Consider the following 288,358-nt stretch of genomic DNA (forward strand, 5'->3'; position numbering starts at 1 on the left):
GGGCCTTAGGTATAGGCCTTGAGGCTTCCCATCAAAACTAACCAAGTACTCGAACATATAGTGGTTGTTTCATTGTTGCAGAAGTATTACAACTGTTATCCTTTAATCGCTCGAGCCCGAAGAGGAGAACGAACCCAGATAGGTGCCTTTGTAGGGCCTTAGGTATAGGACTTGAGGCTTCCCATCAGAGTTAATTCTATACTCAAGCGTTCTATGGCAATCATAATATAACAGAAGTAAAACTGAAAAATAGGCTTATTACTTGCACCCCAAGTAACTTCGGACTTCTTGTTATCAAGGACTGTCGTGGATGGGTTAAGTCCATATGAAGTTCTTTTTTTATGCCTTAAGACAAGACTTTTAATTGATCAATCTTGTATGCTCGAAGGGTTAGAACTTAGAAGTTTTTTAATCACAAACTTGCTAGAAATAACTTGGATACAGATGGAAGTATACATCATATTATTAGATTTATGAATAAAAAGACAAAACAAAGAGGGCCGGGCAAGGTTTTCACCTTGTCGGGCAAGGCTGATCGTCTTGCAACTTCCTCTCTTTGTGATTTACAAAGGGTTTGAATGCTAGAAGGGGAGATTGAAGGATGAGTTTACAGGAGGAAATCGATACTACATCAAGATTTAGACAGGGTAGCAGAGCTTTTACAAAGGCTTTTTGGTGAAGGTTGATCCCGAAAGGGATGAAGGCTTGGTGCTGACTACAGCTTAGTATGCAAATCTGGCTTGAGCAGAGTTTGTGTATTTGTTTATTTGATTGAGTGTCCATAATCCTAATTTCTCCTTCTCCTTTTATAGACGATTTGGCTTGGCTGTTTGCAGCATTATTCTTGCCCGAATGCAGCTGAAGGGTAGTGACTTATCAGCTTTTTACTTGTACTGCCATTATAAAGTACTTTTGGGCTGATTAGCTGGCTAGTCTACACCACTTGATCTCTACGTAGGTGATCAAGTAGCTTAAGTGAGCTGCACTTAGTCAGGAATAGGGCTTATTCCTTCTTCTAGGCTTCGGCTGGGCTTCGGCTCCCTTTATTTTGGATCTGCTTTTAGATTAACCCCCTTTTGAGCCCAAAGTTCAAGTTTTAACTCAAACAGTGCCCCTTCAATTAATATTCAGGCTGGAATTCCAGGCCCCAATATTGATTGAATAGTCGCCCTTCACACCCACATCTTTACTTGGGACTTGTACCCTTTTAAAAAACAACCGTCATTTACCTGTGATCTTTCTACTGACCCACGAATCATTAGATATCCCTAGTACGAAATCCCCATTTTTTCGATTTCCTATTTTCCCAGATATTTCACTTCTTCCAAATTTTCATACTTCCTTTTACTCTTCGCCCCATATCTTTTGCCTTCATCACCTTCTTGTCATACCTTCTTGTCACACCTCTTCCAAACTTATCAAATGGCTTCAGGATTCGGCCAAGTCTAGCTATTGTACGAATCTGGTGAAGGCATCACTACTTTACGTCGCTTACTCAACGGATTGCATCACCCTCGGGCATGTTTGTGCTTTGAACTTTTCTTTGAAGCGCACGGGGTACAATTGTTGGGTCCTGCATGGATTTCTAGTGTCCTTGCTGTGATAGAGAGTAATATGCCCAAGGGTAACTGGTTTACCCCAAATCCTTTCTTGGCTGAGTCGGGCATCTCTTCATCTAAGTGGTCATCATATCGTCGTGGTTTTCCTCTAATGAACGACCCAACTTAGACTCAGTGGATCGATGAATTAGAACCAACCTTCAAGAAGAAGTGGATGAACAATGGTATTTATGAACTAATAATGCTTTCAAAACCTACCATTATTCCCAAGCCCGAACTGCTTGCTACTTCTCTTCTTTTCTGGAACTCGGGCACAAATACTTTTGATTTTCACATGGGTCCCATGTCTCCAACTATTCTAGATATGGCCCAAGTCTTCGGGCTAAGACCGTCGGGCAAGATTGTAGATGTTACTCAATACTGGGATCCCTCTTCCTCTTCAATTGCTGAAAGTTTCGGTTCCTCTGCCTCTTTTCTCCAATTAGAATATAACTCTGCTACTTTTAAGAGTTACGGGACATCTTTCAAGGGATTCATCCCCTTTGTAAAGGAGAATTTTGGTTCAAATTCCTCTCATGCCAATAAAGATCAGGAACATATGTACTTCCTTTTATATTGGCTCAACAAGCATGTTTTCCCAAATAAATCTAAAGGGGTGAAGTTTGAATGGATCCCCTTAGTGGAAGCCCTCCACAACTTTGATGATGTAGCCACATGTCCATTTCTTCTTTCTCATCTCTATCATCTCCTCTTTGAAATGACTCAAGGTGAGCCATTTGAAACCAATCTAAATGGACCCATATGGATGATCCAAATATGGCTCTAATGGTATTTCCCAGAATTTTGGGTTGTTAACTTAGAATTCCCAAAAGGTGTTGCCCCTGCCCGAATATTAGCTGAAGCCGCTCATACAGATCACTCTATTTTCGCCTGTTTCTACTTCTTCAAAGTTTGTAGAACCTGATCATACTTGGAGTGGGGCGCTTCAGTTTTGAGGAGATATCCTTGGTTTTCGGACCAAGCCTTCCAAGACGCTCCCGGGGAGGATGCCACCTCATTTTGCAGGAAGAAATTTATCAGTTGTATTCAACCAAGAGACATAGCCTTGGGAGTTCATGGCAACCGCTATGATCGTGGGTTGGAAGTGCATGAGGCTTTAGGTAAGCCATTCCCATCCCATTCTTTGATTTTGTTCACTGTGGCACTTCTTTTCGGTCACTATCCCCTTCATAAGTGACCTTTCGAGTGGCTCGACGAAGTCTTGAAGTTATGAATCAGGCTGCTCGAAAGTTTATAGTTCTTAACTTCGAATGTACTTCACTATTCTCCACCTAGTGGGAAGCCAAATGGACTAAGAAATGTGAAGGAGATTTGCGAGATACTCACGACCATCTTTTTAGCCAACTTTCCCTTAAATCATACCCAAGTTCGGGCGAACTTGAAAACTGGAAGGAAATGATTTAGCAGAAAAACCGATTACTCTTGATAGGTATTCCTTTTTCTGACTCTATTCTACCTTCCTTCAAAGTTATTTAAGTTTCATTTTTCTTGATCCTGTAGTTTAAGTAGATGTTGAATTAGCATCAATTGAATCAGAGGATGATTCAGCTGATGCTGCAGTTCTTTATAGAGCCGCAGTAAAGGCTCAAAGATGAGAAATTGGAGAAGGTGGAGAAGTTTCAGAATCTTTTGGAGATTCAGAAGCTGAAGACACACCCAAGGCAAACATCAGAACGTCTAAGCGGAGAAAAGTAGTTGTGGTCGATACCTCAGAATCTGAACCTGCATCACTAACCAAACCTAAACGGCCAATCCCCACCAGAAAGAGTAAGAGATCAAGGACTATCCAGGCTTCCAAGTCTTCAGCCTCGTCGGTTCCAGTTTCTAAGGCAAGCATAAAGAAGCAAAAGTCTTTAAGTAAGTTTTTTGATTTCCTTTATCAGACTGTCACCTTTCTTCTTTATCTAATTGTCCCTGTTTTCTTTGAAATCAGAGCCTTAGGCCTCCAAGGAACCAACTACTACATTCAGGGAGGATCCACTAGGAGCTGAAATGCATAAAAAAGCTGAAAATCTGTAGAATGTCACCCTCAGGGAGCTTGAGGTATTTGCTTGTACTTTGACCATGATTGCTTGATTTAGGCCGTAAGGGAAGAAAAGATTCTTCTGCCCAAGGCCTTTTTATCATTTGCCCGAAAAACAAGTGTCTCTCCTCCTCGGGCTAATCCTTTATGAGTGCATTTCCTTCATTCTTGAATCTTGAATAACTTTATAGTCTCTCGAACAAATGACCGAACTTTCTCTTCCTCTATTTTATCCAGGTTGGGGTATCTGCCCCCTTGCCTAGCCAAGGTTCACCTCCAAAGACTTCTATTTCTCCTTCTGCCCTGGAGATAACTCCAGTTTCTCAATTTAATCCAGCAACATGAGTCATGTTGCATTTTATGGATGAAGACAGCAATTTGGTGAGCAGTTATCCTGACATTGAACTTCTATATACTGTGCCCATAGTAACGTTCTATTTATCTTTTCTCCAGCCATCTCCAATACATGAATCATAACGACCATCAGTGGTGACGCTTGAAGAACCCGTAGCCCCTGAGATTCCTATAACCCCAAGGGTAGTTATCTTGCAGGTGCTTCCTTGACCGATAGGTACTACCGATGAACCTCATTCTTCTTCTCATATTCAGGTATGGAGGCATCTTCTCTTTCTGTTTTCTTCTCATAACCTGTTTATTAACAATTGCTGCAATCTCTGGATGTTCTAAGAGCATTGGTGAAGGTTTGGGCATAACTTTTTCTTCCCCTGCTGGTGGTAGTGATTCTCCCCCTTCAACAGGAACTGATACTCTTCCCTTTAAAACCCCAGGACCTATTCAGGTATAGTTCTTCTTCCCAAAACTTCTACCTTAAACTGTCTTTCTTACCTTAACCTGTTATTCTTTGGTTCTTACAGCAGGCCCTAGGAGAGGCTTCGGGCAAATCTCCCCCACGTTTGGTACGTAAGACGGAATTCCCCCAGCCTCCTTCAACTTCTGGAGGTACATGGATTTCCCTCCCTGGAATTGAGAAGATCGGGACCGAAACTGGAGTTCTGGCCTCATTAGTGGTCACTACTCCATCAGAAGAAACTGGAGTACGAACCCCTCCCCCTTCTTTTCCGACAACTATCGACTTGCCCGAACTTTTTGAAGAATTCGGGCAACTTGAGACAAGGCTGAAATCTTCAAAGTGTTCTTTTGAACCTTCTGGCTTTTAAGAGCAACGCCAAGCTTTCCAAGAATGGGTGAGGAAAGACTTCTCAGCTTCGTTCAGTCTCAAGGCTCTTCATGACATAGAAAAGGTTACGATAGAACTTTTCAAAGCCGGCCAACTATCCAAAACTCAACATGATTCCTTCATCTCTTTCTTTGAGAACTTGAGGGCTGTCAGGGATCAACATCAGAAAGCTGAGCGATAAGCCAATCGTTTAAGATGCTTTAAGGAGAAAGAATCAAGTACTTCTGCTCAGGTTGAACAATTGATGGATGAGGGCTTGCTGACAAAAGAAAGGATTGGAGTGGTAACTTCTGAAATCCAAAAGCTAGAAGAACAACTCGTTGCTCTAAAAGCTGAGCAAACAACTCTTCTTGGCACCCTTAAACATCAAATTGAAGAAGCGAAGAAGTCAAACTTAGAGCTAGAGCACACTAGGTCTCAACTTGTTAATAGCAACACTGTTCTGGCCGAACCTAGTAGAATTTTTGCAATCATGCAAACTTATCATTCCCGAATAATTACTCTGAGTGAAGATGTAAATCTGTTAGACTAGGATCACTTGTAACCCTTCTTTTTATCAAAATGAACATGTGTTTTTCCTTTACTTGCCCCATTCATGGAATTGTTTGAAAAACCCCATATTTATATATTCAGGCAACTCCCTGCCCCCTATTTATTTTCTTTTCTGCTTCCCTTACCAATACCAATTTCAGGACCTGATCATGATCACTTGGTCCCTCTTCTGATGCTATTATTATTGTCGTGGGGGTGTTGAAGCAACAAATGATGATCCTCAAATCAGGTTGATCACGTTGATAGGGGCTTCTGGGAAAGGGTTTGTATCAACCATCATACTGGCTTGAGGTTTGTCATGCAACAGCTTTCCCTTCACTATAAGGTCTTGTATCCAATCTTTGAACTGGACACAATTGGCTATGGAATGGTTGAAGGTATAGTGCAACTTGCAATATTTCTTCCCCCTTAGCTCTTCTGGTTTAGGCATCTTCTTAGTATTGTTGGGCAAAATTACTCTTACCCGCACCAGCTCTTCATAGATCTCAGGTGCTTTGGCCAAATCAAATGAATAACTCTGGTACTTAAGAGGTTTCATAGGGACGAACCCTCCATCGTTCATTACGATTTTCTGGTCTTTGATGGGTTGAACCAACCCTTTCACTGTCAATGGTTTGAAAGGCGTGGTCATTTCAGAAGCACAAACATCAATTTCCTCTCTATCATGGCCATCTTTATGCTTTGGCCTTGCTTCTTCCACCTCCACACGATGAATTGCGGCTTTGTTTTTGTAAAAGGGAGGAACCTTGGATGTATGCTTCACTTGCTGTTCTTCCAACATCAACCTTTCATAGTTGGTGGCTGCAATTACCAATTCCTGTAACTCGTTGAATTGAGTATCATAGAACCTTTTCTTCAGAGGTAATCTCAAAGCCTTTTGAGCAATTGATATAAGCTGAGCTTGGTTAACAGGGAATTGTCATCTCATTCTTGTCTTTCTGAACCTCATCATGAAATCCTCTATGGACTCATGGTTGTATTGTTTGACTTCAACCAGTTCATTGATAGTCATTTCTGGCTCTATTATGTAACACTGTTCATGGAAGGCTATCTTCATCTGCCCCTAGTTGGCAATAGAGTTAGGGGGCAATAAAGAGTACCACTGAGATGTTAGCCCCGCCAATGAATTTCCAAACAACCTCAACTTGTAGTTCGGGTTGTCTTCATATGCCACACAATGATTGGAGAATTTGAAAATGTGATCTCTGGAGGATATACTGCCATCTTCTCCTGTGAATGTTGGGAATGCAGGCATTTTGAAGTTGAGAGGAAATGGGTTTTGCTCATTAATGTATTCAGGATAAGGTTTTTAATAGGTAACCCTGAATACTGGACGAGCTCGTAGTTGAGCATTATGAGCCACTGTCCTCCTTAATTCAGCCAACTCCTCTCTCAGTTGCTGAGTAACTGTATTATCATGGAAGATAAAAGCAGACTCATTCTTTGGGCTTGGTCAGTGCCCGCACCTGCTTTCTTCTTTGATTCAGGCTTTCTCCAGTTGACTCATCCTCCTCCCTTATTAGCCAACGAGGGTGGCCTATAAGGAGGAGGCTTATCTGAAGTTGCGAAGCTTTCTTTTCCACTGGATTATTCGATCATTATGGGCATCCCATACTTTGGTCTTTGTTCACTATGCTTCCTATTATTAAATGATAATAATGGGAAGCTAGGGAATTCTTTCTCTAGAACCGGTTCAATCATGGGTTGACTTCCTTTAAGAACTTCCTTTTTCTTTCCCCTATCCTTTTCTTCTTCAAATAACGAAAATAGGGGAATAGCTGGTTCACTTCCGGAGGTAGCTTGACTCATCACACCTCCTTGAGCACTTCTTGGGGTAGAGAACTCCAGATCTAATCTTCTCTGTAGATTCCCTGTTAAGGTACAAAGTCTACTTACTTCTCCTTTAGTTTCCAAAGAAATTCTTTCCATGCTCTTCAACACTTGTATCATAGTAGCCTGCAGTTCTTCATTAGTTCCTTTTCCTTCAGACCTTCCAGATGAAGTCGGGCTTTCCAGGACCACCTGTCCTGATGGAGAAGAAGGATTTCCTAGTTGATTTGTCATTTTTAGCAAAGGTTGAGATCCCACTGGGCGTGCCAAAACTATGTTCATTTAGAGGAATTTCTGGTGGGGACGTTTCCTGGCCGACGAGCACACAGCTCCCTGAGAGGTTGGCCCTGGTTGATATTGTTTGTTAGGCTTCTACTTATTGGCAGACTGTAAGAGAAGGACATAGTTAATTCTGAAAGGTGCCTTTGTGGGACCTTAGGTGTAGGCTTTGAGGCTCATAATCAAAACTAACTTTAGGTGTTCAGGCGTGCCACTGCCATCTTTAGTATAACAGATGTAAAACAAATGTTTAGTTTTAATTGTATATGCCCGAGAAACCGAGTTAGCTATGAAATGTTTCTTTGTTGGGCCTTAGGTATAGGTCTTGAGGCTTTCCATCAAAACTAACCAAGTACTCGAACATATAATGGTTGTTTCATTGTTGCAGAAGTATTACAACTACTATCCTTTAATCGCCCGAGCCCGAAGAGTAGAACGAACCCAGATAGGTGCCTTTGTAGGGTCTTAAGTATAGGTCTTGAGGCTTCCCATCAGAGTTAATTCTATACTCAAGTGTTCTATGGCAATCATAATATAACAGAAGTAAAACTGAAAAATAGGCTTATTACTTGCACCCCAAGTAACTTCGGACTTCTTGTTATCAAGGACTGTCGTGGATGGGTTAAGTCCATATGAAGTTCTTTTTTTATGCCTTAAGACAAGACTTTTAATTGATCAATCTTGTATGCTCGAAGGGTTAGAACTTAGAAGTTTTTTAATCACAAACTTGCTAGAAATAACTTGGATACAGATGGAAGTATACATCATATTACTAGATTTATGAATAAAAAGACAAAACAAAGAGGGTCAGTCAAGGTTTTCACCTTGTCGGGCAAGGCTGATCGTCTTGCAACTTCCTCTCTTTGTGATTTACAAAGGGTTTGAATGCTAGAATGGGAGATTGGAGGATGAGTTTACAGGAGGAAATCGATACTACAATAAGATTTAGACAGGGTATCAAAGCTTTTACAAAGGCTTTTTGGTGAAGGTTGATCCCGAAAGGGATGAAGGCTTGGTGCTGACTACATCTTCGTATGCAAATCTGGCTTGAGCAGAGTTTGTGTATTTGTTTGTTTGATTGAGTGTCCATAATCCTGATTTCTCCTTCTCCTTTTATAGACGATTTGGCTTGGCTGTCTGCAGCATTATTCTTGCTCGAATGCAGTTGAAGGGTAGTGACTTATTAGCTTTTTACTTGTACTGTCATTATAAAGTACTATTGGGCTGATTAGCTGGCTAGTCTACACCACTTGATCTCTAGGTAGGTGATCAAGTAGCTTAAGTGACCCGCATTTAGTCGGGAATAAGGCTTATTCCTTATTCTAGGCTTCGGTTGGGCTTTGGCTCCCTTTCTTTTGGATCTACTTTTGGATTAACCCCCTTTTGAACCCAAAGTTCAAGTTTTAACCCAAACACAATCAACCATTAATTGTATTCTACACACAAATTTCAAATGGTGAGAAATTCAACGTGAAAGATGCCTTGAGATAATTGCTCAAAGTAAAAATTTGTCTTCATTTCCTTTGAGGAAGAGTTGTGAGCAACTGGCAAACCTCTATTATTGGTTACCCTTGCTTGCACTTTGATTCTTCTGCGACTATGTTTCAATGGATGTCCATAGTTACGTGTTTTTCTTTTATCCCTCGAGGACCATGTTTCAATGTGAAATATGCTTTTAACGCTTTAAAAGCAAATCCAGCAACAACTGCAACGGTAAAGTATTTCTTTACCTTTCCCAGACGATGCTAAAACTAGCGCTGTGGTGCAAACACTGCCAGGCCTTGAAACTCCGCGACGGCAGCTACCAAGCTCAAGGCCAAAGATGTAATTTTGCCAAGGTGGACGCCACAGAGAAGAACGAGGTGTCGCAGGAGTACAACATCAAGAGCATGATAGGAGAGAAGTTAGTTTGAAGAGAAGCTTGAAAGAAATCCTAGGGGTGGAGATTAGATTCTTCATAGCATTTTTTATGCATAAATTGGCTCTCAAATCATACAAAATCCATTACTTAATGAAATCTTTGAAAATTTATAACATTTTGAATACCTACATATTTGTACATTGGATTTTAAGGGAGGTGTAGTCAAATTAGGATTTGATAGCATTTTAATGGACTTTAAAATCTGAGTGTATTCAATTAGAATTTTAAAAGTGGATTTTAAAAGATTTTGAAATCAGAGTGTAGGCAAGTTAGAATTTTAGAGGGTTTTAAAGAATATATCAAAACCCAGGAATAGTCGATTAGAATTTTAAATGAGTCTGTAGATGTCTAGGTGTAGTGAAATTACCAAGGATTTGCTAGGATTTTGATGAGTGATGGATTTTAATGGATTTGAGGGTGTGTGGTATAAATACCAAATGCTATCAAGAATCCAACCCTTACCCTTCAGATTTCTTTTTACGCTAGAGGAACAATCTTTTCCATTTGAGAAGACCTGCTGTGAACTCAACCGTCTTGGACTTCCATGGCTGATCGTGAAATCTTTGCAGGCATGAGAAGATGTCCCAGCACCACCAACATATTTTTTCTTTCTTCACCGACTGCCCAAACATTTCACATAAATTCCTTTGCTTATGCTTCCTTTCCTTTCAACTACTGCCTATCTCAGTTGTACTTTTATTTGCAAAAGACACCTTGTTCAATTCTGCCTTGGTGCCTTTGAAATGTCACCATTCATTATTAAAACCAATCAACGTCACTCTCGAAACACATATTCTTTGGCTTGGGTTGGATCAATTCCTCCAACCCGTATACATTCTAAACGTTATTAATTTGTGCTATTACTACGGTATGAAAGTATGCAATTAACTAGTCCTTGGACCGAGGACTATGATTTTAGACGGTGTAGTAGAATACACATAACAATTAGGGTTTCAATTGCAGAGGGTTGGAGAGGCTAATCTCAGCCACATGATTTCATTAAAAATGATCCCACGACTTTGCATGTGATTTCTAATTTTTTAAAATCCTAGGAAATCCAAGAAAGAATCCATACAAATTCATAAAAATCTATAATAGAAATCTACATAAATCTGTCAAAATTCATATGGAATTGTAGAGTCTGTTAAAATCCTTTAAATTCTATCACCTAAAAAAATATATATTAAAATCCTATGAAATCCAAATTGCTATCACCTAAAAAAAAAAAAATTAAAATCCTATGAAATCCAAATTGAGGGTAAATTACATGGTAACCCCTCATGTTTGAGATCTATTACAACTCTATACCACATCTTTAAAACATTTCACTTTCATACCTCACTTACTATTTTATTTCAAAATAATATCTCCGTTACATTTTCCATCCATTGATTCGTTAAGTGCTAACGTGGCTACCACATTTGTGCCATGTGGCAAAAAATAATAATTTTTTAATTTAAAAAAAAACCTGAATCTTCTCAAAAAAAAAAAAAAAAAAAAACCCAAGGGCTAGAACCCCACCCTTGAATCCTAGAATCACTCCATTGAATCCCAATTCTCGACTTGGCCTTGTTGAACGGGATAGCTTAGATTGTAAGTTTTACTAGATTGAGATCTTTCCAGCGCCTCATCCCCAATAAAGAAATCAAGATCAACCATCACGCCAACATTGTGTTGCCCTATCCAGTTGGACTTGAAGGAGGTTTTGGGCGGGTGGATCTGCAGTTGAGATCCAATAGAGGGTGCCAAATGATCATGGCTTTGAAGAGCACGGAGACGAAGTGGAAGCTGGTGGTGCTGATGATGGCTACATAGACTTGGATCGGAAGCGAAAGTGGCGGCTCAACGAACAGCTTGGTAGCTCGCAGCAATTGGTGATTGCGATTGCTGTTCCACCTATTTCAACGACGGACGCAGAAGTTGAAGATTTCAATGGCGGCAACTCTCATCGACTGCATCATCATCATTGAAGCTTCTGCAAATTCTCTCCAATTCGATGCTTTTATTGGCAATCAAACAACGGCGACCGCTGACCCGAATCCGAATCCCAAACCCTTTTCAAAGAGAAGGCAGGGCGGCTCCGATTAGCCTTCTGAAACTTTGCACTCATTCCCAATACGGCATGCTCTTCGAATCTATAAGTCTCTGGATTGCTGAACCCATTTGATTGACGTGCAGTTCGGAATCTTGAAAACCCTAAAATTTGTTTGAATTTTTGAGCTTTTTTGGGTGTTGCTCAAACCATTAATGGTGGATTGTCTTTTTTCGTGCTCTTCTGTATCTTGAAGGGTTCAAGTTGCAAAGGAGAGAAGGGTGGGTGGGGTTGCAGATGAAAGAAGGGAGAAAAGGGCTGGGGTGAAGAGGAGAAAGGGCTTGGTGAAGGTGGGGGTGGGGTGGGGGGTTGCGGGGGAGGTGGGGGTGGGGTGGGGGGTTGCGGGGGAGGTGGGGGTGGGGTGGGATGGTGGTTGGGAGGATCGGGATGGAGAAGAGGGGTTAGGTTCTAGGTTTTCAGACTTGGGGTTTTTTTTTAATTAATAAAATAAAATAAAATAAAAAAATTATTATTTTTGGCACGTGGCACAAATGTGGCAGCCGCGTCAGCGCTTAACGGATCAATGGATGGAAAATGTAACAGAGGTATTATTTTGAAATAAAATAGTACGTGAGGTATGGAAGTGAAATATTTTAAAGATGTTGTATGAGGTTGTAATAGACCTCAAACCTGATGGGCTATTATGTAATTTACCATCCCTAAATCATAATTGACTACACCTAGATTTGAATATATTCTTTTAAATCATGTTAAATCTCTTTGATACACCAAGATTTGAAAATCCTTTATAATCCTCTTTAAAATCCTAATTGACTACAAGTTGATTTTAAAGTCTTTTAAAATCCTTTCAAATCTTAATTTGACTACACCCTCCTTAGTTTCTCATAAGCATCTTTTAAATTCTAGCTATTGCAATGAATAAGTTAAATGAAGATAACAAAAAAATTTATATAAGAGTATGTGAGAGGCTAAAACGGATGTGTGTTTATCAATTTTCTTTTGCTATTGGTTATATATTAAAATTGTTGGGAGGTTTTTTCTAATGCACATCAAAAGTGCAGATTTGAGTTACACATAAGAACAAGAGTCTTTATGCACATTTATGTTACAAATGAGAATAAAAGTTGTTAGATTGTTTGTTCTAACGGATCTAATAACTCTTGTTCTCATGTGTAACTTAAACCTGCACTTCTGATGTGTATTAGAGAAAACTCATCATTTTGGGAACGAATGAGGAGAATCTTAGCTCCAAGATGAGTTCTTTTATGTCCATGAGGTGCAAGTGTGGATTATACATTAGTTTATAAACATGCCTACTGCTCACCACTTCATCAATTTATGAAGGACTAAACGGTCAAACAACACGAAAGCAAAATTGATATGATTTCATAATCTTATAGTGTAGTATGAGAAATTAAAACTCTGTGACCCATTTTGAGAAGAAAAAAGGAAATAATTTTACACATTATTTTTCTTCTTCAACATATAGCTTTATTTTTGGCCTCTAGATTGAACGAATTTAGAAAGAGTCAAAGGGACAAATAAGTAAAGATTGTGAGGAGGAAAAAGTGGTGGGCATAAATCTAACAGCTAGGTTCATTGGATGCGTATGGGAGCGCTCTTAGAGCATCATCATTAAAATGATGGAAAACTAAGATAGTCATCTCTCTCTAAAATGTGAATGTGTATTCTACTCCAATAAATGAGAGGTAAATTTAAATCTCATTCATTTTTCTCTGCATATAAGCATCTCCAATAAGAAATGCAAATTGTCTTGAACTTCAGCGGACCGAACTTTTGAGACGTAATTGATCGAACTCGCTTAAAGTTGTAAAATCAAAATCTTATATATACATTTTTTCCCATCTCCATCTGCACAAAAAACCAAACCATTTAAGAAACAATGGTGGAGTACCATGCAAACAAATAAGTACAACTACGAACTGGGTTGTCCTTTTTCTCGTTGCCTCTCGTCTTGCTGCTTGGGTTTAGGTTAGTTATTTTTTGGGTTAATTTGTGTTTACGTTTGGTATCCTTTTCTGTTTTTATGATTGTTTTCTTTAAGAAAACTAACAAAAAAGACGGTATCCTTTTCTGTTTTTATGATTGTTTTCTTTAAGAAAACTAACAAAAAAGACTTCAAAACGTTAAATCTTAATCAAAAGCATTCAAACAACTTTATTTAATGGTTAAGACAAAACTCAATATCAAACCAATCATATATATAGTTGGAGAGTAGTTTACATGGAGAAATGCATGAACTTCAAAGTAGAGTTACCAGGTTGCCCCATACAAATTCATATACTAGACTTGATAAAGCCGACATGTTTGTAAGGGTTTCTCCCGAGTTACCTAGAAAAAAAAAAATGGAGTGTGTTTATACCATACTTAGGGCCTCCGTATTTAGATCTCGTACAAATACTCGGGGACTTAAATGTAATTATGTAATAAAGGAATGGGCAAATATGTAATAAGTGAGGAGCCCTTATTCTATAAAAGGACTCCTCACCCTCACAATTAGAGGAGGCCAACTCTTAAGCCTAAAGCCCTCTTACCCTCTCACATCTCCTCTCATATTACAGAGGCTTTCTCCCTCACAATCTTCTCAGAAATACAATATCAGTGTGGATGTAGCCCAAACCTTGGGGTGAACTACGATACATCTTGTGTTATTTACTTTTTTGCAGATTCACGGTTAGATTTACGTTGTTCCAATACCTCCGGTTTTGTGCATCAACATTTGGCGCCGTTTGTGGGAATCGATACGAAAAGTTGTGTCGGTTCTCTTTCATTTTTCACCTCCACCGTGAATCTGCAAAAACCAAAAACCTAACACCTGCACAGTCACTACAAAACACATGTCTTCCGCTCCAGCTCCCCGTCACGGCAACAACTACGAACAAGCTTCACAATTCTCAGATATCTCTCGCTCTAAGGACGACATTCACATTCATTCTTTGCTTCCTTCATTTATATCACGAGATCCCTATCTCGGTTTCTCTTTCCCTTCGCTTGTCTCTCTTTACCCCTTAATGTCTTCATCAGAACCTCTTATTCTCCTTATGCTGCTTTTAGAGTTTTTTGCGTCTGTTTCTGCAAAGCTTCACTGTTCTTCTTCTTCTCATAGCAGCTTCACACCCATACATTGCTGAGGAAGACGACGATTCTGTGAAGCCCATTTCGGAGCAGCTCGGCCTCGACTCGCTCAGTGATCGATTCCGTGACTAGCTGAGTTGCAAAGCCAACAAGCCCGATTTTCAAGAACTCGATCTAGGTTCGCCCGTTTCACCTCTTCGGACTCACCAGAGTGGTGGCATCGCCATTGCTACAAGCAGTAGCTCCAGCTCCTCAGGATCGGTTTCCGGCCGAAATGGGCCCAACCAAGTTGCCAGAAGGGTCGATTCAGCCACTAACAACCACTTTTGTGAGTTATCCAGCTCTAGCGAGAGCAGTCCCACTGCCGTCGAAAGCGTTAGATCCGCCGGAAACACCCACCGTTTCAAATCGGGTAATATAAGATCCGATTCGGGTTCTACACACCCGCATATACACTCGGGTCAGAGCTCCATGAGCTCTCCGCCGCCAAGTGTTTTGCCCATTGGGAATATATACCCATCTGGGAAAATCTTCCCTTCTTTTCCAAGGCTGCAGCCAGATCCAGCTGAGTTACAGAAATTGCAGGCAGTAGAGAAGTACCTAAAAAAAATGTATAGATTCCTGTCGTGTAGGAGATTGGAGAAGTATATTGAGGGAATGTGATTCTACTATTGCTTCCGGAGCTGACTCTTCTCCTCAGACACATTTTGCCCCGCCCTCAACCTTGTCGTGGCCTCTGTTAACGGCGGTGACTGCCTCTACATAAGCCGAAGATTCACTCTAAGCAGCAACTGCAACAACCAGGGTGAGTGTCTTTTGACTGAGGTGGGTCAAAACCATAAAGAGCAACTCTACGAAAGAGACATCCAGTTCTAACATAAACTGGGCCCTGAAGTCCATCAAGAGCTCTCATATTCATATAAAAGAAAACAGTGTTGTGATTGGCATATCGGTCTTGAGGGTCGATACCCTCAAATCTCTGAGGGAACTGGACATAACAAAGGTGGTCACCACCACGATCCATCATGAAGCACATCATTCAAATACTTAGGCCATATGAGAGTGAGGCAGGGAAGATGGAGGCGTGGATGCAGGCGTAGCCCTCTTCTAGTAATGTCTTGAACCCTAGGGACTGAGATTACTTTTCTCCTGTTCACCTCAGCCTTAACGGTAGTAACCAGTCAAACCCAACTCGGATGGGGTGGGCATCATCATCATCATCATTATCAAGGTGAAAGCGGGCTAGCATTGGAGTGAGTCGTGACCCACCAAAAAATTCGTCTCGGTTCATCGTCACCAAGTTGCAGATCCAAGTGCCGAAGCTGCTCGCCGTGGAAAGCAAAAGGAAAAAAGAAAAAAGAAAAAAGAAAAAGAAAAAAGAAAAAGAAAAAAGAAAAAGAAAAAAGAGAAGTGAGAATGGATGGGCACAACCAGGCTGTCCAAGAAAAGCAAGTGGAGTTAGCCCTCCAGTTTCACCAAGAGACAGAGACAGAGATGCAGTGGAAAACAAAAGGAAAAGAGAAAAAGAGAAAGAAATGGAGTGGGAAAAGCAAAAGCAAAGTAGAAAAACAAAAACAAGGAATAAGCATCCCACCAGAATGATGTGATTTACTTTATTTATTTTTGAATGATGTAATTTATTTTTCGTATCTTCCGGAGACATCTGTATAACCCCATCAGAGGGTAATAAAAAAAAACGGCAAAGCACAAAATAAATGGGCTGGAATGTTGTGTGAAGGGCGAAGGCCCATAACCCTAAAATAGCACCAACCAGGTGATCAAAAGTACGTCCAGTACTACAAAAAATTATTCGGCACCCTGTCGCTATTATCACCAACCAGGTGACCAAAAGTACGCCCAGTACTACAAAAAATTATTCGGCACCCCACTGCTATTACCACCAATTAGGTGATCAAAAGTACGTCTAGTACTTCAAAATTATACATGAGCATTACTCATGTCAATCATACATAAACATTCATGAGCATCACTCATGTCAATCATACATAAACATTCATGACCATCATTCATGTCAACATTCATGAGCATCACTCATGTCAACATTCATGAGCATCACTTATGTCAACATTCATGAGCATCACTTATGTCAATTAGCTTCAAAAGCTTCATTTACAAAAGCTCTATCTTCGAAAGCTTCACTTACAGAGCTCTAGCTTCAAAAGCTTTATTTACAGAGCTCTAGCTTTGAAAGCTTCATTTATAGAGTTTTAGCTTCAAACGCTTCATCTACAGAGGTCTAGCTTTAAAAGCTTAATCTACAGAGCTCTAGCTTCAAAAGCTTTATTTATAGAGCTCTAGCTTCAAAAGCTTCATTTACAGAGCTTTTGTAAATGAAAAAGCTTCATTTACAAAAGCTCTAGCTTCAAAAGCTTCATTTACAAAGCTCTAGCTTCAAAAACTTCACTTGCAAAGCTTCACTTACAAAGCTTCAATGCAGGGTATACAAATACCACCTCCGAACAACCGCCACTTCGGCCCATACATGGATTCAATTTGAAGTCTCCAGCCAACAGACTTTATTGACCGAAGACTTGGGGGATTACATTATGTACCATATATTGGGCCTTAATTGGGCCTCATGAAAAATACTCGGGGGACTTAGCCCATTATTTATGTATTGAGGAGTGAGCCCTTATCCTATAAAAGGGACTCTCTCACCATCATTAGAGAGCATCAACTCTAGCCCATTATTCATGTATTGAGGAGCTAGCCCTTAGTCTATAAAAGGGACTCCCTCACCATCATTAGAGAGCATCAACTCTAGCCCATTATTTATGTATTGAGGAGCGAGCCCTTAGTCTATAAAAGGGACTCCCTCACCATCATTAGAGAGTATCAACTCTAGCCCGTTATTCATGTATTGAGGAGCGAGCCCTTATTCTATAAAAGGGACTCCCTCACCTTCAACGCTACAAGCCGAGCCAACCAAGGCAACATAAGCCACGAATTGAATAGCCTCGCAGCATGTGCTACTTCTAGTTGAGCATCATATTTAGCACCGCCTCATATCGAGCATCAGTTCAAGACAACAACTAGTTACTTCGGCCCACACATGGACTGAATTTCAAGTCTCCAGCCAAAAAACTCTCTTGATTGAAAACTTGGGGGACTACTATTTATACCATACTTAGGGCCTCCGTATTTAGATCTCGTACAAATACTCGGGGGACTTAAATATAATTATGTAATAAAGGAAGGGGCAAATATGTAATAAGTGAGGAGCCTTTATTCTATAAAAGGACTCATCACCCTCACAATTAGAGGAGGCCAACTCTTAGGCCTAAAGCCCTCTCACCCTCTCATATTACAGAGGCTTTCTCCCTCACAATCTTCTTAGAAATACAATATCAGTGTGGACGTAGCCCAAACCTTGGGGTGAACCACGATACATCTTGTGTTATTTGCTTTCTTGCAGATTCACAGTCGGATTTACGTTGTTCCAAGACCTCCGGTTTTGTGCATCAACAGAGTGATTAATGGCGGATCTGCCCACGCGTTTATATCATTGTTATTGAAGGAACCCCATGCTCATGAACTCATCATGTATATAAATATGGCCAAGTGGTGATGAGAGGTGCCCTCTCTAACTACATCGGCCCTTTAAATACAAAGAAGTGGAAAAGGAGAATAGAGAAAGAATAAGAGTGAGAGTCGACTGTGCAAGTGAAGGTTATTAGGCCTACTTGCTCGTTTGCTACTTATGATGTTCTAGAATTTCCATGGAGGTACAACTTGAGTGCAACTATCACGAGGGTAAGTTGTTTGACAAAAATTCTAAGAGAACCAAGTAATTGGTGGGTAGGGAGGGGAAAGTGGTGTGTGCTTGTGCTCAGGGGTGGATGCATTGAGGGGCAGGGGGGCTGACCCCCTGAACTTCAATGAATGTCCAGGGATAACTTGAGTGGTGACCTTTCGAACTTCGGTGAATATCTATGGATGACTTGGATGCTGCCCCTTTAAAGGTTGGAGTTGCCCTTCATATATGCCCTTCAACTGCTTGTAAAATGCATTACAGAGGTGTTGCTCCTTTACAGTCTAGTCCTCATATTATTTACCTCTAGCTTGTTTGTCGGTTGTGATTACAATTGTAGGCAGAAAAAAAGAACCAAGTAAAAAACTATCAAAAAATGCAAAGTAAATGAAATGATGATTTCAGAGAATAACGCATGCGTGATTTTTACTGATCCCCCTAATATTATTTCCTGGATCCACCACGCTGCATCTTGGACCACAACTATGTACTTTTTTTGTTCGTTAAGTTTTTGCTTTTCTGCATTTAAGTTGAAGGTTAAAATAGGATTAAAATGCAGGCGTTCTTTCATGTATTATTTAGATGTTTTGTTGTCCACCTTAGTTTTTGTTTCCTCCTAAATCGTACAGCATATTTTCTTAAGAAAATTAATGAAAATGACTTGAAAACTTTGAGTTTTAACGATAAGGACAAAATAAATGGTAAAGTGAATAGTACTATATTTGACTTTTTAGTGTAAAAATGTGGTTTTTCGTTAAAGTGAACAGTACCGTGAGCTTTTCGTTAAAACTCCCTTTCCTTTTTTCTTTATTTTTTTTTTCTGTGTGAAAGGAAGCTGAACATTTGGAACATAAATTCACTGTCTTGGGTAAAAATATTATTGGATTTTGTTGTCCAAGGAGATCTCATGCATGCGACCCAAAATGGTCCTTCACTTGCATGTCTGCCACATTAACACCCACCCGGTGGCATCAGTTGGACCACCATGTACGACCAGGGAGACCACTACTGCCTCGTTTGGGCCCTTTCCTCCCTGAAACACGTACTGTAAATCTGTAAAATTTGATTTTAATCTCATACAGAAAAAATACATATACACATATATATATATATACACCTACATATAACTAATATTGTAATTGTAAGATTAATCAACTTATAAACTAAATTTCTAATAGAAATGAATTATAATATCAGAGTTTCAAGCATAATATATATGTGCTATAATATATATGTACTAACTTAGAGAGTAGTCAAATTAAGATTTATAAGAAGAAAGAAAAAAGAAATTCAGATTCAGTAGGATTTTAAGAATTATAAGGTAGTCAATCAAGATTTTAATTTTTTTTTAAAATTAATGTAAATTTATATGTAAACTGAAATTTTAATAGATATTTAGCAGGTATACATGCAAATCTAGATATATTTCAGAAGCTTACAAATTTTATGGAATTTCGTTTGAGTTGTGAATTTTGATAGATTTAAGGATAAACAGTATACGTACCAAAGACACTAAACAATTTCACCCTTTCCCAAAGATTTTATTGGATTCCTCTGCAATGAATTCATGAACTCTGTTGTTCACACCCGTGTCCTTCATAACTTTCCTTTACGATCCAGAATCATTCGACCTACCTAATTAAAGCACCATATGTGTAAGACATGACTGCATTCTACTGTTATGGGGCTCCCTATCATTATCTGCAACCCCATTTTTTTTTATCAAACGTATTTTAATCACACTCATCAGGGACCAAATTTTCATTTGTCTGCTGTCAACAAAATAAATTGATATCCCATTTTTTTTTTTCTCATTTACGGGAGAGAAAGAGAGATGGAGAGGTGGATTCTGGGGACGTGATGGTGTGACAAGGGCATAGGAGGGAGGGGATATGGTGGTTATTGGGTAGGGAGGATGGGGAAGGGACACAGTTTTTCTTTTATGTTTTATTATTTCCAAAATCAAATTATTGAGATAAATGACTAGAAAATCTTCCAAAATCCATCAAAATTTATGAATAAAATTCTCTAAAAATTCATCAAGTTCCACAAACGAAATCCATCACAATCCTCAAAAGTGCATTTGAATTCTACAAATCCTATAAAATCTACCACTTAGAAAGTCTTTTGAAATCCTTCTAAATGCTAATTTGTTTACCTTTCATATGAACCTTGCAACATCTCTCAAGTTTTTTTATTCAGTTGTTGTTTAAATCTTGTATCATCTCTCTAGTTCTCATAGAAAATAAAGAGATCGAATAAAGATAAAATACACCAAACATGCCCAAAATTTATTAGTTTTTCGATCCACTTAAAATAGAGAAATAAATAACATCAAGAACTAAAACAAAAATGTTTTTTTATTTTTTATTTTTTATGATCATAAACACAATATACCAACATAGAATGTATGAGAAAAGAGCGCCTTCAAATCGCTTCTAAAGATGATCACGATCTCAAAGAAAATTGCCTATCAGTCCCTATATTCGCTAGCAGCCTAGCAAAGATAAAGGTTAGATAATTTTCCAGAAAATAAAAATTAATCGAAGACGAGATTTTTGCCCAAATTTTTTTTTAACACAGTAGATATACATGACGGTGCCTTTTTTTTAACACCATTTTAGTTTTTTGATCTCATGCATATATCTTTTAGAGATCTTACTTCTTGACTTCACATATAGTACATTTTCCACAATAGGTTATATAAATATTCTTTGTATCTACAAAACTCATCACGTGATAAGTGTTGTAGAAAGGTGACACCACATATTTCTCTATATAACAACAGATATATATATATATATATATATATATATATATATATATATATATATATATATATATATAACTTAATTGTTTAGAGCATCTACAGACACACATTTGAGAGTTTATTTTATTTTATTTTTTATTTTACCCAAGCATCTATAAATATAACTTAATTGTTTTAGAATGACTAAAACCCTTGTAGTGAAAGTGCTTTTGGGTTCTAAAAGCACTTGAAGTACATATTAGATGGTGCTTCTTGCATGAAGCATTTTAAGTGATTTTTCAAGATTTACTTGCATTTTTACTAAAAACTGGTAACTGTAAGTACTTTCATTAAACGCGTTAACCGTTATTTTAAAAAGACTTCCAAACACACTTCTAGTCAAGCAGAGAATAAAGCACGTATATGGGATATAGTACATGCATGATTCATAGCTGAAGTATAAATAAGAAGTATAGAGGTCAGGAGACACACTCAAAGGACAATTAGAATGATATAGAACACAATAGTAAGCTATAAGAGCATCCTCAATGGGGGCTTTATTCTCCTTGAGGCTACCACATTTGTAGCTTTAATGAAAAATTTCATCCCTAATTGGCCGGAAAATGGGGCTATATCCACCACAAAGGCTAGCAACTTCAATCATTGGGTAGTAAGAAGTTAGGCTACATCTAGCCCCATTTTTAATTCCAAAAAATGATTTTAAGGGTTTATTTTTCAACTGTTTAGGATTTTAAGAGTTTATTTTCAACTGTTTGTTGTTTAAGTAAGAAAACATATACAAACAACTATTATTTTTTGTGTTATTGATTAGAAAAAAATGTTGTGCTTCGTGTTTAATTTTCTAGAATGAAAAATCCAAAAAAAAAATTGCTGAAATTTAACATTAGTAGTTTAGAGACCTAAACCGAAAATATAAACAAATAACATGACTAAATTGTGATAAGATAATCCTTATGAAATGAAAATCTTGTTTGATTTCGGAGAATGTGTCATATCAGAGAAATAAACCAATGGTTATGAAATGAAATCTTATCTTGTTTGATCTCATAGAAACAAACCAACAGATGAGATTGAAAAAAGATAATCAAAACCAATGATTGTTATGAAACGAAATCTTATTTTGTCTTATTTCATAGAAACAAGCCAACGGATGAGATTGAGATAAGAGAACCTACAACGATGCATAACTGATGAAATCTAACTTTATCAGAATTTGAATATTTTTAGATTAAAAAGTTCATAAATTAAAATTTAAGATAACATGTCCAAAAATCAAGTTTAGAGAAGTTAAGACAATAATAAATTTACCGCATAATCAAATCACTACATAATAAAATATATAGCCCTATATAGAGCCCGAAATATATATAGCCCCTTATTGGGATAGATTCTTTTTTAGAGCCCCTAAGATTCCTCGGAGCTCTAAATTAGGCTATATCCACAACTTTTCTAGCCTCATATAGAGCCCCTCGTTGAGGATGCTCTAAAGATCCCAATATAAAGGGTAAGAAGTTTGAAATGAAATCATGACCACACAGGATAAACCATAAACTATCAACTATATATAGAAGACGATGCTAAAGTACATCAGCTCCATGCATTTTTAAAAAATAAATAAATTGTGTAATGGACAATTAAAATCACAAATAAAAGAAAGAGCAGTGACCGGAGTTGTGTCAACAATTGGAATGCGTGTAATGGACAATTAAAATCACTAATAAAAGAAAGAGCAGTGACCGGAGTTGTGTCAATAATTGGAATGCGTATGATTATTAATTAATTATGACTCATTATCTTAAGCAAAAATTAATACCAACGCCTAGATTCAAGTCTTAATTAAACATCGAAAGTAATGATAATATAGGTTCATGAGCAGAATAAGTGAATGAAGGAGGGGTTAATATATATGTAATTGTAAGAAAGAAAGTGTTGAAATCTATGTAAAGTATGCGTTTTGTACGAAATGGAAGAAAGAGAGAAAATAGTTGAAAGAAAATGCATTAAAATTCTAGACTTGCTATATATGCAAGTTCTCTAAATAAGCCAGAGTGATCAGGTGGTCATAGTTCATACTTTATTATCTAATTTAAATATATTTCCATTCCGAAATTTTACGATTTGGCATTAAGGGAAGATCAACTCCTACCTTAACAGTGAGAATTGGAAATCAGTGGTCCTAGCATTGTAGTTCACTATGTTATAACTGGAAATCTTGAGTTTGGACCTCTCTAATTTATTCAATGCATGTTTGGAGATCGATATAGATAACATGTATGCATGATTAACCAGAAAATGATGTACCTGATGACAGAGGTGGTTCATAAGGTTTTCCTCATTATCAAAACATAAAAAATATAAAATTCATAGATATAGGTACGGAAGATATTTGCATATGACTGAAGATATATCTATATCTTCATGTTACGATGGTACTTATTACGTAGCCTAATTGAGACCCAATAAGATGTGAAAGTATCATGGATAGTGATAGAGGCACACAGATCTCTATGATCTTGAAATGACTGAAGCATCGGATGTTACTATTACTGAAGAAGTGAGAAAATAGTTGGAGTACTGAATATTATGTCCTTGAGAGGAGTGATGAATGAGAGGGGGGTGAGGTTACATCTCAAGGGTCCCAAGTTGGAAGACGAGTCACTCTTTGGTTGGTCCTCAAACAATTGCATAGGCATAGACAAAAATGGCAGTGAGAATGTGTGACCATTTCCGACCAAGATTTTGCATATCGAAGTTCCCAAACCGATTCTAATTTTCAATGATCTACTGATTTCACAGCTAGAGATCGAACCTCTTGAAATATTTTTCTAAAAACAATTAATTCTTTGAATCAAATAGCGTCAACCCACCACCTAAAACAAGTGAGGAAAAAAACCATACACAGAGTCGATCTAAAACATCTTTCACACATTTCTATTTTTGAGCAATAGAAAGATAGGAAAAAACCAAGCTTGTTATTTGTTCACGATTCAAAAGTAATAAATTTTAAGATGAGGATACAATTTGAAGATTTCCATTGTATTCAGAACTTTTAAAATTTTATTTGGTAACAACTTTGAGTACTGTTTTCATGTTTGATAACAGGCATCTTTACATTGAAGAGACCTTAACTCGACTTTGAAATCTAACAATATTAATTTGCTTTTGTATTTTCAAAGGGGGAGAGATTTATATACTACTCTTTTCACATGTTGCACTCCCCTATATTTTTCTAACCACTGAATTAAATAAATCAAAGAAGAATTAAGAGACAAAATTAAGCAACAAAGTGTAAAATTAAGAAAAATCAGGATCAAAACAAAGTGTGGAAATCACTTCCCTTTCAAAATAATGAATCGCGAGTTCTAGTGATGGACTCTTTTTTTGCATTTTTAAGATTGTTGTTTTTTAGCAACCATTCTACCAAACAACAACTTTGTTATTGGAATGTATTCCCTATTTTTGGAAACCATTAGAAATCAGCTTTTGGATTCTATTCCGAACGGCCAAATATTCGGACAGTCCATGGGTGGATCTGAAAACCAACCTAACAAAATAGGAAAAATAAAAATAAATAAATGGTTTGAAAATATTTACCTTTTCAAAATGCTTTAAAGGCTTTGCAGCATCGTCAAGGCTGATCAACACTCTCCTTTCAAATCCCAGTACCATAGACAAAGTCCCATCTCTCTCTGCATAAACAGACTTGCTCAGGTAACCCTTGTACCCGAATCAAGCTTTTATCAGAAGAATAATCACAGATCTAAAAATTTAAGCAGAGCCAAGTTAATGAGGCCATAAATAAGACCTACAAATACTACTGATGATATATATAAATATGAGCACCATTAACAAAAATAAAGAAATTCCTAAAACTAGAGAAGCAAAATAAATTTTTTAGAAAACCCTTACCTGAAACAGTAGACAGAAAGCATACCAAATCATTGAAGTGAGAAAAGTGAAACTGACTGTGGAGTTCTCCTCTCTTTTGTAGTGGTTTATTGCCGATGCAGCATCATCAAGATTCTCACTTTCAAACAACTTTATCAGTTAATTGCATGTGTGAATCTTGATGATGCCACACCCGCAAACAACGACTGTCAATCTATACATTTCCTCCATGCATTTGAGTCAAATACTGTAAATTCTAACAAGAAAATGACACACAGAATATTATATTTAGAAAGAAAAAAATTGAGGACATTCAAAGAAGAAAATAGTGAAGGAATAGAACAAGTCCTCGAGCAATATGCTAACGTGGACTGCTGCAAGTGGCTAAAACGTAAAGAGGGGTACCCGAGAAGAATCTAACCCATGAACAAAACAAAACCCTATTCTTCTTTTAAGGTACTATTTAATAAAAACAAAGTGTACAGATGCAAAATTTTGTGGAGAATTCACAGGTTTTGATACATAGCTTAGGTTTTTACAAAGGATCGATCGATTCCCACAAAAACACAATTTTATTTTTTATAAAAGACAAAAAGAAAAATCCATTTCAGATGCCACAGAAATGGTTATATTCAGAAGAAAATCCCGTTGGAATCCAGTGTAAAGCAGAAAATAAGGTTGAAAAGGAGGGAAAAATTAGAACAAATTAACATTAGGATTAGAGAGAAAACGAGCAGAATACGAAATTTGTGAAAAAGCAGAGAAAAAAAAACCAGAAAAAAGAGCGTTTATATGCTTGAGATCTAACACCATAGCGAAGACCCTATGCGTTTGGCCCCTTGTGCGTGCGCGTGAGAAGTATCAGAGTTAGGAAGCTATGAACCACGGATGGTAAAGAGAAAGTAGGGTTTATATAAGGAACATTGGTGAGCCTAGACTCTATTGGTTCTCCAAGTTTTTACAATCTTTACATTTTGATTGGTAGATGCTGAGTGTACAGTACTGAACCAATGTGGCCGCAGTTACACATCGCCGTCTTCATAAAAAACCCTAACTTTGTTTTGGGTGTTGGGAGGATGAGGGTATCCTCTTCTTGTTGTTATGGACTCATGCACCCACACTCATTATAAGTCTTTAAATCATTGCCAATTTTTTTGGTTGGTTACATTGAAGGGCTTTGAAGGCAATCTATCACTTGTGTTAAATAAAATCATGTTAATTGAAGGAAGTTGAGGTTGCAACCTAAAATTGATTCTTGGCAACATCTTTCTCGGCGAAAGTTGATCTTTACCGACAAAATTTGACCTTTTCCGGTGAAAGTTTTTGCGGGCATTGTCATTGCGAAAGCCATTTTTTTAGTAGTGTTGGCAATGTACGAAGTAACTTAGGGAATGTTTACTTGCAAGGAATCAGGCATGGAATCATTTTGATTTTTGAGTTTCCTATGTTTATTAAAATATGGTTATGAGAACAATCATTTCACTCTAACTTTTCCATTTGTTTACTTACACAAATGAAGTCGAAAAAGTGTGAGCTTCCCATTGAAATCCTTAATCAGAGAAAGAGGAGGAGGAGTGCTGATCAAATTATCTTTGCTTACTTCCCATACCTCTACGTTTTTTTTCCATTTCTATTAAGTAAAAATGCCCTTAATTCCTTATAAGTTTATGAAAGGTTTCTTAATAGCATAATGTAATGTGAGACATTTTTTTACATTGTCACGCATCCTCTCATATGACATAACTTTTCGAGCCTAACTTACGTGGATAATTTGAACTTTAAGCACATGGGCCATTGAGCCTCATACATAGCGAACTCTCTATAACCAATGAAAATGAGATTTCATACAAAACTAGAAGTATGTGAAGCTTAAAGTCTCATACCATGATAAGAGTGTATACTGCTAGCTTGTATAGGGTTTAGGGTTTAGATGCCTTCCATCGCATGGCCTTTCTACTGCGTGCATTATGTGTAATGCTAGAAAGATTATTTATTCAAATCATATTTTGTAAACTATATAACGTGATTAGATTATCAGTTGATTAATGTACTTATTTTATATTGGTAATGCATCACATAATTTACAAATTTGGTCTAAAAAATTAATCTATCATTCTACCTAGCATTACTCATACATTGTATACTTTTTAGTATAATGAATGAGAGCATCTGTTTAATTTAACTAATTTGATCAGAAAAACAAAAGAAAATTGTGCAACACAACAAAACAGAAAACTGAAACACCGTTTCAAATGCCTGAAAAAGAGAAAAGGAAAACAATAAATCCCGTGTAAAGTGACAAATTTTGTCCCCCATCAGGTCTCCCCACCTGAAGGCCTCGTGGCCGTGTCCGTACATTCGGATGTGGCTGCTACAGGTTTTGCCTTTCTTGTATTCTTTTCACGTCATCAAACTAAGAATAAAAAAGCTGTTAGCAAAAAGCAGCTAATTGGTATCGCATTTAAATAGTCAATTATCCACCTTTTGAGAAAAAAACAATAACATTATGTTAGATGCCATCCATTATTTATATTGAGTAATGGTAAAGAAATTAAATTTGTAGGCTAAATTTTACAAATTAAAAGATATAAATGTTGATAATTGGTTTATTATTTAAACGTTGATAAATGTGTTTATTTCTATTAGTAACACATCCTTTAGTTTGCAAATTTAATCTCCAAATTTAGTTTCTTTGGCATTACTCATTCATTTTTTTTTAGGAAAACTAATGAAAAAGGCTTGAAAACTTTGAGTTTTAATGATAAGGACAAAATAAAGGGTAAAGTGAATGGTACCATGATTGATTTTTTAGTGTAAAAATATGATTTTTCGTTAAAGTAAACAGTACCAGAAACTTTTCGTTAAAGTTCTAATTTTTTTTTCCTTCTTCTTTTGGGCAATGACTATCCAAACTGATAACTTATAAACGGAGCTTGGGTAAAATGCTTCAAGTTCATGTTAAGAACTTACTGCTAATACGATAGCCGAAGTTCTTCCTATTTGTGCCAAAATATAGCCATCATTAATATCATTAAGATTTTCGTTAAAAATTTACGTGTTTTTGTCAAAAAGTCACATAAGAGTAATGTGACTATTATATAATGAAAGGATGTGATGTATTGGATTGTCGACACTTGTCACAATAGTAGATTAGTTATATATATATATATATATATATATATATATATATATATATATATTTTTTTTTTTTTTTAAGATTGTGTAAACACGAAAATTCCGTATCAAATGAAACAAGAACACATGTACAAAATAGATTTGTATTGATAAATTTGTAAGTTACAATCTCTGTTTACAATTTTCTTCTGATTCAGTCTTCAAATTTGATGTAGATGCGTGACTGTTGATCCAAGGGTCGCGATGACTTGATCTCGTATGAACGGTTGAACGATTGCTTCAAGTTTTGAGCTTGAAAACAACGCGTGTATGATCTTCACCTTAAGGATGCGGCAAAGGTGGTGTTTGATGCGGGATTTCGCTGCTTCAAGGGTCTTGGCGACTTGATCTTAAAATGAACATTGCTACAAGTTTATAAGCTTGCAACAAAGTCTTGAAGGAATCGGCACAAGCGCTTGTTGATTCTTCAAGGAAGTGCTTTGACTTTGGTTGAATGTTCTTCGAAGAGAGCTTTGGCAGCGTATTAGTCTTCAAAGGTTTGGCAAAGGTTCTTTTGTGTAGAGATTTTTCGACCCTTATGCCTGTGGGATGACCTTGTATTTATAGGCTTCTCAAGGCTTGCCTTTGGGTGGATTTGGCCTTGATTTGTGTCTTGATTCGTCCATGAGAGAATTTAGGCATGTTTTGTGTCATAATTTCAGCCACTTTACTCCTTTGGCCGAAATTATGAGGCCTTGTTGCCTATTTTGTGAGCAATCTTTAATTCTTGCTTGTTTTATGAAGATGCCTTAACTTTATTTCCGATTTTGAGAGCAATTTGGACCTTTTTGCCGAATTTAAAGGAGTTTTCTCCCTTTAGCCGAATTTTGGGAATATTTTATATTTCCCTTGCTTGATTTGTGCCACATGTCATTAATGACTTGTCCATTTGTGATGAGTCATATGCCATGTGGAGCTGTGCAATGCCTTTTTTGTATGCAACGGAATTTACATGTCTACAAATTCCCCACTTCAAGGCACGTTGTAGGCATGTGCTTGTCACATGTAGGAAACATGTTTTGAAGTCCTGCAATGTGAATGTTCTAACTCAAGGGTCATCGAGACTTGGTCTTGAACAAGTTTGTTTCTTCAAGGGCCATAGAGGCGTATTTCTTGAATCGAGACGATGAATTTTGTCAAGGGCCGTTAAGGCGTGTTTCTTGAACGAAACATTTCTTCAAGGGCTATTGAGGCTTGATCTTGAATTGAAATGACATTGTTCAAGGGTCGTAGAGACTTGATCTTGAATGAAGTGATGGATTTCGTCAAGGGCCGTTGAGGCTTGATCTTGAATTGAAATGAAAGTTTTCTTCAAGGGCCGTAGAGGCTTGATCTTGAATGAAGTGATGGATTTTTTCAAGGGCCGTAGAGACTTGATCTTGAACGAAACATTTCTTCAAGGGCCGTTGAGGCTTGGTCTTGACTAGAAATGAATTTTTTTTTTCTTCAAGGGCTATAGATGCTTGATCTTGAAAGAAATTTTAAAAATGGATAAATCGGCACATACTTATTGTACGTAGTTGATTTTCCATAATCTTTGACAAAATGCATTTGGTGCATTTTGAATTTTTCCTTGTGGTTGTAGGAAAAATGTTTTCCTTCCTTCAATAGGAATCCCCTTCAATTTTGGTAACGAGGGTGACTTTCTTCAAAGTGTTGGAAAGCTTTTGATGATTTCCTTTAAGGTTTTGGAAAGTTTTAACGCTTGTCCTTGAGTGAGTAGGATGTGTATTTTCCTTTCCCTTTTTCCTTCCCATGCCAAAGAAGGTATTTTTCTTTCTTCTTTTGTTTTCCACAGAAAGGAAGGAGTTTTTTTTTCTTCCTTGTTTTGATTTTCCACGGAGAGGAAGGAGTCTTTCTTCCTTATTTTGGTTTTCCCACGGCAAGGAAGGAGCCTTTCTTCCTTGCTTTGATTTTCTACAGCAAGGGGGAAGTATTTTTTTATTCCCCTTTTGATTTCCCATGGCAAGGAGGTATCCTGCTTTCCTTTTTTGTTTTTGTTTTGGGAAACATGTCGTCTGACTTGCACGCCAAGTTTGAGCATGATTTATCTTCTGGAAAATTCTGAAACAATATGGAAAATGTAGGTTTATCCCTTATCTTTCCAGGCATATATCGTATGCCACTAGGAAAAATCGGGAAAGCCTTCAACTTTGCATTTTCCTACAGCTGCGCAATCCTGACGGGAAATCAACTTCTGCGGGAATGATTTTGAAAAATGGAACGTTTGGCTTTAGGGAAAATTATGAAATTTGGACACAATGATCCTCAGCCACTTAGCTTCCTTCTCCAATTGTCCTTGCGTCCAAATTCTTCCGGAAAGTTAAATTATCATAAAAAACGTCCTACCTGCGCAGATTGGCTGTAACTTGCCATTTTTGCTTGGAATTTGCTTCCTTCTTTTGGTGGGAATGTGCTTCCTTGTTTTGATTTTCCTTTTGCTATTCGGCTATGTATTTCCCTTATAGCATTAGGAAGCAATTGACCCCTATATATAGGACAATTAGGTGTGCATTTTTTTTACACACACAATTGCTTGCCGTGGACTACCTTGAAGCTTTTGCCGTGGGTTTGCTGCTGCTACCATGCCCTTTTTGCCGTTTGGAGCTTGTTGCAATGTGTCACTTATACAGTGTGGGGCTGTGCAAAAGATTGCAGCGAGTTTATGTTGTGTAGTGCCTTTTGGTCACAGCTTGGCATTGTTGTTGGAGCAGTTATGTTTTTATTTAATATATGTGTATATATATATTTATGATTTGTTTAATTAGAAACATTAAATATATATAACTGTCATTAGGAGTAATTTTTATTCGTAAATATATTGGAGACATTGTCAATTAGGAGTAATTTCCATTCTTAATTATATAGGAGACGTGAGGAAGTTTATTACTTCAACAAGTTTGAAATGCCTTCAACTGAATAGAGAAGAAGATCACGTCCACCTCCATATATAATCTATCCGTTTTGATTTTTATGTTTTGGTTTATTCCGGATTTCTAGTCCCTAATTTATAAATCCTTCAACGTCTATTTCTTTAGTTTGTATATAAATACAAGTCCTGAGTATCGATAATATATATATATAGAAAACTATAAGCTGATACATAATTTTAAAATTAAGTTTTGAGAGCAACATATTGAAAGGGTGCAAGTTTGAAGGTTCTTCCATTGTGCAAGGAAGAACCTTATCAGAAGAAGGTTCTGATCTGTTTTATCGTGGGGACGACGTGGTGTTGGTGAACTGCTTGCACACTTTAGGCAGAGCCGCTAAATGTCTTAAAGAGAGCGACTTAGTCCGCGACTTATCCCAAGAATCATTCACCATTCAAGGCTTCTACATTTTTCGGGTAACTTCGTTCCTTTCTATTTCAGTTTACAACAATTTTAAGACGCTATTCATTCTGCCATGCATGATAAGGAAAACTCTGCTTCTCAGCTAAATCTTGTTGAAGAGCAATTGATTGCAATGATATCATAAATCAACCTAGTTGATGGATCCGAAGGGTGGTGGGTGAACACTGGCGCTTCTCGCCATGTTTGCTATGATCGTTCCCTTTTCAAGACTTATTCTGTGGCTGAGGGAAGAAAGGTATTGTTGGGTGATTCGCACTCAACTGATGTTGATGGTACTGGAGAGGTGGAGTTGAGGTTCACCTCTGGAAAAACCATGATACTGAAAGATGTGATGCACGCTCCAGCGATAAGGAAGAATTTGGTCTCGGGCTTTCTTCTCAACAAGGTTGGATTTACTCAAACCATTGGAGCAGATACGTATACTCTTACTAAAAATGGGGTTTTTGTGGGAAAAGGGATATGCTACTGATGGAATGTTTAAATTGAATGTTGATGCTAATAAAATGTCATAATTAAGTCACTTGATGCTGATTTTTATGAGAATAAATTTCCTTTAATCTTCGAAATAGTGGGGTTTCTAAGTCTTCTAAAATTTATGAATCTACTGTCAGATACCCCTTTATGGGAGAAACTGATTCCAACAGTTTTGATCCATTGTGATAGCACATCGACAATAGCTAAAGTGCAAAACCGTTATTATAACGGGAAAATGCGACAAATACATTGTAAGCAAAGCACTATAAGAGATTACCTCTCTAATGGAGCTGTAAGAGTGGATCATATAAGGTCTAAAGAAAACTTGGCTGATCCTTTGACGAAAGGATTAGCACGAAAAAAGGTTTGGAAAACCTCGAAAGGGATGAGACTAAAGCCCGTAGAAAACTGAGTCATTTGTGATAGCAACCCAACCTATAGACTGGAGATCCCAAGAAATAGGTTCAAAGGCTAATAACAAGTCACAAGTGATATGAGTGAAGTCTTGCTAATTTTAATTTGGAAAATTATTCCATGTCCATCCCTAAGAAGCATGACATCTTGAAGCGTTTTTAGGTTGAGATTTTTTTTTCTCCTAGTAAGGTCTATACTCTATGTTGAGTGGGATATCTAGCTGTAGGAATATCCTTGATAGTCTTACCTATGTGAATGTGGAAGTGAGGCCCCTTCCTATGAAATCTTGGGCAAGTTTCTAGAGCGTTCACTATACTGGGATATAAGCACATGGCCGTAATGTGATGACTTTTTAAACTTCACCTTAATAAAGTTATGTGTGTGGTGTTGTCAGAGATAGAGTTCAAAACTATAAGTTACTCTAGTATAATATGGATCACTAACACTATGTACAAGTTCAAGTTGAGAAACACCTTTACTTATGCATAGCTTTATGATATGTTGCTTGATATACAATTTTTAAACAAAAACAAGTGGGGGATTGTTGGAGCAGTTATGTTTTTATTTAATATATGTGTGTGTGTATATATATATATTTATGATTTGTTTTAGGGAGACTTTGGATGCGGTCCTTAGTTATGAATATTCTTTGATTGAAACCTTGTTGGTTTTTAATTTTTGATCGAGGTCCCTGAAATTAATGTGATAATTTATTTATATGTACGTTACTATATTTTTTAAATTAAAAATTATAAATTTTAGTTGTTTATATAAACGAGATTTTAAATAAAAAAAACTATAATTTGTGAGATTAAAAATATTAAAATATAAATATACTATTGTGTGTGTGTGTGTGTGTGTATAAACTTGGGTACATTTATCAAAATTAACCAAATTTTTTTTTGTATCATGGGTACATTCTTCAAAATCACAAATAAATAAATAAATAAATAAAATAAAGATATTAAGCTTAATAACATTAGTAAATTTCTTCAATTAAACTTGACATGGATACATTTTAAAATCAAAGAAAAAATAATGTACCCATATAAGTTTAAAATGGATTAGAAAAAAATTGAATAAATTTTATATAAAAAAGGGTACATTTTACATATAACAAATTGGTATATTTAAGAATGAGTACATTTTAAGATTAAAAAGTTTGAGTAAACTGTCGATTTGCCCCCTGAACTATCACCCAACTTTCGATTTGCCCCCTGAACTTTTTAATTGGAAAATTAAGGACTTAAACTAATTTTTTTGGCCGATTTGCCCCCTGCTGTTAATTTTTCATTCATTCCATCCAAATTTCTGTTAAATGGAAGCATATGCACAACATGTGTGGGTAGTTCGGTCACTTCATTCTTTAAAATAATTGAAAACCTTAGATTTCTAAAATATAAACCTATGCAAATATGTGTGATTGTATAGCTTTTCTGTCTGAAGGTCTAGTGAAATGACGCTTTTGTCCACAAATGAGAGTTACGTGGTTTGCACATGATAAGAGTTAACGTTAATTTGGATGAAATTTATGAAAAACTAACGGTAGGGGGGAAATCGGCCAAAAAAATTAGTTTAAGTCCTTAATTTTCCAATTAAAAAGTTCAGGGGGCAAATCGAAAGTTGGATGATAGTTCAGGGGGCAAATCGACAGTTTACTCTAAAAAGTTTTACATGAATGGGTACATATAATTAGCATGGGTACATTTAGCAAAATAAAAAGTACAAATACAAAAAAATATATGCGTACAAATACAAATAAACTTTAAAATATATGGGCACAAAAAGAAATTAATGTATGGGTACAAATTAAAATTGAAAAGAAAATTGGTACAAGTTAAAAAAGAATTACAAATTAAAAATGGGTACAAACTAAAACTAAAAATATATGATACAAAATTTAGTTATAAATATAAATATACTAATTGTAACATTTGTAACATTAAATGAATATATTTAGAAATAAAAAAAATTTCTTATTGAAATAATTAATGATATTATTAATATCCAAGGACCTTGATCAAAAATTGAAAATGAATAAGATTTTAATCAATAGAGTAGCAAAAGAAAGGATGAGAACCTAATTTCTCCTTTGTTTTATTAGAAACATTAAATATATATAACTGTCATTAGGAGTAATTTTTATTCGTAAATATATTGGAGACGTTGTCAATTAGGAGTAATTTCCATTCTTAATTATATAGGAGATGTGAGGAAGTTTATTACTTCAACAAATTTGAAATGCCGTCTCTGAATAGAGAAGAAGATCACATCCACCTCCATATATAATCTATCCGTTTTGATTTTTACGTTTTGGTTTATTCCGGATTTCTAGTCCCTAATTTATAAATCATTGAACCTCTATTTCTTTAGTTTGTATATAAATACAAGTCCTGAGTATCGATAATATATATATAAGGGTGCAAGTTTGAAGGTTCTTCCATTGTGCAAGGATGAACCTTATCAGAAGAAGGTTCTGAGCTGTTTTATCCTGGGGAAGACGTGGTGTTTGTGAACTGCTTGCACACTTTGGGCAGAGCCGCGAAACGTCTTAAAGAGAGCGACTTAGTCCGTGACTCATCCCAAGAATCATTCACCATTCAAAGCTTTTACATTTTTCAGGTAACTTCGTTCCTTTCTATTTTAGTTTACAACAGTTGTTGTGCCTCTTTCCGCTACTTCGAGCTTGTTGCAGTGTGTCACTTTTACCGTGTGGGGTTGTGCAAAAAACTGTAGCGAGTTTATGCTGTGAAGTGCCTTTTGGTCATAACTTTCCTTGATGGTGGCGTTGCCGTGCAGTGTAAGAAATTGCTTACATAATCACTGTGGGGTTGTGTAGCATTTTTGTTTTCGTTGCTACTGTAGCGTGTTTCGAAAGACCATTCTGTAGCTGCCCTCTTTGCCATGCAGTGCAAGAAACTGCTTGTATAATTGCTGCGGGGTTGCGTAGTGCGATTACATGGCGTTTTGGTTTTCTTTACTACTGTAGCATGCTTTGAAGGATCATGCTGTAGCTACCCTATTCGCTGTGCTTTTCGAGCTTTGTGGCTGACTTTCTTTTCGTCGTTGTGACTTCATCATCGTCATCCTTCAACGCTTACGAGGTTTATCTTGTATGTCTTTTGCTTTAGTGAAGTGATTTTTCTTTTTTTGCCACCCCACTTTTGTGCTTACGTTACTTTGTTTATTTTGCTGCAGCCATTGTATTTTTCAAGTGCTTTAAGAATAATACCATCACCATTCTAGCGAAGGAAAGTGATTCGCAAGAAAGGGGAACGACGTTGAAGTTTTGTGCGTCGTTGACTGGCCCTAAGGCGCTTGTTCTTCCTACAAAAGACAACTTGATGCACATCAAGTCGTGGTATTTTGAAGTGTCTTGGGAGGTGACAAATTTTTGTCGACTAACTACGTAGAAGAAGGCGTGTACATAGAGGATTCTTATTTTGAATCATTCGCACCATGCTTGTGACAATTCATCAGCTTTGTTTGAGCTTCTTGGCAATCGTATCCCTAACAGAGCTATGACTTGGAGTGGCACCTTGTCGACTACTGGAGAAGCCGTTTTTGTTTTTTGTTCATTTTGTAATAAGGCTGTGTAACCAAATTCTTCCTTTAAAGAAATAAAGTATTCACATTCTTGAATTTGCTCTTTATTCTTCAAAGTGTTTGTGTTTTTGTTGATGATGTGACTGTACTTGAAGTTTTTGAAGTTTCAAGTTGCCTACGTACCCTCGGTTGAGGAAGGATCAAGTCATGATGTAGTTCAAGGGAGTGATGGGTTTTGGCGATTTTGATGGTGAATTTTTGTTTGTTTTTGTTTTGTTTTTCCGTACACAATTTATGCTCTTGCGGGCTAGGAGCGTTGGGTGTCGCATTGTTGAGCTTCGAGCCTCATTTCGTCGAGTGTTTCTAACTCTTGAAGTCACAGCTTTGCGTTTTCCTCTTTAGTCAAGCCTTCTTGTATAACCATCCTTAAGTAAGGGGATTTGACTTTCTAGTGGCAGGACAGCTTCCACACTATATACTAGAAAATAAGGCGTAGCTTTGGTAGGAGTCCTATGTGTCGTCTTATATGCCCAAAGTGCTTCGCTTATTCTTTCGTGCCAGTCTCTCTTTGTTCGGCCGATCACCTTATTCAGGAGGTTGCATAACGTTTTGTTACATGCTTCTGCAAGACCGTTGGCCAAAGCATAATGCATAGAAGACTTGTGCTACTTGAACTTGGTATTTCTCGTAGAGCTCGTCCACGAGTTGGTTGGAGAACTGTTTTCCATTGTTAATGATGATGTAGTGAGGCACACCATATCGGTAGATGATATGCTTCTTGATGAAGCGGACGACATTTTCCTTCTTGACATTTCTTAGAGGTACGACTTCGGCCCACTTGGAGAAGTAATCTGTTGCGGCTAGGATGTAGGCCTCTCTGACAGATGATTTTGGTGTGATTGGTCCCACGACGTCCAATCCCAATGCATCAAAAGGCCATGAAGTAATCGTAGAGTGTAATGACTCAGGCGGTTGATGTATGAAGTTGGCATGGAATTAGCAAACTTGGCACCTTTTGGCATCCTCTAGGCAATCATTTACCATGCTTAGCTAGTAATAACCCATTCTTTTAAGCTGGAAGTGCAACTTTGATCCAAATTGATGCGCTTCACATACACCTGAGTATGCTTCTTTCATGGCTTGATTAACTTCTTCCTCACCTAGGCATCTTAGAAATACTCATTCAAAAGAATGTCAGTAGAGTGTTCTTTTGTAGTAGAGGAAACGAGATGCTCGTCGATGTATTTCAGAGCGGTGTTTAGGATCATCCGAAAGCTTTCCATGCTCCAAGTAGTCAATCAACGGTTGTCTGCACTCTTTAGCGTCGACTGGCAGTACTGAGATGACGTTTGTATCATCTAATAGTATTTCAGCTATGAGCGGGACCACCAATCTTTGGCAAATTGGCACGTCTGCAGCTTCGTCTTCTCCTAGCGCCATACTTAAGGCTAAGTTAGTGATAACGTCTGCTATTTGATTTTCTTTTCTTGGCACATGTTCTAGCGTCACGGCCTCGAAATTTCGTAGCAGTTGAGTTACGAGCCGGAAGTATATGACGAGATTATCTTTCCTCACTTCATATCAGTCAAAAGTTGATTGATTATGAGCTTGGAGTCGTCATACATTTATAACGTTGTGATTTCCATGTTGATCACCATTTGGAGTCTGATATTTAGTGTTTGGTACTCAACGACGTCGTTGGAGCATAACATACTTAGTCGAATGAATAAGATAGTATTTGTCTTTGTGGTGACATGAATACTACTCCTACCCCCGCTCCGTCTGTCCATACGGATCTGTCGAAGAACATCGTCCATATCGGGAAGATGTCGACGTAGAACACCTCCTCGTCAGGCAAGTCGTCTGAGATTTTCCAATCGGTTGAGATTAGATGATCGGCAAGGAAGTCTGCTAGCGCTTATCCTTTGACGACTTTAGCTGGAACGTAGATAATCTCTTATTGATTAAAAAGCAACGCTCATTTTGCTAGTCACCCTATCAAAACTGGCTTGGACATAATGTATTTAATCAGGTCAGCTTTGGCAACCAAGTGGATGGTGTAAGCATGCATAAAGTGTCTAAGCTTTTGGACGACAAAGACTAAGGTAAGGCACATCTTCTCAATTGGTGAATAGTTGAGCTCGGCACCAGTGAGGGTTCTACTTAGGTAGTAGAGTGCTATTTCCATTTGGTCTTCATTTTTTTTTGCGCTAAGAATGCTCCAATGGAACCTTCTTGTGCAGCAATGTATAGGATAAACGACTTTCTAGGAATGGGAGCTCTTAAGACATATAGGTTTGCCAGGTACCTTTTTATGCTTTCAAAGGCCTTGCGGCAGACGTCATCTCATATGAATGAAGCGTCTTTCTTCATGAGTCGATTGAAGGGTTGACAGCGTCCAGCAAGGTTGGAGATGTAGTGCCTAATGAAGGCTAGCCGTCCTTGTAGACTTTTCATGTCGTGTAGATTCCTTGGCTCAGGCATTCTTTGAATGGCCTTGATATTTGATTGGTCCACTTCAATGCCACGGTGCTTGACAATGAAGCCGAGGAACTTCCAAGAAGTGATGCCAAATGCACACTTCAATGGGTTCATTTTGAGGTTGTAGTGCCTTAATTTGTCAAACACCATTCGTAAATCCTTCAAGTGATCGGATCTCTTCATGGTCTTGACAACTACATCTTCTATGTAACATTCTATGTTTTTGTGCAACATGTCGTTAAAGATCATTTGCATTGCACGTTGATATGTAGCTCCAGTGTTGTCCAAGCCAAAGGGCATTATCTTGTAGCAGTATATACCTTTTGGAGTGCGGAAGGCTGTTAATTCCTCATTTTCGGGAGCCATGCAAATTTAATTGTACCCAAAGGAGCCGTCTATGAATGATAGCACCTCATGGCCAGTGGTTGTGTCTACCATGATTGTGATGGTTGGCAAGCATTGTTGAGGTCGCAGAAATCTACGCAAACACGTATTTGTCCAAATTTCTTAAGGATAATGATGATGTTAGTGATCCATTTAGGATATTGCACCTTTTGAATAAAGCCTGCTTCGACCAGCTTGTCAATCTTGGCCTCAATTTGTGGCATGAGCTCGGATCGATAGCGTATTTGACTTTGTTTTATTGGTCGCGTTCCAGGCTTGATTGCAAGACGATGCATGGAAATGGTAGAGTCAAGGCCAAACATTTCTTTGTAGGTCCAAGCAAAGACGTCTTTGTATTCCTAAAGTAGTTGGTAGTATTCATCATTCTCATCCGCACTTAGTGATGCACTTACGAAGATAGGCTTCGGTTCCTCTTGTGCCTATGTTGAGCTCCTTGAGATCATCAACCGTAGCTTGCCCCCCATCCTCGAGCTGTGGTGGTGTAGTAGTGATGTCCTCCTTGGGGATTTCCTCTTCTTTGTCTTCTTAGATTGTGATGTGGAAGATGTCTTGGACTTCCTCTTCAGTGCCGTCCTTTTGGGCTTGCTAGCATGAAGATTGGCCAGTGTGGATGATGGTGCGCCTCCTTACCTTCAATGGTCATTTTGTGTCCATCTCTAGGGTTGCTTGGTGTTTCATCCTTGAAGGAATCAAGCTTCGAGCATCATCTTTTTCTGCTAGATAGTCGAGCTTTTCTTTCTTCGGCATTGTCTTCCTCTTTCTAGAAGGCTTCTTGGTTTCTTCAAGTCTTTCCAAGGCTGGCCGTCATGGAGGAGAGCTAGCCGTGTTGCTTTGTTTCTTAGGTTTTAACAACCTTTCGAACACAGAGCTTTAAGGTGTTGGCGTGTTAAGCCTTTTAAAGATGGATGTTCGGTCTTAATCACTAATGCGATCAAGTGCCGAAATTCTGGGTTTGGTCTTAATCACTAATGCGATCAAGTGCCGAAATTCTGGGTTTTGAACAGTTTAGCCTATCGAAAACTGATGTTCTAAGGGCGAGTTTAGGCTTTCTTGACTTTGTTCAACGCTCACACTGATATGTTGAGCGCTAGCGTTTTTCTCTTTTCTTGAAATCTTCATGGGCGTATTTGGTGTGAAGCCATGTCCAGCTTTGTTGTTGTCAACTTCATAACCATGCTCCTTCAACTTCTTCTAAGTCTCAGTGAGGTCACGTTCTTTGTCATTGACGGTGTTTGAAACCTCTCTTCCAAGATTTAAAGGGGAGGCAAAATCATATGCAGCATTTGACATGAGTTTGTAGGCGTTTGGGTCGAAACTTTCGTTGGTCTTCTTGGTTGGAAGAATGTTCGGCCCCCTTTGGCAGGGGTTTTACGAAACCTAGTGGTTGTTTTAAAATTTTAGTGTTGCCTAGCTATGTCAGAGGTAAAACAACTTTTGTCTTTAGCAGTTTTACATCGTCCTTGTGCAGCTGTTTGTTGGCTTTGCTTGTTCCAGTTTCGAACGGGGATTGCCCATTCTTTCTTCTCGACACTGGGATGTATCGGAAGACGTTTGTGCTTGGTCCTTTTGAGGGCGTCACATTCTCTTTGATTGTTGTGAGCTTAGCAGGCTCATCGTCATCTTTGCTTGAAGATGGCACAACTTCCCCTTCTCATTTCTTGGGCATGGCTTGCCACTCTTGTTTCTTAGGTGCGGCTTTGCCTGTGGATTTAATTTCTTATGGAAGAGCTTCGAGCACCATTTCTTCATCTATGTAGAACTTGGCATCCACGAAGTGTGATTCGGTTTCAATGAACGGCTTGGTGTCGCCTTGTATCACCTTTACTCATTCTCGGTAGAACTTTAGGCATTGGTAGAGGGTGGATGACACTACCCTATTCTCGTGGATCCAAGGCCTTCCTAAGAGCAAGCTATAGAAAGTTCTCGCATCAATCACGTGGAATAACGTGCTTGATTTGAGTTCGCTAATGGTCATTTCCACGCTGACCATGCTTATCACTCTTTTTCCTCTTTGGTTAAAACCTTGGATTAGAAGGTGGCTTCGGGATAGTTCATCTACCTTGATGCCGATTGTAGTCATTGTTGAGTTGGCATGATATTTATGGTTGATCCTTCATCCACAAGCATGCGATTGATTTTGTACTCCCTTACGTACCTAGAGACGAAGAGATGACGGTTGTGAGGCTTTGATCCCAGCAACAGGTCTTCGTCAGTGAAGTTGATTGCGTCATGGGTGGCACAGTATGTGGCATATTCATGGACATCGAGACTCACCAAGATTGCTATTAGTGCTCTTCGCATCTCTTTGGGCAATTGTAGTGTTTCTTCGATGCTAAAGTATGACGCCATGCTTTCTTCAAGTGTATGAGTTTTCTCTTCCTCGACGGCGATAACTTTGCCTTTTGAGGGTTCTTTTTATCTCTACTTCAACCATATGACAGGCAGCGGTAGTGCACTGTTGGAAAAAATCATTCAGGAAGTACTCGTGCAAGGAAACGGGAATGCGCGAATCTTGCTCCATAGGTTCCCCAGCGTGCGGTGGTGTTTTCTTGCTTGTTCCACCTTTGGCTTTGTAGCTTGTGGCCTTGGCTTCTATGTCTTTTTGTAGGTCACCAGTGTCCACCTTTCTTCGTCATCCATAAGTGTACTTTGGTCATTTGCCCCCAGCGATGGTTGTGTAGAAGGTGCCATGTGGCTTGAGCATGGACGAAAATGAACATACGTTACTTGAAGAAGCATGGGATCGAACGATCCAAACACAATTGCAGTAGTGTGTGTTGCGGTTGTGCCTTCAAGGTCGAGTTCAATTTGCCCTTGTTGTGCCAGCTTTATGATGAGCTTTTTAATGACGAAGCATTTGCCAACAGGATGGCTCATAATACGTTGGTATTTGTAGTACCTAGGATCATTAACGCGATTCATCTCTTCGGGGCGCTTGCATTCAGGCAACTCGATCACTTTCTTCTCTAGCAGGTCGTCTAGCATTGCGGCCACGTCAGAGTCCGGAAAAGGGTAGGTCTTCTATTTTAGTTCCCTCAAGGTGTTGTTGTACCTATCTTGGGTGCGAGAAGGCTCACTTATTTTTATTCACTTTATTCTTAGAGGAAATCTTAACGGGTATATGGGAAGTCTTTATGGGGGTAGTGTTGCTGGAAAAAGCTTCATTGGCGGGCTTCTTCCCAGTCTTATCTACCTTTGAAACAAACACCTTGTCATTCTTGAAGTCGCTGATTGGCTCATTTTTCCCATGGTTGGCGATACTCAGCTCTATGTCATGGGAATGAGTTGTCAATTTCTCAAATGTCCTTGGCTTTAGGCTTTAGAGGATGCAGTGTAGCCCCAGTGCATGCCTTGAATGCACATCTTAATGGCGGAGGTTTCAGAAAGCCGATCCTTGCAATCCAGACTTAATGAACACCATCTGTTGATATAGTCGACCACAGATTCATCATTCCATTGCTTCGTACTCATAAGCTCCAGCATGATTACGATTTTGTAAATGCTGTAGAAGTGGTTAATGAACTTTCAAGCTTATCCCAGTTGTTGATGGATTCAAGCTTAAGGTCGGTGTACCAGTCAAATGCATTACCTTCCAACAACTGCTTGACGAGGTAGTCTCCCTCTGTCCCAGCATTGTTGCAAGTTTCGATGAAATGGGTAATATGTTGTTTCGACTTACCTTTTCCATCGAATTGCATAAACTTTGGCGGCTGATAACCCCTTGGCATCCTCAAGGCGTTAATATTCTTGGAGTAAGGCTTTGAGTACAATACGGAGTCATGCGAGCTTCCTTGGTATTGTGCCTTGATGGTGTTAGTGATCATCTTCTGCAGTTGTTGGATAGAGAGAGATCTCATGAGTGCTGTTGCTTGGTCCAGCTTCTCTTTCGCTTTCTCCACTAGAGGTTCTTCATTTTCGTCGGTTTCCTCTTTTGATGGATCAACTTTCTGGTCAGCTTTGTTGTTGTGATGCGCCTCCAGACGATTGACAAGCGTAGCAATTTGTAAGTCTTTATCTTCCACGGTTTTTGTCAACCTTGCAATTGCTTCACTCAATTGAGCCAGCTGCTCCTTGATGGAAGTCACGCTAATAGTCATGACTTGCATAGTTATGGGACACGAGCTGCTTGAGTCGGCATCAAAAGTCAAAGACTCAGAGTACTTCCTCGGGCTTTCTTCCCTTGGTGCCCTTAGTAAGGCCAGGGTGATCACAGGTTCATGCCTCAGGTGCTATTGCTCATTAGGCAAAGTTGATGGAAGGGTGGAAGGCACGGCAAAGAGAGTTCTTTCCTTGCTTTGGGTTGTGATGCCCAAAGTGCCACCACTTACGGTAAGAATGCCCTTGTTCTTCGTGTTGGTAGCGGGAACAACTTGATTCGTTCTTGATGCCATTTGTGCGGGTTTTGAAGACAAAGACGAGAGGTAGAGAGGTCCCACTAGGCGTGCCACATTTGTAAAAATGAAAATTCCGTATCGAATGAAACAAGAACATGTGTACAAAGTAGATTTGTATTGATGAATTTGTAGGTTACAATCTATGTTAACAATTTTCCTCTAATTCAGTCTTCAAATTTGTTGTAGATGCGTGATTGTTGATCCAAGGGTCGCGATGACTTGATCTTGGACGAATGGTTGAACAATTGCTTCAAGTTTTGAGCTTGAAAACAACGCGTGGATGATCTTCACCTCAAGGATGCGGCAAAGGTGGTGTTTGATGCGGGATTTCGTCACTTCAAAGGTCTTGGCAACTTGATCTTGAAATGAATGTTGCTACAAGTTTATAAGCTTGCAACAAAGTCTTGAAGGAATCGGCACGATTGCTTGTTGATTCTTCAAGGAAGTGCTTCGACTTTGGTCGAGAGAAAGCTTCGGCTTTGGTTGAATGTTCTTTGAAGAGAGCTTTGGCAGTGTATTAGTCTTCAAAGGTTTGGCAGAGGTTCTTTTGTGTAGAGATTGTTCAACCCTTATGCTTGTGGGAGGACCTTGTATTTATAAGCTTCTCAAGGTTTGCCTTTGGATGGATTTAGCCTTGATTTGTGTCTTGATTCGTGCATGAGAGAATTTAGGCATGTTTTGTGTCTTAATTTCAGCAACTTTACTCCCTTGGCCGAAATTATGAGGCCTTGTTGCCTATTTTGTGAGCAATCTTCAATTCTTGCTTGTTTTATGAAGATGCTTTAACTTTCTTTCTGATTTTGACAACAATTTGGGCCCTTTTGCCGAATTTAAAGGAGTTTTCTCCCTTTAGCCGAATTTTGGGAATATTTTATACTTCCGTTGCTTGATTTGTACCATATGTCATTGATGACTTGTCCATTTGTGATGAGTCATATGTCACGTGGAGTTTTGCAATGTATTCTTTGTATGCAACAAAATTTACATGTCTACAGATTGTTCTCTTGCTCTCTTGTTTCTCTCTCCTATCTTCTTCTTCATTCTTCTCAACCTATCTTAACAATGACCACTATTATGTTTTTTGGTCAAATAATGCCACTATTTTAAGAAAAGAGACCTACGGACATTGCTTAAATCAAGCAAGGAATATAAGAAAGTGTATACCACGGATGGTATCCAAGCAAGAGATGGTTTTCTTTGACAATACTAATGGTTCACGATTAATGGAAATCAATGGTTATGTTTGGTGCTTTTCAAAATCAAAATTTGAGATTCAACCCATCATGAGATTTTGAGTATATAGGATAAAATTTCTCCCTTTATATCATTGCTCTCACAGCCTAAAGAAAAAGTGTACACTGCAATGATAGAACCAGATATTATATTTTCTAACCCAAGGGCCACAAGATACATTTTCACTGGTTCTGATTTTTCTTATCGGGTTTAAATTTGGTACTTGGTATGCTGCTTGCCATAAACAAATGATAGACATTTAAAGGGTCTAAATTGGCCACATCTATGCTTTAGATATTGACATTCTTCTACTACGTACTGCTACTGGGTCGTGTAATCAGGTAGAGAATTCAATGGTCTATGAAATTATGTATAGAACAAATATAAGTATTTGGATCATGGAAGCCATGGAGATTATCTTTAATGCAAGTGGAATAATAATCAAGAGATTTTGGATCATACATAACTCAACAGTATGATATGTAAATATACTACGTATATCATGAGTCGTCACAAAATGACGTGTGTGTATCTTTACAAACATCTGTTTCTCTAATCTCTCATATAAAATAACGTGTACTTTTGATTACAAACATTTGCTGCTTCATCTACGTGAAATTCAGCTCTGGTTTCGATAATATCAATGGTAGAGATAGGTGAACTCCATGGATAAAACTCGAACTACAAACCAAAGTGTTGCTGTTATTAAATAGGAATGATCGGTAACGAGGCCAAGCAGGATTTGAGTTGATCGTTCTCCGACCATCTTCACTCTATGTATCAGGTAATAAACGGAACAAGCTAGATGCAGGTAGTGTCGTCATCCCCATTCGGACTCCATTAAAGATGGGGTCCCGAGGTGGCAGCTAGTTGGGAAATCCCTAATTGGTTGCAGTATCGAGTTATAGAGATAGGTGAAGAGATGTGGGGATGATCTGGCCCATGAGGGGGATGTAGAGGAAGAGTGTCACATGGGAAGCACACTGCTTGAAAGTGATGAAACACAAGGAAATTGTACGGAAGGGCCACCATTACACGGCAGTGTGCTTGTGCTGAACACAGAAGTCTTGGGTAGCTAGCAAGTGTTTGGTCCTATGAGCACTTGCGTGGCTTTTGGAATTTTAAGCTTGGGACTAAGGACATGGGACCCGACCCTCAGAAGAAAATGATTTGGTGGCGTTGTGCCTCTTAGTTTATTTAATTTGTTATATATATATATATATATTACCAGATTTATTAGGCGATGGTGTGATGCTCAAACAAATAAACTCCACAATCAACAAACATCTTACCTCCCCCACATGTATATGAATGACAATGATACTTTCTTCTAATTGATGGTTTTCTTGACTCCAGGCAATTGCTATTTTGTTGTAGGTTTGCACCTTTTGTTTTGATTGGAGGTAAACTTGTATTTTAGTCATTGTTTTAAAAATCCTCGCCTAACGCCGCCTAGGCAGCTGACTGCTGGTCACCATTCCGATTAATTTCTGGGTGTTTGAAAATTTAGAAAAGGCGCCTATACCTCCTAAGTCGTCCACTTAGCCCGCCTAGGTTGAGACTTTCACTTAGACAAAAAATCGATAACTTTCATTTTGGATTTTATTTTTGTTCAATAAATTGTACACGACTTGTTAAATATTTGGACGAACATTCGTTATATGCTTGTATCCCAATACAATTATGTATTTTTATAAGCATAAATATGCACTTATTTACACGATATCTAATACATTTACTTAATCTACCTGTTGGATATATATCAACACATGCTATACATGACTTTTTAAGAGTATTATGCCGACGCCTGATGTGTCCCGACTTTCCATTGTGTACATGACTTTTGGCCCTTGATTGCGCTGCCATACTGTCACAATGTATACATATAGCAATTACAGGCTTTGGCCACACTGGAATATCTTCCAGAAAATCTTTGAGCCACTCGGCTTCTTCTCTAGCCAAGTCTAAAGTTATAAACTCTAACTCCATGGTGGAACGAGCTATACATTTCTGTTTAGAGGATTTACAAGATATTGTTGCACCTTCCAAGGTAAAAACATATCCATTTGTCGACTTGGATTCTGTAGTGTCAGAAATCCAATTGGCATCACTGAAACCTTCTACAATAGGTGGATACTTTGTGTAGTGTAATCCGTAGTCAAGTGTATTTTTCAAATACGTTAACACTCTTACTAAAGCATCTTAATGCTCTTGTGTCGGATTACTTGTATATCTACTAAGCCTACTTACTGCATAAGCTAAGTCGGGCCTAGTTGAATTCATCAAGTACATTAGACTTCCAATTACTTGAGAATATTCAAGTTGAGATATGACATTGCCTTTATTTTTCTCCAACTTGCATCCAGCATCAAAAGGAGTTGCAACAGGTTTGCAGTCAAATTGAACAAACCTTCGTAATATTTTTTCTACATAATGGGACTGTGTAAGGACATACCCTTCACTATTTCTCTTAATTTGAATTCCTAAAATGACATCGGCTTGACCTAAGTCTTTCATGTCAAAGCTTGAATTCAACATTTTCTTTGTTTTGTTTATTACATCTTTATCGCTTCCCATTATGAGTATATCATCCACATACAAGTAGACAATAATGCAAGTTTTATCATTACTCTTAATGTAGACACATTTATCAGATTCATTTATTTTGAACCCATGTGTCAACAAAGTATGATCAAATTTCTCGTGCCATTGTTTTGGTGCTTGTTTAAGTCCATATAATGACTTAACTAATTTGCACACTTTGCTTTCTTGTGCTTTAAGCATGAACCCTTCAAGTTGTTCCATGTATATTTCTTCATCAAGTTCTCCATTTAAAAATGTTGTTTGCACATCCATTTGATGTATATCAAAGTTGTACATAGCCGCAATCGCTATTAACGTCCTAATTGACGTTATGCGAGAAACTGGAGAATAAGTGTCAAAATAATCCAATCCTTCCTTTTGGCGATAACCTTTGGCTACTAAAAGTGCCTTGAACCTGTCAATGGTTCCATTCGCCTTAAGTTTCTTCTTGAAAATCCATTTATGACCAATTGGTTTACTACCGGGAGGTAAATCAACCAATTCCCATGTGTTATTTTCCATAATGGATTCCATTTCACTTTTAATTGCTTCCTTCCGTAAAGGAGCCTCGGAAGAAGACATTGCTTTTTTAAAAGTTCTAGGTTCATTCTCGGACAAGTAAGCAATGAAATCTGGTCCAAAGTTTTTAGAAACTTTGGTTCTTTTTCCTCTTCTTGGTTCCACATCATTTTCTTGGACACCAGAAGAAGATGCTTCATCATGACTATGATCATGAATCCTCTTTGTATTAGAACTAGATTCCTTTTCTTTGTAAGGAAATATATCCTCAAAGAATTTTGCATCCGCCGATTCTAATATAGTGTTAACATGTATGTCAGAAATTGAAGATTTTACAACAACGAACCTATAAGCAGCACTATTGTTTGCATATCCAATGAATACACAATCAATAGTTTTAGGTCCTAGTTTCGTTATTTTTGGTAACGGAACTTGCACTTTCACTAAGCAACCCCACACTTTTAGGGTTTTATAAGTGGGTTTATGTCATTTCCATAGTTCATAAGGTGACTCGTCCATCTTCTTTTGAGGAACCTTATTTAATATGGCATTTGCAGTAAGTAAAGCTTCACCCCCATAAACTATGTGGAAGCCCAGAACTATTTAACATAGAATTAATCATATCCTTGAATGATCTATTTTTTCTTTCGGCAACACCATTTTGTTGTGGTGTGTATGGAGCCGTTGTTTGATGTATAATTCCATGTTGTACACAAAAATCTGAGAAGGTAGTAGACTCATACTTTCCTCCTCTATCGGATCTAAGTGCTTTGATTCTCTCAAGTTGATTTTCAACTTCAGCTTTATATGTCTTAAATATATTCAAAGCTTCCTCCTTGCTATGAATAAAATAAACATAGCAATACTTACTGCAATCATCAATAAAAGTGACATAATAATTCTTTCTTGCACGAGTTGGTGAGGATTTCAAGTCACAAAGATCACTATGAATTAATCCAAGTAATTCATTTGATCTTTCTAAAATTGACTTTCTTGTTTGCCTAGCAAATTTCGACTCAGTACATGTTTCACACTTATAATTAAAATCAATTTCGAATTTAGGTAACAATTCTCATTTAACCATTCTTTGCATGAAACGAAAATTAACATGTCCTAATATAGCATGCCAAATATTAGAAGATTTAACAAAATAAGTAGAAGCATTTATTTTATTAGCATCATCAACAACAATTACATTGAGTTTCACGAGGCCATCAGCCACATAACCCTTTCCAACAAACATCCCACCCTTGGTAATTACAAATTTGTTGGATTCAAATACAAGTTTAAAGCCCTTAGCAATCAGAATAGGTCCAGAAACCAAGTTCCTTCTTATTTCAAGAACATGCAACACATTCAGCAAGGTGAGACTCTTTCCAGATGTGAATTTGAGTACCATTTTGCCTTTGCCCTCCACCGCAAATGAGGCAGAATTGCCCATATACAGCTTTTCTCCTGGGGCAGCAGGATAGTATTTAGTGAACAGATTTCTGTCAGCGCATATGTGCTTGGTAGCACCAGTATCTATCAACCATTTACTCACATTCGAGACCATGTTGACCTCGAACACAACAGCAACCAACTCTTCATCGGTGATTGCCATGTTAGCATAGTTTTTGTTGTTTCCGTTGGCATGATTTCCATCCTTGCGATGATAACAATCTTGTGCCTTGTGACAAGATTTGTCACACACATAGCAGGCGCCCTTAATCTTCTTCAGATTCTTGCCTTTAGGAGCAAGGGCAGATTGTACAAACTGCTTGGTTTTCAGAGCCTTATTCTTCTTCAGCTTGGCCTTGGAGTTTCCACCCTCAACATAATTTGCATTGGCTTCAATAGCAGCAAACCCACCAAACCAGTCTGCCTTTCTGTGGTCTTCTTCCACTCATAGCTTTAGAATCAAATCCTCAATATTCATCTCACGACACTTGTGTTTGAGATAAATTTTGAAGTCATTCCAGGAAGTTGGCAATTTCTCTATTATCGCCCCAACTTGGAAATGTTCATTGATCTCACATCCCTCAAAGTGTAGTTCATAGATCAATTTCTAAATTCCTTCGACCTAAGAGACAACAGATTTTGAATTCACCATAGTATATTTGAGAAACTTACCGATAACAAATTTCTTTGAACCATTATCATCAATCTTATACTTTTTCTCTATGGATTCCCATAACTCCTTTGCAGTCTTGCACAGAGAATAAATGTCGTAGAGATTGTCATCCAAACTATTCAAAATATAATTCTTGCAACAAAACTCAAAGTGATTCCAAGCTTCAATTGCCATGACAATCTCTTTCTTTATTGGATTCTCATTAGACCTCGGAGCTTCTTCCTTGACAACATGAGCGAGATTCATAATTGTCAGGAAAAACAACATCTTCTGTAGCCATCTCTTGAAATCCAGCCCTTTGAACTTTTGAGGCTTTTCAGAGTATTTTGGTATAGCGCCATTCACATTCACAGATTGTTAATCCATGAATTATCTGTTTCAAGATTGTTGGATAGATATTAACAATTTGTGATAAATTTATATATGCTAATAAATGATGAATGCGAATTAAACAGAAAAAACTAAAAATCAAGGCTTGTGTACCACAATGTCCTTGAAACAGATATTTCACCTCTACTCAGTGCTTGTAGTTCTACGGACGTCTGCTTCACCAGGATTCAACGATCAAGTTAAAATTCCAGCACCAGAAAACTTAACTTCTAGCAAATTTCTTTGTGGTTCGCTCAGTAAAACTGCTTTGGATTGTAGAAGAAGAATTATGTTTTTCTGTGTTCTAAATGCCATGTAGATGAATGTATATATAATATGATTATGCTTGTTCGCAACAGATATGGAGAAGGGATGCATCTGTTGGGAGACATCTTCTCAGAGGGGTGTTTGCTTTCTGCGTTCTTTCACCACACCTTAGACTTCATCTGAAAGGATGAGTCTGTTGGTAAAAAAAAAATAATAATAATAATAATTAAATTCGAAATTAATTAAATTCGAAAATAATTAATTAAATAATTTAATTATTAGAGCCCGAGCCCAAGAGCCCCAAGGCCCATCTTTTGATAATTAATTATATATTAATTATCAATTAATTAGTACACCCCAAAGCTCAACCCTAAGGGTGAGCCTAATTTTATTCTCCATGGTCCATCACTCCAATCACTGTCTATAAGGGATAAAGCCTTATAAAGTGAGGGGACCTTTTGGTGGTGAGTAATGTAGAACAATGAAATTCTACTCAAAGTTTCCAACACTGCCTAGGTCCCGTCTAGCCGCCTAGGCGCTAGGCCTGAGTCCACCGCTCGACTAGCACTAGCGCCTTTTAAAACCATAATTTTAGTATAACATAACAAGTACGATATCAATTATTAAATAGATAATTTGGTTTGAACCCGAAATTTTGGTGTATTTTAGCAAAAACTCTATTTTCAAATTAATAAAATCAATTGACCAGATTGCTATGTGATCATTCCTCTCTTGTAGCGAGAGTTTTGAAAGCTAAGTATTACCCCACTTCTTCATTTTTGGATGCCTCCGTGAAAAGCAATGCTTCCTATTGCTGGAAAAACATTTGTGCTGCTAAAACCATCATAGAAATAGGATCCAGGTGCTAAGTGGGTAGTGGTGATTCGATCAACACCTGGACTAATAGGTGGCTGCCTTTTGCTTCCTCTTACAAGGTGTTCACACCTAAGCCGTATGTGTGTAATATCATCAATGATCGAGACCTAATCGAAGACAAGCAACAAAAATGGAATGTGTCCTAAATAAGCTCTTTGTTCTCAGATTTTGATGTTGACCCGTTCCATTCCCTTGAATGAATGTTAGGAAGCCAGATGCCAGGTTGGTGTGGCATTTTGAAAAGAAATGAGTGTTTACTGTGAAGAATGCTTATCACGTGGCTCAGGTATGGGTGTCATCCAAGAAGATTTAGAAATACATGTTTTCAATTGTTTAAAGGTCTTCATAGGTTTGCAAAAATTCAATATGAATTAGTTCTAATGGAGTTTTAGCTCCCCATGCCTTGTCATGTGGAATGAATCCTTGTGATGCTTCTCAAGTGCATACCCTTCATAGATTTCTTCACTTTCTTGGATATTAGGCAATGCATGAACCATTTCTTTTTGTTATAGCTTATACATTTTTCCTCTCAAAGTGATCCCAAACTACTGATCCTTTGTTTACTTTGTACCAAGAGATCTTATCTTCATTCACTTGCTCATTTGAGTTATTTCCTAGTCAACACTACTACGAAACCATTTATTAATGTCGCCATGATAACCGACAAGAAACGTATATTATTGTCGTATTTTAAGCAAAATTCGACAGAAAATAGATGCAATGGCGGATATAATAAGCGACATAATTGCTAGCGTTAGGAAATGAATTTTTCGACAGAAAATACTCTAAAAGCGACAGAAATTGTGTCGGATATAACCAACAGATAATATATTAATAATGAATAAATAAAAGTATTCTCTGTCGGCTAAAACCGACAGAACTTGTGTCGGATATAACCGACAAAGAATTTATTAATAATGAATAAATAAAAGCATTATTATCGGATAAAACCGATAGAAAATATATTAATAATAAAAAAAATATAAACCACTTTCTGAATCATTTCTTTTCCTTTCAAGTTGGCTTAATTAACAGGATTAAATGTCAACCTTGGATGAACACAAATTTGGGTTTTAAAAGCCATTCAGAAACGGCTTTTCCTGGTTCCCAATGGGGTTCTTTGTTCACTGCTCTCCAAGTTCCTGCCATAGATGCACTATATTATGGGGATGCAATTACACATTTTGTTGAGGAGTTGAATGCCTTGGAAGTTGTTGTTGATGATTCTGGAGCATCTAAGATGATCGTTGTCCAATTTAATTCCCTAGTGTCTTCTTCTAACCTAGCTCATTCAACAGTGATGTCATTGCTAGGTTGCATCTGGGAACTGAGTCAAACTATGTCTTTATCGTCCCCTGAACTGAAGTGGTTGACATCTGAGAAGTGGTTAAAAACACGACATGGTTACAAGACTCCTAGAAAATCAATTCTTTTTTAGCTCCAAATGGGGGTCAATCTCGTCGTTTGTTGATGACGCGTATTATGGTATCGACATATATAAGTTCAGGGATGATGTAACATCCCACATCGCCCATGGGAGTGGATCCTTTAAGCCTTATATGTATATTCTCATCTCTACCTAGCACGAGGCCTTTTGGGAGCTCACTGGCTTCGGGTTCCGTTAGAATTCCGAAGTTAAGCGAGTTCGCGCGAAAGCAATCCCATGATAGGTGACCCACTGGGAAGTTCTCGTGAGTTCCCAGAAACAAAATCGTGAGGGCATGGTCAGGAGCCCAAAACGGATAATATCGTGCTACGACGGAGTCGAGCCCGGGATGTGGTGGAGGCCCGAGCTGGGATGTGAGAATTTGGTATCAGAGCCAATCCCTAGTCAGAAGTGTGCCGACGAGGACGTTAGGCCCCTAAGGGGGTGGATTGTAACATCCCACATCACCTAGGGGAGTGGATCATGTAAGCCTTATATATATATTCTCATCTCTACCTAGCACAAAGCCTTTTGGGAGCTCACTAGCTTCGGGTTCCGTTGGAATTTCGAAGTTAAGCGAGTTTGCGCGAGAGCAGTCCCATGATGGGTGACCCACTGGGAAGTTCTCGTGTGAGTTCCCAGAAACAAAACCATGAGGGCGTGGTTAGGGGCCCAAAGCGGACAATATCGTGTTACGGCAGAGTCGAGCCCGGGATGTGGTGGGGGCCCAAGCCGGGATGTGAGGGATGAGCTGCAGATATTGGGTGTAATCATGGATTTTGAACAAGGAGCATCATTTGTTGCTAAAGGAACATCATTTCTGCATCGATTCTTCCTGAGCTACCGGAGCATTCACCAGCCTACCCAAAAGCACTACCATAGTACCCTCCCCTTCCCAGGTTCTTGTTCTTCTTGGCCATGACCAAATATCTCAAAGAATCTCCTAGCACTATTCTTTATACCATAACAGTGATTTTCCAATTAAACAAAAAAGGGTCAGCTAAGTTGCTTAGGAAGGAGCAATAAAATCAAGTTCTCCAATTTAACCGCCAAAATTATTACTTTTCGATACCAAAAAAACACATACGAGGAAGAAACTTAGTAGAGCTTAATTTTAAATTATCTTTAAAAAAAATAAAAAATGAGAATGAACAATCCGACGAAGAAGAAACATTCATTACAAAGTTTAACAATAGTAACATTAATTCTTGGGTAAGTTCCAGTGTTCAATTTTTATATAAGAAGTGAAAATTGGACAAAAATCTCAAAGAATCTCCTAGCACTATTCTTTATACCATAACAGTGATTTTCCAATTAAACAAAAAGGGGTCAGCTAAGTTGCTTAGGAAGGAGCAATAAAATCAAGTTCTCCAATTTAACTGCCAAAATTATTACTTTTCGATACCAAAAAAACACATACGAGGAAGAAACTTAGTAGAGCTTAATTTTAAATTATCTTTAAAAAAAATAAAAAATGAGAATGAACAATCCGACGAAGAAGAAACATTCATTACAAAGTTTAACAATAGTAACATTAATTCTTGGGTAAGTTTCAGTGTTCAATTTTTATATAAGAAGTGAAAATTGGACAAAATTGAATTAAAACCCTAAATCTTGCACAACAACTAATTCGACAAAATTGAATTACATAAAGCACAAAAAATCCCAAAATTGAAAGTAATCCAAAACCCAAGAAGAAAAATACTTGTAGTAATTGCTGAGCTGCCCACTTGAGTTCCAGAGCTCTCATGCAATCTAATTACACCATGTCTTATGCGATGACAAATCGAGGTCGAGAACACTTCAGAGCAATGAGACGCAGAAACTGCAAAGGGTGGAGAGTGCAGAGTGCAGGGTGGAGAGTGCAAGTGTTGAACTGGAAGTAAATGAGGAAAGAAGAAAAGGAGAAGGAAATGAGGAGAGGAGAAAAGGGGGAAGGGAGAAGGCACCGACGCAAGGAAGAGATGAAGGGGTTTTATTTTGGAAAATTTTCATTACTGTTGGTTAAAACCGACATAAATATTTTTTAAAATATAAACCGACAGAAAATTTTCATTACTATCGATTAAAACTGACATAAACATTTTTTAAAATATAAACCGACAGAAAATTTTCATTACTATCGGTTATAACCGACAGAAAATTTTCATTACTATGGATTCAAACTGACAGAAACATTTTAAAATATAAACCGACAGATACATTTTTTAAAATATAAACCGAGAGAAATTTTTCATTACTATCAGTTATAACCGATAGAAAAAAATGGCGGCAAAAATCCCCCCAAAATTTAAAATCCCCCCTCCCCCCAAAAATTTTGTTACAATTTAAAAAAATAAAATTATAATTGTTTGGTTTAATAAATAAATAAATAAATAAATAATATGTATTTAAATAGAATATGTTTTTAAAAATTAAATAAATAATTATTTGGTTTAATAGATAATAACCCATGTAAAATATGCAATAAAGAAACAAAAAGATAATTGTACAATGAAAATGTCATCACACAAACTAAATATTGTCTAATCAATACTTGAAAAACATAAATAAAAATTTAGCACAAATTACTTTTCCCACTTCAAAATTTAGGCAAATTTAACAGAAATATACATTCTACGAAACTAGTTTCAATGATCTAACCGTCAAACTTGTTTATAGATACTATAAGATCTCATATGTAAAAAATCGCAAAAAAAAAAACATTCAGAGATTAGGCGACGGAACAAAAGTTTTCGACGATTATAAATGAAAAATCACAATTTAACAGTTATTTTAGCTCCAGTTTTGATGATTCTTTTACAGCTACACTCCTCGACCCTATAAGAATGCAATGAACGAATTCGTTCTTCAATTTAAAATATTTACACTAGTGGATACCACAAAATCTTATTTTATACTTAATGGAAGTATAATATTAACTCTAAGGGTAAAGTACAAAAAACTATCTCAACTATTGGTCTCACGACACTTTCATATCTCATCTTTTTAAATGACAATGTCATATCTCATTTTACGAATTTGTGCCAATGTCATACCTCCATCAATTTTTCTGTTAAGTGCTGACGTGGCTAGATACGGTGTCACTCACTAATCCAATTGGATTAAAATATAATTAAATATATTTTTTAATAATTAAAAAATAAAAAATAAAATAATATATATGAAATCTCTCTCTCCTCTCTCTCCCCCCTCTCTCTCGCCTCTCTATCTTTTATGCATCCTAAAAACCCTTCCCACCCAACCCCCCCCCGTCCTTTTCCCACTGGTCCCCTCCAACCTTCCTCCACCACCCTCTCTCTCCCCCTCTCTCTCGCATATCCCTCTCATCTCCACCGTAGTCTCTTTCCTCCCCACTTATCTCTCTCGCCGAGCCCAGAACCCCCCAAACCCACTTGGATTTTTTCATCTGCCCTCCTTTCTCGGATCTACCTGCAAGCCCAGATCCCACCCCAAACCAGCCACTCCCATTCCCACCAGGTGCCTATCTTCTCTTCCTCCGCCGCTCTCTCTATTTCTAACCTACAAGCATGCATCACAAACAAAGCACCCACCAATCCTGAGAACACACCATTAACAAAAGTTCAAAAATCCATCTTCCAGTTTACCTCACTTTTCTAAGCAAATGGAACCTTCAGAATATCAAAAAAATTCATTTCCTTTCTCCCACATTTTCTGAGCAACCAAACAAAGCAAAACCATTCAATTTTTCCCAGAAAAAAAAAACACCCAAGTTGTATTCACAAGAGACTCGGCAGCGGTGGTGGGCACGAGATTGCTGCTGTGTTTTGTTGGGCTTGAAGATAGTGATGGGCTGCGGGAGCAGAGGGATGTGGCAGAGGCGGTTCTCAACTTCTGCAAACCCGACGACGAAGTCGATTACTTGGTAATCATGGGGCGACAAGACTGTCAAGGATTCGCAGAAGTATTCGAATCCATATGGGTAGTTTGGTAAGGAAGGGGAGAAGATCAATGGAGGGAGTAGGTACCCGGAGAGGGGTGAGGTTGGTGTGCTGGAGATCGGCGACTTCGATGTCGTCAATTAGAATGGGGAAGAAGGTGATTGTCGTTGGTGGATGGTGTCAACGATGAAGAGGAAAGAAAGAAGGGTGAGTGCGAGTTGTAGATGAGAGAAATGTGGGTGGGGTTGCAGATGAGAGAAAGGAGAAAGGGGGTGGATGAGGAATAAAGGGGGTGGATCGGATTTGGGGAAGACGAGAGGGGGAAAGGGGGTGGGTCCCCATGTAAAAAAGTATTAAATGATTTTAATTTTTTAGTTTTTAATATTTAATTTATTTATTTAAGCCACGTCACTATTTAAGCCAAGCCACGTCAGCTCTTAACAGAAAAACTGACGGAGGTATGACATTGGCACAAATTCGTAAGATGAGGTATGACATTCTCATTTTAAAAATATGAGGTATGAAAGTGTCGTGAGACCAATAGTTGAGGTAGTTTTTTGTACTTTACCCTAACTCTAAGTGTTTGTTTAATCTACAGTTTTGACATGATATGTATTTTATGAAACTTTTTTCAACGATCCAACCGTTAAACTTATTTGTACACACTCTGAGATTGCATACGTAAAAAATCGTAAAAAACAAACATTCAAAGATTATGTAACAGAACAAAAAATTTCGACGGTTATAAACAAAAAAGCACAATTTAACGATTATTTTAGCTTCGATTTTAATGATTTTTTACAACTACACTCCTCGACCTTATAAGAATGCAATGAATAAATTTGATCTTCAATTTAAAATATTTACACATGTGGATACCACAAAATCTTATTTTATACTTAATGTAAGTATAACATTAACTCTTAAGTGTTTATTTAATCTACCGTTTTGACGCGATACACATTCTACGAAACGTTTTTCAATGATCTAACCGTCAAACTTGTTTGTACACACTTCAAGATTGCATACGTAAAAAATACAAAAAACAAACATTGAGAGATTAGGTAACATAACAAAAGTTTTCGACTGTTATAAATGAAAAATCACAATTTAACGGTTATTTTAGCTTCGATTTTGATGATTTTTTACAGCTACACTCCTCGACTCTATAAGAATGCATTGAACAAATTCGATCTTCAATTTAAAATATTTACACTAGTGGATACCACAAAATCTTATTTTATACTTGATGGGGAAGTATAACATTAACTTTGTTTAATCTACCGTTTTGATGCGATATGCATTCTACGAAACGTTTTTCAACGATCCAACCATCAAACTTATTTTTACACACTCCGAGATTGCATACATAAAAAATCGCAAAAAACAAACATTCAGAGATTAGGTAACGGAACAAAAGTTTTTTATGGTTATAAACGAAAATTCACAATTTAATGGTTATTTTAGCTCTGATTTTAATGAACGTTTACAGCTACACTCCTCGACCATATAAGAATGCAATGAATGAATTCGATCTTTAATTTAAAATATTTACAATAGTGGATAAATATTATTTTATACTTAATGGAAGTATAACATTAACTCTTAAGTGTTTGTTAAATCTATCAATTTGATAGGATATGCATTATATGAAAATAGTTTCAACGATCCAGCCGTCAAATATGTTGGTATATACTCCGAGATAGCATGTGTAAAAAATCGCAAAAAAAAAAAACATTCAGAGATTAGGTAATGGAACCATGAGTGAAAAAAAAACATTCAAAGATTATTCTGGCGGCCTCCCAAAATTTTGCTTTGTTCGTGTCCATTATATCCGACAGGGCCATGAGTGAAAATAAAATAAAATTTTAAACCATGTGTTTATTTATTTATTTTTAAGCAATATAACATTTTAAAATAATAGAATAGTCAATTTATGTTGGTTATAACTGCCATAATACTAAAATAATAACCACCAGAAACTAAAATAATAAAATAGTCAAATTTTGTCTGTTATAACCGCCACCATTAACTTAAAATCCGTTGGAATATGTTAAAAATATTTATTAAAAAAATTCAAAAATACTGGCAGTTATAACCGACATGATTTCATTGTTATCCGACACTAACTGAATGATATGTCGGATATCTTTTATCCGACATAATGGCTTATTACACCGCTACCATCATCCGACACATAAAACTAATATTGTAGTAGTGCAAGTCACACCAGAGCGTTCTTCGCATCCACCAAGAGGACTAGGCACTTGTTAAGGTGCCTCCTTAGAGGAATTGAGGCATAGGTTTCGACGACATTGTCCGCCTACAAGAACAAATCAATTACATTAAACAATTTGAGTCCTAAGAAATATTTGTTACGAATTAAATTGTTTATATAGATCGCTACGTACTTGCGATGAGGTAGATGACTTTCTTCGAGTATGAGAACTAATTGATTTCATTGAGCTTGAGCTTGAGGCCTTGCTTTTAACCGAGCTTTGTCTTCAATAACTCAATTTATGGACATAAATATTCAACATTACCAGTGAATAACCATGCACCAACTTCACACTCCTAGATGCAATAACATTTGGAACAACTTTTGTGTTTCTTATGAGAAGACAAATTTGATGATTTGAGGAGGAACCCCTGTAGAGTTCTAATTCCGAATTCGAAGCTGAGAAGGCAAGCAAGATGAGGATGAAGGAATACCTTAATGATTTGAGCTTAAAAGCACAGCAGGCAAGCAGCACAAGTCAGGAGGAATACCTTAATGGGCGACCTGCATTGTCACGTTGAAGAGTGAGGACTGAGGGTAAGGAAGTGTCAAGACTGTGGATGCAAATTTCTTCCTCCTTGATCTTGGACAATTTTGCACCTACAAAACAATTAACACCTTAGGTTAAGGCCAAGAGCCTCACGCGCCCACGATGAATGGGGGGGACTTTGTCCGAAGAACCTCCGATGCCAAAATTAGAATTTAAAGAGAAATACTGTTTAGAGAATTTTGGGATTTTTGCTAAAGTGTTGGACTGAATATTTGGTGAAAATAGGAGTCTATTTATAGGGCTAGGTTGGTTCACTTTAGAGAGGAATGTGGCCGGCCACTTAGTAGGGTTTTTAGGTTTTGTTTTGGTTTAATTAGGCAATTAATTGGCTAATTAAACATAAAGGGAAATGTTTTGGTGGTTATGGAATTTATTGGCTAATAAAAAGGAAGAAATGGTGAAAAAGGTAGAAAAAAATGATGGATTAGGTTTTGAAATGGGGATAGCCGGCCCTCTAGTGACTTTTAGGTTTGAATGGGTGTTTCAATTTGATAATTAAGGGATTGATTAGGTAATTAATCCCTTAATTAGTCAATTTTTAGGAAATTTGAAAGGAATATATTATTTAGCTAATTGATTAGCTAAATAATGGAATATAAAACATATTAAACAAATTAGGTTTTGGGAATTACCTTATAGAAAGGATTTGATGAAATAGGCCTTAAATTGTTACCTATTTTGGGCACTTTTGACTTGGTTGAAAGATGATTGCCCACTGCTCACGCGTAGGAATCCTGGTATGCCTCAAGGGTATTTTTGTCCTCTTTTGTCCAAAAAACCATGTGGCGCCTAGTGAATATTTTTAGCTCCACAAATGCCCCCACACCTGTTGGGCTGCTTGCAGAAAAGGGCAGCAGGTGTAGAGATCTTCTTGCTTTAGGAAACTTAGGACTGCTTCCTATTTTTATGTAGATTCTCTCTTTAATAGGAAATTAGATCCTTCTAGGAAAGGGAAATAAATTTCTCTTAAAGCCTATTTAAGTCCACCTTAAGTGGGTTATTAAATCAACTTTGGAGAGCGATTTATTCTACCCTACAAGAGAGAGATAGCTTAGAGAATATTTGTTCCCCCTCTTCTAGCAATCTTCTACATCTTGCCCATGCAAAGAACCGTCTTTCGTTGCTTTCTTCGTCTTCTTCGTGCCATACTGAGGTAAGAAAAAATTAATTTTCTTTGTCTTCTTCTTGGATGGTGCTACCGCAGGGCAGCCGTCGGGGTGGTGCGGCACGTCGGCTGGCATAGGCCAAGAGTTGGCTCGGCATGGGCCGATGAGGTATTGTGGCAGGGACCACTGCTTTAAGATGCTCGAATTGACTAGAACCAAGGGTAGCTTGTGTGGCTGGGGTCGCGGATTGTGGCGCTAGGGCGCAATACTAGGCGAGTCACATGGCTCATGTCCTTTTAGGCTTTTGGACATGACGCAAGCTAGGCCGGTGATTGAGAGAAATGACGAGATTGCGGGCCTCATGAGCTGCTGGAATGTTGGGTTGAACTGCCCTGCTAGGTACCACGAATGGCGTTGGTTACTTTAACTCTATTCGTCAGGAGAAACGTGGGCTACTCCCAAAAGATGAGGTGAATAGGATCAAAGCAGATGCATTGGCTCGTCCAATCACTGTTGTGGGTCTTGCTACAAGTGAAGGTAGGAAAAGGGATCTTCCCTGCCTACTCAAGAGATGCCGGCTGAGAAAAAACCAAAGACTTATTTCGCTCGCGCGGGTTCGCTGATTGCCTCCAAGCTTGTGATTGACTTGACTTTTTCCAAGGGGACGAAAAATGAGGCTACTAGATCTGAGCATGTGGCGCCTGCCATGTCAAGAATGGTTAGTACGATTGTTGATAGGATTGTTCGGCATAAAGGTCATGTCATGCCCCTAGTGCCGAATTTTGTACCAAGACGTCTGTTGAGAGCTAAGTCTGGTTCACCTTTGGAGAGGCTTACTATTATGAAGAACGATAAGGTGGACTCTGCTGCTAAAGTGGCGCTAAAGCCCATTCCTTATGCTGTTGAGACTGATTCGCCTGCTGGGAATGAGAAGACTGCTCGCGTAGGCAGCTGTAAGAAATCCACTAATCCTGCTTCTGGGGAGGCTGCTGAGATCTATGTGCTTTTGAAACCAGATCTCTTGAAAACATGAACGCTTGTGCCAAGTTTGTTGATGGCATCAAAAAGGTGTTTGCTCAAGCTTGTTTGCGAAGCATACGACCCAATTATAGAATGACAGCTCTGCTTGCTATGATGCAGATATAGCAAAGCTGCTAAGGAGATGGCAAATACAATGGCAGATTTTGAGCTCGTTGCTTTGAAAGGATGAAAAGTTGATTACTACTTATAACCAAGTGATCCACTTCAAAAGAATCGTCGATAGGTTTGAACCCCAAGTGTTGGAACTTCAAGGTGTACTGAAGATCAACGAAAGTCTGAAGAAAGAAGTGGATAAGCTGCAAAGCATCCATGTTGGTCTGCTCGAGGAAGATGAGCAGCTGAAAGGTGAAAAAGCTGGGCTCGGGGTTTCGAGACCTTCTCTATTTCTCCGGAAGACTTACTTAATTTTACATTTAAGGCTTCCATTGGTGAAGTAGTTAGAGAGGTTAGTGCCCAGGCTGGGGCAGCCGAGGGTGAAGCGCCGGATAATACCGCTGTTAAGAGAGTCGCGGCTGCTGAGGTGTGGCGACCGAGTAATCGTGGGATGTCCAAACTGCTATAGTCTTCTAGGTAGCCTTTAGGATTTTATTTGTTTTTCCTTGTATCTCTTGTTTTGCTTGAACTCATTCGGCCTTTGCTAGTTATTTATAAACATGTTTTCCTTCGCTTTTCTTCATCTTCACTTCTTTTGTTCATGCCCTAACCTTTAGACTTGATAGACCAGTGGAAAGCATGCTACTTTTTATAAGCAGACAAGCCCGCGTAGCCTATGCAGCCATAGGTGTTGGTGTAGAACTTTGCAAAGTTGTTAACCATAGGGTTGGCAGCCGGATGCCTTACTTACAGAAGCAGACAAGTCCGCGTAACCACTAGGCTGTTAACCTTGGCTTTCTCCAATTCCGTAGGTTGCGTAGCAAGTATCACAACACTTTAAGACTTGGTGTAGGTTGTTCTGCGCTTGGCAGAGGTGAAGCTTATCGACTACGTAGTATGTCAGCAATGGATAAAACTTCGTATATGCACGCTAGCTTGTTTAACCTTTCACAAGAACGTGAGGTTGTATAAGTCTAGCGCGGCTTTACTGCTCAAAAGGCAAGCCATAGGCAGTCTTCCAGAATCCGTAGGCTACCTTAGTGCACTCGGTAGCAGTATTAGGGTTCCAGGGTAGTCTTCTGTAGGGCGTACTGCATAATGTGCCCCCTCCGTCTCTAGGGTCCGGTTCCCCACAGATTAGGCTAAGAGACCAAAAATCCTTCAGTTAGCTAAGCCTTGAAAAAGACCATTGTGGCTACTTCTAAGAATCCCGACGCAAGCCATCGTGCATCTAGTTATACTAGGGCAACCAGGCTCATCCACGTCTGGATATTCGGAGTGTAAAGTTTATCCTCCCGTCTTGGAGAGCTGACCCATATGGGTGTCAGGGAATTGGTTTACCCTCTTGCATTGGAGAGCAATTAGTTTACCCTCAATCATTGGAGAGCATGGTTGGTCCCTCGGGGGGCGCAATTCCTGCGATAAGTCCCTAAGTAGGGCGCAATCTTCTTTTGACGTGCATGAGTGATCAGTTGTTGTAGGCATGCAGCCGAGCCAAGTTGTGATTACTTCTGAATTCCTCATTAAAAAAATGAGTGAAACGAACGAGAACTTAGCTGTAAGGTAGGAACTGCATAACAACTGGATAGTCATCGGCTTGTAAGGTGGTGCCCGTCGAGCTTCTTGAGTCTTCGGGTTTTGCTGTAGTAGGAGGTCACACATGGTACTTCTTCAGATTGTAGGCCATCCACTGCTTTTCAATCTTTTTGCCATTTCATGGTGGCGAGGGTGTAATTACTCTTGCCTCCTACTCTGCTGATCTTGTACAGACCTTCCCATATGGGATCCATCTTTTTGAAGCCTTCTCTGTGGAGAGTGATGAAGGCTTTTCTTAGGACTAGATCTTTGGATGAGAATGCTATGACACTTAGGCTGTTGGCTTCATCTTTATGCTTGGCTTGTCAAGATATTCCACCGAAATATAACGTTTTGAGTTGGTGATCAAGTGCGGAGCCTAGGTCGGCTAGTACGTCTACATAGGTGTTGTCTGCCCGGGGAACTTGAATGAGAGTTTAAGTCTGAAATGCTTCAAGTTGCTTGCGTACTTTCTCTAGGTATTACGTCATCAATATGCAAATGCCAGAAATCTCCATTGAGGGAGCAAGTGCAGCTAAAGTGTGCTCGGCTGCTTTCGATGCGCCGTTGGGTCGCTCTGTTGCATTGTCAAGGCTAGGTGTGAAGGCATGGTAGGGAGCCGTGGGGCTGGGGCCATGTTACATGTAGCAGGAAATGCTCAATTTCTGGTATTGGGCCACTCTAGAGTTGAATAATGGAGCAAAGGTTGGCTAGGGCCGTGTGACGCGCAGCAGCAGGTAGTGCTCAACTGCCGATACATGTTGCTTTTATGTAAAATCTTATGGGGCGACGAGGACAAAACTTGCTTTTGAGTGTTCCTTCCAGTGTTCGTCTACCCTTGGCGTGTCTTTTGGGCCTAATTGTTACGTTCGTCAGGATTCGGTGGAATAGTGCATCATGATGATGACTGGTGTGCATTTGAAGGTAAAACTTGAGGTTTTAGGTAGTGCTCAACTGCCGGTACATGTTGCTTTTATGTAAAATCTTCTGGGGCAACGAGGACAAAACTTGCTTTTGAGTGTTCCTTCCAGTGTTCGTCTACCCTTGGCGTGTCTTTTGGGCCTAATTGTTACGTTCATCAGGATTCGGTGGAATAGTGCATCATGATGATGACTGGTGTGCATTTGAAGGTAAAACTTGAGCTTTTAGGTTACAACAATTATCGTTGAAGTTAGCTTTTGAATTTCTGATAACATCAATTAGAGCTTTTAAAATGTGGAATACAACTGATAGCATCGAGGAGAGCTTTTAAATTGTGGAATACAGGTAGTCTGTGGAACACAGGTAGTCGGGCCCCCAGCTCTTCTCGTATGATGGTAGAGCTTATTTCTGCTTCAGATGCGACTACTTGTCCAATCAGACTTTGAATCTCCTTCAGAGTAGTGGGGAACTTGATATTCAAGATCGCTTGGATTTACCTTAAATGGGCATCGGCGAACTTCGTCCCAAAGTGCATGCTTCTCTGCCAGAGTGAAAAAGTCTGCCAGAGTTAGATCTTCTTTCATTATCAGTTTTCCGAACAGTGAGTGGTCTGCTGGAAGTCCTTTTTGGAAGGCTGCTCTAGCTATCGAGTCGTTGCATCCGATTATTTTTACCTTCTCTACTTTGAACTTCCTCACATAGTCGCGAAGCGACTCCTTTGGGTTCTTCTTGACGTCGAACAAATGGTCAGACTTCTTTTTTATCGAGCGATAGGTTGAATATTCTTTGGTGAAAACCAAAGAAAGTTCGTAGAAATTTCGGATGGATTGTGGCGGCAGGGTGTAGAACCAATCTTGTGCCTCGCCTTGTAGAGTAGTGGTGAATATCTTGCACATGAGATCATCGTTGTTTCGATAAAGGATCATTGCGCTTCGGTAGCGTTTTAAGTCTCACTCCGAGTTTTCATCCCTTTTGAAAAATGTGAAATGTGGCATGCTGAACTTGCTTGGAGGCTCTACCTGCTCGATCTCGTCCGTGAAGGGTGACCTGCTTATGTTGGTCATGTTCCGTCATAGTGCCTCGTAAGTGACCTCATTGCGTTGGAAATCATGCAATCGCTTGGTCAAGAGTCTCTCTACTTCTTCCTGAATTTGCCTTTGTTGGGGTAGCGGAGCTCTTGGCTACCTCCAACCATGACTTGTTGGTCTAGGCTGCTATTCTATGTGTTTGGCTCGTCTATGCCACGGATGCAGTGCATGTGGTGCGTTCCTAGCAGGCGAGCGAGTTCTTCACAGGCTGCTGGTTGAACTAGAGCTGGATTGAGTGATTGCTTCTCTCCATCCATCGTGCTGACTACTCTGATGTGAGGTAGATGATGCTCCTTGCGAGCTTATCCGCGAATGAACACTTTGCCCGGAAGGTTGCTCATGTTGACTATCGGAATGTGACCCCAACCGTGAATGTATGCTCATCTGTATGCCTAGTCGAGAGTGCACGCTCCTCCGCGTGCTAAGACGGGAGTATACGCTATCTCAGGGGCCCAATCGGGAATGTACACTGCTTGAAAGTTCGACTCGTGGCTGCTTGCCGGGACGCTGCTGGAAAGGTTCGTCTGCCCTTGTCCTACTTCGGGATACCTCGTCCGAGGCACGTTGGATCCCGATGCGTTGCAAAAGTTGATACCAAGGTTGTTTGTTGTGCAAGGGCGCTCATCAACTCTATGACTTGTCGAGACAAGTGTGGATTGGAAGAGATTGGAAGGAATGCACCTCCTTGGGCAGTGGAAGAGTGGTAGACTCCGGGAGCGAGATTTGAGTTGGGAAATGTCAAATCCGCGAAAAAATATGGTGAGAATGCCCCCGGCTCGATAGTAGGTCCGGATGGTTGAGATAGTCTTGGGCCGACTTGGGCTGCTTGGAAAGCCACTGGAGTAGGCTGGGCCACGAGAGCAGGCTGAGCTGTGAGAGTGGGCTGTTCGACTGGAGCAGGCTGGGCCACAGGAGTGAGCTGCTCGTCGGGAGCAGGCTGGGTCAAGGAAGTAAGCTGCTCGGCAGGAGCAGGTTGGGCCGTGAGAGTGGGCTGCTCGACTGAAGCAGGCTGGGCCACGGGAGTGAGCTGCTCGTCGGGAGCAGGCTGCTCGGCAGGAACAGGTTGGGCCGTGAGAGTGGGTTGCTCGACGGGAGTAGGCTGGGCCACGGGAGTGGGCTGCTTAGCATGTGATGCATGCGAATGCGAGGCTTGGGCTTAGGCCCATGCAAACTTGGATGGCACGGCTTGGGCCATGTCTTTGGTGTCGTGAGCCTTGGATGGCATGGCTCGGGCCATGGTGAAGGCACCATGCTCCCGTGGTGGAAACTCGTGGTGGTGGTGCTGCTCCACTTATTGTCGCATTTAGCCTTATGGATCTCTGCAATCCCATTTCTTGAACATTAGAATTTTCACTTGTGGAATTTTCTAAATTTCTAGCCATTATATTTTGCTTATACATTTTATCAAAGAACCTTTGCAAGTAAAAAGTTCTAATAATAAGAACGTATTAAAAATATTCAAATGGACTAGAAAATAAAGAAAAAAAAACCTTTTTGTGTGAGAGTCTTCTACGAGTATGGATTTCAACTCTCAATGAAAGCACCAATTTGTGGATGCAAATTTCTTCCTCCTTGATCTTGGACAATTTTGCACCTACAAAACAATTAACACTTTAGGTTAAGGCCAAGAGCCTCACGCGCCCGCGATGAATGGGGCGGGGTTTTGGCCGAAGACCCTCTGATGCCAAAGTTAGAATTTAGAGAGAAAAAGTGTTTAGAGAGAAAAAGTATTTAGAGAATTTAGGGATTTTTGCCAAAGTGTTGGACTGAATATTTGGTGAAAATAGGAGCCTATTTATAGGGCTAGGTTGGTTCACTTTAGAGAGGAATGTGGCCGGCCACTTAGTAGGGTTTTTAGGTTTTGTTTTGGTTTAATTAGGCAATTAATTGGCTAATTAAACATAAAAGGAAATGTTTTGGTGGTTATGGAATTTATTGGCTAATAAAAAGGAAGAAATGGTGAAAAAGGTAGAAAAAAGTGATGGATTAGGTTTTGAAATGGGGATAGCCGGCCCTCTAGTGACTTTTAGGTTTGAATGGGTGTTTCAATTTGATAATTAAGGGATTGATTAGGTAATTAATCCCTTAATTAGTCAATTTTTAGAAAATTTGAAAGGAATATATTATTTAGCTAATTGATTAGCTAAATAATGGAATATAAAACATATTAAATAAATTAGGTTTTGGGAATTACCTTATAGATAGGATTTGATGAAATAGGCCTTGAATTGTTACCTATTTTGGGCACTTTTGACTTGGTTGAAAGATAATTGCCCACTGCTCGCGCGTAGGAATCCTGGTATGCCTCAAGGGTATTTTTGTCCTCTTTTGTCCAAAAAACAACGTGGCACCTAGTGAATATTTTTAGCTCCACAGAGACAGTGAGGTGTGGGTGACTGGGTGTTGTTACAATGAGAAATTGTAAGTGTGGGATAGCGGGTAGGCTTGGCAATTCCTGAAACGACCCGATAACCCGACACGACACGAAATTAACAGGTGTTCAGATCGACACGATAATGAATTGGATCGTTATCGGGTAACCCGATAAGCATCTGTTAAGATAACGAGTTGATTCGGGTATACACGTGGGTAACACGATACACGATAAGCAAAATATTAATTTTATAATTTTATAACCCTAAAAAAGTACTATAATAATTATATATATTAATTTAACAATTTTATACCCCTAAAAACTATAATAATTATATATATAATTAAATATTAAAAATTGATGACCATTGTATCGGCTTAAATATATATACCATTTAATTTCTTAAGTGTTATATGTACAAAATAAATAAATTTAAATCTACTTAATATATATATATATATGTACCATTGAACTTGATGGGATACGAATTCTACGAAACTAATTTCAACGATCCAACCATCAAACTTGTTTGTATATGCTTCGAGATCGCATCAGCAAAAAATCGCCAAAAAAAAACATTCAGAGATCAAGTAACATGACAAAACTTTTTGACGGTTATCAACGGAAAATCACGATTTAACGGTTATTTTAACTCTGATTTTGATGATTTTTTACAGCTACACTCCTTGACCTTATATGAATACAATGGATGAACTCGATCTTCAATTTAAAATATTTACACTAGTGGATATCTTATGTTATACTTAATGAAAGTATGAATAAACTCTTAAGTGTTAATGAATCTATTGTTTTGATGGTATACGCATTCTACGAAACTAGTTTCAATTATCCAACCGTCAAACATGTTTGTATATACTTCGAGATCACATACACCAAAAATTGTAAAAAACAAACATTCAGAGATCAAGTAACCGGACAAAACTTTTTGACGGTTTTCAACGAAAAATCACAATTTAACGTTATTTTAACTCCGATTTTGATGATTTTTTACAGCTACACACATTGGCCCTATATGAATACAATGAATGAATTCGATCTTCAATTTAAAATATTTACACTAGTGGATACCACAAAATCTTATGTTATACTTAATGAAAGTATAAATAAACTCTTAAGTGTTAATGAATCTATCGTTTTGATGGGATACGCATTCTACGAAACTAATTTCAATGATCTAACCGTCAAATTTGTTTGTATATGCTTCAAGATCGCATACGCCAAAAATTGCAAAAAACAAACATTCAGAGATCAAGTGACGAGACAAATGACACACCCCGACCCGGAATGTCCACTAGGACTCTGAATCAAGTTGTGCTGGCCGACACCTGGAAGGTGACAAAGCCATAAAGTGTGATGATGTGAAAAGATTATGAATAAATTTAAACCTAAGAGTGCATAAATACCAGAGTGCACTGGTGAGCGGGAATAAACCCACTGTACACGTGATGTTAGAGCATAAGTAAGAACAAAATAGTGAATTAAGAATCATACCCTCGAAATAGTCTCCGATACTAAGAATCGCCACGAGTTTTTGATGATAAGAAAACTCAGCTAATGAAACCTAGAGGGTGAAGACAAGACAAGGGTGAGTGACCCTGTAAGTAAAATACTAATAGAAAACATATAAAACATTTTAATCCCTCACTACAACACTTGAATAATTTACAGAGAATTCATAATATACCACACACAACATCTCATCAATACTGTCAAATGATCATGCGATTAATAACTCATACTAGTACGCAAATCGGAGTCACCCATGGTGCCCTACATGACTTACCCATATCTCATCACATATACTAGTTCATTATATATTTCATCATATATGCTAGCTCATCGTATTACATATCTCCTCAATCATGGTTAGCATATAAGTTGGAGTCACCTATAGTGACCTATACAACTGAAATCATAGCTCATCAATCATTGCTAGCACATAAGCCGGAGTCACCTCTAGTGACCTGTATAACTGAATCATAGCTCATCAATCATTGCTAGCACATAAGCCGATCATTGCTAGCACATAAGCCGGAGTCTCCTCTAGTGACCTGTACGACTGAAATCATAGCTCATGAATCATTGCTAGCACATAAGCCTGAGTCACCTCTAGTGACCTGTACGACTGAAATCATAGCTCATGAATCATTGCTAGCACATAAGTCGGAGTCACTACAATGACCTATACGGCACTACACTGCACATACGTCGGAACCACTAATAGGGTCTGTACGACAAGACTAGGTGTAATATAGTTATGTTCAATGCTACGCACTCAAAATAGCCATGCGATAAATCGCTAGTCACCTATGAGTCGGAACCACCTATGGTGGTCTGTACGACAAGACTGTGCACCTAAATTAGATCCAATATGAGCATATGGTATGGGAGGTGACATTATAATAACAGGCATGTGCCATATCTTTGGCAATCACCCTAGGTGCAGTTTTATGAGCTTTAAATACATCTAATATAACATGTACAACTCATAGGCAACCTGTACGACAATGTTGGAGTTGCTATAAACGTAAATGTAGTCATATCATAACCTCATCGATTCAACTAATATTGTATACTTACTTGAATTTACTTAAACTTACCTGAACTTACCTGAATGTCCTACGTTCACCTTTGCACTTCAGAGCGTTCACAGCACCACAATTATATATATATATATATATATATATATATATATATATATATATATATATATTGCAAACAATTCATCTCATCATTTAAGCATTATTTAATATGCATGACATTTTTAAAGCATAAATCATTTAATTGCATTTTTTGGGAGAACATCAAGCGTATACATATATACTTAAAACCAAGAGCCCACACACATTGCTCAATACCTTAAACAAGGCTATGGTCACAATTATTTAATCTCATTTCTTATATGGCTGCATCTAACGTCTCATTAGACTGCCTACGTACCCTAAGTAGGGATCAAGTCATTTGTAGTTCACAATAATCATTTATAGTAATACGCATATGGATAGATCACGATGAACTCTAACTCAACCATCTCATAGTATTTTATAACATATAAATATATATATATATATATATATATATATATGTCATGGCATAAGTTTCTCAGTTCTATTTAAAAGCATTTATAGAATTATCAATCATGAAACATAAGATGAGCAAGGAAAGATCCACTCACCTAGAGTCCATGCTACAACTTCCTAGCACGAACATCAAGGCGTCACAAACGATCGGGCCTGTGACCAATTATCAAACCATATCTCAGAATTCTCGTTGATGCAATACATAACTTACATCGCACATAAGTCTACGCAATTTGGTCCAGAAGATCTACAAATCAGATCTCTGATCCGTAACTTCCAAGGATCCACATTATGCTTCTAGAATAACATACTAAAGTTTCGGAACGATCCAACGATCGAATCTCCGCCGATTGCCAAAACCAAATGGCGGTTAACATTTTATTTTACGAACTTACAAATCCAATTTGAGGAGATCCGTACATCGGATTCCCAATCCGTAAGCTCCTATATTCCTCAAATATTATGAATAATAACCTATTAAAGTTTGATGACGATCCAACGGTCAGATCGTCGATTCATATAATAGCCTATTAACGTATCTTAGAGAATTTTGGTTCTAACGATCAATCTACGTCATTCAATTCTCAAAACTGAATTCAAGGCATCTTATATAGCCTAAAAATAACATTGGAGGCCCTCGGGCCACGCGCTTCGGCGCTCACCGCCGTAGGTGGAGGTTGGCCGCCCCGACTCGCCAGAAAAATCAACTATTTCTAAAAATTACCAAAATTTGCAGATTTGAAGATCTCAATGAGTAGAACAACTTTCATACCTGTGACGAAGGCCAATTTGGCCTGAAAAGGCTCCAATTTTATCAAAACCCGTCAAAACCCTAGAATTAGGTGTGCTTCAATTCGTCCTCTACTCAAGTCCACCACTCCAACCAACAATTGGGCATTGTTTCTAGGCTCAAGGGAAGTGTATGGGTAGTGGTAATTGGAATAAATCGTTTCAAAAATGGTAGATTTGGAGCAAAGATCTCACGGCACCTGTGTGGGTGTTCTTCGCGAAATCACAACAAAACTCGTTGATTTTTGGGTCGAATTGGATGCTGGGAAATCTTGAGAGTGTTTGAGGGCAATGGGAGGTTGAAGAAAACCGGAAATTTGGACGGAAAACCGTCGGGAAACCACCCTACAAAACCGGGTCTTCGCACGGGTAAAAAAACCCGACTGCTCCCCTCTTTTTCCTTATCCCTCCTTTCCCTCCTTTCCTTCTTTTGGTTGGCCATCCTCTCATTCTCTCTTCTTCTGATTTGCCCTCTCTTTCTTCTTCCAAATTGGACAGCTTTGCCCAATCCTTTTTTTTTTCTTTTCTTTTTCCTCTGTTCTTCCTCCGACTCTCTTCTTTTCTTTTTCCTATTCTATCCACACTAAAAATACTTATATATATATATATAAGTATAAATATTAACTAAAACCAAAATACTTCTCGGGTTTACAGTTCCGTAAAACTTTAACCATAACTCCAAATCCTCTTATGCTTGATCCTACGAGCCCGCGTTGTTGAATACTTCAGGGATACGCTAAAGCAAAATTTCATACGCCTCACTATACGCAGATCAACGAAAATCAAAACCCTTGCCTCTAAGGGCACATTCGTAAAATCTTGCCTTTTAAAATTCATAAATTCGTAAAATTAGGGACGGGCTGTCGCAACAAAACTTTTCGATGGTTATCAAAGAAAAATCACGATTTAACGGTTATTTTAACTCCGATTTTGATGATTTTTTTATAGCTACACTCCTTGACCCTATATGAATACAATGAATGAGTTCGATCTTCAATTTAAAATATTTACACTAGTGGATACCACAAAATCTTATGTCATGATGATCGATGAAAATTGAGGATTTTATAAAAGGAATAACATGCAAGCTTTGAGTTCCATTGGCAAGGTTTAAACTTTTGAGAAATGCTTCACAACCTTGAAAACAAAAACTCTTTCATTTTGCATATCCTTGCACATTTAATATTTTGTAATAGACTAGTAGTGTATGGATGTTTGTTTATTAGGTTCTTATTTTCGAGTGTAGATGTAGTACTTAAACGACAAATGTGTTTTAATGTTTTGAAGTAATATTTATGTGTCAAAGTGTGGTATGTGCAAATTTAAGAAAAAAAATATATTTGTATTAACGGGTTGGGTGGGTAAAGTGACCCGACCTGTTAAGGACCCGTTAAGATAACGGGTGTGACACGACATGACCCGTTAAGATAACAGGTGTTACACGAAAACAACACGAACACAACAGATACGACCCGTTTGCCAAGCCTAATAGCGGGTTAAGTGTAAAATGACGCCATTTGCACTTAATTACGATTTGATTTCTGAACCACTAAAATTCAAACCGACCAATAACTTTTGGGTCAGTTCGGTTTCTTTAGTTTTGATTTGGTTTTTTTTTTTTTATTTAAAGTTTTTCGTTTTAGCTTGGTAAACAATTTATTTCTTTTTGGTTTTTCGAACCCACTCCAACATAACTCAATTCTTTGAGTACGTTATGTTCACTCCTCTCATGTTTCGAGATGCCAATTTCGTTGCAATGCTATACTACATTATGTCATTTTCTTAATTATTCTAAAATTTGGCCAGCTCTTTAATTCAAAATGATATTTGAAATTCGCATAACTTTTAACTTTGGTTTATAAAAATAAAAATCAATAGAACTAGTACTTGAGTTTGTCCACCGTAAATCATTTTGGTCCTGTGAAAATTTGTCAACATCCTCGTTAAATTGTCATGAATAACCATGTGACCACATTTTTAAGCGTATTTTTGTTAAACCAATCCCTCCACTTAATGAGGATATTGAGAAACAAAAATGATTTATGGTAAACAAATTCAGATACCACATCAATCAATTTTCATTATCAATGACAAAGTAAAAAATTATAACAATTTCAGAGGTCATTTTGGCTGAAAAAATTATTGGGGTGAGGGCCCCTTCTTGCCCGAGAAGTTCGGTGTTGTAATTTCCCTTTTCATATTAAAAATTTGAAGGAAAAGTCACTTACTACTATGGTCTAGTGGTATTCATCTCTACTTGTAAGTGAGATATCTTACGTCTTAGATTCGATTCTCACCAAATGCGAGTTTAAACCATATTATTGCTACGTAATTGTGAGGCTAAGCCCACCCATTCCTTCTTAGTATAGATAATATAGTTTTTTTTTTTTAAAAAAATTGAAGTAAAAAAATAAAAAATAAAACCAAGAACAGCATGCGTTTTTTTTTTTTGTTTTTGAAATTTTTGTTAGGTCCTGATTTGGTGAAATTTTTGTTAGGTGTCTATGAAGAATCACAGTGTTAACACTAAACAATACCCGCTACAATCCGGTTATTGTATATCAATGAACTTTTGTCGACACAAGAAAGAACCAAGTCAAGAGGATACGGGTCAACTCCTTGCGCCAAAAATTTTGCCATTTCCGAAAAAACTAAATTTCTCATGTCCTGTAGTGTTTACTCGTTTCAGATTCCACATTGACGTATTGCCTCTCTCCCAAAAAAAGTACAAAGAAGAAATGTATTATTCAAACAAAACAAAAGATAAATGTCTACATGCTACAACATGAACATTGCATATATGCTGATAAGTGCACGCACATCGCGTACGCACAGCCCCCAAATCTATCCTAATGCAAAAAAATTGAACTGCATTTGATGAAATTCTTGAAATCAGGACCTAAGAAGTCCCATTTTTCAATCTGATGGAGGAGCGAAGTTTGTTTGCTCACTGTAACCCCCCATGTAAATAATGTTAGGTCCACCCCTAAGGACTTTGCGCCAGCACCCAGCGTATTTATCCACTCAAGTGAACAGTGGAGTGAACAGTAATAGGCTAAGGCATCCCCACCCCTAAAAAAATGCACTGGCACCCAGCGCATTTATTTGGTGTGTTTTTTTTTTAAGTTTATTTCGGATAAGATTTTTAACCAATTTCGGATAAAATTTCAAATAAACTTAAAAAAAATACACTAAAATAAAATTACATACTCATCAAATAAACTTAAAAAAAAAAACACACTAAAACAAAATTACATAAACTCATCAAATAAACTAAAAAAAAAACACACTAAAATGAAATTACATAAACTCATCAAATACACTTTATTCTTCAACCACAAACTTTATTCTTCAAATACACGATGAAGATGGATGTAGGGATTTATAGTTTATATGGACAAAAAAATTAAGGATGAGCTTTTTGGTATTTTTTTTCACACAAAAAGTATATAAAAGCTTTGGTAGAAGGTGTAGAAAATATTGAAATGTGGTGTAAGGTGGAAGATGAGGGTTAGGTATTTATAGAAAAAAAAAAACTTTTTTAAAATTTTACTGTATTTTTAAAAAAAAAATCTGTATTTTTTTATATTTTGTAATTAATTTTAATGTAGTTAATTAATCTGGACCGTTGGATTTGAAAAAATATTCAAATCCAAGAGCCCAGGATCGGCCACGTGGCCAACACCAGCAAATAGCCCAGCTTCTTGGTCAGCCTGTTTTGTGCTGGCCCAGAGACCAGCATGGGCTGGGTGCCAGGTTGTTGCACGGGCTGGAGGACTTGGACAGGGTGCTGGGCTGTTATTTGGACAGGGTGCTGGGCAAAGTCCACTCCGGTGGACTTGCTCTTAGCGCTGCGGACCAGCCTGGCGGAATCTCCTAGAAGAAAGTCCTTCGAGCTGGATTTCCTGCAGCCATTTCCTCCAACCAACATCCCCTGCCCCCCTTTCAAACTCTTTTCAGTATAAATTTTCAATCAGGTAAAGATTTTCTTGGATTCTTTCCGGTTTGCTTTTACCTTGAAATCCCACTGTAGGTCTTCTTGTATGGGACTGAATTGAACTTATTCCCAAACTGGGTTTGCTCTGCCTTAAAGTTTTTTCATCTTGTGATTTAACCATAAAATTTGCAGCCTTTAGAATATTGGGTAGTTCTGTTTTGGTAAAATATCTGATGGGTTGCCCTTGATTCTATCTGGGTTTGCTTGATTTTTTCAGATGAAGTGTTGGGTCTGCTAATTGGTTCCAGGAGTAAGGTGGCACTGACAAGCTTTTGATTGGTGATTAAAGGTTGGAGCTTTACTCCAATCAGGTAAGTCTCTTCTTTGAAATGCAATTTCCGGCATATTGATATCTGGTGAGGTTGATTAATCTTATGGATTTTCCCCGTTTAATCGTGTTAGGATATAATTCCCAGCAGGATGATTCTTCTTTCGTTTGTACAATTCATAAAAGAACAATATATGACCTAGATATTGAAATAATTAAAACAAGAGTATAAGATTGAGCTTTCAATTTATAAAAATGGATGCCGATGAGTGCTATGTATGGGCAGAACTAGAAAAGGAAATGCCATTATGCATACCCTTGAAAAAGGCAAATCAAAGTGGTTACATTCTTAGAGAATAGCACTTATTCCTGAGGATATATAGGTTAGCTTTAGTTCAAAGAATTCTATTTTCAGCGGTTGTGCGTGCATGTGTGTGTTTGTTCTGAATTCATTTGGGCTCAAAGATGACCTTCCAGTTGTAAATTGTGTTAGATGTTAGGCCTTGTGGTTGTAGGAATTTAGGAACTTTAGTATTTAGTTTGCTCCAAGAATTCTAGAGTTCATAGTCGATACCTTGTTGGTTATGAGCTTACTGTTTCCATAATTACACTAAAAGATGATTTAATAGGAGGATTTGGGTAATATTTCAGAGCAATAGCTCCATAGGTTTGGTTTTGCTTTCTTAATGTTGAGGCTTTCATTGTTGGTAATGAATATTATAATAAAATATAAAGGGGAAAATAGCAGGATATACAATGTGATGCAGTTAGCTAGAAGATTGCATATGGAAGTTTTGTGTAGATTTTCTTGTAGTGTATTACTTATTGATATTGTTTGGTTTGGTGTACTTGTGTGTTTGTTTGAGTAATGTGTGTGAGTGTATGTGCTTTTTCACGATCCCTGTATAACTCTACAAACTTACCATCATTTTTTCTGTATCCTTCATTCTTTCTATTGCGATCTGCTCCTGTTAGCTCTATGGCAACCACTGATCCAATGTCTAATCTAGTTTCTTCTATATCTATTATATAAAGAATTGCTTTACTGTATCTCAAAAAAAGAACAAAAAGTAAATACTTTATTGAACTAAAGGCACTAATTTCCCTTTCTTAACTGCACAAGAGATTTCTAATTGAACTGAAGTTTCCTCAAGGCTGTAACTAGGCCTTTTTGTACTTATTTTTTAATGAATATGTGTTGTTATTCGTTAAAGTGTACATTTGAGGCAATGCCTACTGCGCATCAAATAATTTTTGTCTAAAACATCACAGATAAATACTTTTACCTGGGCAATGTAAGAAGCTTGTGACAGATTTGCTTGACACTTTTTAGCTGAGTAAGGGAAAAACGTTTTGATCATCAGCTTTAACAATGATTTGTTTTTGAAATTTTGTATGTAACATTTATAGTTAGGGCTAGCTCATGAAGGTGGCCTCTATCCTCCTTCAGTCCTTCATTTGAGAAAGAGACATTTTATTGCAAATAAATGGAAAGGAGACCACTACAAAAACAGAAAAACCAAAATGAAGAAAACCAACTAAGAGGCTCTCCCACAACAAAACTAAAGAGATAACGGCTTGCCAGTCAAGCCAAATAACTGAAAGAGACATGCACCTTCAGTCCTGTAGACAAAAATTATGAAGTTTAACCACCTCTTAAATAGTTGGGCCACATCAGACACTTCATTGCTGGAACCTTATTCCAATTCATTCAATTTTTCTCTGTATGATTTTCTGAGTTTTCATTGACTGTACAGTTGCACGAGTTGTCTTTTCAAAATTTGCGCCTTCTGGACCTGTCCTGGTGATTTCATTTATTGAATTTTTTATGTAACGAGACTGAAGTTTTGCTCTTCCTCACTATTTCAGAAGCAGTGTCAGTGATGAGTGAAGTCCATCACTGCATCCTTGGAAGACTCTTAGAGGGTGAGAAATAGTTGGTCTATACATTAAAGTGTTGATTTGGGTTAGGTATGGTGATGAGAAACTTTACTGAAAAGGGATTGTACTGTTCTTTTCTTTCGTTTTTCACAAAGAAACTTTTAACATGCAGTTGCTTCACTTTTCTTTTTATATGGCATTTTCTTGGATGGGATCTCATAGTGATCTTGGGGTTCTTTCTTAAGTTCGAATTTGTTTTTAAATTTGTTTCTTTCATAAATTAAGATATATGGTCAAAGAAATTTTCACAAGTTTGAAATTGTATTGCTATGGCCAGCGGCCTATTTCCAAGTTTTAGAGATCAACCTAGAAATTTCCTCCAGAAGTTCCTCTGGGGGCATAATTCCCCTCTGTCCCTGGTTTCTTTAGCCAAGTAAACCATAGGTATAATCACCAAAGTTTGTTTAAAATTTTCCCTAATTCTGTTTTCATCCTCGTTTTACTATTCTGATGAGATACATTGAACCATTGGGTTTTTCCTTTAAATCATTTATCCCATTTCCTGAAACTACCCTATCCATCCATAAATCTTTCTGCAACATCATCAGTGTGGCAATCATTAATGGTGCTTACTTTGAAAAGGTCCGGCATCAATCAAACTGCCATTTCAATGTGGTTGGGGAGTGTATATATAAATCATATACATATCCATGATTCATGTTTCATGCTATTCAAATGATGCAGATATGTGACTTGTATTTGTTTACTTTAGGCATATCCACTTCTAAATGTAAGATGATGCACATATTATTGTTTATAATTGTAGTTTAGAACATATCTTAGATTTATGTAAAAAAGTTGACCGCTAAATTGTAGATAAGGTATTTGAATTATACCTGAAGTTGCATTCTTGTCCCCGAACTTGCATAAAAGTTGCTATGGTGCTCAACCTAATCCCGAGTTGCAACATTTGGTCCTTTCCGTTAGTTTTTCTGTCCTAAACCATTAGACTGCTTGACCCAAAACTAATAATCTATAATTAAATAAAACGAAAACAACGAACATGATTGAACAAGGGTGTGTAAGATGAAAAAAGGGTGTGTTTTTTATACAACGATATTCTACTCTAAGTGGGAGGGATATTATACTGTAAGGGAAGGAGGATTGGGATAGGCCACACAATGTACACCAACCACAAGTGGATTAAGATCATCTCTCTCTCTCTAAGTGGGAGGGATATTATACTGGAAGGGAAGGAGGATTGGGATAGGCCACACAATGTACACCAACCACAAGTCTCTCTCCAGCGGTTGCGGAACATGAGTCGTTCTTGACATTACAGAGGGTTATCATGTGGTTTGGCAGATTAGTAATAATAAAGATGGACCGCGCTCCCCAAAGCTCCAATTCTTCCTCCCCAATCCCCACACAATCTGCATGCAATCCTTCCCACACCTACCTGCCCCCTTTCATTTTGTTTTTAACTTTTGTTATTATTTTATGATATTCATTTTTCCTATTATTTTTATTTATTTTTATAAATTGTAAGTTGAAATTCCTAATTTACCCCAATATTTAAAAGAAATAAATGGAGTTTTTAGTAAGGACTAAAGGTGCAACTCGGGGTCCTATTCGAGGACATGAACTACTATTATTCGAGTTCAAGGGCGAAAATGCAACTCGGGTATAACTCAGGTCCATTGCTACAATTAAGACAAAAAATTTAGCATACAATTATAGAAGGTGTGGAAGTGAAAATTGATCACGTCCTAAAGTTTGTTATAATTGAGAATTAAAAAATTGCCTTTGATGTTTCAACCCTAAATCAGTGCATCAACTTAATATATTTTTGTGTATTGATTAGTTAAGTTGCAAAAATAGGAGAGGAGTATAATATTACCCTAAATTTGGTTTTCAGCTTCTTATTCTTTTGCCTTCCGATGAGTTGGAACTGGAAAAGAAGTTGTACATGACCATGGTAAATGATGCGGTTAAAATATGTTTGTTGTGTTATAATGTATAAGATATCCATAAGTTTCAGTTTGGTGTGGTTCCATTTAAAGTGAAATAATTATATAAAGCTGATAGGATTTTGACTGTGCAATTTAGGATTTCTAGTTTTCTTTGCAACTATATCAGATTAGATTTCTTTAGTATCAGAAAGTGAAAATTGAATAATATACATGGGTCCCTTAGCCATTCTGTTGTTTGTCCTGGACTTTAACATGTTGCAGTAAATGGTAGAATTTTCTGGCTTTCTTCTTGGTCTGCAATTAGACTCCTATGTTTGCATGTTCATGCCCTGCTAGCGTATCTGTGAGTCTCATGGAAGTATACCACTTTCTTTCAGGTCATTAGTTATATAATCTTCATCTGTTGATGATCTTGTGCCTGCTAGTTCCCGTTCCAACATGAACAACTCATTTGGTGATGATTATGTAAGTCTTCGGAACATTAGTGATTTTATTGTCTACACAAACAAAATAGGGCAACCTTAACACTTTGTGTGCAGGATGAAGCAACTGTTGCAGGATTTGAAGTTTTAAGATCACCCGATGCAAGTTACAACAATGTGTACCCAGGGAATGAAGACGAGGCCCAGGATCCACCTCTTGTCCCTCCACAGCTGCAACAGACGTTACTTAGTTACCCAGCAAGTGCAGACACTACGGGAACTATTCCCTTACCGCAAAACGTGACACTCAACCATCTTTACATTGAGAACCGGGAGACCCCACGATCTGTGGTCGCACTTGGGTTCACTCATCGCATTCGTTCAAAATTTGTTACAGTTGTGCTATACAAACCAGTTCAAAGAAGGGGCACTACCAGCAGTTAGGAATCGAACATTAGGAGGATAGACCTAAATTAGCGGTGAAAGATACTTATTTCCTCACAGAAACTTATGAACTTAGGTTTGATTTCTGCCGAGTTCTTTGTAGACTTGATATATTCTTCAGGGTAGACTTGGTATACTGTGGAGTTGGCTGGTTAGGTTATGATCCCATGTGAGAATTGTTTATTTGAAATGATTGGGATCATTTGATTGCATTTGTGAATATAAAATGCCTGCTTTATACAGATAAGGAAGCCTTCTCCAATGCACATCATGTGGTTGAATGATGTATGCAACTCTTGCAGAAACATGCATTCAATTATTCGTAATATATATGTATTTGACCTAAAACTAGAAGCTTATCTCCCAAGCATATAATTCATTTGTTTTATTTTGTGCTCCAATTATTTTGGTAATGTGAGTGGTCAACTCCTACTGTCACTACTTATCCTTGCCAAATGGGGGAAGTAAGAGGATTATTGTAATACATTATGGATGGGTTTTTAGATAATATTCTAAACTACTAAAAGCTACGGGATGAGATTCAAATTTGGGTGTGTGCAATTGTTTTGCACTCCGTCCTACCCTGTGTATGAGTGCTCTTATGTAGTGTATATTCTGTATTTTTATTAGATATGAATGTTTTGAGATGCATTTGGAAAACTAATGAAAAAGGCTTGAAAACTTCGAGTTTTAACGATAAGAACAAAATAAAGATAAAAGTGAATAGTATCAGGTTTGACTTTTTAGTGTTAAAATGTGGTTTTTGGTTAAAGTAAACAGTACCATGAGCTTTTCGTTAAAACTCCTCTTTTTTTTCTTCAAAACAAACAATATTATCTACATTAAAGAGGAAGAGGTAGATTTGGCCTCACAATGAGGATTAAATTTGCCGTTAGTGAGAATTAAATCTAAGATCTTTCACTTACAAGCGAAAGTAAACCATTTCTCGATTTATCGTGTCATCAGGGTTTAGAAATGCACAAACTGGTTGGTCATTCAAACTATCCAAATAAAATCAATTTATGCGGTTTGGTTGGTTTTGGTTTTGACAATAACAGTGTTATATTGGACCGAATTGAACCAAACCGCATGTACTATTAAGTTTAGGATGGTGATTTCACTCTCTGATTTCCTTCACTCTTCTCCCCATTGATTTACCTTCCAAAAAAATTAGATCCGATGGTAAACGGAATACTATTCAAGTTTGGACTGAATTGAACCAAACTGTATATACTATTTAAACTAGATAAGGATCGATAACAACGATAAGTTAGAATTGTTGATCTGAATACCAACCGGATTCGATAATTTGATTAAGGGTGGTGCTATATACACAAAATTCATGCACCAATCGACTTTGCACATTCCATACGATATAATTTTTTATACAATTATTTAACTTAAATTAAAATACAAATTTGTTTGGTGCCACATCTGTGTAGCAAAAAATAATCACAAAGCGACACGTGGATTTTTGGGTGAAGATGACAAATTTACCCTCGAGGCATACCGGGTCTCCTACACACGAGCAGTGGAGAATCATCCATCAACCAAATCGGGAGTACCCAAAATAGGTAACAAGTTCAAATTTGTCTCATCCATCCTCATTCCATAACTTCCAAAAACCTCCCAAAACATTTCTTTTATCATGATAATTAGCCAATTAATATATTTATACCTAATTAATATATTAATTGCTAATTGAATCACCAAATAACACCCCAAAACACACTTAAAGGCCGGCCACACCCCATTTCCTATATATATGACCCTATTTCTTCTAAAAAGCTACGTCTAATACTCTTGCAAAACTCCCAAAAAACTCTCCAAATACTTTTCTCTCTAAATTCTAACTTTGGCATCGGAGATTCGGAGGTTCTTCGGCCAAAGCCCCCCCCATTCATCGTGAGTGCGTGAGGCTCTTGGCCTTGACCTAAGGTGTTAATTGTTTTGTAAGTGCAATTTTGTCCAAGAAGAAGAAGGCGGAAATTTGCATCCACAACATCATTTGGTGAATAAATTTATTTAGTGTGTCTAACATTATACAAAATATAATAAAGGCTAAACCCTTATATAATTCCCTGTTACTTATATTCAAATCCTAAACTATTATCCACCACTATGAATACCACTAGAACTCGATAATTCAATTTGTCGATACACAAAAATTGGGTTGACTTTAGTACAATGCATAGTGTCATGTAGTGACCTTCGCAAAGGTGCTTTAGTCACATAGCTAGTGAAGATAATAGAGATGTAGACAAAGGGTAGTGAAGATAATATATGAAAGGCTAAACGTAGATCCGCTTTTCATGTCATATGTTTGAAGATATATAGATAGAAATGGCATTATGTGTTTCGTAGTTTTATTCAAGAAATACATATCAATTCGGATGAAGTGGAATTAACAATTGGATTTATCTAGATCGAAGACCAACCAAGGCATTCTTATCGTTCACTTGTAGGATCTGACCACTACATGCATGGAGTACTTATCATAGAGAGTTCCTTCCACAATACTAAAAGCTCTTATAATATGGCATGGCCAGCAAACACAATTGCTTTTTCGCATCTCTTAAACAAACAATAAAGGCCACAATTACAGGTCCCTCCAACGCATGGCCAACAAATTCCAATTTCAAAATACCAAGTCGTGTTGTCGAAAGCCCTCAAAAAACAATACTCAAAGAAGTCTATGAGCAATTGAAAGGTGAAGTATTGCATAATAAATCATATTCTATGTGTCTCCATCAAACAGTTCGAGCAAGCGGTCGATAAATGAGAAAATAAAAGCCTACAGAATGTGATCAGAAGAGATGAAACTTTTGACCTGTCATCTGGGAATTATAAGTAGGAGTTTCGTGGGCCAAAGTGTTCAACAATACACAATTTGATAATGGTTAAGCTTATATAACGAGTAAGGCAACTTAATAAAAGATATTACTTATGTGATGAATTGTAATGGATGTCAAAGGTCATCCATCTCGTTAGCAAGAGATTTTTCAGTGTAATCATCACACGAGGTGGTACACCACGTGTTCCTATATAAATGGTGGGTTATGTGTGTTAAAAAGTTAATAACTTAAAAGTTAAAAATTTCCACCACTTGCATAAAAACACGTGATGTACCATCCATATTCCCGTTACAACTAAAAATTTCTCCTCGTTAGCCCTTGACTGACTTGCAAATTGCAGTACATGTATGTTTTTTTTTACTTAAAAGGATCTACATTTTGGCCACCTTAAACTTGCAAGTTGCAATAAATTACTATAAATTAACATGTCATGTGTCATTTGTTATTGATGTATACACACACATGCGCTATATAAACATTTATGTTTTTACTTTGTTTAACATATTATTTTGTCAAATTATAAGGCTTGCACAAGTATTAAACTATATACAAATCAATTAGTCAGATAACTACAAAAAATAACATTGATTTCATTTACATTGGTGACACAGAATTAGGCAAGGCATTATCAGAGGCTAATAACTAGCATGCACGCGATTATATGTACGCCTTATTGGATTAACAGTTTAGCAATATATTTTAACACAATATTTGGCATGAAAATATTTTGCCCCTGTACGCAAGGGGAAATCTTGAAATGTCATATGAGTTTAAACATTTTTTTAGTTTATCGTATGAACTAAAATTTAGAGTGATTTGTCATGTCAAATTTTTGAAATCATTTTATGATCTCATCCTAACTTCATTAAATTTTCCACCAAAATAAGACCTAGTTTGGGAGTGAGGTGCTTAAAAAAAAAGCACCCATGAAAAAAAGCTGTGAGGGTTTTAGGTGTTTGGTAAACTGAAAAAAAAGGGCTTATTTTGAAAGCTGCTGTGAGAATAAGCTGAAATCAAAGGAAAAAGCTGAAGTTGTTATTTGTAGCTTTGGAAAACTGGCTTTTTTTTCAAAGCACACGGAGCTATAGTGCTTCTTTAATGAAAAGACTCACTATTAGACTGCTTTTTTTTCCAAAAGCACTTTTACAAAAAAGTTTACCAAACACTCTGCTGATTTATTTCACAGTCGCTTATTCTCACAGCACAGCTGCTTATTCTCACAGCAGCTTTTTTTCAAAGCACAGCAATACCAAACCAGCCCTAAGTCATGTGGCTTGCACATAACTTGTTTTCAAGGTTATTTTGAACATTTCAACTTTCCACTACCCTTTAAGGTTTTTTCGTGTTAAATTCACCCTTTTGAGCTTGTGCCTTTTGTTTATGTCTCATGATGGCATCGGTGCGATTTATCTTGATGTAACTGGTAGCTTTGTGCGCCAAGTACCTATTGTACCGGACAGTATTTGTTTCCTTTGCAATTTATTTGAGGAGTCGACACTACCTGTATGCAAAGAGTGTCCCCTTAACTGTTTTGTTGGCAATTTTGTGCGAAATGTCTCTTATGTGGCGGATTATGAAGTGATTGAATTTCTAGTTGTCGGGATTAAAGTTCTTTTAATTGTAAAAGATTTGCCGATATGGTGCCAATTAGATTGGCCAGACCTTAAGATTTGACTACAGTACTTACATGTATTGGTACAATCACTAATTTGATGGTCAAATCATAAGCATTGTAGCGAATCTGAGATTAGCCTACACACCTTGGGTGAGGGAAGCACTCCCTAAATAAAACGTCTAAATGATTCTTTTATTTACAGCTAATGGTGACCAGGAACCATCGATCCTTCGAGGCGTCGACTCAAGTCGGGTTGAAAACACATAATGAGTTTATCATGGATGATAATACGAATAAAACTTGTACCAATTCGTATGCCATCTTCTTTATATAGATTGACATTCACATAGAAGCAGTTCTTTCTGATTATTCGAGTTTTCCACTTGGACCAATTGGTGCATGTTGATCCTTCCCTTTGTTGGCTAAACATGGGAAGGGGAGGTGTTTGGTGAAGTTGGAGCAGAGGCAACCCGCCTACCACGCTCAGACCTACTGTTCTCTGCGAACTTTAAACTCTGTTGGTGCAACCCCTTCTGCTTCTCCGCCTCACTCCACTCAGCTGCATGGTAAAACTCTTCTGTCGATTTCTCGACATCTTTGGAAGCTGGAAGGAACATGCTTCCCCACTGTGGGAAGTGCACCAAAGTCACAGGAAGAGTGCAGCACACAATCATTACCCCCATCCAAGACAATCCTGAGGCAGTTGAGAACGCTGAGGTTGAAAAGAACACTAGTTGGGTCAACCCAGACCCGAAGTTCCCACCTGCTCCGGTGAGGCCCGAGATAATGTCGAGGGAACGTCGGGAGATGAAGGGGTTGATGCCAAAGGTAGCTCCACATGCAGCCTGGGCTCCTATAGAGAAGAGGATCATGGCAAAGACTGCAAGGGGCAGTGAATTGGCTCGGCCGAGCCATATACAGAAGACTCCTCCTAGGGTTTGGAGAATCCAGAGAGTCCACAACCTGCCTCTCATGCCAAAGTACCTGCCTGCTAGATCAGAAGCCCACCCACCAAAGGGACGCGCCGCAAAGTTGGCCATGCCGAATGATGCAGCAATGATGCCGGCTAAGTGAAGTTTTAGATCAAATCTGTTGATTCGATTAGACAAAATTAAACATAATTGGTACGGTCCAAGAAAGAAATTAATGCAACTGTATGCTAGCTGACATATATGGGTCTATCTTTATTAGAAGGATGATACAAATATGTGATAAGTGTAACATTACTCATATATACATGCATGATTAGAGAACGTTACCTAATATATACTTAATTACATTGCTCATCAAAACATATGGTAAAAATAGTTGTAATAAAAAAATAGTAATTAAATAAACAAAAAGTAACCTGTCATAGAAGTATTCAGCAATGACATTATCAATGGACAACTCAACACCCATGGAGTAGCCATAGAGAAGGACGAAAATCCACGTTCTGTAGTTTGTGATAGCATGCCACAGCACCTGAACAGTAGTAATTAAATTGATCAAGGGGTGTGCTATCCACACACCCCATTTTACTTCTCACACACCCTTTGATAATTTATATCCGTTGATCTTCTTTAATTCATCCGATCCGACGGCCGAAAATTAAAAAGGTGTGTGAGAAGTAGAATGGGGTGTGTGGATATCACACCCCTTGATCAATTAGACATCAATAAAATTAATTAGCAACTTATACAAAATTCTTAGGTCTTTGAAAGTGATTGAATTAATAAAAAAAATATTTGTTTAAAAAAAAACTGACCTTGGAGAATTGATCTTTGGCAACTTCACCCTTCTTCTGCAAGGCACCAAGATTCCCATCAGGCAAGTCTTGGCCAAGTGTTAACACCATGATTCCAGTAATGACATGAAGCCACCCAGGAATGAAGAATGCAATTCTCCAGGCAGTAAAAGGAGTCGCTCCACATCTGCCGATGATGTCGAACACCAATGGCATCAAGAGCTGGGTGGCCCCACAGCCCATATTACCCCACCCAGCGCAAGTCCCATTCACCAGCCCAATAATCTTACCATTGAACATTGTGCTCATCCAGTATTGACACGACACAAAAAACCAATCATAAACCTAACTGCTAAGTAACCCCCAGCGTCAGACACATACGACATGCAAAACACAGTGGGTGCGCTGAGCATTATGAGAAACGCACAGCCGTAGCGTGGCCCTAGCAAATCATACACCGCACCCATCACAAGCCTTGAGAATATGCTGCCGGAGACGGAGGCAACCCCCGCATTTCCGATGTCTTGCTTGGTCAGGTTGAGATTGTCTCGGATGATAGGGACGAGAGGAGCAGCTGCAAATGTTGAGATAAAGCAAGTGAAGAAGGAGATCCAAGACAAGTGGAAGGTTCTCATGTGAGGGTTGGCCAATGAGGAGAGTTTGAAAACTTTGGCCTTGTGCTCCGAATCGACTGGCAAGTCGAATTTGGCAGTCGTGTCTGTTGGGACAATTGGTGATGCTACTGAGAATGCAAAGGTTTTCTCTCTGCCGGTCACTCCATGCATGGAACTTCCGGGTTCACCTTCGGTATCTGTCATTTCGGGTTCCGGATTTTGGGGTGTGGATTTAGAGTTTTGAAACTCGGAACGGTTTTTGAAACAGCTCTCAGAGAACTGAAATGGACTCGTGGTGTTGTGTGAGGAATGTACAAAGGGAGTGTGGGATTTATATAAGGCTTGGAGTTGACATTGTGAAGGGTTGTGAAGAGTCAATGGGCAAGAGTAAGATTCTCGACATTTGTGTGATCCATTTCGCCGCATATGACGATATGAATAGTAAAAGTCTCTTCATATATCCCAAGGGACCACCGTAACCTTTCCAAATTGGTCACCAGCTGGTTAATTAACAAGTAGCTTGCATATTAGGGACAGGGCCGGTCCAGAGATTTTTGAGGCCCGGGACGACGTAAAAAAAAGTGTCATAACTTCATGTAAGAAAATTATTTATTTTCACACATAAGATTTCGAAAAAAAATTTACTTAGAAAAACACTTCAAACTCAATAATAGAAACACAGAAAGACTAATTTATTTTTTATTGAGAGAGGGAAACAAAAGAAAAAAAATTTGAGCTTACAAGTAGATAGATGATGAGTTTTGTTTTCCATCTGAACTTTGAATGTATTTTTGAATAAATCGTGCGATGTTTTTTTTCTTATTTACTAACCTTGTCAATATGGAACTAAAAAATAATGATGTTTTCGAGTCTTTAATTGATATGCATTATTAATGAATGGGCACTAAATTAAACATTTTGATGACACGTCATATAATTTGCAAATTTGGTCTACGTATTATTCTTTGTTGAAGATTAGACTTGAATTAAAACGAATATTTAAAAATAACAACACACATAGCTACTAGATAGTAACTAAAAATAAATTAACAACCAAACAAAAATTTGTAAAAATTGAAAAAAATAAACATGCACATAGCATTTCGAACTTAGAACCTCTTGTTAATTTTAAACAACAAAAATCATTGTTTCTAATTAAACTTCTTGATCCTTTAACCAAATTTATACTCTTATAAAAAGAAATTTGTAAAAAATGGAAAGTAAATAAACATACATGGTGTTTTGAACCCAGGACCTCCTCATTATTTTCAAATGACAAACCACCACTTCTAGTTAAATTTCTATGTCTTTGAACCAAATTTTATAAATTTATACTCTCATAAAAATATATATAAATATACCACCCTAATAATTTTGGTGCCCCTAATTTTTTTGGGCCCTGGACGGTCGCCCTGCTTGCACTGGGCCGGCCCTGATTAGGGACAACCAAACCAAGTATTAATTAAGTCAATGAACTCCGAATTAAGTCGGCCTGGAATTTGTACACATAAAAGGAAACTACATTTTAATATTGTTTGTTTAATTGGAGTAAGGCTTATTAGTTGAAATGCCCCCTGAAACTGCCATTGAGTTTACTCATTGAAACTGGTTTTGTCTCACTTTGCCCCCTGAAACTAACATTTTCAACTCTTTTGTCTCACTTTAACCACTTCTGTTAATGGATTGTTAAATTTAGGGTATTTTAGAGATTTCAGTTTTTACACATTTATTTACTTCTAGCCTACACACTAAACAAGTCTCAATTTTATTTTTGACAACTCTAATTCAAACGCATAAATTTTGTACATTTTTTAAAATAAATTATTCAATCAATAGAAAAATTCCGATCAACAAAATCATTGTATCAACCAAAACAAGGGTTACATTTGTTCGTAGAGTCATTTCACTTGCAAGACATCCATGTATTGACTCGAAACTTTGCAATTAAAAAATATTCATTACAAAAAAAAAATCATTATACCATTAAGCTATCCTACCAAAAATACTTCCCAAACCAAACATTTAAAGCAAATGTGCACAACAAGCTCATGCCTAGTGGAATCGGTGCTCAACAATGTGAAATTTTTTGTTTCAAATTGTTCACACCTTTAAATGATTTTTTTGGTTTGGGAAGTATTTTGGATATGATAGCTTAATGGTATAATGATTTTGTTGTAATGAATATTTTCAATTGCAAATTTTTTAGCCAATACATGGATTTCTTGCAAGTGATGCTCGATGAACAAATGTAACCCTTATTTTGGTTGATATAATGATTTTGTTGCTTGGAATTTTTCTATTGATAGAATAATTTATTTTTAAAAATGCCCAAAATTTGTGCGTTTGAATTAGGGTTGTCAAAAATAAAATTGAGACTTGTTTAGTGTGTAGGATAGAGGTAAATAAATGTGTAAAAATTGAAATGTCTAAAATACCCTTAAATTTAACAGTCCATTAAGAAAGTGGGTAAAGTGAGACAAAAGAGTTGAAAATGTCAGTTTTTGAGGGTAAAGTGAGACAAAACCAATTTTAAGGGGTAAACTGAGACTCAATGGTAGTTTCAGAGGGCATTTTGACTAATAATCCTTGGAGTAATCCTTAGCTGCATAAACCTAAATTATATATATGCAAGTAGTAAACTATAACTTCGATTGGTTAATAATGCAATCTACGAACACCCAACTTGTAATATAATATAATTTCTGCAAACACTACGAAAATTTGCATGAGTCTTGAATGTGCTCTTGTCGAAAACGCTTAAATTTCGTGAATTCTCTCTAAGCCTATTATATTAGCAAGATGGAAGGTTTATGAAAAATTCACATATTTCCTACTACATACTTAGAAGTGCTTTGAAGAATTGTCAAAAAGCACTGTAATTAAAACACATAATCTTATCAAAGCCACTTTTGATTATCCTAAAACACTTTAACCACTCCAAATGTATTGCCAAACATGCTCTAAAGTTGTGGCTATGGCCTACAATTAATTTGCTAGAACCCTTCGGACTGGTTTATTTGCACCTTGATAGGATAGAGATATTGGTGTTTAAGATGATGACACTTGTAATTAGATTAGAGAAGAAGTTAGTTAAGGAAGTTAGCTGTGTAAGTGTAAAACTATAAATACCTCAACACTGTATTACTTGAAGGTTAAGAAAACAGTTCAGAAATATTCATCTTCTCTCTAACTTCTTCTTTCTCTTTCTCTCTCTCTCTCTCTCTAAGTCTGTTACATTCTTATTCTTCCTTATTGTGTGAGAATGATCATGGTTAACATGGTATCAATCGCCATTGTTGCCTGCGCATAATCTTCGATCCTCTGCTTCCGCTCCGATTCCGATTGAAGGTGTATTCGTTCTTCTTGATTTGTGTCTGGTTGTTCTCTGCGTTTCTTCGTCTTCTTCTGATTTGGATTTCTAGGGTTTCTTGGGTGGTCGTGATTTTTCGTCGATCATCTTTTCTGCTTCCTTCCGTCTTGCATATCAACTGTTTGCTATAATTCCTCAGAGAGTTTTTCCGAAGAAATTTCCATGGTGACTGCAACTCAACTTCAAATTGTGCAATCTCCGATTACTGCTTTAATCTCCACAATTTCGACTTCGGTTAATGTCAAATTGGATGATTCCAATTATCTCAATTGGAATTTTCAGATACAACTTTTGTTGGAAAGCAATGGTATTATGGGGTTCGTTGATGGCTCGCACCCTTGTCCACTTCAGTTTGCAGTTTCTCCTCCTGAATCTGGCTCCTGTACTTCTGCTGAATCCGATGCATTTGTGGTATGGAAAATGCATGATCGTGCTATAATGCAATTGATCACAGCCACTCTGTCTCCGGTTGCATTGTCTTGTGCTATTGGCAGTAAGAGTTCTCAGGATCTTTGGATTCGTCTGAAAGAACAGTTCTCTACGGTGTCTAAGACCAGCATTTTCCAAATGAAGTCCAATCTTCAGACGGTAAAGAAAGGGTCTGATTCGGTGTCTCAGTATCTTCACATAATTAAAGAGGCTAGAGATTACTTATCTGCTGCTGGGGTTTATTTTGCGGATGAGGACATAGTTATTCTTGCTCTCAATGGGTTACCCTCTGAATATAACACTTTTCGCTGTGTTATTCGGGGTCGTGAGAATGTAATCTCTCTTAAGGAGTTTCGGTCTCAGTTGCTTGCTGAAGAGGTCATTGTTGACACTTCCCCAACTGCACCTTTTATTACTGCCATGGTTGCTAATACTGTCCCTCATTCTGGCAAGCATCACTCACCTAATCCTGCATCAGGGCAGTCTCAATTCTTTTCTGGAGGATATAAGCAGTTTAATGGGAATAAAAACAAAGGGAAAGGCAAGTTTCATCAAGGGGCTCGGTTCTATTCACCCAAACAGTATACTCAAACCCATGTGCTTCCTACACCAAGTCCGGGCATTCTTGGTCAATCACCAGTACCATATTTTGGTCATCCAAGTGCACCATTGCTGCCTACTTGTCAAACGTGTAATGTTGAAGGACACACTGCTCCATATTGTCAGTCTAAACCTTCTGATCGAGCTTCTTGTCAAATATGTGGCAAGCATAATCACAGCACATGGTACTGTTTTTTCAATGACAAGGGTCCTAATTTTGGTGGTCCTACCCGACAGTTCTATCCTTCTCAAGTGCAATCATCCCCATATGGTGCTTCACACTATCCTGCTCCATTTCAGCATTCATCAATGCAACCTCAGCCTTTTCATGCTCCTCAACAATCTCCTCAAGCACTGCATACTGTGATGCCTCAGTCACCATCATCACCATCTACTTCTTATTCTAATCCTCAAGTGTGGATTACTGACTCTGGTGCTACTAATCACATGACTGCCGATCTCAGTAACCTATCTTTGGCATCACCATATCCTACATCTGAGACCATTCAAACCGCCAATGGTGAAGGTTTGCCTGTGTCTCATATTGGTAGCACAGTTCTTAATGTTTCTAAACTGAATTCTGTGCATCCGATTAAGCTCAATTCTGTGCTTTATGTTCCGAAGTTGACTCAAAACTTGTTATCTGTGCACCGAATCTGTTTAGATAATAACTGCTGGCTAATCTTTGATGCTTTCTACTTCTGGATTCAGGACAAGGCCACAGGGAGGATCATTTACAAAGGACAATGCAGTAATGGTCTCTATCCCATCCCTTGTCTTTCTGCCACATCTCATTCTACACATTCAGCTCCATTTCAAGCTAAAGCATTCCTTGGTCAGCATGTTCATTCTACAACCTGGCATAATCGACTAGGTCACCCATCTAATAACATTGGTTCTTTGATGCTAAAGCAAGCTAATATTCCTTGTTCCAAGTCTTCCTTACCTGTAATGTGCTCTAGCTGTTTGGAGGGCAAGTTTTGTAAACTTCCCTTTTCCCTAAGTACCAATAAGTCTGTAAAACCTTTTGCTGTTATTCATAGTGATCTTTGGGGTCCCGCTCCTTCTATTTCCATTGATGGTTATCGATATTATGTGACCTTTATCGATGAATATACAAGACATTGTTGGCTGTTTCCATTGATCAACAAATCTGATGTCTTTGCTACTTTTGTTGCTTTCTATTCATTTGTTCTTACTCAGTTTGCAACTGCTATACAAACCTTACAGAGTGATGGAGGGGGTGAGTATGTCAGTAAGGTTTTTCAGTCCTTTCTTCTTGAAAAGGGCATTGCTCATCATCTTTCTTGCCCACATACACCCGAGCAAAATGGTCTAGCCGAGCGAAAGCATAGGCATATTATTGAAACCACTGTGACTCTATTACAAACAGCTAGATTACCTGCTTGTTTTTGGTCATATGCCTGTCAAACAGCTGTCTATCTTATTAATCGAATGCCTTCTTCTGTGCTAGGACTTAAATCTCCTTTTGAACTTTTGGTTGGTCATCTTCCTGTAATCTCTCATCTCCGGATATTCGGTTGTGCTTGCTATCCTTTGTTAAAGCCTTATAATGCTACTAAACTACAAGCCAAGACCACCAAGTGTATTTTTCTGGGGTATGCTACCAAATATAAAGGGTATATATGTTATGAGGTTTCCAAACAGCGAGTTTATATTTCAAGACATGTTGTGTTTGATGAGGATCAATTTCCTTACACATCTTTGTTGGTTCACTCTAAAGTCTCATATCAACCTTCTTCAGTTCCTCATTTCACACTTCCTGCACCTGTGATTTCTAATGACAATGTTGTGTTACCTATGTCTCTTCATCCTACCACTCCTGCCTCTTCCTCATCACCTGCTCCTTCTCACATATCCATCTCTCCTATCCCTTCCTCACCCCTATCTTTTCCATCCATTACTGGTTCTTCCACTACTCATTCTCCAGTCCCTGTCCCTGTGGCTCTTGTCAATGGTTCCGATACTTCTCCAGCAGCATCGTTTGGTCCTGATACTTTGCAAGTGGTGTTGGAGGTTCCACCTCTCAATTTGCATCCTATGCAAACTAGGAGCAAAAATGGTATTATCAAGACCAAAGCCTTATTAGCTACTATTCAGGAGTCTGCCTGCACTGATTTGTCTCTTATTGAACCGAATTCTTATAAAACTGCAATGAAGGATTCTACTTGGTTGCAAGCTATGCAAGAAGAGATCGATGCTTTACATAAACAAGGTACTTGGAGTTTGGTGACATTACCTTCTACAAAGAACTTGGTCGGGTGCAAATGGATATTCAAGATCAAGAAGCATTCTGATGGCACTATTGCTCGGCATAAAGCTAGGCTTGTTGCTAAAGGGTTCAGTCAAGAACCGGGTCTTGATTATGGGGAAACCTTCAGTCCTGTGGTTAAACCTACCACGGTTCGACTAGTATTGGCTTTGGCAGCTCAATTTAATTGGCCCCTTAGGCAACTCGATGTCAAGAATGCCTTTTTACATGGCATTTTGGATGAAGAGGTGTATATGACCCAACCTCCTGGTTTTGTTGATGGTGCTACTTCTCATCTTGTTTGCAAGTTGCACAAGTCCCTTTATGGACTTAAGCAAGCCCCTCGAGCTTGGAATGACAGATTTACCAAGTTTTTGCCTCTTTTGGGTTTTAAACATACTTATTCTGACTCCTCCCTGTTTGTCAAGACAGTTGAATCTGGTATTGTCATTTTGCTGCTTTATGTGGACGATATCATTATCACAGGGAATGCAGCTGCAGCTATGCAACATGTTATTAGTGCTTTAACCAAGGAATTTGATATCAAGGATCTGGGGGATCTGAATTTCTTTCTGGGCATTCAAATCTCTCGCACTGCACATGGCTTATGTTTGTCTCAATCCAAATATATTTTGGATCTTCTTACTAAAACTGAGATGCTTGAGTCCAAGTCATGTGAAACTCCTTGTTTGCCCTATAATCGGCTTCTCAAAGATGATGGTGCTCCTTATAACAATCCAACGTTGTACAGGAGTGTAGTAGGTGCACTGCAGTATCTTACATTTACAAGGCCGGATATAGCATTTTCTGTCCATCAAGTATGTCAATTCATGCAACAGCCTATGATTGCTCATTTCACTGCTGTCAAACGCATTTTGCGGTATCTCAAGGGTACCATTCATCATGGTCTCTGTTATTCCCACGGCCCACTGCAATTGAAAGCATTCAGTGATGCTGATTGGGCAGGTGACCCGAATGACAGGCGTTCTACCACTGGCATGGCTGTGTTTTTAGGCAACAATCCTATCTCTTGGTCCTCAAAGAAACAATTAACAGTTTCTCGCTCATCCACGGAGGCGGAATATCGAGCCTTGTCCTTTACTTCCGCTGAATTAGACTGGATTCAGCAACTGTTGGTCTTTCTGCAGGTTCCTCTGTCATCACCTCCGGTTTTATTTTGTGATAATTTGTCCGCCATTGCTTTGGCTTTTAATCCGGTTCAACATCAACGCACTAAGCACATTGAGGTTGATGTTCATTTTGTGCGAGAACGTGTTGCCAAGAAACAACTTTCTGTTCAGTTTGTGTCATCTAAAGAGCAGTTTGCTGATATTTTGACTAAAGGGTTGAGTTCTCCTCTGTTTCGTACTCATTGTACCAATCTCATGATTCGAGCATCGAATCATGTGTTTGCGGGGGGATGATAGGATAGAGATATTGGTGTTTAAGATGATGACACTTGTAATTAGATTAGAGAAGAAGTTAGTTAAGGAAGTTAGCTGTGTAAGTGTAAAACTATAAATACCTCAACACTGTATTACTTGAAGGTTAAGAAAACAGTTCAGAAATATTCATCTTCTCTCTAACTTCTTCTTTCTCTTTCTCTCTCTCTCTCTCTCTAAGTCTGTTACATTCTTATTCTTCCTTATTGTGTGAGAATGATCATGGTTAACATCACCATTCAAATTTTCCATCCATCACTACCCAATAATTTTAGCGGGTTTTGAAATTTTATCCTTACAAAAAATTGAAATTTAGTTAAACGCTGATATTAGATTACATATTGATTCTAGTCCTTTGGTGTATATTTTAATTCAAATTCAAATTCTGTTTTTGTTTTATTATCTATATATATTTTATTCAGATATTTAAATTTATGACTATGCATGTTCTAAATTAATTATTTTGTTTTACTTCCTCTAGTTATATACCTAAATGATAAAACATTAAAAAAGATAGTGACACATAAAAAAAATGTAAATACATAAGTGTATTGAAAATATATTAAAATGACTTCATGTAATTAAATATCAATATTGAATTATATTATAATGAATTAATGTACTTATATGTTTGTAGCGAAATGTATGTGCCAAAATATAGGTACTAAAATGTATTATATTGAATTAATATATTTAAATGTCTGTACTGAAATAGATATACCAAAATATATTAAATAATTTAATTTACCTAATAAATGAAGAATACAAAGTGTATCTGAATATATTATGTAAAAAAAAATTAGTTCACCTAAATGTCTACAACAAAATATATTATCATGAATGAAATGAAAATTAGAATCAAAAGTAATTAGTATATTAATTTTGGAATAAAAAAATAAAACATCTAAAGATGATTGATAAATGAGTTGATTAAATGTATCAACGGCTTAGATTTTAATCTTACACAAGATTTTAGTCTAAAATTTTCTCTTTCAAGAATTAGAATAAAGTTTTCTAATAAATTTAATAGTACAAAAGATTTTGGTCTAAAATTTATCTTTTTCAAGAATTAGAATAAGGTTTTCTAATAATTCCAATGGTCTAGCTTATTCTACCACACAATTACCGTTAAGAGCATCTTCAACGGAAGCACAATTGCCTTTGGACCCAAAAATGGTTCTCCAATGGTGGAAAAATTGGGATGCAGTTCGCAAAAGGCAGCAACCCTATTAGCTTACTGGGCTTGCGCCCGCGTGGAGAAGGCCACGAGATGTCTGCAACAGACAAGGAGGGGCCTACCCTACATGAAGCCACCGAGCCTAATGGCTCTAATTTCGTGCTACTACAGTCAGATTTCCAACGGTTTGTTGATTAGGACCGTTGGATTTCCATCATTTAAAAAATGAAAATTTTGCAGCTCCACCACGTGGCACTTTGTGAGCCTCTGATTTAAAAAATTGAAAAATTCGACGGCCAGGATTAATACAACTTAAAAAATATAGATAAAGAATCATAAAAAAAACCAAAAAAATTTAAAAATCCAAAAAACTTACAAAGTTCTCACTTAAAAATCTTACAGAGTTCTACACACTTGCAAATTAAATATTTAAAATTAAACAAAATTCTATAACGACAATGACATTTGAGGATAAGACAAAGAAAACTTTAAATATATATATTTGTGAATACTAATCACCCTTCCCATTTCTCTTTCCAACCGGTGGACTTGCACAAGGCAATAAAATTGTCCTTACCCTACACTAATGGACGGAGATGCTCTAAAACAAAATGAATTTAACATAAACTAATAGATTATCCCTTTCAATAGAATCAGTGGGGATGGTATAGAACAAACACATGTTGCTAGAACCCTAATCTCTTTCTCTCTCTATGTCCCTCCCATCTGCAAAACATGTACACACTCCTGCACTAGAGTATATAAGAACACAATAGAGTGTAACTTGTTCACTAAACATCAGAATAAATTATTTCCTTCATCAATATATTCAAGTGACTTTTTCTATGGTATCGATAGAAGTGACTAAAATTCGGATGTTTGTGTGATAGTACAAATATAAGGGGTAAATATATTACAAAAGAATATATACACCACCCGTTACTTGATATACAAGAAATTTCCGCAACTAAAGAAAACAAAACAAAAGAGAACACTTCAAATCTTCCAAAGTACAAGCGCCCTACAAGACTAATTTTCTTTTACATGTTCATCACTGAGTGGTCTCCTCTATTCAAATCACAAAGATGGTTAAAGCAAAGCTATCTTTCCACGGCCACTGCAGGCAAGGCATGATCGCGCAGAAGAGCATTTTGTGCAGTAGCTCCATTTCTTTGGAAGCCTGATATCATTTCAGAAGAATTTGTTGGAAAAAATGGAGTCTAATTGGTGTATAAATCACATATAAAAACTACAAATAATTTATGCAATTAAATAAACAATTTAATGCATACTCATAAGAAAACACAATGCTAATGCACATGAAATTAGATTAGAACCATCTAAAAGTCAGTCGAGGCAAATGTTAGACATTTTGTCCTTAAGACAATTTTCCACCCAACAACGGTGCTCATGGTTGATTGGCACTTGTCTTTTAGGATACAACGACCACGTCCTTGTAATAGTGGCATTCCAAATCACAAGGCTCCAGTGAACCCCCGAATGTGTTGAACTCTCTCAGACTCACTTAATCTCTAAATATGACATGACTCACACGAACATGTATAACTCAACTAAAAAAAAATTGACTAATGACTTAATTTGATAGGCCGTTATGGAAGTGACTCTTCGTAATAGTTGTGTAGCACATCTCTTCAATTAAAAGGCAAGGGTTGCACCTTTTCTCTTAATTCAACAGTCACAACCCTATTCATGAATAGTCACAACCCATCATATATAATTTCCATTCAAATAAAATAGTTTAATTAACTATGAATTAAATTTTCCAACAGAATTTAAGTGTTGATCGAATGAAAATGAGTGAGAAAGAGAATTAAAGGTCCTAGAAGGAATGTGAGAGAAACTCAAAAGAAGTGTACATACCCTGCTGTGTATCGAGTGGCCATATTCTTAGAAGCCATTCTTGCCCTCTCAGCACTTTCGTCAGAGAGTTTCTTGAGTACAAAGCCTTCGCCTTTGCATTCAGGACATATACCAGAACCACGACAGGCTTCACATATTTTCATAGGAACCTGCACTTCTGAAAAGGAGTTCATTTGGATAGATAGCTAGCTCAAGCATACGAAAAGAGATGTGACGCCGTTATCATAATCGCCTATCAGTACTTTTTCCGTTGGCATTGAATTGTTACATGCTCTATCAATTTCGATTCATTAAAGAAATGAATTTATGTCTTTGTAAATTATTACTTAGCTGGAGATAATGCTTCATTGAGTTGGTTTTTGTTGTTTTATAATTATGTACATACCTCAGCTTCTTCAGCAGCTTTGGTTCTCTTTGCAAGAACCGCAGCTGCTGTACCAACGACTGAAGCAGCAATCGCTATTGAAGCCACTGTTTCAGGTAGGGCAGAAGATACCAATGATGATTGTCTTCTTCTTTGCTCTCGTGGCTTTACATTGACTGAAGAACAAAAGTCACAGTCCAATCAATAAAGTGATCACTATCAGAAGAGAATCGTTCAACACTATAGACTATAGTCCTTATAAATTTAAGTTAACAGAGCTATGAACTAAGTAAGTAATTTAACAAAGCTCTTGCTTGCATATAGGGAATTGTCACAAAGTTGATTAGCAATTGTACTTCAATCAACACTAAGTACCAAAGTAAGTGGTATGCATTGCAGCTTGTGAATTGTACAAAGAGAGCGTTAAGGAGTTAGTTTAAGGAATAAATTAACTTATACTTCACGTGGTAGAAACTAAGGAAAGAAAGAAATTGAAACCATAACTCAAATATTTTCAGGTGTATTCCTGTTGTTTACTGGGATGAGTCAAATACATCAGCTGGTAGAAAACGCAGAGCACAATATTGGAATTTTAAGTTTAAAACAATGAAATAAAGGAGCTAGAAGCACATCAAGCTAAATGAAAATATGCATGAACCATCATATGAAATGGCCTAAACTTCCATGTCTGAGTTAACATGAATAAACTGTTGACTTCGACCCAAATAAACTTCTCAATAAGAACAAGCAACCAACCCTATGTTGAAGAAATAAAGGATTCAAGATATTAAGTTGCTATAAGCTTTACCATTATACGACAGAACTATTTATAGTCGAAGGAATACAAGAAAGAAATGCATGAATTCAATGATTTCAGCATACACAAAAGCTTTGAATGGACTACTATATTTTTGGCCAAGAGAAAAAAGGACTAGCAAGTGATCAGAAACTAGAATTTTGATCCTTAATAATATGACAAAGAACAAACAAATGGAAATGTTATCACGTTATGATTGTAGTTTTCAGTTACACTTCTTACAAAAGCTCCTACTGTGCATATTTCGTGTTAATTTATAGCTTACAAGCCTCAAATCCAGACAAAAGAAGAGGATAAATGCAGTAAAACTTTTTATATATAGGTCCGATAATTCATTGTTTAACATCCCTAACTTCAAGCAACAGATTAGATCAGTGTTCCAAATCCCAATAGAGCTTACTTAACACTGTAGAAACAAGCACACGTAAAATCAGGTAAAAAAATTGTTCAACATGGCACCTGACTAGATAACAATGTACATGATTCTACAATAGTTTCTGCATAAGATTTGACAGTGTCAGTTGGGTCGTGTGTACAGGGAAGGAACTAGCATGATTGATGACCTAACCCTTGGGGCCGTGAGCATGCTGATTATTGGATTTATTGGGTGTTGCTAAACCTCACTTAATGTCGATTAAGGTTCTTCATTTTGGACCTTTGGTGACCATATGTACCAAAAAGATCAACAGTAGACACAATCAGATCCACCCGATATTAATAAAGAGAACCTTTGTTTAACTTTGACTCAAGATCAGGACCGCCCACATGATACATGTGAGTGCTTCAGTGTCAAGAAGAAATCAACCAAACATCGAATGAAAAACCAATTACCTACACAAATGGTAGAATCTAATTATGGATTATTTTCACCTTGCTTTCCACCAGCCACATTAAAGTTCAACCTAAATCCTAATCTCACCACCTTGCCTCTCCCCAACCCCATCTTACATTTTGCACTCCTGTCTACTTAAAAACGGCATTGCTCAGTAGAATCTCTGAACCCACATCAGCACAGGAAGCAAATACCACACCCATCAAAAGCAAGTTACTGAAATAAGAAGCACTTATGCTCTCAGAGAAGAAAGCTGTATAACTTAATTTCGCATCCACCAAACCAACCAAGAAGCACCTCCCAGGAAGATCAATTAACTCACTTTCTTTAACCAACATTAATTTTTAAGTGTCCCCATTTATTGGCATCCCCTCAACAATAACTTGAATGACAAATCAGTAGAAAAAAGGATCATCTTTCATGTTAGTTTTAATGAGGAACCCATGACAAGAGCAACCAGCTTCCTCCATTAAGATTAAATTTAATGGCTGTTGGTGGAATAACCAAATCATTGGAACCCACTTTCGTAATCACTCTTAAATGCAGAATAAATTCTACAATAATGTCAATCTTTGCGGGCATTCTCCGTTCATGGATTATCTCATTTTCTTACCATCCTTTTCTTTTATAACAATCCGGTAATCTAAACTATTTTGATCTACATGAGGGCGAGCACACTGCCCTGACCAACTGATCTAACCTTACCAACCATCTGTGCCAAGATTAAAATTCTAAAATAAAATCAATGATCAACAACTTCACTTTCTATATAATGAACCACGTGCATAAAATGGGAAGATATGCAGGTGCGCAATAAATACATACATAAAGCTTAGAAATTTGAAGGTTTGATGCTTGAAATTAATCAAAGTTTGGGATATCTTACTCTTAGGAAGGGAAGAAAATGATATTTGGCGCACAGCCAACTCCATCGTTTACTGCGCTTCCGAGTGAGTATGATTGTAGTTCCGTTATCCTAACAACCTTATCTTGGCTGCTGGGTCTGGTCTTTATAACGCCCTTGGTTTTGCAGACAATTTCAGAAATGCCATTTTCTTTTTGGAGCTCAAAATGTGCATTTATTTGTGGCAGGAAATAAGGGTGGGCAGAAGTAGGGGTGGGTTTGGTACGGTTACCGTACCAAACCTCTTGTACCAATTATCATACCGAACTTTCGGTTTGGTAAAATCTATTACCATTACCGTACCAAACTTTCGGTATACCAAAGTTCGGTATTGCCAAAAGTTCGGTTGGCATGGTATGGCAATGGTAATTGCCATTTTGTTTTGGAACAAAATCAGTTTTTGTTTTTTTAACCCAATTCAAGGGCAAAACTTTTTTTTTGTACCTTTATCTCATACATTATAGATTAAATTCATCTATTATTCATCATTCACAATTCACACACATAATAATTCAAATGATGCATCAAGATTCATCATGAAAATTAAGCTTACAATCCAAATAGAAGTTACGAATCAAAACAAATAGAAGTTAACAATCCAAATATAAATTAAAGTTTCAAACCAAATGAAAATTGGAAGTAAACTTCAAAAAGGAGAATTTATTGATCAGTTATTCAAGCTTAAGATGTCAAAGCTTTTTGGGGAAGGCATTGAACTTGTAGAATATTGAGTTTGTGTCAAGTCTACATTACAAACAAAGAAAACATATTAATTAGTAGCAAGAAGAATTAAAGTTGAAAACCATTTAATAACAAATTTACTAAAAAAATTAAAGCATATCTTTCTTGTTTTCTCTTCGTCCATTTCCTTGTAAAATTGAAGCATATCTTCCTTTGGTTCCTTGTAGAAGTTTACTTCATCTACCCTAAGCCAACCACTAGTACGCACTAGTGCCTCCATTATTTTAGGAGTCAAGGATATCCTAAAGGGTCCACAACCCTCCTCCCTAGGCTAAATGCATTTTCACTAGCAAAAGTAGAAGTGGGGGTTACAAAGATATTTTGGCTATTTGTGAAAGAATTAGGAACTCTTTTGTGTTTGATTTCCACAATTTCAAGAGATCAAAGTCACCAACAACAATGCTAATATAAGTAGGGTTTTATTTTCAAATTATTGTAATATTATAAATATGTGTTATATAATTATCTATTATATAATTTCTAAATTATATATTATATTGTATTTTCGGTATGGTATGGTAATACCGTGGTAATGGTATCCATTACCAATACCATACCATGAAATTTCGGTACGGTACAATACCGTACCATTACCGATTGGTACAAAAAATTTGGCACAAAATCGGTATGGCACGATTGGCAATTCGGTTGGCACGGCAATTTGGCAAAAAAATCCACCCCTAGGCAGAAGGGTACAGGACTCCATCATCACCCTCTATCACCCCGATTAAATCTCAATCATCTATCACCCTCTCTCCCTCTCTCCCTCTTATTCTTGTCCGAGATTGCCAATTCACTCAACTCTCCCATCTCTAGATCTCTGCTCCCTCGATCTCTCCTCCTTGAATCTCCTTTCCTCTCTCACCGCCACCATCATCATCAGATTCGTCTGATTCGTTCTGTCTGATCATTTTTGTTCACCGCCTGCCGCCATTGAAATGGCAATTCCCGATCGGTTTCCAGCAGGCTTGAGGGTTCTAGTGGTCGACGACGACACCACGTGCTTAAGGATTCTTGAGCTGATGCTCCTCCGGTGTCCCTACCAAGGTATGCCGTTGATCTTCTAGCTAGGACCTCAGTGATTGGATATGCTTATGCTTTATTTGGTTCAGATTCTTGGTTTTTATGTCGAAAAATTCGATAGATGGATGCTGTTTGTTTTTGCCTATTCTCAGTTCATAAATTATATATATATATATAAATCAAATCAAATCAAATAAAAAAAGAAGAATTGGACCGTGGGACGGGTCCAGTAAATAATGGGCTGGGTGAGATCCGGTTTCAAAATTAACTGGACCGGTCCGTTCTATTACTGTTTAAAACAGGTAAGATGGGTTCCTCCAAAATTGGACCCGGCCCGACCCACCCCCAACCCTAGTAGGAAACTGGTGAAGATGGGACATTTGTGACTCAATCATACATTAAGGATTCGTATTCTAATTCTTTCAATATTGAAATTTTAATTTAAGTTTCTACATTTTAGTTTTGATTTTAACAAAAAATGGTAACTATTCAGAAATTTTATTAGGTTCTAATTATGAAAAACTGAAAACTAAAATAAATTATGAAGAGTTTAAAATTAGTTATATATATATTTTTTAAACTGAGAACTTGAAAAAAAGTTTTAATTTTCAAAATTTGATAAAGTTATAACATGCACAAATCTTTATGTTTTCCTTTAATTCTGATCCATTCGTTGGTCCAAGGCCACTTACCATGAGCAAACGTATTAATGACGTATTGACGTTCCTCATGTTTGTTGTGCTCCAAATCTAATATTTATACTTGCGCGGTTATTATGACCATGGGACATGTGTGATTGTTTTCAACCCAAAAATACAAAAAACAAAAACGAAAAGAATCTCATATAAATTTCAAAAATGTCTCTACTTCTGTAACATGGAACATTGCATGCACTCATCTGTTCTTGCCGGATCGTAAAGATTTAAATTTAGATGTTCGAGTTTACAGCTTATTTTCTACTCCGTATTTTATTGTCAAAACTCTTGTAGGCGGGGTTAAGAAAAGATGTCTATAATACTAGACGAATGGTTATTCTTGGAAACTTTTCATATAAACCCTAGCTTTATCACTGAATAAGTATACGACCTACGGTATTGGTATCATTAAGAGGATTAAATTTTATGTGAAATGTAGCTGTTGATATCTACAATTCTCGAACCAACTTTTGTGATCAACAATAGCAAAACCAAACACAACCACCCCCCCCCAAAAAAAAAACAAAAAAAATTGTTACACATGAAGCAAAAATTGTTATGATAGAGACCACAGTGAGTCCAATTAAAAGTTGTTACACGTGATGCAAAAGATTTGCGTTGATGGCAGCATGCAAATTAATCCATACTTTCATAATTTACATTAATGTCTAATTTATTACTGATATAAAATACATTAATTTCTTCCCACTTATTTCATAAATCTGATATAAATTTTTAGGCAGTAGCATTTTGTTTGTTGGGAGCACTACAAAAAATACGGGCATTGCGCATAATAAATTATTTGTGCCCCTTGAAGCCAAAGACCACCAACATATGTGCCGATAGACCAATAGCAATAATGCAGCAACTATAATATTGTTTGTGCCCTCTACAGGGCGTGCCCTTTGGTAATAGGGCACAATATTGCTTTTGTGCTCCTAAAGAAAGCACCAATAATAGCCTATTTGTGCCTTAATTCTGACAAGCATGTCAGATGACAAACAATCATGCGCACAATTTTCAAATTGTGCCCAATAGGTTCTATTTGAAAAAATAAATAAAAATTTGAAACAAAACAAAAAAATTATAAATTTTTATAAAATCAACAAATCTCACAATATACATGTATTTCAGTTATTTACAACAAATCCCACATATTTACAACCAGCCTTTCTTTAGAATCCTATCCTCCTCTACTGCAGTCGTTGGACCCAAGTTCTTCATGCAATGTAACTTTGACCACATTCCCTTCTTGCCTATAAGGAATCTTAGTAAAAAGCATAGAGTAAGAAATATTTATACGTTACAAATAACATCCATTTCATCAAGATTATCACATGCAAACCACTCTGGTCTCCCAGGGAATTAAGGACATAATGACATTAGCAATTATTGAAAAACCAACCAAAGTGCACTTGACATATATATATTTCCCTTACCGTGAGCCATTTGATCAATCTCAGCATCAACAAATAGATCCCTAACATTTTTCTCAGTTTCACCAACGAACTTGCCCAAAACTTCAAGGCCATTAACAATCTATCACAGTTCACTAAAACAAAAATCTCATCAATCACCAATGTAGATAACAACTAACTTATATAAGGATAAGTTGCATATCCAAAATCATGCAGACATGCTCAAATAGCTTTGGAACCTTAAAATAATGTACTAGCATCAAAATACAAAAGTTGAGTTTCGGATCAAATACAACAAAAATAAAATATAAAATAAAATAACATACGCACACACACAAAAGTTGTTAAAAAAAATTACACAAAAATCATAGAAAAATAACAAAGGAAAAGTTCAAATTCAAGAAGAGTTTGTGATGTTGTGGTTGTTCAGCTGATAGACGACATCCATCGACGAAGTCTGAGAGAGGCAGAGATGGGTTTGTTTGAATTTGAACCAGATCAAATCCCCTTTTGATTATAACTGTTGGGGCCCAAAAACGTCACACACCAATCCAATCAAGTCTCAAGGCTTAATTGTCATGCCAAGCCTACATTTAAACCCAAGCACATGCCAAGGCATGGGATCGACGAAGAATGTATTTATAAGCATGCCATGCCGCGATGATTAAGCCGGATGTTCATGCCATGCTCATGCGTATTCATCACGCTATGCTTCCTTAACCACAAATCATGCTAAGCCCAAGTCACATAATAGGGGCTTACCAGGTGGATTGTGGTGTGAATGGTTACGGAAGGTTATTGGACCTACGTGGAATCGGGGTCATGGAAGACTTTGGGCTGCTTGGGGGCCCAAAGATCCAAGCCCATACCCTTTGTAATCCACGCATGCATCATTGAGAGAGAACTAGCCTAGTTTATCCATTCCCCTAGGAAGCCAACCCCCTTAGTTAGGATTAAACTAGATTCTTGCATTAAATGCATGTTAAGCCTAGCAAGTTAGGCATTTAATGCTAACTTTCCATTCCCAGCTTGCACAGACAGCCAACGCATAAAAGCCGTGAGACTCGCTACCAGATTTAGCGCATGTGGAAGGCCGCCACGAGAAAGCCACGCCTTGGGAAAAAGTAATCTGCAGGTCTTAATAATGCATTTAGTTTACACCAAAAGAGGAATAATAAGATAGCTAGGGAGAAATGGAGGGATGACCAAGCCACAAAGGGATATTCCCTTGAAATCTAGAGAATAACCCTTCACCTACATAAGGAGGGAGAGAAGCCATTGGAGAGAAGATTCATAGTAACACAATGAGAGATAGAAGAAACGTAAGAAGAGAGAACCACTTAGGAAATAAGCCCAGAGAGTTCCAGTTAGCCTATAAGCATACTACAAACCCCAAGCATCATCATCCATGCAACCTTAGTAATTTTCATAGCCTTCCATCAAACATCCCAGCCATTAAAAGCCTTACCATCACCCCAAGAAAGCCCGAATCATGCAGCTAAAAATGCCACACAACCATGAAAACCCTTTCTCTCTCATGTAAACTGATAATCTTCTAGCTTCCACACCACGCTTTACTTGAGCAAGTCATTATCTTGATCATTCATGCTATCTTCGAGCCGTTGATGTTACTGGAGTATTTCCTAAGACAAGCTAACTCTTTCGAGATATCCTGAGACTTGTTATGAATTCGTACCAAGGGAGACAAGAAGACTTTCTCAAAGCCCAAGTCCACCTCGACCTAAAAGTCCCCCAACATAAATTGGCAACTTTGTTGGGGACAAGTCGTAATCTTCATTCAATGGCTCCCAGATCCAAAAGAAACACTACTAGGAGTGGCAATGCCTCAAATGTAAGCGAGGTTGCTTCCCTACTAGATGAGTCTTAACATGAAAGCTAACGCCATGAGAGCCAGAAGACAAATACAACATGCCAGACATTATTGCAGCTATTCATGCCTTGGGTGAAGCCCAAAAAGAAATTGATGCGTCCTTAAAAGAGTTGAAAAACTCAATCCCGAAGCCAAGCGAGAAAGCAAGTGACAAGGATTGCATGCTCATGGAAAAGTTTCTCAAGAGGAGTTAGTTGCTGATGTAGGCAAGGGTCCTGAGAAAGCACCATCCACTGTCACTCAGGAATATGCCATAGCCATGCTCGAAAAGAAGGTGCATAGGAGCTCAGATGATTGGAAATATGTTCCTGAGCCACCATATCCAACCAGCGTTCTCCACATGTCATATTCTAAGGGATATGAGACTCTCAACCTTGTTCTCTTTGATGGAATGAATGGTAGCCCTAAGGAACATATAAGCTGTTTCATTGACGCTTTGGGTCCTCATGCCGGCGACTGCAACCTCTGTCTCAGGGAGTTCTCGAAAAGCCTAACTAATCGTGTCTATACTTGGTACAAAAACCTCATACCAGGTTTCATCCGGACCTAGGAAGAACTGACGGGCAAGTTCTATAAAAAGTACTTCCAGTATGAGGAAATAGTCACGACAACTCAACTCAACAATACACGCCAAAAGCACAGGGAATATCTGGTGACTTTTGTTAAACATTTCTGAGACCTCGCCCTTGACTGCAATGATGAGAAGGACAAGGAAGCTTTGTGGAGATCAGCATAAGCAACATTGTAGCTGACTACATGGTCTATTTGGAGAACATCGGTATCAGCCAGTTCTCGAGGCTCCTGAAAGCAGTAAGGAATACTAGCTTTTCGGTCAAGCTTTCCACGGGGGAATCCTAGAAGACGAACAAGAATAAAGCTCATCATGCCTTAGCCGTGGATGACAGATTTGGCTACAACCCACGGAAAATTAAGGAAATTAAGAGTGATAGGGAAACCTATCCTCCATTAGCGTGCAACGACGAGGAATGTCAGGTATTATCACTACCATCAGTATGTGGGCCATCCCTCTATTGTATGCCAAACTTTACGAAAAATTTTCCATGCAAAAATTCGTGAAGGAACTTTAGAGCTGCCATGCAACACGTAAGCTATAGACATTGACCCTCTATTGAAATGCCGAGGGAATGAGATGACAGATGTCATCACATGCTCCGGAGATGACGATGATTACCATCCATTGATCCTTGATCCTAAGCCACCGGAAGCCATTTGGGAACCGGCCAGGAACATGAAGAAGGCTTATTGGTGCAAATACTCCAAACCGCAGAGCTATGATACACCATGGCCTCAAACTGAAGGATGGGGAGATAAGGATACAAATCTCATGGATTTTGCCCCAAGCCTAAATGACGAAGACTTCACCATCGACATAACAGAAGAATACAACGAGGAAGCCTTGGAATAACAAATGTTTAACCAGGAAATGATGGCAGAGACTTTGTATAACCTTCCTGACATGAAAGCTGACGTATCTGAGCGTTACCTCTCCCCAGGGCAAGGGCCCACTGTAGCATAGGTCATTTAGAAAAACTTGAAGTTCAAATCCCTCTTCGACCGGCTTCAATACGACTCGGAACCAAAGACTGCTGCTGCTGAAGCTCTCATGTATGTTTCCGATGACTATGGCTCTCAATGTTATGCTACCCAACCGCAAAAGGCTTTCCTCGAGAATAACAATGTCATCATTTTCATTAACGAAGACATGGAAGTGGCTTTCCTTGACCACCGAATGCCACTGTACCTGGAAAGATAGATCAATGACATCTTCATCAGGCAAGCTTTGGTTGACACTAGTTCCTCTGTTAACATTCTGCCCTTGGCAGTACTTACTGCAGCAGGCGCCCCAACGATAAAGATGGTAAGGTCTCAAATCTCTATCAATGGGTTTGGGAATAGCAGTGAGGAAACTATGGGATATATTGAGATCGACTTGAAGATCGGCCCTATCAGGTCATTTACTAAGTTTTATGTGATAGACATCAATATAGCTTACCACGCTCTGCTCGGAAGTCCATGGATAAACAAGCACAGACTCGTAGCCTCCACCTACCAACAGTGAGTCAAAGGAATGATTGGGCTAAAGCCTATTCGTATCCCAGGAAACCAGATGTCATTCAACTTAGACGAGGTTCACTATTCTGTTGCCGAATTCTATAATGATTTCTCAAGTGCCGGAAGTGGGATATCACAGGCCTCAGGGATACCTTTACCCATTTGGAAGAAGTTCTAGATCTCAGTGACCAAGAATCCCTAGCCATTGTGAAAAAAGGAAAATGCATACAACTAGAGCTAATGTCTTTGCCTATACTCCACTGCAATGCTCCAAGGTCGTGATGTCACACCTCGGACCCAGGGTCGGTAGAAAACCTCGTGCTAGACGCACGAGTAAAAGTAAAAATAAAAATGAAAAATGAAACTTTTCTTATACAAGTAACTCCAAAATACTTACAAGGTGTACAAGATAAATAAAAACACTTAAAATCCCTCGTCTAGCACAACCTTAGCTTATCTACCATTTGTTAATCATGTAGCAAACCTGCAACGTCTAAAATATATAGGGTAAGCGAAAACACACCTCAGTAGGGATATAAGTCTTATCAAGGATAATCGTCAAGGCTAAACCAAGTGTCATGCTCATGTGATCAATCATAACATGTTATCAAACATAAACTAGATATCATGAATGCAACTTAACTTCAATTACCCAGCCCGTTAATCTATATAATAAAACAAGCAGACCTGCATGTCCCATACCATGCATTTTACCACTGCAGCGGTGCTCCGAATGCTTTATTATATAAACCAATCCTCGTAACTCAATCATACCAAGTACCCATTTGGTTGGTCATCTTGTTCTCCTCTCGGTCACCAGAGTCTCCATTACTTTGTACCATTCCTATAATTTCACTTTTGCCACCCTTAGTCGTCCCTACGAGAGTTGAACTTAACCACACAAAAGATAGTTCTATTTCCATTCCCCAATCCCGAATATTCCAGTAAGATCCTCCCACTCCAATATGCAATGACATATGCATGTAATTAACATTTTAACGATAATTTAGAATTTGTTAGTACCATAAATTGGGCCTCGTCTTTGGGCCTCATCCTTAAGCCCATGACAAATGTAAAAGGGGATGGAGCCCTTATTCTATAAAAGGGACTCTCCCTCACCCTCATTAGGGGGACCTCACATCCACAGAGTCTCATATTCATCCCTCACATCCAAACATAGGGCAATACCCTCTCAGCCAAACAAAGAGCAAAATGGCAAGGGCTGCATCCACACAGAGCTCCCTTGCCGATCTATTGTAATACATACATTCATATAGAGAAATGGAATCAACATCAGTGTGGACGTAGCCCAAACATTGGGGTGAACCACGATACATCTTTGTGTTCTTATGCGTTTGTGTGATTCACGGACAAATTTATGTTGGTCCAAGATCCTCTGGATTTTATGCATCAACATTTGGCGCCGTTTGTGAGAATCGACACGAAAAGCTATGTCAGTTCTCTTTTTCATTTTTTCATCTCACCACTGTGAAACCTCACCACAATATCCACCGTGAATCTGCAGAAACCCAAGAACCAAACACCCGCAGAGTCACTGCAAAACCCATCTCTCAAAAATGCAGAAATGAAAACTTCTAAACTCAACCACAGTTTATTCCCCCCTTTTTCTCTATCTCTCTCTATACATACACAATTCAGCCGTTATATATATATATATATATATATATATATATATATATATATATATGCACAGACCCGAGTCATCTTCTTCTTTCCCTCTCTTTGCACAAAGACCACGACAAAAAACAGACCGAGTCTACTTGGTTTCTCTACCGTCGGGTATCCAACTGCCTGTGGATGGGCGGGTTTTCTTGCTAAAAAAACCCAACCTGGAAAATGTTTTCGTCACTGCTCGTTGGTTGGTCGCTCAGAATTCCTGGGGAATCTTGAAATTCCAGTGGTCTGCTGTGGTTGGAATTGGGATGGGGACAAGGTCCCAGCAGCAACCAGGCTGAGAGTGAGCAGGGCAGGACGACGACGACATGGCCGGGGGTCAGTCCGTCTTCATGAGCGGCAGCGTGGGCTCGCCCTCCAACCGCAGCGAGCAGACTATGGCCACACCCGTCAGCGACAACAGTTTTCTTCGACTGAACCATCCCAACATTCCAGACGATGACGCCGGCTCTAACGGTTGTTTAGAATGCAGAGCCAGCAAACCCACTGATTATTCGGCTGAGAAGAGCGACCATACTGAGGTCAAGGAGACCCTGAGGCTGTTCAATAAGCATTACCTTTATTTCGTCAAAAAGAAGAAAGAGTAGGAAGTGACAGCAATAAAGGTAGACGATGGATGAGTGGGTTATCAGAGAATATGCGTACTATAGTGCAGTGTGCAACATAAGCATGACAGCCCAGAAGATGCCTACCAACAATGAAACTTTCATCATGAAAAAACTTATCTGAAAAAGCCACGGGAATAGCAAGATAAGATTCTCCTTTATATTTTATTTTATTATTTTATTACTTTATTATTATCTATTAACATGATGGCATATTAGTTAAATAATATAATCGTTCCTTTACATGTGATATCACAATGATCATTATCATAAAACGTGGTAAAAGTCTGTACATCCACTACACCATTTACATTATGTAATGATTTTATCACATGCTCACTGTAAAAAACATTACAAAGCACATCACATAAAGTTATATATATATATAATGATGAACTAGTATGGCTTAACCCTGTGGACAATCACGAACTTTTATGGGATGATGGAATGTGTATTGATACTAGTAGAGGGGCAGTTGTTAGGTACTTGATTGGAAAAGCTTTAAAGGGACCACTTGGGCCTGCACAACAAGAAGTGCTGACATCAAGTCTTGTTGGAGCTGGCAAATGACCCAAAACTTGATACTTTACAGTGCTCGTCAATATAGACATGAGTCTGCACTAAATGGAAGTGGTGAACAGGCTTACTACAGTAGTTGAACTTCCTTCCGGGTTCATACACATGTACATAACAAATTACTGATGGGCCACATGCTTATGGTGACAAAGATTCAGTCCGAACAATGATCTCTTGTCTAACCCGATAAGCGGACCCGAGTCATGTCGAGAATCAACTCATAATGAGTGCATGTCGACATAAAGTAGATACTTGCAATGAGGAATACCACGAGCCGAGCCGCCTCGCAGCGAGCATAGCCTCTAGCCGAGCAGCCTCGCAACGAGCACCGCTTCCAACGAAGCAACCGTCTCGCCGCGAGCATAACCTCTAGCCGAGCAGCCTCGCAACAAGCATCGCCTTCAGCCGAGCAGTCTCGTAACATATGATACCTCTAGCCGAGTATTGCTTTATGTTGAGCATTGCCTTGTGTTGAGTACTGGTTCAAGACATCTAGCCATTTCGGGCCGTACATGGATTTGATTTGAAGTCTCTAGCTAAAAGACTATCTTAACTGAAGACTTGGGGGACTTCTGTTAGTATCATAAATTGGGGCTCGTCTTTGGGCCTCATCCCTAAGCCTATGACAAATGTAAAAAGGGAGGGAGCCCTTATTCTATAAAAGGGACTCTCCATCACCCTCATTAGGGGGACCTCACATCCACAGAATCTCATATTCATCCCTCACATCTAAACAGAGGGCAATACCCTCTCAACTAAACAGAGAGCAAAATGGCAAGGGCTGCATCCACACAAAGCTCCCTTGCCGATCTATTGTAATCCATACATTCATACAGAGAGATGGAATCAACATCAGTGTGGACGTAACCCAAACATTGGGGTGAACCACGATACATCTTTGTGTTCTTGTGCGTTTGTGTGATTCATGGCCGGATTTACGTTGGTCCAAGATCCTCCGGATTTTGTGCATCAACATAATTATTAACAAGCACAATAATATATCAAGTTCCAAACAAGCAATTATATAAATTATTTGCGTACCAAATAGAACACATATTTCACAAAGCTTAAATAAGACAAATACCCCAATAGTGATAAGTTCCCAAAAAACCCTACCTCAATTCCAAAGCTGAAACAAAGTTCCACGCCAGTACTGTAATAGCTAAGCTCCACGTACTTGAGCAAGCTCTTTGATCACTCATAATGCTATGTATTTCTTCCATTCTATTTTCTTTTCTAATCTCTCTCTAAACATATATAATATATATACACACACGTACATACATATATTACATATACACACCACCTCTACATAATAACACTTGCATGCATAGCATGCATTTATCAAACAATTCATGTTTGAAACCAAAGATAGGAAAGTCCTATTTATACTAGGATATGACGGTTGCAAAAATGATAGCTAGCCACATAGACATAATCCTTCTTTCCTATAGCAATTTGGATTGGTAAAAATGATAGCTAGCCACGTAGACATAAATAGGATGAATGGTAATTCACCTCAGCTAAGAGTTGGATAAGGATAAAATCACAGTAGTAATATTACCGAAAATAAACTTTAAAAATATGGGATCTCACATGTGCTTCCCCGACGGCCGCGTCGTTTACCACTTATGACAGGTTGGGGGGCCTAACCACATTGAGTGGGAAAGCCTCAAGTATGGAGACATTGCACACCAAGCAAATGAAGTTCCCAAGGAAGTTAAAGACATGCTTGCACATGTTGCCGAGGATGAATCCATGCAGAAAATCATGCCTGCACCAAAATGCATGCATGATGAATCCATTGCAATGGCAGAAAAGCTTGAGGAGGTAAACCTAAGTGATAATCCCTGATGCGAAAATTAACTTAAAACACAAATTTAACCCTCTTTTGACAATTGTAGTATAAGTACAAGTAGGGATCATTCTGGACCGGGGATTAGAAGGGCTTGCTAATAACCTCTAAACTGACTCAAAAACATAAAACTAAACTTAAAAACACTTAACAAGACTCACAAGACTCAAAGCAAACTTAAAATACTCAAAACAGCTTAAAACAACCAAATAAACTTAAACTAGACACTAGGAATGACTTTGGACGTAAATTGACTTTTACTTGAATCAAAACACTTAAAAACACAAACTAAAACAGATTTGAAACACTTTGAAACAAGGAACTAAAAGGGGGGGTTTTGATTTGGATGAAGTTGAAACAATCAAACAAGCATGAAAAACTAGACAGATTGTAAAACAAATTTGAGAAATAAGATGATGGATGAGATAGCTAGAGGCTTTTTCTCCACACATGACATGTATGCAAACAACTCGATTTCCAGTTACTACTTCATTGAATTATAAACGACAATGCCCCAAATTAACCGTGACATCACTAGTTAACCCTTAGATTTTTCTTGTATTATTGGATTGGATGACATCATTCGACAACCCAAAACATTCTTCAAAAGTTCTCTACATGACATCATAATAGAGATACAATCAAAGATCATTACGTTTAATGAAAATCATAAGCATTGACAAAGCACTTGCAACTATGACATCATGTTACTCATGCTAGAATTAAACTTAACGTGATCGTTTATAAGCGACCTCCACTACTTATGAATATAAGTTTGTAATGATTATGTGAAACTTTTTTATATTCTAGCATCGGATTTATGCATGCCAATTAAGTGTCGACCCTTAATCAACAAATACAACTAAGTTATCAATCAAATAGTTAAGCCAATTGCATTTACGATTCAAGAATTCATAACTGGAATTTATCAAATCATATTACACACATAATCATCGCTTTGAAATCATCCCTAGCCAAGAGGGGTTTAGCCACTCATATTCACAAAAAAACAAAAGAAAATGAATTTAAACATTGGAAACAAAAGAAAGAAAACACATAAACGCTCAAACGATCCAAGTTGGACAGCAAGCATGTCCAAGCACTTTCCTTCCCTTCCTTTGCTACGGCACAAGGTGTTGGTAAGTGTTTGAAGGTTTGTTTGTATGGAGGAATGGATGTGAAGATGAATGGATGTGTTTGGATGAATGTTGTATTGAATGCGGCAAAAAGTGGAGAATTGTGTAGATGATGTGTGTGTGTGTTTTGGATTGATATATGTCTCTTATGGTGAAGGGTGGATGAACGTATTTATAGGCTAGGGAGAGGATGTAGTGGGTGGTGGTAATGAGTGGATGTAGTGGTAGGTGAATGTGTTGGGTGGTGGTAATGAGTGGATGTAGTGGTAGGTGAATGTGTTGGGTGGTTATAATGTGTGGATGTGTTGGGTGAAATGAGTGGATGTAGTGGTAGGTGAATGGATGTGTTGGGTGAAATGAGTGGATGTAGTGGTAGGTGAATGTGTTGGGTGGTTGTAATGAGTGGATGTGTTGGGTGAAATGAGTGGATGTAGTGGTAGGTGAATGTGTTGGGTGACATGAGTGTGCTAAAATGGTTATTTATAGGGAGAGGATGATGCACAAACTTCAAATTTCGTCCATTCCTTTTGCTCCAAGCATATGTTATCCATTCCATGCCAAAAAATGCTCCAAAATGCACTTTTTTGCCACATTAACCCTTTGGACCTACAAACACACGAAAATAGCTTAAATACTAAAATAACTACGAACTAACAACATAAATTCCAAGAAACAAGCTAACTAAGTCGCATAAATATGCTCCTATCAATCATTCTATGCAAAAATTGATTTCTATTAGTGTTTACTTAACTGTTGAGGAAAAGAAAGAACTAGTCAGCCTGCTAAAGGAGTTCAAAGACATATTTGCCTAGATCTATGAAGAGATGCCAGGCCTTGACCCGAACTTAGTGTGTCACACGCTAAATACACAGTTTGGGATCAAGCCCATCTGGTAGCAAATGAGGAATTTCCACCCATAAATAGAAGCTAAAATCAAAGTTGAAGTAGAAAAGCTCTTTGCAACCAGATACATCAAGCCTATCAACTATCTTCTTTGGCTAGCCTACATCATCCCAATAAAGAACATCACTATTCAAATCCAGATTTGTATTGATTACCGAGATCTCAATGCAGCATGCCCAAGAGACGAGTTTCCACTGCCTAACATGGACATCATGATCGATTCAACCTCAGGGTAAGGCCTGATGTCGTTCACGGATGGCTTCAGTGGGTATAATCAAATTAAGATGTCTGCCAAAAATGTTGAGAAGACAGTTTTCCACACGCCATTTGGAAACTTTTACTACACAGTCATGCCATTTGGACTAAAAAATGCAGGTGCCACCTATCCGGGAGCAATGATGGTAGTCTTTCACGACATGATGGGGAAGGAAGTGGAAGATTGTGGATGGTCTCGTTGTGAAATCCAAAACTAGGGAAGGGCACTGGGAAGTGCTAAGGAAAGTACTAGGAAGATGTCGAGCATATGGGTTGAAGATAACCCCTAAGAAATGAGCTTTTGGTGTTTCCTCAGGCAAGTTCATGGGCTTCTTGGTGCATCAACGTGACATCGATGTAAATCCAGACAAGGTGCACACCATCTGAACGCTCATGCCCCCGACAAACGCAAAGCAGCTTAATGGGGAAGTTGTCCTACATTCGCCGCTTCATCCCAGGATTAGTAGCAGCAACATGAGCCTTTACCCCACTGCTCAAGAAAGGGAAGGAATTCGTGTGGACCAAGGAATGCATATAAGTCTATCAACGGGTCCAATAGCTAGTCACCAACCTTCCTACCATGAAGGCACCAGTCTCAAGCATTTCGCTCAAGCTCTACTTAGCCGCAACAAGCACTGCCGTAAGAGCCCTGCTTGCCCAGGACAGTCCAACCGAGGAAAAAACACCAATTTACCATGTCAGCCGACAACTAAGAGGCGCCGAAACCCGCTATAAGAAGACAGAACGCCTCTGCCTAGCTCTTGTCTACACATCACAGCAGCTACGCCACTATTTCCTAGCCCACAAGTTACACCTTATGGTAAAGTCTGACCCAGTAAGGTACTTGCTCACTAGACCTATATTGTCTGGCCGTTTAGCTTGTTTGTTGCTCCAACTTTCCAAATTTGATATTATATGTATGACACCTAAGGCTATCAAATGCTAAGTTGTGTAGACATGTTAGCATTATTCCCCAAAGAATAAGAGACTACCATTTCCAAGGAAGTCCCTAGTACGCTGCCAGATATAGATGCCGCCGCTGTAAGAGATGAGTCATGGGTCATGCATTTCGATGTTTCTTCCACAACCACGAAAAGAAGAGTTGGTATTGTACTTGCCAATCCAGATAGCCAAGCTACTGCCCTAGCCTTCAAGCTAAGCTTTTCATGTACAAACAATGTAGCTGAGTATGAGGCTTTCACTATAGGCCTTTCCACAGCCAGGGAAATGGGCACAATGAGGATACAAGTCATAGGGGATTCAAATTTGGTCCTAAGCCAGGTCCAGGGAAGCTTCACGATGAAGGAAGTAACCATGGCACCATATCGCATTATGTCCGAGAAACTCATGACAAGCTTCAAACAAATGGTGTTGGAATATATTCCCGGCACAACTAACAAGTATGTGGATGCCCTAGCCACACTTGGCTCCAAGCTTACCTTCGTCGAAGAACAACCCAACATTGTTGTAATCAGAAGAGAGGCCCCAGCCATTGACGCATCCTTCCTAGAGGAAGCTTCAGAAGGTGACGATTGGAAGGAAATTGTCAGAAGGGAACCTTCCAAGCCAAACAGAGAGCATAACATCAAATGCCTTAAGGAGTAAATCCATGTTACTAGGACACTCTACAAGTGTCTGCCCAAATGAGTGCTAACCTGATGCCTTGGACCAAAAGAAGCATAAGAACGGTTACACGAGATTCATGAGACTACATGCGGAGTCGACCAAGTTGTGAGTCTCTATCCCCGACTACAACTAAATGGGTACTACTGGCCAGAGATGAAGTAACAAGCCACATGCATCCAAGCCAATTGTCCAAAATGCAGTAGAACATTTTCTCTAGAAAATGCATTTGCTATTTCCATCACTGATGATTGAAGGTCCTCATACCTGACATTCTTTATTGATGGAACACTACCAAGCAATGTTAGGGATGCATGCAAGTTGAAAGGGACAACCAAGAGATACTTCGTGGATGGGGCAACTCTATACCGGAAGAGATTCAATGGGGAACCATTGAGATGTCTTGGGCCATTCGAGTCCTCAAAAGTCATGCAAGAAGTACATGCTGGAGAATGGGGCGAGCACCAAGGAAGAAAAAAACTACACAAACAGCTACTGAGCCTAGGATACTATTGGCCAACCATGAGGGAAAACATGCACAACATGGTCAAGCAATGCCATTCATGCCAAGTTCATGGAAACTTAATCCACAAGCCTCTAACGTTACTACAAGACATGCGTACTCCATGGCCATTCCACACTTAAGGGCTTGATTTGATAGAAACAATCAATCCAGCTTCTAAAGGCCACGTATGGATCCTAGTAGCCACTGAGTATTTCACAAAATGGGTAGAGGCCATCCCTCTCAAGAAAGCAACAGGATCAGTAGTATCCACTATCATCAGGGAATGCATCGTTTGTTGATTCAGTATACCTTACAAAATAGGAAGTGACAATGGCATGCCTTTTTTAAACAAATAAGTAAGTGCCACACTTGATGTTTACGGGATCAAGCACCACTGCTCCACGCTATATTATCTTCAGGGAAACGGTCAAGTCGAACCCATAAACAAGACATTGTTGAGAATCCTAAGCAAGATGGTACACAACTACACTAGGGTTTGGAACACACATCTTTCAGACATCCTATGGGCCTATCGCACGTCCCCGAGGAACGCTACAAGTTTCTCTCCCTACTCTTTGGTGTATGGGTTTGAAGCTATTTCCCTTGTAGAAATGATGATGCCCACGACAAGAGTTTCAACATTCAACGATGTGGAATGAGATGTTGCAGCATGTGCAAGCTGAAGGTGAAAGGATCTTGAGCTGCTCGAGGAAAAGAGGGCAGAAGCAACTAGGAAAGCAGTCATATACCACCAACAAGTTACTAAAGCCTACAACTCCACAGTCAAGCCATGCAACTTCAAGGAATGAGAGCTCGTCCTCAGGATAGCGGAGCACATAAGGAGGCAGATTTCTGGATCTTCGAAGTTCACCCAACACTGGGAAGGGCCTTTTGTGATCAAGGAAGCCTATCAAAATGGCTACTACTACTTGACTTCGGTCAAGGAAAGTACGCTAACGGAACGTGTCAATGCAAAGTGACTAAAGTCGTATTACTGTTAGAACACTCACGCTTAGAAGAACAAGCTCATTTTATGCAATGGTTAGTTTGCTTACTCTATGAGGCCTTGTAAAGCCATGCAATGATTGATGTACCCCAAATTTTAATGAAATCAAGGAGCATTTTGTCAAAATCTTTGGTACATTTGTTTATTTACATTGGCAAAGGTAACTAGAAGGATTTCTTCTAAACAAGCTATAACAGCAATCATACCAAGGCTATAATAAAAGCCCACACCAAGTCTATCAATGCCATACAACATGCCATGCAAAACCATTAAGTCAGAATACTTAAGCTTTTCCTAAAGTTATACTTATGCAACATGCCAGGCCTATCAATGTCATGCAAGCTACTCAATGGTTCAATGCTCATGCAACATGCCAAGCCGACACGCCATGCAAAACCATTGAGTCAAACAACTAAAGCTTTTCCAAACGCTATACTTATGCAACATGCCTAAGCCTATTGATGTGAAATACGCCAAACTTAACATTGAAAAACCTAATGCTAAGCAAGTCAAGATTTCTTGACTTGCTCTGCTTCCTTATGAATGCTACGACATCTTTTTCCTCTTTCCTCAGGGAAACTCACTGGCAAAGTACCAAGCGGCAGGATCAGCTATTTCCCCCAGAAAACAGGCAAAAGCTCAAGCCTATGTCTAAAAGGCTAAATAGAAGTCCATCCAACAAACTCTCATGCATGAAAAAGCCAATATCATGGCAAGAAGAGTAAAGACATTGCAAGCATTATGATACGATCAATATCAGCATCAAAACCAAAGGAAAGAGTCGAAGGAAAATAAGAAAAATACAAAGCAAAGCGACCCTATGACCATTGTTCGAAAAGCCATAAGCTAGCTGTCCAAACGAAAATTACAAATAAAAGTAAAGGTGGAGTGAGGAAATCAATCTTCTTCATAGCCTGATGCAGCAACATCTCAAGGTTCATGCTCTGCCAAGAAAAAGAAGCCAAGGGTTAGAAAAATGCAAACAGTTAGTTAAAGCGTGCAGTCATATGAAGGTGAGGAGTTAAGCTAAGAACACCACATCTCAGAAGAACTACTAGAGGTGTCAACAAGCAACTGATCTGCTGCAAGCTGAAGGCACACTGTTATTTCCTTGGAGCTTCCACAAACCAACTTCTTTAATTTGAGCTTCTCAACCTCTAGTTCCTTAAGTTGCAGTTCGAGAGCACGCATCAATTTGTTGACTTTAATGAATTGATCCAAGACACCTTTCCTTTCAAATTGAAGTCCAAACATGGTATCGCGGAACTCTTCCAGCCTCTCAATTAGAGAACCCACCGGCACGCCCAAAGCGGCTACATCGGTGATCATGTCACGCCAACATAACAGTTTGTGCTTTGTGAGTTCTATTGGGGAAGTGTGCTCCATATCGTAAAGTAGAAGCCCAAGCTCTTCAAAGATCATCCCACGCATAAAGGGAGATAAACCTATCAAGCTCACATCTGCATCATCAGCACGCTCAAAGAACTTGCTCAACGCCTCAACTAATCCAGAACGAACCTTCACTCCCCTAAAGTCAACCTGGGAAGAGAAGGCCTCGCCAGAAGGAATCAGTTCCTCAACCGAACTTAACACCCTAGCTTCATTGGCAAGACTATGCTTGAGCTTTTTGAGGGCATCATGCCACGATGCCCATTCTTCAACTGAAGCTTGCTCCTTGGGAGAAAAAACCTCTTCAGGAAAAACGGTAGGCTCGAGAAGAACGCAACTGAGGATTTGAGCTATTTGCTTCCTAACACCACCCACATCATCATAACAAACTTCATCCAACCTTTCCTCATCCTCCCTTCTCACGGGGAAACCCTCACAAAAGATCTCAGTGTCAGGGGCAACCACACAATATTCTCTTGGGTCTGTTTCAATGACCTTAAACTCTACACTTCTCATTCTTCCTCTGACAAGGAACAGATCTCCTTTCCTCACAGGGCGGTAAGCTTCCAAGAAATAAGCTGCAAACAAAACAAAGGGATATAGGAAGCCAAGTTTTAGTGTCCAAGCCTCAAGAAAAAAACTAAACAAATTTAATCCGACACAAAATGGCAGACAGCATGCTAAGGTAGTGCAAATCATCTGCATCAAACTTACATTTTTCAACGAAATGGCATGAACAGTTAAAATGGAGTAGGAAGCAATCCAAATAAATTAATGTAGATGTATCATAAACACTTAGAAAGAGGCTACATAGAGAAATAAAAACAAACGAGCAAAGCACAATAATATGTTCCTAGACCAACAATCACCACATTGACCCTGGGAAAGTAAAAATTGTAGAAGGTCTTGGATGGGGCCTAAGTAACAAGTAAACCACAGTGATAAATATTTTAGAAGTAAAACAAATGACCACCAAAGATGTCACCAACTCACGTTTCAAAAAGGCATCAAAGAGATTTTCCGTAACTCCTTGAATAGAGTCATCAATAGGCAGAATGTGAACACTCTTCCCATACTTAACATCAGGGCATTGATGTACAGACACAACATCCCCAAGTCGAACCCTTAAATTCGACCTGACAACCTTGTTCATCTTGATTCTTGTCTCTTTACAGGTGTCATCAGCAAGTGCAATGCAGATTGTGTCTTTTTGTTTCTTCCCCTGAAAACCCAATCATAGATAATTAAATAAACACGAGCCGTAAATCAAAACCTCCGCAAATTCAAAAAAAAAAAAAAAACACAATGTCATACAAATAAAGTAGGACACGAAAACACTTGGGTCTAGTTCGTTGACAAAATCCAATTAACGAATATCTATTACATCACAATGCCATGTACCTAACAGGTTCCCCTTAAGTAAAAGTGATAACTTACCTTCTTTTATTAATTCTCAAACATAAGCTTCCAAACCAATGAGTACAAAGCAACCCAATTCTGGGTTCGAACTAAATTTGCAATTCAACCTCAATTCTCAATCTAAACGATGTTGTTTCATAGAACATACAAATTATCCAACAAAAAATGTCCCTAAAACGTCATCCCAACAAAACCCTAGCGTGATATTTTAACTTTATTTGACAAGCTACCCTAAATTTTATCTTCTGATTTAAAAATAAATAAATAAATAAATAAAAATAAAAATAAAAAAACAGTACCTTGATGAGGATGGTGTCGCCACGGAAAATCTGTAGCTTTTCCATGGTTTCGGGATGCATTGCAACGATGGAGTTATCGTCGTTTACAGCCTCATCAACGACGAGACGGTTCTGCGACTTCTTCCGCCCCAGAATTGCCGTCCACAAGTCCTCCTTCTTCCTGCAAAACAATCAAATCCCCAGTCAGAATTTAAATATTTACGCAAATAAAACGGAAAGGAAACACTCCGACATATAAAAATTGTGAAAAGTAAAACAAAATTAATGGTGGCGAGTTGACTCACCAGTCGGACGATTCGGCTTGGTGAGCCATGGCGGTGGATCATTCCAGAGATCAGGAACTGTGGTAAACGAAGAACAGAAAGAGGAGAGAGAGGGAGTGTTTGGAGTGTGTTAGAGGATTATACTTCAGGTTCTGAGTTTTTATGGAGTGTGTTAAGAGGATTATACTTCACTAGTGGGTTTGTTTGTGTTGGAACCAGGCAACCAGTTTGAGAAATTTTTCAGTGTGATGTACGTGTTCTGATGAAAAATTTCTCCAACCAGTCAGCTTTCTTTCTTTGGGAATTTTAACTTAAACTCTCAATATTGTTCACTTTAATAAAAAATCATATTTTTATACTAAAAAGTCAATTCTTATACTATTTACTTTGCTTTTTATTTTGTTCTTATCGCTAAAATTGAAAAAATTTTAAGTGTTTTTCATTAGTTTCCTTTCTTTTTTTCCTTGCCTGCCACCATTTCTTTTTTCCTTGTTTTAAGGCTTTCTTTTTTCCTTGTTTTCAAGGCTCTTTCTTTTCCTTGTTTCACACCAACTTTCTCTTTTCCTTGTCGGACACCATTTCTTATTTCCTTGTTTTAAGGCTTTCTTTTTTCCTTGTTTCAAGGCTCTTTCTTTTCCTTGTTTCACACCAACTTTCTCTTTTCCTTGTCGGGCACCATTTCTTATCTTTATTCATGTAAAGATAGTTGTCTGTAATCGTTTACTTTCTTTGCCTACATATATTGTCTTGTACATTCAAAACTTTTCATGAAATAGAAATACTTTGAAACTAAAAATCTACATGGTATCAGAGCAGTGTCATCCTTGACCTGTCTCTACCTATTTTGTTTCCGTTGTCGTTCTTTTTCGAGCTTTTGTAATGGCTGAAGAAAGCTTAGTTAATCTTGAGGGAGAGAGCTCTTAGGTATCTACTTCGAGTTTTTTAGAAGCTGAGTTCAATACCAACCAACGCCTATGCTCAGTGCTGTTTAATGAACTCAATTCATCAATTATCTCATCGATGTGTATGTAGTAATTCAAGTCTGTGGGCATTCTCCATTCATGAATTATCTCATTTTTCTCATTTCTATAACGCTTGCTTACCATCCTTTTTCTTTTTTAACAATGTAGTATTCTAAACTATTTTGATCTACATAAGGGCGAGCACACTACCGTGACCAACTGATCTAACCTAGGTGTGCCGGTTCCTTACCAACCATTTATGCCAAGATTAAAATTCTAAAACAAAATCAATGATCAACAACTTCACTTTCTATATAATGAATGTGGAACAAAAAATAATCAAGAAAATTATGGAGGCGACACGTGGACTTTTGAGAAAAAATGACAAAATTACCCTCAAGGCACACCGGGATTCCCACACGCATGCAACAGACAATAACGGCTCAATCAAGGAAGAGTCAAATGTGATCAAAATGGTATTTATTCAAATCTCTCTCATCACTCCTCATCAAATCCCCACTTCAAAAGGTAACTCCCAATTATCCTATTTAAATTAGGACTGATTGCCTAGATTAATTGCAATATATTATTACATAATATCTTGCAATCAAATCCCTAATTTCACTAAAAGTGGCCGGACCCTATTCTCCAAATAGGGCCGGCCACACCCCTATAAATAGACCATTTTTCCTACTAAAATGTTAAGTTCATTCTCTCCAAAAAATTCCCAAACACATTTTCTCTTAAATTCTAACTTTGGCATCGGAGATTCTTTGGCCAAAACCCCCCATTCATCGTGGCTATGTGAGGCTTTTGGCCATAATCTTAGGTGTTATTATTTTGCAGGTGCATTTTCATCAAATGAGAAGACAGCAAAAATTTGCATCCACAAATTGGTGCTTTCATAGAGATTCTTGATTCACACGCTCGAAGAAGACTCTCGCATTCAACGTTTCTTGTTTCTTGCTCATTTTGTTGTTCGTACGTTATTGTTCCTAGAACTTTTTCATAAAAATTCTTTGAATAAACACAAAAGGAAAGTACAATGACTAGAAATTCGGAAACCACAACGAACAAAACTTCCTACGTTCAAGGATTTGGACCACGCGATTCACAAGGCTCAATGCGATGATGAGTGGAGCGACACCACCCCCACGAGGCACCACCGTGGTAGCCACCATGGTAGCAACCACAACAGCAACCCCTCGACAAACCCACTGCCCACGGTGAGCATGCCACCTTGTAACAACAGGTCCAAGTCGTGCCACAAGGTAGCTAGCCCAGATTCAATAAGGCCAAGCAGCTGCAGCAATTGAGTAGCCCAGACCTCGTGGGCCCAAGGCCAACACAAGCCCAAGGCCAGCACGAGCCCATTGCTCTCCAAGGCCAAGCCCAAGATCAACGGGCCCAAGCTGCATCATTCCAACCTACATGGGCCTAAGCCCAAGGCAAGTCGGCCCGAGCCAGGACTTGGCGCAAGCCCAGACCCAGCACCCACATACGCTCACTCGGAGCAACCCACTATCGTAGCCCTCAAAGCAGTCTAAACCTGTCCAAGACCAGTTCAACCATCTTGACTTCAGTTTTCTGGACCGACAATTAAACCAAGGATATTTTCACCCCACTTCTCCACAGATTTGACATAACCTAACTCAAATATCGTGCCCGGAGTCCACTACACTTCCAATACTTAAGGAGACGCATAACGTCCAAGCTCTTCCAACCCAATTGGAAGGCAACATTTGTCTCGACAAGTCATAGAGTTAACAAATGCCCTCACACAGCAGATAACCTTAGTGAATCAGCTCTTACAGAATACCGAGATGCAACGTGCCCTAGATGAGGTGTCCCGAAGTAGGACAAGGGCAAACGATGAACCTCTCCAACAACGTTCCGGTAAGTAGCCCATCAACCAGCCACGAACCGAGCGTTCGGGCAGTGTACACTCCCGACTAGATCTCGAGGTAGCGTATATTCTCATCTTAGCGCGCGGAGGAGCGTGCACTCTTGGCTAGGCCCACAGACGAGCATACATTCACGGTTAGGGCCACAATCCGATAATCATCATGAACAACCTTCCAGGCAAAGTGTTCATTCGCGGCTAGGCCCACATGGAACATCTTTCACTTCATAGCAGAGTAGGTAGCACGACGAACAAAGAGAAGCAGTCACTCAATCCGGCTCAAGTTCAACCGGCAGCCTGCAAAAAAATTGTTCACCTGCTAAGAACGTACCACATACACCGCAGCCGCAACCTAGACTAGCCGAGCACATGATAGAGCAGCCTAGACCAACAGGTCACGATCGGGGGCAGCCGAGAGCTCCGCTACCCCAACAAAGAAAAATTCAGGAAGAAGTAAAGAGGCTCATGACCTAGCAATTGTGCGATTTCCAACGCAACGAGGTTATTGATAAAGCGTTACGGTGAAATATGACCAACATAAACAGGTCACCCTTCACGGACAAGATCGAGCAGGCAAAGCCTCCACGTAAATTCAACATGTCACACTTCACATCCTTCAAATGAGATGGAGACTCGGAGATGCACCTTAAGCATTACCGAAGCACAATGGTCCTTTATCGGAACAACGACGCTCTTATGTTCAAGATATTCACCACTACTCTACAAGGCGAGGCACAAGATTAGTTTCATACCTTGCCGCCACAATCCATCCAGAGTTTCGATGAACTTTCTTTGGTTTTCACCAAAGAATATTCATCGTACCGCTCGATCAAGAATAAGTCCGATCATTTGTTCAACATCAAGAAAAACCCAAAGGAATCGCTCCGCGACTATGTGAAGAGGTTCAAAGCAGAGAAGGCAAAGATAATCAGATACGACGACTCGATAGCTAGTGCAGCCTTCCAAAAATGACTCCCAGCAAACCACTCACTGTTCGGTGAATTGATCATGAAAGAAGATCTAACTTTGGCAGATTATTTCGCCTTGGCAGAGAAGCATGCACTTTGAGACGGGGCTCGACGAGCAACCAAGGCACCCGAGCAACCTCGAAAAGAATCGACAGTAGCTCAAAAGAATGAGGATGATAAACAGTACAACAACAAAAGTAGGCAAGAGGCCAAGCATGTGGATTGATCCACGACTAAATAAGCATCGACACTCAAGAACTACTCTAAGTTCTTGATCTCGATCCACAAAACCCTCCAGGACATTAAGAGTGAACCTTGATTCAAACTGCCGAAACAATCAATGGGAGATACTTCCAAGTTTGACCACACCAAGTACTGCGCATTCCATTGAGGTCCTGATCACATAACCGATGACTGCTACACTTGGAAAAACTACCTAGAAAAACTCGTGAAAGAAGGCAAGGTCGACAAATACTTGGACAAGCCAGCTGCATAGCCTAGAAAGAATGCAGATGCCGATGAAAAAACAATTAACCAAGACGATTTGAACCGATGGCATTTTTGCTGAATCTGAGCACTTAGGGGCCACCAATAACTTCAAGAAGATGAAGATCCAACAATCTCTACTAGTCTCACAGGTCCAAATAGTCAACACCCAACTTAGACACATTATTAGCTTCACCGAGCAGGATTCCGAAGGCGTCGATTTCCCACATGACAACGCACTAGTGGTATCTATCCAGCTAGCCCATGCTATAGTCGATAGAATGATGGTTGACAATGGAAGTGCGGTCAACCTACTCCCAGTAATTCAGAAATGGGCCTGGAAAACACAATCATACGCTGAATAGAGGTACTCATTGGATTCAAAGGACATACCTCAACTGTCATCGGCAACGTTACACTTGACATGAGAACACCACCAGTTATCTCAAAGCAGATGTTCACGATAATAAGTGACATGTCTCCCTACAATGGGTTTCTAGGGAGACCTTGGCTGATAAAGTTGGATCAAAAAATCTGATTCCGCATCCCGAAATGAAAAGTGAGAGAAATCAAGTTTGACCAGACCACATCTCGACGATGCATTGTGCAAGTACTGAAGAAGTCAAAAAAGAAGACCTTTACCCCCGTAGAAGCTACCGAGGTCCAAAGGGACGATGAAGCTACCAAATAGCAATTACAACAGTCAGATCAAGAAGATGGTGTCCAAATCAATGCGCCAGTAGATGAGATGGGATGGAAACCCGAAGAGGATGCCGAGCACATCATTCTTGATCCCCAGCAGCTGGAGAATACTGCTAAAATCGACTCACGCCTGAGTCGGAAAGAAAAATAAGAACTCACAGTTTTCCTTAGGGAAAATCGTGATGTCTTTGCATGGTCACCTTCCGACATACCCGGCATCGACCCCAAGATAGCTTGCCATAAGTTGTATGTCGACCCTGCTGCCAAATCGGTGATCTAAAAGAGAAGAAATTTCACACCCGAACGAGTGGCAATCATCGAAGCAGAAATCGACAAGCTATTGGAGGTCAGATTTATATAAGAGGTAACACACTCAGCATAGCTTGCCAACGACGTGCTAGTAAAGAAAAAAAAAAGATCAAATGAAGGGTGTGCGTAGATTACATCGACCTCAACAAAGCATGCCCGAATGATCCTTATCAAGTTCCCCGAATTGATCTACTAATATATTCAACTTTCGAGAACCAATTGCTCAATTTCTTAGATGCATACTCTGGCTACAACCAAATAGCCATGTACGAGCACGACAAGGAGAAAACCACGTTCATGATCGAGCGAGGCACCTATTGTTATAAGGTCATGCCTTTTGGCAGCAAGAATGTGGGAGCCACTTATCAACGACTGGTAAACACGATGTTCAAAAAGTAAATTGGAGTAACCATGGAGGTCTATGTCGATGACATCATGGTGAAGGGCAAACAACAAGCAGACCACATTGGCAATTTGGCAGAAACTTTAGACATCTTTAGAAAGTACAAGATGAAGCTCAATCCCACCAAATGCACATTTGGAGTATCTTCAGGCAGATTCTTAAGGTATCTAGTAACCCAACGAGGAATCGAAGCATATCCCAAGTAGATTCAAGAAATCCTAGAGATGAAGTCTTCAACTACCTTGAATGAGATCCAAAACTTGACCGAACGAGCAACTGATGCCTCTCGCGGTCCACCAATCGATGCAAGCCTTTTTTTAAGGCAATCAAGAGGGAACAATGAGACAAATGGGATGATGAGTGCAAAAGAGCTTTCCAAGACCTGAAGAAGTATCTCACATCACCTCCTTTACTATCCAAGCCGAAAGCCGCACTAAACTTCCACAACTACATAATTTTGTGAAAGGTTAAACAAGTTAGCATGCATATACGGAGCTTTATCCACTGCCAACATGCTACGCAGTCGATAAGATTCACATTTGCTAAGTGCAGAATGATCATTTAAGATCTACACTAATTCCTAAAGTGTTGTGATACTTGCTGCGCAACCTATGGAATTGCTTACATAAAAAGCAAGGAGTTATCTCAAACCTTTGCCTGCAAAATTCCATACAACCATGTACTTTTGATACGATAGGTTAGCAAATTTCATGACCCAAAAATCTTTAGTATGTTGTGATGCAAGCCACACAGCTCAAAGGATTGAAGAAAACCCAGGTTAAATAGCCTAGTGGTCACACGGACTCGTTACTTCTATAAGTAAGGCATCCAGTTGCCGACCCTATGGTTAACAACCTTGCAAAAGTTCTACACCAACACCTATAGCTGCATAGGCTACATGGGCATGTCTGCTTATAAAAAAGTAACACGCCTGCCGCTGGCCTAAAAGTCAAAGGTTGGGTGTAAACAAAAGAAGTGAAGATAGAGAAAAACGAAGGAAGTAGGTTTATAAAATTTTCTAGCAAAATTGATAAATAAATAACAAAGGCCGAAGGAGTTCAAGCAAAACAAAAGCAACAAGGAAAACAAAGAAAATCCTAAAAGCTACCTAGAAGACTACCCTTTAGCAGCTTGAACATCCCTCGACTACTCAGTTGTGCCACACCTTCAGCAGCCACAACGCTCTCAACAGTGACATCATTCGGCGCTTCACCCCCCGCTACTCCAGCCTAAGCACCAACTTCTCCAACTACTTCACAAATAGAGGCCTCAAAAGTAAAGGCAAGCAAGTCTTTCGAAAAATAAAGAAGGTCTCGAAGTCTTTCCCAGCAAACTCAAAGTCAGACAGCCTACAAAAGAGATGATCTACATAACCCAGCTTGTAGAAATTGGCCTGACTCTGAGCAAGCGAAGCCTCGAGCCTAGCCTTATCACCTTTCAGCTGCTCATTTTCCTTTAACAGACTAACATAGGACGCGCTGCAGCTCATCCACTTCTTTCTTCAGACTCTTGTTGATCTTTAGTGCACCTTGGAGTTCTAACACTTGGGGTTTGAGCCTATCAACGATCTTCTTGAAATGGATCACTTGGTTATAAACAGTAATCAACTATTTATCATTTGCGTAAGCAGCGGAACGAAGCTCATAAACGGCATCCTTAAGATCTTGAATTTGAGGTATGTAACATCTGATCTCCTTCTCTGCACCTTCATACTTAACTTGGATCACATTAAGCCTAGTCTTCAAGACAACAATCTCTTGGTGAGTGGTACCAAGCTGCAAAGAAGTGGGGGCAGAGATATTAGACCCCTTCAACTTCTTGATCTTCTCAACAGAGGAATAAATTTCAGCTACCATAGCCTTTGCCACCTTCTTGGCAGCCTTGGTATCCTCTTGGTCAAGAAGCATAGACTCAGTTGACAGAATAGTCGTATTCTGCATCATAACAAGTAGAGCAGATTTCCTATACTCGGTCGTATGCTTCACAAATGAACTTGGGCAAACAACCCCTCTAACGCCATCAACAAGCTTGGCACACGTGTCCATATCTTCAAGCAGATCTATTTTCAAGAGCGCACCGATCTCAGCAGCCTTCCAAAAACAGGCTTAGTGGATTTCTCACAACTGCCCACGCGAGCAGTCTCCTCATTCTCAGCAGGCGGATCAATCTCAATAGCAATAGGAATGGGCCTTGACGCCACTTTAGCAGCAGAGTCCACCTTATCACTCTTCATGGTAGCGAGCATCTCCAAAGGTGAACCAGATTTAGCTCCCAACAGACGTCTTAGCACTGGTTTCGACACTAGGGGCACGATGGAACCTTTAGGCTGAGTAGCCCTATCAGCAATCGAACTAGCTATCTTTGGCATGGCAAACATCATTGGCTCAAATCTAGCAGCCTCATCTTTCTTCCCTTTGAAAAAAGTCATGTCAATCACAAGCCTAGGGGCAACAAGCGAACCTTCACGAGCAGCGGAGGAAGTCTTCAATTTGTCTCAACCGATATCTCTTGAGCAGGCGGGGAAGATCTTTTTTTCCCACCTTCATTCACAGCGGGCTCCACGACAGCGATTGAACGAGCTAATGCCTCCGCTTTAATTCGCTTTATCTTCTTTCTTGGAGGCAACCCACCTTTCTCCCGGCAAAGATGACTAAACAGCCAACGACATTCACAGTACTCAGTAGGGATACCCAAAGTGACATGCACCTTCTTCATATTTGGAGAAGTCTTAGGAGTTGAGCCGAATTCTGAATCTACATATGCAGAGAAGGACAATCAATAAATCAAATAGCAGCTCAGCAAAAGTACAAAGTAGCCTAGAGACTAAGCAGCCTACTTACCGGTGATGAAAATTGTTGGAAGATGCAGCTCAGGGGAAGAATCAAACTCCCATTCTCCACTTATCTCCAAAGTCTCATTGGCCCAGTCATGATCTCCCTTGCTCGAATGATCGAAGAGCCTATAACGGGATCGTAACTACCCAACTCCTTCAATGTGGCCTATGTCAAAGAAGTACCAAAATTCGTTGACAGTTAAATCCAAGTCGAAGAATTGGCTTAGATTGATGAACCCTACCATCACACGGACCGCATTTAGAGAACATTGAGGAAGGGCACACTTCATGGAGCAAAGCACTTCTTGGAAGAAACACAGCATGGGAAAAGTAAATCCCAACACAAAGTAGTAGAGGTGAAACTTGATGGCTCTTCGAGCCTATATGCCTCAAGAAAGTCTCTAAACGAGTCATCAAAGCTAATTTTGAAGTGAGCAGCCTTGAAGTAGCCCACATTACTCAAAGACCCGCCTCCATCATCACTCTTGCGGCTTGAAGAAGACATGCTTGTGGAAATTCAACAAATACGCAAAAAAGAATCGTTAGATGGCTACAAAAAAAATGGTGCACCAGGCCCCTCGGCCTAATGGCCTTGCGGCCCAATCCAAATAAAGGGGGGCTGGCGCCCTGATAGGATTAAAAGCACACCACAAAGTAGCACACAAATGTCCTATTGATTTTCCTTATTAACACTAAGATTTGTCAATTGTAGCATATGAAAATAAGGGTCTTTCCCGCAGAAGATTGTTTTATCTAACTACTTAAAATGTCACAAAAACTGGGATGCTATCCCTACTGACCAGCCACCGAAAAATAATTCTTAGACCAACTTACACTTATCTAAAGTCTACGAAATTTTATATGAAGACAGTAGACACACAGAGCTACACTCACACAAATTTTTGGGATTTTTTGGAGTTGATTTGATATTTAAATTAAATCGAACAAAAACAAGACAGAAACAGATTTTAAGTAGTTCACAAATTAAGAAAAACGAGTGAGGGGAAGTGCTATCCACCACCAAATAATCATACAAACATTTTATGTTTCATTCAAATTCCTTTTATTTCCGGATGAAGATGCTCAAGTTGGCTCAATGTTAGAACTCAACATATTACTCTTTCTTATGTAGTATATTAAAAGAATTGTGTTTTCAACTTAACTTAGTCCCTAGCATGCAATCTAGAATGGCGTGTTCATAGATTTAACAAGTAGAAATCATTAAGAACGAAAAGAGTTTGAGTCATCACAAGGCATCGTAAGTACTGGCGTTGTCTTACTTATCCTAAAAATTGGTTCACATGTTAATCGCAATTAACAAGTACTACTATAGAACATATGTAGGTCCTCATTCAACAAGGGCAGGCACACACATATTCATAGCATTAGAATCCTAGATATGCTTACTAAGTATGCATCCATAGAAAATAAATAAAGAATTCATCAATGAGACAAGTAGTGAACCAATTTTCATCCATTCATAAAAGTAATTCAAATGAAATGTCATAACAAATTGGCAATCATATTCGGGGCTTCAAAACATCCCCTAACTACTAAAAGTTTAGTTACACACAATCCTTAAATAAAACCAAAAGAAAGACATGAGTTTGAGAAGATAAAACCGAAAGAAATCGATTGAGGCCTCCTCCTATCTTCCTTCCTTCCCCAATGCTGCTTTTAAACCAATTCTTGCTGCTTCATTTTCTTCTCCTTAATTCACCCACTAATAGCCATTTAGTGATGACAATAAGTGAGAGGAAATGTGGTAAAATAATTGTAACACTTTAGGTAGCCTTTATGCCAATTACTCCCTCTTAATCCTTATTTTTAATTCCATTTCCTCTGATATTTGAATAGGTGTCAGCTGACTTGTTCTTGGCTGCATTAGTTTTAGCTGCTAGATTTATTGGGTTTATTGCTTTCATTGCAGTTACAAACTGCTCAGCCTCTTGGTAACCTTTTAGTGTTTCAACGGCCATAACGTCTTCTAGAAAAATGATATTAGCAATCCGCGAAATGCTCCAGAAAATAGACATCCGTAGATTTCCAAGCATATAAGGCTCATTCTCTAATTCATTCTGAGCTTTTTGCAACTTGCTTCCAAAGTCAGCTGATCTGCACAGGCAGTTTTGACGAATTTGTCACTTAAAATCCCACTTGCGCTATTTTTCTTTTCTTTGCTTGACAAATCCCACAAAACACAAAAACAAAGTAAATAACTCAAAAATATAAGGAACTAACTAAGAAAAGAGAAGTGAATTTGATGTAAAATATATATATAAATATGAGCTTATCACGCCCCCTCGCCTCCCTCTCTCTTTTCTCACACACGGGCCCAAGCACATCAAAAAAAAAAAGAAAAAGAAAATAAGGCATGCGCCTCCTCGGTCCAATCCATCAGGCCAGCACGGGCCCGAGCCTAGCCTTCCACAAGGCAGCCCAGGAAGGATGCCCGAGCCTCCCTTCCTCTCTTATACACAAGCTCAGGCACAACAGCCCAAACCCAAGTGCCCCAGCGCCCTGGTCTAAGCCGAGTCGCCGCCGCGCCATGCCACCCATGGCAACAGTGTCATGGCATGTCCAAGCCACTTTTTGACACATTCTCGACCCTCGTCCAGCCAAATTTCAAGCCCCGAGGCTCCCAAAAATTAAGAAGACAAGGAGAATTAATTTTTTTTTCTTACCTTGGTGCAGCATGAAGACGAAGAAAGCAATGAAAGACGGTGCTTTGCACAGGCAAGTGTAGAAGATTGCTAGGGGATGGGGAACAAATATCCTCTAACTTTCTCTCTCTTATAGGGTAGAATAAAATGCTTTCTAAAGTTGATGTAATCATCTACTTAAGGTAGACTTAAATAGACTTTAAAAGTAAATTATTTGCCCTTCCTTGAAAGATCTAATTTCCAATTAATGTGGGAATCTACATCAAAATAGGAAACAATTTATGTTTCCTAAAGCAAGGGAAAATCTCTACACAGCCCCTTTCCTGCTAGCAACCCAACAGGTGTGGGGCATTTGGGTTCTTATTCTTTATCAATTAGTTGCTTTGAAAGTCTTAACCTTGATTTCTTTGGGTTCTTATTGTAGAAACATCCCAATGCATCTTGCAAACCAAATAAGCCATTCCTGTTGTATCCACGGTTATGTACGGTGTTTGGGAGAGACCGAGTCACGGGTAGTATGGCTGAATCAGCAGCAGATACAATTGAAAATATGGGTTTGGAAGTGAGGATTGTGAGACTTCTGAGATGCCTCCGCATTCACCTACGCCATCTCCTTCTGTTGCTACATCTAGTGCATCTCAACCTGTTAGGAAGAGGAAGATGAGTAGGAATGATGGTGATGCAAATATTGTATCTGTTATCAATGAAGGTTGGAATAAAGCTGTTACCGAAATGAAGAAATTAGGTGAAAGTTTTACTTTCAGAGAAGCAAAAGCTAGACTACCTTCTGAGCTTCAGGCCATGGGCCTCCCATATGATCAGGTTCTAAGAATTTCAATGAAGTTAGTGAAAGATACCGATCTGATGGGTATTTGGACTACCTTGGATGACTCACAGAAGCCAAATTTCATAAAAGTGTTTATGGAGAGCCTTTGAGCATTAGGGGTTTTAGTATTTGTGGTTTTAGTATGATGAACTTTATCAACTTCTAGTGTTTTCATTATTTGCTTTAGCAAGACATTATTTGTTTTTTAAGTCGGGACAAATGTTTGATTTCGGATATTTCATGTTTAAGTTCTGCATATTTCATTTTCTTTGTTTAAGTTCTGAATGTTTAAACCCTAAAACGTTTACGATATGCATGATCATTAAACTTATATTTTTCAACATTTCTCATGTGCTCTTGTGTGGTTTGCCATGCAATGCAATGGGGAAAATTTAGAGGGGTGTCCTTTGAAACAAGGCCAATTCTAATGTTTGCAGAAACTAAACTCCCAAAACAACAACCCACAATTGAAAGGACCAAAATTAGGGACTAAAATTGATTTGGGGTGTGGGTTTTGCAATTTCCATAATAAAATTTGATGGGTTTGTGCTGAAAATTCGGATGGAGCTATAGCAAAATATCATGGACGATTCGTAACTGCCAGCAGGTTGTAAGACTGACCACCAAAGCATAACAGCAACAATAATTTACATACCAAGTAACAAAAGTTTCATTAAGCATGCCTATACAAATAGACATGCAAGAGAAAGATACCTATATTAATAAACAAACTGAGACATAAAGTATTTACAAACTGAGACATAAAACCATACATAAAATAGGAGAAGAATCTGATATGATACATAAAACGATACGCACTTTGCCTTCGTATAGTATAGAGTACAATATTTTTCTTGTTCTCGATATCGTTCCTATTGAATGTAACTCCGAATGCTGGAGAACTTTTTATTTACATTTACACAACCTACAAGAAGCTGCATCTGCACTTCTTAGGTTCATCTGAAATTGTTTCTGTAGTTGGTTCTTCGATTAAAAGTGATGGAAATCCTTTGGTCTTGGAGCATATTCAAGTTCGGGGCCAACAAACGGGTGTACCGATCAAAATACAAAAGCTGCTTCAGGAGAAGTGCAAACTCTCGTGGAAATTTCAATCCATATGATTCACTAACCCGAATCTGAAATAGGAACATGCGAGCAGTTCATGGCGTCAGAACAATTTGTCAAAAGATGGCATAAGCTACAGAAGTAGAGCTAAATCATGCAGGCGTGTAAACCTAAAGGGAGTCAACAGCGTACCACATCGAGAAAAAATGCATTCATTTGTCTCTCATCAACAACTAGATTAGCAAAGACAGCAGTTGCATTCGTAGATGGCTCCCTGGCAGTTGCTATGACTACTTCAGTATCCAAATCCTGCACATGAGGAGTTGTAAGAAGCAAATGCGATTGTTATCAATAAGCTAATTTAGCCACTTCCGTTCTATATTCTAAATTCGGCTATTGCCACTTCTGATTCAACATACCTCTTTCAGTTTGAATTCTTTTAAACAGCACAATATTTAAGGGCAAGGAAAAAGGGTATCTTTTGGCCACACCATTCTGCTAAACATGAATTTCCCTTAGCTCTGAAATAGTCTCAGAACAAGTACAAACTGAAAAATTAACCTTTTTGGAAAGTAAAACACAATTAGCAAACTCCTGAATTTAATGCTTGCCTTTATTGATGAGAACATCTTTTCCAAGTCTCTTGCAAAGGCCTTAGTATCAACATTTGTGTCTGTAGCACCCATTTCAATCAACGCAGATGCCATTGATTCATATTCTTCAGTTGCAATTGATGCCAGAAAGATTTCCATGGCACCCCATGTTTTCGGGGATATACGGCCAACGATTCCTGTAAATTTAAGTCAAACGCATGCAAAAATACTTCAATAACATTTGAAAGGTTGGACAAATACAGAGAACTTCTAAAACTTTCAAGCAAATGGTAGGTACTGCATCTTGGGACTATGCACAGTTGTTAAAGAACAAACATTAGGCAAGTCTTTTTCAGCATAGTATATATTATATAAGGTATAAACGTTTAGTCATATGTGCAGATATTGTATAAGCAACTGAAACATTAAAAAAAAAACCGACAGACAATTAGAACTATAAGTAAGCAATGAGTACAATTGGATTTCATGTTACCTTTGATACATCGGTAAGCCACTCCCCACCAACCCCAATAAACGCCTGAATACCTTGGACCATCCTAAGAGCGCCACGTGGACCTGTGCTTACTGATGTTTGGAGAATGTCCACCACCAGTTTAGGCAAGTCTTCGAACCTATCTGGTAACAACATGAAATTCCAGCTTCACTAAACCTCAAACGAACAGAGTGATCCAGAAAGAAAATAATTCAAGCTTAAAGAACACAGATGCCCATGCCCGGGTCTAAACAAAGGCGCGAATCAAAGTTTCCTTCTCATTCTGAGAGGTGATGCGATTAATTGATAACTGTCTGCCAAACAGAAGAGTTGTACTTCTGCTTCAACAGTTTTTACACCTAAGTTTCACTTCTGTATATCCATGAAAAAGGCAACAGCCAATTACTCCCAAGAAGTGAAAAAATGAACATTTTTCGAGGTACCCATTAAGCGAAACACCAAGAAGTTCACATCTTCATGATTAAAAATATCGATGTGAGCAGAACATAACCATTAGCAGAAGTATAATCTACTATTTTGTTCATATATGGGTAACAAATAAATTATTAAAAAAACCCACAAATCAAATAAAGATTTAAGCTTGAGATAAACCCAATTCAAACCCAAAATCCAAAAGCCAACGGGAGAGAGAAATTAAGCACCTTGAAGGCGGGAGGAGTAAAGATCCTAAGCTTAAGAGTATCAGGCAAAGAGAGTGAAGCCCCTTGAGTTTGAGCTGCAATTAAGCTGCTTCGATGATTTTACATAATGTGTAAAGAAGCTGATCAAGATCATGAACAGGGCTTAAATTCCAAACTCAACCATTCGATTTAAAGCTCGAATGGCATTGCGAGGCAAATTAGCTCTACTATAAACCTGAAAAATAAGCCAGAAAATTTCCGGGCCAATATCACAACACTTGGACTCTCTCACTTCTATGAGGAAATCCCACAACACAGCATATTGCTTGCTACTTCCTAAAATGTCAATCAAAATGTGATAGCTTTCAGCACTATGTCAAAAACCCAGAATTGTTTTAGCCCAAAGAATGAACCTGTGTGCAGAAAGCCCAAGATTTTTGCAGCGTTTCAGAACTTGCTCAACCAAGTATGTGGAGATTTGGGTAGACAGAGCGTTGAGGGAGAGCTCCAAGTCGTGGTGAGGGTTCCTGTGGTCGCTGTGGATGCGGGAGAACTCGCTTACCAGGTGCGGTGATGGTGGAGATGGCTGGTTGTGGTGGGTGAGAGAAGAGAAAGGGTGGCGATGAGTGTTGGGTTTGGAGGGTAAGAGAAGAGAGTGGAAGATAAAGAAGAAGAAGCAGTAGTGGCAATGTTCTGTGTTGCCGTAAGAAGGGTTTTGGGCATTTTAGTCATTTTAATCTTTTGGTTCCGTTCCATCCATGCGCTACCAAACGCAGGACGGAACAACCGTCCTGTTCTGTCCTGCGCGTACCAAACATAACACAGAACATCTGTTTTGTCCCGTTCCGTCCCGTCCCGCCCTGTCCCGTCCCGTCCCGTCTGCATACCAAACGCTACCTTGTGGAACAAAAAATAATCAAGAAAATTATGGAGGCGACACGTGAACTTTTAGGTAAAAATGACAAAATTACCATCAAGGCACACCGGGATTCCCACGCGCATGCAACGGACAATAACGGCTCAATCAAGGAAGAGTCAAAGGTGATCAAAATGGTATTTATTCAAATTTCTCTCATCACTCCTCATCAAATCCCCACCTCAAAAGGTAACTCCCAATTATCCTATTTAAATTGGGATTGATTGCCTAGATTAATTGCAAGATATTATTACATAATATCTTGCAATTAAATCCCTAATTCCACTAAAAGTGGCCACACCCCTATAGATAGACTTTTTTTCCTACTAAAATACTAAGTGTATTCTCTCCAAAAAAAATCCCAAACACATTTTCTCTCAAATTCTAACTTTGGCATCGAAGATTCTTCGGCCAAAAAGCCCCCCCTCCCATTCATCGTGGGCGCGTGAGGCTTTTGGCATTAATCTTAGGTGTTATTATTTTGCAGGTACATTTTCGTCAAAGAAGAAGATGGCGAAAATTTGCATCCACAATGAGCACATGCATAAAAACAGGAAGATATGCAGGTGCACAATAAATACATACATAAACCTTAGAAATTTGAAGGTTTGATAGTTGAAATTAATAAAGTTTGGGATATCTTACTCTTAGGAAGGGAAGAAAATGATATTTGTCGCACAGCCAATTCCATCATTTACTGCTCTTCCGAGTGAGTAAGGCAAAACACCAGGCTCCTAGGAGTATGATTGTAGTTTCATTATCCTACCTTATCTTAGCAGCTGGGTCTGGTCTTTATAACGCCCTTGGTTTTGCAGACAATTTCAGAAATGCCATTTTCTTTTTGGAGCTCAAAATGTGCATTTATTTGTGGTAGGAAACTGGTGAAGATGAGACATTTGTGACTTAATCATGCATCAAGGATTCCTATTCTAATTATTTCAATATTAAAATTTTAATTTAAGTTTCTACTTTTTAGTTTTGATTTTAACAAAAAATGGTAACTATTCAGATATGAAATTTTATTAGGGTTCCAATTATGAATTTGAGGTCAAAGTGTATGTGAATGTGATACACAGTATATATGTAGCATTGTTATGAAGGATTTGGGACCTCAAACGGGTTTGCAATCAATAAGAATGAAGCGGTTCAGTCTAATTCAGAAGATTATAAATGTCAAATTTTAGAACTAGAGTGTCATGCATGTGACCTAGAATATTGTAAGAGAAAAAACTGAAAACTAAAATTAATTATGAAGAGTTTAAAATCAGTTATATATATATATATATATATATATATATATATATATATTTAACTGAGAACTTGAATTACTCGTCGAAAAAGTTTTAATTTTCAAAATTTGATAAAGACTAAAGTTATAACATGTACAAATCTTTATATTTTCCTTTAATTCTGATCCCTTCATTGGTAGAGAAACTATCCAAGGCCACTTACCATGAGCAAAAGTATTAATGACGTATTGACGTTCCTCATGTTTGTTGTGCTCCAAATCTAATACTTGTACATGCGCAGTTATTATGCCATGGGACATGTGTGATTGTTTTCGACCCAAAAAATACAAAAATACAAAAAATCAAAAACAAAAGGAATCTCATACATTTTAAATTTAAAAAATGTCTCTACTTCTGTATCATGGAACATTCCACAGCACTATCTGCGATTGCATGCACTCATCTGCAAGCAGCATGCATGCATGCATAACCTCATCTGTTGTTTACGGATCGTAAAGGTTCAAATTTAGATGTTCAAGTTTACAACTCATTTCACACTCAGTATTTTATCGTCAAAGTTTTTGTAGGCGAGGATAAGAAAAGATGTTAAAAAATACATAAATCCTAGCTAAATTTGTCACTGAATGAGTATACGTCCTACTGTATTGGTATCATTAAGATGTTTACATTTTATGTGCATTGTAGCTGCTGATATCTACACTTATCAAACCAACTTTCGTGATCAACAATAGCGAAACCAAACCCACCCAACTTCCTCAGGGAGTGCCATGATGCTACTAAAAGTTGTTATACACATGATGCTAAAGATTTGCGATGAAGGATGATTGCAGCATGCAAATTAATTCTCTTTCATAAATTACATTAATGTCTTAATTTATTACTGATATAAAATACATTAATTTCTTCCCACTTGTTTCATAAATCTGATATAAATTTTAGGCATTAGCATTTTGTTTGTTGGGAGGCAATTTTAATATGGTGGTGGATAAAAACGTCCTAATTATCTTCACCAAAGAAGTAGTTGGGCTATTTTTCAACCCTAATTCTTGTACAATTTAATAGTTGATTGCTTATGGGTAGATGATGTTAATAAGGAAAGAATTTTCAGTGTGTCAGGAACACAACCCGATACACCAAGTATCATAATACAAGTGGTTGAAATTTCTCGTTAAAAAATTTCTCTTACTTGCATCCCATCTCATGGAGAAATATTTTTAGCATGCTGGGAACACACCTAGTACACCAAGTGTCATAATACAAGTTGTTGGATACTTGGAAAAATAAAAAATATATATATATATATATATATAAAATAAAAAAACTTCTAACCACTTGTATTATGACACTTGGTGTACTGGAGGTGTTCCTAGCACACTGAAAAAAAATTTCTCTGTTTCACGGGTGTGCCACCTTATCCACAAACTTGGAATTAACGCATTTTTACTTTCCAAATTTCATAATTGAAACTATTCAACTTCTTAATCATTAGAAGATAAACACTTTATATAATTTTTTTTTTCTTCTAAAAGGGGGACAACTGGTGGTAAGCCACGTTATCGACCCTTCCAAGGGACGAGAAGACTCACATAGGCATTTCAGCCTCCCCTTGGCCACAAGTCCAGCTTCCACACTAGCAGCGGATTTCAAATCCAAGACCCGAGACCTCCAATTTTTAGTTTTAAAGAAGCCTCGTAATCCGTTATTTACCACTGAACCACCAACTCATAGTTTTTATATAAACAATATTGAGGGATGGAAATTTGAATTCAAGACCTCAGATGAGCTGTAAGAGAAAATGCTATAATTAAATCAACTAAACTATCAGCCACTTTCAAGCTAACTCATTTTAATGTAGTTTGAATTAAGACTCAAACTTACTGGCATATGTTATACCCAAAGTACCATATGCAATGATAATTTGATTTAGTGACACACCTTATAAATTGTTAGTTAATCTCACATTCATTTCCATTCTCTTATTTTATTAAATTCATACTCATCTTTCATAATGCTCAAAATTACAAAAGAACAAAAGTTATTGAGCTTCTACGAAGTTTCCTTTTCACTAAAAAGAAGTTTCACTTAGCACCTCTCTCTCGATCAAAATTTTTCACTTTTTATTTTGTTTTTGGGTGGGAGGGCGTTAGGTTAGTTTGGAGGGAAATAATGGAAGATATTAAGGAGCCGAGTGCAAAGCGTGCAATGACAGAAAATTCACGGACATCCTCCTTCCTCCACAGTCTAAAGAAGCATGTTCCCACCACAACCCCAACACTAATATCTCAATGACAATGAGCTGTGCAACCTCCTGCATTGTTCAGCTACTCACGAGCTTATTTAAAACCCCTTTACAATTCCCCCTCCTTATATAAACCTCTCAAACCCTCCAAACTTCTATATTCTTCAAACCCTCACAAACCACAAAAACTCAAGAACATATTTCAGATATGTCTACCTCTATTCTTTGCATTGCACTTCTCTTACATTCCCTACTCCTGTTTTCTTATTTTGACATCTCTATGGCTGCGAGAAACATCCCGTCTAGCGCTCCGAGCACAATAGTGAGGCCTCTGGTCACTGAAGGAGGAGACCGCTATGTGAGTATGAAGCCTCGGGACTTGAATCCCAAGGAACAAGTTTTTCATGGGAGGGAAGTGAAGGGTTGCTTGCCAAAAGGGTTTAGGCATGCCTCGGCTCCTAGCCGGTTTGTGAACTATCACGCACTTGGCTCGGGGTGTTCTTCTGCTAAGAGTTCCAAGAAACCTTGATGGTGGAGAGTTTGGAAAGGGATTCAAGGGATGCTTTGTATATGATTTTGGCATTAATCCGTGGTGGATTGAATGGGGGACAAGTGTCATTGTATGTGCCGGTTATACACAGCATTGTCGCTCATAGTAGGGGTCTTACTATTTTATAGTGGATCTACATCGTATGTTGTGAGAATATAATCGGTGCATACAATGATTCTTGAAAAGAGATGCACTAAGAAAGTTATGAGTTTAAAATATAATTTTGTGTCATGATGACAAAATGCGAGAAGTAGGGATTTATTTATTTTTCTCAAAACTTCATTGTATGAGTTTAATTTGTGCTGTTTTCTTCACCTAAATGATGGTTGTATTTATCTTATGTATATGTTAACAACTTATGAAGTTTTTGAACCAAAGCTTCTCCAATGTGTGATTCTTTCTTTTGCTTTTGAGATACATCTCTCCTTAATCTCCTATATGACTAGTTTAATCATGGAACACCAAATGGAAATACTTGTTGGAAAACATTAGTATTTTAGATGCTTTATTATTTGAATAATTTTGATATTTTACGTATTAGGGTTTTTTAGGTTTGATCTCTATAATTATTGCTTGTATTTTAATTTGAGAAATTAATTTAACCATTACGTCGCCTTTCATTTATAGCCATCTCGGCATTCTTAGTTTCATAGTTTGTTTGTTCGTTGTTTGATACTCTGATTTTCCTCTATACTTCATATGAATTTTTAAGAAAAAGTAATTAATTATTTTAGCTATTTACCTAATTTATTTCATATGAAGAGTAAAGGAAGATAGAGGCCAATTTAAATTGGAACTTGAGGGCAGTAAGAACCTGGCCTAGCATAAAAGGTGCAGAGCAATTCACCAACCAAAATAACTACACTCCTTGCGATCGCGACGTATGAGTTTCATCAAGTTTTCATTTGTTCAAAACTCATTTATCCAATTTACAATTAATCCAGGCGTTTGGTTGGCGGAAAAGGGGTTGGGATTGGAAAAATCACTTCCATTCCGATGTTTGGGGAAATGTTTCTTGCCTTCGAAAAAATGAGAGTGAAAAACCAAACTCACCATCCAATTTGGGTGTTACTTTCTTTTCCCGTGAAAATCAAGGTAAGCATTAATTATATTTTTATGACCAATATGTCCCCACTAACAGTTAAAATGTCATGCGAAATTAAATATGGTTACTGAATTTTATTACGACATATGTAACGGTTAAATAGATGATTGTACTAAGTACATGAATGTATTGTAGTTAGATTCATCATATAAAGATGAAATAAAAAATCTAATGATCTATTCGTCAACTATTTTGTTTTTTACTTTTAATTTGTAGTTGCATTTTGTGCTAGAAATATAGGAGAAATTCACTAGAGATAAGGCAAATGGAAGCGTGAGAGGATAGTGGGGAAGATGCCAAATGTAATAAAGACAAATGAAAACAAAACCAAAAACCATTTCAAATTATCTTTACTTTCAAAATTTTGTTTTCATTCGTTACTTAATATTACGATCTAATGATATTCCTCTTTACTTGTAAGTGAGAGGCCTTAAGTTCAATTCACGCTAAAGACGAATTGGAACCATATTATTATACTTAACATTGTTTGTTAAAAAATATTTTTAAAAAAAAAAAAATTTCATTCTTACTTTATTTCTTTTTGTCCGTCTCCCCTTAAGGCATTCGTGTCTCAAAACAAAATGATTATCAAACCGGCCATACGCAAATTTGTTTATAATTCCTACACGAGACATAAAATCAAGTTTTCTAGTTACTTTCCCAACATTACCAACCATGAGAAAGAAATATTCCATTTACCATCCCCTAAGAACCGACATGGAAACCAAACACAGTAAAAGAAGTAGGGAGCACAAACAGCAACCTTAACCAGCTTTCATCCAATACAAACAACGTAAGTATTTAAAGAGAACAAATCTCTTTAACAAAGTAACTAGCCTTTTCCAATCCATCAGTTGATTGATACAAATAAGATTAACAGCATAATATACTTAAAAACATCATGTTATCCTACAAACCCCACAAACTCTTTAGTACACAAAAGACTTGACAGTCATAACCATGAAAAGGAAAGCCTTCCACAAAGTTGATAACATGAGCCTACAAAAGGCGTATCCTCGGACGGAACTGCCTCCGGAACCATGCCCATGATAATATTAACTATACAAATCGTCTTCATCGGCAGCACCAGCAGAAGTTGCAAATGCATCAGAGCCGGTCGTCCCAGTTTGTGGATTTTCAGTAAACTTAAACTCAGTTCCGAAACCCCTGGACTGCTGCAAGGTCTGAGCAAAGACCTGGTATTTGCGTATATCAGCATCGCTGACACTCCTACGAGCATATTTCATCGACTCCTCAAAATGAGCAGCTTTAATCTCCGCCACTTCATCGTCAATGTCCTCATCCATAGAATCTGGATTCTCTGCTCTCCTCCTCCCCCGCTCGATATCCTGCAAACGCACCAAACTTTAATGACATATAGAACTTGTGCAGAACTTAACTTTACGACGTCTACATGCAGTGAATACCAAACCAAGTCTACAAGGTCCACAATTTCGGGATGCAAACAACAAAGATTTGCACATTTTGGCACATGGAACCACGTTCAAGTTATTCCCTGTCTGCATAAAGAGAATATTGCCATATAAAGCTCCCTACCCTCTACAACCCGAGAGGAGCAGAACAAAATCAGACATGCACGGCTTTGAAAACCAAACCAAATTAACAGCTCTGAACAAGCAGAGGTTGCAATTTCCAGAACTGACTTGGATAAGCAGAATTTGTAATTTCCGAAACTCACACGACACTGAAGTTTGCACTAAATCTTTAAAGCCCAACCAAGACTAAACACAATCCTTTTTTTTTTCCTTCCTCTTTGGATGGTGAGATCATGCAAAATTTACGTTATCAAAATTCATTACCACTCTAAACGTGCATCAATGGGAAGCTACAGTTATTAAACCTTTGAAGAACTAAAATGACAAATGAGGACGTACCTTTTCTATATTCTCTCTTATGGCATACTTGCATGACCGCTGGCAGATCTCGGTGATATCAGCCCCACTAAAGCCCTGTGTATACCTGGCCAGTGCTCTCAAATCCACATCCTTTGAAACAGGTGATTTTCTCAAGCAAGATTTAAAGATTTGGAAACGTGATTCTTCATCTGGAAGAGGAATGTAGATCAACTGGTCAAGCCGGCCAGGGCGCAGAAGTGCCGGGTCAATAATGTCAGGTCGGTTTGTGGCCCCAATAATGAAAACAGTCTTTTTTGCTGTCATGCCATCCATTTCAGTCAGGAGTTGGTTAAGAACACGATCAGCAGCACCACCTGCATCCCCAGAACTGCCTCCCCTCTGCAACAATCAGTGAAAAGTAAAAAGAAGTAAGACTAACAACCCAAAAGGAAACTGCTGTGCAAATAAGGACATCGCGACAAGAATTAAATTAATATTAATCAGCCAATTAACTTTATCATATCAAAAACTTTCAGTGACTCAAACTAATAGACAAATAGAACCAACTTTTCAGTTCATGCTTCAGATTTCTTTAATTTATGCAAAATTATGTGGACAGAATATTAAATAATGAGGAAACAGACCTGGGTAGCAATGGAATCAAGCTCATCAAAGAAAAGGACACATGGTGCAGATGCACGAGCCTTGTCAAAGATTTCTCGCACATTGGCTTCACTCTCACCAAACCACATGGTGAGAAGTTCAGGGCCTTTAATACTGATGAAGTTAGCTTGACATTCATTTGCAATTGCCTTGGCCAAAAGAGTTTTCCCACATCCTGGGGGCCCGTAGAAAAGCACCCCTTTAGAAGGTGACATGCCAAATTTCTCAAACTTCTCCGGGTGCTCAACAGGATATTGAACAGTCTTTAAAGCAAACAAGGCAGAAGTTAGAAAGATTAGCTGTAAACACTAAGTAGCATAAGAATTTACAAGATATAAACATAATAGCAACAAATAAAAATTATTACCTCTTGTAACTCTCGCTTAACATTCTCAAGGCCTCCAATATCCTCCCAACTTACATTAGGAACTTCAACAACCTGCCCCACATCAAAGAATTGGTACATAGCTTTAAAAATAAAATTTAAAAGTGGGGAAAGGGAGAGAGAGAAAGAGAGGACTAGTATATCTCAAAAATATAAAACAACAATTATATACACTATAAGGGATCCAATTCCAAACCAAAAAAATCACTCACTGTTTCACGCAAAGCAGATGGATTGCTTGTTCCAAGAGCAGTTTGGAAGTGCTCATTTGTAACCGCCATTGAATTCAGTATCTCCGCATCAATGGATTCATCTTCCAAGTCAATCACGTCCATCTTCTCCCTAATGCATTGCAGAGCAGCTTCAGTGCAGAGAGCAGCAAGGTCAGCACCAACATACCCATGAGTATCCTTGGAAATCCTCTCTAGATCAACCTGTACAGCAGGAAACATCATTTAGAACACCCATATGGAGATAATGAAGTGGATACCAAATTGGCATTTTTAAGTGAGAAACTTTGACCAAAAAGTCATGCCAGCTCTGAGAAAATATCAGATACTTCATACTTACATAATAGACCATCAAACCTATGCTTCAGTAAGCCCAGTGTAACACTTGAAGTTTCTTTTAATAATTATAACTTAAGGTTTCTCTAGCTTGTTTAACCAGATCTAGTTTATATTTGGGGAACCAAAGCAGTCATAATGTATTCCAGATACAACAAATGTTTTACCTTAATAAAAAACTTAGTGAAGAAAGGAGAGGTTCAACTTACATCATCAGAGAGTTTCATGTTCTTTGTGTGTATGCGAAGAACTTCAAGGCGCCCAACTTCATCAGGAACACCAATGTCTATCTCCCTATCAAACCTACCAAACCTTCTCAAAGCCGCATCAATACTGTTTGGACGATTTGTAGCACCAATAACAATAACATGGGCTCGAGATTTCAGTCCATCCATCAGAGTCAAGAGCTGAGAGACAATCCGCCTTTCAACCTCACCATGTGTCTTCTCCCGCTTAGGAGCAATTGAATCAAGCTCATCAATAAAGATGATGGATGGGGCATTCTTCTCCGCTTCTTCAAATGCCTTTCTGAGATTGCTCTCACTCTCTCCAGCCAATTTTGACATAATCTCTGGCCCATTAATGCAAAAGAAAAAAGCACCAGTTTCATTGGCAACAGCTCTGGCTATTAATGTCTTTCCTGAACCCGGGGGTCCATAAAGTAGAATTCCTTTCGGAGGTTTCACACCAATTGATTTGAAAAGTTGAGGATGCCTTAGTGGCAGCTCTACTAGTTCACGGATTTGAGCCATTTGCTTCCTAACACCACCCACATCATCATAACCAACTTCATCCAACCTTTCTTCATCCTCCCTTCTCACAGGTTCCCCCTCACAAAAGATCTCAGTGTCAGGGGCAACCACACAATATTCTCCTGGGTCAGTTTCAATGACCTTAAACTCTACACTTCTCATTCCTCCTCTGACAAGGAACAAATCTCCTTTCCTCACAGGGCGGTAAGCTTCCAAGAAATAAGCTGCAAACAAAACAAAGGGATATAGTAAGCCAAGTTTTAGTGTCCAAAGTCTCAAGAAAAAACCTAAAGAAATTTAATCCGATACAAAATGGCAGACAGCATGCTGAGGTAGTGCAAATCATCTGCATCAAACTTACATTTTTCAACAAAATGGCATGAACAGTTAAAATGGACTAGGATGCAATCCAAATAAATTAATGTAGATGTATCATAAACACTTACAAAGAGGCTACATAGAGAAATAAAAAAAAAGGAGCAAAGCACAATAATATGTTCCTAGACCAACAATCATCACAGTGACCCTGGGAAAGTAAAAATTGTAGAAGGTCTTGGACGGGGCCTAAGTCGCAAGTAAACCCCAGTGATAAATATTTTAGAAGTAAAACAAATGACCACCAAAGATGTCACCAACTCACGTTTCAAAAAGGCATCAAAGAGATTTCCGGTAACTCCTTCTATAGAGTCATCAATAGGCAGAATGTGGACACGCTTCCCATACTTAACATCAGGGCATTGATGTACAGACACAACATCCCCAAGTCGAACCCTTAAATTCGACCTGACAACCTTGTTCATCCTGATTCTTGGCTCTTCACAGGTGTCATCAGCAAGTGCAATGCAGATTGTGTCTTTTCGTTTCTTCCCCTGAAAACCCAATCACAGATGATTAAATAAACACGAACCGTAAATCAAAACCTCCGGAAATAAAAACACAATGTAATGTAAATAAAGTAGGACACGAAAACACTTGGGTCTGCTTCGTTGATAAAATCCAAGTAACAAATATCTATTTCATCACTATGCCATGTACCTAACGGTTCCCCTTAAGTAAAAGTGATAACTTTCCTTCTTTTTTTTGGTAAAAATAACTTTCCTTCTTTTACTCATTCTGAAACTTAAACTTCCAAACCAATGAGTACAAAGCAACCCAATTCTGGGTTCGAACGAAAATTGCAATTTCAACCTCAATTCACAATCTAAACTAAGTTGTTTCATAGAACATACAAATTATGCAACAACAAAATTTTTTCCCTAAAACGTCATCCCAACAAAACCCTAGCGTGATATTTTAACTTTCAATTTATTTGACAAGCTACCCTAATTTTTATTTTCTGATTAGATTGAAAACAAAAACAAAAAAGTACCTTGATGAGGATGGTATCGCCACGGAAAAGCTGTAGCTTTTCCATGGTTTCGGGATGCATTGAAACGACGGAGTTATCGTCGTTTACAGCCTCATCAACGACGAGACGGTTCGGCGACTTCTTCCGCTCCAGAATTGCCGTCGAGAAGTCCTTCTTCTTCCTGCAAAACAATCAAATCCCCAGTCAGAATTTGAATATTTACGCAAATAAAACGGAAAGGAAACACTCCGACATATAAAAATCGTGGAAAGTAAAACAAAATTAAAGATGGCGAGTTGACTCACGAGTCGGACGATTCGGCTTGGTGAGCCATGGCGGTGAAGAATTTCAGAGATCAGGAACTGTGGTAGACGAAGAACGGAGAGAAAGAGGAGAGAGGGAGAGAGGGAGAGAGAGAGAGAGAGGGAGAGGGAGTGTTTGGAGTGTGTTGGAGGATTATACTTCAGTTCTGAGTTTTTATGGCTTATTTCTTGTTTGGTACGAAAATATTTGTCAGCAGTGAGCTTGTTTGGTTATGTGGACAGGCAGAACCCAAATTGGACTTGGAATTGGAATAAAAAAAATTATAAACATAATCCAATCCAACGTCGAATTGTCATTAGAGCAAGTCCACCGACTTTGCCCCAGCACCCAGCACATTTATTCACTCAAGTGAACAGTGATAGACTGGAGTGAACAGTAATAGGCCAAAGCATCTCCATCCCTAAAAAAATGCGCTGGAACCCAGCGCATTTATTTGGTGTGTTTTTTTTTTTTTTAGTTTATTTCGGATAAGATTTTTAACCAATTTCGGATAAAATTTCAAATAAACTTAAAAAAAACACACTAAAATAAAATTACATACTCATCAAATAAACTATAAAAAAAACACACTAAAATGAAATTACATAAACTCATCAAATACTCTTTATTCTTCAACCACAAGCTTTTTGGTATTTTTTTTTTACACAAAAAGTGTATGAAAGCTTTGGTAGAAAGTGTAGAAAATATTGAAATGTGGTGTAAGGTGGAAGATGAGGATTAGGTATTTATAGAAAGAAAAAAAAATTAAATTTTCTGTATTTTTTAATAATTTTTCTGTATTTTTTAATAAATTTTAATTTAGTTAATTAACGTGGACCGTTAATCTATGATCGAACGGTCCATTTTAAAAGTCAAATTTAAATTTTTTTTACCGTTGGAAATCCAACGGTCTAGAAAAACTAGCCGTTGGAAATCCAACGGCTATAAGCATGTTGCGTCACTCCGGAGCACAAGTGGGTTGACAGCCCTCTGCAAGCTTGTCAGCTACTCGCCCTGGGCGCTAGTGTAGTGCATGCGCCAGCCAAATAGGCCGGCTCTTGGGTCTGTCAAAATTGGGCTGGTATGTTGCCTGGCATGGGCTGGGTGCCAGGTAATTTTGTGGGCTAGAGCAAATTGACTGAGGGCAAGTCTGTTTTTTGTGCTGGGTCCTGGGCAAAGCAAGCCCCGGTGGACTTGCTCTTAAAGCCCAAAAACCCACACTGAACCCATCTCCAATGATTAACCCAAAAAATAAACACAGTTATTTTTAAGACTGAACGTTCAAAATTTAACCCCAACAGAATGGTCTATTACAAGCAAGATTTGGAGTTACAAACTCAACTTCGAACTCTTACGAATTCACCTTTGAGGTCATTGGTTCTTTGTGTGATATCGAGATTGCGTGAAAAGTTGTGTCATCGTTGTATGGTGGGATCTCATAATTCGAAAGAAAAAAAGATCAAAATTTTAGTTTTCTTTCATTTAAGAATCTTACAAAAGAATGATGAGTCTCAAATAGATTGTGGTAATTGTAGGGCTGGAAAAAAATCCCAAAAATCCCAAACCAAATCAAAAAAATCCTGATCCCAAACCAAAATTCCAGAAATTTTCGGGATATAATCCCAAACCAAACCGAAAGTTTCGGTATGGGATTCGGTTTTGCATTTCATTTTTTCGGTATTCCCATACCGAACCGAAAAAAAAATATATATATATATATATATATTATTTTTTAATTATAAGAAAATTATTTGAACCGTTCATTATTTTAGATTTAATCAGTGTCGTTGATTTGTTTTAGGTCAGATCCCAATTAACAGTTCCATTCCATTTCCATCCATCTAACTCCAAGCACAGCACAGTTGCACAACCCAGCCCCTGCGCGTCCCTCACCGAGCCCTCATCTCTCATCTGTCTGTGTCGAATTCCGGCCCACCACCACACCACACAGCCTTCCTTCACCACACAGCCACCGCTCTCTCTCACAATCTCTCTCTCAGGCGATTTTCTCTTGCGATCTCTCTCACCACCACACCGAGTCCGAGTCTCACTCTCACCCCAAATTAGGTAATTAATTTAGTGTTTTGAAATCTAATTTCTGTTGGTAGATTCTGCTTTGAAGTTTTCAAATGGTTTTAAGATTTAATTTTTGGTTTTGTTATTCCGTAACCTGACTATTGTTGTTTTATTGTTTGATTTTATTAGAAGGTTATCTTAATTATGGCTCTATATCTTTCGTTGGTGCTTTGATCTCTTTATTGCTCATATCTTCCTTCATGTTGCAGCTTTATTAGTTGAGCGAGCAGCATCCTTGAAGTTGACGAATATGTGAGAGTCCCATTGGGTTACTGCCAGTGACCAAATGTAGATGTTATGCAAATGGATGGGAATGGCATTTACAGTAAAACGTTTAGATCCTCGTCCTCGTTTAAACAATAAGCTTAATGATAATGATTTGTAGATTTACTTGTTTATCACATAATTTGTGAGCATAAAAATGAAAGTTCAAACTAGATAGAATTTCAGTGGGTCGTTATAAAATTTAAATGATGATATTCTGTCTGAGTTCTTGTAACTGCATAGTGAAAGAAGATGGACACTAGTTATCCTAGTACTCTTATGTAAGATTTGAGGTTTGGACGTACATTAGTTTCTAATTCCATGAGATGACTTTCGTAGTTAGGCAAAAGTTTGAATAGGCAAATGCTATTGTGCACAGATGGGCAGTGGGCAGCGGGCAGTGGGCAGATTGGTTATATACTATGAAACTATGAAACTATGTCAAATTGGGATTATTATGGCAGTGGGCAGATTGGTTATATATTAGCAGCATGCATGCATATGAAACCATTTCGGGATTCAAATGGGCATTATTGTGGCTGACTGGCAGTGGGCAAATTGTTACTTTGGTTATATATTAGCAGCATGCATGCATATGAAACTATGTCAAATTGGGTCCAAAAGCCCAAAACCATTTTGGGATTCCTGAAAATTTGGTTTGGGATCGGTATTGAAATTGGGATTCCCGAAAATTTCGGTTTGGGAATCGGGACAAGGGTTTCGGTATGAGATCTCATACCGAACCACCCCTAGGTAATTGTTACCCCATTTTCTTTCTACTTGTCTTTTCTTTTAAAAAAAGGTCGTACCCAGTGCACAAGGCTCCCGCTTTACGCAGGGTCTGGGAGAGGTGAATGTCGGCTAACCTTACCCCCATTTATGGAGAGGCTAAAATACAAATCCAGCAAAAATATTTTTAAAACAAAAACAAAAAACAAGAAAGGCTAATTAACAAATGTGAGTGTGTGACGAAGGACTGGTAAACTAGAATGTTAGTCAGAACTCGCCCGTTAAAAATGTCCTAGTTGTAACATGACTTTGCACGGTCCTTGAATTTGTCCAAAGAAACCTACAAATGAAAGACAAAGATGCGAAGAGTGTAATCTAAAGTGTTAGATTCAAACTGCATTTAGTTTCAATTCGGAAATGACAATCCTGTAACTACCATTAAATATGATTAGGGGTGGGAACAGTACAGAGTACAGAATTACTGATCTATATGTGACTAGAACTAAAACTAAGTTATCTACCGAGTTGGTACAGAACCATTTGGTAATGGTTGATCCATTTCGATCTGTAGATTGGTTTGGGCAAAAAATAACTTCAAACTGGTACCAACACAATGCTTCATTTTCATTATTTCATGCAAGTATATTTGTTGTTGGAGTTGTGCCTTGAAAGACAATTTCGTAATATTGAGTATTATGTAACAACTTCATTTTAATAAATTAAAAAATGGCAAGTTTTATTCATTCATGAGTTTTGGCTTTATATTATAGAGATTATTTACTATGAATAAGTCCATAGAATTTATGGTAGGGAAACAATGTCCTAAACGAGGTTAAGGCCAATTAGTTCTTAAACTAAGTTCCAGACTGTTTAAGAAGTCGAATGAACATTAACTATTTAAAAAATTAGTATATACCGCATTATTGTTAGTATCTCGTGTTACGCATGTTGATCACATGGTAGATATGCTTGATATCGTCGAGAGGTACCTGGAGACAATGCTTGTCTTTTCCATGGTATTTTACACGATTACCATCATGGGGAGGATGGAGAAGTGAAACCCTTGGCAAAAGATTTAGAAGACATGTGTATTTTGATTTCCTTGATGGTTAATAAGGTCATTTTCACCCAATAAAGTCTTGGAAAAAGGGCAAAACCGTTCTTATAGCATCTCCAAAAGGAAGTCAAGCACTCCCTCACCACTTTTGAAACTTATTTAAGAACTTAAAGGAATATTGCCTTCAATTGAAGCGTCCTTATAATAAAATTCCTAAATTTGAAGTTTTTATAACTTTATGTGATAATTTGATTATATGCACATTTTTTGTTTATGTAAACCTTTTTTAAGTAATTAAAAACACTAAGGGTGCGTTTGTTGCACCGGACTGTCTCGGATTGGACTAGCTTCAGGGAGTAAGCTGGACTGGCTTATACTAGACTAAGCTGGATTATCTTAGTGAAACGTTTGGTGCAGTGTCGAACTAAACTATGGACTAAATTATTTTTTGAATCCAAGTTAGTTTTTTTATCATTTTTTTAATTTACTTTTGCCTTCAAACGAAAAACAAACAAATATTATGGTTATAAAATATTATTTTGTAGCTATTTAACTTTTAGAAACCTAATTAATGTTTCATCCAAAAGCCTACGGAGGCTTTAAGAAGAGAACCGGTTATTTTGCAAATCTCTCTCTTCCTCGTCACTACAAATCTCTCTCTGCCTCTTCTATTCCTCTCACAAAATCCCTTGCAAATCTTAAAATCAAAGGTGAGAGATGGGGTTGAATCTGCTTTCAGTTTTTGAGTTTTCTGGGTTTTTGGCTTTTTGGGTTTTCTGGGTCTCTGATTTTTTGGGTTTTCTAGTTTTCTATGTTAAAATTTTGGGAGTTGGATATGGTATTGAAAAGGGAAAGGCTGTAGAAATCCACGAAATGGGTTTCTCATAGAAAGATTTTCTAACCACAGATCCATGGTGGCTTCGCTGGAAGAGGAGTCTTACGAGAGAAAAATAGCAGTCGGGAGGGGGAAAGCAGAGAACTGACGAAGAGTGAAGCGGAAAGGGGTGAAGGAGAGCTGGTCTTAGCAATCCGCCCAATTTTGGGGGGCCTTGCTAAGACCGCCTAGTGAGGTGTTTAGTCTAGGCGAGTCCCCATTAGTCTCATTAAACACTGTCCCGACTGCTAACAAACATGGGATTTCACTCACTGTTAATCCTAGCCAGTCCAGTGACACTTAGTGAGGGCAAACAAACTCCCCCTAAAGGCTTAAAATCTTCAATCAAGATTATGGGTTACGTTTTCCACGCAAAGGTGCACATTTTTTTGTTTGTGTTGACTTTTTTTTTAATTAATTAAAAACATTAAAATGAAAGGCATTAAAAGTTTCAATCAAGATTGTGGGCTCCGTTTTCCACTAAAGGTTGTCTCTATACAGTTTCTATAAGTAAGGACATATGTAACATTATGTATACGGTAAGTTCCTATACTTTAAAAACTCACTTTCCAATCCATTGGAGATTCATTTTGTCTTCATATTTATTTTATACTCATCTTATACGGTAGTTGTCCCTATTTAGGGACTTCACAAGAGATGCTCTTAAGCCTCCAAAACAAGGGCATTATCAAAATTTTTGTTAGTCTCTTATGAGTCAAAATTTTTTGGTACTAAATATAGCTAAGTAAGAGCATATGAAAGCCTTTTGGAGATGCTTTAGGTGAGTAGCATTGTATACCTACATGACTACGATTGTTTTTTTCCTTTTCATTTGTTATTAATGGTTGAGGTGATAGTCTTGACTACAAACTTATTTAAAAAAAATAGTCAAAATTATCGCCTCATCTCGAGACTATCGACCCTAAACCCTTGTAAAGCATTGTTTGATGTAGTAGGGTTTTAAGTAGGATTATGATCACTTACACATTAGTTATTACAATTAGGTCAAATTGGATAAATGATTCATGTGGTCATAAGATATTTTGAAGATAACTCATGTGCTAAAAAAGCTCGGATTTAAACCCATGTGGTGTACTCCGTTAGCAAATTTAGTCCAAAAGTGATTTTTCCGTTAACTATCTGTTAATACATGGGTAAAATTGTACTTTGATGTGTGCACCTTCTTCTTCTTGCATCTCCCTTATGCAACCCCCAAACTCACTTCGTGAAAGAGAAAAAGGAGAGACCATTTTCAGTTTTCCACAGAGCTACCACCGCAACCATGGCAGCCACCGTGTCTCCGTGGGCCAAACCCGACGATTGGGCCTTCCCCGCCAAGGAGCAGCAAGCTAAACTCGAACAGCAAGCCAAAGAGGAACAACAATGCGCACCGCCCTTCGCTGACTTTCCATCTCTCTTAGCAGTCGCCGCCACTAAGCCCAAGAAGAAGAAACAGACTATCTTCCTCGCCGAGTTCAATACCTTTGGGGTGCCTAAACCCAAGTCTGCAGAGCATTCCGTGCCCCTGACCCACGAGGACAAGATGTTTTTGCCGACCGGTCTGCGCGAGCTAACCGCCGAGAAGCTTGATCGAAATATGCTCGACGGCAAATTCAAGACTTATGGGTCGATCGGGGAAACAACAGGTATTCCAATGGTGACGAGTTGATGGATTCGAAGTGGGGTTAGAGGAAGGAAGGTGGGTTGGGGAAGGAATCAAATCGAGATGAACCTTCAAGGGCAGATGAGATTGATGATTGGGGTGCCACGAAGAAATCGATGCCAGAAATTCCTTTAAGAAGAGGGAGCGAGGAGGAAGAGGTAGTTTTTTGTGTGGGTCACAATCAAAGGCTGATGAATCCGACAACTGGTCGAATAAGAGTGCACATGTCAAAGTACAATTTTACCCATGTATTAACAGATAGTTAACGGAAAAATCACTTTTGGACTAAATTTGCTAACGGAGTACACCACAAGGGTTTATATTAGAGTTTTTTTAGCACATGGGCTATCTTCTGAATACCTTATGACCACATGGATCATTTATCCGATTTGGCCTTACAATTATTATTGCTTTCCTATTTGTTCAAAATTAGGTCCTCATAAATACACCTCTTGTGACTCTATAAGAATTAAGTCTGGGAAACTATAGTCTTTTTAAGTTACATAATTTAAAGTTTGCAACTCAAAATTTTCTTCTTTTCATGTCCTTTAATTTTTAAACAGAGTTTTCTTATCAAAAAGATACACACACCCATTAAACCCACAAATGTTCAGTCCTATTAGAATGAAAATTGTATAAATGCAACCCTAAGTTTACCCATTGGTATAATGCCTTCCCTAATACAAAAATGTTGCCACTTAGTAGTACGATCTGGTAGTATTCTTCTTCACTTGTAAGTGAAATGTCTTAGGTTCGATTCTCGTTAAAGAAGAATTTGAACAACATTATTACTAACTCATTGTGAGGCTTAGCCCACCCCCTTACCATCTTAGTGTAGATACTATTTTTTGTTCAAAAATAAAAAATGTCATTCTCAAAAGAAAATAAATAAAAATAGAAGAATGTGTAAGTAAGGAAATTTTGTCAAAAGAAAGAGTTGTGGAAGTTTTTTTTTTCAAAGGTGGGTCTAAATGAGAAAATGATGGGGATAATATAGAAAGAGTGGGACCCCAGTTGTGGAATGTAAATAAAAATGGACTAATGGAGCATTGGATGCCAAATTTACCCCTGACATTTTGGAAATTAAGAAAAATAGGAGCAAAAAACATGAAAAGCAAAAATGCAAGGACCAAAAAAGAAAAGAAAAGAAAAAAAGATAAAGTGAAGATGCAAAGCATACGTAAACCGGAATAAGCGGATTAAATAATCCGCTGATTTAATTAATTTCCTCCCTCTTTCTCACTGCTACATTCTAAGCCTTCACTCACTCTCTCTCTCTCTCTCTCTCTCCCTCTCTCCTCTGAGCTTACTCAGATCCAGGTAAGGTATGCCTCTGCTTCAATCTCTCAAGCTTTTACTACATATCTGTTTGAAGTAGTTAAGGTTTAGATACAAGCTTTTACCTTCTGTTTGGTCTCTGAGAAATGGGACAGAAAATCTAAGCAGAAAAACACTGTTTGCATTTTTCTGGGGGTTTAATGTTTTGTGTTTTAGTTCAGTCTTCTAGGACGAAATCGAAGTTTAGGATTCAAGGTTATAGTTTTCTTAGTCATTGTTCTGTTTTTAGCTACGGATATTTGCTTGCGTGTGCGTGTAAATTGATTTTCCTTCACATTCAACGTTACTGTTTCTTTAAGATTAAAGTTTTGATTGTTCTTACAACATAAAGGAAGGGTTTAATTTCTTTTCAAAAAATGAAGTTTCTTTTCTTCTGTTTATAATTTTTAATTTTGTTGTTTCTATTTTTTACGGGTTTTTTATTTGAAATGTTTGTATTTTTAAGGGTTAAGCTGCAGAAAGAGCTCCTTGTGATCTCAGTTTAGTTGGTGAGGAAACTAAAGAAAGAAGGAAACACGTTGTAGTTTTGTGTTTGATTTCGAAGTTCGAACTTTGGCGCGTGTGTTCATGTTTCCATTTCAGATTTCTCAAAGAATAAATGAATACAATCGAGAAATATTTTTTTGCCAAGATTAACATTTGATGACAAAATGCCATTTTTGAAGAACAGTAGTTGAAATGTTCTGCTAAAGTAATTACCTTGTAGTTCTTCCAATATTCTGTAAACCGGATGGCTTTTCAGTTTCTATATTCTGCATGTGGTGAGGGACGCGTGGGGTTATGGGTTACAATTAGTATAGGTCCAGGGTTCAATTCCCTCTAATGAAGCCGGAAAATAATCCTTTTCAACCTTAAATATAAACATCAACTGATTGGGGGTAGGGGTGGTTTGTCTTTCTAGTTATTACAAGGTGACTTTGTTTTCTGACAGTTCGGATATTAACAGACGGTGGTTATGGTGGTGGTTCTTGATGTAGGACTTGAATTGTCTCGTCGATGTGTATGTAGTAATTCAAGTTTGTTGCTGATCATACGTTGTTGTAGAATGGCTTGAAGTTTTGTAATCTGGAAGAAGATAATGGAAGAAATACAATCACAATCGGATAATTATAGGTCTTCCTCGTCTTCAGCAAGTAGTCCAGCAAGTCGGGTACCCTCAAGTAACTTTTTCTACTTGCGCAAAACTGGCTCACTCAGACAGCCCATCTCATTTGAGGATTCACCCGAATGGGAGGATACAGATATTGATGTTAGGGTGGAGGAAGGAGGTGACTCCATCAACATTGCAACCACTCCGGTCTCCGCATCTCTTTCGAAGCTTAATAGTGGGTCCTTGCCATCCCCACCATTACCAGAGGGTGCAAATGTAGTAAGAAAGATTGCAGGGGCTTCACTTGTGTGGAAAGATTTGACAGTTACAATTAAGGGGAAAAGAAAGTACTCTGAGAAGGTTATGAAGAGTTCAAATGGTTATGCTTTGCCAGGAACTATAACAGTAATTATGGGTCCTGCTAAGTCGGGGAAGTCGACACTACTAAGGGCTCTTGCAGGTCCTTAAGCTTGCTTGTTATATCTAAATTTCTAATTGTGCATAGAATTGTGCCTTCTCTTATTTTTGCATGCTTGAGTTCTAAGAATTGTTTGTTTACCTTGCTTAGGAAGATTGCCTCACTCAGCCAGAATGTATGGTGAGGTTTTTGTGAATGGCTCAAAGTCGCCCATGCCGTATGGTTCATACGTAAGTTCCACCTAATCATCACCATTCTTTTCAGTCTTTTATGCTGTTTGCAGTTCATACATTCACTTAATTGCTTTCCCACTTTTACCCAATTAGTCTTGGGCTCTACTGACAATTTTATTCTCTTACATTTTGTTTGTCATGAGTCTCTGTTGCGACTGTTCCTCTTATAATTTTTCTGTTATTTCTGTTACACTCGCACACACATTTGGTGATTTTCTTTAAAGAAAAGTTACTCAAGTGATAATGTTAGCATCTGCTCTCAAATTAGTTTCAGTTTACATCTTCCTTTCTTCAAAACGATGAGTACGAGTTAAATGAAATTTGAAACATATAGGTTATCATTTTTAAACAACTACTATTTTTGTTAGAGATGTGATTCATCTCACTCATCATTAGGATAATCCAAACCATGAAAGAAGTGATTGATAAAAAAAAATAGAGAAATGCCTAAACAGTCTCTGTTCCCATGCTGCCAAGCCTGCATTAGTGTGGGTCGAAAGCCAGGCTTGTTGTCGTTACTCCATTGGGCCTTGACTTTTTCAGGCTTCTCAATTTGCACCATTTGAACTTTCACAACCCTTTCCTGTATGGCATAATGGCATGTCCTAGGTGGAGCAGTTGATAGATTTTTCTCATTGCAAATTACGTGGTTGCAATGTTAGCTTTACTGACGATTAATTACTTTTTCATTTTGTTTCTTTAAAGGTCACATTGTTTTTCTATGGCTCAACTCTGTGTCTGTGGACTCTGGCTTCATGTTTGTTAATCCAACTTGCAGGGTTTTGTTGAGAGGGAAATCACTCTAATTGGATCCCTCACTGTTCGGGAGTTTCTGTATTACTCCGCTCTTCTTCAGCTTCCTGGTTTCTTTTGTCAGAAAAAGAGCGTAGTAGAGGATGCCATCCATGCCATGTCACTGGGTGATTGTGCAAACAAATTGATAGGCGGTTACTGTAATATGAAGGGCCTTCCAAATGGCGATAGAAGGCGTGTTAGCATCGCTCGAGAGCTTGTGATGAGGCCACATATTTTATTCATAGATGAGCCTCTTTACCATCTTGATAGGTAATTTTTATTCTGTTCGCCGTGCTCTCTACATTATTCCATGGTGCACAACCCTATCCGTGGCCTGTATCACTATTTTGTGTATAACCATAAGCAACCAAATTATTTTCCATGGAAGCATTTCCAACTAAAGCATGAGTTTGGATAATTGTTTTTGAAGTATCTCAGTTGCATTATGTATTTCGAAGGAATCGCAACTGGTCTGAGATATTAAAGTTGGTGTGCTAAGGAATCTACTTGATGATTTCCAAGAATAATTTGGCTGACTCTAGAACTGATATAATATGAGGTTATTGCTGCATTGTTTCCTGAGGGATCAGGCAGCACCATTGAATTGTTTTGTTAGGTCTTTACCGCGGGGACTCCATGCTCATGACCAATAGTCTTCCTATTGAATATATTTGATTCCTTGAAGTACCATGACTGAAGTGGTTTTGTTTTTTCAGTGTCTCCGCACTTCTGATGATGGTAACGCTGAAGAAACTTGCAAGTACAGGTTGCACCGTTGTATTTACCATTTACCAAAGCAGCACAGAAGTATTCGGCCTTTTTGATCGGATATGTCTTCTTTCAAATGGAAACACCTTGTTTTTTGGGGAAACCTTGGCTTGTTTGCAGGTAAATGACATTTAAATGTCTGTTTTGTCATTAACTTTTTAATCCTGGACTCGCTGACCCTAAAATAAGTCTGATTTGTCATTAACTCTTTAAACAAGTTACTATTTACTGATTAGTGTTCTGTGATTATTGTAAGAGAGAAGAAATTCAAGAAATCATTTATGTTTTAAAAATCAAAATTCTTAATTTCATGTTTTTGTTTTTATTATTTTTTGTTCTTTTATGTTTTTGGAAGCTAATTGGAGAGTTGTAGATAAGTGCTAACATACACTTTATGTTGATCCAGCACTTCTCAAACGCTGGATTTCCTTGTCCGATTATGCAAAGTCCGTCAGATCACTTTTTACGGGCAATAAATACAGATTTTGACAAGATCATTGCAATGTGCAAAAATTGGCAGGTAAGTACAGGGTGCTGCAGTTTTCCTAATTCTGATTGCATAAAGTGTAGAAGCCTTTAATTCGTACGTTATAATTATCCTATTGAGAAATTTCAAAATTGTTGGACTGTATGTTTTTATTTTGACTTAAAAGTGGAAGGATGCCTAACCATATTTTGTTATGAACTCACCATAATAATTGTAGTCCAATATGTCTTAGACTTTAGCATGACATTCATTTAGTTTAACACATGCTTTGCATGAACTGCAATGTGATGACAGGATGACAACGGAGATTTTTCATCGGTGAACATGGATACTGCTGTGGCAATACGCACCCTCGAAGCAACTTATAAATCATCAGCAGATGCTGCTGCAGTTGAAACTATGATACTGAGACTCACAGATAAGGTAAATATTTGATATGCAGCTGTTGTTTTCTGCATTATAATTGAAAGTTTCCTGTTTTCCATGTTGTGTTCCATAATTTGGGTGATGTGTACATATTAGCATATATATTTAGCTTCTGTAATCTTGGTTAACTTCTGATGTGCATATCCTTCTATAGGAAGGTCCGGTACTCAAAAGCAAGGGAAAGGCTGGAGCTGCTACACGGGTAGCAGTTTTAACTTGGAGATCATTATTAATAATGTCAAGGGATTGGAAATACTACTGGCTTCGTCTTATTCTTTATATGATTTTCACACTCTCCGTTGGTACAGTATTTTCTGGCTCGGGGCATTCGTTGTCTTCAGTTGCGGTGAGTTACTTTACATCACCTTTTTTCAATCACTAAGAAAATAAAATAAAAATCGATTGCATGCTTCGGTAATTGTTTTCAGTTCTACTTTATGAATACCACTTTCTTAATTGAACGCTTCTTTTAAAATTTTCACTCTTGTATGCAGTCAAGACGAGTTGCAGCAGTGTTTATTTTTGTTTCTGTACTGTACTAGCAAACACTGCTGGAGCATATGCTATATTCTTAATAATGTTAAACCCTTTATATGCAGACAAAAGTTCCAGCAATATTTATATTTGTTTCATTTACCTCACTACATGCATCCACAATATCTGTTTCCTTGTGTGGCATCTGAATCTCTTTTTTCTCCACCTTTTATATGCAGACAAAAGTTGCAGCAATATTTGTATTTGTTTCGTTTACTGCACTACTAAGCATTTCTGGAGTACCTGCAGTAATAAAAGAAATCAAGGTAATCTTGATGGATTCATTTCCTAGATAAGATATTGACTTAAGGTAGTGTGAAAGTTGGCCAAGTTATGATTAATATAGTGGCAAACATTTGTAGATTAATTATATGAATTATGCTAGTATTATGCTTTTTTCCTGAAAGAACCCAAGATTGAGAGATCCAAAATTGATCTCAGTTTAAACTTCGGCAGTTTTATAGACATTCCATTAATTTGCAATGATGATAATGATATCATTATTTCCAGTGGAGTGGCTGGTTGATAGGACATTCTTATAATTACTGTAATTAATTATGTTCATTGCTTTGGGATTCTTATCTTCTAATCAAACTGATTATGGATACTGCAGATATATGCCAGTGAAGGATCGAACCACCATTTGGGGACACTAGTCTTTTTATTTGGACAGCTTCTCTCTAGCATCCCGTTCCTGTTTCTCATCTCCATCCCATCAAGTGTCGTCTTTTATTTCCTCATAGGACTGCGAGATGAGTTCAGCTTGTTGATGTACTTCATGCTGAATTTCTTCATGTGCCTCTTAGTAAATGATGGGATAATGCTGGTGGTGGTTTCTTTATGGCAAGATGTTTTCTGGAGCACCCTCACTCTGATATGCATACAAGTAAGTTCCTCTATCTCAACGAAATAATGTACTTGAAGTTTCCCAAGTTCAGCATTGAGTCATCTGCGAATGAACAAGAACTTTTACATTTTTTAAAGTACATGGCAGACTGGCAGTTGTGTTTTATGGTATTGTGCGATAAAATGTCATGTATCATATCAATGAATGTCCGTGATACAATTATGCTTTTCTGACAATGATTGACAGTGTTATAACATTATAATCAGTTTCCTATCCTTCCCTAATCTTGCACTGAATGCATATGGAATTTCAGGTGGTAATGATGCTATCTGCGGGCTATTTCAGAATTCGAAATGCTTTGCCTGGACCCGTGTGGACATATCCAGTATCCTATATAGCTTTCCATACGTACTCTATACAGGCAAGAGGATTTACTTGATCCTTTGTATTTTTCTTCCTTGTTGCATAACAATGTTGAAAATCAATTGTCAGGCAACCTGGTTTAGCTTCAAATTTCTCGAGTTTGGGAAGGATAAAAAAAAAGCATTTCAGAGTGATATTTTGGAACCAGTTGGTTAATTTTAATAATTGTCTTTTCTAACTGAAGATTCTAAAACTATTACCTTTCTGTTACAGGGGCTGTTGGAGAATGAGTACATAGGGACATCCTTCGCGGTTGGGCAGGTAAGGACCATATCTGGGTATCAAGCACTTAGTAGCGCATATGACATCTCCCCAGACAACAATGCCAAGTGGGAAAATTTATTGATCTTGTTTCTAATGGCTGTCGGGTATCGTATTCTCGTCCTTGTTTTACTGTACTTTCGCGTAGGGGGAAAAAAGTATATACGTAAGATTTTGAAGTGTAATCAGGATACAAACAATGCAAGATGAATGAAGTTGCAACTTGCCGTAAGTGTTGTATCTCAGCCATCATATTTTTGTAACTTCATGTAGTTCTTGGCATGTGCAATTTTGCTTTTGTAAACCTTTGTCGTCTATGAATGAGAAAATGCATGTTTTAGAGAGCTTTTGCTTATTGTTTTTTTGTTGCCAACTCCTTGTTATTTTGAATTCTTACGGAGCTGAGATCTGCATTTGTACCTGATTTTCATTGCAATCGGAAAAGTTCGGTACCGATGAGTGAGGGGAGAGTAATCTCATTGTTTGCAGACGGGAGTAGTCAAGTTGCCTAGAGTAATGTAGTCTCTCCCATCTGCACTAAAATTTGAATCACTCTTCTCGTAGTTTAAATTAGGTTAAAATAATGCTTGAATCAAAGCAGGAGAGGCAAGTGACATCACTCCACTCCATGGTGATTGTTGGCAACACTTAATGTTACATCCTCTATTCAATCAACTCCGTACGTTACAAAGTCAACTATAAACAATGACACGAATATAAAAGGGCAGCCTCAAGCCAACCAGGCTTCCTGCTTTGCGAAGATCGGAAAGGAACATCTATAGTACATAGTTTTATCCTTGGTTTACAAGGGTCGTGAGAACGTTTATTATGCACAAGTATATACATCAAATATTTATTCAAGAAAATTATGTACCACTTGGAAGGAAAAATATTTCATCTTTTGGGGTCCTCACATCTTGGCCTTTAGATCCTTGATGAAATTGTCCATGTTTTTCTCTGATGATCCGTTGGGTGTCAATGCATCCTCCAATGTGTTCTTAACCTTGACAACTGCTCTCCTATACTCATTCCCTGATTTTCCATCCATCAGACGGTTGATTTTCTCCGACACTTCCTCCTTGCTGACCACCCTCCGATTGCATAAATTGATCCCGACCTTCCAATCGTCAACTATTAATTTTCTGTTAGTGAACTGATCAGTAAGCAAAGGGAAACACAGCAATGGGACACCACACCAAATACTCTCCAATGTTGAGTTCCATCCACAATGTGACAAAAACCCTCCGATGGCCGGGTGGGCCAAGACCGCCTTTTGCGAGCACCACGGTATGACAATGCTCCGATCCTTGACGTCATCTCGAAAGCCCGAGGGTAACGGGTCGGTGTCGTTTGAGCTGACGATATCCGGCCGAAGCACCCAAACAAAGTTCACTTTGCTAAGCTTAAGCCCGTTAGTAATCTCTATAAGGTCTTTTTTCGCAACATGAGCATAGCTACCAAATGAGACATACAAAACCGAGCCATGGGGCTTGGTGTTGAGCCACTGGGTGCAGTCTGACTCGGACCACAGGCTCGTAGCCGCAATGTTCTTGCTGAATGTGGTTGGAAAAATGGGTCCAATGGCATAGAACTTCATCTTGGCTTGCAAGGCTGATATGGTCTCAGATTCAATCTCCTGCACTGTGTTGCACAGATGAAAATGTGCACCTCTGGCGTCCTTGAAGGCATTGAAAATGATTTGGTGGCACACAGATGTTGTATCAGTGTCCTGAAGATATGACATCATGTCTTTGGGATCGATTGCTCGCACTCCTGGTATGTAATCTATGGTGTCCTCTCGCACATCTACATAAAACACGATACCTTCGTTTAGCCCCCAGTGAAAAAGAACTATATATATTGTCCTGACTGTGAATCAAACCGTTGATTAAGTAACTTTATTTTCAAATGCATGATCTAAACTGGGAGTTTAACTGTATAACATGTTATTTAAATTAAAAAGAACAAATGGGTACGATGTACTATTGCCAAACATCTAGCATGTTAGGTTAGGAAGCTACAATGTATGTAACTCTTACACTGAACAAAATTTCACATGATGAATGATATAGAAAGTAGAGGCCAGACGAGTTTGGCAGGTCAGCCATGATAAAGTTTATTTGATTAAAAGAACAAATTGATAATGTGACAACATAACATATATACTTCGTTACCCTATTAATAGCAGTAACTTACCCTGACATGCAAAATGGCCATGCATTCGAAGAAGATCAAGATGATAATACAGTGAAAAAACCAAAGCAGGTTCTGTCCAAAATGAAACGTAAATAATCCCAAACTTCCTGGCAATCTTCGAGGGCCACACGAAAAACGTGTCAGCAATTATACAAGTGACCGGTGTGGTGTCAGCCGAAGACTTCACAGCCTTTCCCACCACCTCCTCTACGTGGGCCGAAAACACATGCAACAAAGAAGCCATGAACTGGTCATGATTAAGCGACCGGTCGAACTCAACGGGAAGGCCATCAGAGACGGTGGTGTAGTCTATGTCGAGGCCGGATTCATGTAAGTAGGCGAAAGGGTTCCCGGCGGATTTTGGTTGCGCCTTGGAGGTATGGTGTTGGATGAAGTGGGTGTTGATGAAGGTTATCTTGAAGCCGTGTGATGCAAGCTTGATGGCTAGATGGACGGATGGGATTACGTGGCCTTGGAGAGGGTAGGCGATGAAGATGGCGTGAGGACGTTTTTGACGATTGGTATTAGTATGAACCTGGTCTTCCATTAATGCTAAGAACTACGAAATGAGAAAGAGCGGCGGGGGGAGGGAGATAATGGCTAGGTTTTTAGATGTTCAGTTTATAAATCCCAAGTTGTACGGTACCTAATTTGACTATAATATGACTGAATTTGCCTTTCTTTGCGGACAGTCATTTTTGTAGCAAATTGGTTGATCAAGAGCAAACCAAACCAAACCAAAAATATTACTTTGCAGAAATATGCATACATAACATATAGGGCAACGAACAGGTTGTTGTGTGGTCAATGTTTTTCCATGAACCAATTGTAGTTATCGGATGAAAGGTAAATAATAAGAGATGGTGGGATGAAATGCTTATTATTTGCCACACACGGTACCTTGTCATTTGGACATAACAAATGAAATTTGATCATGTACCCGTCTTTTGTAAGTTGTAGAGCACTTAGTCTCACACTTACGAAAAGAATTCAGAAAACCTAAATTGAAGAACTCAATGTTCACACATTGCTCATTGAAGAACTCTACAATGAATAACATATTCTTTTCATTTGGCGATATTCTAATAAAATCTAAATTGGGTGCAGATGGAGACACATGGCCCTATAAATGTGCATGGCGTACCCTGTATTTGGTTTTGGTGACTTGGTGGGGTTTAGAGTTTAGGTTTTAGTTGTTATAAACTTTAATTAATGTATGTCATGCAGTGTATCGATTAATACAATATGATGAGATGCTATGAAAATATTCAATGGTAAGGAATGCAAATGGCAAGTACATACACTAATTGTTTTCTAAAAGTGGAAAATGCCAATAATGTGGATAACTTTGGCAGCCACTTAACAACATGCATGCCAAAGCGCCAAACAGCTATTTGTGTCATTACCAAAAATGAATCAGTCGCAAATCAATCAAGATAAGCATTCATGGCTTGATATTGTGCATAAGAAAAGAAATTTAGAAATTTAGAATTCCTCTCTGAAATTCGACTAAGCTTAGAATTGATTGATTTGCTCAAAAATTATAAACTTGTTAATTAAGGTATATGGATTTGCTCAAAAAAGATATTTGGTGTATGCTTCTTGTAACCAATGACATGTTTTAAATGAGTGATGGAATGGACTAACATGATTCATGCCGTTTCTCTTGCAGATTTTCCATACATCTTAGTGGATTCTTGGTTTTCTAATCTCGTTGCACATAAGAGAATAGTTGTTAATTAATAATATTTTGGCTTTTTAGCCAAAATGGCTCATAAGATTAACATAATTCCTCAATTTGTTATATGAGATTTAAAATTGATAGAACTAGTTCTTGAGATTGACTATAATATGACTGAATTTGCCTTTCTTTGCGGACAATCATTTTTTGTAGCAAATTGGTTGATCAAGAGCAACCAAACCAAAAAAAATTAGTTTCCAGAAATATACATACACAACATATAGGGCGACGAACAGGTTGTTGTGTGGTCAATGTTTTTTCATGAATCAATTGATAAGTATCGGGTGAAAGGTAAATAATAAGTCATGCTAGGATGAAATGCTTGCTTATTTGCCACACACGTTACCTTGTCATTTGGAGATAACAAATGAAACTTGAGCATGTACACGTGCTTTGTAAGTTGCAGAGCACTTAGACACTTATGACAAGGCTTCGAAAAACCTAAATTGATTTACTTATTGAAGAACTCTGCAATGAATTTTTTTTTCTTTTCATTTGGTGATATTCTAATGCAATCTAAATAAAGAGAGTCGACAAGTGAAATTAGGTGCAGATGGAAGCACACGACCCTATTGATGTGCACCGCGTACCATGTATTTGGTTTTGGTGATTGAGCAGGATTAAGAGTTTATGTTTTAGTTTTTATAAATTAAGGTTAACGGTGATCGTATAAGTCGTTGACTATACACTATACTTTTTTGATTAGTTTTGGGTGCATGCATAATATCATATGATGTCACGTAGTGAGATGGCATGAAAATATTCAATGGTAAAGAATACAAATGGCAAGTAGATACTAGAAGTGTTTTCTAAAGAGCCAAGCCGATGTTTGTGTCTATAAAAAAGGGATGAGTTGCAATCAATCAAGATAAGCATTCATGGCTTGATATTGTGCTTGAGAAGAGAAATTCAAAACTCTTCTGTAAAATTCGACAGATTACACTATCCATCAGGAAGGTACAATCACCACGCAACGAACTTCATTTAAGACCTGTTCCTAAGTAGGGGTGACCTTAACGTGGTCACAAAGTTGTCTCCAACTCAGTCGTTCATCGGTGCCCATGATGTAGACCGTACTGAAATTGAGCCATTCCAAATCGGCCATATATTCTATAAGAACTGTAGACCAAAATATGCGTGACCTGAACCGGTCTAGGGTGGTTGCGTCTTCTCGGTGGATATGGTAGCAAACTGGCCCATCAGCATCCTTCTTAGCAAACTCATCCAGTTTGCTACCATATCCACCGGGAGGACGCAACCACCTTGGACCGGTTCAGGTCACGCATATTTTGGTTTGCAGTTCTTACAGAATATATGGCCGATTTGGAATGGCTTGATTTCAGTACGGTCTACATCATGGGCACCGGTGAGCGACTGAGTTGGAGACAACTTTGTGACCACGTTAGGGTCACACCTACTTGGGAACAAGTCTTAAATGAAGTTCACTGCGTGGTGGTTGTACCTTCCTGATGGATAGTGTAATCTGTTGAATTTTCACAGAGGGTTTCTAAATTTCTGTTCTCATGCACAATATCAAGCCATGAATGCTTATCTTGATTGATTGCAACTCATCCATTTTTTATAAACACAAACAGCCACTTGGCTCTTTAGAAAATCTACTTGACATTTGTATTCTTTACCATTGAATATTTTCATGCCATCTCACTACGTGACATCATACGATATTATGCATGCACCCAAAACTAACCAAAAAAAAGTATAGTGTATAGTCAATGACGTATACGATCGTTAATCTTAATTTATAAAAGCTAAAACATAGAGTCTAGGGTTACTGGAGGAGACCTGCAAATTCTCTCCTCATCTCGGAATTTGATCACTAGCCGTAATACGAATTAATTTTTCGCAGTAGTGATATTGATATATCATAATTCATTAATATTTGTTTTCTTCTCCAATGGTCGGTGGTTATGAGATTAGGGTTTCAATATGTCCGGTAAATATTTTCTGGGCTTTTGATTCGTCCCTCTTTTCTACCACTAAAACATTTGCATGACTACCAATCAACCAGGTTATTGTTGGGGGACAATTTCATTCAACATGATTTATTCCTCAACGATGATTGATTTTTAGGTTATAAATGGTAAACACTCATTAATACGACGGGTCTGAATTTAAAACGACGCGCAGAGCAGAGCGCAGATATACAGAACAAGAGTCTGTCTGTAAAATTCTATGTAATTTATGGATGGGTGGATGTATAATTGTGTAGATAAAATAATTGATTTATTATTCAATTACCAAAACCCTAATTTTCGACTTTGTTCTTCCATCAGTGTATTTCTCTTCAACATAGAAAGTTAGTAAATACTTAAGTATGGTGTTGTGTTGTTTGAAAATTTTGCAGACAAGACTCGGGTTGTAGCCATGGAAGCAAAAAGCACTTTCGAGAATGGAAGCGCTTTTCCTCACAGTGTGTTTGTTTACTTTTTTGGGTTGTTATTGTATGTTTTATGCAATTATTAATACCCATGTTTTAATATGTGGTGGTAGTTGTGGTGTCAACTTTTCGACGTTTTAATTCTTCAACCCTGATGAGTTCAATGAGTTTTCGTGCTTCTGGGATTGCATTCAAATTGTGGATTTTTTTCGTGCCTCTATCTCGAAAGAAGGAATTTGTATTTTAAGGCATAATACTATTCATCTTGATTCGAAATCAACTGCGGTTTTGATAACGATCTTCCTCCCTCTTGTTTACAGGGGCCTTGATGTCTGAAATTGACCTTGCAAATATGAGCGACGATGAAATTTTTGACATGCTCTGTAGTGGACGAGAAGAAAGCACTTTGCTTCCATTTCGTCTAGGTCTGTTTGTTTACTTTTTTGGGTGGTTATTTGTATATTTTATGCAATTATTAAAACGCAATATTAATACCATGTTTTAATATGTGATGGTAGTGGTGGTGGTGGTGCCAGTTTTTCGATGTTTTAATTCTTCAACCCTGAGTTCAATGAGTTTTGGCCCATCTGGGATTGGATTCAAAATGTGGATTTTTTATATGCCTCTTTGTCAAACGAAGGAATTTGTATTGCCGGGTTCTAAACGTGACATACACTCTGTTTGGCAAGGCTGAATCTTTTGTTGTTTTATTTTTCGTTCAAAAATATAAACGTAGCGAATTATTTTTACTCTTTGTGATGTGATGCCTTCTGTACTCTGTAATTTTATTTTGGAAGACAACTTCTTCTTGTGATGATCATGTTTTGTTGTTTGAAATTTTCAGAGAACATTCTCTGCAGATGCGAGATTCCAGGAGTTACTGTTATTCCGAGACCCATTGAACCATTGAACCATACGGCGTGAGGACGTTTTGGACGATTGGTATTAGTATGAACCTGGTCTTCCATTAATGCTAAGAACTATGAAATGAGAAAGAGCGGCGGGGGGAGGGAGATAATGGCTAGGTTTTTAGATGTTCAGTTTATAAATCCCAAGTTGTACGGTACCTAATTTGACTATAATATGACTGAATTTGCCTTTGTTTGCGGACAGTCATTTTTGTAGCAGATTGGTTGATCAAGAGCAAACCAAACCAAACCAAAAATATTACTTTGCAGAAATATGCATACATAACATATAGGGCAACGAACAGGTTGTTGTGTGGTCAATGTTTTTCCATGAATCAATTGTAGTTATCGGATGAAAGGTAAATAATAAGAGATGGTGGGATGAAATGCTTATTATTTGCCACACACGGTACCTTGTCATTTGGACATAACAAATGAAATTTGATCATGTACCCGTCTTTTGTAAGTTGTAGAGCACTTAGTCTCACACTTACGAAAAGAATTCAGAAAACCTAAATTGAAGAACTCAATGTTCACACATTGCTCATTGAAGAACTATACAATGAATAACATATTCTTTTCATTTGGCGATATTCTAATAAAATCTAAATTGGGTGTAGATGGAGACACACGACCCTATAAGTGCATGGCATTCCTTGTATTTGGTTTTGGTGACTTGGTGGGGTTTAGAGTTTAGGTTTTAGTTTGTATAAACTTTAGTTAATGTATGTCACGTAGTGTATAGATTAATACAATATGATGAGATGCTATGAAAATATTCAATGGTAAAGAATGCAAATGGTGAGTACATACAATAATTGTTTTCTAAAAGTGGAAAATGCCAATAATGTGGATAACTTAGGCAGCCACTTAACAACATGCATGCCAAAGCGCCAAGCGGCTATTTGTGTCCTTACCAAAAATGAATCAGTCGCAAATCAATCAAGATAAACATTCATGGCTTGATATTGTGCATAAGAAAAGAAATTCAGGATTCCTCTCTGAAATTCGACTAAACTTAGAATTGATTGATTTGCTCAAAAATTATAAACTTGTTAATTAAGGTATATGGATTTACTAAACGTGCACTATTGATCTTTTTAACCGATGCCATTAGCTTTTTTTGTCATAAAATACCATGCTCATGAGTACCTTCTTCCAAAAATAAAAATCCGCACCACCATCACTATTTGGATACGGTTACACGTAGGGGTCATTTTTCAGTTTGATCAGATCGGAAATAAGCATTCTAATGGTAATTTAAAAAAGTTTCGGAATCAAATTTCGGAATTTTGGATCATTGGAAATTTCAAAATTGATTTTTCTCGAAATTTTCGGAACATAATTCACGTCTTCTACATTTTACAGATTTTTAGAATCTTGTAATTTTTTTCAAATTTTTATGTATCCACCATTCAATAATTTTGTTTTGAATTTTTGCGATATTTGTAGCTATTAAGTGTGTGTATGACATAAATCATATAAGACAAGATATAATATTTATGACTATACTCTATATTTTAATATATAATAGTATGATTGAACATACAAAAGGCGAAATAAAGCATATCTAAATCTAATGTCCAAAAGAAAAAGAAAAAAAAAAGCATATCTAAGTATAACAATATTGAATTTCGAATCGAAATTTCGGATTTGATAAGTTCATTCCAATTGCCATTCAAAATTTCGAAATCGGAAATGTTCGGGCTTAGAACAGAAATTTTCGAGATCGAATAGGTACATTCCAGTCCAACTTGCACAAGAGTTCAACTTCGTCCCTCAATAACATAACATATAATAACTCATTAGAAACCAAAAAGTGCTATCAACATAATCATTCTGACAAATACATATGTGCATTTCTTCGAGATTTGACAAATACATATCATGCATTTCTTTGAGATTTTTGTCCAAATCAGCTCATTTGGTATACATGATTGTATTGGAATGGATAAATTAAGGATATATTGGAGAAGAAATTATAAAATTATGATCACATCAAGGTTGATTAACTCATAAAGAATACTTATCCATTCGAATACTCTTTAAAATTGTAGGATTAGAAGGGCTGAATTTCTTTCATAACTAATTCTCTCCAAATGAAAAACCATCCACTTTTGCCTTTAATATAACTTTAAATCTGAAAATTCTCCATACCAGTTCAATCATGCGTGCCAAACGAGCACCAAGGCTTTTGGAGTAATCTTTATAAGTATACTCACCCAATACACACACCACCCCCTAAGTCCTTATAAAAAAATAGAGGGTGAAGAGAGGGGAGATCAAGTTGTCTGTCCGAGTTTATTCTATGACAGTATTCATCATTTCTTTTATGATATGATTGTTGTTATGAATTAAATTTCTTTTGCTAGGACTAAGATATAGCCTAGCCATGAATATTCGAAATTTATAGTTTTATTAATATCTTAATGTTATTTCATGTTAGTTTTTGTTATTGTTCTCAATGCTTTGAATGTCTAGCCAATATTTAATTGATTTGATGACCAAATTGAGACAGAAAAAAGATATTCGGTGTATGCTTCTTGTAACCAATGACATGTTTTAAATGAGTGATGGAATGGACTAACATGATTCATGCCATTTCTCTTGCAGATTTTCCATACATCTTAGTGGATTCTTGGTTTTCTAATCTCGTTGCACATAAGAGAATAGTTGTTAATTAATAATATTTTGGCTTTTTAGCCAAAATGGCTCATAAGATTGACATAATTCTTCACTTTGGTATATGAGATTTAAAATTGATAGAACTAGTTCCTGAGATTGACTATAATATGATTGAATTTGCCTTTCTTTGCGGACAATCATTTTTTGTAGCAAATTGGTTGATCAAGAGCAACCAAACCAAAAAAAATTAGTTTCCAGAAATATGCATACACAACGTATAGGGCGACGAACAGGTTGTTGTGTTGTCAATGTTTTTTCATGAATCAATTGATAAGTATCGGATGAAAGGTAAATAATAAGTCATGCTAGGATGAAATGCTTGCTTATTTGCCACACACGTTACCTTGTCATTTGGAGATAACAAATGAAACTTGAGCATGTACACGTGATTTGTAAGTTGCAGAGCACTTAGACACTTATGACAAGGCTTTGAAAAACCTAAATTGATTTACTTATTGAAGAACTCTGCAATGAATTTTTTTCTTTCTTTTCATTTGGTGATATTCTAATGCAATCTAAATAAAGAGAGTCGACAAGTGAATTTGGGTGCAAATGGAAGCACATGACCCTATTGATGTGCACCGCGTACCATGTATTTGGTGATTGAGGTTAAGAGTTTGTGTTTTAGTTTTTATAAATTAAGGTTAACGGTGATCGTAGAAGTCATTGACTATACACTATACTTTTTTTATTAGTTTTGGGTGCATGCATAATATCATATGATGTCACGTAGTGAGATGGCATGAAAATATTCAATGGTAAAGAATACAAATTGCAAGTAGATACAAGAAGTGTTTTCTAAAGAGGCAAGCCGATGTTTGTGTCTATAAAAAAGGGATGAGTTGCAATCAATCAAGATAAGCATTCATGGCTTGATATTGTGCTTAAGAAGAGAAATTCAGAAATCCTCTGTAAAATTCGACAGGTTACACTATGCATCCATTTTACTTTTCAAACATTTTGTTATTTCTAATCTTTAATTTTCTTCAATTCATTTTGTTGATGCACAAAACCAGAGGTCTTGGAACAACGTAAATCCGACCGTGAATCTGCATGAAATGTAAATAACACAAGATGTATCGTGGTTTACCCCAAGGTTTAGGCTACGTCCACACTGATTATGTATTTATTTGAGAGGTGAGGGAGAGAATCTCTGTAATGAGAGGAGATGTGAGAAGGGATCAGCAGTTGGCTGGTCAATCTTGTTAATAACAGGTATTATTGTCAGGTTGGATTCAAAGGCAATATAGAAGTTTGCAACAGTTTGTGCTTGAACACCCTGTGCAGCATCAAAACCCGAAGAAGACGAATGAGAGGGCCGGTGAGGAAGGACTCCAGAAACGGAATTCGAACTTGAACTCAAATTCGCCGCCGCAGAAGAGGAAGAAGTGGAATCGGGAGAGGAGACGCAAGTGGAAACTCTCTAAATCAAATCGTCGAACAGATTATGTGAATTCTCATGAATCAAACCCACTGTTTCAAATGTCGCCGTTTCCATTTTCCTTCGCCAGATCTGTGAATTCTCATGATCTCTTGCACCACCCACTTCTTAAGATCTGCGAGATAGCTTTTCCGTGACTTTGTCGCCGGCGGACAACGACTTGGAGCAATCAGCCTTTGTTCTTTTCGATTTGCAAGATAGTCACTATCCAGTGATTAAAATAGTGTCATCTTTTGCACAAATCGGGGCGGGTTTGGATCTATCCGGATCGGGGCGAAGTCGGGCGGGGAAGGAGACTAAAATGGACGGCAACGTCGCCGACGCCCCAGAGGACGCTGGAGCTGATGACCTGGGTTTTGAGTGGATGGAGGAGAGGCGGTTCTGGTACCATTTCAAGAGCTTTAACATCATTTGGGCGCTGGGCATGGCGGCCGATGCTTTGCTGAAGTTGGGATTGATGGCCGGCGGGATTCGCACGTCTCCCTCCACGTCGTCATCGCCAAACAGGAAACTCGGTCTCTTGTCTGAACCCTGGGTCCTAACCTGGGCGTGCGACGGGATCCGCTACGTTTTGGTTTGAAGCCCTCGGTCTCTTGTTCTGCGTTTTGTGATTTTTGCAACGGTAGGAGCGTAGGAAGATTATGAGAACAGAGAGGGTAGAATGGAGAAAACCACCGCAAGCCTTAGGGTGAGAATTCTTTTTTTTTTTGCTAAAAGATTCTCTGAATTTCTGCCACACAGTAGAGAGAGAGCTGATGAGTGTTTGAGATTTGGATCTTTTCTGTTTCTGGGTTTTTGTGTGGATTTTGCAGATCTACGGTGGACAGTGTGAGATTTGATGAAAAAATGAAAGAGAACCGACATAGGTTTTTGTGTCGTTTCCCACAGAAGGCGCCAAATGTTGATGCACAAAACCGGAGATCTTGGAACAATGTAAATCCGACCGTAAATCTGCATGAAATGTAAATAACACAAAATGTATCGTGGTTCATCCCAAGGTTTGGGCTACGTCCACACTAATTATGTATTTATCTGAGAGGTGAGGGAGAGAACCTCTGTAATGAGAGGAGATGTGAGAGGGGATGAGAGGGCCTTAGAAATGGCCTCCCCCAATTGTGAGGGTGATGGGTCATTTTATAGAATAAGGACTCCTAACTTATTACATATTTGCCCATTCTTTTATTACATAATTACATTTAAGTCCCCCGAGTATTTATACGAGGTCTAAATACGAGGCCCTAATATGGTATAAACACATTTGATTCGACGGATGAAAATTGAGAGATGTGTATGAAAAGTAAAAATAGTTTGTGAATAGCACTACCTATTTTTACAGGGTTATTTATTTATGTTTGAAAGTCATAGTTGGTCGAATTAGACCACAATAAAATAAAGGATTAAGTACTTAGAACTCCCAACCTTTTAGTGTCACTCTAAATTGGTCTAAACCTTTTTAAAATTCCAAATAAGCACTCAACCGATTGAATATGTCACATCTGTTAACCCCAGTTGAAAGTTTGTTAAAATAAGTAGGCTTACTTTGTCTCCAAAATCAATAGAAGGTCATGGAAGCATAGCCTCCACCAACAAACAGTTACCACCACCCGCATCATGTTATCACCTTCAAACCTAATACAAAACCACCAACTCCACCCTATAACTCAGTCTACCAATATCAAGAAGAAGGTCATAGAGGTTGCTGAAATGGTATGAACTGCCATGATGTGACGACCACCATCTTCATCGCCCGCAAAGAAGAACTAGAAGCTTTACCAATCGAGAATCGTCACAATAAGGAAATCACATGAGCATGAACAACTCCTTGAAACCCTTTATGAAATCTTAAACCTCTTCTCTGTTAAGAGATTGCCCTACTGATGTAATTTTAATTTGGATCTATTTTCGATTCAATTCAATACCTATTTGATTGGGTTCTATTTTGTATAATTTATATTTGAAATTTAGATTTTGAGGCAATCAATGTTAATATTGTCCATAATATAACCAGTTGGGGCACTTGAAATATAATTCATGTTTGAAAAATTAATTGGGGTTAACAAATATGACATTTTAATAAGTTGGATATTTGTTTATTGTATGTAAAAAGGTTTAGGCCAATTTAAAATGATACGTCTTAATTCTTTTAAAAAAAAAAAAAAAAAAGGGCGACAAGTTGGTGCCAATTCCCGCGAAAAAAACCCAACGACTCCTACCTCTCTATCCCTTCTCTGATCCTTCAATCGATTCCAATTCCGTCGTCTCGAAGCTAGAACAAGCTTAGGATCGCCAATTTGAATGGCGGCCATGGAATTTGCGATGGCCGGAATGATGAACGGAGAGAGAGCTGTGGTGTTGCTGTTCATTTCTCGCGTCCTCTTCTCTCTCACCATCTCTCTCCTCGCCCTCGCCCTCTCCCTCGACATCCTCACTGATTCTTCCACCTCCCTCTCCCAATTTAGCACCAGGTACTACTCCTACTCTTCTCCTTTAGTTTTTTTCAATTGCTCTAGTTAGGGTTCGTCCAGTGTTGAATGTGGGCATTGACTGTAATTTTAATGTTTCAGGCCGGGTGCTTCGTCGGATATACTGTTAGGGGCTGTCGCGTTGCCCACTGTTTTCATATCCAAAACGATACAGCTTTCGCTGGCGGTTTCGTTGCACCAAGTTTCTATTGAAGGTACTTTGTGTAGTTTTCAATTCACCGTTATCCGTCGAATCCGTCGCTCCTAATCATAATTAGCATCAAATTAGTAAATGTATCATCTTGAGTTCCATCACTGTACAGATTAGCTGGAAAAGTTCAAACCTTTACGGTTATGTTTGAGTAATAGACATGAACTTTTCGTTACTGGTGGGATTCCCTTGTGGAGTCCACGATTGAATGTGACTGGATTCTGTTGATCATGTGAACATGCTCTGGTTTTAAATTCTGTGGGCTATTCAACCTTGTGCCATTTGGGATTTTGGAAGCCTGTGCTATTTATCGGACAACTGGGTTTAATAAGATAATGTTGTTACATTAGGTCTGACACAGTGTCATGGTAAATTCTTAGTTTACCTCAGATACCATAGATAAGGCAATAGGCGATATTTGAATAGATTTGAAATGTGGCTAGTGGGGAAAAGCATGAAAGAATAGATGAGAAGGGAAAATGGAGTTCTTGTGTCTGGAGATCAAAAGAAACCTTCCATTTGCACATGAGAATAATTATGCGTATTTTGAAGTAATTCCTTTTTTAACCAAATATTTATGTTGATTCTTAATTCTGCTGAATTTGCACTTGATACTATAGTAAGAGAAAATAATATGGATGAAATCGGTATTTTCCTGTGATCCTATCTATAAGATGAAATGATAGAAATGAAATCTTTGGAGTTCATTTTCTCGGTTTTATATGTTTGTGAACAGCGGAAATTAGAAACAGCATTAGTCCCACGCTCCCAGCTCCCAAGTCACATGGGATACAGGAAAAGTTGTTATGGTAGAGGCATTTTTTTAACTTGGTCCTCATAGAATAATGTTTCCTCTCTCTTGAAGATCATAACCTTCCTTTTCTCCTGTTCTGCCTCTCTCTCTCTCTCTCTGGATGTAAACTTTTGAAACGTTTTGTGTTAACTGGTAAACTTTTTCATATGATGCATTTAATTGATTTTACAATCTGATAGGGTTCCATGCTTCCCACTGTTTCGTCTCACCCTTGTCTGATATGGTTCCTCTCTATTATGCTGATGATATGTTCAATGTTACCATCCAGAACTTGAATCTTTGACGATTCGATACTGGGCTGCTTCTGCCAGCTGCCTGTGTGTGCTGATTTTTCTCTGCATAACCATATCATGTGCATCTGGGAATATTGCTCCACCTTCATGTAGTATTAGGCATGCAAAGTTTAGCTTAAGTTGCATAATATTGCACAATGCAGTTTGCTGTCTGACTCTTGGTACAGTATCTCTTACTAGTAAGTTTCCTGCACGTCTTTGAATCCTCTTTTCTGAATTGATAACATGGAAAGTGTTCTCTACTTATGCTTAAGCCAATAGTAATTGGAAAACTGAAACTTGATTCGCTCATTCCATACAGGCTTTGAGACTGCATTAAAGTTATTATGGATGCTCTCTCATGGATTGGCAGCTGTAAAATTAATTCAGCATGTTCTTAGAACTTTCCCATCTTGTTCTTCCATTGGTATATGCCTTGCTACTTTTTCTATTTCACTTACTTGTTCTTGCAAAATGCAATGGAATTTTTCTTATTGATTGAAGGGGACAAAACGTAACTGCTAAATTGAAATGGTTGCTCTAGCTTCTTAGGAATAGATTGACTATTCACTGCATGCTCATGTTCCCCTCATGTTTTGGTGGCTTTCAGTGGTTACACAACTGAAAAAACATGAATATGCATTTGCCCAATCGATATGTTAGTCTGGACATTTAAGTTATTTCTACATAATGGTATGACATTAATTAATTCATATTGAGCACTTCAAGTTGAAGTGCTATATCATTAGTCAGCTAATGTGCAGATCTCTCTCTCTCTCTCTCACTTTATTTTTCTTTGTATTTATACCTCTATCTGATGATTATTATGTTGGCGTATTTCTCTGGTTTTTTCTTAGTAGATGTTGATGTTGCATGTCTTTTGTTTCTCTCTAGGGGAGCGTGTTTAGTGACTTCAGGTCTTGTTCTCTATTTTGGTGACATATTGGCATATACCATTGAAAAGGTTATATCTTTTCTGCTCTAATTAGTCTTTTTTTCTCTGGTCAAACTGCTTATATGTACTCATCCTATTGGTTATGACATTTCTCACACAGGTGTCTGGGTTTTTTTTATGAAATCAGAGGTGTTATATTATGGAAGTAAATGAAGTGAGATTAGTATTATTATACAGGTATGCTTTCTTAATAGATGAAATTGATTGCAAGTGGTCTGGCTGGAAACCCATCATTCTATTTTATGCAGGGGTTGCTGCTTGGCCTTCTTTTCCCAATGGCCTTTAAATTTGTATTAAAACTGAATGTAATTAGTTTTGTTAATTGTTGTGATTAGTTAGGGTAGTCAAGGTTTTAGTTAAGGCAGTTAAGGGTATCTATGTAAATAGCCAAAAGGCTGTATATATCTCCACAGTGTGTAACTCATTATTCAGTTAATACAATTGAAAACTTACAGAGGAATTTTTCTGTTTCAATAATCCTCATCTGAAGTGAGGACAAACAACGGGATCTGGAGATCCGTTATCTTCTTTTCTTCACTTGGATTTATCATGATTGTGATCGAATCATAATTGATGCGGTTGGTTCAGGATTTTCATATGCATCCCCGTGTTATGGTACAACCTTTTCCAGTAATTTGTTCGATACTTGATACTTCAACTGGATACTTCAACTGGATTTTTTATTATCTTCTATACGACATGGTTATTAGGTTCTATTTGTTGGTTACGGTTGGTTTCACCATAGTTAGGTGGTTTATATTTCACATAACTGGTTCTGAAGTTCACAGATGTGTGGAATGCAAGCTTTCAATGGTATTTAATAGAAAACCACTGCTGCAGTCTGGGAACAAAACATCAAAGGGTCTGCATGCTAGTTGATATCGTGTATTGGCACCGATTCAACTGATATAAAAAACTAGATAACAAACTAACCTCTGAATTAAGTCTCACTTCGTATTGGTGTGCACAGTTGCATAGCATGACTTAGTCAAGAATTTGAAATTATTGATAACAGCAAAGCCGCTTTCCATTGGTTTTGATCACCCAGAATTGCAGTTACTGGGACTTTCTTTATGTTACATTTTCTATGTTTTTGCAACTTTTACTCAAACACATCTACCACCTTTGTTATTAAAAAAAATTCACATAGTTTGAATGGTAGGTTCTACCAAAACCAGAGTTATTAGGATCTTTTTTATGTTTGGGTTTGCTGTACTGGCATCGGATTTGATGTGCTCTTAGCCCTGGTGCATGGCGTATACTAGGTTACCTAATATAGAGTTGTAAGTTTGCAATGTTACACATATCACGTTGGTTCCTTGCACACAACTTGACTACATCCATCCATTTGCTAAAAAATTCATAAATACTTAAATTAGAGTCCAAAAAATCAATGGATTGCATATATCATGGTACAACAGAATTTTCAGTTTTTTAAGTTTTATTTATTTTTGACATTTAATCTACTTTTTATTCTCCATATATCATGGTACACTGGAATTCCAGTTTCAAGGAACGGGACTGCCAGAGACCCATGAATTGTGGTAATTGGTCTGGATTGTGGTTCGGTGAACCCTGCATAGCTTATGACTTGTATAAGGTTCCTTCATATTTTTTTTTTGGTTACATATGTTGGCTATTTACTGTGAGAGATTATAGTTTTGATTCTGTTTACAAAAATTAGTTTATTCTGTCTGATGGCTGTCTTATGTCGGCATCAAATCTCTTTTTTCGTTTGGCAGGGTACTTTCATTTATTTTTTCAGAACCACTTAAGAGATTATGTTTGTGTGCCTGCTCTTATCTTCCAGGTAATTTAGGACTAAAGATTGATTGTCATCCAAGTATATGTTTTTTATCGCGATTCTAATTATGTGTGTTTATATATGCTCCTTGTATGTTTCTTTTGCAGCCGGCGTCTCTTGATCTTTCATTTGGTGCAGCTTTGGCAGTTTTCTTGGCATTGGAAATTATTCGAGCAAGTTTTCAAACTAGAACCTTATGTTAATGTCTAAAATTTATCTCTTATGCAATAAGTAAAATCCACTTGTTGAGGACACAATATTGCCAAGTCAAAATTCTGTATTTGAATATTTTGGAAGGGCGATTCCTTTAAAAGCATGTTTGTGTGTGTGTGTGTGTGTGTGTGTGTGTGTGTGTGTGGGTGAGTGGGTGTGTGTGAGAGAGAGTGTGTGTGCATGTATATAATTGGGGATGTTAAAGTTGTTTTGAAGTCTATCTTCTTATATCATTTGCTTGACTATCTTTGTACAAGGTATGGAGAATTTGGCGATTAGGACAATCTGTACATAAATTTATGAATGCTTTCACTGATCATCGTGACTCAGATCTTCTTATTGTCAGGTATGGGATTCCTTCTCCCCCCTAGATCAAGCCCTAATCTCATAAGTTTGATCCAAATAAGTCTCATGAGTTTTGTCTTTTATATTATATGTTTTGTCAGCCAACTTCCGCTCTTATTGGGATGCGCTCGTCCTATATGGATGTCTTCTGGGTACACTGATCGACGCCTTGATCCTTTTTCTGGAATTTTGGATCTCGGAATTGGAGATACAATGGTGAGTGTACTTGCACTCAAGGAACAGGACAGGAAACAACTATTTCTGAATGTTATTGTATTGGTTGTGTTTTTATGTCCAGGCATCAGTCGTTTAACTTTTTCTTCTTCATGGAAAACCGTTGAAGGGACTGCGGCTGGTATAACATCTGTCCTAGCTGCTTGCTCAGTTCTGCTACCCCTTCTAGCATCCACTGGATATATTCTTACAGAGGTGTGCATATCTATCAATCTCTCCCTCTGCCAAACTAGCTATAACTGAACTGGTTATTTTGTTAAACGGGTTTTAGAAAAGGATTTCGTGCATAAGATATTTATTAGTCGGACATTACAGTGTCAATTCACATAGTGAGTTGGGGTGCACTCTATGAACCAGATGAGTCATGCATGTGCAAGAAACTCTTGTCCATTAGTGTTTCCTAATTGGAAACAAGGTGCATACGCATCTAGTTGTCACCAAATTAGAATAATTTTGTGCTGCAGGTTTTTGCCGGCATGGTTGATAATGCTTGTGGTTTATATATGCTTTTGGTGCAACTTTTTTCAGCATTGGTGCTCTCTTCTCCTAGCCGTGGCCGTAAGTGGTATGTTGGAGGCTTACACAGCACAACTTGTTAATGCATTCGTACCGCTTATGTTCTACAGCCTTCTGTGTTTGTAAATGGTGCTCCAACGTCCTGAACGAAAAATACATACGCCAGTGAAGAGAGCTTCCCAAAATCAGCTTCTTTTACGTTCGTGAGCTTCCCAAAATTACACGGTGAGAAATTCTGCAATATAAATATCATACTAGCTGCGCAATGTCAATATATACATGCATATATGTATCTGGTCGAGGAGTTCATGGGATGGGGTTTTGAAGGGATTGGACATCTGCCAGTTATATGATCCTTTCTTTTTTGTTTTTTGCTTTTTTTTAGAAAATGATGATAGTGTATTACACAAGCCGACCTATGGATAAAGCTTGGTCGTCGGACTATAATAATAGAAACCTTACTCTCTAAACCCGCACAAAACGGAAAGAAAGAACCAAGACTCCTAGATTAGCCATCAACTATGCTTCAGAACGATAAAAAGGACTAACTCCCTGATACGACCTTAATTAGCAATTTAGCATTGTGTTGTAATAGCATGACAACACGCTTAAATCTTACGACTTTTTCCATGCATATGTAGAGTAGGTAGGACCTTGCTGTTTCTTTTCTTGGATTTCCTTTCAACAACAACAACAACAACAAAGCCTTTTCCCACTAAGTGGGGTCGGCTATTGGATTTCCTCTCACTAATTAAAAATTCTTTGATAGCAAAAGCCATGCCAAAAATATCTGAACTCTATAATTGCAAACTCATCAAAAGATAATACAATTCCTCAACCAAAAAAGACGTTAGTTATAAACCCAAAACTCTAGCCACGAGGACTAAACCTTGCAATTTGACTAAAGGCACCATGAGGAAAGGCTGCACTGCCTTCTAATGATCTTGCAAATGTCGACAAAGAAGCTCTACTATAAATCACCTCCAACAAACATTGAGGGTCCTCCTCGTAGGCATGTGCCAAGCGCATAAACCACAACAATCATCACTGCTAAGAGTTGAACAACAAACACCAAAGTTGTGACCACGACCACAACCACGAAAACTCTCCTTGACAAAGTGGGAGAGGGAGATCACAACCATTAAGACTTTCCTCGAAAGTACGAGAGAGCGACCACAGTTGAAAACATAGAGGGAAAGAAGGGAAGAGATCAAGCAAGATTCATGCCGACCCCAAGACTAGAGGCAAGAGATCAGGGGCTAGGATTTTTCTTCTTGTAGAGTTGTTATAAGTTACGTTACCCTAAACATAATTTTTAAATGAAAGTTTCTTATCTCCCAAGTAACTATTTCCTACCACTAAAATTGGACGAAAATACTTTGCAAGAGAAAATACACACCACGTACCAAATGTACCAGTCAGATATATTTGATAACAACGTCGGCAATGACTAGATACTGTAAATTGGACACCGATACCAGCCAAGAACGTCAATTTCATTATCAGAATATGCCGGAAAATAAATTTACAACCGCGCACATAAGCAGTTTTTGTGTGTTTGTCTCTCGAACCGTCCTTTTTGTTCCCTTCTGCAGCAACCTTGTTAACTATTTATTTGCTTAGAAAACACATGGAGCCTATGTCGAGGCCTTTTTCAATAATGAATCAATCTTGAAATTAATTGATGGCACGATGTGTCACTATTTATCGAACCTACGTACATTGCTTGGCCTTTCTATAGCAAAATATCTGGCTGGACAGCTAGATTTGATCCCACAAAACTCACCTTTTTCCTTGCGATCACAATACTTTCTGAGCTTTTTTCTCTTTGATTACACGTCATCGACAAAAATGGTTGTGTTCGGGCTGGATTTCCCCCGCACAGCTCTCCGATGAGGTGGTATTATGTTGGTTGTCAGGCAAGTTCTTGCTGCTTGGTATGCTGTAAGATAAGTTTGTAGTTAGTTTGAAGGGTGCCTTTGTGGGGCCTTTGGTGTAGGCCTTGAGACTCGCAGTCAAAGCTAACTGAGATCTGAGCGTGCCACGGTTATCTTAGTATAACAAATTGTTGAATAGGTATGAGTTAAGTTGATTACTTGCGCCCCAAGTTACTCAAACTTCTCGTTTATCAAAGGATTGACGGAGATAGGTTAAGTCTGCATTAAGTTCTTTTTCTTGCCTTGTAAACAAGGACTTTTAGTTCATAGTCTTGTAAGTCCAAAATGAAGGGAGTTCAAGGCCCTTTCAACAAATTCTTCGATCAAGGTTTATTTTAATGAAACTTGTTTTATTAACTTCTCTGGATTCAGTTGCAAATGAAGCTTTTAATTTGTAAAATAGTTGAAAATGACTTGAATACATAAGGGAACATGCATTAAACAATAGATCTAATACATATGAGTACAAACAAAAGAGATTCGGCAAGATTTCACCTTGTCGGGTAAGGTTGAACTTCTTGCAACCACTTCTCTTTATGTTTACAGTGGTTTGTATGCTAAGAGGGATGGAAAGTAAATAGGTTTTACATGAGGGAATCGAAACTATAACACTAAGGGATGGTAGCAGAGCTTTTACACTAGACAAAAAATGGCTTTTCTAAGGGAACTATAGTTCAAAGGACTGAATATGGACAAGTTTAAGCTTCTGGGTACGAACTGGCTTGAGAGCAGAGTATGTATATCTTTTGATTGGTTGGTTGAGTGTCCTTGTCTCTGGTGTCTCTTTCTCCTTTTATAGGCAATTTGGCCCGACTGTTTGCTTTCGAAGGGCAGTGAGTCATCTTTTATTTACTCCTTTATGCCATCAGAAAGTGTTTTTTGGCTGGTGGTGAGTTGGTCTCTGTCACCCATCACTTCAATCATAGGCACATGGCCTATGCTTTAGCTGAAATGACTTCAATTTGCTTCAAGCCTATCGACTGGGCCATGGGCAAGTCTCATTTGCTTTGGTGCCTTTGGGCTTTCACTAACACAAAGGCCAATGTTAAATATTAACCGAGCCATGGGGCTTGGTGTTGAGCCACTGGGTGTAGTCTGATTCGGACCACAGGCTCGTAGCCGCAATGTTCTTGCTGAATGTGGTTGTAAAAATGGGTCCAATGGCATAGAACTTCATCTTGGCTTGCAGGGCTAATATGGTCTCTGACTCAATCTCCTGCACTGTGTTGCACAGGTGAAAATGTGCACCTCTGGCGTCCTTGAAGGCATTGAATATGATTTGGTGGCACACAGATGTTGTATCAGCGTCCTGAAGATATGACATCATGTCTTTGGGATCGATTGCTCGCACTCCTGGTATGTAATCTATGGTGTCCTCTCGCACATCTACATAAAACACGATACCTTCGTTTAGCCCCCAATGAAGACCAAATATATATATTGTCCGACTGTGAATCAAACCGTTGATTAAGTAACTTTATGGGTACGATGTAATATTGCCAAACATCTAACATGTTAGGTTAGGAAGCTACAATGTATGTAACTCCTATGCCGAACAAAATTTCACATGACAAATGATATAGAGAGTAGAGGGCGTACGAGTTTGACATGTCAGCTGTCATAAAGTTTATTTGATTAAAAGAACAAACTGACAATGTTAACATATACTTCGTTACCCTATTAAGAGCAGTAACTTACCCTGACATGCAAAATGGCCATGCATTCGAAGAAGATCAAGATGATAACACAATGAAAAAGCCAAAGCAGTTTCTGTCCAAAATGAAACGTAAATAATCCCAAACTTCCTGGCAATCTTCAAGGGCCACACGAAAAACGTGTCAGCAATTATACAAGTGACCGGTGTGGTGTCAGCCGAAGACTTCACAACCTTTCCCACCACCTCATCTACGTGGGCCGAAAACACATGCAACAAAGAAGCCATGAACTGGTCACTCAATAACATAACACATAATAACTCATTAGAAACCCAAAAGTGCTTCAACATAATCATTCTGACAAATACATATGTGCATTTCTTCGAGATTTGACAAATACATATCATGCATTTCTTTGAGATTCTTGTCCAAATCAGCTCATTTGGTATACATGATTGTATAGAAATGGATAAATTAAGGGTGTGTTGAAGGAGAAATTATAAAATTATGATCACCTCGAGGTTATTTCATGTGAGTTTTTGTTATTGTTCTTAATGCTTTGAATGTCTAGCCAACATTTAATTGATTTGAATTTGATGACCAAATTGAGACAGAAAAATGATATTTGGTGTATGCTTCTTGTAACCAATGACATGTTTTAAATGAGTGATGGGAATGGACTAACATGATTCATGCCGTTTCTCTTGCAGATTTTCCATACATCTTAGTGGATTCTTGGTTTTCTAATCTCGTTGCACATAAGAGAATGAGTTGTTAATTAATAATATTTTGGCTTTTACCCAAAATGGTCCATGAGATTGGCATAATTCCTCACTTTGATATTTGAAATTAAGAGAACTGGTCCTGAGATTGACTATAAGATGACTGAATTTGCCATTCTTTGCAGACAATCATTTTTTGTAGCAAATTGGTTCATTGCGAGGTGTAGCTTGATAATTTTCAACTTTATGCTGGTTTTGTAGGATCTGGTCACTACTGCCTCTGGCCTGGACCCTAGTGGTGGACAAGGACACCACCAAGCTGGCGGCAGCAACAGTGGTGGAGGCGACGCCGGAGGTGGTAGTTTCGAGAGCGATGCCCGAGGTGGCAGAGATGATGGAGGTGACGCCGGAGGTGGTGAAGGCGGCGACGCCGGAGGTGGTGGAGGTGAAGGCGGCAGCGATGGAGGTGGTAGAGGTGACGGCGCGCAGCCTTTAGTAAGAAGACCTGTGAATCTATACCAAAATCAGCTTGGTGAAGATGTCTTCGTTGCGATATTGTATCCTGAAGAGTACACTAATTTATGGGCGTTTCTTCCAGCAATACGAGTGCGGGAATGGCCACCGTTGGACCAGATTTGGTACACTTACCGGGATAGTGCTACCAGAGCTTTGAGGCTAATAGATGGGACTGCCGACCTCTCCCTTCTTGGCTGGTCAACGATCCGGGCTGGTTTGACCAAGATTGTGCTATCCTCACGCGTCCACGGGACGATTTCCGTAAAAATAAGGGCAAGAGTAAGAGTTGTTGAGCAGCAGGCTGAGGAGGAGGCTGAGCAGGATCTTGATGGGCCAGTCCGCTACCATATCCACCGGGAGGAGGTAACCACCTTGGAACGGTTCAGGATACTAATATTTTGGTTTCCAGTTTATACAGCATTTAGGGCCGATGAGCAATGGCTTGATTTCAGTACGGTGTACATCATGGGCACCGGTGAGCGACTAAGTTGGAGACAACTTTGTGATCACGTCGAGGTCACTAGTTGGGAAGTCTACTTTGTGATCACATCGTGGGCACCTGTTCCCAACTAGTGACCTCGACGTGATCACAAAGTTGTCTTCAACTTAGTCGCTCACCGGTGCCCATGATGTACACCGTACTGAAATCAAGCCATTGCTCATCGGCCCTAAATGCTGTATAAACTGGAAACCAAAATATTAGTATCCTGAACCGTTCCAAGGTGGTTACCTCCTCTCGGTGGATATGGTAGCGGACTGGCCCATCAAGATCCTGCTCAGCCTCCTCCTCAGCCTGCTGCTCAGCCCCCTCCTCAACAACTCTTACTCTTGCCCTTATTTTTACGGAAATCGTCCCGTGGACGCGTGAGGATAGCACAATCTTGGTCAAACCAGCCCAGATCGTTGACCAGCCAAGAAAGGAGAGGTCGGCAGTCCCATCTATTAGCCTCAGAGCTCTGGTAGCACTGTCCCGGTAAGTGTACCAAATCTGGTCCAACGGTCGCCATTCCCGCACTCGTATTGCTGGAAGAAAAGCCCATAAATTAGCGTACTCTTCGGGATACAATATCGCAACGAAGACATCTTCACCAAGCTGATTTTGGTATAGATTCACAGGTCTTCTTACTAAAGGCTGCGCGCCGTCACCTCTACCACCTCAATCGCTGCCTCCTTCACCTCCACCACCTCCGGCGTCTCCGGCGTCACCTCCATCGCCTCCATCATCTCTGCCACCTCGGGCATCGCTCTCGAAACTACCACCTCCGGCGTCGCCTCCACCACTGCTGCTGCCACCAGCTTGATGGTGTCCTTGTCCACCACTAGGGTCCAGGCCAGAGGCAGTAGTGACCAGATCCTACAAAACCAGCATAAAGTTGAAAATTATCAAGTAATACTAGTCTTTTAACTTTTTGTTCGGGTCACAAAAAGGCAGAATACAGAAAAGCCGAAAAGGCAGAATACAGAAAACATCCAGGACTAGAGGCCAGCAAGACAAAAATGAATTACAACCAAGAGCCGGAACAGAGACTAGTAACACAGGCCAGGCCAAACTACACTGAAATACAACACACAACCAAAAGACAACCAGAGAGATAACAGAGGTTTGCTATTCAGACACATTTAAGTCAACTTTAACTAGTTGGGAAGCAGTGAAATATATGACTCGAGTGTTTCCAGAACGTGAAATCACCTTTCTCAGTCAGATATATACACAAAATGCAGCTTCAAAACTGAATGATCAGCCTACATACTAGCAAAATCTGCATAAATATAACCTATAGCTTCTACTTCGTTGTTCAGACAGGTAAAGTTAATTACTATCAACTCAGCATATTCACCCTGTATGTTTGTTCATATAGCTTTACTTTTAGATACCTTGCCTATCAAAACAACATGAAACAAATCGAAACAAAAACGGAGAGTACCTTCAAACGGTCACAATCAGGCAAAGGCCTTGGCACTTCTCCGTGGTTCAAAAGTTTTTCCACAAACTCAGTTACCAGAATAGGTTCATAAAATGCTCCAGTTGATACATCTGCAAATATGTGAACAAAAGTTAGTCACAACACTCTTGTTACTTAACTTCATATGATTATCAGATCAGAACAGGGAAATTTTGGTTAATGCGTTACCTATATTGAGCATGACCCCAAGTTGAGTCGGCCCTAGGCTCAGGTAAAAGCCTCCCCGGTATTCCAGACCCGCACCAACATCAACTTCATGCCGAGGCTCAATGGCGAAATAAGACCTCCCGACAACAGTGCACCTGTGATAGAAATTACAACGATCAAGACCGTCGTCAGTGAGGAAACAACGCATACAAGGAAAAAATAAATCTTAAGCCCTTCTACCAAAGAGAGACCTTACTTTTCATCAAGTGTGGTCCTAAGAACAACATCCAGAGCTTGAATTGCATCTTGAGGCGACTCATGCTGATGGCTTAGCAGGAACTGTCGCGGCTGATGCACATCTGGTTTGCTAGCCAGTTTGAGAGTGACCTTGAACTCTCGGTCCCTCCTGTAAGCCATTTAAATACAAAGACAGCGACATTCAAAAAACCGCAACAAAGACTGTACTACTGAAGTTCTACTCTTATCTTCTAGAATGAACCTAAAACGCAAGGATGGATAATAAGTTGTTAATGTTGTGTTACCATGGAACACCACCATAACTCAGTTTGATTTTCGTTTCATATTTACATCTATGATATTGCGATTTCAATCAAAATAGCACAAATGAAAGTAGATAATGAGCATGAAAGTTCCAGTTCTACATTTCAAGCGAGTCAAGTACCACAACAATCTACATACGTATAAACAAGATATAAGAATAAACGTTGAGAAGATTACGAGACTCTCACATCAACTTGCTCAGCAGTTCCACTGAGACCCCAGTGATTTTGTAAGATCTATTATCACGACAAGAAAGTGCTACCTTGAACCCCTTTAAGGCCTTCTCCACCTGTAAGTAACAGAATACCAATCAGTTTTGTTCAACACAAATACTTTAAGTAACCATTTATGGAAAAATACAAGTAAATACATAGAACTCCGAACAAATTAATCTACGTGAATATCTACACCTGATCCAAAGGAAGTGAATCCGAAATCAACAAGTCAATTCAAAATAAAAGCAAATGATTACATGCGAAAACAAAATGCAGCTTCAAAACTGAATGAGCACAAATACTAGCAAATCCGGGTAAATATAAGCTATACCTAGTATACAGAACTTGTATTTCGTTTTTCAGACTGGTAAAATATAACTACAAACTATCAACTCAACATATTCACATTGTATTTTTTGTTTTGCATATAGCTTTACTTTTGGATAAGTTCCCTATCAAAACTGCACGAAACAAATTAAAACAAAAATGGAGTGTACCTTCAAACGATCACAATCAGGCAAAGGCCTTGACAGTTCTTTGCAGTTCAAAAGTTTTTTCACATACTCAGTTACCAGAATAGGTTCACAAAATGCTCCGGCTGATACATCTGCAAATACATGAACAACAAAAGTTAGTCACAACACACGTGTTACTCAAGTTCAAATGATTATCAGAACAAAGAAATTTTGGTCAATGCCTAACCTATATTGAGCGAAATCCCATACTGAGTCGGCCTTAGACTCTGGTAAAAACCTCTCCAGTATTCCAGACCCTCAGCAAGATCACTTTTCTGCCGAGGCACAATGACGAAATAAGACGTCTCGACAACAGTGTACCTGTGATAGAATTACAATGATCAAAATCATCGTCAGTGAATCAACAACGCATACAAGGAAAAAAAAGGTCGTCGTACCCAGTGCACAAGGCTCCCGCTTTACGCAGGGTCTGGGAGAGGTGAATGTCGGCTAGCCTTACCCCCATTTATGGAGAGGCTGCTCCCAAGTCTCGAACCCGAGACCTACCGCTTATGGGCGAAGGCACTTGCCATCGCACCAAGTGCGACCTCTGCATACAAGGAAAAAAGAAAAAAGAAAAAAAAAAAAAAAACTTCATGCCCTTCTACCAAATAGAGACTTTACTTTTCATCAGGTGTGGCCCTAAGAACAACATCCAGAACTTGAATTGTATCTTGAGGCGACTCATGTTGCAGAGTTCGTAGCGACTGTTGCAGCTGATACAGGTCGGATTTGCTAGCCAATTTGATAGTGACCTTGAACTCTCTGTCCCTCCTGAAAGCAATTCAAATACAAAGACGAAAACATTCAAAAGACCGCACAAATACTGTACTACTGAAATTCTGCTCTTATCTTCTAGAGCGAACCTAAAACGCAAAGATGAGTAATAAGTTATGTTGTGTTACCATGGAACACCGTCATTACTCAATTTGATTTTCTTTTCATATTTACTTGTTATGATGTATGATATTGCAAATTCAATCAAAATATCTCGAACGAAAGTAGATAATGAGCATGAAAGTTCCAGTTCTACATTTCAAGTGAGTCAAGTACCACAACAATCTGCATACGTATAAACAAGATATAGGCATAAACGTAACGTACAGGTTACGAGACTCACATCAACTTGCTCAGCGGTTCCACTGACACCCCAGTGATTTTGTAAGATCTATTATCACGGCAAGAAAGTGCTACCTTGAACCCCTTTAAGGCCTTTTCTACCTGTAAGTAACAGAATACCACTCAGTTTTGTTCAACGCAAATACTTTAAAGTAACCATTTCTGGACGAAAATATATATAAATACATAGAACTCTGAGTAAATTAGTCTATGTGAATATCTACACCTGATCCAAAGGAAGTGAATCCGAAATCAACAAGTGAATTCAAAATAAAAGCAAATGATTACATGCTAAAACAGAATGCAGCTTCAAAACTGAATGAGCATAAATACTAGCAAATCCGGGTAAATATAAGCTACACCTAGTATACAGAACTTGTATTTCGTTTTTCGGACCGGTAAAATATAACAACAAACTATCAATTCATCATATTCACGTTGTATTTTTTTTTTCTTCATATAGCTTTACTTTTGGATAATTTCCCTATCAAAACTGCATGAAAAAAAATCAACACAAAAATGGAGTGTACCTTCAAACGATCACGATCAGGCAAAGGCCTTGACAGTTCTCTGTAGTTCAAAAGTTCTTTCACAGACTCAGTTACCAGAATAGGTTCATAAAATGCTCCGGCCTATACATCTGCAAATACATGAACAACAAAAGTTAGTCACAACACTCTTGTTACTGAAGTTCTAATGATTATCAAAACAAAGAAATTTTGGTCAATGCCTAACCTATATTGAGCCAAAATCCATACTGAGTCGGCCTTAGACTTTGGTAGAAGCCTCTCCAGTATTCCAGACCCTCACCAAGATCACCTTTCTGCCAAGGCTCAATGGTGAAATAAGACCTCCCTCCAACAGTGTACCTGTGATAGAAAGTACAAGGATCAAAACCATCGTCAGTGAATAAACAACGCATACAAGGACAAAAGAAATCTTATGCCATTGTACCAAATAGAGACTTTACTTTTCATCAGGTGTGGCCCTAAGAACAACATCCAGAACTTGAACTGCGTCTTGATGCGACTCCTGTTGCCCGGTTCGTAGCGACTGTTGCAGCTGGTACAGGTCGTGTTTGCTAGCCAATTTGAGAGTGACCTTGAACTCTCGGCCCCTCCTGTGAGCCATTCAAATGCAAAGAAAACAACATTCAAAAACCGGAAACAAATACGGTGCTGCTGAAATTCTACTCTTGTCTTCTAGACTGAAGGTAAAATGCAAAGATGGATAATAAGTTATTAATGTTGTTGTGCTACCATGGAACACCGTCATAACTCAATTTGATTTTCTTTTCATATTTACCCCTTTTGATATATGATATTGCAAATTCAATCAAAATAGCTCAAACGAAAGTAAATAATGAGCCGTCCAGATACAGAGAAGAAAAGTGTCAGAAAACTGCAACAGCTACAAAATATATACGTAAACAAAACAGCACACAAGCACGGAACTCTCATACAGATTATACCTGTTGGGACCAGCAGCAGCAGAACCCTGCCGCCCATCCGTTTCGGCCAACTTGACCACAAACTCTTTCATGGAAAATGGTAAGGGCCCTGCTGTATGACACTTTTCATGCCATCGTAAGCTGCAGGCATTCTCTTTCCCAGGTGAGACTCCTTGAACAGACGAACAAGCTGCTTAATGACATCCTGTTGATCTTTTTTGATGCAATTTCAGAGGTTATCCATACCTACAGCCACCAATTGAGGTTATAAAACACCCCGCAACCACATAACCAAAACAACAGCACTCAACAGTTCCAAAAAAAAAAAAAAAAAAAAAAACAGCACTCAACGTCTTAAAATTGCAATCGAGCATACCACCAGTTGATACATGCTGGTGATTTTGGAATCCCAAAACGCCATGAGCGACTCAAATTTACAGCACTAGACTTGAAAAACCAAGACGACGACCCACAAAAAGTTATGAAAATAAATAAAAAATAATAATAATATTGAAAACACAATGACGATCGACGTACGCTCAAAAGTCCCAAGCATCTGAACAGATCAACTCAGAGGTATTTTGGAGCCGGAAATTGTAAAAAGTTGACGAGATTTTGGAGTCGCAGAGATGTTTTGAGGGCACCAAATCATTTTTGGGTCCCAAAGAGACATTCCGAGCCAAGTTTTCAAAAACAAGGGCAGAAAATTAAATTAAAAGGAAAACGTAAAAGAAATCTAAAAACAAAATTGCAAGAGGACACTCAAGAGTCTAATGCAGATGAACAATAATGCAGAAAAACAAGAGCGAAAACTAGTAACAACACAGGAAGGAGGAGGTCTTAACCTCCACTATGAAGTGGTTGCCCCAGACTTGGACCTTCTCGCCGACCTTCCCGTAGCCAGGCCTCGCCGGATACCGGACGGACTTCATCGACGACGGTGGCGGAGCGGGCAGCGTCAGTTCCTGCTCCATCTCAGAGATGAGAGCAGCGTCATCAGGCGGAGGCGCCGAGATGGAGGACGCCTGAGCCGGCGCCGACCCGCCAGGAGCCGGTGCTTCAACCATCAGTAGTGTTAGTAAGTTTGAGCCGCCATTTTCTAGAGAGAGAGGGGTTTTTAGAGAGGGTATTTTTAGAGAGAGAGAGAGAGAGAGGGAGAGTACTGGTTCAGTGTGTAGGAGTGATGGTGGGTGGGTTTGCATGCTCTGTGTGTAATAACCTGAAAACATGGAGAGAAAGATGTGGGTTGATATAGAGCTGAAGAGAACTGTTAGATGACGATTTTGCCCTCTCACTATTTTCAGACCCCTTGTAGATCACCACTTTTTTTTTAATTTTTAAAAAAAATAGAATTTGACTTATAAGGGAAAAAACTGTAAACATACTAATTTACTGATATAGCAATTTTTATTTTTCCGATGGAATTTCAAAAGGAAAAACAAATTTCTAACCAAAAAAAAAAAAAGAAGCCAATTCTCACATGCATACTACATGTGACAAAGGATTATTTAAAGTATAGTGAGAAAAAGATTCGAACAAATTTATTCGTTTGTTACTCTTACATTTTATGAATCTAGATCTCTTAAAATTTTCGCTCCTACTTTTTTTTATTAGTGAGTAAGATTAAGACTCCATGAGAAAAACTAACAAATTTCTTTCTATTTTACTCACTAATTGAAAAAAAAAATAGGAAGGAAAATGTTAGTGTTTTCCATGTCAAATGAGAGTTGAAATTGGAGGGCTACATTGGGCACGGCAAATAACCCAAACTCACGAGGATAATCCTCATTCTCATCTAGAAAATTGACCTTGAACTTGCATTCATTTTGGATCAAGATTTCATTTGGTTTATAGAATTTCGCCATGTAATTATTAATTTGATACTAAAAAATAGCAATTAATTGTTACTTCAAAGTCAATATGAGATAAAAGGTGTTTTCGATTTTATCCAATCTATCGAAAAATTCATTAACGGGTCACAAACTCTTATATTTTCACGCTTGGATTAATATAGGACAATTACTAAGGGTCGATATCTCTCCCAAAATTTTCATCGACCTACCTTGTACGTGTACACACACAATGGTAGCCTAGAAAAATAGGTTTAGACTAAATGTTTTCAAGTTTTAGGTTTTAACCCAAAACTTATTTAAGTCCCAATAATTAGAGACGATTTCGGTGGACTTAAAACTTAAATTTTAGATTTTAACCTAACAATTAGAGTTGGTCCTATACTTTCATTTTCTCTTATCAATGACTATAATCGAACTTTTTCAAAATCAAAGCTCATAAATAATTAAATATGAATTGTTTTATGTGTTGAAAATTTCTAAAAATCGTTGAACACTGGAATTGAATGTGTCCGCAGCAGCTATAGCAAGTCTGAGAAAAGCATAGGCCCCTCCTAGACATGTAGGCTGCGACTCATATTGTGACGAGGACGTACGCAGTCGCAGTCGCAGGCCGCAGGCCATCATCATGTCCTCGTATTTTTGGTATGTTTTCCCTCGTCCTCACCGGATCAGATTTTTCCGTTTTTTATTTGTCCAAATCTTTTGGTGGGCCCCGAATCCTCACCGTCATTCCAGCGCTGCAAGGAGGACAAGAATAACATACAGCTCAGTCAAAGGGTAGAGTTAAGAAAGCACCACCTCTAAATTACGATGCTACCCTCGTGCCACAAATATGAGACTTGGAGCGCAATGCAAGGTATTGGTTCTAGGCTAAAAGATTGTACGGTATCTATAAAATGAGCGTTGTTAACTATCTGTTTCAAAAAGATGGTTGTAAGAATAAAAGTTTAATTTCGATCGGAAAACAGATGAGATCAACAAAGCTATCATTGGGGTAAACGATCTGATAGCTTCGGTTAGAGCAAAGTCCAAAATGGCATAACCAAATGATTGTTTAACTAATAATGGATTTTAAACCATGGAATGGATCAAAGAACTGAACACATTTCTAATACCGAGTCTTAGGAGAACAACTAGCGGTTAATTTATTTCTCTTTCGGATTTGAAAAGATTATAGAAAATTTTACTATATTCGTAATTATAATCGGACAAACTTATAGCTCAGAGTATTCGAAACCTCTTACATACTTTTGTTTAATATGTAAACAATTGATCATCCAACCATTACATACAACTGTAGCAGCAACACAAATTAAATAAGGGAACTTTAACGAAAAACACCCGGTACTGTTCACTTTAACAAAAAACCACATTTTTACACTAAAAAGTCAATCATGGTACTATTCACTTTACCCTTTATTTTGTCCTTATCATTAAAACTCAAAGTTTTCAAGACCTTTTAATTAGTTTTCTTATTAAATAAATGAATATATATATATATATATATATATATATATATATATATCCGTACACCAGCACGCAAACTTCGCCTCAGCTGGCTTTTGCCCCACCTTTGAATATGATGGCCCCACAACCATGAGCTTATGCAGGTCACGTGGCGCCTGAGAGGTTATGTAACCATTTCCTAGTTTGCTAGGCACACTATGCTTGCAAAAGGGAAATGACTCAAAGGAGTACGGATTTGAAATACACATTCTAACGTTGCCCCTTTTACCACAGTGATGAAGGGGTGCTACCGCTATTGCTCAGCTTAAAAAAAAATAAAAAAATAAAAAAATATTAATTTTAATTTGAATATATCATAAATTTTGAAGTCAAATTTATTTTAAAATTTTCGGAACATAATTCATATTTATTACATCTTGCAAGACCTTTAAAAGATTTCAAACGTTTATATGTCAACAATTTATTTATTTTCATATTAATTTATGTGATATTTGTACGCCATTACATATGTGTGACATAAATAAACTCTTCAACAAGATAAAATGGTGCGTATGATTCTTCACATTTAATGTATAATAGTATGATAAATGTACAAATCTTCAACAAGAAAAAATAATGCGTATGATTCTTCGCATTTAATATATAATAGTATGATAAATATACTAAGTACAAAATAAAGCATATCTAAATATAACAAAAAACATGATACAATAAAAATATGCATTTCTATAGATTTAAGTTTGAAAAATTTTAGCCCGGACTTTCGAATTGAATGCATACGTTCCAATTGCCATCCAAATTTTTTGAAAAATTTCGGATGAAAAATGTTTGGACTCCAAAAAAAAGTTTTTCTATTTTGGATTGGATTTTTATATCTAACTTGCACCCCTCGTTGCAATTTAGGAAGTTTGATTATTGACTAAGAAAAAATAAAAAACTAAAAAAATGATATTTAAAGGATTGATTATTATATGTATTTAATACATTTATTATTTACGTTTGTGGTTCATGCATATAAATAGATTAGATGCAAAAACAATCTTGTTTGTGGTTCATGCACCCAGCCGGCGGGCAGCATAACGGAGCGACTTCGGCGTGTGCGACAGGCTGCAGGTTGACCCTGGTATACAAGGACGCACAGAGCAGAGCGGAGAAAGAAATCGACTTGGGAGTCGGAGAGGAGAAAAGTAGAGAATGCAAAGCAAAACCGGATCAGCCAAACAGGTATGTCCGTAAAATTCTAATGTAATTTGCATGGATGGATGGATGGATGGATAAATTTGAATAGGGATGGATAATTGTGTAGATAAAATAATTGATTTATTCGTCAATTTACCAAAACCCTAAATTTCGACTTTGTTCTTCCATCAGTGAATTCTTTTCATCCTAGAACGTTAGTAAATGCTTATATATGTTGTTGTGTTGTTTGAAAATTTTGCAAACAAGAGTGGGATTGTATCCGTGGAAGTGGAGAGAACTTTCGAGAATGGAAGCGCTTTTCGACACGGTGTGTTTGTTTACTTTTTTTGGGTTGTTATTGTATATTTTATGCAATTATTAATACCCATGTTTTAATATGTGGTGATGGTTGTGGTGTCAACTTTTTGATGTTTTTAATTCTTCAACCTTGATGAGTTCAATGAGTTTTGGCACTTCTGGGATTGCATTCAAATTGCGGGTTTTTTATGCCTCTATCTCGAAGGAAGGAATTTGTATTTTTAAGGCATAATACTATTCATCTTGATTCGAAATCAACTGCGGTTTTGATAACGATCTTCCTCCCTCTTGCTCTGTTACAGGGGCCTTGATGTCTGAAATTGACCTTGCAAATATGAGCGACGATGAAATTTTTCACATGCTCGGTAGTGGGTGAGAAGAAAGCACTTTGCTTCCATTTCGTCCAGGTCTGTTTGTTTACTTTTTTTGGGAAGTTATTTGTATATTTTATGCAATTATTAAAACGCAATATTAATACCATGTTTTAATATGTGACGGTAGTGGTGGTGGTGGTGCCAGTTTTTCGATGTTTTAATTCCTCAACCCTGAGTTCAATGAGTTTTGGCCCATCTGGGATTGGATTCAAATTGTGGATTTTTTATATGCCTCTATGTCAAACGAAGGAATTTGTATTGCCGGGTTCTAAACATGACATACACTTTGTTTGGCAAGGCTGAATCTTTTGTTGTTTTATTTTTCGTTCAAAAATATAAACGTAGCGAATTATTTTTACTCTTTGTGATATATGATGCCTTCTGTACTCTGTAATTTTATTTTGGAAGACAACTTCTTCTTGTGATGATCATGTTTTGTTGTTTGAAATTTTCAGAGAACATTCTCTGCAGACGCGAGATTCCAGGAGTTACTGTTATTCCAAGACCCATTGAACCATTGGACCATTGGAACTCTTCATTTTACAAGGTTAGCATGGTAAGAATTGAGCTGAATCTAATATATATATATATATATATATATATATATATATGTTTACATCCGTCCTGCTCCCTACTTATGCATTGTGTGTGCATGGATACTATGTTCTAATTTGATCCCCTATGCACATGATTCCGGACAAGGCTATGCATGCAGACAAATCTAGGCTCACGGACGTAAATCTCTCCTCTACCTCGTACAAAGAGGCAATGTGCGTTTCCAGCTCCCTTGTGCTTTACCTGTCTTCGTTTGCTTCGATGCAATGGAAATGGAATAATGGGATCGTTATTTTTCTTATCTACGCTTTTGATGTATGTTCAGGTCATTTTTGGAGGAGTACAATGAATACGCTATAAATGCTTGGAAATTGAGGGATAGCCAACCAGATCTTGTCCCAGTAAGTTTTTGACTGCATCCGTTATGTTGTTTGGTTTTTCTTCGTTTTCTTTTACTCCTATGCATTCAATGGAGGTAATAACCTGTCCCTGTTCTAATTTGAGCTTCCGTGCAGGTTAGCGTTGAGAAACTTGCAGGGAGTAACATTCCTGGCTTGGAGATGACAAAGTTAGTCTCGGATTCCTCTTTTGCTTTGGCTATCTTTATGTTTATCACTATAATGGAATGGGATTGTCCCTTGTTTTATGTATACTTTCGGTATATCATTTGTTCCAAAATCCATCTTGAAGGGCCAGTACTACTTGTCATGCCCACAGATAGCATTTAGTCACGTGTGAAAACAAAACGAAACAACAAAAAAACAAAAACGTGGACCGGGGGGGGGGGGGGGGTGATTGATCTGATACATCAGGTGATGTTCTAAGACTATTTACATCGTGGTTAACACGAAATGGCTGCCTAGGCAGCGACGACTTCCTACCAAACAATTTTCATACTCCATGTAATTATATAACATTTGCATGCAAAAAAGAAAATGTGCTTGATATTGCATAGGCAAGCTCCAACCTAATTTGTCTTCATATCTTATCTTAGATGAAGGGGCTCGTGCATGGTTTTATGGCCTATTGTGTGTCTCTGACTGCAGGTACCACGTCCGTCGTGATGTGCCTCTCAAAAAATTTGTTAATTATATTCGAAATCTTGTTCGAATTCGAGCAGGCCAACCTATGTTTGTCTATTTCAACAACACTGAACCTCACAGTGGTGAGTAGGGATGGGCAAATACCCATTGGTTATGGTTAACCGCGGTTACCCGTCCATTTAAATTAAACGGTTATGGTTATGGGTAACCGTTTAGATAAATAAACGGTTATGAGTATAACCGTTTACCCGCGAAATTTAAATGGGCGGTTATGGGTATTAACCACGGTTATAAACGGGTAACCGTTTACCCATTTATTTTATATATGTAAAACTAACACAAACCATGTTCTCGATCTAATAATACTTAGCACCCAATAAATTAGCAAGGAATTCATCGGTCATTCTCTCAATAACACTACTACAGGAATGATGATTCTCATCATCAAGGAATTGGCCAAATTAATTTAAATTCCTTGCGGGTAACTGTGAAATTGACAGAAATGCTTTGACAGAAATGTCTTCTAAACAATTTTTGTAACTCAATAATACTTAGCAAATATTATATTTACCTTCATTGGTAACAGTTAAAAATATCGTTCGTAAACTATTATTTCAATTATTGGAATGGTATAAGGACTTTTAAAATTAAAATATGGAAATGTATGATGAATGTACCTATAACGATATTTAATTGTCAAAAAAAAATTTATGACAATTTTTTTTTAATTTTCAAGTTGTTAAAAAACATGTAGACGGGTGAAAAAATGGTAATGGTAAAAAAAAAGGAAGATAAACGGGTTAAAAAGGATAAATGGGTAAACGGGTATTAAACGGTTACGGTTAAATGGGTATGCGATTATGGATATGGTTAACCGTTTATAAACGGTTATGGGCATGGGTATAACCGTTTAGGCAATTACCCAACGGGTAAACGGTTATGCGAGTATGAGCATAAACGGTTATGGGTAAATTAACCGCGGTTACCCGCCCGCATAACCATTGCCCATCCCTAGTGGTGAGCATGGCTGCAATCCATTTTTGCTGAAGGCCTAATACTATTCATCCTGATTCCGCATCAACTGCTGTTTTAATAACTATCTTCTTCTTGCTCTGTTACAGGGGCCTTGATGTCTGAAATTGATGATGCAAATAAGGGTGAAGATGGATTTCTTCACATGACCTATAGCGGGGGAGAAGAGAAAGGGGTACTCAGTAGATGCATTGATAAATTACTATTAAGAATTGTAGTTCACACATGTTTATTTCTTAGTCATTCAATGAACATACTCCTGTTCTAATTTGAATGTTTTACGTAGATTGTTGAGTATGACGCTCAAATGTGTGACTTAAGTCTTGGCGAGGTCGTCAAGATGAAGGAGAGGAAGTTAGTCTTCAACTCAATTCACTGTGCTTTAAATATCTCGATTTGTATTTGCTACTATGGAATAAGATTATTCCCTTCACTTATGCTTGTAGGATAAAAGGGGATTTTATTTTGTCAAAAGGCATTGTTATGTTAGACAGTTGGAATGATCATCTTAACAAGGAGCATATGGTAAGAATTTGAACTTGTATCGAGTATTTTTACGTTCAAAACATTCCAGGGATATACCGTTCTAATTTGAGTTTGCTATGCATGTGATGGCGGAGTAGGCTCAGCTTGAAGAGAAGGCTGCGCTTGAGGGAAAACCTGCTGCTGAATTATCCACTTTTATCGGAAAGGAGTTAGTTTCCAGTTCTCTTGTGCTTTAATTCTCTTGATTTGTAGCACTAAATTGAAACTGATGGGTTAGTTAATTTTAAATGTATGGTTTTGAGTTATGTTCAGTTTATGGGAGTCATGCCAAGAGCGCGAGCTAAATCCTTGGCTGTTGAGGAAGAAAAGACCAGATCATATACCAGTAAGAATTTGACCACGTCAAATGTGTTAATTCTCTCTATGAATTAATAACTTCTTGTAATTTGAGTCTTTGTGCTGTGCAGGTGAATGTGAAGAAGGATCCAAGCAGTAAAATTCCTGACATTTGCATGAAGAAGTTAGTTCCCGATATCTTTTTGCTTTATTTTCTTTCTTGATTTGTGAACAAGATTGTCCCCTTTTATACGTATGCTTTGTTTTTGCTTTGCTTATGTTATGTCATTCGTTACGAAGTTGGTCAGAAAATAGAGGGACGAGAAATAAGTTATATTGCTTGTCTATGTGAAGGGGTTCGCACACAGATTTATCGCCTATACTGTGTTTGTGACTGCAGATTCCAAGTTCATTTCGATTTGCCTCTGAGCGAATTTATTGAGTTTATTCGGATTCGGATCGAGTGGAAAGAAGGAAGGCCATGGACAAAGCCTTTGTTTTGAAAGAGTTTAAACTAGGTTTCTAGAGACTGATTTCATATATTCAACTTAATTGAATTTTGTTAAGTTACTCTACAACAGCAGCTTGATCTTTATACAAGATTTTCATACACACATGCAATAATAAAAGCTACGCATGCAATAAACAACTAACAGAAAGTGTTTGTCTAGCTGTGTTATTCTTCTGTCCATCTTCATAAGCACATGGCTTAGCCTGTGTTATTCTTCTGTCCATCTTCATAAGCACATGGCTTAGCAGCATAATCATTTCAAGTCAGCAGCACATGACTTGGTTTATCACGCCCCCGCAAGCTAAGCGGTCGACCAAGAACGGGAAGCTTGGAAATAAGAAAGTGAAACCGAGTGGAAGACAAGCCTTTGGTCAGAAAATCTGCTACCTGATCCGAAGATGCAACATATCCCACAATAATTTCCTTCCGAGTAACCTTCTCACGAACATAATGATAATCAACTTCAACATGTCGCATTCGTGCTTGATATACAGGGTTCGAAGCAACGGCAAGAGCACTTATATTATCACACCATAACCGAGGGGGTGTAAGAGAAAGATGAAGATCATGAAATAAATGGCGAAACCAAGACAAAGTAGCAGCAGTATAAGCGAGTTGACGATACTCAGCTTCAGTGCTTGAGCGAGAAACACCACGTTGTTTCTTGGAGCTCCATGAAATTAAATTAGATCCAAGAAAAATACAATAACCGCCCGTGGAACGAAGATCATTAGGATCACCGGCATAGTCCGCATCCGCATAAGCGGTGATGGAGAGGGAACTTGGACGATAGAGCAAGCCATGATCATGAGTGCCTTTAAGATAACGCAAAATGCGTTTGACAGCAGCCCAGTGTACCGTTGTGGGAGAGTGCATGAACTGACATACTTGATTGACAGAGAAGGCAATGTCGGGACGAGTAAAGAGCAAATACTGAAGGGCACCCACGACACTACGGTATTCAGTAGCATCAGAAAGAGGATCTCCTTCGTGAAGAAGCAAACGACGACCAGGAGATGATGGCGTGTGGATGGGCTTGCAGTCGGCCATGTGTGTGCGTTGAAGAAGGTCCCTGATATATTTGGCCTGGGACAAATGAAATCCAGATGTGGTACGAGTAACCTCCATGCCTAGAAAATAATGGAGAGGCCCAAGATCTTTCATAGAAAAAAGTGAGCCAAGCTGAGCAATGAGTCGAGCAATCTGCGAACTATTATTTCCAGTGACCAAAATGTCATCAACGTAAATCAAGAGATAAATAATGGTGGTGCCATCAAAGTAAGTAAATAAGGATGAGTCAGCTTGGGAAGCAACGAACCCGAGTCCCTCTAGATGATTGGAGAAGCACTGAAACCACGCCCTAGGGGCTTGTTTGAGTCCGTAAAGCGAACGTTGCAATTTGCAGATATGAGTTGGAAACTGAGGATCAACAAAGCCCTGGGGTTGTCGCATATAGACATCTTCAGAGAGGGAACCATGTAAGAAGGCGTTCTGAACGTCCAACTGTCGGATAGTCCAATTGTAATGCAGTGCAACAGAAAGAATTAATCGGATGGTGGCGTGAGTAACCGCAGGACTAAACGTTTCAGCGTAGTCGAGGCCTGCCTGCTGATGAAAGCCATTAGCAACAAGTCGTGCTTTAAAGCGTTCGATGGAGCCATCGGATTTGCGTTTGATTCTGTAAACCCATTTGTTGGGAAGTACATTAAGATGTGGTTGATGCGGCACAAGAGTCCAGGTGCCTGTGCGTTGGAGAGCGGTGAACTCCTCAGCCATGGCTTGACGCCACCGTGGACATTTGTTAGCCTGTGTAAAACTGGAGGGTTCAACCAAAGGATTAGCAACAGCAATTAAAGCATAGCGGGGATTAGGTTTACGAATGCCATCTTTGGCTCGGGTAAGCATGGAGTGAGATGGTAGAAGAGGTGTCAGGGGCACAGTGCTCGTGATCCCAATATTCGCAGGGGAAGGGTTAGAGGTAAGGGAAGGAATAGTGGGTGGTATGAGAGGGATAGTTGGGTTGGCAAACGGTGGAGTGGTAGTAGATAAAGGTAGAGATGGGTTAGGATTAGGTGGCAAGGTTATAGGGTGGACACGGTGGGAAGTGTGGGTGAGTGGGTTTGGAGGTGGCAGTATGGGATCAATGGTGATCATGTCAGGGGATGGAGTATGCAGAACCGGAGGAACAACCATATCCTTATAGGGAAAGCATTTTTCATCAAAAATAACATGGCGAGACATAAAAATTTTACCCGTGGATGGATCAAAACAACGATAGCCCAGCTGATTTAAAGAATATCCAAGAAAAATACACTTTTTAGACCGGAATTGAAGTTTGTTTTGAGTATATGGGCGAAGATATGGGAAGCATGCACATCCAAAAACCTTTAAAAATTCATAGGTAGGAGGAGTGGAGAATAATGTTTGAAAGGGAGATGCATTATGTAAAACTTTGGTGGGCAAGCGATTAATCAAATAATTGGCAGTGTGAAAAGCCTCTACCCAAAACGTGACAGGTATGGATGCATGAGAAAGAAGGGTAAGGCCAGTTTCAACTATATGTCGATGTTTACGTTCGGCAAGGCCATTTTGTTGAGGGTGATGAGGACATGTAAAACGATGATGAATGCCATGAGAGGATAAATAGGTTTTAAAAACATGATTCATATATTCACCACCACCATCGGTTTGCAAAGATTTGATGTGTCGACTAAACATATTTTCAACGAGTTTCTTGAAAGTGACAAAAGTATTAAATACTTCGGATTTGAGTTTTAAAGGATATATCCAAGAGTAGCGCGAATAATCATCAATAAAAATCACATAATATTTAAATCCATCAATCGAGTAAGACGGGGAAGTCCATACATCCGAATGAATTAAATCTAAAGGAAATTTGGAAATTGAACTTGAAAGCGGGAGGGGAAGCTTGTGACTTTTGCCTAGAGGACAAGAGTGACATAGAGCAGAAGTCACATGACCATGAATTGGCAATTTATTTCTAGCAACTAAAAACTTTAAAATAGAAGAAGAAGGATGCCCTAATCTAGAGTGCCACACTGCATCAGAGACGCGACCACCATAAAATGCAAAAACGCCATGTTTATTGTTTGATGAAAGACTGGAAAAAGGATAGAAGCCGTTCTTACTCCGGCCTTGCAAAAGGATCTTCCCTGTTGTTAGGTCCTGAACACGATAAGAATGGGGATATAAGGTCAGGGAGCAGTGGTTATCCATAGTAAAACGATTGATAGAAATAATATTGGTGGAAGCATTGGGACAATATAAGGTGTTGGAAAGATTAAAGGTATGGGAGGGAGTGCGAATATGTGAGTGACCAACTTGAGAGATATGCAAACCTGTGCCGCCAACTACACCATTCACATGGTGATTTCCATTGTACTCTCGGGGATCAGCCACTTGTGTCAGATCATTCGTAATATAAGCATTAGCTCCAGAATCAAAGAGCCAATTTTGAACTTGAGGAGGAGCCACGGGGAGATGGTCAGGAGCATGAGCAGCAGCAGCAAAGGCTTGAAGCTTGGGCGCAGGAACACGACCTTCGTATGCCATGTTCATACGATTGTAGCAATTGATAGCAGAGTGACCAGGTTTGTGGCAGATTTGACAATGAACACGACCATTGGGATTAAAGCCATGACTTTGCTGAGGGCCAACAGCAAGGACACCATCATTAGGAGCACGAGCTCCTGGCTGTTGAATCACGCCACGACCACCAGAAAAAGGACCACGGCCGCCACGACCCGCAGCAGCATGAAAGCCACGACCACGACCAGCACCGGCCTGAAAACCGCGCCCTTCACGGCCAGCAATGAGAGCAGTAGGGGCAGCATCAAGATGGACCACCTGACTCATCTTGTGACGACGTTCGGCACCGAGAAGCAAGGCCTCCAAAGCACCATAGGAGATGGCATCCTCGCGAGCTTGAGCAGACGAGACGGTGCTTTCAAACGCAGGACCAACATTGTTGAGAACAATGGCAACCAAGTCCGAGTCTGAAACAGGAGACCCCGAGAGAGATAGAGTGTCAGCGAGAGAGTTCACACGATCCAGAAAATCAGCAATGGATGAATCACCACGATGCGTGTTCATCAGATCACTCCTGAGTTGTAAAAGACAACCAGTGGATGTGGAAGCATAACGTTCTCGGAGAGAAGTCCAAGCGGAGTGAGAACTATTTTTGCCAATAAGAGTGGCCAAAACAGTGGGGTGAACGGAACTGTTGATCCATGATATAACCATGGCATCCTGCTGCATCCATAGTTCGAAAGCAGGGTTGACAGCAGTGGTGAGATTGCCTTCAGTATCTTTGAGAAAAGCCGAAGGACACAGATTAGTGCCATCAACGAAGGAGACGAGGTTCCTGCTACGAAGCAGGGGAAGCATTTGCGCATGCCAAAGAGGGTAGTTGGTACGATCAAGCTTGATCGTCAAAAAATTGGAGACATTAGGGATAGCAGAAGGGGTTAGGGCAGAAGAGGAATCGGAGGAGGAAAACGCAGAAGAGGCCATAGTGAAAAAAAAAAATTCTAGGGTTGTCGTGAGACTTTCTTAGCTCTGTGATACCATGAAAGAGTTTAAACTAGGTTTCTAGAGACTGATTTCATATATTCAACTTAATTGAATTTTGTTAAGTTACTCTACAACAGCAGCTTGATCTTTATACAAGATTTTCATACACACATGCAATAATAAAAGCTACGCATGCAATAAACAACTAACAGAAAGTGTTTGTCTAGCTGTGTTATTCTTCTGTCCATCTTCATAAGCACATGGCTTAGCCTGTGTTATTCTTCTGTCCATCTTCATAAGCACATGGCTTAGCAGCATAATCATTTCAAGTCAGCAGCACATGACTTGGTTTATCATGTTTCTCTATTTCAAGAACACTGATCCTCCCGCTGGTAAGCAGAGCTGCCAAAATATTTTGTTTTAGAGCGACAATCGGCATAAGGATATCCATCCATCCATCTTGTTCCCAAACTGTGGTAATAACTCTAATTTCGTCCAATGTTGTTGCACACAGGTACCTCGATGTATGTAATCGATAAGGAAAATAAGGATGACGATGGATTTCTTAACATCACCTACAGTGGAGAAGAGAAAGGAGCCTGGACGCAGTTAAACAACGAGGAGTTTGCTCATAAAGTAAAAATCTAAGAGCTAGGAGTCAGTAATGTGAGTTGCTTAGAGGATATGACATAGTTGAAGACTTAAAACTGATATTGAGAGGAATGGCGTTGCATTGGACTTTAAAATGCATCGAGTTGAAATGTTTTATCACCGACTTTGCTTACAGATGATATGTGTTTATATACAATGATATTTAGATGCATTGGAGTAGAAATGTTTTGATGTTTTTTCTGTTGTTATTTGTCTAATTTTGTTGACATGCTTGTTACGCTGCGTGTGTTGGTTACTATATTGTCTCTTCAGGACATCCTTCAAGTTGATTCTGGCGTAGGCGCTTGCTGTCGAACGACTTGGGTTGGGCTTGGTCGGTGGCTGCCGAACGACTTGGGGTGGGCTTGGTCGGTGGCTGCTGAAATATACCACTTATTTCAGTCGGTGGCTGCCAAACGTCGTCGGTCGTGTTTGATTGGTTGCTGTCAAAAGCCTTCAGTTATGTTCGATCGGACCTGCTGAATATTTGTGCTGCGTCCCATATTGGTTTGTCGAACAACTGAAGAAACCAAAATTTCCTAAAAGATAAAATCACAAGTTAATCTTATATTCTTAAGTTAGTCTTATTTTTGTAGGGTTTGGTTTTTATATTTCACACACTTTAATAAACAACAATTTTAATTAAAATCTACCGTGGAAATCGATTTGTTATTCACACATCTATTTTACTTTTCAAACACTTTTGTTATTTCTAGTTTTTAATTTTCTTCAATTCATTTGATTTGACGGATGAAAATTGAGAGAGATGTATGAAAAGTAAAAATAGTTTGTAAATAGCACTACCTTTTTTGACAGGGTTATTTATTTATGTTTGAAAGTCATAGTTGGTCGAATTAGACCACAATAAAATAAAGGATTAATGGCGCGTTTACTAATCCGTAATCAAATTGAGAGGAATCGGATTGAGGAGAAATTTGATTGAGGAGGAATTGAAATGAGGTGGAATCAGAATCAGATTCTTGTTGAAATTGTTTACTAAAACTGTCTGGAATCGGAATACAATTCCATAAAGCTGTTTACTAATTCAGTAGAATCGGAATATAAACCAGTATGATTACTAAAATGCCCTTGTCCCAAAGCAAATATTTTATATACTTTTTTTTAATAACATTTGATATAGTATATAATAGTAACAAACTGATTCTGCATTGAGTAACAAACTGATTCTGCATGAAGTAACAAACTGATTCTGCATGAAGTAACAAATTGATTCTGCATTGAGTAACAAACTGATTCTGCATGAACTAACAAACTGATTCTGCATTGAGTAACAAAATGATTCTGCATGTATTTACAGAGTTACTTTAAATCGATTGAATTTACTCTAGGTCGACTGATAAATAAAATGGGTCGACTGATAAATAAAATGAGTTGGGTGAAAGAAAAATAAGTCTAGGTTAAAAAAGGATAATCTTGAAAATAATGAAAGTAAGTGAGGGCATAAAGGGAAAAAAATTATCAAGTGGATTGCCCAAGCCACTCGGAATCCCAATACCTTCTATATCTTAGGAATCCAAATCAGCCACATTTTGGAATTGGATTCCAAAATTTGTGTGGGACCTACTAAATTTTGATTCCCCCAGATTTGGTAAACACCGGAGTATGCCGTAATCGGAATTCAATTCCGTTTCTTGATTCCGATTACCCTTACGTAAACGCGCTATAAGTACTTAGAACTCCCAACCTTTTAGTGTCACTCTAAATTGGTCTAAACCTTTTTCACATTCCAAATAAGCACTCAACCTATTGAATATGTCACATCTGTTAACCCCAGTTGAAAGTTTGTTAAATTAAGTAGGCTTACTTTGTCTCCAAAATCAATAGAAGGTCATGGAAGCATAGCCTTCACCAATTAACAGTTACCATCACCCGCATCATGTTATCACCTTCAAACCTAATGCAAAACCATCAACTCCACCCTACAACTCAGGCTGCCAATATCAAGAAGAAGGTCATAGAGAGAGAGAGAGAGGGGTTTTTTGAGAGGGTATTTTTAGAGAGAGAGAGAGAGAGAGAGAGGAGAGAGAGAGGGAGAGTACTGGTTCAGTGTGTAGGAGTGATGGTGGGTGGGTTTGCATGCTCCATGTGTAATAACCTGAAAACGTGGAGAGAAAGATGTGGGTTGATATAGAGCTGAAGAGAACTGTTAGATGACGATTTTTCCCTCTCACTATTTTCAGACCCCTTGTAAAGGACCAGGATCCTCTCCTGAGCTAAGGATGAGGATCCTCCTCATCAAGGGATATGGGTCTTTGGATGAAAATCCAACGGCTACAAACAGGGGGTTCCCTTTAAAGTTATAATAATTGTAGCCGTTAGATTTTCATCCAACGGCCCACACCCTTTGATGAAGAGGATCCTCATCCTTAGCTCAGGAGAGGATCCTGGTCCCTTGTAAATGACCACTTTTTTTTTAATTTAAAAAAAAAAAATAGAATCTGACTAAAAAGGGAAAAAACTGGAAGCATACTAATTTACTCATATAGCTATTTTTATTTTTCCGATGGAATTTCAAAAGGAAAAACAAATTTCTAACCAAAAAAAAAGAAGCCAATTCTCACATGCATACTACATGTGACAAAAGATTATTTAAAGTATAGTGAGAAAAAGATTCGAACAAATTTATTCGTTTGTTACTCTTACATTTTATGAATCTAGATCTCTTAAAATTTTTGCTCCTACTTTTTTTTATTAGTGAGTAAGACTAAGACTCCATGAGAAAAACTAACAAATTTCTTTCTATTTTACTCACTAATTGAAAAAAAAAATAGGAAGGAAAATGTTAGTGTTTTCCATGTCAAATGAGAGTTGAAATTGGAGGGCTACATTGGGCACGGCAAATAACCCAAACTCACGAGGATAATCCTCATTCTCATCTAGAAAATTGACCTTGAACTTGCATTCATTTTGGATCAAGATTTCATTTGGTTTAAAGAATTTCGCCATGTAATTATTAATTTGATACTAAAAAATAGCAATTAGTAGATGCATTGATAAAATAGCAATTAATAGCAATTATTAATTTGATACTAAGAGAAAGGGGTACTCAGTAGATGCATTGATAAATTACCATTAAGAATTGTAGTTCACACATGTTTATTTCTTAGTCATTCAATGAACATACTCCTGTTCTAATTTGAATGTTTTACGTAGATTGTTGAGTATGACGCTCAAATGTGTGACTTAATTCTTGGCGAGGTCGTCAAGATGAAGAAGAGGAAGTTAGTCTTCAACTCAATTCACTGTGCTTTAAATATCTCGATTTGTATTTGCTACTATGGAATAAGATTATTCCCTTCACTTATGCTTGTAGGATAAAAGGGGATTTTATTTTGTCAAAAGGCATTGTTATGTTAGACACTTGGAATGATCATCTTAACAAGGAGCATATGGTAAGAATTTGAACTTGTATCGAGTATTTTTACGTTCTACACATTCCAGGGATACACCGTTCTAATTTGAGTTTGCTATGCATGTGATGGCGGAGTAGGCTCAGCTTGAGGAGAAGGCTGCGCTCGAGGGAAAACCTGATGCTGAATTATCCACTTTTATCGGAAAGCAGTTAGTTTCCAGTCCCCTTGTGCTTTAATTCTCTTGATTTGTAGTTCTAAATTGAAACTTATGGGTTAGTTAGTTAATTTTACATGTATGGTTTTGAGTTATGTTCAGTTTATGGGAGTCATGCCAAGAGCGCGAGCTAAATCCTTGGCTGTTGAGGAAGAAAAGACCAGATCATATACCAGTAAGAATTTGACCACGTCAAATGTGTTAATTCTCTCTATGAATTAATACCTTCTTGTAATTTGAGTCTTTGTGCTGTGCAGGTGAATGTGAAGAAGGATACAAGCAGTAAAATTCCTGACATTTGCATGAAGAAGTTAGTTCCCGATATCTTTTTGCTTTATTTTCTTGATTTGTGAACAAGATTGTCCCCTTTTATACGTATGCTTTGTTTTTGCTTTGCTTCTGTTATGTCATTCGTTACGAAGTCGGTCAGAAAAAAGAGGGAAGAGAAATAAGTAAGTTATATTGCTTGTCTATGTGAAGGGGTTCGCACACAGATTTATCGCCTATACTGTGTTTGCGACTGCAGATTCCAAGTTCATTTCGATTTGCCTCTGAGCGAATTTATTGAGTTTATTCGGATTCGGATCGAGGGGAAAGAAGGAAGGCCATGGACAAAGCCTTTGTTTCTCTATTTCAAGAACACTGATCCTCCCGCTGGTAAGCAGAGCTGCAAAAATATTTTGTTTTAGAGCAACAATCGGCATAAGGATATCCATCCATCTTGTTCTCAAACTGTGGTAATAACTCTAATTTCGTCCAATGTTGTTGCACACAGATACATCTATGTATGTAATCGATAAGGAAAATAAGGATGACGACGGATTTCTTAACATCACCTACAGTGGAGAAGAGAAAGGAGCCTGGACGCAGTTAAACAACGAGGAGTTTGCTCATAAAGTAAAAATCTAAGAGCTAGGAGTCAGTAATATGAGCTGCTTAGAGCATATGACATAGTTGAAGACTTAAAACTGAAATTGAGACGAATGGCGTTGCATTGGACTTTAAAATGCATCGAGTTGAAATGTTTTACAGATGATATGTGTTTATATACAATGATATTTAGATGCATTGGAGTAGAAATGTTTTGATGCTTTTTCTGTTGTTATTTTTCTAATTTTGTAGACATGCTTGTTACGCTGTGTGTGTTGGTTATTATTCTTGGTGTGCGATTATTTAAAACTACACTTCTTAATCCTTAAAAAAAATAAAAAAATAAAAAAAGCCGACAAGTTGGTGCCAATTCCCGCGAAAAAAAACCCAACGACTCCTACCTCTCAGTCCTCTCTCTGATCCTTCAATCGGTTCCAATTCCGTCGTCTCGAACCTAGAACAAGCTTAGGATCGCCAATTTCAATGGCGGCCATGGCATTTGCGATGGCCGGAATGATGAACGGAGAGAGAGCTGTGGTGTTGCTGTTCATTTCTCGCGTCCTCTTCTCTCTCCCCATCTCTCTCCTCTCCCACGGCATCGCTCTCTCTCCTCGCCCTCTCCGCCCTCTCCCTCGACATCCTCACTGATTCTTCCACCTCCCTCTCCCAATTTAGCACCAGGTACTACTCCTACTCTTCTGTTTCAGTTTTTTCAATTGCTCTTGTTAGGGTTCGTCCAGTGTTGAATGTGGGCATTGACTGTAATTTTAATGTTTCAGGCCGGGTGCTTCGTCGGGTATACTGTTAGGGGCTGTCGCGTTGCCCACTGTTTTCATATCCAAAACGATACAGCTTTCGCTGGCGGTTTCATTGCACCAAGTTTCTATTGAAGGTACTTTGTGTAGTTTTCAATTCACCGTTATCCGTGGCTCCTAATCATAATTAGCATCAAATTAGTAAATGTATCATCTTTAGTTCCATCACTGTACAGATTAGCTGGAAAAGTTCAAACCTTTACGGTTATGTTTCAGTAGTAGACATGAACATTTCGTTACTGGTGGGATTCCCTTGTGGAGTCCACGATTGAATGTGACTGGATTCTGTTGATCATGTAAACATGCTCGGGTTTTTAAATTCTGTGGGCTATTCAACCTTGTGCCATTTGGGATTTTGGAAGCCGTTGCTATTTGTCGGAGTACTGGTTTTGATAAGATAATGTTGTTACATTAGGTCTGACACAGTCATAGTAAATTCTTAGTCTACTTCAGACACTATAGATAAGGCAATAGGCGATATTTGAATAGATTTGAAATGTGGCTAGTGGGGAAAAGCATGAAAGAATAGATGAGAAGGGAAAATGGAGTTCTTCTGTCTGAAGATCAAAAGAAACCTTCCATTTGCACACGAGGATAATTACGCGTATTTTGAAGTAATTCCTTTTTTAACCGAATATTTATGTTGATTCTTAATTCTGCCGAATTTGTACTTGATACTATATTAAGAGAGAATAATATGGATGAAATCGGTATTTTCCTGTGATCCTATCTATAAGATGAAATGATAGAAATGAAATCTTGGGAGTTCATTTTCTCCGTTTTATATGTTTATGAACAGTTGAAATTAGAAACAGCATTAGTCCCAGGCTCCCAGCTCCCAAGTCACATGGGATACAGGAAAAGTTGTTATGGTAGAGACATTTTTTTAACTTGGTGCATAGGTCCTCATAGAATAATGTTTCCTCTCTCTTGAAGATCATAACCTTCCTTTTCTCCTGTTCTGCCTCTCTCTCTCTCTCTTTCTCTCTCTGGATGTAAACTTTTGAAACTTTTTGTGTTAACTGGTAAACTTTTTCATATGAAGCCTTTAATTGATTTTACAATCTGATGGGGTTCCATGCTTCCCACTGTTTCGTCTCACCTTTGTCTGATATGGTTCCTCTCTATTATGCTGATGATATGTTCAATGTTACCATCCAGAACTTGAATTTTTGACGATGCAATACTGGGCTGCTTCTGCCAGCTGCCTGTGTGTGCTGATTTTTCTCTGCATAACCATATCGTGTGCATCTGGGAATATTGCTCCACCTTCATGTAGTATTAGGCATGCAAAGTTTAGCTTAAGTTGCTTAATATTGCACAATGCAGTGTGCTCTCTGACTCTTGGTACAGTATCTCTTACTAGTAAGTTTCCTGCACGTCTTTGAATCCTCTTTTCTGAATTGATAACATGGAAAGTGTTCTCTACTTATGCTTAAGCCAATAGTAATTGGAAAACTGAAACATGATTTGCTCATTCCGTACAGGCTTTCAGACTGCATTGAAGTTATTATGGATGCTCTTCATGGATTGGTAGCTGTAAAATTAATTCAGCATGTTCTTAGAACTTTCCCATCTTGTTCTTCCATTGGTATATGCCTTGCTACTTTTTCAATTTCACTTACTTGTTCTTGCAAAATGCAATGGAAGTTTTCTTATTGATTGAAGGGGACAAAACATAACTGCTAAATTGAAATGGTTGCTATAGCTTCTTAGGAATAGATTGACTATTCACTGCTTGCTCATGTTCCCCTCATGTTTTAGTGGCTTTCAGTGGTTACACAACTAAAAAAACATGAATATGCATTTGCCCAGTCGATATGTTCGTCTGGACATTTAAGTTATTTATCCATAATAGTATGACATTAATTAATTCATATTGAACACTTCATGTTGAAGTGCTATATCATTAGTCAGCTAATGTGCAGATCTCTCTCTCTCTCTCCCTCACTTTATTTTTCTTTGTATTTATACCTCTCTCTGATGATTATTATTTTGGGGCATTTCTCTGGTTTTTTCTCAGTAGATGTTGATGTTGCATGTCTTTTGTTTCTCTCTAGGGGAAGCGTGTTTAGTGACTTCAGGTCTTGTTCTCTATTTTGGTGACATATTGGCATATACCACTGAAAAGGTTATTTCTTTTCTGCTCTAATTAGTTTTTTTTTTCTCTGGTCAAACTGCTTATATGTACTCATCCTATTGGTCATGACATTTCTCACACAGATGTCTGGGTTTTTTTATAATCAGAGGTGTTACATTATGGAAGTAAATGAAGTGAGATTAGTATTATTATGCAGGTATGCTTTCTTAATAGATGAAATTGATTGCAAGTGGTCTGGCTGGAAACCCATCATTCTATTTTATGCAGGTGTTGCTGCTTGGCCTTCTTTTCCCAATGGCCTTTAAATTTGTTCTCCGAATGTGAAGTGAGGACAAACAACGGGATTTGGAGATCTGTTATCTTCTTTTCTTCACTTGGATTTATCATGATTGTGATCATTCCATCGTGGATGCGGTTGGTTCAGGATTTTCATATGCATCCCTTGTTATGGTACAACCTTTTCCAATAATTTATTCTATACTTGTTACTTCAACTGGATTTTTTATTATCTTCTATAGGACATGGTTATTAGGTTCTATTTGGTGGTTACGGTTGGTTTCACCATAGTTAGGTGGTTTATATTTCACGTAACTGGTTCTGAAGTTCACAGACGTGTGGAATGCAAGCTTTCAATGGTATTTAATAGAAAATCACTGCTACAGTCTGGGAACAAAACATCAAAGGGTCTGCATGCTAGTTGATATTGTGCATTGGCACCGATTCAACTGAATATAAACAACTAGATAACAAACTAACCTCTGAATTAAGTCTCACTTAGTATTGGTGTGCACAGTTGCATAGCATGACTTAGTCAAGAATTTGAAATTAGTGATAACAGCAAAGCGGCTTTCCATTGTGATCACCCATAATTGCAGTTACTGAGACTTTCTTTATGTTACACTTTCTGTGTGTTTGCAACTTTACTAAAACACATCTACCACCATTGTTAATAAAAAAACATTCACATAGTTTGAATGGTAGGTTCTACCAAAACCAGAGTTATTAGGATCTTTTTTATGTTTGGGTTTGCGGTACTGGCATCGGATTTGATGTGCTCTTAGCCCTGGTGTATGGCGCATAGCGTATACTAGGTTACCTAATATAGAGTTGTAAGTTTGCAATATTACACATATCACTTTGGTTCCTTGCACACAACTTGACTACATCCATCCATGTGCTAAAAAATTCATAAATACTTAAATTAGAGTCCATAAAATCAATGGATTGCATATATCATGGTACAACAGAATTTTCAGTTTTTTAAGTTTTATTTATTTTTGACATTTAATCTACTTTTTATTCTCCATATATCATGGTACACTGGAATTCCAGTTTCAAGGAACCGGACTGCCAGAGACCCATGAATTGTGGTAATTGATCTCAATTATGGTCGGTGAACCTTGCATGGCTTAAGACTTGTATAAGGTTCCTTTTTTTTTTTTTTTTTTTTTTGTTACATAAGTTGGCTATTTGCTGTGAGCGATTATAGTTTTGATTCTGTTTACAAAAGATTAGTTTATTCTTTCTGATGGCTGTCTTATGTCGGCATTAAATCTCTTTTTTCTTTTGGCAGGGTACTTTCATTTATTTTTTCAGAACCACTTAAGAGATTATCTTTGTGTGCCTACTGGATCTGTGTGATATTTATTTCTGTTCTGAGGTTCTACAACATTTCAAAAAGTAGCAAGATTGAGAGGATTCTACTCCGAAAATACTACCATCTGATGGCTGTGTCAATGTTTGTGCCTGCTCTTATCTTCCAGGTAATTTAGGACTAAAGATTGATTGTCATCCAAGTATACGTTTTTTATCGCGATTCTAATTATGTGTGTTTATATATGCTCCTTGTATGTTTCTTTTGCAGCCGGAGTCTCTTGATTTTTCATTTGTGCAGCTTTGGCAGTTTTCTTGGCATTGGAAATTATTCGAGTAAGTTTCAAACTAAAACCTTATGTTGATGTCTAAAATTTGTGTCTTATGCAATAAGTAAAATCCACTTGTTGAGGACACAATATTTCCAAGTCAAAATCCTGTATTTGAATATTTTGGAAAGGCGATTCCTTTAAAAACATGTTTTTGTCTGTGTGTGGGTGAGTGGGTGTGTGTGTGAGAGAGAGTGTGTGTGCATGTATATAATTGGGGATGTTAAACTTGTTTTGAAGTCTATCTTCTTATATCATTTGCTTGACTATCTTTGTACAAGGTATGGAGAATTTGGCGATTAGGACAATCTGTAAATAAATTTATGAATGCTTTCACTGATCATCGTGACTCAGATCTTCTTATTGTCAGGTATGGGATTCCTTCTCCCCCCTAGATCAAAGCCCTAATCTCATAAGTTTGATTCAAATAAGTCTCATGAGTTTTGTCTTTTATATTATATGTTTTGTCCGCCACTTTTCACTCTTATTGGGATGCGCTCGTCCTATATGGATGTCTTCTGGGTACATTGATCAACCCCTTGATCCTTTTTCTGGAATTTTGGATCTCGGAATTGGAGATACAATGATGAGTGTACTTGCACTAGAAGAACAGGACAGGAAACAACTATTTCTTAATGTTATTGTATTGGTTCAGCTTTTATGTCCAGGCATCAGTCCTTGGGTACAAGTATGGTGTCCTCAGGTGGAGCAAAACTGGCAGTAAGTATTTGTATTAATTAATTTCACCAAAAAGGTGTTTCCATTAATTTGCTTAATGTATGTCACCAAAAAGGTGTTTACATCTATCTTAGCTGCTTTCTTAGTTCTGCTTCCCCTTCTATCATCCACTGGATATATTCTTACGGAGGTGTGCATATCTATCAATCTCTCCCTCTGCCAAACTAGCTATAACTGAACTGGTTATTTTGTTAAACGGGTTTTAGAAAAGGATTTCGTGCATAAGATATTTATTGGTCGGACATTACAGTGTCAAGTCACTTAGTGAGTTGAGGTGCACTCTATGAACCAGATGAGTCATGCATGTGCAAGAAACTCTTGTCCATTAGTGTTTCCTAATTGGAAACAAAGTGCATACACATCTAGTTGTCACCGAATTAGGATAATTTTGTGCTGCAGGTTTTTGCCCGCATGGTTGATAATGCTGGTGGTTTATATATGCTTTTGGTGCAACTTTTTCAGCATTGGTGCTCTCTTCTCCTAGCCGTGGCCGTAAGTGGTATGTTGGAGGCTTACACAGCACAACTTGTTAATGCATTCATACCGCTCATATTCTACAGCCTTCTGTGTTTGTAAATGGTGCTCCAACGTCCTGAACGAATGCCAGTGAAGAGAGCTTCCCAAAATCAGCTTCTTTTACGTTGATGAGCTTCCCGTGAGCACTTTCTTTTGTACATAAACAACTAATCTGCTGGCCGAGGATACATACAGATTGTCGAACCAAATTCCTCCATAGGTTGGAATGATTTTTGTTTTAGAATTTAGGAATACATATAAAGGGCAGTTCACTTAAACGTGCCTACTATGTCGAATTGGCATACAAGAAATTTACTTTGTAGTTTTTATTCTTTATTTTTCCCAGAGAAAAAGTGGGTTGTGAGGTTGGTTAGGGGGATAGAGATTGTAGGTACGAGGGATCCAGATTTTGTTGGGATATTCATACATTTCGTTGTGTTAATACAAATAAATTATTTTCTGTTATGATTGGCTCATGATTGTCGATCGACTGCTCATGTTCTTTCTCATTCATTCATAAATTATGAGTTAGCCTCTTGAATTGTTGTAGTGCCTATGATTGTAAGAGAATCATGACCGCCACGTTGTGTTCCCGTTACGTAAAAAGGTCTTTTATTAGACCAAAAGAAATTTGGAAGCTCAAATATCTGAAGTTTAATTATAGCAATGGTTCTTGATCTTGGCACCATATTTTTTCCGTCTCTAATATTTTATCTTTTGTTTTTAGTGGTCTCAAACTTATTCTTGTGTGATCTGCATTTGTTCGCTTTATCCATTTTTTCTGTACAATTTGAGGGCAAATAAGGCAATTCAAAAAATTAATCAAACAAAAATTTCAACTTCTTAACTACAATAGGGTGGATCAAGTTCAAGATATGTCCTCCCTTGCACTTTTGTTCGTTTTATTTGATTATTTCACTTAACTTTTGAGGTATTGGGATGAGTTTTCAAATGTGCCCTTAAAGTTACATAGAAGTAGAGGGAGTTATAGAAAAGGGGATGGAGTTAAGGAATATAGAACCAAAATGCCACGTTCGAGTGAGTGTGAGGACTTCCGAACAAAAAGAGAGTGAGTATGACGCAATGAATAAAGAGGAAGATTCTGACCACTAAGCCAATTCACCACTTGTGGTGAGAAATTCTGCAATATAAATATCATACTAGCTGAGCAATGTCAATATGTATATGTATATATGTATCCGGTCGAGGGGTTCCAAGACCCCTGAATTAGCCATAAACTATAAGTAAACTACTTCATTCCTGTACAGAGCAATAAAAAGGACTAAATTAGCAATTTAGCATTGTGTTGTAATAGCATGACAGCACGCTTAAATCTTACGACTTTTCCATGCATATGTAGAGTGGGTAGGACCTTGCTGTTTCTTTTATTGGAACCTTCTGGTTTGTATTTGAAAATTCTGTAAGTATAATACACACACAAGTTGTATGACTAGCAGCCTTTAGGTTAGGTACGTCCAAAGTTGGATTTCCTCTAAAAAGGTCGTACCCAGTGCACAAGACTCCCGCTTTACGCAGGGTCTGGGAGAGGTGAATGTCGGCTAGCCTTACCCCCATTTATGGAAAGGCTGCTCCCAAGTCTCGAACCCGAGACCTACCGCTCATGGACGAAGGCACTTTCCATCGAACCAAAGTTGGATTTCCTCTCACTAATTAAAAATCCTTTGATAGCAAAAGCCATGCCAAAAATATCTGAACCCTATAATTGCAAACTCATCAAAAGAGAATACAATTCCTCAAAGAAAACGGACAGTTAGTCCTAAACTCAAAACTCTAATCACGAAGACTAAACTTTGCAATTTGATTAAAGGCACCATAAGGAAGGACTGCATTGCCCTCTGATGATTTTGCAAATGTCGGCTAAGAAGCTCTACTATAAGTTACCTTCAATAAACATCGAGTATCCTCCTTGTAGTCATATGCTAATTGCATAAACCACAACAATCATCGCTGCTAAGAGTTGAACAAAAAACACCAAAATCGTGACCATGACCACAACCACAAAAACTCTACTAGACAAAGTGGGAGAGAGAGATCACAACCATAAAGACTCCTCGAAAGTGCAAAAGAGCGACCACAACTGAAACAGAGAGGGAAAGAAAGGGAAGAGATCAAGAAAGATTCCCGCCGACCCCAAGACTAGAGGCAAGAGGTCGGCAGCTAGGATTTTTCTTCTTGTAGAATTGTTACAAGTTATGTTACCCTTAACATAATTTTTAAATGAAAGTTTCATATGTCCCAAGTAACCTTTTTCCGACCACTAAAATTGGACGAAAATACTTTGCAAGGGAAAATACACACCAACTACCAAATGTACCAGTCAAATATATTTGATAACAACAATGTCAGAAATGTACTAGATACTGTAAATAGGATGCCGATACTAGCCAATAACGTCAATTTCATTATTAGAATATGCCGGAAAATGAATTTACAACCACGCACATTAGCAGTTTTTTTGTATTTGTCTCTTGATTGATTGGTTTTTCACTCAAGTAGTACCGTCCTTTTTGTTTTTTCCTACTGCAACCTTGTTAACTAATTTAGTTGCTTAGAAAACACATGGAGCCTATGTCAAGGCCTTTTTCAATAATGAATCAATCTTGAAATTAATTGATGGCACGATGTGTCACTATTTATCCAACCTACATTGCTTGGTCTTTTTATAGCAAAATATATCTGGCTGGACAGCTAGAGTTGATCCCACAAAACTCACCTTTTTCCTTGCTATCACAATACTTTCTGAGCTTTTTCTCTTTGATTACATGTCATCGACAAAAATAGTGGACCTTGAGATTGAAAAGGCACATATAAGACTAGACGAGGGAGTGAGTAATTACGTGTGCAAAATTCAAGCATTTGAGGCCCTTACACTAAAACCATATTTATATGATGACCTAATGGTGGCTTTTGGGGTGATGCAATGCCCCAAAATTATAAATACAATGGTTCAAACTCTAGACTATAACGTAATGTCACTAAACAAAATGGTTGATGAGTATTGAGAAATACGGCAACTTTATCACCCTCTGCCATATGGTGTGTGATATAGTTCTAGTTCAAGGAAAATGTGGCTTAATCCGCGGGAAAGGTTTGCTAATATCTCTTAAACGAGTATCTTTAAGATGAAGCTTGATTTACAGACTATTCAAAAAAGGTTCCAAGTCTATTAATTAGTATATCTTTTAAAGATTAAAGAGTTTGTGATCAACTTTTTACTGTCGGAATTGAAAATTTAGATGTTCGTAAAATTGAATCGTTCATACCATGAATGACGACATAGCTTATGTATCAAACTATGCTAGTTTACAATAAGATATTTTCTTTATTTAATTTGGTATATGCATTGGTTATGCTAGTTTCTGAGATAACCTTCAAATTTTGGGATGCATTTAAATTGTTGCACTACTGTGATGGAGGCATCTGGATTTTGACACACGTAGAGAAAGCTGTGGCTCTTTTTGTACGGCCCAATCTTTTAAAGAATTATAATTGACCACTTGTCTATGTATTATGAGGATAATATTACGAATCTATTTATTTAAATTATATTTGTAAATTATATGATATGACGGTTAATAATTGAATTACTAAATAAATGTTGATTAACGTATTTATTCTTTATTGATGACATATCACATAATTCGTAAATCTAAAAAATTAATCTACCTAACAATATTACTTATATTTTGAGATGACAGGACAAAAAGGACGGAGTAAGAGCAAAGGTTCAAGTCCTTGGCACCATTTTATGTACACCACAGATTATGTCCCTGGATAAGTTTCCATTACCATATCTCTCGAATTTTCTAGGGCACTACTAATTACAAGCGCACTCAATTTTTTACCTTATGACAAGTGGAAGATAAAATTCTTAACAAGTTGAAATTTCGAAAAAAATTAATAGATCAAGAGAAAAAAAAAAAAAAAAAAAGCTATATGGGGAAGCCAAATTTAACGTATAATTCCACGGCGTATTGATTGATCAAGTTAACCCTCTATTTTAAACATGAATGCTCCGGATATTATTCCCAATGTTTCAGTAGATGATTGTATTTTTGCATCCTAAAATAAAATTGCTATTGTTTTCAATTAGAAAAAACAGAAACAAAAACTATGTGGGAAAACCAAGTTGAGAAAGTATCAATTAAAACTTTAAAAGAAATAATATTTTGACACTATAAAACAACATAAAAAAACAGTGTTAGAACAATCAAAGACTGACAAGTTGCCTTTCCATTCTATAAATCCACCACAGAGATCATAAGAGTCAGAAAATAAGAAATGCTTCCTCATAAAAGCCAAATCCTGAACTGTAAACTGATCGAGGATGCCTTTCATGGACATGGAAAAACTTCTGCACGTTGAAAAGAAAACATTTACTTAATATACACGAGGAACTGGTGGAATGCATGCATGCATGAAGAAATTCAACAAGAACCACAGAACCAAGGTTTAATCGACACGCATTTCACACGTCAAAATATTTGTGTGATGGAAGTTGAATCGGTGCCAAAATCAGGGTACTCCATGTGCTTCGTTATAAGCACGCGTATGGCCTCCAGGTTCTTCATGGATCTGCAGAGATGCCGTCATTTTATGCAAGGAAAGTGAAGGATCATATGTGTTATGCATTAATCAAAAGACATAAGGAGCAAATGACCTAACTGAACAGTATTGAAGATCACGATCCTGACTGCTAGAATTGATTGGATTGGATATATCATATATTAACTTCCAAATTCATATGTTAAAGTAAGATGAGGGCAATCTTCCAAATTTTGACCACGTTGAAGAAATTAGATGTATTTGTTATTGCTAAAGATTAGTTTCCTTCATCACTACTAACCATCTTCTAACTTCAACTTGGACAAAAAATTCAAAGTTAGCCTCCATTATCCCATTAACAAACGTGAAATCTAGTGAGCTACTATATCGTATCTAATCCATTTGTAAAAACCCATTCCCTTTATAGTGGGGAAGTAATCAACTCCTTATAAGATCATGTGAATTCTTTTGACTTTTCGATGTGAAACAACACTTAACCATTAAGGAAGTTGAGGTCCCACCCCAAAACTTGTTGACTATATAAAGAGTAGCTAAATACATGCCAAGTCACTTAATTTTCCACCATGGAACAACACACTCCACATCCCCAAAAAATAAGTTTTGTCAAACATGAGGTAATTAAGATATAGAGTTGATTCAGTAGAACCACCCACATTCTTCCCCGTAAAGCATTAGGCTATGCCTCTCACAAAACCATAAAACAGCTTAAATTCTTAAGGAGATGTATAAGCAGAAGGTTAGGAAGGCATGGAAAAAGATCAGTGGTAGTAGACTAGAGTAGAAGTGCCGTTTAATGATTTTGGTGAGGAAGAGGTTGACATGACAATTGAAAAGGGACGTCTCATGGTAAGTTGGAAGCTATAAGTCACCCACACTCACATGGGACGGTCTCCCCGAGATTGAACTCCACCCAGTCAGCAACTTGTCAGTTTTCTAACTCCTTGCTATGTCACATATTTTACATAGAAACTGTAAGTTGAAATGTCCCACATCGATCGTATCAATGAGAAAATAAGAGTTTAAATATTATAACCTTACTCCAACTATTACCGAGGCCTTTTGTAATAAAACCTCACACCTGACGAATTGTATATATGGTAATTACCAAATTAAGGACAATATCGGTGTTGTTGGAAGTGGGCCGTATGGCCCGTCTCTCTGATAATTCTATACTCTATGTCACATATTGTACATAGAAACTGTACAATCTTATCTTCCTAACCCTATATATAACAAAGTGAGCCAACGTACCAAATATACCATCAATCCAACATATAAACCAAAAGAAATTGTTATAAGCACAAAAAATGGCTAAGTCCAGAACTACAAGCATTTGCAAGAAGAATAAGAGCATTGTGAAGCTCAAAATTGTAGTGGAAAAGCTACAAAGAAGCCTATCTTTGGGAAGATCAAAACCGTCAAATTATTCCGATGCTAACTCGACGAATGTGCCCGAAGATGTTAAGGAGGGTCACTTTGCCGTGATTGCGGTGGATGGAGACGAACCAAAGAGATTTGTGATGTCATTGAGTTACTTGACACACCCAACTTTCTTGAAGCTATTGGAACAAGCAGCTGAGGAGTATGGCTTTGAACATGGGGGTGCCCTAACCATTCCTTGCCAGCCAAGCGAGCTCGAGAAGATATTAGACGATCGGCAATGGCAGGAGGAAGGGAGAGGCTCATCTAGTGATGTTAACTGGGGTTCTTGTGAATCTATGGTGCGGAGTTACTGATGATCTTGAGCAAGATTGGCCTTCTTAATTTTGGATGATGGTATATAATAAGTTAGTCTTTCTGCAATCTTTTACATTGAGTTTTTTGCTTTTCCTTTTATTCCTTTTTCAATATCTGTGTATTTATCCACTGGCAGAGAGAGCCAGAGGTATTTTGACATTGTTAATATTTCTCTAGTATGTCAAGGTGAAGCCAGAAAATTCTATAAACGACTGTCTAGTGGTATTTTTTTTTATTTGTAAGTGAGAGATTTTAAATCCAATTCTTATGAAAGAATAATTTAAACCACATTATTGCTAGCTTATTGTGATCTTTAGCTTACTTTCCATTATTCTCCCTACTTTTAATGTAAAAAATATCGTTTGTTAAAAAAAAAAAATTACCCTTATTTTAATGTTCTTCTTCCACAATTTTTCAATAGTAAAATGAGGTAAACGCCCATGTGAAAACCATGTTGACACGCGTGTGCTGTTGTTCTCTCTTCTCGACAACAATCTGCTTCTTCGACCAAAACTCTGTAAACCCTCTCAATCACCGTCACCGCCAGTCCATAGGAGGATATCCTATGATAATGGTGTTTCCCTTCAAGCAGTTTTAAACTCTCGCAAAACACGAATTTAAACCACATTATTGGTAATTTATTGTGAAATTTAGCTTACTTCTTTAACATTTTAGTGTAGATGATATCGTTTCTCTACGATCTAGTGGTATTCCTCTTCATTTGTAAAAGAGGTTTTAAGTTCGATTCTCGCCAAAGACAAATTTGAACAACATTATTAGTAGCCCATTGTGAATCTAAGACACCCCCTCCCATTTAATGTAGATATTATTATGGGTTAACTACACAAATGCACCTTGAGATTTATCGAGTTTTCACAAAACTCCCTCACATTTGACACATTACACAAACACCCTCTCATGTTTTAGTTTCCTTTCAGTAACACCTTGAGTCAAAATTTGGCTTATAAATTTACCAATTACTTGAAACTAATAAAAAAAAACTTTATAATTATATAAAAAATTATAAAATATTAAACACTTAGAAAAAGTAAGTGGCTCTCTACCATAATGATAAAAAGGTATAAAGCTTTTGCATGATGGTGTAGGTTCAAACTCCTTTGGTAACTAATCTAAAAAAAAAATTTCATTTGACAAAAAACAATTAAAAAATAAAAAGAACCAGGTGAACAAAACAAATTAAGAAAAAAATTTATTTTTTACGTTGAAAATAATATTTTATTTAAAAAGAAGTTATCCATCTTCTTCTTTCCCTCCCACTCGATCGAGCAACTACCTCCATCTTCATATCCTCATTCTTCCTCCATCACCACCACCCATTCAAACTTTCAACAACCAAAAAACGATCTCTGTTTAATGAAATAATAATTTGTAATTAATGTCAAATTCCTACTATTTGATTCCTCACTAATTTAGGAGGAAGAAATTATAGAACCAGCAGAGAAGGATTTGTGGAAGCCGGGGAAGTCGGGTGATTGGATGACTTTGGAGGGGGATTGGAAATGGAAGGGAGGGGAGATTTGGGGGACCGAGAGTGGTTGGGGACGGGGGAGATTTGTCTACATTGTCTTCTTTTTCTTTTCTTTTTTTTTTTCTTTTTTTTTTTTTGAAGTATTTAATGTTTTATAAATTTTTTATATAATCATAAAAAAAATTCTTTATTAATTTTAAGTAATTAATAAGGGTAGATTAGTAAATTTATGAACAAAATTTTGACTGAGGGGTTGTATGAAAGAGAATTAAAATCTGAGATGGTTATTGTAATGTCTTAAACGTGAAGGAGTTATTGAAAACTCGATAAACTTCAAAGAATGTTAGTGTAATTAACCCATACTGTTGCTTGTTCAAAAATAAAATAAAATGAATGAATTTAAAAGTATCGGAATTAAAAATAAAGGCTTGCTTAATTCCTCCATTGATATACCCTCAAAAATCCTGTGTGCGAGGGGCTAGTTTTGAAATAAAACCAGGAAGATAGTAACTTTTTGGCGTCAATCCAAGTTGGTCTTAAAGTTTTAAAACATTCCAAACAAATACTTAAAAGTTATTAAAAATGTACTCAAAATAAATTTTGATTTGACCAGTAAAGTAACCAAGCCGGAAAAGATGGAATTTTGGAATATTATAATTATAAATATAAATAATGGAAGAAAGCAAGTCCTACATATCCTTTCAGTTTCAGGGAAGAAGAGAAGATAGAATAGGGGAAATATTGTCTAGCTAAAAATAACAAACTACATAATAATAATCTTAATCGACGTTCGACGACTCGGCTGCTAACCAATCATTAATACTAATAACATGCGGGAACGTAAACAAAAATACCACCTACAAACTGGGCAAACGGCCATACAAGCTCTGTCGCCGGCTTGAAACAATAACCAAGCCTCGGCCCATTTCCGATCTCGTCTTCCGTCATAGTAGTCGGAGAGTCTGAGAAGACGTCTCAGAAACAGTAAACGCCCTCCTCGCTGTACTGTCTCGTACAGGTGTCAGCAAGGCCAACAAATCAACTACAACAAGCTCGAGATGGAACTTCAATATCGGTCTCAATCGGCTAAACCAGCCTTTATCTTCAGGTGCTGCTTGAAGTCCATAATATCGCCACCCCACCGGGTCACGGCTTGATTTTCACATACCCATATCTCCTGAGCTACCTGGTTAATGAGCCTGAAATCGTGGCTAACAAGAACCAGGCCCCCGTCCCACTCATTCAACGCCTCCGCCAGAGAGTCAATTGTCTCAATATCTAAATGATTGGTCGGCTCATCCAACAACAGTAACTGGGGCTGCCTAAACGCCAACCAAGCAAAGATCACACGGCTCCTCTGCCCGTCAGATAAGTTCTTCATTGGCATTACCTGTGCCTTACCCGATAATCCAAACTTACCAATTGCAGCCCTCATCTTCTCTTCCTCGTTTCCCGGGTACTCTTTGATCATGTACGCTAGGGCAGACAGTTCCACATCAAGCTTCTCAGCCAAGTGCTGATGGAACTGGGCAATTCTAAGGTGATTGTGCCGCCGGACCATGCCATCAGAAGGAAACAACTCCCCCGTCATCAGCTTCAAGAGGGTACTCTTTCCAGCTCCATTCGGCCCAACCAGAGCTATACGTGAGTCCAGATCAACACCAAAGTCAATGTTCTTGTAGATCAAATTATCAGGAGTGTAACCAAATGAGACTTCAACAAACTGAAGCACTGGTGGAGGCAGCTTTCCCACATCGACAAAACGGAAGATTAAAATCTTGTCTCTTGCCACCTTCTCTGTAAGCCCACCACGCTCCATTTTTGCTAGGGTTTTCTCTTTGCTTTGTGCCTGGCGAGCTAGTTTTGCTGACCCGTGTCCAAACCGAGCGATATATTCCTTCATGTTAGCAATCTGTTCCTGCTCCCACTTATACTGTTTCATCTGGTTCTCCTCCAGTTCCGAACGGGTCTGAACATACTGATCATAGTTTCCAGTGTACATCTTCAGTTTCTTGTTCTGCATGTGAATGATGTTTGTGCAGACACCGTTCAAAAAATCCTGGGAGTGTGAAATAACAACCAGGATGCGCTCAAAATTCTTCAACATCTCCTCCAACCACACACAAGCTTCTAGATCTGTTAACAAGGGAAGACAACTTAACCATGAGCGACTGAAGTTATAAAATATGTATCTTCACATACACAAAAGACGAACACAATAACATATTAAGGGAGTCAAACAGCTGCACAGACACTGAGTAGCAATACAGTGAACTAAGTTCTCCAAACTAATACCGATCAGAAGTAAACCTAAACAAGAGGAAAAATGCTGGGGGTGGTGGTGAGTCAGAATTTCATTACGCAAAGTTGTACTATTTGGAAAAATGTATCCAATCTCTCTTTACTTATTCTTGATAACTCGGAAAACTAAAATGAATAGTCCCAAAAATTCTAGACAAATCTGTATTAACAAGACAATGGAAAGGAGATGGGCCACAGATAACTCCCTTTGCCAGCTCAGGAATGACATAACACTCGTTAAAATTACCATTCAATACCCCCAATTAACCTAAACTTAAAGAAAAACAGTTAGCAAAAAGGGATATGTTTCTAATATCAGATTCCTGCCATGACTTTCAGCCTCTATGTACAATCCGAACCACTGATAAGTGGGCCAATAAAACCCATCTTGGAAACTGGCTATACATTTTATTACTAGACTACACCACCAAACATGGTGCTACAATGAAACTCTAGTTGTAAGAGAACTATCCTGCTCATATAATGAGCAAAAAAATAGAACCTAAAAGGTTAGGACTATAAAGTGGTAGGTAATGTGATTTCACAGGCCATACAACAGATGATCTAGAACATAAAAAACAACTCAAATCTCAAAACCAGAAAACTAAAGCCAGCACGACCGTGGCCAAGTATTCTCTCTTTTAGGTCTCTCCTTTCCTTCTCCATCTTGCTTTCTCACAAAACACTATAAAGAATCTTTACACGATGCAAAGTTAAAACAATTTAAAAAGAAAAGAAATATAACCCATAAACAAAGACTATTTCTCGTATCGACTTCTACAAGTTAAAGCCCAAAGCTTTTCTCATTTTCATTCATGCAAATCAATTTATTCAGTAGAATAAAAATAGAACGACACACATATTAAGAAGAAAAATCTAACACAAAAACTAAAATTTCTAACCAGTTAAACTTACCAAGATGATTGGTGGGCTCATCCAGTAACAGGATGGTTGGGTTTATAAAGAGAGCACGTGCAAGTGCGATCCTCATTCTCCACCCACCAGAAAAATCCCGAGTTTTCTTTGCTTGCATCTTCTTGTCAAACCCAAGACCATAAAGAATTTCAGCAGCACGCTTCTCAGCAGTTGCTGCATCCAATGCTTCAAGGCGCTCATAAATGCGTTCAAGCTGCTCTCCACCGCCATCATCCTGAAAATAAGTAACATAAGTCATAAGAACTGTGAGGTAGAAAGCTGCCTAAAACAAAGCACCCATTGAAATTCCACTATTGGGTCCTATATTATTCGCATTACTTAACAACTAACCAAACTCTGATTTTTGTACTACCCTATTCTTTTAATAATTAATACCAAAGTACTCTAAAATCTAACTCTTATATTACTACAGCTTACCTGAGCTGCCAGTTCTTCAACTTCTTTCTCCAACCTCATCCTCTCCTCATCGCAGCTAATGACAGCCTCAAGTGAAGACATGTCTGAGGCTTCAATCTCGCTACTGAGATGATAGATATCCATGTGATCCGGAATTGGAAGCTCTCGGAGCCCTATTGCAGTTAGGAGGGTGGATTTACCACACCCATTCAACCCAAGCAAACCATAGCGTCTGAAAAGGAGCATGAATACACAAATTTAGCATATCTATATGAATAACAAATACTCCATTCATTAAAAAATAAAAATAAAAATACACACACACACATACTTGAATTAAACATGTATAACTAACCTTCCATAATTAAGCTCCAGTTCAGAATCGACTATCAGATCATGTCCATGGAAGGTAACTGACAGAGACTCAATCTGCAATGGTCACAGAAATGTCATTTCACGCTATCATCAGTTGATTTCCAGTTAGGAAATCAACTGAAACCGATGTTTAAAAAATAGAGTGCGAATGAGATTCATTAATTAAAATACCTAAAAGGTTTTCAAAACATGACACCATGCTAAAACCAACCATATAACAACGAAACTCGATTACAACTTAAAAAAAAAACTAGGAAATCAAATATTCTAACTTGTAAACACAGTACCAATTACAGAACCTCGTCGTATAGTGACGAATATAAAATTAAACAGATAAATATATCACTAAAACCTTAAAGAAATAAACTTTAATAAATAAAATTACAACGCAAATAAAAGAAAAACACTACATCTAATTCTTCTTGCTCTATCACAGTTCTCCTGCAATATTCAACCATATTCGCAGCTTATAAAAACTAATCAATTTCTCCCATGGACCTATTGCATTTTCTCCTACCACATTCAACGATAATCGCATCTTACATTACCTTTCTGCATTAAAAAAATTAAGTACATAAATATATAAACTTAAATGGAACATCGAACACCTATTCACCTGAGTAAAAACAATTCACATAAATAATCTAAATTTCTGAAAAGGAAGGAATAATTCCTGAAGATGCCCTGTTATTTTTTGTTAAATATGATATTAAATATACTATGTCAAATACCATATATACTAATAAGATGGAAGAGATTAAGACGACATCGTATTGAAACACATACGCGAATATCTCTAGAAAGTGGATGCGAGCAGAGCACGCCGGTGCAGTTCCGATCTGAAATATGCATCGCCCCGACTCCATTGGCAAGCTTATCAGCACCGTTCTCGGCCGCAGGCGACTTGGACGAAGCAGCTGCCGCCGCCGCCTTCCCACCTCTCTTGGCCGCCGCCGCCGCCTTCTTCTGGGCCGCCTTCTTCTTGCTCGCGTCCGACACCATCGTTTTCAAAGATCAACCTGCACATCGCACAATCATCATCAAAATCAAAACTTGCAATCAACCAAACACAGAGACATGTGCGTATATATATTATATGAAATGGGGAATTAGGGATTGAGATTTGAGAGGGACCTTGGAGAAGAGAAGACGATCGGGGAAGAAAGGGAGGGCGGTGGGGAGGTCAGATCTGGGATTGTATCTCAGGTGGGGGTGTACAGATATTTTGTGGTATGTTATGTTAGGTAATAGCAGCAAATACCCGCTCGCAAGGGTTGGGGAGGTTTTCTGGAACGGGAGGTGGAGGATTTGAGAATTTATAAGGGAAGGCGGGGTTAGGGTTGAGGTGGCTTCCCACGTGTTCGTCGCTTAGAGGCCTTCCACACTATGGGGTTTTTTTCTTTTCTTTTTTTTTTGTTGAGTATATTGATATTTTTCTATTAAGAAGAATAAAAGTTTAGCAAAATTATATAATAGACAATTTAATTTGGTATCAAATTCGACATTCATAAAATTTGAATCTAAAAACTTATATTTTCAAATGAAAAAAAATATCATCAGACCGCAATATTAAATGACTCATCACACTATGTAGGTTGGGTAGGCGGGAATGCGGATGGGACTTCCCCTTTGGTGTTCTGATTTTTTGTAGCGGGCTGGACGGTGTCGTTTTGGGTGGAGACCAAAGGGGCTTGGGCTGGTGGGGATGGGCCTATTGGACACATTTCGATTTTAGTCTAATTGAGGTACCAAAACCCAACAAAACTGGCTAGGAAGGGAACGATCCCAAAAGCTCTCCAATGTGCAAAAGACAACAAAAATAAAAACGTTAATTAGTTAAATCTCAACTGTTTATTTATAAAAAATAATGCGTGGTAGAGAACAATGCATGATTTCAATAATGTTAATTATCTCCAATGTGCAATATGGTATCCTAACATTTACAGTTTATTTGATACTGTTTTTGTAAGAAATACGTGTGCTCACAAGTTTATTTGTGATAAGTGCTTGACGTCCAAATTTTGAAGAGAGTTCCAATTTATATATATATATATATATATATATATATATAAGCATTTGAAAGTGCTTCTTGAATTGCATGTGATTTTCCAAAAAATAGCTATATGACTCATAAATAATTTTGCGTTTTATGCCTAATATAGTTATAGGTAATTTTTGTAACATCTCACATCGCCTAAGAGAGTGATCCTTAAATGTATATTCACATCCCTACCTAGCACGAGACCTTTTGGGAGCTCACTGGCTTCGGGTTCCGTAGGAACTCCGAAGTTAAGCGAGAAGGAGGCCAGAGCACTCCCATGATGGATGACCCACTGGGAAGTTGCTCGTGAGTTCCCAAAAACAAAACCGTGAGGGAATGGTAAGCCCAAAGCAGATAATATCGTGCTACGGTGATGAAGCGGACCCAGAAAGTGATCCGTTCCGGGCCGGGATGTGACAATTTTTGATGTTCAAAACACTCTTAAGTGGTTTTAAAAGTATTCTGAAGCATGCCCATGGGCGATGGTCATCTTCAATATGTGGTTTGATGATGCCATTTGTCACTTCACTCCGACCTCCGTGCTGCAACAGGAGAGAAGGGGGAGAGTGTAAGTGACTAAAAAAGGTGTTTAAAGATTATATCTAAAAGCATGTGTAGGTTAAGTTAGTTGATCAAGGTGATTGTGTGTCCACTCTTTTCACTCTTGTTTAATGCTAAGATTTTTTTTTAATCATTTCCTCTTCGTGAATTAGATAGTTTAAAATATCGTTTTTCTCAATTTTAAATTTTAGACTAAGGAGAGTTTGGGCTCCAATTCCAAAGACAATATTTGGGTTTGGGTGTCCATTACTTGTCAAACTTGAACGCAGTAGCCCAGTAACCACCACAGCCCTGCAAGAGCCCGTTACCCACACCAGCCCACCGTTGGCTTTCCTCCTCCTCGTCCTCGTCCTCCTGCTTTCCTGGTTCGGCTCGCACAGTCACACTCACTCCTACGCTTCCACCCGGCCAAGCTTTCATCTTTGTTCCCGACAGGTACATGAGCTGCTCTCTTTCTCCTCTCTCTCTCTGTATTGTCTGTTCATATTTGTTCCTTTAGAGAATGAATAGAAAAGTTTAATCATGTTTCAAGAATGGATTTATATGATTAATTATTTCATGTTGTGAAATTGTTTTTATTGCCTCCACTCCATAAACAAGTAATAATACAGGATTAGGCAAATAATGGGTTCTTCATACGAAAGGGTTATTTGGGTATCATCAGTCTTTTAATTTTACTTGCCCTTGATGAAGCTTGCCTATTAAGCCCTCATTTGGTGTTTAGGATTGGAAGGGATTGGATAACTCCGTAAATTCAATCTATGTTCAATGAATTACTGGATGGCAACCTACTTCTCCCTTCATCCAACATTCATTTGAATTTACCGAGTTATCCAATCCACTCCAGTCCTAAACACCAAATGACGGCCTAATAGAGCATAAGATGGGTGGTTGTTCTTGCATCTGGTTTATGGTTTATGAGGATTGTGCATGGTATAACCTAAATCGCTCGTTAGTCTGGGTTTGGTGTTCGATTCTTTTTCTCCTTCACTTTGTGAAGAAGGGGAACTCTATGGATTTCCCTTTCTACAATCATCAGCCTGCTAAAAAAACTAGTCTTACAACCACTAAGGACTAACAAAGCAGTGTCTCTGTGATGCTGTTGAGGCGGGGGGAAAAACTAAAGCATGCACAATCCTCTCAAGATTTCGGTCTCTCAGATGTTTTTCTAGGTGGGAGTGTGAGTCAAATTAAATTTGTGTGCCCAAGTGTGACTCAAAATGCTACCGACTTTCTACTAAGATGCATTTGAACTGATAATTTTCGGAACCTGGAAGACAGGCCTACGCGATGTTAGCAGTATGTATTTGAAGGAATTTGTTTGATATTATTTAAAAGCGTAGAAGCAATTAGTCTCTGGTCCTACATGTTCGATAAAGAGTGGGTTGAAGGTGCAACTAGTTTGATTCAAGTGCGTTGTCAACATGTTGTTAGCTGCTTAAATGAACTGGGCTAGAACTTAACCAGTGGCTGTGGGTGATAATTGAGAGTATCTCTCTACTCCCCTTGAAGAGAATTAACGACCAAAGAGTTAGTATTTTTCTTTGGTAGATAACTGTTAGTCTTCCAATTGTTCTCCGTGTATCTATAGTTCCATATCTAATATTCTTTTGCTAATGTTGAAATTGCTTTTATTAAACGAAAAACAGCAGGACTGCCCCAGAATGACGGTTGTGAAGCGATATGTGCTACGGCTGTTCATATCATTGAAGTACATTACAGCAAACGTAGTGGACAGAAATAATGGCCGAATTGTTGTGTCAGCATCTACGGCTGAACATTCAATCAAGGGCTCACTCGAATGTGGAAGGTCTTGCAATGCAAAGGCAGCGGCAGTTGTTGGAGAGGTGTTGGCTAGGCGACTCAAGGTGGAAGGTCTTGGCGAGGGACAGGGACGAGGGATTCATGTCAATGTAAATAACGAAGTTGAGAAAAAGGGTTTTAAGAACCGCACCAAGATTTGGGCTATTGTCAATGCTCTTAAGGACAATGGAGTCAAACTCATTCTTGACGGTAGTGATGAAAATACTTCTCAGCCAAGTAAGTAATAAGAATTCGCTTGTTTGCATTCCTTGTGTGTGTCTATATGCTGAATGTTTACATCTAATTGTTAGTGACAGAAAGGAAGGATTTGCGCTGATTGTATAGAATCCGCGAATACAGGAGTATGTATCTTTGTTTTGTACAATGAACCACTTTCTTCTTTCGAACTCTTCTACTTCCTATGTTTCCCCTATCGAAGTTGCTAGAGCGGTGGAGAGGTATGCTACGAAATTCCAAGTTGCCTCCACCAAAGTTATCTCATACCAGACACGGGTATCCCTCGCCATACAAATCAAGTTGAGGTTTTAAGTCAGATTGATGTCTCTGGTGAGAATCCGGTGTTGGCCGAGAGAGTGTCCTCTGATCGGAACCACGAGTCCCCTCCTCTCCCTGTTCAACTTCAATTCCGAGAGAGTCTCTCTTCGTTCTCCACGGCAGCGGGGGGTGGGAATGTTCGAGATAAAAGTTCGTGGGTCGCCCTGCCATCTGGTATACTGAAAATTAACTTTGCTTGTAGCTGAATGTCGACGTCTAGCAAGGCTGGCATTGGTGCAATTGCCAGAGACACCCATGCAGTTGTGATCGCAGGCAGAAATTCATGTTGTCGTGTCTCCTCCCCTCTTGAAGCTGAAGCTCGAGCAGCGGTTATGGCTGTCTCCCTTGCTATTGAAAATCAGTCTTTTGATATAATTTGCGAGTCTGACTCCCAAGTTCTCATCATTTAATCCGTCCTTGCCTCTCCTCATCGATTGACAGGATTACCAAGCTAGCTAGAGGTCTCCATTCCATTTTATGGAACTGGGTCCCGAGAGAAGTGACGGGGAACCGAGTTGGTGTTATTTTCAATGCGGGAGAGTTGAAAGAAGGAAGTGACATTTAATTAAGAAAAATGATTGGAGAAATAGTAATTTAGGTGTTAAAATATTATTTGCCCATACCCTGAAAACGAATGCTTTGGAATTTTCAAGTTAGCGTGTCGGTTTTGGGCCTGTAACATATAGATTCGAGAAAACGACGAGGCCTACAAGACTCATTGATTTTCAACGAGCCCAGTCGAAGTTTGGGTTAATTATGTCGTTTAACGTGTTTAATTCGGGTTTTAATATTTTAGAATCTTTTTTATATTTTGCTATTTGTTTAATTTATTTCCTATTTGGAGTTGGGGTTTGTTAAAGACTATTTAAACAACATTTAGGGTTGTAAGTTATCATCTTTCATTGAATAAGAATTCAAAAAACAAGTTTCTCTCACAATTGCCGGCATTCTAGAATTCTATCTAACGGTGACCGTTGATGATCCGGAACCTATAACTTCGGCTGTGTCAAGAAGCGAATCAGGCAGGAGATGTGGTTGCTAGTTTCTTTGGTCCATGCTCTATCCAGAGACGGTCTGCCGTGCCCTCCCGCGTTCCGATGATGTGGTTCACATTTCATTCACAGACCCTAGAACAAGTTATTATGCACATACATCCATATACCCTAAATTATGTACGAAGAGCTAGTATATTCTTTAGGCCTACGTTCTGTCTTTAAAATGATGTGATGATCAAGCTTACCTTCGTACTCAAGTTTGTTGGAAATTTGAGTAGTTTGAGTAGAAATTTCTTTGTCCCACATTGGCCATTCTCAAAAGATTTTATCACTTTATAAGGCTTTGTCCTTTATAGAAAGTGATTGGAGTAATAGGCATGGAGACTAAAATTGGGCTCACCCTTGGGGTTGAGCTTTGGGGTGTACTAATTAATTGGTAATTAATATATATAATTAATTATAATTAATATATAATTAATATATATTTAATTGTCAAAAGATGGGCCTCGGGCCTTGAGGCTCTAATAATTAAATTAATTAATTATTTTTAATTTCGAATTTAAATTAATTAATTATTTATTTTTTCCAACAGACTCATCTTTTCAGATGAAGTCTGAAGTGTGAAAACGCAGAAACAAAAACACCCTTTTCAGCAGATGTCTCCCAACAGATGCATCCCTTCCTCATACCTGTTGCGAACAGGTATAATCACATTATATATATATATATCCATCTGCATGGCATTTAGGACACAGAAAAATCATAAATCTTCTCCTGCAATCATAAACATCCTTTCTGAGAGAACCACATTAATATTCGCCAGAAGTCAATTTTCCGGTGCTGGAATTTCTGACTTAGATCGTTGAATCCTGGTGAAGCAGACGTCCGTAGAACTACAAGCACTGAGTATGGATGAAATTTCTGTTTCAAGGACATTGCGGTATGCAAGCCTCGATCTTCAAGTTATTTGTTTTATATTTTTGTTTCTTGATACTCTGTTAATTTTTATATTTGCATTTATTGTTTATTAGCATATCTATATTTAAATCACAGATTGTTGACTTATATCCAACAAAGTTTTCTCGCTTTTTGTTTGATGATAAGAACCCTTTATATTTCAAGTCACTTTTAAAAGATGAATTTTGTAAAATATAACTCAATTAGAAATCGTTTTAAGTGGTCGATTAACCTTGTTAAAATTTAGGGTTCAAGTGAGGAACACAATTTGTCTGTTTATTAGATAATTGTTGGATGACTAAACGATCTTAGAATTAGTTAATTCTTTACAAAGATGAGATGATCTTCAAAGGATTGCGTAAAAAAATAAAGAAGGTCAAGATTTGAGCACTATTTATGTAATTATAAATGTGGTTAATAAAGTTTGAATAATACTTGGCTACTCAAGGATGAGTAAGAGTTCCTACTCAAAATTGTTCATTGTTGATTCATAGAACTTCGTGCTATGATTAGAACAGTTCATAAATCAGTTATTTGACGAGAATTGCTAGTGCTTCTTCTCAGCTCAGTCAACGTTCACAAGGTTAAATAATAAATAAATTAAAACTAAGGTTATTTAGTCATTGAACTGTATAAAAACAGATGAATGGAATTGGTAAAAACATTACAAACCGTCAATTGTATTTGCTACAATAGATTGACTAAACGACCTTAGTTTTAATTCATTTCTTTTTTGCAAAGATGATCTTTACAAAGTGATTCAGAATATGAACGGTTATGATTATAAGTACGACGCTATGTGATTTGAATACAAAGAACTTTGAGTAGTTGCTCATCCTTGAGTAGCCAAGTATTGTTCATGAAGTTTTGATGGTGATGAAATGATGAAGGTCATTTTGCTTTTCTTTTTGCATGCATGTGGCTAACTTTAGAGAGTTTCTTTTTGCCCTCAACCCTTCATTGAGCAACGTATGCATGATTCCATTGGTAAACTGAATAGGGATCCCGTGATCGTGATCGTTTATCATACTTTATACAGTAAAAAATTATTTTAAAATTTAAAATTAAATATAAATAGAACTTAACGAAAATTGATTGCACGATATACGATAAATAGTCACGATTATGAGATCCCTAGGATCCCTAAGAAAATGATCATCACCAGATTCATAAGAAAATGATCATCGCCGGATCCTTTTCCTTTATCCACAATGCCTTTCCCAATTTGCTCAAACATTTGATTGGTAATTGATCCCACCAATGAAAATTCAACCTGTTTTCAGGTATTCTCAGCAATTAAAAAACAATAAATTATTTGCATCACAATTCTAACCAAAACTTTTATAATGTCCAATCGAATTCACTCAAATTATAAGACATAAGACTCACCTTAAAACATCAGTTAAAAACCCAATAACCAACTGAAAAACTTAACCAAAATTTTGTTTCGCTTTATAAAATTGAATCCTATCTGATGAGTACATTTTCAAATTTTACCAAAAAACATATTAATCGGCAGGATTTCCCAAAAAGTGAAAATTTTGGCTTGGCAAATTAACTCTTCATACTGCAGAAGTATCGTTGTATCCGCCGGATGATAGATTGTTATGAGCCATACTTGGCATTCAGATATTCACTTGCCACGTCTCTAAAAAGATGTTGTAATAAATATACCCAGTGCAATTTATGTATATGTTCTAACATTTGTAGAAATAAGAAGGAGCACTTGCATAGTTGCATGAAGCACTTGCATATATATGAACTTGTTTGAAAGTACTTTTAAAATGATTAAAAGCGTTTTTGAAGAAAAAGTTTTTGGATTCTAAAAGCACTTGAAGTGCTTCCTACAACTTGTGGTTTTTGCATGAAACACTTCAAGTGTTTTTCCAAGATCCAATTACATTTTATCCAAAATGGTCCTTGAAATTGACATAATTTCTCACTTTAGTCTTTGAGATTTGAAATTGATAGAAGTGATCCCTCAGTTTGTCAACTATCAATCATTTTGTTCATTCTGTGAAAAATCTCTATTAAATAAGGATAAAATGACAAAAATGCCCTCAACTTTTACCAAATCATTTTGGCACATTGTTTATTAAATTTAGGTTTTTTTTTGTCAACTTGGTCCTTATTTACAGAATTTTCCACAAAAAGACCAAAATAATTGATGGTGGACAAACTTAGGGACCACTTCTATGAGAAATTATGCAAATATCAAAGATCATTTTGGCTGAAAAACCTTTTTACTAATAAATGATTCCAAACATTTTCACCAAAAAGCTTCATCATTTAAAAACACTTTTAAACAAAGCTAAATCTTTCTCCAAACACACCATGAAAGTGAAAGAGACTTCTCTATGCCAATTGGTCATCTTTTATTTCATAGACCTTTAACCTTTTGAGTTTGAGTAATGTTAGGAAGATTAAATTTTGAAAACTAAATGACATGAAAGTGGATGATTGGATTATTACTTAAATATTGATAAACGTGCTCATATCTTATTGGTGACACGTCATTTAATTTACAAATTTAATCTACAAATTTAACCTCTCTAAAATTACTCTTTGAATTTTGACACGGCCTACAAAATACTCACTCTCACACATGGGTTTGAGCTCATGCGTGATCGCGTCTAAGAAAGAAGATTCCAATTATCAAAGGGAACCCTTTGGTCACATGTGCATTTGGAAACTGGAATCTCAACACCCCTAAAATAATATAATTAAATTATATACTCGGTATATTTTGAATAATACAAAAAAAAAAGGCACCCCAAAAATAATATAATTAAATTATATACTCGGTATATTTTGAATAATACAAAAAAATTAAAAAAAAATAAAAAAGGGCACTACACTTCCATTTCTTTAACTTTATTTTTATTTTTATTTTTTAAATACTAGTATGCATACACATACAAGAAAATATTTTCTCCATGAAGTTGACCACTTGTGAGTCTGTTGCCTAGGTAGATTATTCATATAATTAATTCTCTTATTGTATTTCCTGCAATTATATATTTGGCTCCCTAGCCAACATCACTCTTCGATGTAAAATGATAAATTACATAAATTACTCAAAATCTTGGATCGTTATCAAATTAGTCTCAAATTTATAAAACTTTTAAATCGTATAATACCTCACATATATAAACAACTTTGTTGCTCTAGTCCGTTAACCCATACACAAGGCTCGTCTTGGCATTTCTTGTTGTAGTTTTTATTTTCATTTTTTTCCTGAAAACTAAAAAATCATTTGGTAATTACCTTCAAATTTACTGTTTGGTGTTTTTAAATTCTGGTTTAAGTTTTTCATTTTTTTAAATAAGAATTAAAATAATTACCAGAAAATTTTCAATTTAAAAATAAAAATTAAGAATTAAAACTGAGATTTTATTTAATACATTGATATTTTTACACTAAGGTTTTTTAGTACATCGATATTTTTACACTAAGGGGAGATGAAGTTCGGTTAAGCCACAATGGGCAGCCTAATTTGGTATCGAATTTTCCATTCACGATATTCGAACCTAAGACCTCTCACTTCCAAGTGAAAATGAATACCACCAAACCGTAATACTTACTAACAAAATTAAAACTGAGATGATTCTTATAAATGGACTAGGTAATTGGGAATAATAGATAATATGTTAATTCATGAAAGAAAATTTTAAAATTGGTAGCAATCACACTAATGTTGGCAAAATTAATTTTGATGCCAATAGGCGTTTTGTGTTCCTTTTCTCAAGAAATGGATCATCTTCGGATTTCTGTCTCTTAATTTATCAAGTTTGAGGATCTGAGCTATTGAAATTTGATCTAACAACTATAAATAGGGGTTCATTTTAAAAATTATAATAACTTTAATGGTTTGATTAAATTTCAATGATCTAAATCTTCGAACTTAATAGCTTAGGTGGAGAGGATCCCTTCCCCTTTTCTCCTAGTTGCCCTTTAGCCCACGTACGCTTTCGCGAAAGTGCGTGTCTCTTTCTCAGAAGCAGACAAAAAGCGAGGGCATCGTTGTCACTTGACATGGGCCATGGCATGGTATGTGGCATGACCATCGATAATGTGGATGCATGATGTAGTATGTAGCATGACATATAACCCATGAATATGAATATTCCAGTCGTCCTTATCAGAATTTTTACAGGGTCGTGGACTCATGAGGGACCGCACCCCACATGACCTTGTAATGCAAGCTCGTGTGTCTCCTTAATTTACACTTGCAACTATGATATGAAATATTCTTCCATCATTAACTTGAGTGTCTGAGTATAATTTAATCAAGAATTTCTATTTAATGTAGTATATAATTTCTTTGTTGAATACGAAATTAATATATTTAACCAAGGGGTGAGAAATTTGAGTTAGTTCATAAACATAAAATAGGTTAGTCTTTCATAATATTTGGTATCAAACTTTTCAGCCACAAAGAATCGAAAGCATGTTGAATCCAACAAAAAAAAACGTAGGAAACCAAAAAACAAATTTATTCAATCCTTAATTAAAATAGACATCAAAAGAAAAAAGTTGAGAAATGTTCCTTATACACCCTCGAGTTAATCATTAATTATCAGTTGATCACGGGGTTAATAATTAATTTTGGCTAAAATTTACACAATTTTCTATGAAAAGAAATCTTTATCATTGTCCTAGGTATTTGAGAATTCAATCTTTTTCCTTTTGGGTAAGTGCTTGGTGTAGCTTCAACCTTGGATGTACGTTCTAACTTTATAACTTTGAAGGGGGAGGGAAAGAGTGAAAAATAAAGGAAAAAGAAAAAAGGGTGGCTAACTTTCTTTTGGAGCAAAAAGAGGGCATGCTTTGTGGGTAAGTTTGGCTTGTAATCTCTATTAATTAAAGAAATTCTCCTTGTCAATTAAAACAGGATGAAAATACTACTTAATCTTTTATCACACACAAAAAAAACAAAAAATGATGAGCAATAATGTAAGGTCACAGGTCCAAATTTTACTATTTTTTATTGAAACATTACCTATAGATAATGTTAAAATACTTCCAATATTAAAAAAAAAAACACAAAAAAAAACCTCCCACTCCCTTCACGTTTTCTCTCTCCCTCTCTCCTTCTCATTTTCTAAAGAAATGTGTTCATGCACACAAAGTGTGTAAGCAAATGCTAATAGTAATTAACTTAGTCCAAAACAAAATTAATTTGATTTTGTTTTGTATGTTTCTAGACCCCTACCCACTGGATTTAAAGGGTAATTTACGAAGAAAAAAAATTTAATGTACTGAAAACGCGACTCCGTGAATTAAGTGTAATAATAAAATTAGTTGAAAATTTGAAATTTTTCTAACTAACTATGTTATTATACTTATTGTACCGAAATCGTGTGTCTGACAAACTAAAAAACTGCTCATAAACTACCACTACGGACGGACATACGTACCTCCAAGGAAATGTTGTTTATCCCATGGCTCATGGTGTATGGCTAATGACCTGGTCCTATGCAGCGGTACTATATGGGACACAGCACCGCAGGGGAGGAGGGACTAGGGAGGGTGAAGGGCACTTGCCTCAGACTTTGTTCTCCCGCACAAAAGTCCAGCCAGCTGTCGTAGGCAAAGGACGCCTAATGGGACGCATCACATATAGACAAACCCAACAGGATCCTCTCCGGTTCCTTTTAGTAAGGATCCTGAATATTCGTAAATAGTTTTCGATCATCATACATCATGTGGTCAGTTTTTATCAAGACTGTTTATATTTAATTTTAAATAAAAATATTTAAAATAATTTCTAACTGCACGATATACGATGAACGTATATAATTCACGGATTCCTATAATCCTCACAAAGGGGATCCAGTCAGGATATCGGATTCTAGACAAACACGGCAGTTGGTTATTGATAATTTGCTTGGCTGAAAACTGAGAAAGTAAGGCTTGTTTTAATTCGCTCCCGAGATTCCTTTTTGCAAAATCAGGCTCCCGAATTGACTCTCATGGTCATTCACGATCCCATCAAATAATTTTGTATGTACCATTTCAATGCTCATACATGTTTACGTTAAAAATGCTTTTATTGTAAACACGTTTAACTGTTTGGTAAAAACTTAAACGCTTTTTGGATAGGTTATAAAAAAGAAACTTATATGAAACCTTTAATGAAATGCAATAAGAATTATAAGATGCGAAACCTAATGTGAATAAGTTGATTCAGTTTTCACGATATAACAATATAATATTGAACTAAATTTAATGTAATTGTAATTAGTTTGGTTTGATTTAACTTATTTAAAAGCCAAATATACAATTAAATCCGATATATTTTGTGATACTTGATATTTTCTTAATGTTATCACCCTTTTACTAGTATGTTTGATTTTATACATTGATCTTCTCTACCTTCTACCAAGAACTAAATTCCATAACCATTCTAATTTGACGTCAAATTCCTCTGAAAATATTTCGATTTTCAAGAATAAGAAGTTTCCTCCACTAATTATCAATTTACAATATAAACTTTGGTTTGATTTGTTACAGAGAAATCACGAACCAAACCGGTCACTAAATAATTAGTTAGGTTTGATTTGCTTATGCTACTAGTTTAGTGCCAAAAAAAAAGTAAGCTAAACCATAGCATTAACATTTGTTCGTTGCAATTTAAAATCCAAAACCGAACCAAATCAAACCTTATCCTAATCATATAACTATTTCTTCTTGGGTCCAATAATAAATACATTCATAAAAATAAATAAAAAATAAAAAAAGGAATAATTGAGTGGTTACCCTCTCAAATTTCGAATTGGAAATTGATGAACAATTATTGTACTGTGCAGCCTCCCTCCCACGGTACTGCTCATAGTCACAGACTCACAGTGAATTGTGTCTATGGTATCGACAGCGCCACTCGCACTTCTGCTTTGGAAATTGGCAAAATTGGACGACATTAATTGGACGCAGGAATGTTGTGACAGTATCGTCGTACGCCCACTGAAACCTACAGCTTCTGCTCCACGGTTACAATTTTGTCTATTGAGACATTGTTTACAGTATTTTATTAAGAAAATAATGAGTGCCCACATACTGTTTAAGCGCTGATTTATTGATGATTCAGCTCAAATAATGAATATACAAATTTCAAATGATTTTACACGTGGCACCGCAATCTCAAGACAAAAAAAAAAACTTACGCATGACATCTAATTAATAACTGTAAGTAGTATAAATTTACATAAAAATTCATATATTCTGTGCCAACGAGAACTGTTGGCAGCGAAGATCAAACTTAGATAAGAGGTTAAACACAAACACATTCTTACGTTTAGTTTCGATTCCAAGCACGTAAACATATAACTAAAAATAATTAGAAGGGATGACTTAGGTGCACATGTGGATACATACAAAGAAAGCTGTACACTCTACTCATCTCCTAAAATTATGCTGGGGATGTCGCATATACCAAATTCATTGTTTGTTATAAATAAAAACCCTAACAAATTAAGAATACAAGGCCTTAACAAAGTGATGAATAATGTTAAACCAATGTGTTCACATCTTTGTCCTCCCAACTATAAATAGAATATTCAACAACCGAAAAAAACACTACATATTATAATTAGGATTAAGCTAATTTTATATTAAGATTTCGAAATTAAGCATCTTCTAGATCAAGTGGTTGTATATCACTAAACCAAACCGCACACTACCAACATTTTCTTCCATTTTTTAGTGCTTCGATCTCACGGGATGCAGAGTGGTTTACTGCTAATACCACTTTATTTATAATTAAACTGCACCAGAAAATCCATTTGGACACACACATTGCCCACTCTGTGTGTCAAAAAAAACAAAACAAGCAGCCAAATTCGTTTTTGAGGAGTATTCAATTGTTGCCATTATCTCAACTTCTAGAATTATTTTTAAAATTACTTGAAATTTTTTTAAAAGTTCAACATGCTTTTAATAGAAGTGCTTTTATTGAAAATACTTCTAAGCAGAAATGCTTTTTATAAAAGTAGTTTCAAACAAGCAAAAACATTTCCAAAGAGAGTTTTCAAAAAAAAAAAAAAAAAAAAAAAAAGAACAATATTTCCAAAGAGTGAATACTTGAAATTGTAACCAACATAGTAACATGAGCATGAATAAAGCAGAAGATCACAACCTTAGGTTAATAACAACAAAACAAATCGTAGCGTTCCAAAACTAACATCCGAAGGGAACCCAAAAGTAGCATATTTCTGATTTCTATTAGCCAACCCGGTTCAGAGACGAACCCGACCCACCAAAATTTCTCTCATATATCTACCCCTGTCTATTCACTTATTTACACTTCCTTTTCTTCTTCATCGTATCAACTTCTGATTAAACTCTAATCGCTTCTTAATACAGCACTTTCTTCACATAATTGAGCAGGCATTAGGGTTCTCATCGCTGAACATCTCTGGCGGGTGGCCAATGTACATCGGTGGAGGCGGAATCGGGTTTCCGGGTGCTCCGTATCCAGGCCCGTATGCCATCTCGTATGGAATCTGCTGCCAGTACCCGGTCTGACCCGCTGGAAAATCCATCTTGTTTCCCTCAAGCTTCCCACCACCATTTCCTTCCTCCCCCTCCTTTTTCTTCTTATCTCCGCCGCCACCGCCGCCATTGTCGCCCTTCTCCTTCTCTTTCTTCGGCGGGACAATGTCGACCGACCTCTTCAGCTTCTCCTTCAAGCTCTCCGCCAACACCTTCATGTCCATCGAGCCCTTCACTGTCACCAGCTCCTTCTCCTTGTCGACGCTCATGTCGTTGAACCCTGCCGCGTCACCCACGTTAAAAATCCAAACCAAAACATTCACCGTCACAAAGCGGCGGCGTTTAGAAAACAAAGTAGCAGTTAGTGGGGAATGATAATGTCACCTTTAGTCTTGGTGACAATCTTGTGGATCTTCTTGATGCATCCCTGGCAGTGGAGGTTCAGCTTCAGAACCGCCGTCGTCACCGGAGGCTGCCCGCACCCATATACAAACCCATTTAATTAAAAATTTTAATCATTGAAAATATTTAGGCAGGCGCACGTTAACATTAAAATGGAGTAGTGCTCCAGTGCGCAGCACGCACGTACCTCTTTGGGTTTTTTGTCGTCGTTGGATTTCTCCGGCTGCTTTTTCTTGGCGTCGCCGCCGTCGTCTTTGTTGGTGTCCTTTTTGGGCTGGGGGGAGACGAGGTCGACCTTCTTCTTGGTCTTGGCGGCGACCTTGTCCCGGAGCTTGGTGGGGTCCACTTTCCCGACCACCGTCAGCTTGTTCGCCTCGCTCTCTGACTTCACTGTCTCCACGTCTGTAACCAAACGACACCGTTGCAAAAAAATAAAAAAAATTTGTTCGAATCTGAACTTTGGACTAACCCTTAAAGCAGGAAACAGAGCATAATCGGAACCAAATTTCTTCGGATTTTTTTTGAAAAAAAAATAAAATCTGGATTAAACCAAAAACCCAGAAAGAAGAATCAAAACAGAGAAATTGGATTTTGACGAGTGAATCTGAAATCTGTGGGAAGTAAAAAAAAAACCCAGATGCAAAAAACTGTAAATGAACATTGTTGGTTAAAACCCCAGATGCAGAAAGCAGTAGATGAACATTTGTGTGAAAAAATTGGAGGAAAAGCGTGTAAAAAATAAATGGAAATCTGGAATTTGAAGGAAATGTGAGACGTGGGTTTTGAAGGATTTATTATGTACCTCCAAAAGATTTGACGCATTTGACAATCTTAGTAGCGCAGCCCTCACAGTGCATGTCAACCTTGAGGATGACGGTGATGGGGGTTTCCTCCTTCTTCTCACCTCCGTCGCCCTTCTTCTTCTCACCACCTTCGTTGCTGGCCGCGTTGTCGCCGGCATTGTTGTTGCCGCCGCCGTTCTTCTTCTGCATTAATCCAAGAACAAAACACAAACCCATTAATCCAAACACCACAAAACCCAAAAGCATAGAGAGAGAGAGAGAGGAATGGAGTGCGACCTTGGCCATGGTGGGTTGGTTTTTCTCTGAGAAACTAGTCGGTTATTTTTTTTCTCTCTGGTTTTTCAGAATTGATGAGTGGGAGAGAGCAAGCAGACGTAAGTGTGAGAGGGTGGGAAGGGTAGTGGGGATTTAAAGGCAGAGTGAGTTGCGCGTCAGTTGTAGGATGGATGGTATTTGTATGTATGATGTGCATGTATGTATGCATGGATGTCAATGTCATTGAGGCATTTCCACGTACATGTCACGTGCGTCAGGCTTGTGGGCATGTGAGTTGGGTTTCGGAGGTGGGCTGTTAGGGAATGTGTGGAAACAGCCCATAGCCCCGTAGACTTATGGTCTTCTGTGGGGTTTATTTTTATTTTTATTTTTGGGCAAAAGATTGTTTACTACCTTCATGTTTCGTGGTTTTCAACATTTAGTACATCAAGTTTTTTTCGTCTCAGAGTCATACCTAAAGTGTAAATTTTGGGACAGTTTCATACATCCGTTAGTCAAACTGTTAATTCTCCGGTTAAGTAATGATGTGGCGCCCATGTAGACAATGACTGGAAGCCACGTGTCATGAAAAAATATTAAAATAATTAATTAAAAGTTAAAAAAAAAAACCCATCCCTTCTCCACCCCCCCCGGCGCCCCTAACCCAAAAGAAGAAGAAGGTAAAAAAAAAACCCAGTCCCGACCCCCTCCATTCTCTCTCCCTTCTTTTCTCTGCACCTACCCAAGCAATCATCCCCCCTCCTTCTTTGACTCCACCCACTCAACCCTCATCCTCTTCGACGGCCCCGTTTCTTTGTACGCAACCACCACCTTCCCCCACCCCTCATATTCCCCTCAATGCTCTCTCACTCTCCCTGCAGATTTGACAGCAAATCTCGAAAAATTGACCGCAACCTCTGCATATCCATCTTAACCCCCACCCTCATCTTCCTCATCCTTATCCTACACCCCAACCCTGCTCACAATCTCAGCGATGCTTTTTAGCAGAAGTTCACCAAGACTCTCACTTTGGTTAACGGGTTCACCAAACTCTATGCTATGGTACGCTTTTCGATTCATAATCTTGCCTCCTTCAATTGTTTTTACTGGGTAATTCTTGGTTTAGGTGAATTGTGGATTTTGGGAATTGTTTGGTGGGTGGAATTTTGGGTTTTTGATGAATTTGGGAATACCCGGTTTTTTTTTTTTTGGGCAAAAGAATTTCCCAGTTGTTGGCTTCTTGGAATTTGGTGCTGTTTGATAAAATTGGGGATTCCCAGTTCATAGATTTTGAGTTTAGCTTCAATTATATAAACCCCCACCCTCCTTCCCTCCCTCATGGCTGGAAACGCTCTTCTCTCCTCTGCAACCCCCACCCATCCACCCTCCATCTCATCTGCAACCCGCACCACCCACCGCACACCAATATTTTGATTGGGGAATTGGTGGAAAGAATGAGATACACAGACCAAGATTTTGGTTTTGATTTTGATTTGGACGGTGAGCTCGATGATGCTTCTGATTTGTTCGACAGGGATAGCGAGAAGGGTGATGATAATTTTGGGGGGTTAGGGTTAGGGTTCCGGAGCTTGACGGAAGGGAATGTGCTCGAGAGCTGTTGCATAATTTCAGGTGAGGGAGGGATGAGGGAGGGTGGGTGGTGCGGGTTGCAAATGAGAGAATGGTGGGAGTGTGGTGCGGGTTGCAGAATAGAGAATGGAGGGAGATGGTGTGAGGGGATGAGGAAGGGAGAGGGTGCGCTAGGGGGGGTGTTGGCGTTGCAGAGTAAAGAAATGGGGGTAGAATACGGGAAGCTTTTAGGTTTTTTTTTTAATTATTTTTTAATTAATTATTTTTAATTTTTAATTTCCACGTGGACTCTTAATGACACGTGGCGTCCAGTCATTGTCCAAATGGGCGCCACGTCATCAGTTAACTGGAGAGTTAACGGTTTGACTAACAGATGTATGAGACTGTCCCAAAATTTACACTTTAGGTATGACTCTGGGACAAAAAAAACTTGATGTACTAAATGTTGAAAACCACAAAACTTCAGGGTAGTAAACAGAGTTTAACCCTTTATTTTTTAACAAACGATATTATTTGCACTAATGAGAATGGGGTGGGTTAAGTTTCATATTGAATTAACATTAATGTAATTCAAATACACCATTGACGAGAATCAAATATAAAATTTCACACTTACAAAGAAAGAGAAATATTACTAGATCGTAATACCAAGTAGCTGTGAAGTTTTATTTTTGGCTGCCTTTCTCTTGGTCTTAAACATTTGTGGACCATAAAAGTCACTCGAGAGGACTTTTCCAAAAATTTTCCACACCCCCACCTCCCTCCTGCTAAATTCCAATTAGGGTTGTGTTTCACCAATTAATTTCCAAGAATAACCACGTTGTTAAGTAATTTGGTCATCGTGCGACAGTTATATTAAAAAATTTCATAATTTTATCACGTCCTTCGTAGTTTGGTGCATACATTTTTACACTGAGCTTCATGTCCGAATCCTCCTTCTCGTAGGTTAAATGATTTTAATATGAGCTATCTTATAATTTGTAAAAATAAAAATAAAAATAAAAATAATAAATAATAAAAAGGTATGCACATGTTGTACATTATATATCATAATTTGGCCAAATTAGAAATGCCAAGAACTATCAATTTTATGAGGGATATGTAAACAAATTTCTCCATGTGAAGGTCTTTGCATTGTTTATTTTATTTTTGGGCAAAAGACTGTTTACTACCCTCATGTTTCGTGGTTTTCAACATTTAGTACATCAAGTTTTTTTCGTCTCAAAGTCATACCTAAAGTGTAAATTTTGGAACAGTCTCATACATCCGTTAGTCAAACTGTTAAATGTGCCGTTAATTGTGACGTGGCGCCCATGTGGACAATGACTGTGCGCCACGTGTCAGCCACGTTTTTTTTTCCTTTTTTTTTCTTCTTTCTTCTTCTTCTTCTTCTTCCTCCGACTGCAACCTTTTTTTTTCTTTCTTCCTCCTTCTCCTTCTTCCTTCTTCTTCCTTCTCCCTTCTCCTTCTCCTTCTTCTTCCTCCGAATCTAGGGAAGTTTCTTTTTTTTTTCCTTCTTCCTCCTCCTTCCTCCTTCCTTCTTCCTTCTCATTCCTCCTTCTTCCTTCCTTTTCTTCTTCTTCTTCCTCCGAATCTGCCCAGATTCGGTTTTTTTTTTTTTTTCTTCTTCCTTCCCCCTTCCTCCTTCTTCCTTCTTCCTTCCCCTTCTTCTCCTTCTTCCTTCTTCGTTCTTCCTTCCCCTTCTTCTCCTTCTTCCTTCTTCCTTCTTCTTCCTCCAAATCTGGGGAAGATTCGGTTTTTTTTTTTTTGAGGAAGATGAAGAAGAAGGAAGAAGGAAGAAGGAGAAAGAAGAAAAAAAAAAGTTGCAGTCGGAGGAAGAAGAAGAAGAAGAAGAAGAAGAAAAAAGAAAAAAGAAGGAAAAAAAAAAGCCGAATCTGGGCAGATTCGGAGGAAGAAGAAGAAAAAGAAGATGAAGATGAAGGAAGAAGGAGGAAAAAAAAAACTTCCCTAGATTTGGAGGAAGAAGAAGAAGAAGGAGAAAGGGAAGGAGAAGGAGGAAGAAGGAGGAAGAAGAAGAAAGAAGAAAAAGAAAAAAAAAAAAAAAACCAAATCTGGGCAGATTCGGAGGAAGAAGGAGGAAGGAGAAGGAAGAAGGAAAGAGGAAGGAGAAGGAAGAAGGAAGGAGGAAAAAGGAGGAAGAAGAAAAAAAAAAATTCCCCAGATTCGGAGGAAGAATAAGGAGAAGGGAGAAGGAAGAAGAAGGAAGAAGGAGAAGAAGAGGAAGGAAGAAGGAGAAGGAGGAAGAAAAAAAAAGTTGCAGTCAGAGGAGGAGGAAGAAAAAGAAGAAAAAGAAAGAAGGAAAAAAAAACGTGGCTGACATGTGGCGCCCAATCATTGTCCACATGGGCGCCACGTCACAATTAACGGCAGATTTAACAGTTTGACTAACGGATGTATGAGACTGTCCCAAAATTTACACTTTAGGTATGACTTTGAGACGAAAAAAACTTGATGTACTAAATGTTGAAAACCATGAAACATGAGGGTAGTAAACAGCCTTTTACCCTTTATTTTTTTTGTAAAATGATATATTTTAGATTAGATGTTAGATTATAGAGCCGACTTGGTTCCAACTCAGGCCGTGGTGTAAGGGCAACATTTTTCTTCACCACTGTGGTAGAGGGCCACTTGCTTTGCATTGTATGTGAATTGGGTAGTGCTATCCACACACCCCATTTGTACCTCTCTATTATGTACTGTGATTGCCTTGATCACAAGCAACAAAGTTTTGGGTTGAAATATAGTGTTTTGGGGTCGTTATGTAATTTGTCTTTCTTTTGTGCTGTTTGTTTAAGAGTTTAGTTTGTGTGTGCCATGTGGCAGTCTTACATTGGAGAGGTTGCTAGTTATATTAAGCTCTCCCTTTCTTGTTGCAATGGACACAGATGAAATCAAATATTAAAAAAAATCATTATACAAAAAATTACTCCATCTTCTTCTTCTCGTCATTCCGTAATTCTTGCTTCCAGTTAAGGTTGAACTAGCGGCCGGAATTGGTATCTAACATTGGTATCAGCCTCCGATCCTGGTTTCCCTTCTGTGTATGCCCCGCCACACTACCAGAACTCGCTTCATCGCTATAGATGCTCGAATGGCTGAGTTGGAAGCCTCCGTGGCTGCCATTCCTTCTTTGATTGACGATTCAATTTCTAACATCCTAGTTACCAAACTCCAGGTGTACTTTGAGCAATTCTGTCACGAACTCCTGTATCACGGTCCTGACGTTGGCCCTTCCAACACTGTGGTGCCTAATCCACCAGATCCACGTATGTTTGGTCCAATTCCACGTCCGCAAAGTCCGATTCACGACGACATTGATCCTCCTCTACGACCATAATGGTCTCATCGAATTGATTTTCCCAGATTCATTGAGGGCGATGATCATCTTGCTTGGATTTTCAAAGTTGAACAATATTTCTCCTTCTATAACACTCTGGCTGATCATCGTGTTCTCACTGCTTCTTTTCATTTGGATGGCAAGGTCTTACAATAGTTTCGTTAGCTGGATTGTGTTCGGACTACTCCAAGTTGGGAGGAATTCACTCGCTCCTTCTGTCGAGAGTTTGCGCCTTCCGAATTCAAAGATAGTGCGGAGGCCTTGTTCAAGCTCTGCCAAGCAGGTACTTTCCATGAATACATTACTAAATTTCGTCGTTTGGCTACTCGAACGACTGATATTGGTCCGATTCTGCTTAAGAGTTGTTTCTTGGGTGGCCTTAAACGTGAACTCAAATTTAATGTTAAATTGTTGAAACCTGCGAATGTTCATGAAGCAATTGCTCTTGCAGTCCAATTAGATACCAAACACTCTGAGTTGAAAGTTTTCCCTCCTAAATCCACACCACCAGTTAAGTCCCAAGCTGTCATTCCCACACATCCCACATACCAGGTGCCTAGAGTTAGAAATTTAGCCATTAAGAAACTCACCTCTGCTGAGATTCAAAAGAAGAGGGAAAATAGGGAGTGTTGGTTTTGTACTGATAAGTGGACTCCGGGACATAAGTATGGTCTTAAACAATTATTGATGCTTGATGTGGTCAATGATGAATTGCCTAATGATGAATATGTGGGGTTACAACCTAAGCTTCTTCATATGGAGCTTAGTGAATGTGCATTTTATAGGACTAAGGCTAGGCAAACTATTCAAACAATGAAAGTGGATGGTGTTGTTAATGGTCAACCTGTGAAAATCCTTTTGGATTCCGGTAGTACGCACAATTTTATTGATTATTGACTATTGAAGCAGTAGGGGCAGTAAGTTCATCCCACCAAGGCATTTGAGGTGATGATAGCTGATGGAGGGAAGATTAAGAGCTCAGGGTGTTGTAAGTTAACCTCTCTCATTATAGAGGGTAAAATTGTGCAGTGGATCTCTACACTTTACCTTTAAGGGTTTGTGACATTGCGCTTGGGGTTCAATGGCTTTCTTCCATTAGTCTTATTCTCTGGGATTTCCAGTTGTTGACTATGGAGTTTATTAAAAATAATCAGCAATACAAGTTGCATCATAGCCCTATGACATTGCCAGTTATTCAGGAAGTATCTCTGCAACATCTTGACAGGGACATTTATAATTTCAACTTAAGGTTGTTCTTATACTCTATGGAAGGGGAAAAACTTGAAGTTAGTGATCTCACCCAATCACAACTACAGGAATTACAGAATTTGTTGGGACAATTTGAGTCTATTTTTGTTCTATCATCTAAACCCTCACTCTCCAGAGTCCATGATCATCATATACTATTGGTTCCAGGAGCAAAACCAATAAATATCAGACCCTATCACTATGGTCCCTTGCAGAAAACAGAAATTGAGAAAGCAATTCAAGAACTTTTAGAAGCTGGGTTTATAAGACCAAGTCATAGTCCATTCTCATTTCCAGTGTTACTAATGAAGAGGAAGAAGTGTGCATGGAGGATGTGTGTCGATTACAGGGAGCTTAATGCTCTGACCATCAAGGATAAGTACCCAATTCTTCTAATTGATGACTTACTGGATGAACTGTGTTGATACACAAAATCAATGGGGACTTTGGTACAACAGAAAGTGTTAAGTTTGTGACCTTCACTAGATTGCTCCGGTCACTAGTGTGGATAAGTATGTAAATGGATAGACATGGAAGCAAACACAAGATGTACGTGGTTCACCCAGATTGGTTACGTCCACGGAGTAGAGGAGTTCTCATTAATTGTGAAGGGCTTACACAAGTACATAGGTTCAAGCTTTCCTTTAGTGAGTACTAGTGAATGATTTAGTACAAATGACATTAGGAAATATTGTGAGAGAATGATCTCTATTTATAGAAGAGAGTTTCTAGTTTCATTCTGACATTGACATGTGTCGTGTTGTGATTGGCCTCTGATGTTGACACGTGTCGTGTTATGATTGGCTTCTGATGTTGACATGTGTCGCGTTGTGATTGGCCTCCTGGTTGGAGGGAGACTCTTGTGGGTCCTTGGCGGTATAATGTTGACCAGTGCTTAGTAGTTTAGGGGTTGGTCAAGTATGGTACAAACAAACTACATGGTGCTGTTTTCTTTTCAAAACTTGACTTAAGGTAGGTTATCACCAGATATTGATGAACAAAGAAGACATTGCTAAGACTACATTTAGGACCCATGAAGGACATTATGAGTTTTTAGTAATGCCCTTTGGTTTTACTAATGCAACTACAACTTTTCAAAACTTGATGAATGATCTTTTCAAACCATTTCTCAGGAAATTTATGGTGGTATTCTTTGATGACATTTTAATATACAACACGTCTTGGGAAGATCACTTGACACATCTACAACAGGTTTTTCAGATATTGCCAGATAGTCAGTTGTTTTTGAAGAAATCTAAATATTCTTTTGGTCAAAGTAAAGTAGAGTACCTTGGCCATATTGTGTCTAAGGAGGGTGTTATGGAATATCCTAGCAAACTCCAAGCAATCATTGACTGGCCTGTACCAAGGAATGTGAAAGAATTGAGAGGATTTCTAGGCCTCACTGGGTATTGCAGAAAATTTGTGCCTGACTATGGAAAAATATGCCAACCTTTGTACAATCTCACTAAGAAGGAAGGATTATGTTGGGGAGTGGAAGCTTTGTAAGCATTTGAAAAACTCAAAAAGATTATGTCCTCACCACAATTATTGGCATTGCTAAATTTTAATCAACCTTTTGTCTTGGAATGTGATGATTCAAAAAATGGAATTGGAGCAGTTCTACAGCCAAACCATAGACCAATTGCATTCACCAGTCAAGCATTGGGACCTAAGAATTAATCTCTTTCTACTTATGAAAGAGAACCGATTGCAATAGTTCATGTTGTGAAAAAAAATGGCAGAACTATTTGCAAGGTAAACACTTCATAATCTAGACTAATAACAACAGTCTCAAGTATTTCCTAAGTTAAAGAGCTAATACTCATTTTCAACATAAATGGGTTTCAAAACTCTTGGGTTTTGATTATGAGATACAATATAGGAGTGGAGTTGAAAACACAGTGGTTGATGCACTCTATAGGGTACCAAGTGTCAATTCTGAGTTGGTAGAGAATCATGTTCACTCTGACATGGAACTCACTGCCATCTCTTACCCTTATTTTGGCTAGCTAGATGATTTAAGGAGGAGTTTTGAAAGTGATGAGTGGGTTATGGAAAGGTTTAGGTCTGTGTTTGATAATTCTAAGACAATTACTGATAAAGTTACAGTTTCCAATTATACTGTTGATAATGGGTTATTGTGCTACAAAAATAGGGTAGTTTTGAGTCCCACATCACCTTGGAGACACAAGATCATTGAAGAGTATCACTCTACTCCTGGATGAGGTCACCAAGGGGTGGTTAAAACATATCACAAGATCAAAAAGGGGTTCTATTTGTAGGGAATGAAGAAGGATATTCGAAATTTTGTGGTTGAATGTAACATTTGTCAACAAAACAAAGTGGAAACAATAGCTCCACCTGGATTGTTACAACCACTACCAATTCCACAAAAGAATTGGTCTGACATTAGCATGGATTTCATAGTTGGTTTGCCAAATTGCAAGGGCAAAACTGTGATCATGCATTACAAGAAAATAGGGTTTTTGTGGTGACAGACATTTGTCACATAAATATGAAAATTCATCACATTTGACTATATGTGACGAAATTCCAGCGTCACAATTATCGTTACCTATACAGCATCACCGATAGTTTACGTGATGAATGTTAGAGTCGCCACATATTTTTCTTTTACGTGGCACTAATTTCGTCACATATTCTGTTTGTAAGTGACGGAATAAGCATCACAAAATAAAAAAGTCAATGACCAATGTTTTTCGTCTCATATTAAACTTATAAGTGGTGATTTTATCGTCACCCAATATAATCCCAGAATGATATGATTAACACTAAATGACATTGAAATCGTCACATATTCTTTTGACATGTGACACAACTTATGTCACATATGTTAAATCAAATACCTATATAGGAATAATATATGATGAATTAATTACTTGTTCCTGTTTCGTAATCTAGAATTGCAATTCATAACTATAAGGTAATATACTTAATTCACATTTGTCATTAATCAACAATTAAAGCACATAAGTTAAATACATTCATCAAGTGTACATCCCACAAAATAACATAAACATCCCAATATCAATCTAACTCAGGGTGACCTATCTCAGTGGTAGTAATTCGTCATGAAGGGCATCAACACTTATACATAGACAACTTGAGGTCCAAACAAAAGGAAAGTCTAATCAACATTGAGGTGCTAACAAAAGAGAAGTCTAAGACACTTGCAGCAAAAAAAGCCTTTAACTTTTGATACCAGACTTTCATCAACATTGAGGTGCTAACAATAGAGAAGTCTATGACACTTGCAGCAAAAAAAACCTTTAACTTTTAATACCAGACTTTCATCTTTATTTTGGAAATCCAGTTGAGCTCTCAATTGTTCATCTAAGGAAACCATTTGATAAAAACTTGATTTAAAGGAGTACCCTTAGGTGCTTCTTAGATTTGCTTCATCATTCTTTTTCTTCATGTTATCCTTTCATAATAAAATAGAAACATATTAGTTTCTTTTTTAAAGATCAGCTATAATATCCTTAATTAAGAAAATACAACTTGACTACTGTATGAGACCACTAGGTATAACCTGTCTTTACATATAAGTTTGTAGTTTATGTTTGAATGTGGGTTAAATTGAACTAGGCACATACAAGGTTTTGCTCAAAAAGTAATAAACATCAATATCATAAGAATATACTGTAATAAGCATCAATCAATATCATAAGGAGATATTGGTGAGGCAAACAAAATGAAGAGAAACATAAACTTATTAGGAACACAAATGTAATTTAATTCATAAGGGGCCCTTTCATCTTCTAGCTAGTTATATCAAGTCTTTTTTCTTAAAGTTAATCTTGCATGTTCACTTTATTTGTGCTTTCTAAGTTGTATCTTGTCAAATGTGAATTTTGACTCTCCAACTCTCTTGAAATGAAAAAAAATGATAAGCCTATGAATGACTGAATGACTTATCTATTTGTCTAGAGCAACATCATTGATCCACTAGCCGTTCTTGTCTTTGTGGAGGAAGTGGTGGTGGAGAAGGTGCAAGTGCATCAATTGGAGGAGGAGGTAAGGGATCCCTCACCTATTTCACCCTCTTTCCTCACTACGTAGAAGCTGCCATCTAAAATATAAAAAGGAAACTAACACAAACTAAAATGTTAATATATACAAACCATTATACGCATAATGACTATTTGAAAAATTAAAGGCCAATAGATTACAATTGTAGGATATGAATTAATTTATAATGCACATATATGAATCTCTTAGCATGCCAATGTCAAACTACATTTTGCTCCAACAAGCAACTAGGATGTAAAATCCAATCCAATCCCAAACTTGGCAGGTTAAAAAGATGGGGAACATGAAATCCAAATTTAAGCTTGCATAATGCATGTCCAACGCCCTAAAAATGAAATGCGTTCAAGAAAGTGGCAAAGCCAAATTTAGCCCTCATTGTTCTAGTTTCTTGAGATTTTCAAAAACACCCCATGTAGCCTGCAATACAATGCACCAAATCACATAATAAACCAATTACAGAAGGGCAACAGCACAGCGCCGTTGGCACTCTCATGTTTAACTTTTGGCGCTACATATATTGCGTGTATAAAAACTGTAAAATACTTAGTTTGAAGTGCTAAAAGCATTGCACTTAATAGATAGGTAAATAAATGTGTGGGAAAGAGGAAGAGTACAATGACAAAAGGTGCTTCAATGAGAAATAGAATAGCAAACCCTCTAAAGAACGCGAATGGTTCTCTAGATTTTAGAATTGTACACAATACTAAAATTGTACTTGTACCTGAACTAACAAACACCAAAATTTAATCAATTCAATCAAACTCAAATTAATTAACAAAATATTATTTTGTTTGAGAATTTTATTAAACGATATGGGGTGACTGATGCTGCATACTGGGTGACTGATGCTGCATAACTGATATTCATATGACTCATGCTGCATACTGGGTGACTGATGCTGCTTATGACTGATGCTGCATACTGGGTGATGCTGCATAGTTGTGTGCTAGCTACTTGCTGCATAGTTGTGTGCTAGCTACTTGCTGCACTCCCTTAATTTAATGAGTGACAACTTTAGGGTTTACCGGGTTAGTAGGATTTGTCAAGGTAGGGTTGCATGTAACCTTCTACCTCATTATATATCCCCCCTTGTACATTCAATCAATCTATGAAAAATACATGCAAACAAACTTAAAATTTCCACAAATTTACTCTGGTAGTCTACGTGTTGAAAAAATAGTTACACGACAAAGGGAGTAGTTCCATTTTTTTTTTTCGAATATTGCGACTAGTATAATATTCTTCATCTACCAAAAACTATTCTTCCTCTTTTTTTCCTTTTGTTCAATTCTTATGTTTTCCCCCTTTTGTTCTTATTTGTTATGGTGTAGTAGGACATGATAGTTTTTTTTTTAGAAGTGGATTTGTGCTATAGTCGAGATGCTGTAATTTTTATCCTACCTCAGAGAATTAACTATGCAACTAATCAAGAGCTTAAATAGCTGCAATAATTGTGTTCTAACTAAATTAGAAATAAGAAAATTACAATTTAACAAATGATAATGTTCATAGATGGCCATCAACAACATTCCAAAGAGAAAATAGAAAAATAACAACCATTATTCATTGATTTTCAAAAGAGAAAGGAAATTGATAACCGGGTGTCTAAGCTTGGCAAACAAAGACTGATTGAAGAAGAAATCCAAAAACAATTAAAGAAATAAGTACCTTGTTGTCGATTGAAGACCAAGGGAGGGAGACGAAGAAGAGGTGGTATGTGGTCTCCGTCGATGGCAACCACCAGGTGGCTGGTTGGCGAGGTGGGGTGAGAGAGTAGAACCAAGGGGAGCTGAAAGAGATGGGGTGAGAGAACATAACGAAATATGTTTTTTTTTTAGGGAAAAGAAAATAGGTTATTAGGTTTTACAATTTGGGAGTTTTGACATTATTATTTCAATATTTTTAATTTTTACTTTTAATATTATAAGTGATGAATTGACTATTATGTGGCCTACTCTTTATGTAAGTGATGAATGTAAAAATTTCGTCACATATTAACATTTCGTTTGGCGGTAAAATTTCCCGCCCAATAGTTTGTGAAGAACTCAAAATGTTTATGTGACGCAAAATAATTTGGTGTTTGTGAAAATCTTTATGTGACAATTTCTAAAAAAGCCTCACTCATTTTAGCCAAATGTGATGAATTTTTAGGCGCCACAAAAAATACCGTCACCTAATCTATGTTTTCTTGTAGTGATGGTGGTGGTGGACAGACTTTCTAAGTATGCACATTTCATTGCTCTTTCCCATCCATATACTGCAATGAGTGTGGTTCAGGCATTCATTGAGTTTGTCTTTAAATTGCATGGTATGCCAAGTTCTATTGTGAGTGATAGAGATCCTGTGTTTATCAATGCATTTTGGAGGGAGTTTTTTAAGCTACAAGGCTCAAAACTGTGCATGAGTTCAGGTTATCATCCCCAGAATGATGGACAGACTGAGGTTATGAATAGGTGTTTAGAGACATACTTAAGATGTTTTATTGGAGGGCAACCTAAAAAATGGGTGAATTGGTTGCCGTGGGATGAGTGGTGCTTCAATACATCACATCACACTTTTGCAGGTTTTAAACCTTTTGAATTGGTGTATGGTCTCATATAGTTCTATAAGAAGTGGGAACTGCAAAAATGAACTATGTGGAACAAAGTCTTCTCAAAAGGGATAACATGCTTGCTGTTCTCAAGCACAATTTGGAATTGGCACAAAATAGGATGAAAGTTCAGGCTGATAAAAGAAGAACTGAAAGGCATTTCAATGTGGGGGATAAAGTATACCTGAAGCTAGTTCCTTATTAGTTGCAAACATTAGCTGCACACAGTTACCATAAATTGCAACCTAGGTTCTATTGTCCTTATGAAGTGTTGGAAAAGATTGGTATGGTGGCTTATAAACTGAAATTACCTGAAGGATCAAAGATACATCCTGTGTTCCATGTAAGTTGCCTCAAAAAGCAATTAGGGGAAAAAGTAGTTTCACATGTGAATCTGCCTGTTGCTGTAGATGATGGTTTGATGCAGAACTTACCGCATGTAATCTTGGCTAGGAGGATGTATAAGAAGCGAAATGCAGTTGGGGTGAAGCTATTGGTGCAATGGAATGGACATGAGGCAACTGAAGCTTCATGGGAAGATTTTGATGCATTCAAGACCCAATACCCAGATTTTCCAATGTAAACCTTGTGGACCAGGTTATTTTTCAAAGGGGAAGCATTGTTATGTATTGTGATTGCCTTGATCACAAGAAACAAATTTTTGGGTCAAAATGTAGTGTTTTGGGGTCGTTATGTAATTTTTCTTTCTTTTGTGTTGTTTGTTTAAGAGTTTAGGCTGTGTGTGCCATGTGGCAGTCTTACATTGGAGAGGTTGCTAGTGCTATTAAGCTATCTTGCTGCAATGGACACAGATGAAATCAAATATTAAAAAAAAAAATCATTTTACAAAAAATTACTCCATCTTCTTCCTCTCGCCATTCCCTGTAATTCTTGCTTCCAGTTAAGGTTGAACTAGCGGCTAGAATTGGTATCTAACACTCTCACACACCCCTCTCAATTTCTGGCCATTAGATTAAATGAATTGAAGAAGTTCAAATGATAGAAATTAACAAGAGGTGTGTGTGTGAAGTAAAAACGGATGTGTGGATAACACTGCCCTTTGAATTCACGATGTTTTTCATATGAGGTATGTGTGAAATGTATAACAGTATAAGACCACCCTTGGCCCAAAAATTATGTCAGACTTAGCTAGATCGGCCCAACAAGTAAACATAGCGGATGGATATATGTAAATAAATCCTAGAATCGTCCTGCTCTCGATACCATGCTAAAATATTTGGGAATTTTGCATATTATTCTGCTCCATCATGGAGACAAATATATATATATATATATATATATATATAAATATATGATTTACAAGAGACTACATCTACATGGTAATTATACAATCATTGGAAACCCTATTATTACAAAGTCAAGTAAGAAACCAATTGAGCTGGGCTGCTAATGCACACGTTGACACATCTGAGTCGACGAGCTAGGAGAATTCAGCTTCAAGCAGCTCAACAGAAATCCTTTGTTTTGGCACACCCTTGTGCACATGGGAATCTTTCGTCTACCCTTGACCGCACTGCATATCTCTCTATTTGGGAGATACGTATCCCGCCTCTGTCTGATTGCAAAGGCCAGGTACAATATGGAGTTTTGGGTCCACAGAGACAGCCTAGCAAGCTTGGCCTTGTTTAGTCGACCCTGCGATATACCAAAAGCCATGAAAAGCACATAATAGTCGTTTAATCCAAATGCCAAACGTGAGACTGCGAGAGACTTGTAGTTGGACAACACCCAGCACCTCACTCACCAGTCCACCTCGATGGCCCAGGCAAAAAGGAGGAGGCCACGTGACTGTCCACGTCCACTTGTTTTTTTAAGGTCAGGACGACACGCGGCAGCCTCTGATTACTCAGTACATCAAATCCCACGTGCTTGGGGGCTTGCATCACGTGGCTCTCTTTCCCAGTTAATATAGGACATACATAGGTAAAAGGATTCATGCTACAAAAGCGAATGAGGATTTTCTCCAAATCCTCACAAATCAAGATTTAGTGTATTCTTTAATTGTATCTGTTTGTCGTAAATTGTGCAGTCAGTTTTCGTCAGATACTATCTATATTCAATTTTAAATATAAATTTTAAAATAGTTTTAATCGCACGATATACGATAAATAAACATAAATAGAAGATCTCCAAAATCCTCACAAAAAGAATCCGAATATCCTTGTTCCAGAAGCTCTGCATTTCTCTCTTTCTGTCTCTCTCACTATCCATTGTTTTGGATAATACCGAAATAATGGAAGGCATCAAATCGTTACCCCCACCCATAATATCACATAATGTAATCTAATTACACAACTCATAGTTATTCGATATGTGTCAATATCTGCTTTAATAATTATTTTGATTTTGATAAAAAGCCTGCACGGACGCATACATTTTCTCTCCAGACAATATCTGCTTATAAATCCTCGTATTGCTTGGGGAAGTTTCATTATACCAGATAGAAAATATCGCAGACTTTGAAAAAGTTTGTAAAAGGGGAGGAGCTAGCACAGCGCAGATGCCAAAATGTTGCTTTTATCTGCATTTGCACCTGCACTTGTGCTCGTTCATGTTTCTTCCTTCCTTGAAAAACCCTAAAGCCAAAGCTTCGGAGAATGGAAAAGGTTTTAGATATATGAGAACAAAAATGACAAGAGGAAAGGAATAAGGGAAAAGAAGGAAAATGGAAATCAGAAGGAAGAGGAGGAACAAGCAAGAGGTGCAGGTGCCAGTGCAGGTGAATGCCATTTTGGTTCATTAAAAACAAACCCGCTAATTTGTCTCTTGATAACATGCATATGTGTGCGCGCGCCAGTGCAGGTGAATACTAATATACTATAATCATTATATCTTGTAAACCCACTAATTTGTCTCTTGATTAATTATACATGATTATAGTATTTTAATGAAAAACCACATTTTTACTTTTTCTTGGTACTATTCACTACACTTTTATTTATCATTTTTCATTAAAACTGAAGTTTTTTTTAACTTTTCGTTAGTTTTCCTAAGATATAATATACATATGCACACTCTTACAAAAAAATATATATATATATATATATATACACATATGCATATGTGCATTAGTTTTGAATATATATATATATATATAAGGATTTTCCATTTCAGCTTGTGTTAGTTGCGGAATTAGGTTTACCAAAACCGAAGAATCATGCCTCAGAGTTGATAAACAGTAGACAGTTTATATTGTCATTTGATTATCTGAAATGGATGAGATTAGTTCAGTTAATGTTTATAAATACAGTTAAATTGCTACTTGATTGGACCATTGCTCCTAAATTTGATACATGAATAAGTATTAGATTTTACAAGAAAAAAGAAGAAAACCAGGAATTTCAAACAGTTCCTTGTGTATGGTTAATTTCCTATCCATTTCAATTATTTTCATATAATTTGTTTCTAATCCATTTCAATTTTCCATCTAGTGTTTCGTAGTTCATTTCAACTAATTAGCCCTACCGTTGTAATCCAATTCTTTCTTTTAGTTTCTTTTCCATCTAAATAGACTGGGGTCCATTATGTATATAAGTGGTTTCATGGTAATTGAGCCAACGATAGTCTTTACAGGTGACCAAATATTCTTACTCAGTGATTTCATGGTATTAGAATGAAAGGCTTACTATATCAGACTATGTTGACCGACATCGTGTGGTGACGAAGCCATAAATAAAGTAGTTCATATGTGACAATCAAAATTTTCAGGCTCAATTCTACTAAAAACTCGGCATAATCTTCCCTACAAATACAATAATTCCCAAAATAAACCATGCACGTAAACACAATTAAAACTCAACTTCCCCAAAGGCTCGAAGGGCACACCGGAATGTTCAACCTTTTTATTACATGTCACATAAGTCTTGACAGAAGTAGTAAAGCAATTGTATACACAATAGTCATTTGATGTGCTTGTGTAACTGTAAGTTTGATAATTTATTAATGAAACTAAAAGGAAAGACAAAGAGTATGATCACCCTACTCCATAGGAGAGATGTATTACTGCCAAGCCCACATGTCGTCACAAGCTGCTGATTTCGTCCTATTAACATACTAACCCCCGTTTTTAGAAAACAACTGTATACTAGTACTTACTACATATATACTTGATCCTTGCTCTTTAACTCTTTGTGAAGTTTATGGAGATTAAGGAGCAATTTGCACTTCTTCTGGTTCAACTGAATTTTCTTCATATTCATAAACTTCTCTTGCTTCCTCTGGAATAAGTACACTGATACTTCTCTTAGTGTTTGTCTTCCAAACTCAACAAGCATTTTCATTGAATACCACATCTCTAGAGATCACAATCTTCTCAGTTTTCAAATTGTAGAGTCTATAACCCCTTTTAACAAGTTCCATAACCCAAGAAAAGACATCTATTACTTGTTTCCTCAAGCTTGGGTCTCTCTTGACTTGGATGTGAGAACAACATAGAGAATGAAACACTTTTAAGTATCTAATACCAGGCTTTTTTTCACTATAGTCCTCAAATGGAGTTTTCTTGTTTAGATCTTTGGTAAGACAACCTGTTTTAGAGGTAGACACCAGTGTTCACAACTTTTTTCTGCAACTTCATGCACTTTGCCATCTCCACCATGGTCATGTTCTTTTTTTTTGCAACTTCATTTTGTTGTGGTGAGTATGCCATAGTCAACTGCCTTTCCATACCAATACTTGCACAACTGACTTTGACCACACACACATTTGAATGCACTAGCTCTACTGGGAAAAAAAATCTCCATATTGTTTCCCTTGGAAATGCATCTCGGTTGTGTTTTCCAAGTGCTCAGTCATCACAAACTCCCTCAGTCACCTCTATTTCATGAAATCCTAGTACCATTTCATGTTCTTGCAACAACTTCAAACTCCTGACATTCAAATGCCCAAATCTCATGTACCATATCATTGTAGACTGACTCACATTTTTTCAAGGCAATCTGCATTCCAGGCTGCAATTTCAAAGGAAAATTTCTATTTCCTTTCATGGCTAGGTACCTTTGCAACAAGATTAGAGAATGACCTATCATCGTAAATTTTAACTTTGTAGTCTCCAAAAGTTAGAAAATAACCATGCTTCATCATTTGTGCAATATTGTGCAAGTTTTCTTTTAGTCTAGGTACAAGCATCACATCTTCTTATCAGTTTCAACCTTTACATCCACAGGTTGTCATGTTCCCATTTCGACCTTGGTAGTCATGTTTCTATCAATGTCAATCAACAATTTTTCTCTGCATGTCATGTGGTTACTACAATCACCGTCTACATACCAAGCAACCTCAATTATTTTCACAATTGCAGCATTACAAGCTTAAAACATGGTTGCAATCTCACTAACATGATTATCATAATTTACATGTTGAACAATCGTCTTTTTATTGTAGTCCTTGGCTATATGACCAAACTTGTCACTGATAAACTGTTGAGTGCATAAAGTTATACTTTTATGCCCTCTTTTACTTAGGTTTTTGACTTAAAATCTCTATGCATCACAAGGTATTTTGTTGTTTGTATTGTATTTCAGGATGAAAGTAAGAGCTTGAAGAAATCATCTTATTTTGAATATTTCAAGAGCCTAGAATGGATGGTTTGAAGCCCAACTTGCCCAAGACCAGACCATAGCCCATAAGTGGCCCAAGATCCGCCAAAAAAGGTCATTGTAGAACAGCCAACTTGCGAGCTTTGCCCCGAAGTGCTCAGAGAGAATTAGAAAATGGGCCATATATGGTTGGAAAGCCCTAGAAGTCTTCTTTCTCATGGTCTTTACAACTTGTAATTTGGAGATTTCTACAAGAAATTATGATAGAATAAAGAGGAACTGTTCAGTTACAAAATATGATAAAAGCTAGTTTTCAGTTACTCCTATACTAAAAGCTGATTGTCATGAGCTATAAATGAGAGTCAATTTAAGGATGTAAATGTGTCAGATGTTAGAAAACTCCTAAGCCTTTTAATAGGAGAAAAATACATAGAATATGGAGGAAAATGAGGAGATATAGAACATCAAAGAGGAGGAGTCGTCATCCACCTTGAGCCATTTCTAGGTTTTAGCTTTCCTAACTTTTTATGTATTTTGTTATGTTTTTAATTTAGGTTATGGATACTTAGGGCTGCTTTGAAGCCCTAAACATGATTGAATTAATGTTATGATGTAATTTTAGTTTATTTATTTCATTTGCAAGTTAGAATCATTTTTCTGTCTTCAATTGTTTCAAGCACTTATTTCCAAGCTTAGCTACCTTGTTTATGTTTGCTTTCTATTGAGAATAATAAGGTTAACTGCCATATCTTCTTTCATTCATTAGCAACATGTGGTTAGGTTTAGAACTAATCATGTAAAGTTAAACTAATTCCATGAAAATCTAGGATAAATGCCATGTTATAGGGTTCATGTGATGTTCATTATCTTCTTTGTTCTTAATGAGTTTATAGGTGCTAAATCTGAGTATATGTCATGCTAGGTTGTACTTACAAATATAAGTTTGATTTATATGCCATCCATCTCACATGCAAAGAAAGTGAGGATTCATACAATCTAGTGATATGTGAACATCTTAGTTGTGCATTTGAAATGGATAAGTTAAAAGATCATCTCATTGATTCATGAATGTTTAGGGGAAGGCCTTAGCTCATTTTAAGTCAGATTTATGTCCTCAAAACGTTTATAACCTATTTCATGTCATAGGTTTGTTTTTAGGAAGTTCTAATTTTTTCCCTTTTCTTTCTGTCTTTATTTCTTTTCCAAAATTACTTAAACCCCCCAATTTTAAATCATAGGACTCACTAACTAATGCTAATATGTAAGAGTCAAAGGTTTTACTAAGTTGTTTATCAGTCCTTGTGGTTCGACACCCTTACTTGTGCCACTATACTATCCTTATATTTGCACTCGAAAGGAACTTCAACATAAACCTAGTCAGCAATCCAAGTCACGGATCCTGCTAACTCAGCAAGTCGACTCATCTCCATTTGAAACTCAAACTCCCGCCACTTCAAATTGTTCTAGCCCTTTGAATATCAGTCCAAGCTTATCACAATCTCAGAGATTATAGCATATCTTTATATATTGTAATCTGATATAGGTTTTGTATTTTGAATATTTGTATGGATAACAAATCTGTAACAACCTCTTGTATTGAAACTCTATATAAATGAAGTGAAAGCTTCACTCAAATTAATTGAGTTGAGCTTATGCAATCTGATTCTTAAACCTATACTTTCGATTCTTTCATGGTATCCAAGAGCTAATGTCAAACGACAACCTTAATTTTTTTCTTTCCTCCATCACTCATATGGCCTCTCAATCCTAATCTCACATTCCCATTCTTCCCAATGTCTCTAATTTTTTGACGATCAAATTAGATTGTCCTAACTATCCTCTCTGGCAAGCTCAGATGCTACCCTTGCTTCGAAGTAGGAATCTTGTTTCCTTTGTCGACAGAACAAGTAAGTGCCCACTTGCATTTTTAAAGGATGCAGATGGTAATCTCACTGATACTATCAATTCTGAGTATAATGCATGGATCTAGTAGGATGCTATGGTGATGTCATGGATCAACTCTTCTGTTCATCCCACAGTGTTAGTTTCCTTGATTGGGAAGACCAGTTCCCACTCTTCCTGGACTACACTCAGTGATCGCTATGTTTCCCAATCCAAGGGACATTTCATTCAACTTTGTAGTGAGTTAATGAATACTCACCGAGGTGGTTCTACTATTTAATAATTTCTGGATAAAATCAACTGTTTGGTTAATACTTTATTTCTCTCTGGTGCTCCTGTCTCCGAATCAAATTTTGTCGCTATTATTCTTAACAATGTTGGTCCAGCCTACAAGAATACTATTGCCTCTACTCAGTCATGTGATGAAGCAATCTCCTATAATGTTCTTGAAGCCTTACTCTTGGGGGCTGAACATCGGCAAAAGTTACATTGCTCATTTGGTGCTAACATTGGCCCCACAACCCTTGTTGCGACACGAGGGGGTCGTGGACGTGGTCGTCGAGGTCCCTATCGTGGAGGTCGTGGTCCTCAACCTCCTATGCGCAACCAATATTGCCCAGCCAATCCCAACCATCATCCTAGAGGTCATTTCCGTGTGGTTAATGATGGCGTTCTAGGTGCACCTCCATCTCAAGGTAGCCCTCATCCTCACATACACTGTCAATTGTTTGAATATGGCTTATGAGGGCCATGTACCAACCCTTAAACTTCAAGTTTGTGCAGCCATTGCATCATTTTTTTCTACTACAACCCCTCCGCTAGAAAACTAGTTGTTTGATTCAGGTGCCAATGCACACATCACTAATGATCATGATCAAGTTACCAATCCTTTTCCTTATAATGGTGCTGATCAGGTTAACAGTGTCGTGGGTGGAACAGGTTTGAATATTACACATATTGGTAATTCTTGCATTCGCACACCACACCATGAATTCGCCCTTCCAAATACTTTACTTTGCCCTAATGCTTCTACCAATGTCATTTCCATTCATTGATAATAACTTTTCACTCACTCTTTACCCTAATTCCTATCGTGTTCAGGACCTACAAACGGGGAAGACCATTTTCCAAGGTCGGAGTAGGAATGGATTCTACCTTTTTTCGAGTCCCTCATCAAATAATACTGGCGTTCATGCTTTTGTTGGAACCAGAATGACTAATACCATTTGGCACTCTAGGCTAGGTCATCCATCGCCTCACGTTTTAAAGTTTTTAGTTAATAAGAATAAATTACCAATTAGTGGTACTGTAACTAATAAATTTTTCCATTCATGTCCCATGGGAAAAAGCCATAAGTTACCTTTCAATTTGTCATCGTCTGTTTCTTCTTTTTCGTTGGAATTCATTCACTCGGATGTGTGGACTTCTCCCACATATTCAATGAATGGATTTAAATATTATGTTGTATTTATTGATGATTACTCACGTTATTCATGGTTATTTCCTTTAAAATTGAAGTTTGATGTCTTTGCTAAATTTTTGGATTTTAAAAAACTTGTTGAAAACATGTTTAGCACAACCATCAAATCATTTCAATTCGATGGGGGAAGTGAATTTGTTAACAATAATTTTAAACAATTTTTTGCTCACCATGGAATTAATCATAGGCTCACTTGTCCTTATCACCCTGAACAAAATGGAATTTCTGAAAGAAAGCATTGTCATATAGTTAAAACAGGATTAACTCTCCTTGCTCACGCCTTTATACCAACGTCCTAATAGACGAGGCTTTTCACACATCCAACTATTTGATTAACGGATTACCCACCAAAGTTTTAGGTGATGAGAGTCCTTTTCAAAAACTATTTTTCAAACCTCCTCAATATGATTTTTTTAAAGGTTTTTGGTTGTGCCTGCTTCCCATATCTTCGTCTTCATAACACAAACAAGCTTCAATTTTGATCCAAAAAATGTGTTTTCATAGGATATTCTTTAAACCAACAAGGGTATCATTGTCTAGATATGTCTACAGGTCATATTTTCCATTCACGCCATGTACTATTTGATGAGAAATGTATGCCATTTAAAGAATCCACTCCTGCTCCACCTATGACTCTTCCCGAGCCATCTTATATCTTGAACATTGACTCACTGCCTCCTTATCATCCATCGTACCAACCGCAGTCTCCTAATCCCACACAAACTTCCCATACCTTACCCGTCTTATCCTCACCACCATTATCCCCTTGCCTATCAACACCATCTATAACCCTATCCTCCACTAACCTCACGCCCCAAGAGCCTATATCTCAGCCAACTCATCCCTCATCTCGTCCCATAGCGCCTGCCACTCTAGAATCTTCACCTATGAATGCAAGTTTATCCTCGGATTCTTCCTTTTTTGACCCTACCACTTATGGTCATCGTATGATAACTCGAGCAATGGACGACATACGGAAACCAAACCCTAAGTATGCATTTCGAACTATTTTGTCTCATGATATTGTTAAGCCTACTTGTTTTCTCAGGCAAAACAATTCCAAGAATGGAGGGTAGTTGTGGCAGATGAATTTAATGCATTACAACGCATTGGAACATGGACCTTAGTTTCCTATCATCCTTCAATGAATGTACTGCCAAATAAATGAGTGTATAAAATTAAACAAAAGTTCGATGGTTCCATTGAGAGATTTAAAGCTCGCCTTGGTGCAAATGGTTTTCATCAGCAAGAATGACTTGATTACAGCTAGACATATAGTCATGTCGTGACTCATCCAACTATTCACATCATCTTGCTCGTTGCTCTTCATTTCCAGTGGCCAATCCGACAACTGGATGTACAAAATGCCTTTCTTCATGGCACATTAGCTGAGGAAGTTTATATGCGTCAGCCTGTAAGTTTTGTTGATCCTCAGTTTCCTTTGCATGTTTGTCGATTATGTAAATCACTTTATGGGTTAAAACAGGCACCCCGTGCCTGGTTCCAGTGTTTCTCCCATCATCTTGAAGCCTTAGGATTCATTGCTTATGTTGTTGACTCATCTTTTTTTACCTACTTCAATGGTAAAACTGTGGTTTATTTATTAATCTATGTTGACGACATTCTCATCACAGCCAACAATGGCTTATAGATTTCATCTCTCATTACTCAACTCGGCAACATGTTCTCCATGAAGGATTTGGGACCTTTAAATTATTTTCTCGGCATGGAAATCAAGCGTACTCCTGAGGCCATGTATTTGTCTCAATCCAAGTACATTCTCGATCTTCTTAAGAAAACCAACATGGATGATGCAAAGCTACTGACCACATCTGCAGCTCCGGGACGCAAACTCAGTTTACATGAGGGTAAACCTCTCTCGGATGGTATAAATTTTTGAAGTGTGGTCGACGCTCTTTAATACCTCCTGTTCACCCGTCTCGACATCGCATTTGCAGTTAATCAGGTTTGCCAGTACATGCACTTTCCTACTACAGTTCATTGGGCAGCAGTCAAGCTTATACTTTGTTATTTACAATGAACTCATGATCACAGTCTTGTTTACAAGCCTAGTTCTTTAGCTCTAACAGCTTTTGTCGATGTTGGTGATCTAGATGATCGTCGTTCCACCGGTGGATATTGCATTTTTCTAGGTGCCAATCTCATCTCCTGAAGTTCTAAGGAGCAGCGAAGTGTCTCTCGATCCAGTACCGAGGCCGAATATCTTCAAATGGCTTATACCTTAGCGACATTGTCATGCATTCGACATCTCTTCCGTGATCTTCACATTCCGGTCACTCTTCCACATTTATAGTGTGATAACATTAGTGCCTTGGTTGTTGCCTCCAATCCCGTCTATCAAGAACTTATGCATCACATTGAGGTTGATTATCCTTACATCAGGGAAAAAGTAGTTCGCATAAAGATCGAAGTTGGGTATGTTGCCACAACTGATCAACTTGCAGACTTATTAACGAAAAGGTTGTCACCCTCTTGTTTTTCATTCATTTTCTCTAAGCTCCCTATTCGACAATGCCCATTGAGCTTGCAGGGGAGTGATAAACCTAGTTAGCAATCTAAGTCACAGATCATGCCAACTCAGCAAGTCGACTTATCTCCATTTGAAACTCAAACTCCTGCCACTTCAAACTATTCCAACCCTTTGAATATCAGTCCAAGCTTATCACAATCTCAGAGATTATAGCATATCTTTATCTATTGTAATTTGTTATAGGTTTTGTATTTTGAATATTTGTATGGACAACAAATCTGTAACAACTTCTTGTATTGAAACTCTATATAAATGAAGTCAAAGCCTCACTTAAATGAATTGAGTTGAGCTTATGCAATCTGATTCTCAACCCTATACTTTCGATTCTTTCATTCACAATTTTGACATGTGTTTGCTTTTAAACCAATGTTCCGTAAAGTGTAACTTATCACAATATTTGCAAGGGTTTTTAGCTGCATCGGTTGCAATATTTTGCTTCTGTTGTTGAATAGGTTTGTTCTCCCATTTCATCTTTTTTGTCTTTTAGTTCTTCTGTGCCTTGTATTGACTTGGACGGTTACCAAACTTATTGTGTTTGGGAGTCACACTGAATCTTGAAAATGCTATCTCAGTGTGATTTTCAATGTGCCTATTTATCCTCTGTTCAAAATCTTTCAATGAGGCAACTACCTTTTGAACCTCTATAGTATCTAGGTTCTTTGAATGTTCAATCACTGAGCATATTGAATCATAAGATCTGGGCAAACTAATTAACAATTTTTGTACATTCCTCTCTAGGAATCTCTTTTATATAGCTTTTCATTTGGTTTATGAGATCAAATAATCGAGTAAAATAAACAGATAAAGCTTCATCATCACGCATACGGGTTTATTCAAAATCTAAACACTAGCCTTGCAATTTTACACCTCTAGCCTGCTTATCTCCTTTGAACTCTTGTTGCAGGATGTCCTAAGCTCCATTCGAAGTCTATTCATTGGAGATTATGAGGAAGATTTCGTCTAAGACAGCCCTTTGAATCAGGCCTAACGCCTTTGCATCCTTCATCAATCTTTCACTTAAAGAAGTCTTCACTGCAACTACAATTTTTTCATTATCCTTCTTTGCTTTTTGTAATTTCAACAATGAGTTCATCCTTCAATTTTTTTACATTTTGGAATTTCAAGCCTTTTTTCAACAAGATCCCATAGCCCATGACATTTGAGTATTGTTCTCATCCTAATCCTCCAAAATTCATAGTTTTCGCCATAAGTAGTTAGTGCACGCAACTCGTTACCGCTAGATCTTGCCATGTGAGACACATATCTAAAGAAACACGGCTTTACTAGGTTCGATTCACCTCTTTGTTTCAATTAGAAATTGCACAGATTCCATGCCTAGTTAATTGATGGAACCTGGCTCTTAGGCCATGCTATAGTGTATATTATTTGTGTGTTTGTATTTTACTTTTCATAAAGATAGAATAAAGCTTGGAGAAATTTCCCCTTTTGGATGTCTAGGAAGAATGAAGAAGGACATAGAGAATTTTAGAGAATGTCTATTGCATTTCTCACCAATGAGCTAATGAGCTCAGCAACGAGTACATAAAGAGAAATCTCACTCTCTCATTTTGTACAACCTCAGCCTTACATTTTATCTCTCTATAGGACCAAGACAAGTAATAGAGCTATGACTCTTGTACAACATATACAAAATATGAACTTAATTAATCCACATGTCCTATAAGACTATGTGACAAAATAACAACTACGCACTCAACTACCATTCAACTTTCTTGAACTCTAAGAAATTAGCAAAACCATTTATACTTCAATAGTAGAAGTATTGACCAATTTCCCTCTTGAACTAGTAGAGGTTGGCCGATATTCCCATACACTTTATTTCCACCAATTATCCCATAAACTCTTATAATTAGTCCATTTTTCCAAAATAAACACACAAGAGGGAGCCTTCACACAGGTTGCTTAGGAGAAGTCTCAGCAGTCGGTAGAGCCCCAGAAAGAGAAGGCACCGGAGGGGGATCATTTGGAGCCTCAGTACTGGACAGAACCCTAGAAGGAGGAGGCATCAGAGGTTGATCATTTGGAGCTTCATTACGCGGTACAGCCCCAGAAGACGAAGGCAATAAATGCCTTTGGAACAAACCCACAAATCTCTGATGATCAAGTAAAACCTGACCATCAGTTTCCTTCATCTGGTCAAGCTTCCTCTTCATGTTTGTAGCATAGTCATGTGCGAGCCGGTGCAACTGTTTATTCTCATGCTTGAGCCCTCTAATCTCCTGTTTGAGACTCATCACTTCAGCCGCCAATGATTCAACTTGGCGGGTTCGAGCAAATAGGCGTTGGGCCATATTAGACACAGAACCTGCACACTGAACACTGAGAGCCAGCGAATCCTTAACAGCCAACTCATCAGACCGTTTGGAAAGTAGTCTGTTATCTTTGGGAGTGAGAAGGTTCCTGGCCACCACCGCAGCGGTCATATCATTCTTCATCACGGAATCCCCAACGGTAAGAGGACCAGTAGGGGAGACGAAGGATGGGCGCCATATGTTGTCTGGAGAAGGCGGGGCTGCCTCTTCAACAAGGTTCAAGTCAAAACGACGGTCGGAGGGGCCAGACATTTTCAAAGGTGTTGAAGAGAGAAGAGGTCGGACAAATCAAGATCTTAGAAGTGCAAGAATGAAGCTTCTACTGGTGGAGATTCAAGTGTGCTTTGGAACTTAATGCCAGCCCCTATAAAAATCTGCACTCGACGGAGCTTCAGAAATCGAAGAGGCGCCTTCTCAGAAATCGAAGAGGCGTTTGCTTTCTCAAAAGCTGGGCTGCTTAGAGATCACGAGGGTTGATCTCAGAAATCGAAGAGGCGTTTGCTTTCTCAAAAGTTGGTCTGCTCAAAGACCTCGAAGGCTGATCTCAGAAATCGAATAGGCGCTCGCTTTCTCAAAAGCTGGGCTCCTCAGAGACCACGAGGGCCGATCTCAGAAATCGAAGAGGCACCTACTTTTCCAGCCTTGTCAGCACCTGTCACACGCACACTCAGCTTTGCGGAAATTATGGACATTCTGTCGAAGACTTCTGGGAAAGTAGAAAACACATGAATCTTACTGTTCAATCACCCACTTCCCACACGCAACAATAGCTCATGGGTACCACATAAAACTTTGCCAAAGTTCTCTGCCAAAGTTGAGCACGTGAAGCTTGCAGCTCCCACTACATCGCTCTGACCAAGAAGGGTAAAAGAATAGCAAAGAAACAGCACTAACAAAGTTTAGACCCATAAATTTTGAAGGTCTAGCTACCATATTATTACCCACAAGGGTAAAGGAACAGTACCACTGCTGGATAATTGGAAAGTCCCTGTGTGTCAACCTCTGTGCTTTGTGGCAAGGTAGACTAGCAAACATGCCCAACCTTTACTCATATTCGAGAAAACACTCCCAATAGGATTGCTTGCTCCAAAATCGAAGAGGCACCGTCCTCCTAATCTCGAGAGCCAGACTCCCAACATGACTACTTTCTTAAAAATCGAAGAGAGGGTAAAGGAACAGTACCATTGCTGGATAATTGGAAAGTCTCTGTGTGTCAACCTCTGTGCTTCGTGGCAAGGTAGACTAGCAAACATGCCCAACCTTTACTCACATTCGAGAAAACACTCTCAACAAGATTGCTTGCTCCAAAATCGAAGAGGCACCGCCCTCCGAATCTCGAGAGCCAGACTCCCAACATGATTACTTTCTCAAAAATCGAAGAGACACTGCTCCCCGAATCTTCGAGAGCCAGACCCCCAGCATGATTGCTTTCTCAAAAATCGATGAGGCATCGTTCTCCGAATCAATCGAAGAGGCGCTCGCTTTCTCAAAAGCTGGGCTGCTCAGAGACCACGAGGGCCGATCTCAGAAATCGAAGCGGCACCTACTTTTCTAGCCTTGTCAGCACCTGTCACACGCACACTCAGCTTTGCAGAAATTATGGGCATTCTGTCGAAGACTTCTGGTGAAGTAGAAAGCACATGAATCTTACTGTTCAATCACCCACTTCCCACACGCAACAATAGCTCATGGGTACCACAGATAACTTTGCCAAAGTTCTCTGCCAAAGTTAAGCACGTGAAGCTTGCAGCTCCCACTACATCGCTCTGACCAAGAAAGGTAAAAGAATAGCAAAGAAACAACACTAACAAAGTTTAGACACATAAATTTTGAAGGTCTAGCTACCATATTATTACCCACAAGGGTAAAGGAACAGTACCACTGCTGGATAATTGGAAAGTCCCTGTTTGTCAACCTCTGTGCTTCGTGGCAAGGTAGACTAGCAAACATGCCCAACCTTTACTCACATTCGAGAAAACACTCCCAACAAGATTGCTTGCTCCAAAATCGAAGAGGCACCATCCTCCGAATCTCGAGAGCCAGACTCCCAACATGACTACTTTCTCAAAATCGAAGAGAGGGTAAAGGAACAGTACCATTGCTGGATAATTGGAAAGTCCCTGTGTGTCAACCTTTGTGCTTCGTGGCAAGGTAGACTAGCAAACATGCCTAACCTTTACTCACATTCGAGACAACACTCCCAACAAGATTGCTTGCTCCAAAATCGAAGAGGCACCGCCCTCCGAATCTCGAGAGCCAGACTCCCAACATGATTACTTCCTCAAAAATCGAAGACACTGCTCTCCGAATCTCGAGAGCCAGACCCCCAGCATGATTGCTTTCTCAAAAATCGAAGAGGCATCGTTCTCCGAATCTCGAGAGCCAGATACCACAGACCACTTTTTCAAAGTGCTCTGACAGAGTTAAAACATGTGAAACTGGCAGCTCCCACTACCGTGCTATGACCAAGCAGGGTAAAGGAATAGCATTACTACTTGTTAGGGAGACTCCTATATATGTCGACCTCCATCCCCAACGGACAGGCAGACCTGCAAAAATGCTCAACCCTTCATCATATCTGAGAGGGCACTCCCAACGAAGCCTTTCGAAATATTCAGCTTTCTTTCCCCCCGATAATACCTCTGCAAACAAGCTATACTAGAGCAAGAATATCTCATATCATCAGGGTTAAAAGCAAGAGTATCCCATATCATGCTTTTTCCCTGTCTTTTCCTTTGACCTTGTTTTTACCTGCAAGACAAGGAGAAAGAGAGCAATCAGTCAGCACTTGGAATCAAGCTTCCAGCCAGGAACTGACTGCCTGGAACCCCTTACCTGATTACTTACCTGGCATTGCTCTCGAGTACTCATCTTCAACATCTTATGTTTCCAGGGAAGATTCCGCATCTGCTTGAGGAACAGATAGGGCAAGTGCGAAGGATACAAGGAAGCATGTGGAGACAAGCGTAACAGCACACGTGCCGATACATCCATTACTCTGTCAAAAGCAAAAGTATCCCATATCAGCAGGGTGGAACGTACTCTAGATTTGATGGACTTGTTTTGACCCTCAAATTCTTCAGCCGGCCTTATACTCTGGAGGAAACCAGAAAACCCTCCAGCTCAGTTCAAGAATAAGCCTGTGGAAAGTTACTTCTTCAAAAGCAAAAGTATCTCATATCATCTCTTCTCATTTTTCTTCTCTTTATCCTTCATGCTGCTGCAAGATGGGGAGAAGGTGAACAATCAGTCGGAGCTCTGATTGCTTACCTTGTCTGTCACCTCTTTCAGCAGACCCCCTAGCTCGGCGACTTGGAGGACTCCTACTACATGGTTTGTATCGCGCTTGACCAAGCCTGAAACTACAAGTAAGCTTCAAGTGAAATTGATACATTACCTTGTGCATCTCCACCAGTTAAAGATACCACCCCTGGATGGAGGAAGAGTACTCCCAGAGAAGATGCCACATCTACCTATGAGACAGATAAGGCAAGTCAAGACGACACCACACTCCGATACTTAGAAGTACTCCGATACTTAGAAGTTTCGTGATTACGAGATCATTCTCTCACAATATTTCCTAATGTCATTTGTACTAAATCATTCACTTGTACTCACTAAAGGAGAGCTTGAACCTATGTACTTGTGTAAACCCTTCACAATTAATGAGAACTCTTCTATTCCGTGGACGTAGCCAATCTAGGTGAACCACGTACATCTTGTGTTTGCTTTCCTATCTCTATCCATTTATATACTTATCCACACTAATGACCGGAGCAATCTAGCGAAGATCACAAAAAGCGACCGTTTTCGCTACCTAGGATCTATCTTGCAAGAGAACGGAGAATTAGATGGAGATCTCAACCATAGAATACGAGCTGGATGGATGAAGTGTAAGAATGCATCCGGCGTGTTGTGAGACCGTCGTAGGCCACTGAAGCTCAAGGGAAAATTTTATAGGACGGCAATAAGGCCAGCGATGTTGTATGGCACAGAATGTTGGGCGGTGAAGCATCAACACGTACACAAAATGGGTGTAGCGGAGATGAGGATGCTTCGTGGGTTGTGTGGGCACACGAGAAAGGATAAGATTGGGAATGAGGATATCCGAGGTAAAGTAGGAGTAGCCGAAATTGTAGGAAAGATGAGAGAAAATCGGCTCCGGTGATTTGGACATGTGCAAAGAAGGCCGAATGACGCTCCGGTTCGAAGATGTGACTACGGGACAGAGGTTCAGGGCCGAAGGGGTAGAGGAAGACCTAGGAAAACTTTGGAAGAGACTCTAAGAAAAGACTTAGAGTACTTGGATCTAACGGAGGACATGACACAAAACCGAGCGCAATGGCATTCTAGGATTCATATAGCCGACCCCACTTAGTGGGAAAAGGCTTTGTTGTTGTTGTTGTTGTTGTTGTTAAGTTTCTGAATTTTCCATCCTACATTTTGCCAACCTCTATCAACCTTTGCTGCTCCAATGGGTAAAAAGTCAATTTGCTTATTTAAGCATAGTTTTCTTTTCTAAATTTAAACGTTTACTCTCTCTCTCTCTCTCTCTCTCTCTCTCTCTCTCTCTCTCTCTCTCTCACTCCATGGATCCATTGTAAAGTTACTCTTTTAGCGTGCATTTGTTGCATCGGACAGCGCACGCTTGCGGACACAGGTGTTGGAGATGGGATCAGCGAAAAGTATGTATACTCGTTACGGAACATGTAGTGTGCCTCTACAAACTAGTCGTCCAGATAAAAGGAAACATTAGATGAATGAGGAGGTCCATGATACAATTTCATATTTTCGACCGCACTTTCTCGATGAGCTCTCTTCTGAGGATTTTGCCTGATGCTGACTTGGGGACACTCTTTATGAATGTTACTCTTCGTAGTCGTTTGAAAGATGCAACCTGCCACAAGAGCAATTTCGTTATCAAGGAAATCGATTTGGATTCCAAATAATCCTTCTTTGAAATTTCCCACTTACCTGATTAGCAATAAAGCTCTTGACATCTTCTTCAGTCAGAGAACTATTTGGCGTGCGTACGCAATATGCAACGGGGACCTCACCAGCTTCAGCATCAGGAAGCCTGCAGGACGAAAATAAACCCATCGGTAAATTAAGTTCAAGATGAGGCGGTTAGGACAAATTTTGTATGTGCCAAACTTACGGGATGACAACTGAATCTAATATTTCAGGGTGAGAAACTAGCAGCCCTTCAAGTTCAGCTGGTGCCACCTAGCAGAGGACCAACAGAGCAAAGAAAACATGATTGAATACAATTACATATGCGGAGAGCGTATGTATCCATTCCGAAAAAAGGAAACAGAAAGGTATTAATTAACTTCTACTTGCAGAGACAATTATGTTAAAGGAAAATTAGCATGGGATCAGTGTTTGTTATGCATAAAATACAGCTACAAAATTTGCAGGGACAACCAGCAGAAATTTCTTGTAGCAATTGTATAAACTCTAGCAAAATAATTTACATGGAAACCTTTATACTTAATAAGCTCTTTGATTCGATCAACTACATAAAGTAGTCCCTTTTCATCAATGTATCCAAGATCTCCTGTATGTAACCAACCATTTCTATCTATAGTCTCGTTGGTCGCCTCCGGGTTGTTGAAATACCCTGAAATGAGTTTAACAATCATGGTGTTATCATATATGAATGATTATAGCAAAAACCTATGAAACGCTAAATAAACTTGAACAAATATCATAATAATATCTGCACAAGAGGCGAACCAATTAGACTTAACACAACCAAATAGGCAACAAAGGTTTGCAGGCTTGTTATATTTGAAGATTTTATTGACCCAAGTTAACTGAAATTCAGATCGAAAATAAATTCCTGCATGGTTATGTTATTGTTATTGTTATTATTGCATTGTAGCAGACCCAACTTAAATTTACACCATGGAAACATTTGGAAGCATTGCGCATCAACTCTTCGGCGAGGAAAAGAGTGAACATTTTGCGGGAAGAGAATGTGATCCTTATGGAGAAGAGTCTCCAGTGCTCATGTATGCTATTATATGGGCAAATGCAGTGCCCGGCTTGGGATGAACAAAGCATCATCACTAGAGCTTTGCATCTTAATAAATTAATGAGGATACTGAAAATCATAATCATAAACCTCAGATGCCATCAACTGTCAAATTAAATTGCAGGACCGTTGTTAGTAATGCGACTTCTCTTATAAAAAAATGCAGAATATTTTCTTTCTGTGAGACAGTTAATATGTTCATGTGTGCAGGACCATTTTTGAATGTTGACAAACACACTTACCAGCCATCATACTAGGGCCCCTAACCCATATCTCTCCCAACTGTTTAGGAGGTTGAGGCTTCTGTGTATCTATACTGACTATCTGACATTCAATTCCCAAAACAAGCATACCAGTTGAACCAGTATGTCGAGTCCCTGCCAGCGTATAGTCCACCGAAATAATTCCACAGCTTTCTGTCATACCATATCCCTGAAAAACAAGGAAACTTCCAAATCAGTGAGGAAGTTTTATCCTCCTAGCTACTACATGAAAAAACCTCAACTTTGCAAAACTCGGTTCAAAACCTCTACTGCACCCAATTTTCTCAGCTCACATGAATTGAATTTTGGGTTAAGTTGCAGTCCACTTTCAATTACTTCTAACTTGAATTTTTCCAACATTTCACACATTAGAAACTTGCACCCTTTTTATCGTTGACAAATCATATTCTAAACTACTATAATCTATGAAGGGGGTATTCGAACTTGGGTGCAAAAAGGTGTGTGCCTTAGCCAACTCACCTAACCATGACTGCTTGAAAATTTGCATTTAGTTCAAGAAAATGTAGCCTATAGCCATTTGGTTCAATCAAACACCAAACTCTAAACACAATGTCGATATCATCAAATAACCGAACCATTCAAATTAATCACACTTACAGGTTAAAAACAATCAAAACCAGCATGATAATTAAGTACCTGAGCTACTACACCTTGAGGAAAATTTTTTGCACACTCCTCCATCAACTCTTTCCCCATAGGAGCTGCCCCTGAACAGATATGCTTCAACGACGAAAGGTTAAACTTCTTAACCATACTGTTTTTCGCCAGGGCAAGCACTATAGGAGGCACAACCCACAAGTGTGTAACCTTATACTTCTCAACAGCCATCAAAGTCTTCTCGAGATCAAATCTCGCCATCGACACCACAGCATTGCCCTTCTGCAGCTGCGCACAGGTGATAATTGCCATCCCAAGCACATGGAACATTGGCACAACACAGAGAAACACATTGTGCATCTCCCCAGCAAGTACTTGATCCATTGTGATCATTAGAGACGAGGCAATGAAATTTTTATGTGTCAAAACTGCCCCTTTGCTGACCCCTGTTGTACCTGAAGAGTACAACAGGGCAGCTGTGTCGGTCTGCTTAATGTTAACCGATGGAAAATCGTACACAGACCCAGCAGACTCGACCAAGTCATGGAAAGTTAGAATCTTTGAGGTTGATCCGACGTGGGATTTCCCCGATAAGCCCTTTGACCCTAAGAACACTGTTGGGAGATTAAAGCCCTTGACTTTCTCCCAGAGCTCCCGGAGTGTTATAACCAGCTTGGGATTAGAGTCCCGGACTTGCTTGGACAGCTCTGAAACAGTGTAGAGGGGATTGGAGGTGGTGGCAATACCGCCGGACGCAATAATCCCGAGGAAACAAATGGGGAATTGGATTGAGTTGGGGGCGAGAATAAGGACCACGTCGTTTTTCTTGATGCCCAGATGGATTAAGCCATGGGATACCTGGATAACTTTGGACTTGAACTGTGAGAAGGAAAGGGTTTTGGACGACTCGCCTTCGATGAGGGCGGGCTTGTGGGAGTAAGAGGAGGAGTTTCTGAAGAGGAAGGAGACCATTGAGAGATTTGGGTCTCTGGGTAGGACAAGCGGCGGCCGGAGTGACCGGAAAATGCCATCTCTGCCGTACCCAGATTTCTCCATTGGGGGTTACAGTGCAGAAGTTCCAAATGGGTAAGTTTGAGTTGTTTCGAGTCGACTTACAACAATTTGACGACAAGACAAAAGAGGAATGGAGAAATGGCAACGCGTGCGGGATCATAGAAGTACTTGGTTTATATCGACATGCATGACCAGTAACTTTTTGTTTTCTGCTTCTAATACAATGGGATAATATTAAGAAGATTAAATTTATAGATAAATTTTTGAAAACATTGATAAATATGCTTATATTTATTAATGATATATAATTTAGTTTGCAAATTTAACCTCTAAATTTAGTCTCCTTACATAACCCAATATAATGATGGGTTTTAAATTAATTTTTTTTATTTTTTATCTTTTGATTTCAAAAGTGATCTGGAAAATGGCAGATGGGCGGGGAAACTGATGCGATCTGTGCAGCGGTAAATAAAAAAAAGGATAGAATTCTCTCTTCTTATTTCCTTGTTCTCATTTCGCACTTTTCATTCTATCTTATATAAAATATTTTTACATGATTTAATCGTGTCCGTTTAAATAGAAGAAAAATGAAGAAAATCCTAAAGCACAGAGAAATGTTAAAGAAAATTCTCTTGCATATTTATTTTAAGACAAAGAGAAATGCTAAGGAGACATTCTCAAAGTAGATTCTTCGCTACTTCACAATTTAACAATAATTTTCATGTCATCATTATAAAACATTATGTAAAAAACATGAGATAACAAAAAATCTATGAAGAATCCCATTTTTGAAAGAGTCTCATTGTCATTTCTTTTAAGACAAAAATATACAAGTGAAAACTTTGAGGTAAGTGGTAGTAGAGTAATGAATTATGATAAGCATAGATTCATTACTATATATTTTTCCATTTTTAAATAAGAGAAATGCTAAGAAGACTATCAAGAGTGAGATTCTCCATAGACTCTCCACCACCTTATGTCTTGGCACAATTCTCGTATCAACATTATAAAATATTATACAAAAAAACATGAGATGGCAAGAGTTTGAGAGTCTCCTTAGCATTTTTTTTAAGGAAAACTAATGAAAAGAGCTTGAAAACTTTGAGTTTTAATGATAAGGACAAAATAAAGGGTAAAGTGAATAGTACCAGGATTGACTTTTTAGTATAAAAATGTGGTTTTTCGTTAAAATGAACAGTATCAGGTGCTTTTCATTAAAGTTCTCTTTTTTTTAATCAAAAGAAGTGAAATTCATTAAACAAAGGCTAATACAAGGTTGGGAAAGTCCGTACACAAACCAAAACAACCAAGTAAGCAAAAGTACAACCAAATAAAGTACAAGGGAAAAAGCCCAACAGGTGAGCCTATAACATACTAAGAGCACCTCCAGCGGGGGAGGTTGCTTGGGGGCCAGTGGGTCAAACAGTAGCAAATTGCTGGGGGGATGACCTCCAGCGTATGGAAGCCCGAGCGACAGGCGAGGCCCGAGGAGCAGGCCCGTCGAGGATTGCCAGCCCGAGAGCCCGAGGGCTGCGTCAGGCGCGTGCGTTTCACGCGCGCGTGGGCGCGAGTCGTCCGACAAAAAAACAGGGCAGGGGCCCGCGATTTCAGTTTTGAAAAGTTACCGTTGGGGAAGCCACGTGGCTTCCCCATGTCCGTTTGATTGAAACGGTCCTATTTTATGGGCCGTTGGATTTCCAACGGTAAAAAACATTTAAAAATCTAATTTAATTTCATCCGTTTGATCTAAGATCAACGGTCCACGTTATTAGGCTTTGTAAATTAAAAAAAAAAAAAAAAACAGTTTAAAAATCTAAAATGTTACCGTTGTGACACGTGGCACAATCTGGAGTGTTGGAATTTAAATTTTTTTAAATCCAACGGCAGAGATTAATTAGGTGAATAAAAATTAAAAAAAAATGTAAAAAAATTCTTAAAAATCCGAAAAAAAATTATGAAAAATTATAAAAAATTTTGATTTCACTTCACCTATAAATACCTTCTCATTATCTTCTACCCTACACCACAATTTCATATTTTCTCAACTACTTTCAACCACATTCCTATCTTTCTTTCAAAGTTTCAATCCAATTTTTTTCCAACAAAATGACTACTCAACCAGGTACGAATTGGACGCTTCTTGAAGATGTTGCGTTGTGTACTAGTTGGGTTCAAGTTACTCATGATTCGATTACGGGTAATGAGATGCAGTTGCGAGAAATGTGGAGTCTTATTCATACCAATTATCTTGAGAAAATGGGTGGGCAAAGAACTAAGGAATCGATGTCCAGTCGTTGGAAATTACTTAGTCAATCGTTTAGTACGTGGAGAGACGCCTTGGCACAAGCTAGTGGTAATCTTCGAAGTGGGGAAAATTTAACGGATCAGGTAACAATATATTATTTATTTGTTAGCTACTTTCATTATATTTATTTGTTTGTATTATTTATTTGTTATCTTCTTTCATTATAATTATTTGTTAGCTACTTTCATTATATTTATTTGTTTGTATTATTTGTTACCTACTTTCATTATAATTATTTGTTAGCTACTTTCATTATAATTATTTGTTTGTATTATTTATTTGTTACCTACTTTCATTATAATTATTTGGTTGTATTATTTATTTGTTACCTACTTTCATTATAATTATTTGTTAGCTACTTTCATTATATTTATTTGTTTGTATTATTTATTTGTTACCTACTTTCATTATAATTATTTGTTAGCTACTTTCATTTATAATTATTTGTTTGTATTATTTATTTGTTACATACTTTCATTATAATTATTTATTTGTTACCTATTCTCATTATAATTATTTGTTTGTGTAGGAACTTCAAGCACAAGCTTGGTATGGTGCCAAAACCAAAAGCAAAAACAAAACATTCACCCGGTTTGAATGTTGGAATATTGTCAAAGATTGTCCTAAATTTAGAGTTGTGCATGTCGGTCCAGAAGTTTTCATGAACAGCACCCCTCTACACTCTACACCTGAGCATGCCTCGCATGATCATGATGAAGATGATGAAGAAGTGCCTGAAACGCCCCCCGTTGAACAAGCGTCGGGGTCGACCCGTTATCCAATTAGGCCTCAAGGTAAGAAGGCTTCAAAGAGAAAAGGTAATGCTTCCAAGAATGATTATGCAAAGTATATGGAAGATCTTGCCCGCCAAGGTGAATTGAATTTGGCCCGGGAAATGGCTAAATTTGAGGCTGATAAGGCTAGAGAGGATGCAAAAGCTGCAGCTTTTGAGAGAAAATTTGAAGCTGATGAGAGAGAAAGAGAACTACTTCGGCAAGAAAGGGAACATAGAAGAGAAGAAAGAATGGCTGAACGAGATCGTGACATTATGAAGGAGCCTTTAGAAGGGAAGTCTCCAGACTCTAAATATTTTTGGAAGTCAGAGAAAGCGGATGTGTTGCGAAGGAGGCGTGCAAGAGAAGCGAGAGCAAGAGGAGATGGTCCTAGCACCACAAGAGAAGATTATCCTAGCATGACAAGAGAAGATCATCCTAGCACCACAAATTGGTTAGGTGATGGTTATCATCCATTCACGAACCCATAATTTTCCAATCAATTCGGGTTGTAATTTCTTATTCGGGTTGTAATTTCTTATTCATTGAATAGAGTACTTTATGTTGTTTCCAATTTATTGAACTTAGTACTTTATTCAAAACACATTTAAACACACCAAATAAAATAACATCAACACACCAAATAAACACACCAAATAAAAACAAACACCAAATAAAATAAAATTACATTTCAACTCACTAAATGAACTAAAAAAACACACCACATAAAATAAAATAAACACACCAAATAAAAACAAACACCAAATAAAATAAAATTACATTTCATCTCACTAAATGAACTAAAAAAACACACCACATAAAATAAAATAAACACACCAAATAAAATAAAATTACATTTCAACTCACTAAATGAACTAAAAAAACACACCACATAAAATAAAATAAACACACCAAATAAAAACAAACACCAAATAAAATAAAATTACATTTCAACTCACTAAATGAACTAAAAAAACACACCACATAAAATAAAATAAACACACCAAATAAAAACAAACACTAATGAACTTAAGTATCGTCAGCACCCCTCAATTCCCACTGGTGCTCTATCAAGTCAAGTTGGCGGGCATTGTGCATATTTGACCTTTGAAGTGCAGTATATCGTTGGATGATCCTTTCATTGTAACGTCCATCCCTTTCTAATGGCTCATGTTGCACGGGCTCATCGGTGGCGTCATGAGCACAATATATACGTGTTCTTGAATTGTTCATCGTGTCTGGCTCATATTCATCAACGGCTTCATAATCGTACTCATCTTCCACAATCATGTTGTGAAGAATGATGCACGTCATCATGATGGATCGAAGCGACTCTACATCAAACAATCTGGCAGCACCCCTGATGATCGCCCAGCGAGCTTGGAGGATACCGAAACAACTCTCCACATCCTTCCTGCACCCTTCTTGACATCTTGCAAAGTGTTTTTCCTTTGCACTGCGCGGACGTGGCACTGTTTTGACAAATGTTGACCACCTTGGGTAAATGCCATCAGCTAGGTAGTATGGCCCGTCGTACATACGTCCATTGACCTCATACGTGACTTTTGGTGCATTTCCTTGTAGGACATCGTTGAACACTGGGGATTGGGCAAGGACGTTGAGGTCATTTTGAGCTCCCGGAACCCCGAAAAAGGCGTGCCAAATCCATGTATCAAAAGATGCCACCGCCTCCAAAATGATACTTTTTGATCCTTTTCTGTCCCCATAAGCGCCTTGCCATGCACTTGGACAGTTTTTCCAAGTCCAGTGCATACAATCAATGCTTCCAATCATCCCTGGAAAACCTTGCATCTCGCCTTTCTTCAGAAGCCTTTGCAAGTCCATATGAGTAGGTCTCCGGAGGTACTCTGCGGTGTAGATAGATTCGATTGCCGAACAAAACCTCATGAGGGACTCAAGAATGGTTGATTGTCCCATCCTCGTTATCTCGTCCACTTGGTCTGCAGCTGCTCCATATGCAAGCATCCGCAAGGCAGCAGTAATTTTTTGCTGAGGCAGGAGACCCATAGCACCAAAAGCATCCGGCTTTTGCACAAAGTAAGAATCATGGTTGCAAACAGCGCCCATGATTTTGTTGAACAAATGTCGTTCCATTCTAAAACGACGTCGGAAGTATGTTTCAGGGAATGCACTGTTACGGACAAAATAATCGTCCAAGAGCTCCTGACCTCGTCGTTGCCTGTTTCTATCAATGTTTACAGCACGGTTGGGCCTGCAGATATGAGCCACAGCTTGGACGACTCGACGGGATTGTGAGGCTCCTGCCATTCTTGATTCGTCATCTCTCCGTCTACGCTCGTCATCCTCTTCCATCTCATTTTGGGCCCAATCCCTAACATTGAACATTCCTTGTGATTGGTTAAACAATTCTTCCTCTTCTTGCTCGATTTCCCACATCATCTTTGAAGAAGAAGAAGAAGACATTGTAAAAAGGAAGCAGAAACTATGAATAATGATAGGGATTTTGGTGAAGAAGGAAGCAAAAACTATGAATAATGATAGGGATTTTGGCGAAGAAGGAAGCAGAAACTATGAATAATGATAGAGATCTTGAGAAAATTGGTGTGAGATTTATGAGGATGGATGGGGGATTATATGGAGGATTTAGAAGGGATTAGGTTGTAGATAATGCCACGTGGCATGCCGTCATTCGTTAAAAATCTGGTGGAAATCTATCCTCAAAGATTGTAATCGGATTGTGACACGTGGCACGACGTGATTGGTTAAAAATCTTATCAGAAATCCATCACCAATAATTGTCTTTTCAGATAATGACACGTGCCTTGACACAACGATTAAAAATCTTATCGGAAATCCATCACCAATAATTTTCTTTGCGGATAATGACACGTGGCGCAACGAGAACGATTAAAAATCTTATCCGAAATAACAAATATAATTATTTTGAATTATTTTATAAATACAAAAATACAAAAATTTTATTGCTATTGGCTTTTCGGATAATGACACGTGGTGCAACGAGAACGATTAAAAATCTTATCCGAAATTACAAATAAAATTATTATGTATTATTTTATAAATAAAAAAATATTAATATTTTATTGCCAATTGCCAGGGCTATTCAGTGCAGGGGTGGAGATGCAAAAGGCAATTGACAGGGGAATGCACTATTCATTAAGGGCAGTTACTGTTCACTAGGTGGATTAAATAGTGAATTGCCTGGGGGGAGGGCTCCTACACTGGAGTTGCTCTAAAAATAAAACCTAGATCTGAAAAGAGAGACCAGCCGCCACCACCCAAACAGCCACATCACCATTGTGAAGCTGCTGTCACTGAGAATAAGGCCTAACAAACCAATTGGATGA

At 38.1% G+C, this 288,358-nt stretch overlaps 18 protein-coding genes, 1 long non-coding RNA gene and 2 pseudogenes across 44 annotated transcripts; 9 read left to right on the top strand and 12 right to left on the bottom strand.

The window, feature by feature from the left end:
• Positions 1-75,258: 75,258 nt before the first annotated feature.
• On the top strand, positions 75,259-80,779 carry LOC126616727 (SNF1-related protein kinase regulatory subunit beta-3-like). 9 transcript variants are annotated; one of them, XM_050284826.1, is made up of 5 exons: positions 75,259-75,423; positions 75,661-75,754; positions 77,581-77,682; positions 79,943-80,030; positions 80,105-80,779. In XM_050284826.1, the coding sequence occupies exons 4-5, from the start codon at positions 80,004-80,006 to the stop codon at positions 80,429-80,431; spliced, it is 354 nt and encodes a 117-aa protein (XP_050140783.1). In that variant the 5' UTR covers positions 75,259-75,423; positions 75,661-75,754; positions 77,581-77,682; positions 79,943-80,003; the 3' UTR covers positions 80,432-80,779. The 9 variants fall into 9 exon arrangements, with proteins under 9 accessions (XP_050140783.1, XP_050140777.1, XP_050140776.1 ...); XM_050284820.1 differs by having other exon boundaries at positions 77,581-77,637; XM_050284825.1 differs by lacking the exon at positions 75,259-75,423 and adding an exon at positions 75,442-75,521 and having other exon boundaries at positions 77,581-77,637.
• Positions 80,780-85,028: 4,249 nt separating this feature from the next.
• Positions 85,029-87,445, bottom strand: LOC126616777 (high affinity nitrate transporter 2.4-like; annotated as a pseudogene).
• A 9,964-nt stretch (positions 87,446-97,409) lies between these two features.
• LOC126616156 (uncharacterized) lies at positions 97,410-139,184 on the bottom strand. 2 transcript variants are annotated; one of them, XM_050284165.1, is made up of 4 exons: positions 139,108-139,184; positions 98,798-98,952; positions 98,413-98,561; positions 97,410-97,711 (listed from the first exon to the last, which is right to left on the bottom strand). In XM_050284165.1, the coding sequence occupies exons 1-4, from the start codon at positions 139,154-139,156 to the stop codon at positions 97,621-97,623; spliced, it is 444 nt and encodes a 147-aa protein (XP_050140122.1). In that variant the 5' UTR covers positions 139,157-139,184; the 3' UTR covers positions 97,410-97,620. The 2 variants fall into 2 exon arrangements, with proteins under 2 accessions (XP_050140122.1, XP_050140123.1); XM_050284166.1 differs by lacking the exon at positions 139,108-139,184 and adding an exon at positions 101,312-101,531.
• LOC126616149 (uncharacterized) lies at positions 120,056-210,154 on the bottom strand. 4 transcript variants are annotated; one of them, XM_050284153.1, is made up of 6 exons: positions 210,140-210,154; positions 122,721-122,815; positions 122,437-122,596; positions 121,712-121,940; positions 120,369-121,296; positions 120,056-120,273 (listed from the first exon to the last, which is right to left on the bottom strand). In XM_050284153.1, exons 2-6 carry the CDS (start codon positions 122,747-122,749, stop codon positions 120,267-120,269), a joined length of 1,353 nt encoding a protein of 450 aa, XP_050140110.1. In that variant the 5' UTR covers positions 122,750-122,815; positions 210,140-210,154; the 3' UTR covers positions 120,056-120,266. The 4 variants fall into 4 exon arrangements, with proteins under 4 accessions (XP_050140110.1, XP_050140112.1, XP_050140109.1 ...); XM_050284155.1 differs by lacking the exon at positions 210,140-210,154 and adding an exon at positions 194,905-194,916; XM_050284152.1 differs by lacking the exon at positions 210,140-210,154 and adding an exon at positions 149,600-149,618.
• Positions 135,423-138,335, bottom strand: LOC126616157 (uncharacterized aarF domain-containing protein kinase At5g05200, chloroplastic-like). 2 transcript variants are annotated; one of them, XM_050284168.1, is made up of 6 exons: positions 137,960-138,335; positions 137,568-137,781; positions 136,906-137,048; positions 136,431-136,609; positions 136,012-136,128; positions 135,423-135,890 (listed from the first exon to the last, which is right to left on the bottom strand). In XM_050284168.1, the coding sequence occupies exons 4-6, from the start codon at positions 136,569-136,571 to the stop codon at positions 135,711-135,713; spliced, it is 438 nt and encodes a 145-aa protein (XP_050140125.1). In that variant the 5' UTR covers positions 136,572-136,609; positions 136,906-137,048; positions 137,568-137,781; positions 137,960-138,335; the 3' UTR covers positions 135,423-135,710. The 2 variants fall into 2 exon arrangements, with proteins under 2 accessions (XP_050140125.1, XP_050140124.1); XM_050284167.1 differs by having other exon boundaries at positions 137,568-138,335.
• Positions 138,501-139,598, top strand: LOC126616159 (uncharacterized). Its single transcript, XR_007621038.1, has 3 exons — positions 138,501-138,599; positions 138,950-139,028; positions 139,278-139,598. It is a non-coding gene; the product is annotated as an uncharacterized LOC126616159 (long non-coding RNA).
• Positions 144,350-149,637, bottom strand: LOC126616146 (cell division cycle protein 48 homolog). Its single transcript, XM_050284144.1, has 9 exons — positions 149,482-149,637; positions 149,198-149,357; positions 148,469-148,697; positions 147,286-148,052; positions 146,723-146,944; positions 146,493-146,564; positions 146,107-146,388; positions 145,502-145,861; positions 144,350-144,955 (listed from the first exon to the last, which is right to left on the bottom strand). The coding sequence occupies exons 1-9, from the start codon at positions 149,508-149,510 to the stop codon at positions 144,662-144,664; spliced, it is 2,415 nt and encodes an 804-aa protein (XP_050140101.1). The 5' UTR covers positions 149,511-149,637; the 3' UTR covers positions 144,350-144,661.
• Positions 157,327-164,106, top strand: LOC126616147 (ABC transporter G family member 3-like). 5 transcript variants are annotated; one of them, XM_050284147.1, is made up of 12 exons: positions 157,327-157,462; positions 158,458-159,030; positions 159,139-159,218; positions 160,000-160,286; positions 160,733-160,904; positions 161,191-161,304; positions 161,566-161,694; positions 161,852-162,043; positions 162,411-162,497; positions 162,845-163,117; positions 163,392-163,499; positions 163,715-164,106. In XM_050284147.1, exons 2-12 carry the CDS (start codon positions 158,559-158,561, stop codon positions 163,970-163,972), a joined length of 2,172 nt encoding a protein of 723 aa, XP_050140104.1. In that variant the 5' UTR covers positions 157,327-157,462; positions 158,458-158,558; the 3' UTR covers positions 163,973-164,106. The 5 variants fall into 5 exon arrangements, with proteins under 5 accessions (XP_050140104.1, XP_050140102.1, XP_050140107.1 ...); XM_050284145.1 differs by having other exon boundaries at positions 157,335-157,467; XM_050284150.1 differs by having other exon boundaries at positions 157,357-157,467; positions 158,525-159,030.
• Positions 164,306-171,150, bottom strand: LOC126616148 (UDP-glycosyltransferase 86A1-like). The gene is made up of 3 exons (XM_050284151.1): positions 171,054-171,150; positions 165,959-166,493; positions 164,306-165,568 (listed from the first exon to the last, which is right to left on the bottom strand). The coding sequence occupies exons 1-3, from the start codon at positions 171,063-171,065 to the stop codon at positions 164,673-164,675; spliced, it is 1,443 nt and encodes a 480-aa protein (XP_050140108.1). The 5' UTR covers positions 171,066-171,150; the 3' UTR covers positions 164,306-164,672.
• LOC126616153 (uncharacterized) lies at positions 169,954-212,737 on the top strand. 7 transcript variants are annotated; one of them, XM_050284159.1, is made up of 16 exons: positions 169,954-170,130; positions 170,418-170,522; positions 170,942-170,992; positions 199,464-199,505; positions 199,652-199,719; positions 199,830-199,905; positions 200,020-200,072; positions 200,551-200,669; positions 201,669-201,754; positions 211,271-211,338; positions 211,431-211,509; positions 211,608-211,678; positions 211,787-211,859; positions 211,942-211,994; positions 212,211-212,341; positions 212,460-212,737. In XM_050284159.1, the coding sequence occupies exons 4-16, from the start codon at positions 199,503-199,505 to the stop codon at positions 212,591-212,593; spliced, it is 1,014 nt and encodes a 337-aa protein (XP_050140116.1). In that variant the 5' UTR covers positions 169,954-170,130; positions 170,418-170,522; positions 170,942-170,992; positions 199,464-199,502; the 3' UTR covers positions 212,594-212,737. The 7 variants fall into 7 exon arrangements, 6 of the variants coding, with proteins under 6 accessions (XP_050140116.1, XP_050140119.1, XP_050140114.1 ...); XM_050284162.1 differs by having other exon boundaries at positions 199,464-199,496; XM_050284157.1 differs by lacking the exon at positions 170,942-170,992 and adding an exon at positions 198,878-198,982 and having other exon boundaries at positions 199,405-199,505.
• LOC126616978 (dolichol kinase EVAN-like) lies at positions 177,283-183,327 on the top strand. Its single transcript, XM_050285077.1, has 10 exons — positions 177,283-177,596; positions 177,696-177,808; positions 178,887-179,090; positions 179,213-179,317; positions 180,332-180,460; positions 181,588-181,655; positions 181,757-181,822; positions 182,120-182,208; positions 182,309-182,636; positions 182,970-183,327. Exons 1-10 carry the CDS (start codon positions 177,427-177,429, stop codon positions 183,081-183,083), a joined length of 1,386 nt encoding a protein of 461 aa, XP_050141034.1. The 5' UTR covers positions 177,283-177,426; the 3' UTR covers positions 183,084-183,327.
• Positions 185,394-187,004, bottom strand: LOC126616155 (UDP-glycosyltransferase 86A2-like). Its single transcript, XM_050284164.1, has 2 exons — positions 186,593-187,004; positions 185,394-186,280 (listed from the first exon to the last, which is right to left on the bottom strand). Exons 1-2 carry the CDS (start codon positions 186,954-186,956, stop codon positions 185,940-185,942), a joined length of 705 nt encoding a protein of 234 aa, XP_050140121.1. The 5' UTR covers positions 186,957-187,004; the 3' UTR covers positions 185,394-185,939.
• Positions 186,670-194,033, bottom strand: LOC126616154 (protein argonaute 5-like). Its single transcript, XM_050284163.1, has 13 exons — positions 193,780-194,033; positions 193,279-193,428; positions 193,044-193,177; positions 192,839-192,948; positions 192,310-192,410; positions 191,814-191,963; positions 191,377-191,510; positions 191,172-191,281; positions 190,648-190,748; positions 190,155-190,304; positions 189,920-190,053; positions 189,713-189,822; positions 186,670-186,799 (listed from the first exon to the last, which is right to left on the bottom strand). Coding segments are annotated over exons 5-13 (915 nt in total). The 5' UTR covers positions 192,312-192,410; positions 192,839-192,948; positions 193,044-193,177; positions 193,279-193,428; positions 193,780-194,033; the 3' UTR covers positions 186,670-186,775.
• Positions 212,738-212,808: 71 nt separating the features above from the next.
• On the top strand, positions 212,809-219,110 carry LOC126616979 (dolichol kinase EVAN-like; annotated as a pseudogene).
• Positions 219,111-224,486: 5,376 nt separating this feature from the next.
• LOC126614566 (auxin-responsive protein SAUR50-like) lies at positions 224,487-225,258 on the top strand. Its single transcript, XM_050282219.1, has one exon. It carries the CDS (start codon positions 224,541-224,543, stop codon positions 224,967-224,969), a length of 429 nt encoding a protein of 142 aa, XP_050138176.1. The 5' UTR covers positions 224,487-224,540; the 3' UTR covers positions 224,970-225,258.
• Positions 225,259-227,100: 1,842 nt separating this feature from the next.
• LOC126615354 (ABC transporter F family member 1-like) lies at positions 227,101-231,768 on the bottom strand. Its single transcript, XM_050283179.1, has 6 exons — positions 231,602-231,768; positions 231,254-231,486; positions 230,448-230,521; positions 230,114-230,324; positions 229,676-229,910; positions 227,101-228,595 (listed from the first exon to the last, which is right to left on the bottom strand). Exons 2-6 carry the CDS (start codon positions 231,467-231,469, stop codon positions 227,538-227,540), a joined length of 1,794 nt encoding a protein of 597 aa, XP_050139136.1. The 5' UTR covers positions 231,470-231,486; positions 231,602-231,768; the 3' UTR covers positions 227,101-227,537.
• Positions 231,769-233,340: 1,572 nt separating this feature from the next.
• On the top strand, positions 233,341-236,203 carry LOC126614304 (uncharacterized). 3 transcript variants are annotated; one of them, XM_050281890.1, is made up of 3 exons: positions 233,341-233,504; positions 234,719-235,109; positions 235,184-236,203. In XM_050281890.1, exons 2-3 carry the CDS (start codon positions 234,734-234,736, stop codon positions 235,207-235,209), a joined length of 402 nt encoding a protein of 133 aa, XP_050137847.1. In that variant the 5' UTR covers positions 233,341-233,504; positions 234,719-234,733; the 3' UTR covers positions 235,210-236,203. The 3 variants fall into 3 exon arrangements, with proteins under 3 accessions (XP_050137847.1, XP_050137849.1, XP_050137848.1); XM_050281892.1 differs by having other exon boundaries at positions 235,190-236,203; XM_050281891.1 differs by having other exon boundaries at positions 233,364-233,504; positions 234,722-235,109.
• A 9,240-nt stretch (positions 236,204-245,443) lies between these two features.
• LOC126614184 (heavy metal-associated isoprenylated plant protein 3-like) lies at positions 245,444-247,509 on the bottom strand. Its single transcript, XM_050281764.1, has 5 exons — positions 247,354-247,509; positions 247,077-247,260; positions 246,462-246,676; positions 246,257-246,344; positions 245,444-246,152 (listed from the first exon to the last, which is right to left on the bottom strand). The coding sequence occupies exons 1-5, from the start codon at positions 247,360-247,362 to the stop codon at positions 245,752-245,754; spliced, it is 897 nt and encodes a 298-aa protein (XP_050137721.1). The 5' UTR covers positions 247,363-247,509; the 3' UTR covers positions 245,444-245,751.
• A 31,164-nt stretch (positions 247,510-278,673) lies between these two features.
• LOC126616581 (probable CoA ligase CCL7) lies at positions 278,674-282,087 on the bottom strand. The gene is made up of 6 exons (XM_050284653.1): positions 280,959-282,087; positions 280,281-280,470; positions 279,476-279,621; positions 279,157-279,224; positions 278,973-279,075; positions 278,674-278,895 (listed from the first exon to the last, which is right to left on the bottom strand). Exons 1-6 carry the CDS (start codon positions 281,973-281,975, stop codon positions 278,782-278,784), a joined length of 1,638 nt encoding a protein of 545 aa, XP_050140610.1. The 5' UTR covers positions 281,976-282,087; the 3' UTR covers positions 278,674-278,781.
• Positions 282,088-283,344: 1,257 nt separating this feature from the next.
• LOC126614956 (uncharacterized) lies at positions 283,345-285,585 on the top strand. Its single transcript, XM_050282663.1, has 2 exons — positions 283,345-284,321; positions 284,768-285,585. The coding sequence occupies exons 1-2, from the start codon at positions 284,040-284,042 to the stop codon at positions 285,500-285,502; spliced, it is 1,017 nt and encodes a 338-aa protein (XP_050138620.1). The 5' UTR covers positions 283,345-284,039; the 3' UTR covers positions 285,503-285,585.
• Positions 285,586-285,852: 267 nt separating this feature from the next.
• LOC126614954 (protein ALP1-like) lies at positions 285,853-287,874 on the bottom strand. The gene has a single exon (XM_050282661.1). It carries the CDS (start codon positions 287,454-287,456, stop codon positions 286,041-286,043), a length of 1,416 nt encoding a protein of 471 aa, XP_050138618.1. The 5' UTR covers positions 287,457-287,874; the 3' UTR covers positions 285,853-286,040.
• Between the last annotated feature and the right edge of the window lie 484 nt (positions 287,875-288,358).

The sequence above is a fragment of the Malus sylvestris genome, chromosome 3, assembly GCF_916048215.2.
Source record: "Malus sylvestris chromosome 3, drMalSylv7.2, whole genome shotgun sequence".
NCBI lineage: Eukaryota > Viridiplantae > Streptophyta > Magnoliopsida > Rosales > Rosaceae > Malus > Malus sylvestris.

Excerpts from the sequence above, each read along its gene's own strand:
- LOC126616154 (XM_050284163.1), bottom strand. Across the intron at positions 190,054-190,154 it reads AGGACCACACTTGATGAAAA|GTGCACTGTTGTCGGGAGGT; the intron begins GTAAGGTCTCTC and ends TTTCTATCACAG. Across the intron at positions 189,823-189,919 it reads TGGGGTCATGCTCAATATAG|ATGTATCAACTGGAGCATTT; the intron begins GTAACGCATTAA and ends ACATATTTGCAG.
- LOC126616581 (XM_050284653.1), bottom strand. The coding sequence starts at position 281,975 with ATGGAGAAATCTGGGTACGGCAGAGATGGCATTTTCCGGTCACTCCGG. Across the intron at positions 280,471-280,958 it reads CTCAAGGTGTAGTAGCTCAG|GGATATGGTATGACAGAAAG; the intron begins GTACTTAATTAT and ends CTTGTTTTTCAG. Across the intron at positions 279,622-280,280 it reads GGGCCCTAGTATGATGGCTG|GGTATTTCAACAACCCGGAG; the intron begins GTAAGTGTGTTT and ends AACTCATTTCAG.
- LOC126616978 (XM_050285077.1), top strand. The coding sequence starts at position 177,427 with ATGGCGGCCATGGAATTTGCGATGGCCGGAATGATGAACGGAGAGAGA. Across the intron at positions 180,461-181,587 it reads ATATGCATCCCCGTGTTATG|GGTACTTTCATTTATTTTTT; the intron begins GTACAACCTTTT and ends TTCGTTTGGCAG. Across the intron at positions 181,656-181,756 it reads TGCCTGCTCTTATCTTCCAG|CCGGCGTCTCTTGATCTTTC; the intron begins GTAATTTAGGAC and ends TTTCTTTTGCAG.
- LOC126616147 (XM_050284147.1), top strand. The coding sequence starts at position 158,559 with ATGGAAGAAATACAATCACAATCGGATAATTATAGGTCTTCCTCGTCT. Across the intron at positions 161,695-161,851 it reads TACTGAGACTCACAGATAAG|GAAGGTCCGGTACTCAAAAG; the intron begins GTAAATATTTGA and ends ATCCTTCTATAG. Across the intron at positions 163,118-163,391 it reads TCACTCTGATATGCATACAA|GTGGTAATGATGCTATCTGC; the intron begins GTAAGTTCCTCT and ends ATGGAATTTCAG.
- LOC126614954 (XM_050282661.1), bottom strand. The coding sequence starts at position 287,456 with ATGTCTTCTTCTTCTTCTTCAAAGATGATGTGGGAAATCGAGCAAGAA.
- LOC126614566 (XM_050282219.1), top strand. The coding sequence starts at position 224,541 with ATGGCTAAGTCCAGAACTACAAGCATTTGCAAGAAGAATAAGAGCATT.
- LOC126614304 (XM_050281890.1), top strand. The coding sequence starts at position 234,734 with ATGACGGTTGTGAAGCGATATGTGCTACGGCTGTTCATATCATTGAAG. Across the intron at positions 235,110-235,183 it reads TGAAAATACTTCTCAGCCAA|TGACAGAAAGGAAGGATTTG; the intron begins GTAAGTAATAAG and ends TCTAATTGTTAG.
- LOC126615354 (XM_050283179.1), bottom strand. The coding sequence starts at position 231,469 with ATGGTGTCGGACGCGAGCAAGAAGAAGGCGGCCCAGAAGAAGGCGGCG. Across the intron at positions 230,522-231,253 it reads CACTTTCTAGAGATATTCGC|ATTGAGTCTCTGTCAGTTAC; the intron begins GTATGTGTTTCA and ends TGACCATTGCAG. Across the intron at positions 228,596-229,675 it reads TGAGCCCACCAATCATCTTG|ATCTAGAAGCTTGTGTGTGG; the intron begins GTAAGTTTAACT and ends CCTTGTTAACAG.
- LOC126616146 (XM_050284144.1), bottom strand. The coding sequence starts at position 149,510 with ATGGCTCACCAAGCCGAATCGTCCGACTC. Across the intron at positions 148,053-148,468 it reads CTTTGATGCCTTTTTGAAAC|CTTATTTCTTGGAAGCTTAC; the intron begins GTGAGTTGGTGA and ends TTTTGTTTGCAG. Across the intron at positions 146,389-146,492 it reads TTAAGCGAGAGTTACAAGAG|ACTGTTCAATATCCTGTTGA; the intron begins GTAATAATTTTT and ends TTTGCTTTAAAG.
- LOC126616156 (XM_050284165.1), bottom strand. The coding sequence starts at position 139,156 with ATGATGGAATTGGCTGTGCGACAAATATCATTTTCTTCCCTTCCTAAG. Across the intron at positions 98,953-139,107 it reads ATTTTCTTCCCTTCCTAAGA|TCAATGTAAAGCCACGAGAG; the intron begins GTAAGATATCCC and ends TTTGTTCTTCAG. Across the intron at positions 98,562-98,797 it reads AAGCTGCTGAAGAAGCTGAG|GTTCCTATGAAAATATGTGA; the intron begins GTATGTACATAA and ends TCAGAAGTGCAG.
- LOC126616148 (XM_050284151.1), bottom strand. Across the intron at positions 165,569-165,958 it reads TGGCCATTTTGCATGTCAGG|ATGTGCGAGAGGACACCATA; the intron begins GTAAGTTACTGC and ends TGTTTTATGTAG.
- LOC126616149 (XM_050284153.1), bottom strand. The coding sequence starts at position 122,749 with ATGGCTCACCAAGCCGAATCGTCCGACTG. Across the intron at positions 122,597-122,720 it reads CAAGCCGAATCGTCCGACTG|GAAGAAGGAGGACTTGTGGA; the intron begins GTGAGTCAACTC and ends ATTGTTTTGCAG. Across the intron at positions 121,941-122,436 it reads GCGACACCATCCTCATCAAG|GGGAAGAAACAAAAAGACAC; the intron begins GTACTGTTTTTT and ends TTGGGTTTTCAG.
- LOC126616153 (XM_050284156.1), top strand. The coding sequence starts at position 199,374 with ATGATCATGTTTTGTTGTTTGAAATTTTCAGAGAACATTCTCTGCAGA. Across the intron at positions 199,720-199,829 it reads ACCTCGTACAAAGAGGCAAT|GTCATTTTTGGAGGAGTACA; the intron begins GTGCGTTTCCAG and ends ATGTATGTTCAG. Across the intron at positions 200,073-200,550 it reads CCTGGCTTGGAGATGACAAA|GTACCACGTCCGTCGTGATG; the intron begins GTTAGTCTCGGA and ends CTCTGACTGCAG.
- LOC126616155 (XM_050284164.1), bottom strand. The coding sequence starts at position 186,956 with ATGATATGTATTTGTCAAATCTCGAAGAAATGCACATATGTATTTGTC. Across the intron at positions 186,281-186,592 it reads TGGCCATTTTGCATGTCAGG|ATGTGCGAGAGGACACCATA; the intron begins GTAAGTTACTGC and ends TGTTTTATGTAG.
- LOC126616727 (XM_050284826.1), top strand. The coding sequence starts at position 80,004 with ATGAACAACTCATTTGGTGATGATTAT. Across the intron at positions 80,031-80,104 it reads ACTCATTTGGTGATGATTAT|GATGAAGCAACTGTTGCAGG; the intron begins GTAAGTCTTCGG and ends CTTTGTGTGCAG.
- LOC126616157 (XM_050284168.1), bottom strand. The coding sequence starts at position 136,571 with ATGGAAATCTTTCTGGCATCAATTGCAACTGAAGAATATGAATCAATG. Across the intron at positions 136,129-136,430 it reads AGATGTTCTCATCAATAAAG|GATTTGGATACTGAAGTAGT; the intron begins GCAAGCATTAAA and ends CCTCATGTGCAG. Across the intron at positions 135,891-136,011 it reads ATGCATTTTTTCTCGATGTG|ATTCGGGTTAGTGAATCATA; the intron begins GTACGCTGTTGA and ends TTCCTATTTCAG.
- LOC126614184 (XM_050281764.1), bottom strand. Across the intron at positions 246,345-246,461 it reads ACGACAAAAAACCCAAAGAG|CCTCCGGTGACGACGGCGGT; the intron begins GTACGTGCGTGC and ends GGGTGCGGGCAG. Across the intron at positions 246,153-246,256 it reads GATTGTCACCAAGACTAAAG|GGTTCAACGACATGAGCGTC; the intron begins GTGACATTATCA and ends GTGACGCGGCAG.
- LOC126614956 (XM_050282663.1), top strand. The coding sequence starts at position 284,040 with ATGACTACTCAACCAGGTACGAATTGGACGCTTCTTGAAGATGTTGCG. Across the intron at positions 284,322-284,767 it reads GGGAAAATTTAACGGATCAG|GAACTTCAAGCACAAGCTTG; the intron begins GTAACAATATAT and ends TTGTTTGTGTAG.